At 45.0% G+C, this 288,358-nt stretch overlaps 2 protein-coding genes and 1 long non-coding RNA gene across 10 annotated transcripts; 1 reads left to right on the top strand and 2 right to left on the bottom strand.

The window, feature by feature from the left end:
• Positions 1-69,346: 69,346 nt before the first annotated feature.
• On the bottom strand, positions 69,347-99,399 carry NSMCE4A (NSE4 homolog A, SMC5-SMC6 complex component). Of its 4 annotated transcripts, none has more exons than XM_044298296.1 (11): positions 99,145-99,399; positions 95,390-95,470; positions 92,883-93,013; positions 88,703-88,854; positions 88,522-88,621; positions 85,747-85,837; positions 82,905-82,939; positions 78,598-78,646; positions 75,276-75,367; positions 73,124-73,198; positions 69,347-69,648 (listed from the first exon to the last, which is right to left on the bottom strand). In XM_044298296.1, the coding sequence occupies exons 1-10, from the start codon at positions 99,284-99,286 to the stop codon at positions 73,148-73,150; spliced, it is 924 nt and encodes a 307-aa protein (XP_044154231.1). In that variant the 5' UTR covers positions 99,287-99,399; the 3' UTR covers positions 69,347-69,648; positions 73,124-73,147. The 4 variants fall into 4 exon arrangements, 2 of the variants coding, with proteins under 2 accessions (XP_044154231.1, XP_044154230.1); XM_044298295.1 differs by having other exon boundaries at positions 82,905-82,999; positions 99,145-99,398; XR_006390430.1 differs by lacking the exon at positions 75,276-75,367.
• A 3,692-nt stretch (positions 99,400-103,091) lies between these two features.
• On the top strand, positions 103,092-285,009 carry TACC2 (transforming acidic coiled-coil containing protein 2). Of its 5 annotated transcripts, none has more exons than XM_044296930.1 (24): positions 103,092-103,136; positions 104,647-104,850; positions 123,802-123,955; positions 124,034-124,107; positions 127,823-127,885; positions 167,261-167,418; positions 170,116-170,250; positions 174,851-179,611; positions 235,397-235,560; positions 236,466-237,654; positions 245,844-245,904; positions 249,059-249,275; positions 256,701-256,762; positions 260,014-260,123; positions 260,264-260,420; positions 263,408-263,548; positions 263,855-263,935; positions 268,226-268,372; positions 269,627-269,703; positions 273,466-273,509; positions 281,068-281,228; positions 281,568-281,674; positions 284,119-284,239; positions 284,329-285,009. In XM_044296930.1, the coding sequence occupies exons 4-24, from the start codon at positions 124,069-124,071 to the stop codon at positions 284,392-284,394; spliced, it is 8,061 nt and encodes a 2,686-aa protein (XP_044152865.1). In that variant the 5' UTR covers positions 103,092-103,136; positions 104,647-104,850; positions 123,802-123,955; positions 124,034-124,068; the 3' UTR covers positions 284,395-285,009. The 5 variants fall into 5 exon arrangements, with proteins under 5 accessions (XP_044152865.1, XP_044152866.1, XP_044152867.1 ...); XM_044296931.1 differs by having other exon boundaries at positions 123,802-123,959; XM_044296932.1 differs by having other exon boundaries at positions 103,093-103,136; positions 249,059-249,266.
• On the bottom strand, positions 208,616-229,660 carry LOC122940316. The gene is made up of 4 exons (XR_006390264.1): positions 229,219-229,660; positions 227,377-227,519; positions 216,219-216,359; positions 208,616-209,181 (listed from the first exon to the last, which is right to left on the bottom strand). It is a non-coding gene; the product is annotated as an uncharacterized LOC122940316 (long non-coding RNA).
• Positions 285,010-288,358: the final 3,349 nt, after the last annotated feature.

The raw sequence follows: 288,358 nt of genomic DNA, 5'->3' as shown, positions 1-288,358 counted from the left end.
CCTGATCAGAGTTCTCCATTTTTGATTCAATTTCCTGAATCGGGTCAGAAAGAATGAGCCAATCGACATGCAGGATGAGAGAGAGTTGACCAGCAGCCGCCGATCAACATAGCGCCGACGCCTATGAATCCTCATGATGGCGTCCAATCTTCTTTCTGAAGTCGTGTGCAACTTGGAGTCACACCTTCACAAATTCGTCATTGTGATGTCATCCAGTGACATCACAGCTGTAGGCCCAGTTCTAGAACATTCTATGCAAATGTGGTGACATCACAATGCTGTGCCAGGATGAAGGCCAGATTATTTTAACCACTTAATGACCAGAGCACATAATATGTTAATTAACTAAGATGTACGGATAGTGTTTGTTTAATGGATGCAGATTTTCAGTTTTCGAGAATACATTGATTTTTACTTTTACAGTACATTTTGTGCTTTGCATTTTTAGTTTGATTTGGTTGCTGATTATAATTTTTTTAATCTGTATAGTTCCAAAACTTAGGGGTCAGATCTTTATATTATATGAAACACTCTAATACTTTAAATAAAATTACATCATGCCGATGCTACAGAAACTCTTTTCTGAAAAGTAAGGAAGAGATTCCTTTCCATCGCTGATTGCTTGGAAAAGGCCTCGTCATAAGAAGGTCTGCAGTGTATGAGATGTGTATTTTTGTGTTGTGCCCACACTGGTGATTAGAGAGGGGTTGTCCAAATTGTCAATTTAATTTCAGCCACCCATTGACACCAGAGTAATATGCAAGTGGTACGCAGCCATAATACAGCCCCCAAAGTAGTCTATGGGGCCTTACTGTACCCAAGGGCATAACTAGGTGCAAAATTTGGAAACACCCCAAGCAACTTCCCCAAAACCTCTCCTCCCGCAGCGAGCCCTGCACCGTTCAGCCCAAGGAGTCATGGGTTTACTAATCAATGGCTGATGAAAGCAGCTCCCCAGGCCCCTCCCCCTTATTAATGCCCCTCCCCTCCATGCAGCAGCTTCCTGATAGTCCTCTTCTCTCTGAGGGTTTGGGTCCCTGTAGTTTATAATCTTCTATCCTTACTGTAACCTAATCATCTCTCCACGTACTGACCTTCCACTTACACACAGCAGCAAAATTGAACAGGCCGTGCTGCAGTGTAAAGCATGAGGGAGATACAGAACAGCAGACCAAGTTTATATGTAGACAGAACCTCCTATACACAATGCAGCTAAGCTGCAGTCACTGATCATAAGGCTGTCTAGTCCTGCAGCAGATTTATCACAGTGGCTCAGGCTGGATGATAAATCTGGTGCAGGAATAGACACTTTTCTCTAACTCGCTACCAACTATTGGTTGGCTTACTTTGCAACAGAAGTTTATGCCATAATTGTGGTGCAAAATTAGGCCACACCCCTTCTGACAATGCTCCACCGCCTTTCAAGCAAGTCTGAAAAAATGTGCAAACCCTAGTTGCACCAAAATGGCGCCAGATTTTAGATGCACACATAAGTACATTTCAGTGGATTAGTAAATTTGGGTCATTGCAGGCCATTTATTATTACCCCCTATGCCCGAAACTGGGGTAAAAAATAAGTCACTCGGCCCAGTTTTGTGACTTTCTGAATGCCAATGCCCCTAAATTTAGGCACACACAGTGTTGTTACACTCTGAGGAGTGGCAGAGGCGGGGACCGTTTTCTGGCATATAAATGCCGATTTAAATCTACTCCACCTAGGGGCTGGTGTAGTAGTCAATCTAGACATTCAGACTGTGCTAATTTAGGGCTCATGCACATGATCTTTGGATGCTTTGCGGTCCGCAAAACCCGGGCACGAGGAAAACAGAACGTCCAGCAGCTAATAGAACAGGCCTATCCTTGTACGTAATGTGGACAATAATCGGACATGTTTTATATTTTTGCGGAACAGACATACGGACACAAAATGCACATGGAGCCATTTCCGCCCCATTGTGGCCCCTTTGAAGTGAATGGTTCTGCATACGGGCCGCAAAAAAAAAAAAAACACAGAACAGACACTGAAAAAATACGGTCGTATGCATGAGCCCTTATAATGAGGCCTGAGTCTCATCATAAACAGATGTAGCAGAGATGAGTTTGCCTGCCAGTTTCATGCTGAAGCCTGCTGGGACCAAGATAAAGTTTGAAGATTGATTCTGATGAACGTTTATTCAAGTAAAGCTGCTGTTCAAATACATACAAGGTCTGGACTCAAGTTTTCTTGCAAATTCCTCAGTTATTCCCCCTATTTATTGCTGGGGGTCCAGCCGTATCCAGGTAGGAGCACCGTGACACACAAAGGGACATTTTATGCTGCACTATACCACTTGGCATTGCTATACCTGTGTCGCATTACATAGAGGGCCCTTAGTGTAGGTGGCCGTTGCAGGTTCAGTACTGGAAATGATGGGTTCACTTCACACCTAAAACACATATTACTGACAGCACAGTCACTTCTCACCTTAAGTCATAGTTTCCGCAGAAGTCACTCTCATCATCCTCTACACTGTCACTTGCAAGTTGCTTACAGAGGAAGGAAATCCCAACTCCCGTGGCACAGGGCACTAAACTTTCTCTGCTGGGCGCTAGGCAAGCCAATCAGCAGCAGGCTCTGCAAGCACCGCTAATGCTGATTGGCCAGCCCAGCACCCAGCAGTGAGACAACATAGAGCGCTAGTCGGGACTCCAGCAGGTGCAGCGCTAGCCACTGATGATGTGCTGAGTAAAGGGAGGCCCCGAGGACAGGACAAAGGAAGCAGGGAGTTGGGAAGCGGAGCCTGAGCCCCGGGCAGCGACTCAAGACAGGAGCGAGAAATAAGAGTAATTAGGAGGAGGGGATTTTTGGCCAATATCGGGCCCCCCTCCTCCAGGTGCCCCATAGCAGCAGCGTATTCTGCCTCCATTGGAGGTGCATGGCTGACTGTACCTCAATTTTTTTATTTCATTTTTTTTCAGTAGGATCTATATAAGATGCCATGCATGCAACCATATCCATTTTGCGGTCTGAAAATCGCTGATCTGCAAAAAATATGGATGTGGTCCATGTTACATCCACATTTTTTGCGGACCTGTTGACTTCAATGGGTATGTGGTCCGGAGATAGTTTCTGTCAAAACAAAACTTTCCCCTCTCCACAGAATATCTGGGACCACCACTGATCACGAGAACTGGATCCGGCGCCCCTTACTAATGAAGTGGCAGGTCGAGCGTGCACATAGGGACTGCTGGAGATAGAAGAGTACAATGCTCAGCTATTTCCAGAAGTCCCATAGACACTGAATGAAGCAGAAGGGAACATGGTTGACCTACAATTCCATTTTTTGGGGGACACAGGATTCCCCTTCTCATGATCATGGGGAACCCAGCAGTCCCCACCGATCAGATACTTATTCCCTATCCTGTAGGTAGGGGATAATAAAATAAGCTGAGCTGTAAAACCAAGAAAGGCCATCACTATCTGATCAGCAGGGTCCGACACCCTGCACCCCCATCCAGTTGACTATGAAGATTCATAAAGAGGCTCAGACACACCACTACTTAATATACACTGACTTCTTTATTAACTGCAAGGTATCAAATGTACAGTAATAGATGTTATCATTAGAAGTCAGGGCACTGGTCTTAAATGTGGCCCTGTTGATGATGGGGCTTTGACTCATGAAGAGTCGGGCCTTCAGCACTCAGGAGAGGAAAAACCCCCAGTGGAGGAAACCTCTAGGGAACCATGGCTGAAGGACTGCCCTTCCCCTAGGCGGTGGAGGAAATCGATGTCACATGACAAGGACGGTAGATTTTTCCTTCAATCAATGGTAAATGTCAAGTGCGTTGACTTCTGCAGAGACCAAGCCTGGAATCTGCCTTTTGATGCAGCAGGAAACTCACTTCTTCGGTGAATACATTTGACTGCGGAAAGTCCGGTGAATGACAAGTCCAGTGATTATTGCAGTGTCACATGACAAGGACGGAGGAATCTCCTCTCATGACAAGGACGGTAGATTTTTCCTTCAATCAATGGTAAATGTCAAGTGCGTTGACTTCTGCAGAGACCAAGCCTGGAATCTGCCTTTTGATGCAGCAGGAAACTCACTTCTTCGGTGAATACATTTGACTGCGGAAAGTCCGGTGAATGACAAGTCCAGTGATTATTGCAGTGAGACCAAGCCTGGAATCTGCCTTTGGTGCAGCAGGAAACTCACTTCTTCGGTGAATACATCTGACTGCGGAAAGTCCGGTGAATGACAAGTCCAGTGGTGAATGCAGAGACCGAGCCCGGAATCTGCCTCTTAATGCAGCAGGAAACTCACTTCTTCGGTGAATACATCTGACTGCGGAAAGTCCGGTGAATGACAAGTCCAGTGGTGAACGCAGAGACCGAGCCCGGAATCTGCCTCTTAATGCAGCAGGAAACTCACTTCTTTGGTGAATACATCTGTCTGCGGAAAGTCCGGTGAATGTCAAGTCCAGTGGTTATTGCAGAGACCAAGCCTGGAATCTGCCTTTGGTGCAGCAGGAAACTCACTTATTCGGTGAATACGTCTGACTGCAGAAAGTCCGGTGGGTGAGTGCAGAGACCGAGCCCGGAATCTGCCTCTTGCTGAAGCGCAGGTAATCTGATCCTGACATGGTGGCCACCATGTCGTTGACTTGTGGTAGAGTCATCACCTCCAGCTGTATCCCATATTCATTGCCAGGACACAGCGAGACCCCCGCTCTGGTACAGTGATCTGCAGATGTGAAAAATATAACTAATTATGACTGAACATGGAGCAGCGGAAAGTTACATGTAAGTGACACACAATTTACTCCCGGTCACTGTGGGTCATTGTAATCCCTTTAACTGTATTATACTTGGGTCCGTGTTTCTAACAGCGATACCAACGCTTATCATTTTCATTGACTGTTATAGCTGTTATTCTTGTTCTGGGACCTACTGCTGTATCCAACATAAACAGAATGCACCTTACAATTGTGGGCTGATTTATTTTCATCTTTATAGGGTTTGGAGCTCAGTTTTTCTGATACAAATTGCCAAAACCCCTGCTTTCTTACACACCCTAGTGGTGACTGCAGATAGTTAGAATTTTATTATACTTTTATGCCATGTATCAGGCGATTTGGACGAATTTCGACTAATGGCCACTGAGAGAATCTAAACCCTAAATTATTTTGTGTCATCACTCTGGTGGTGCCTCCAGAACTTAGCATCATGTCTGTTATTATTATGAGCTCCTGTCATAAATCACATTACATTTTATGACTCCTGTAGCAAGGATCTTACCTTATTTATGGCTCTTTTTGGTTCTTAAGACCAATACCTTCCAGCAGGGGTCACTGGTGAAGATCAGGAGATGGTTTATTTTGCGCCTCATTTTGTCTCAGACCTCTGGTGATCCGATCTGCTGCAATTGCCTTCTTAACCCCAGGCTGTTTTTATTTCCAGTGGTGACCAGTGAATACCGCTGTGTCCAAATTAGACAGAAAACACCATAAATATCAAGAAGCTGAAAAATCACAAATCATCAATATACTCAATGAAGATACAAGGTCTTCTCATGGATGCAGTCCCTATCATCTGATAGTCTGACACATGTTCCCGGGACACAACTTCCTGATAATCAGGTCTCTGGGACTGAGTTAAAATAATAAATTAGGACACCCCCACATTAATAGGTATAACTATAGACACAGCAAAGTTATGGGGCCCATAGGCTAAAAGGCCAATGTTTGTGAGGATTATCCAGAACCTTTGGTGGTTGTCTAAGTACTTACTACACATACATATATTATCACATGAGAAGACTTTATTACAATCAGTACAGGAAGATGATCAAACTCAGAAAAGTCACTGGTTACTTACCGATGCCAACAAGTCTGTGGGTTCTAGACCTGTACCATGGATCAGCGGTTGTAATCTGGGGTCAGGTAGAGACTGCAGCTTTGGTGACGTAGAGGATCCAGGTCTGTTTCAGTAATATCAGGCTTCTGGTCAGGGCGATCTCTTGGCCCATCATAGACTCGACATGTCATGAAAGACATGGAGTCGCTAATTGACCTTTTTGGGAAAGCCTGTGATCCTGCCATTCTGCAGGCAGGATATTAGATGGTCTCTCATCACGTTGTGCTGGAAGATTGCCGTGGGTTCACCGTCATCTGCCAGAAACTCAAAGGCAAATGCTATGGCGAACACCCCACAGTCATAGGTGTTTCTTTGCTGATCCACGTTGAGAAATTTTAGATGTTTCAGGGGCTCATGGACCACTACACTGTAGATGTTATTAATCTGCTGGCAAACAGATAGAGGCAAATTGCTGGTCTTGATGCTGTCGGCAACTAGGATGTCGCCATTTTTGAAGCAGGTAGTCAGCCAGTGCACCCTGTCCTCGTCGTAGTGGATTTGTACGGCCTTCTTTAGCACACTGTATCCTGGAAAGAGAATAGCAGCTGCGGGCTGCAGGCCATCAACGTCTCCAAACTGATTCTGCAGGAGATCCTGGGCCTTGTTAATGATGTCATCAACCAGCATGCCTTCCTGGCCGCTGCTCTTCAGGATGGATAAGTGCTCTGGAGACAAGTTGTTCAGTGCTCTCCAGGTATAGGCCATCTCCACTTGTGGTGTTCCCAGCTCCGGGCTTCCTACATCGTTCGTAGATGGAGCGGACATGTTTTCTGCCGCAGCTCTTTTGGCTGGTGGAAGTGTCCCGGACTGACTGTCATTGGAGGTTGGTGCTTTCCTTTTAAGACTGGCTTTGGAAGCTTCACAAGATGCCTTCAAAAGGTCTTCAGCAGACTCAGCCATTTTCTTGTCCTGTTTTTGACGAGTCTTTCTATTATATCGTCGCTTACAGCTCTTTGGTGTTTTTTTAGCAGGTGGTGCTTTGTGGACAAGGAATGGCTCCACAGCATCAGTGTCCCGGGGTCTTTTTTGTGGGGGTTCCCCCCTTTCTGGTATTTCTCCCAGGGACATGCCTTGTGGTATTACGGGCCCCTCATGTGCAACTTTTGGATCAGCAATAAAATTGGTTGGTGTCTTCTCAGCTGTGTCATGGCGGATGACATGGTTTTTACGTCTTAAGACAACTGACCTGAAGAAGCTCCTGGCCTGTGTCATGATAGTTGATTTCTTGGCCAGGAAGCTGGAGTTCCTGATCAGAGTTCTCCATTTTTGATTCAATTTCCTGAATCGGGTCAGAAAGAATGAGCCAATCGACATGCAGGATGAGAGAGAGTTGACCAGCAGCCGCCGATCAACATAGCGCCGACGCCTATGAATCCTCATGATGGCGTCCAATCTTCTTTCTGAAGTCGTGTGCAACTTGGAGTCACACCTTCACAAATTCGTCATTGTGATGTCATCCAGTGACATCACAGCTGTAGGCCCAGTTCTAGAACATTCTATGCAAATGTGGTGACATCACAATGCTGTGCCAGGATGAAGGCCAGATTATTTTAACCACTTAATGACCAGAGCACATAATATGTTAATTAACTAAGATGTACGGATAGTGTTTGTTTAATGGATGCAGATTTTCAGTTTTCGAGAATACATTGATTTTTACTTTTACAGTACATTTTGTGCTTTGCATTTTTAGTTTGATTTGGTTGCTGATTATAATTTTTTTAATCTGTATAGTTCCAAAACTTAGGGGTCAGATCTTTATATTATATGAAACACTCTAATACTTTAAATAAAATTACATCATGCCGATGCTACAGAAACTCTTTTCTGAAAAGTAAGGAAGAGATTCCTTTCCATCGCTGATTGCTTGGAAAAGGCCTCGTCATAAGAAGGTCTGCAGTGTATGAGATGTGTATTTTTGTGTTGTGCCCACACTGGTGATTAGAGAGGGGTTGTCCAAATTGTCAATTTAATTTCAGCCACCCATTGACACCAGAGTAATATGCAAGTGGTACGCAGCCATAATACAGCCCCCAAAGTAGTCTATGGGGCCTTACTGTACCCAAGGGCATAACTAGGTGCAAAATTTGGAAACACCCCAAGCAACTTCCCCAAAACCTCTCCTCCCGCAGCGAGCCCTGCACCGTTCAGCCCAAGGAGTCATGGGTTTACTAATCAATGGCTGATGAAAGCAGCTCCCCAGGCCCCTCCCCCTTATTAATGCCCCTCCCCTCCATGCAGCAGCTTCCTGATAGTCCTCTTCTCTCTGAGGGTTTGGGTCCCTGTAGTTTATAATCTTCTATCCTTACTGTAACCTAATCATCTCTCCACGTACTGACCTTCCACTTACACACAGCAGCAAAATTGAACAGGCCGTGCTGCAGTGTAAAGCATGAGGGAGATACAGAACAGCAGACCAAGTTTATATGTAGACAGAACCTCCTATACACAATGCAGCTAAGCTGCAGTCACTGATCATAAGGCTGTCTAGTCCTGCAGCAGATTTATCACAGTGGCTCAGGCTGGATGATAAATCTGGTGCAGGAATAGACACTTTTCTCTAACTCGCTACCAACTATTGGTTGGCTTACTTTGCAACAGAAGTTTATGCCATAATTGTGGTGCAAAATTAGGCCACACCCCTTCTGACAATGCTCCACCGCCTTTCAAGCAAGTCTGAAAAAATGTGCAAACCCTAGTTGCACCAAAATGGCGCCAGATTTTAGATGCACACATAAGTACATTTCAGTGGATTAGTAAATTTGGGTCATTGCAGGCCATTTATTATTACCCCCTATGCCCGAAACTGGGGTAAAAAATAAGTCACTCGGCCCAGTTTTGTGACTTTCTGAATGCCAATGCCCCTAAATTTAGGCACACACAGTGTTGTTACACTCTGAGGAGTGGCAGAGGCGGGGACCGTTTTCTGGCATATAAATGCCGATTTAAATCTACTCCACCTAGGGGCTGGTGTAGTAGTCAATCTAGACATTCAGACTGTGCTAATTTAGGGCTCATGCACATGATCTTTGGATGCTTTGCGGTCCGCAAAACCCGGGCACGAGGAAAACAGAACGTCCAGCAGCTAATAGAACAGGCCTATCCTTGTACGTAATGTGGACAATAATCGGACATGTTTTATATTTTTGCGGAACAGACATACGGACACAAAATGCACATGGAGCCATTTCCGCCCCATTGTGGCCCCTTTGAAGTGAATGGTTCTGCATACGGGCCGCAAAAAAAAAAAAAACACAGAACAGACACTGAAAAAATACGGTCGTATGCATGAGCCCTTATAATGAGGCCTGAGTCTCATCATAAACAGATGTAGCAGAGATGAGTTTGCCTGCCAGTTTCATGCTGAAGCCTGCTGGGACCAAGATAAAGTTTGAAGATTGATTCTGATGAACGTTTATTCAAGTAAAGCTGCTGTTCAAATACATACAAGGTCTGGACTCAAGTTTTCTTGCAAATTCCTCAGTTATTCCCCCTATTTATTGCTGGGGGTCCAGCCGTATCCAGGTAGGAGCACCGTGACACACAAAGGGACATTTTATGCTGCACTATACCACTTGGCATTGCTATACCTGTGTCGCATTACATAGAGGGCCCTTAGTGTAGGTGGCCGTTGCAGGTTCAGTACTGGAAATGATGGGTTCACTTCACACCTAAAACACATATTACTGACAGCACAGTCACTTCTCACCTTAAGTCATAGTTTCCGCAGAAGTCACTCTCATCATCCTCTACACTGTCACTTGCAAGTTGCTTACAGAGGAAGGAAATCCCAACTCCCGTGGCACAGGGCACTAAACTTTCTCTGCTGGGCGCTAGGCAAGCCAATCAGCAGCAGGCTCTGCAAGCACCGCTAATGCTGATTGGCCAGCCCAGCACCCAGCAGTGAGACAACATAGAGCGCTAGTCGGGACTCCAGCAGGTGCAGCGCTAGCCACTGATGATGTGCTGAGTAAAGGGAGGCCCCGAGGACAGGACAAAGGAAGCAGGGAGTTGGGAAGCGGAGCCTGAGCCCCGGGCAGCGACTCAAGACAGGAGCGAGAAATAAGAGTAATTAGGAGGAGGGGATTTTTGGCCAATATCGGGCCCCCCTCCTCCAGGTGCCCCATAGCAGCAGCGTATTCTGCCTCCATTGGAGGTGCATGGCTGACTGTACCTCAATTTTTTTATTTCATTTTTTTTCAGTAGGATCTATATAAGATGCCATGCATGCAACCATATCCATTTTGCGGTCTGAAAATCGCTGATCTGCAAAAAATATGGATGTGGTCCATGTTACATCCACATTTTTTGCGGACCTGTTGACTTCAATGGGTATGTGGTCCGGAGATAGTTTCTGTCAAAACAAAACTTTCCCCTCTCCACAGAATATCTGGGACCACCACTGATCACGAGAACTGGATCCGGCGCCCCTTACTAATGAAGTGGCAGGTCGAGCGTGCACATAGGGACTGCTGGAGATAGAAGAGTACAATGCTCAGCTATTTCCAGAAGTCCCATAGACACTGAATGAAGCAGAAGGGAACATGGTTGACCTACAATTCCATTTTTTGGGGGACACAGGATTCCCCTTCTCATGATCATGGGGAACCCAGCAGTCCCCACCGATCAGATACTTATTCCCTATCCTGTAGGTAGGGGATAATAAAATAAGCTGAGCTGTAAAACCAAGAAAGGCCATCACTATCTGATCAGCAGGGTCCGACACCCTGCACCCCCATCCAGTTGACTATGAAGATTCATAAAGAGGCTCAGACACACCACTACTTAATATACACTGACTTCTTTATTAACTGCAAGGTATCAAATGTACAGTAATAGATGTTATCATTAGAAGTCAGGGCACTGGTCTTAAATGTGGCCCTGTTGATGATGGGGCTTTGACTCATGAAGAGTCGGGCCTTCAGCACTCAGGAGAGGAAAAACCCCCAGTGGAGGAAACCTCTAGGGAACCATGGCTGAAGGACTGCCCTTCCCCTAGGCGGTGGAGGAAATCGATGTCACATGACAAGGACGGTAGATTTTTCCTTCAATCAATGGTAAATGTCAAGTGCGTTGACTTCTGCAGAGACCAAGCCTGGAATCTGCCTTTTGATGCAGCAGGAAACTCACTTCTTCGGTGAATACATTTGACTGCGGAAAGTCCGGTGAATGACAAGTCCAGTGATTATTGCAGAGACCAAGCCTGGAATCTGCCTTTGGTGCAGCAGGAAACTCACTTCTTCGGTGAATACATCTGACTGCGGAAAGTCCGGTGAATGACAAGTCCAGTGGTGAATGCAGAGACCGAGCCCGGAATCTGCCTCTTAATGCAGCAGGAAACTCACTTCTTCGGTGAATACATCTGACTGCGGAAAGTCCGGTGAATGACAAGTCCAGTGGTGAACGCAGAGACCGAGCCCGGAATCTGCCTCTTAATGCAGCAGGAAACTCACTTCTTTGGTGAATACATCTGTCTGCGGAAAGTCCGGTGAATGTCAAGTCCAGTGGTTATTGCAGAGACCAAGCCTGGAATCTGCCTTTGGTGCAGCAGGAAACTCACTTATTCGGTGAATACGTCTGACTGCAGAAAGTCCGGTGGGTGAGTGCAGAGACCGAGCCCGGAATCTGCCTCTTGCTGAAGCGCAGGTAATCTGATCCTGACATGGTGGCCACCATGTCGTTGACTTGTGGTAGAGTCATCACCTCCAGCTGTATCCCATATTCATTGCCAGGACACAGCGAGACCCCCGCTCTGGTACAGTGATCTGCAGATGTGAAAAATATAACTAATTATGACTGAACATGGAGCAGCGGAAAGTTACATGTAAGTGACACACAATTTACTCCCGGTCACTGTGGGTCATTGTAATCCCTTTAACTGTATTATACTTGGGTCCGTGTTTCTAACAGCGATACCAACGCTTATCATTTTCATTGACTGTTATAGCTGTTATTCTTGTTCTGGGACCTACTGCTGTATCCAACATAAACAGAATGCACCTTACAATTGTGGGCTGATTTATTTTCATCTTTATAGGGTTTGGAGCTCAGTTTTTCTGATACAAATTGCCAAAACCCCTGCTTTCTTACACACCCTAGTGGTGACTGCAGATAGTTAGAATTTTATTATACTTTTATGCCATGTATCAGGCGATTTGGACGAATTTCGACTAATGGCCACTGAGAGAATCTAAACCCTAAATTATTTTGTGTCATCACTCTGGTGGTGCCTCCAGAACTTAGCATCATGTCTGTTATTATTATGAGCTCCTGTCATAAATCACATTACATTTTATGACTCCTGTAGCAAGGATCTTACCTTATTTATGGCTCTTTTTGGTTCTTAAGACCAATCAATACCTTCCAGCAGGGGTCACTGGTGAAGATCAGGAGATGGTTTATTTTGCGCCTCATTTTGTCTCAGACCTCTGGTGATCCGATCTGCTGCAATTGCCTTCTTAACCCCAGGCTGTTTTTATTTCCAGTGGTGACCAGTGAATACCGCTGTGTCCAAATTAGACAGAAAACACCATAAATATCAAGAAGCTGAAAAATCACAAATCATCAATATACTCAATGAAGATACAAGGTCTTCTCATGGATGCAGTCCCTATCATCTGATAGTCTGACACATGTTCCCGGGACACAACTTCCTGATAATCAGGTCTCTGGGACTGAGTTAAAATAATAAATTAGGACACCCCCACATTAATAGGTATAACTATAGACACAGCAAAGTTATGGGGCCCATAGGCTAAAAGGCCAATGTTTGTGAGGATTATCCAGAACCTTTGGTGGTTGTCTAAGTACTTACTACACATACATATATTATCACATGAGAAGACTTTATTACAATCAGTACAGGAAGATGATCAAACTCAGAAAAGTCACTGGTTACTTACCGATGCCAACAAGTCTGTGGGTTCTAGACCTGTACCATGGATCAGCGGTTGTAATCTGGGGTCAGGTAGAGACTGCAGCTTTGGTGACGTAGAGGATCCAGGTCTGTTTCAGTAATATCAGGCTTCTGGTCAGGGCGATCTCTTGGCCCATCATAGACTCGACATGTCATGAAAGACATGGAGTCGCTAATTGACCTTTTTGGGAAAGCCTGTGATCCTGCCATTCTGCAGGCAGGATATTAGATGGTCTCTCATCACGTTGTGCTGGAAGATTGCCGTGGGTTCACCGTCATCTGCCAGAAACTCAAAGGCAAATGCTATGGCGAACACCCCACAGTCATAGGTGTTTCTTTGCTGATCCACGTTGAGAAATTTTAGATGTTTCAGGGGCTCATGGACCACTACACTGTAGATGTTATTAATCTGCTGGCAAACAGATAGAGGCAAATTGCTGGTCTTGATGCTGTCGGCAACTAGGATGTCGCCATTTTTGAAGCAGGTAGTCAGCCAGTGCACCCTGTCCTCGTCGTAGTGGATTTGTACGGCCTTCTTTAGCACACTGTATCCTGGAAAGAGAATAGCAGCTGCGGGCTGCAGGCCATCGACGTCTCCAAACTGATTCTGCAGGAGATCCTGGGCCTTGTTAATGATGTCATCAACCAGCATGCCTTCCTGGCCGCTGCTCTTCAGGATGGATAAGTGCTCTGTAGACAAGTTGTTCAGTGCTCTCCAGGTATAGGCCATCTCCACTTGTGGTGTTCCCAGCTCCGGGCTTCCTACATCGTTCGTAGATGGAGCGGACATGTTTTCTGCCGCAGCTCTTTTGGCTGGTGGAAGTGTCCCGGACTGACTGTCATTGGAGGTTGGTGCTTTCCTTTTAAGACTGGCTTTGGAAGCTTCACAAGATGCCTTCAAAAGGTCTTCAGCAGACTCAGTCATTTTCTTGTCCTGTTTTTGACGAGTCTTTCTATTATATCGTCGCTTACAGCTCTTTGGTGTTTTTTTAGCAGGTGGTGCTTTGTGGTCAAGGAATGGCTCCACAGCATCAGTGTCCCGGGGTCTTTTTTGTGGGGGTTCCCCCCTTTCTGGTATTTCTCCCAGGGACATGCCTTGTGGTATTACGGGCCCCTCATGTGCAACTTTTGGATCAGCAATAAAATTGGTTGGTGTCTTCTCAGCTGTGTCATGGCGGATGACATGGTTTTTACGTCTTAAGACAACTGACCTGAAGAAGCTCCTGGCCTGTGTCATGATAGTTGATTTCTTGGCCAGGAAGCTGGAGTTCCTGATCAGAGTTCTCCATTTTTGATTCAATTTCCTGAATCGGGTCAGAAAGAATGAGCCAATCGACATGCAGGATGAGAGAGAGTTGACCAGCAGCCGCCGATCAACATAGCGCCGACGCCTATGAATCCTCATGATGGCGTCCAATCTTCTTTCTGAAGTCGTGTGCAACTTGGAGTCACACCTTCACAAATTTGTCATTGTGATGTCATCCAGTGACATCACAGCTGTAGGCCCAGTTCTAGAACATTCTATGCAAATGTGGTGACATCACAATGCTGTGCCAGGATGAAGGCCAGATTATTTTAACCACTTAATGACCAGAGCACATAATATGTTAATTAACTAAGATGTACGGATAGTGTTTGTTTAATGGATGCAGATTTTCCGTTTTCGAGAATACATTGATTTTTACTTTTACAGTACATTTTGTGCTTTGCATTTTTAGTTTGATTTGGTTGCTGATTATTATTTTTTTAATCTGTATAGTTCCAAAACTTAGGGGGTCAGATCTTTATATTATATGAAACACTCTAATACTTTAAATAAAATTACATCATGCCGATGCTACAGAAACTCTTTTCTGAAAAGTAAGGAAGAGATTCCTGTCCATCGTTGATTGCTTGGAAAAGGCCTCGTCATAAGAAGGTCTGCAGTGTATGAGATGTGTATTTTTGTGTTGTGCCCACACTGGTGATTAGAGAGGGGTTGTCCAAATTGTCAATTTAATTTCAGCCACCCATTGACACCAGAGTAATATGCAAGTGGTACACAACCATAATACAGCCCCCAAAGTAGTCTATGGGGCCTTACTGTACCCAAGGGCATAACTAGGTGCAAAATTTGGAAACACCCCAAGCAACTTCCCCAAAACCTCTCCTCCCGCAGCGAGTCCTGCACCGTTCAGCCCAAGGAGTCATGGGTTTACTAATCAATGGCTGATGAAAGCAGCTCCCCAGGCCCCTCCCCCTTATTAATGCCCCTCCCCTCCATGCAGCAGCTTCCTGATAGTCCTCTTCTCTCTGAGGGTTTGGGTCCCTGTAGTTTATAATCTTCTATCCTTACTGTAACCTAATCATCTCTCCACGTACTGACCTTCCACTTACACACAGCAGCAAAATTGAACAGGCCATGCTGCAGTGTAAAGCATGAGGGAGATACAGAACAGCAGACCAAGTTTATATGTAGACAGAACCTCCTATACACAATGCAGCTAAGCTGCAGTCACTGATCTTAAGGCTGTCTAGTCCTGCAGCAGATTTATCACAGTGGCTCAGGCTGGATGATAAATCTGGTGCAGGAATAGACACTTTTCTCTAACTCGCTACCAACTATTGGTTGGCTTACTTTGCAACAGAAGTTTATGCCATAATTGTGGTGCAAAATTAGGCCACACCCCTTCTGACAATGCTCCACCGCCTTTCAAGCAAGTCAGAAAAAATGTGCAAACCCTAGTTGCACCAAAATGGCGCCAGATTTTAGATGCACACATAAGTAAATTTCAGTGGATTAGTAAATTTGGGTCATTGCAGGCCATTTATTATTACCCCCTATGCCCGAAACTGGGGTAAAAAATAAGTCACTCGGCCCAGTTTTGTGACTTTCTGAATGCCAATGCCCCTAAATTTAGGCACACACAGTGTTGTTACACTCTGAGGAGTGGCAGAGGCGGGGACCGTTTTCTGGCATATAAATGCCGATTTAAATCTACTCCACCTAGGGGCTGGTGTAGTAGTCAATCTAGACATACAGACTGTGCTAATTTAGGGCTCATGCACATGATCTTTGGATGCTTTGCGGTCCGCAAATTGCAGATCCGCAAAACCCGGGCACGAGGAAAACAGAACGTCCAGCAGCTAATAGAACAGGCCTATCCTTGTACGTAATGTGGACAATAATCGGACATGTTTTATATTTTTGCGGAACAGACATACGGACACAAAATGCACATGGAGCCATTTCCGCCCCATTGTGGCCCCTTTGAAGTGAATGGTTCTGCATACGGGCCGCAAAAAAAAAAAAACACAGAACAGACACTGAAAAAATACGGTCGTATGCATGAGCCCTTATAATGAGGCCTGAGTCTCATCATAAACAGATGTAGCAGAGATGAGTTTGCCTGCCAGTTTCATGCTGAAGCCTGCTGGGACCAAGATAAAGTTTGAAGATTGATTCTGATGAACGTTTATTCAAGTAAAGCTGCTGTTCAAATACATACAAGGTCTGGACTCAAGTTTTCTTGCAAATTCCTCAGTTATTCCCCCTATTTATTGCTGGGGGTCCAGCCGTATCCAGGTAGGAGCACCGTGACACACAAAGGGACATTTTATGCTGCACTATACCACTTGGCATTGCTATACCTGTGTCGCATTACATAGAGGGCCCTTAGTGTAGGTGGCCGTTGCAGGTTCAGTACTGGAAATGATGGGTTCACTTCACACCTAAAACACATATTACTGACAGCACAGTCACTTCTCACCTTAAGTCATAGTTTCCGCAGAAGTCACTCTCATCATCCTCTACACTGTCACTTGCAAGTTGCTTACAGAGGAAGGAAATCCCAACTCCCGTGGCACAGGGCACTAAACTTTCTCTGCTGGGCGCTAGGCAAGCCAATCAGCAGCAGGCTCTGCAAGCACCGCTAATGCTGATTGGCCAGCCCAGTGTCACAACCAGACAGCTGAGAAGCTCTGACAGAGGCCTTTCAGAACCTCCTCCTTGAATTTCTGTGTTGTGGTATTCAGCTCCTCCTCTCGTCAGCCTCTCTCAGCTGTCATGTCTTAATTGCTTCCCTTTAAATGCCTCCTCAGAATGCTTTTCTGAGCGGCTTATATTTCCTCCTGGAGTGTGTGTGCACGCTGATCTGTCCTCCTCTTTGCTTCAAAGCTAAGTGTACTTTTATATGTTTATATCTGTTTGCTGGATCCCAGATGACCCTGACTCCCTCCGTGTCTTGTGTAGGGAGCCGGTGGTCGTGTCCCCTCACTATTGTAGGGTGCTCAGGGCTTTATAGTCAAGGTTCGTGGATATGCAAACCTCCACCATTAGGATCTTTGCATAGGCTGAGCAGCCAGGGAAAGTGCCAGGTCTTCTGCAGGGGTCTCCCTTGGTTCCTTAGTTTTTGGATCCAGCGAGTCGTTTATACATGTTGCTTTGCCTTGTTACCTGTACACATTCCGTGACATTATAAGCCGCCAAAACCGTCTTAAGCATGGATCCGGTTTCACTTTTGGCTGAACGCTTCCAGGGTCTTTCATTGGAGGTAGCTGACCTCCGTAAGACTTTGTCTCAGCTTCAAGTGACCGGTTCAGCTTGCGTTCATGGAGCTTGTTCTGAGCCTAAGATCTCGCTCCCGGATACGTTCTCCGGGGGTAGTGAGAATTTTGTGCGTTTTAGAGAGGCTTGCAAACTCCATTTTCGCCTTCTTCCCCATTCTTCTGGTGATGAGGAACGGAGGGTGGGGATCATTATATCGCTGCTCAGGGGTAACGCTCAGTCCTGGGCCTTTTCGCTGCCGGAGGGGGCACGGCCCCTCCGTTCAGTGGATGAATTCTTTTTAGCCCTGGGTCAGATATATGATGATCCGGATCGTATTGCTCTGGCGGAGTCTAGACTACGTCTCCTATGCCAGGGTAAACAATCCGCAGAAATATACTGCTCAGAATTTCGGAGTTGGGCAGCTGATACTGGTTGGAATGATGCTGCACTCCGAAGTCAATTTTGCCATGGTCTTTCAGAGGGATTGAAAGATGCATTTGCCTTTCATGAAAGGCCTATTTCTTTGGACTCTGCTATGTCTCAGGCCGTTCGTATTGACAGGCGTCTTAGAGAGAGAGGAGAGATCTCTCCTTCCTGTCATACTCGGTCCCAGGACTGTGCAGCGGTCCCATTCTCTGCGCAGGGGTCTCAGTCGCTGTCAGCCCCTTCTGAGCAGGAGCCCATGCAGCTGGGGTTGATTGCTTCTGACAATAGAAGATTCAGCCCGCATGAGAGGGTTTGTTTTTGTTGTGGAGGTATTAATCATTTGGCAAATATTTGTCCCTCTAGGAGATTCAGGCAGTTCTCTGGGTATAATAAAGAAACAAAGAGGAAAAAATCTTTGAAAAATGTTCCGTCTGTTACTATTGGCAGGATTGAGGCGGAAATTGAAGATTTTCCGTTTGCTTGTAGTTCCCGTTTTGTCCTGCCGGCTAGGGTGGCGCTAGAGAGCAAGAACATTTTTTGTGAGATTTTTGTGGATAGTGGAGCAGCGGTTAATCTCATTGATAATCACTTTGCGATAACTCATGGTTTCCAGGTGTGCGCTTTGAGAAAGGATATTCCTGTGTTTTCTATCGATTCCGCTCCACTTTCTCAGAAGTCATTAAAGGGCATAGTTCACAATATCCGTTTAATTGTGAGTGATGCTCATGTTGAGGATGTGTCATGTTTCGTCCTTAGCGGTTTGCCGACTCCTCTAGTGTTGGGGCTACCCTGGCTCACTAAACATAACCCCACCATTGATTGGCAAGCAAGGCAAATAAATGGTTGGAGTGACTTTTGCAGAGAGAATTGCCTCACGACATCTGTTTCTGAGGTTGCTACTAAGACTGTACCATCTTTTCTCTCTGAATTTTCGGATGTCTTCTCTGAGAGTGGAGTTCAGGATTTGCCCCCGCACAGGGAGTACGATTGCCCTATTAATCTCATCCCAGACGCCAAGCTGCCTAAATCTCGTTTATACAATCTTTCCCAACCTGAGAGGATCGCTATGCGTACTTATATCTCTGAGAGTCTGAGAAAGGGACACATACGACCCTCAAAGTCACCTGTTGCCGCTGGTTTTTTCTTTGTTAAGAAAAAAGATGGTTCTTTAAGACCTTGTCTGGATTTCAGGGAGCTGAACAATATCACAATTCGTGACCCTTATCCGCTTCCTCTGATCCCGGACCTGTTTAACCAGGTTGTTGGGGCTAAAGTCTTTTCCAAATTAGATTTAAGAGGGGCATACAACCTGGTCAGGGTCAGAGAAGGGGACGAATGGAAGACGGCCTTCAATACCCCTGAGGGCCATTTTGAGAATTTGGTTATGCCTTTTGGGTTGATGAATGCCCCAGCCGTTTTTCAGCATTTCGTGAACAGCATTTTTTATCATTTGATGGGAAAATTTGTATTGGTGTATTTGGATGACATTTTGATTTTTTCTCCCGATTTCAAAACTCATAAGGAACATTTACGTCAGGTCTTGCTCATCCTGCGGGAGAATAAACTATATGCGAAACTGGAAAAATGTGTGTTTGCGGTTCCAGAAATTCAATTTCTGGGGTTTCTTCTCTCCGCTTCTGGTTTTCGCATGGACCCCGAGAAGGTCCGCGCTGTGCTTGAGTGGGAGCTTCCTGAGAATCAAAAGGCGCTGATGCGTTTTTTGGGCTTTGCCAATTATTACAGGAAGTTCATTTTGAATTATTCTTCTATTGTTAAACCACTCACTGATATGACCAGAAAGGGGGTAGATTTTTCTTCTTGGTCAGTAGAGGCGCGTAAGGCCTTTTCTGATATCAAGGAGAGTTTTGCTTCCGCTCCCATCTTGGTGCAACCTGATGTTTCATTACCCTTCATAGTTGAGGTTGATGCTTCTGAGGTGGGTGTGGGGGCGGTCTTGTCTCAGGGTTCCTCTCCTGCCAATTGGCGACCGTGTGCCTTTTTCTCAAGAAAACTCTCCTCCGCAGAGAGAAATTACGATGTGGGAGATAGGGAATTGTTGGCCATCAAGTTGGCTTTTGAGGAATGGCGCCATTGGCTAGAGGGGGCCAGACACCCTATTACCGTATTTACTGACCATAAAAATCTGGCCTACTTGGAGTCAGCCAAGCGTCTGAACCCGAGACAGGCCAGATGGTCGTTGTTCTTTTCTAGGTTTAATTTTGTTGTCACGTTCCGCCCTGGAGTTAAGAATGTGAAGGCAGATGCCCTGTCACGTTGTTTTCCGGGAGGCGGGAATTTTGAAGACCCGGGTCCCATTTTGGCTGAAGGTGTGGTGGTCTCTGCTCTTTTTCCTGAATTGGAGGCAGAGGTGCAGGCAGCCCAGTCAGAGGCTCCTGATCTTTGTCCTCCTGGGAGGTTGTTTGTGCCTCTCGCTTTAAGACACAAGATTTTTAAAGAACACCACGATACGGTCCTTGCTGGGCACCCGGGGGTAAGAGCCACACTGGATCTCATCGCTCGGAGATTCTGGTGGCCTGCGCTTCGTAAGTCGGTTGAGGGTTTTGTGGCAGCCTGCGAGACTTGCGCTCGTGCCAAGGTCCCTCATTCACGGCCATCAGGTCCTCTCCTTCCCTTACCCATTCCTTCCCGTCCTTGGACACATCTGTCCATGGACTTTATCACGGACCTGCCTCGTTCCTCGGGGAAGACTGTGATTCTGGTGGTGGTGGACCGTTTTAGCAAAATGGTGCATTTCATCCCTTTTCCTGGTTTGCCCAATGCTAAGACGCTGGCGCAGGCATTTGTTGATCACATTGTCAAGTTGCACGGTATTCCTTCAGACATAGTCTCTGATAGGGGCACGCAGTTTGTTTCCAGATTCTGGAAGGCTTTCTGTTCTCGCTTGGGGGTTCGGTTGTCATTCTCTTCTGCTTTCCACCCGCAGTCGAATGGCCAGACAGAGCGCGTCAATCAGAATCTGGAGACATATCTGCGTTGTTTTGTGGCGGAGAATCAAGAGGATTGGTGTTCTTTTTTGTCCCTTGCTGAGTTTGCTTTAAATAACCGTCGTCAGGAGTCCTCTGATAAGTCACCATTTTTTGGTGCATATGGGTTTCATCCACAGTTTGGGACTTTCTCGGGAGAGGGGTCTTCTGGTTTACCTGATGAGGACAGATTCTCCTCGTCTTTGTCATCTATTTGGCAAAAGATTCAAGAGAATCTAAAGAGCATGAGTGAGAGATATAAGCGTGTGGCTGATAAGAGACGTGTGCTTGGTCCGGACCTGAATGTTGGTGATCTGGTGTGGTTGTCTACCAAGAATATCAAATTGAAGGTTCCCTCCTGGAAGTTGGGTCCTAGGTTTATTGGGCCTTACAAAATCCTGTCTGTCATCAATCCTGTTGCATACCGTCTTGATCTTCCTCAGACTTGGAAGATCCATAATGTTTTTCATAAGTCCTTATTGAAACCTTATGTTCAACCCATTGTACCCTCGCCTTTGCCTCCTCCTCCGATTATGGTTGATGGGAATCTTGAATTCCAGGTCTCTAGGATTGTGGATTCTCGTCTTGTCCGCGGTTCTCTTCAGTACCTTGTTCAGTGGGAGGGGTATGGTCCTGAGGAGAGGATGTGGGTCCCAGTGACGGACATTAAGGCCTCTCGTCTCATCAGGGCATTCCATAGGTCCCATCCTGAGAAGGTGGGCTCTGAGTGTCCGGAGTCCACTCGTAGAGGGAGGGGTACTGTCACAACCAGACAGCTGAGAAGCTCTGACAGAGGCCTTTCAGAACCTCCTCCTTGAATTTCTGTGTTGTGGTATTCAGCTCCTCCTCTCGTCAGCCTCTCTCAGCTGTCATGTCTTAATTGCTTCCCTTTAAATGCCTCCTCAGAATGCTTTTCTGAGCGGCTTATATTTCCTCCTGGAGTGTGTGTGCACGCTGATCTGTCCTCCTCTTTGCTTCAAAGCTAAGTGTACTTTTATATGTTTATATCTGTTTGCTGGATCCCAGATGACCCTGACTCCCTCCGTGTCTTGTGTAGGGAGCCGGTGGTCGTGTCCCCTCACTATTGTAGGGTGCTCAGGGCTTTATAGTCAAGGTTCGTGGATATGCAAACCTCCACCATTAGGATCTTTGCATAGGCTGAGCAGCCAGGGAAAGTGCCAGGTCTTCTGCAGGGGTCTCCCTTGGTTCCTTAGTTTTTGGATCCAGCGAGTCGTTTATACATGTTGCTTTGCCTTGTTACCTGTACACATTCCGTGACACCCAGCACCCAGCAGTGAGACAACATAGAGTGCTAGTCGGGACTCCAGCAGGTGCAGCGCTAGCCACTGATGATGTGCTGAGTAAAGGGAGGCCCCGAGGACAGGACAAAGGAAGCAGGGAGTTGGGAAACGGAGCCTGAGCCCCGGGCAGCGACTCAAGACAGGAGCGAGAAATAAGAGTAATTAGGAGGAGGGGATTTTTGTCCAATATCGGGCCCCCCTCCTCCAGGTGCCCCATAGCAGCAGCGTATTCTGCCTCCATTGGAGGTGCATGGCTGACTGTACCTCAATTTTTTTATTTCATTTTTTTTCAGTAGGATCTATATAAGATGCCATGCATGCAACCATATCCATTTTGCGGTCTGAAAATCGCTGATCTGCAAAAAATATGGATGTGGTCCATGTTACATCCACATTTTTTGCGGACCTGTTGACTTCAATGGGTATGTGGTCCGGAGATAGTTTCTGTCAAAACAAAACTTTCCCCTCTCCACAGAATATCTGGGACCACCACTGATCACGAGAACTGGATCCGGCGCCCCTTACTAATGAAGTGGCAGGTCGAGCGTGCACATAGGGACTGCTGGAGATAGAAGAGTACAATGCTCAGCTATTTCCAGAAGTCCCATAGACACTGAATGAAGCAGAAGGGAACATGGTTGACCTACAATTCCATTTTTTGGGGGACACAGGATTCACCTTCTCATGATCATGGGGAACCCAGCAGTCCCCACCGATCAGATACTTATTCCCTATCCTGTAGGTAGGGGATAAAAAAATAAGCTGAGCTGTAAAACCAAGAAAGGCCATCACTATCTGATCAGCAGGGTCCGACACCCTGCACCCCCATCCAGTTGACTATGAAGATTCATAAAGAGGCTCAGACACACCACTACTTAATATACACTGACTTCTTTATTAACTGCAAGGTATCAAATGTACAGTAATAGATGTTATCATTAGAAGTCAGGGCACTGGTCTTAAATGTGGCCCTGTTGATGATGGGGCTTTGACTCATGAAGAGTCGGGCCTTCAGCACTCAGGAGAGGAAAAACCCCCAGTGGAGGAAACCTCTAGGGAACCATGGCTGAAGGACTGCCCTTCCCCTAGGCGGTGGAGGAAATCGATGTCACATGACAAGGACGGTAGATTTTTCCTTCAATCAATGGTAAATGTCAAGTGCGTTGACTTCTGCAGAGACCAAGCCTGGAATCTGCCTTTTTATGCAGCAGGAAACTCACTTCTTCGGTGAATACATTTGACTGCGGAAAGTCCGGTGAATGACAAGTCCAGTGATTATTGCAGAGACCAAGCCTGGAATCTGCCTCTTAATGCAGCAGGAAACTCACTTCTTCGGTGAATACATCTGACTGCGGAAAGTCCGGTGAATGACAAGTCCAGTGGTGAACGCAGAGACCGAGCCCGGAATCTGCCTCTTAATGCAGCAGGAAACTCACTTCTTTGGTGAATACATCTGTCTGCGGAAAGTCCGGTGAATGTCAAGTCCAGTGGTTATTGCAGAGACCAAGCCTGGAATCTGCCTTTGGTGCAGCAGGAAACTCACTTATTCGGTGAATACGTCTGACTGCAGAAAGTCCGGTGGGTGAGTGCAGAGACCGAGCCCGGAATCTGCCTCTTGCTGAAGCGCAGGTAATCTGATCCTGACATGGTGGCCACCATGTCGTTGACTTGTGGTAGAGTCATCACCTCCAGCTGTATCCCATATTCATTGCCAGGACACAGCGAGACCCCCGCTCTGGTACAGTGATCTGCAGATGTGAAAAATATAACTAATTATGACTGAACATGGAGCAGCGGAAAGTTACATGTAAGTGACACACAATTTACTCCCGGTCACTGTGGGTCATTGTAATCCCTTTAACTGTATTATACTTGGGTCCGTGTTTCTAACAGCGATACCAACGCTTATCATTTTCATTGACTGTTATAGCTGTTATTCTTGTTCTGGGACCTACTGCTGTATCCAACATAAACAGAATACACCTTACAATTGTGGGCTGATTTATTTTCATCTTTATAGGGTTTGGAGCTCAGTTTTTCTGATACAAATTGCCAAAACCCCTGCTTTCTTACACACCCTAGTGGTGACTGCAGATAGTTAGAATTTTATTATACTTTTATGCCATTTATCAGGCGATTTGGACGAATTTCGACTAATGGCCACTGAGAGAATCTTAACCCTAAATTATTTTGTGTCATCACTCTGGTGGTGCCTCCAGAACTTAGCATCATGTCTGTTATTATTATGAGCTCCTGTCATAAATCACATTACATTTTATGACTCCTGTAGCAAGGATCTTACCTTATTTATGGCTCTTTTTGGTTCTTAAGACCAATACCTTCCAGCAGGGGTCACTGGTGAAGATCAGGAGATGGTTTATTTTGCGCCTCATTTTGTCTCAGACCTCTGGTGATCCGATCTGCTGCAATTGCCTTCTTAACCCCAGGCTGTTTTTATTTCCAGTGGTGACCAGTGAATACCGCTGTGTCCAAATTAGACAGAAAACACCATAAATATCAAGAAGCTGAAAAATCACAAATCATCAATATACTCAATGAAGATACAAGGTCTTCTCATGGATGCAGTCCCTATCATCTGATAGTCTGACACATGTTCCCGGGACACAACTTCCTGATAATCAGGTCTCTGGGACTGAGTTAAAATAATAAATTAGGACACCCCCACATTAATAGGTATAACTATAGACACAGCAAAGTTATGGGGCCCATAGGCTAAAAGGCCAATGTTTGTGAGGATTATCCAGAACCTTTGGTGGTTGTCTAAGTACTTACTACACATACATATATTATCACATGAGAAGACTTTATTACAATCAGTACAGGAAGATGATCAAACTCAGAAAAGTCACTGGTTACTTACCGATGCCAACAAGTCTGTGGGTTCTAGACCTGTACCATGGATCAGCGGTTGTAATCTGGGGTCAGGTAGAGACTGCAGCTTTGGTGACGTAGAGGATCCAGGTCTGTTTCAGTAATATCAGGCTTCTGGTCAGGGCGATCTCTTGGCCCATCATAGACTCGACATGTCATGAAAGACATGGAGTCGCTAATTGACCTTTTTGGGAAAGCCTGTGATCCTGCCATTCTGCAGGCAGGATATTAGATGGTCTCTCATCACGTTGTGCTGGAAGATTGCCGTGGGTTCACCGTCATCTGCCAGAAACTCAAAGGCAAATGCTATGGCGAACACCCCACAGTCATAGGTGTTTCTTTGCTGATCCACGTTGAGAAATTTTAGATGTTTCAGGGGCTCATGGACCACTACACTGTAGATGTTATTAATCTGCTGGCAAACAGATAGAGGCAAATTGCTGGTCTTGATGCTGTCGGCAACTAGGATGTCGCCATTTTTGAAGCAGGTAGTCAGCCAGTGCACCCTGTCCTCGTCGTAGTGGATTTGTACGGCCTTCTTTAGCACACTGTATCCTGGAAAGAGAATAGCAGCTGCGGGCTGCAGGCCATCGACGTCTCCAAACTGATTCTGCAGGAGATCCTGGGCCTTGTTAATGATGTCATCAACCAGCATGCCTTCCTGGCCGCTGCTCTTCAGGATGGATAAGTGCTCTGGAGACAAGTTGTTCAGTGCTCTCCAGGTATAGGCCATCTCCACTTGTGGTGTTCCCAGCTCTGGGCTTCCTACATCGTTCGTAGATGGAGCGGACATGTTTTCTGCCGCAGCTCTTTTGGCTGGTGGAAGTGTCCCGGACTGACTGTCATTGGAGGTTGGTGCTTTCCTTTTAAGACTGGCTTTGGAAGCTTCACAAGATGCCTTCAAAAGGTCTTCAGCAGACTCAGTCATTTTCTTGTCCTGTTTTTGACGAGTCTTTCTATTATATCGTCGCTTACAGCTCTTTGGTGTTTTTTTAGCAGGTGGTGCTTTGTGGTCAAGGAATGGCTCCACAGCATCAGTGTCCCGGGGTCTTTTTTGTGGGGGTTCCCCCCTTTCTGGTATTTCTCCCAGGGACATGCCTTGTGGTATTACGGGCCCCTCATGTGCAACTTTTGGATCAGCAATAAAATTGGTTGGTGTCTTCTCAGCTGTGTCATGGCGGATGACATGGTTTTTACGTCTTAAGACAACTGACCTGAAGAAGCTCCTGGCCTGTGTCATGATAGTTGATTTCTTGGCCAGGAAGCTGGAGTTCCTGATCAGAGTTCTCCATTTTTGATTCAATTTCCTGAATCGGGTCAGAAAGAATGAGCCAATCGACATGCAGGATGAGAGAGAGTTGACCAGCAGCCGCCGATCAACATAGCGCCGACGCCTATGAATCCTCATGATGGCGTCCAATCTTCTTTCTGAAGTCGTGTGCAACTTGGAGTCACACCTTCACAAATTTGTCATTGTGATGTCATCCAGTGACATCACAGCTGTAGGCCCAGTTCTAGAACATTCTATGCAAATGTGGTGACATCACAATGCTGTGCCAGGATGAAGGCCAGATTATTTTAACCACTTAATGACCAGAGCACATAATATGTTAATTAACTAAGATGTACGGATAGTGTTTGTTTAATGGATGCAGATTTTCCGTTTTCGAGAATACATTGATTTTTACTTTTACAGTACATTTTGTGCTTTGCATTTTTAGTTTGATTTGGTTGCTGATTATTTTTTTTTTTAATCTGTATAGTTCCAAAACTTAGGGGGTCAGATCTTTATATTATATGAAACACTCTAATACTTTAAATAAAATTACATCATGCCGATGCTACAGAAACTCTTTTCTGAAAAGTAAGGAAGAGATTCCTGTCCATCGTTGATTGCTTGGAAAAGGCCTCGTCATAAGAAGGTCTGCAGTGTATGAGATGTGTATTTTTGTGTTGTGCCCACACTGGTGATTAGAGAGGGGTTGTCCAAATTGTCAATTTAATTTCAGCCACCCATTGACACCAGAGTAATATGCAAGTGGTACACAACCATAATACAGCCCCCAAAGTAGTCTATGGGGCCTTACTGTACCCAAGGGCATAACTAGGTGCAAAATTTGGAAACACCCCAAGCAACTTCCCCAAAACCTCTCCTCCCGCAGCGAGTCCTGCACCGTTCAGCCCAAGGAGTCATGGGTTTACTAATCAATGGCTGATGAAAGCAGCTCCCCAGGCCCCTCCCCCTTATTAATGCCCCTCCCCTCCATGCAGCAGCTTCCTGATAGTCCTCTTCTCTCTGAGGGTTTGGGTCCCTGTAGTTTATAATCTTCTATCCTTACTGTAACCTAATCATCTCTCCACGTACTGACCTTCCACTTACACACAGCAGCAAAATTGAACAGGCCATGCTGCAGTGTAAAGCATGAGGGAGATACAGAACAGCAGACCAAGTTTATATGTAGACAGAACCTCCTATACACAATGCAGCTAAGCTGCAGTCACTGATCTTAAGGCTGTCTAGTCCTGCAGCAGATTTATCACAGTGGCTCAGGCTGGATGATAAATCTGGTGCAGGAATAGACACTTTTCTCTAACTCGCTACCAACTATTGGTTGGCTTACTTTGCAACAGAAGTTTATGCCATAATTGTGGTGCAAAATTAGGCCACACCCCTTCTGACAATGCTCCACCGCCTTTCAAGCAAGTCAGAAAAAATGTGCAAACCCTAGTTGCACCAAAATGGCGCCAGATTTTAGATGCACACATAAGTAAATTTCAGTGGATTAGTAAATTTGGGTCATTGCAGGCCATTTATTATTACCCCCTATGCCCGAAACTGGGGTAAAAAATAAGTCACTCGGCCCAGTTTTGTGACTTTCTGAATGCCAATGCCCCTAAATTTAGGCACACACAGTGTTGTTACACTCTGAGGAGTGGCAGAGGCGGGGACCGTTTTCTGGCATATAAATGCCGATTTAAATCTACTCCACCTAGGGGCTGGTGTAGTAGTCAATCTAGACATACAGACTGTGCTAATTTAGGGCTCATGCACATGATCTTTGGATGCTTTGCGGTCCGCAAATTGCAGATCCGCAAAACCCGGGCACGAGGAAAACAGAACGTCCAGCAGCTAATAGAACAGGCCTATCCTTGTACGTAATGTGGACAATAATCGGACATGTTTTATATTTTTGCGGAACAGACATACGGACACAAAATGCACATGGAGCCATTTCCGCCCCATTGTGGCCCCTTTGAAGTGAATGGTTCTGCATACGGGCCGCAAAAAAAAAAAAAACACAGAACAGACACTGAAAAAATACGGTCGTATGCATGAGCCCTTATAATGAGGCCTGAGTCTCATCATAAACAGATGTAGCAGAGATGAGTTTGCCTGCCAGTTTCATGCTGAAGCCTGCTGGGACCAAGATAAAGTTTGAAGATTGATTCTGATGAACGTTTATTCAAGTAAAGCTGCTGTTCAAATACATACAAGGTCTGGACTCAAGTTTTCTTGCAAATTCCTCAGTTATTCCCCCTATTTATTGCTGGGGGTCCAGCCGTATCCAGGTAGGAGCACCGTGACACACAAAGGGACATTTTATGCTGCACTATACCACTTGGCATTGCTATACCTGTGTCGCATTACATAGAGGGCCCTTAGTGTAGGTGGCCGTTGCAGGTTCAGTACTGGAAATGATGGGTTCACTTCACACCTAAAACACATATTACTGACAGCACAGTCACTTCTCACCTTAAGTCATAGTTTCCGCAGAAGTCACTCTCATCATCCTCTACACTGTCACTTGCAAGTTGCTTACAGAGGAAGGAAATCCCAACTCCCGTGGCACAGGGCACTAAACTTTCTCTGCTGGGCGCTAGGCAAGCCAATCAGCAGCAGGCTCTGCAAGCACCGCTAATGCTGATTGGCCAGCCCAGCACCCAGCAGTGAGACAACATAGAGTGCTAGTCGGGACTCCAGCAGGTGCAGCGCTAGCCACTGATGATGTGCTGAGTAAAGGGAGGCCCCGAGGACAGGACAAAGGAAGCAGGGAGTTGGGAAGCGGAGCCTGAGCCCCGGGCAGCGACTCAAGACAGGAGCGAGAAATAAGAGTAATTAGGAGGAGGGGATTTTTGTCCAATATCGGGCCCCCCTCCTCCAGGTGCCCCATAGCAGCAGCGTATTCTGCCTCCATTGGAGGTGCATGGCTGACTGTACCTCAATTTTTTTATTTCATTTTTTTTCAGTAGGATCTATATAAGATGCCATGCATGCAACCATATCCATTTTGCGGTCTGAAAATCGCTGATCTGCAAAAAATATGGATGTGGTCCATGTTACATCCACATTTTTTGCGGACCTGTTGACTTCAATGGGTATGTGGTCCGGAGATAGTTTCTGTCAAAACAAAACTTTCCCCTCTCCACAGAATATCTGGGACCACCACTGATCACGAGAACTGGATCCGGCGCCCCTTACTAATGAAGTGGCAGGTCGAGCGTGCACATAGGGACTGCTGGAGATAGAAGAGTACAATGCTCAGCTATTTCCAGAAGTCCCATAGACACTGAATGAAGCAGAAGGGAACATGGTTGACCTACAATTCCATTTTTTGGGGGACACAGGATTCCCCTTCTCATGATCATGGGGAACCCAGCAGTCCCCACCGATCAGATACTTATTCCCTATCCTGTAGGTAGGGGATAAAAAAATAAGCTGAGCTGTAAAACCAAGAAAGGCCATCACTATCTGATCAGCAGGGTCCGACACCCTGCACCCCCATCCAGTTGACTATGAAGATTCATAAAGAGGCTCAGACACACCACTACTTAATATACACTGACTTCTTTATTAACTGCAAGGTATCAAATGTACAGTAATAGATGTTATCATTAGAAGTCAGGGCACTGGTCTTAAATGTGGCCCTGTTGATGATGGGGCTTTGACTCATGAAGAGTCGGGCCTTCAGCACTCAGGAGAGGAAAAACCCCCAGTGGAGGAAACCTCTAGGGAACCATGGCTGAAGGACTGCCCTTCCGCTAGGCGGTGGAGGAAATCGATGTCACATGACAAGGACGGTAGATTTTTCCTTCAATCAATGGTAAATGTCAAGTGCGTTGACTTCTGCAGAGACCAAGCCTGGAATCTGCCTTTTGATGCAGCAGGAAACTCACTTCTTCGGTGAATACATTTGACTGCGGAAAGTCCGGTGAATGACAAGTCCAGTGATTATTGCAGAGACCAAGCCTGGAATCTGCCTCTTAATGCAGCAGGAAACTCACTTCTTCGGTGAATACATCTGACTGCGGAAAGTCCGGTGAATGACAAGTCCAGTGGTGAACGCAGAGACCGAGCCCGGAATCTGCCTCTTAATGCAGCAGGAAACTCACTTCTTTGGTGAATACATCTGTCTGCGGAAAGTCCGGTGAATGTCAAGTCCAGTGGTTATTGCAGAGACCAAGCCTGGAATCTGCCTTTGGTGCAGCAGGAAACTCACTTATTCGGTGAATACGTCTGACTGCAGAAAGTCCGGTGGGTGAGTGCAGAGACCGAGCCCGGAATCTGCCTCTTGCTGAAGCGCAGGTAATCTGATCCTGACATGGTGGCCACCATGTCGTTGACTTGTGGTAGAGTCATCACCTCCAGCTGTATCCCATATTCATTGCCAGGACACAGCGAGACCCCCGCTCTGGTACAGTGATCTGCAGATGTGAAAAATATAACTAATTATGACTGAACATGGAGCATCGGAAAGTTACATGTAAGTGACACACAATTTACTCCCGGTCACTGTGGGTCATTGTAATCCCTTTAACTGTATTATACTTGGGTCCGTGTTTCTAACAGCGATACCAACGCTTATCATTTTCATTGACTGTTATAGCTGTTATTCTTGTTCTGGGACCTACTGCTGTATCCAACATAAACAGAATACACCTTACAATTGTGGGCTGATTTATTTTCATCTTTATAGGGTTTGGAGCTCAGTTTTTCTGATACAAATTGCCAAAACCCCTGCTTTCTTACACACCCTAGTGGTGACTGCAGATAGTTAGAATTTTATTATACTTTTATGCCATTTATCAGGCGATTTGGACGAATTTCGACTAATGGCCACTGAGAGAATCTTAACCCTAAATTATTTTGTGTCATCACTCTGGTGGTGCCTCCAGAACTTAGCATCATGTCTGTTATTATTATGAGCTCCTGTCATAAATCACATTACATTTTATGACTCCTGTAGCAAGGATCTTACCTTATTTATGGCTCTTTTTGGTTCTTAAGACCAATACCTTCCAGCAGGGGTCACTGGTGAAGATCAGGAGATGGTTTATTTTGCGCCTCATTTTGTCTCAGACCTCTGGTGATCCGATCTGCTGCAATTGCCTTCTTAACCCCAGGCTGTTTTTATTTCCAGTGGTGACCAGTGAATACCGCTGTGTCCAAATTAGACAGAAAACACCATAAATATCAAGAAGCTGAAAAATCACAAATCATCAATATACTCAATGAAGATACAAGGTCTTCTCATGGATGCAGTCCCTATCATCTGATAGTCTGACACATGTTCCCGGGACACAACTTCCTGATAATCAGGTCTCTGGGACTGAGTTAAAATAATAAATTAGGACACCCCCACATTAATAGGTATAACTATAGACACAGCAAAGTTATGGGGCCCATAGGCTAAAAGGCCAATGTTTGTGAGGATTATCCAGAACCTTTGGTGGTTGTCTAAGTACTTACTACACATACATATATTATCACATGAGAAGACTTTATTACAATCAGTACAGGAAGATGATCAAACTCAGAAAAGTCACTGGTTACTTACCGATGCCAACAAGTCTGTGGGTTCTAGACCTGTACCATGGATCAGCGGTTGTAATCTGGGGTCAGGTAGAGACTGCAGCTTTGGTGACGTAGAGGATCCAGGTCTGTTTCAGTAATATCAGGCTTCTGGTCAGGGCGATCTCTTGGCCCATCATAGACTCGACATGTCATGAAAGACATGGAGTCGCTAATTGACCTTTTTGGGAAAGCCTGTGATCCTGCCATTCTGCAGGCAGGATATTAGATGGTCTCTCATCACGTTGTGCTGGAAGATTGCCGTGGGTTCACCGTCATCTGCCAGAAACTCAAAGGCAAATGCTATGGCGAACACCCCACAGTCATAGGTGTTTCTTTGCTGATCCACGTTGAGAAATTTTAGATGTTTCAGGGGCTCATGGACCACTACACTGTAGATGTTATTAATCTGCTGGCAAACAGATAGAGGCAAATTGCTGGTCTTGATGCTGTCGGCAACTAGGATGTCGCCATTTTTGAAGCAGGTAGTCAGCCAGTGCACCCTGTCCTCGTCGTAGTGGATTTGTACGGCCTTCTTTAGCACACTGTATCCTGGAAAGAGAATAGCAGCTGCGGGCTGCAGGCCATCGACGTCTCCAAACTGATTCTGCAGGAGATCCTGGGCCTTGTTAATGATGTCATCAACCAGCATGCCTTCCTGGCCGCTGCTCTTCAGGATGGATAAGTGCTCTGGAGACAAGTTGTTCAGTGCTCTCCAGGTATAGGCCATCTCCACTTGTGGTGTTCCCAGCTCCGGGCTTCCTACATCGTTCGTAGATGGAGCGGACATGTTTTCTGCCGCAGCTCTTTTGGCTGGTGGAAGTGTCCCGGACTGACTGTCATTGGAGGTTGGTGCTTTCCTTTTAAGACTGGCTTTGGAAGCTTCACAAGATGCCTTCAAAAGGTCTTCAGCAGACTCAGCCATTTTCTTGTCCTGTTTTTGACGAGTCTTTCTATTATATCGTCGCTTACAGCTCTTTGGTGTTTTTTTAGCAGGTGGTGCTTTGTGGTCAAGGAATGGCTCCACAGCATCAGTGTCCCGGGGTCTTTTTTGTGGGGGTTCCCCCCTTTCTGGTATTTCTCCCAGGGACATGCCTTGTGGTATTACGGGCCCCTCATGTGCAACTTTTGGATCAGCAATAAAATTGGTTGGTGTCTTCTCAGCTGTGTCATGGCGGATGACATGGTTTTTACGTCTTAAGACAACTGACCTGAAGAAGCTCCTGGCCTGTGTCATGATAGTTGATTTCTTGGCCAGGAAGCTGGAGTTCCTGATCAGAGTTCTCCATTTTTGATTCAATTTCCTGAATCGGGTCAGAAAGAATGAGCCAATCGACATGCAGGATGAGAGAGAGTTGACCAGCAGCCGCCGATCAACATAGCGCCGACGCCTATGAATCCTCATGATGGCGTCCAATCTTCTTTCTGAAGTCGTGTGCAACTTGGAGTCCACACCTTCACAAATTCGTCATTGTGATGTCATCCAGTGACATCACAGCTGTAGGCCCAGTTCTAGAACATTCTATGCAAATGTGGTGACATCACAATGCTGTGCCAGGATGAAGGCCAGATTATTTTAACCACTTAATGACCAGAGCACATAATATGTTAATTAACTAAGATGTACGGATAGTGTTTGTTTAATGGATGCAGATTTTCCGTTTTCGAGAATACATTGATTTTTACTTTTACAGTACATTTTGTGCTTTGCATTTTTAGTTTGATTTGGTTGCTGATTATTTTTTTTTTAATCTGTATAGTTCCAAAACTTAGGGGGTCAGATCTTTATATTATATGAAACACTCTAATACTTTAAATAAAATTACATCATGCCGATGCTACAGAAACTCTTTTCTGAAAAGTAAGGAAGAGATTCCTGTCCATCGTTGATTGCTTGGAAAAGGCCTCGTCATAAGAAGGTCTGCAGTGTATGAGATGTGTATTTTTGTGTTGTTTATTATTACCCCCTATGCCCGAAACTGGGGTAAAAAATAAGTCACTCGGCCCCGTTTTGTGAGTGTCTATGTAACTAGCTGGTGGGAGGAGCTATAAACTAGCAGGTTGTTGTTAGGGGCGGTGATAGGGGAGTGTCTATGAAACTAGCTAATGGGAGGAGCTATAAACTAGCTGGATGTTGTTAGGGTCACTGATAGGGGGAGTGTCTATGTAACTAGCTGGTGGGAGGAGCTATAAACTAGCCAGTTGTTGTTAGGGGCGGTGATAGGGGAGTGTCTATGTAACTAGCTGGTGGGAGGAGCTATAAACGAGCTGGGCGTTGTTAGGGGGAGGGATAGGGGAGTGTGTATAACTAGCGGGGTGGGAGGAGCTATAAACTAGGGCGTTGTTAGGGGCAGGGATAAGGGAGTGTCTATGTAACTAGCGGGGTGGGAGGAGCTATAAACTAGCTGGGCGTTGTTAGGGGCAGGGATAAGGGAGTGTCTATGTAACTAGCTAGTGGGAGGAGCTATAAACTATCTGGGCGTTGTTAGGGGCAGGGATAAGGGAGTGTCTATGTAACTAGCATGGTGGGAGGAGCTATAAACTTAGCTGGGTGTTGTTAGGGGTGGTGATAGGGGACTGTCTATGTAACTAGCTAGTGGGAGGAGCTATAAACTAGCTGTGTGTTGTTAGGGGCATTGATAGGGTGTGTATATGTATCTCACTGGATGGGAGGAGCTATAAATCAGCTGGGCGTTGTTAGGGGCAGTGCTAGAGCTGTGGTAGAGAAAGAACTGCATCATGAGTTTGGTTGGATACAGCAACAGGAACATATAGGAAGGAAACAATCCAGAGGGATTGGCTTACATGGTGAAAGTGGGTCAGGAGAGTCCAAACTAGTAAAGCATGGAGAAGATGTAATATTTAACCTCTCAGAAAAAATCCCTTTAAGGTACTGACAAACAATTTTTGTGTTGTGCATTTTTTAGATATAAAAATGTTTAGTGTGCGGTCCCATCTGATGAGGTGATCTTTAGCGAAATATACTGTATTTTTCGCTTTATAAGACACACCTGATGATAAGACGCACCTCGTTTTCAGAGGAAAATGGTGAAAAAAATAATTTAAACTACAAACCGGATTCCAAAAAAGTTGGGACACTATACAAATCGTGAATAAATTCTGAATGCAATGATGTGGGGATGCCAACTTCTAATATTTTATTCAGAATAGAACATAAATCACGGAACAAAAGTTTAAACTGAGAAAATGTACAATTTTAAGGGAAAAATATGTTGAATCAGAATTTCATGGTGTCCACAAATCCCCAAAAAGTTGGGACAAGGCCATTTTCACCACTGTGTGGCATCTCCCCTTCTTCTTACAACACTCAACAGACGTCTGGGGACCGAGGAGACCAGTTTCTCAAGTTTAGAAATAGGAATGCTCTCCCATTCTTGTCTAATACAGGCCTCTAACTGTTCAATCGTCTTGGGCCTTCTTTGTTGCACCTTCCTCTTTATGATGCGCCAAATGTTCTCTATAGGTGAAAGATCTGGACTGCAGACTGGTCATTTCAGTACCCGGATCCTTCTCCTACGCAGCCATGATGTTGTGATTGATGCAGAATGTGGTCTGGCATTATCTTGTTGAAAAATGCAGGGTCTTCCCTGAAAGAGATGACGTCTGGATGGGAGCATATGTTGTTCTAGAACCTGAATATATTTTTCTGCATTGATGGTGCCTTTCCAGACATGCAAGCTGCCCATGCCACACGCACTCATGCAACCCCATACCATCAGAGATGCAGGCTTCTGAACTGAGCGTTGATAACAACTTGGGTTGTCCTTGTCCTCTTTGGTCCGGATTACATGGCGTCCCAGATTTCCAAAAAGAACTTTGAATCGTGACTCGTCTGACCACAGAACAGTCTTCCATTTTGCCACACCCCATTTTAAATGATCCCTGGCCCAGTGAAAACGCCTGAGCTTGTGGATCTTGCTTAGAAATGGCTTCTTCTTTGCACTGTAGAGTTTCAGCTGGCAACGGCGGATGGCACGGTGGATTGTGTTCACTGACAATGGTTTCTGGAAGTATTCCTGAGCCCATTCTGTGATTTCCTTTACAGTAGCATTCCTGTTTGTGGTGCAGAGTCGTTTAAGGGCCCGGAGATCACGGGCATCCAGTATGGTTTTACGGCCTTGACCCTTACGCACACAGATTGTTCCAGATTCTCTGAATCTTCGGATGATGTTATGCACAGTTGATGATGATAGATGCAAAGTCTTTGCAATTTTTGGCTGGGTAACACCTTTCTGATATTGCTCCACTATCTTTCTGCGCAGCATTGTGGGAATTGGTGATCCTCTACCCATCTTGGCTTCTGAGAGACACTGCCACTCTGAGAAGCTCTTTTTATACCCAATCATGTTGCCAATTGACCTAATTAGTGTTAATTGGTCTTCCAGCTCTTCATTATGCTCAAATTTACTTTTTCCAGCCTCTTATTGCTAATTGTCCCAACTTTTTGGGGATTTGTTGACACCGTGAAATTTTGAATCAACGTATTTTTCCTTTAAAATGATACATTTACTCGGATTAAACGTTTGATCTGTCATCTACGTTCTATTACAAATAAAATATTGACATTTGCCATCTCCACATCATTGCATTCAGTTTTTATTCACAATTTGTATAGTGTCCCAACTTTTTTGGAATCCGGTTTGTAAAAGGTGGGCTAAAATATTTTTATAAAATAACATTTAATGTGTGGACATTACCAATAGCAGCATTAAGAACCATTATTACTCTAATTAAAGGTAACAGATGAGGAAAGGTTTAGAACAATACACCTCTAGTCATCTTGAACCCCCAAAAACTCCTCGCTACTGTCCAAACTCAAGCTCAGTGGTATCACTATCACTGGTGTCTTCATACAGGACGCCATCCTCAGAACCGTCCATGGCATTACTGGATGCCACATTTTTTGAAGGATTTCAGAACTGTTTCATCCTTCACTGACTACCATGAAGACATCACCCACTCACAGACTTGGATGATAGTGGGCCTTTTCATCCGTCCACTGGGTTTAATATCGTGATTCCCAGCAGCCATCCGTTTATTCCACTCCTCTCTCATAAAAACCTTAAATGGCTTGTTTATTTAAACATCCAGAGGCTGCAGCTGGCTGGTAAGCCCCCCAGGAATCACCACTAGATGAGTGTTCATGTCCTTGAACCTCTTTTTTGTGGGTTCACTGATATGTGCCCAGGGCCGGACTGGGGATAAAAACCAGCCCTGGAAAAAGTTGCACACCAGCCCCACAGCGTTGCGTCATTATTTACTTGTTTATAAAAGGGGAAAGCATTCATTTTAAAACACGTGTGTAAACACGAATATGAACTTTGCCCCACAATAGCTCTTTTGTAGAACCCCATTGTTCATATTACTGTTTTACTGGCTAGGGCAGCGCTAAATCCCGCCCATCAGTGACGGTGACGTCACTGGGCTTCCTGGCAGCCCCATGGAGAGCCCCGGTACGTCACCAGATCTTCAAAAAATGCATTAGCCCTGCGCGATTTAGCGCAGGGCAAAGGAGAGCATCGGAGCATGAACTGCTCCGATGCTCAAGTCAGTGGGGCTACCGGGGTGAAAATGGAGGTATGTCCGGGTTCAGCTCTGAACCCGAACAACCCCTTTAATTTATACTCAGATATAGTCCTCCTGTAAGTACCTGGCCTTCCCCCTCTGTCCTCCTCTTCCTCACCCCCTTCCCCTTCTGTCCCCCTTGAATGTATGTCAGCAGCAGCACCAGGAGAAGGACTGGAGCTGCAGGCTGCACAGGGACAAGTGAGTGACTGGCAACCCCTTCCTGCTGTCACAGAGTTGCTGGGTTCTCCTGGAAATGTTGTTGAAGTGCAGCTGCCTGGAGGTGGTGGGCTCCAAGCTTCTCACAGCCACTCTGACCTTCATGCATGGAGTTTCAGCTGCCTGGAAGTGACCTCCAGGCTTCTATGTAGGAAGGCACAGTAGACTGCTGGGAGCTGCCTGTGTGGAGGCTGAGCAGCCTGCTGGATGCAGAGAGCTGTGTGATCACTGTCCCCTCCTGTACAGAGAGCAGCAAGGGACTCTCCAGGAGTGGCATCAGCTGGGCAGATCCGCTTCTAGGATCTGGGCACCATGGACATTCTGTAGCCCTCACATGCTTCTTTATGTATCACAGCAAGGAGATTGGGGCAGTTGACAGCAGGGCTCCGGCTGGAGGTAGCACTTTGTGAAAGGTTGTCACACAGGTTGTCAGGGGCTGGGAGTGGAGAACATCTTGGTGTGTAACCTGGTGTCACTGTGCTGTACAAAGGATCTGCTGGGCATGGTGCCTCCACAGAGGGCAGGGAATCAGATTGACTGAGGAGGGCTTGTACTTTGGAGAAGAATATGTGGCTTCATGTGACAGAGCAGAGGAATCGCACAGAAGAGTGTGTGGATGATGATACGTCGTGTCTCCAGGAGCTCTGCCCCTGACATCTCCAAGTGACAGACACTGCTGGACCCCCCTGGCACCCTGCACACAGAGCCTTCCTGTATGTATGGCTGGTGCCAACTTGTGATCAGATCTGACAGTCTGAAGCCAGGAAGCGCTGCCACCCTGTCCCCAGGTCTGCTCTGTGCATGCACCCGGAGCCCTCTGTGCCCACGCCGGTGATGCAATGTCCTGCAACCATAGTGGAGGTGATATGGGAGGCTCTGGGCTCTGGATAAAAAGCAGCTCTGGAGGTAAAGGCAGGGGCAGGGACCGTTACTACGGCATGAAAGATGTGGAGTCGGGTCGGGGCAACAGGGTGCTGTTAAACTCCAGTAGAGGGGACAGGCTGCTTCTCCTGGGCACCAGTGACACTGGCAGGGGCAGCGGTGTGGGACCGGGAGGAAGCTTGCAGGAGAGCCACCGAGGGAAGCAGGGAGCTTGCATGAGCTTATTGGGGAAGCCGCTATCGTACAACAGCAGCCAGAGCTGCCGGAGGAACGTGAAGTAGCGGAGGCTGCATAACTACCTGTGCAACGTGCTGGAGAGACCCCAGGGCTGGGCATTTGTCTACCACGTCTTTGTGAGTACCGGACACCGTGCTGCTGTGTATAATGCACCGCCACTCGCCACATGTGGGCATGGCCCTGGCATTCAATACATATCAGGGAAATCTATACTGTGCATTTATAATGTGTGCAGGGTGCCTGGGGGGTCCAGCAGGGTCTGTCACTTGGAGATGTCAGGGGCAGATCTCCGGGAGACACAGGGGAGCACCCAGGAATCTTGTCTAGGGGGGGTCCTGGTGAAAAAAATGATGCAGCAAAAAAACAAGACCACGCCCATTATTATAAGCCACTCCCATGTTTACTAGGCCACTGCCACCATATAGCTGAAATTAGAAACTGTTCTTACAGCAGGATTAACAGAACAACATGTTACGTATTTTATGGCTAGACACTGTCAGGAAATTATTACAATCTTGCTGCCTGTATAGAGCAGCATTATAATAATCCTGCTCTCTACAGGCAACAAGATTGTGGGGGAGAGAAACTTATGCATATCAAGGACTAGTGAGTACATGGATGCTAAGGATAATTTAATTTTTGAATCAGATATTTCTTTATTATTGTTTTTCGTCTTTTTAACATCATTATGTCATGTTTGTAGACAAAATAAAAATAAACATTATTCACTGTCAAAGACATACAATAAGTGTAGTACACAATAGACATAGTCAAGTGATACATCCAAGTATACAATCTTATTATGAAAACACTTTTAGAATGGACAATAAAACCTCCCATTAACAAGTAACCTCCCCCCTCCCCTATCCCTACAAGAGCAGGACATAGTCAAAGTAATCTCATCAATAATCCATTTGCAATAAATAGGAAAGCCAACTAAGGATAGCACAAAGCCCTCCTCCCTTGGCAGGTTCCAGCCTCTTTAAAGAGGACCTTTCACCGATCCTGACATTGTGACTAAGAATACAGACATGGAGAGCGGCGCCAGGGGATCTCACTGCACTTACTATTATCCCCGGGCACCGTTCCGTTCTCCTGCTATGCCCTCCGGTATCTCCGGTCACAAAGTTATGGTAGGCGGAGTCTGCCCTTGTTCTTCTGTAGCGCTGGCCAATCGCATTGCAGAGCTCACAGCCTGGGAGAAAATAACCTCCCAGGCAAATGAGTATTTTGACCACATCATCCTCTTTATGCATGTTGTCTTACTCCAAGCTGTATAGGCTCGAAAGCCTACTACCAATTAAGCATATTAGGTGATGTGCATCTCTGTAATGAGAAGGGGTGTGGTCTAATGACATCAACACCCTATATCAGGTGTGCATAATTATTAGGCAACTTCCTTTCCTTTGGCAAAATGGGTCAAAAGAAGGACTTGACAGGCTCAGAAAAGTCAAAAATAGTGAGATATCTTGCAGAGGGATGCAGCACTCTTAAAATTGCAAAGCTTCTGAAGCGTGATCATCGAACAATCATGCGTTTCATTCAAAATAGTCAACAGGGTCGCAAGAAGCGTGTGGAAAAACCAAGGCGCAAAATAACTGCCCATGAACTGAGAAAAGTCAAGCGTGCAGCTGCCAAGATGCCACTTGCCACCAGTTTGGCCATATTTCAGAGCTGCAACATCACTGGAGTGCCCAAAAGCACAAGGTGTGCAATACTCAGAGACATGGCCAAGGTAAGAAAAGCTGAAAGACGACCACCACTGAACAAGACACACAAGCTGAAACGTCAAGACTGGGCCAAGAAATATCTCAAGACTGATTTTTCTAAGGTTTTATGGACTGATGAAATGAGAGTTTGTCTTGATGGGCCAGATGGCTGGATTGGTAAAGGGCAGAGAGCTCCAGTCCGACTCAGATGCCAGCAAGGTGGAGGTGGAGTACTGGTTTGGGCTGGTATCATCAAAGATGAGCTTGTGGGGCCTTTTTGGGTTGAGGATGGAGTCAAGCTCAACTCCCAGTCCTACTGCCAGTTTCTGGAAGACACCTTCTTCAAGCAGTGGTACAGGAAGAAGTCTGCAAGGTAAGAAAAACATGATTTTCATGCAGGACAATGCTCCATCACACGTGTCCAAGTACTCCACAACGTGGCTGGCAAGAAAGGGTATAAAAGAAGAAAATCTAATGACATGGCCTCCTTGTTCACCTGATCTGAACCCCATTGAGAACCTGTGTTCCATCATCAAATGTGAGATTTACAAGGAGGGAAAACAGTACACCTCTCTGAACAGTGTCTGGGAGGCTGTGGTTGCTGCTGCACGCAATGTTGATGGTGAACAGATCAAAACACTGACAGAATCCATGGATGGCAGGCTTTTGAGTGTCCTTGCAAAGAAAGGTGGCTATATTGGTCACTGATTTGTTTTTGTTTTGTTTTTGAATGTCAGAAATGTATATTTGTGAATGTTGAGATGTTATATTGGTTTCACTGGTAAAAATAAATAATTGAAATGGGTATATATTTGTTTTTTGTTAATTTGCCTAATAATTATGCACAGTAATAGTCACCTGCACACACAGATATCCCCCTAAAATAGCTAAAACTAAAAACAAACTAAAAACTACTTCCAAAAATATTCAGCTTTGATATTAATGAGTTTTTTGGGTTAATTGAGAACATGGTTGTTGTTCAATAATAAAACTAATCCTCAAAAATACAACTTGCCTAATAATTCTGCACTCCCTGTATATATGTATATAATACCGGCAGTGGCATACAGAGAGGGTAGGGGAGGGTGAGAATTATTACATGTATATACAGGACACTAATTACGAGATCTCTACCTGTATCTGGTGAATAGTCGTTCCGTGATGTGGTGCTATCCTGTTGTTCCAGGAAGTGCTGTCTAGATCTGATGGGACGCTTCTTGCTCTAACTCTCACCTAGCACGCTGCCCTGGCCGGTAGCTAGCGCACACGTGGAGGAGCCTGCAGGGATGAGTTCAGGAGCGTCTTTGTGTGACGTCACAACTTCGCTCTGGGTGCCTCCAAGGGACAAATTTCCATCCAATGTGTTTCCGGAGTCAGGGGGAGTCACATCATATACTATAGGGGTGCAGAGCAGATACCGGAGTCAGGGGGAGTCACATCATATACTATAGGGGTGCAGAGCAGATACCGGAGTCAGGGGGAGTCACATCATATACTATAGGGGTGCAGAGCAGATACCGGAGTCAGGGGGAGTCACATCACATACTATAGGGGTGCAGAGCAGATACCGGAGTCAGGGGGAGTCACATCATATACTATAGGGGTGCAGAGCAGATACCGGAGTCAGGGGGAGTCACATCATATACTATAGGGGTGCAGAGCAGATACCGGAGTCAGGGGGAGTCACATCATATACTATAGGGGTGCAGAGCAGATACTGCAGTCGTCACATGATATTCTATAGGGATGCAGAGCAGATACTGGGGTCTGGAGGTGTCACAGTCACATCATATACTGTAGGGGTGCAGAGGCTCTGCACCCCTACAGTATATGATGCCTCCAGATGCCATTATCTGCTCTGCACCCCTAAGGACACCTCCAGACCCCAGTATCTGCTCCTGCACCCCTAAAGACACCAGTATCTGCTTCTGCACCCTTACATTATATAATGTGACACCTCCAGTATCTTCTCTGCACCCCTATAGACACCTCCAGACAGTATCTGCTCCTCCTGCACCCTTACATTATATGATGTGACACCTCCAGTATCTTCTCTGCACCCCTATAGACACCTCCAGACAGTATCTGCTCCTCCTGCACCCTTACATTATATAATGTGACACCTCCAGTATCTTCTCTGCACCCCTATAGACACCTCCAGACAGTATCTGCTCCTCCTGCACCCTTACATTATATGATGTGAATCATGTGAACATGTGACACATCCAGTATCTGCCCTGCCTGCAACCCTATAGACACCTCCAGACTCCAGTATCTGCCCTGCAGGAGGTGTCACCGTGTCAGACAGCACTATACTCATCATAAACTAAGGTGCAGAGAGAGGCGAGAGCAGATACTGGAGTGGGGTCTGAAGTCTAGCCATGGCCCACGAATGATCCACCACCTAGCTGAATCGCTCTAAATGAATATGAATTGAATCTTACGGCGGAACGGCGCGAAATCGTGAGGGCGGCCGCAGTGCCTTGCTGCTGCATGCACTGACTGAAAGATGGCACCGGTAACAGCGTTTCCGGCGGTTAGAAGGAGGAGGCGGGGAGGAGCCAGGAGCCAGCAAGCAGCAGGAGAAATCCGGTAGGCGGTGCCAGGCTGAGCTGAGAGCCTGGGGGAGGGGAAATGAGTATAATGCTGCCGGGATGGAAAGCAGGCTAAGCAGCAAAAGTAAAAATAAAAAAAAAATTAAATGGACATATAGGGGGGTCCAGACCCGCTGGACCCCCCCTGTAGGTGCGCCACTGGGGAGACACGACGTATCCTCATCCACACAATCTTCTGTGCCATTCCTCTGTCACATGAAGCCACATATTCTTCTCCAAAGTACAAGCCCTCCTCAGTCAATCTGATTCCCTGCCCTCTGTGGAGGCACCATGCCCAGCAGATCCTTTGTACAGCACAGTGACACCAGGTTACACACCAAGATGTTCTCCACTCCCAGCCCCTGACAACCTGTGTGACAACCTTTCACAAAGTGCTACCTCCAGCCAGAGCCCTGCTGTCAACTGCCCCAATCTCCTTGCTGTGACGCATAAAGAAGCATGTGAGGGCTACAGAGTGCCCATGGTGCCCAGATCCTAGAAGCGGATCTGCCCAGCCGATGTCACTCCTGGAGATTCCTGTAAACTAGAGACTGTATGTAAACTAATAATAAATCCGAAAAAAAGCAATGGAGGCAGCATGTCCGGTAAAAAAACCCTTTAATGGGCACAGCCAAGTGAACTTAACGTGCAAAAAAGTTGTGACGTTTCGGCCGCTTCACAGCCTTTATCAAACACCCTGTGCCATTTAAAAGTACCTGCTTAAATATATTAAAACACACCCACTATGAATGGAGTGGCCAATAACAAAGACAAGAGATAATGATGTCATACAGAGTGCGCCCACAGGTGCTCTTACAAGGTATCTCAATCATATGTGTTAGGTCCCCTATCCAACATACCTGCAGAGCGCACGTGTATCACGGCGTACCCAGGCTTCTGGCGCGCATGTCGGGAGAAAGGGAATAGCGTCACCGGCCGCCTCCCTCCGAGTCAGCTGAACGCAGGCAGCTCCGCCCCTTCATCGCGCGTCATCAAAAAAATCTCCCGGCATGCGCGCCGTTGCCAGGGACGCCTAGGAGTCACTTCCTCCCCGTCGCTTACAAGCGATCGCTCCACCGCATCGCGTCCACAGCGCCAGCTGCCAAACCCCAGATCAGGTGCAACAAACGAAGTGACTCACCTAACATTTGCGCCCTCTCACGCGAAGGGGGACATCCGCACATGGGCAGGCAGCAACACCACGCCTCCAGCCAAGCACCCGGCCTTGGTGACGCCGCGGCTCCGCCCTCCCCATGTCCGTCCCCCCCAGCTCTGTCAAAGACGCAACTGTGGTCTGAACCCGCCCCTTGCTGTGACGCGCGGCGTGGGACGACCGCTTACACGTCAGGGACGAAGAATAAATCCCTCATAGCATACCGTGCTCTGATCTGTGCGGACCAGGGAATAAGTGAAAAAATATGTGCATAGTACAAAGTACAATTAAATAAACACTACACAGAGAACAAGTTGCCATGGTCACCTTACACATTTGTTACCGAGAATTCTATGTTCATTCCGAACGGTTGCAGGGCTCTCAATTCAAAGATCCACTTAAGTTCTTTCTTACGCAGAATGCGATCCTTGTCTCCCCCTCGTCTCAGAGGGCCGACAGAATCAATAATTCTAAAGCGTAGTTGGTTGACCGAGTGTCCACGCTCCACGAAGTGTTTCGCCACCGGCTTGTCTATCTGAGCCCTACGGATATTGCTCTTATGTGAGTTGATGCGCTTCCTTCTGATTAAACACCCGGTCACTCCCCTGTTCTATGTGCTTCCCAAAATACATAAAAGCTTGGTTGATCCCCCAGGTCGGCCCATTGTGTCGGGTAGGGACTCAATCTTCAGCAACATAGCGATATTTCTTGATAGGGTATTGCGGGTTCATGCCACCAGCGCCCCCTCATACATCAGGGACACCAGCCACTTTTTGTTGAGGCTCAGAGAGTTGAGCTTACCTACTGACCCCATCCTTGTCAGTTTCGATGTAGTCTCTCTTTACACCTCCATAGAACACACCTATGGATTGAATGTCGTCGATGTGGCCCTGGCCCGCACCGGGCTCTCCCTGGGCGGCCGTGGGTTTGTCCTCCATCTCTTGGAGGTGGTCCTGAGGCGAAATTATTTTCGCTTTGGGAACACCTATTACCAACAATTGCGTGGAGTGGCCATGGGCTCGAACGTGGCGCCCACGTATGCCAACATTTTCATGGCAGAGGTGGAGGACAGACTCATTTATCAGGCTGACTTGTTTAGGAGAGCCCGGTGCTGGTGGCGCTACATCGACGACATTTTTGTGGTGTGGGGAGGCTCCCAAGGTGAACTACAGCTGTTTTGTGAGTTCCTCAATAATATGGTGCCCGGGTTGGGGTTTACCATGACAATGTCGTCAGTTTCCCTGCAATTTCTAGACGTGATGGTACATATTAAGGAGGGAGGTATTGAAACCGATATTTTCCACAAACCAACAGACAGGAACAATCTGTTAGACTTCAGGAGTAACCACCCCCGACGGATGATAGAGTCGTTACCCTGGAGTCAGATGTTGAGGGTGAGACGGGTGGTATCTGGGGAGGAGCGTTTTGGGAGGAGGGTGGAGGAGATGGGGAGGAAATTCCTTGATAGGGGATACCCACGACGATTAGTGGAGAAGATCTCACTGAAAGTGGGGAAGGTTGACCGAGAGTCCACGCTCCAAGGGAAGGTGAAGGAGAGGGAGGCTAAACGGATTCCGTTTGTCTCCACATACGGATCTAAGAGTGGTGATATAGCGCGGATCATTCGTAAAGAGTGGCATATCCTACAAAAAGGATTACCCAGGGTGGAGGAGTTTGTGGATTTCCCCATGATGGCATACAAGAGAGGGACCAGCCTGCGTGATAAATTGGTGAGGACGGAAGTTGGTGAGCCACGGGGGGATGGGCAGAGGTATCTGGCACCAAGGAAGTTGGGATGTTTTCCCTGCCTTGGTTGTTGCAATTGTGGTAACATGCTCAAGGGAGATACCTTTGCCCATCCCTACAGTGGCAAGCCCTATAAGATAAAAAACTTCTACACATGCAGGTCACGGGACGTGATATACATGATCACGTGCCCGTGTGGCCTTATTTACATAGGGGAAACCACAATGGAAGCCAGGGAGCGCATCAACTCACATAAGAGCAATATCCGTAGGGCTCAGATAGACAAGCCGGTGGCGAAACACTTCGTGGAGCGTGGACACTCGGTCAACCAACTACACTTTAGAATTATTAATTCTGTCGGCCCTCTGAGACGAGGGGGAGACAAGGATCGCATTCTGCGTAAGAAAGAACTTAAGTGGATCTTTGAATTGAGAGCCCTGCAACCGTTCGGAATGAACATAGAATTCTCGGTAACAAATGTGTAAGGTGACCATGGCAACTTGTTCTCTGTGTAGTGTTTATTTAATTGTACTTTGTACTATGCACATATTTTTTCACTTATTCCCTGGTCCGCACAGATCAGAGCACGGTATGCTATGAGGGATTTATTCTTCGTCCCTGACGTGTAAGCGGTCGTCCCACGCCGCGCGTCACAGCAAGGGGCGGGTTCAGACCACAGTTGCGTCTTTGACAGAGCTGGGGGGGACGGACATGGGGAGGGCGGAGCCGCGGCGTCACCAAGGCCGGGTGCTTGGCTGGAGGCGTGGTGTTGCTGCCTGCCCATGTGCGGATGTCCCCCTTCGCGTGAGAGGGCGCAAATGTTAGGTGAGTCACTTCGTTTGTGCCACCTGATCTGGGGTTTGGCAGCTGGCGCTGTGGACGCGATGCGGTGGAGCGATCGCTTGTAAGCGACGGGGAGGAAGTGACTCCTAGGCGTCCCTGGCAACGGCGCGCATGCCGGGAGATTTTTTGATGACGCGCGATGAAGGGGCGGAGCTGCCTGCGTTCAGCTGACTCGGAGGGAGGCGGCCGGTGACGCTATTCCCTTTCTCCCGACATGCGCGCCAGAAGCCTGGGTACGCCGTGATACACGTGCGCTCTGCAGGTATGTTGGATAGGGGACCTAACACATATGATTGAGATACCTTGTAAGAGCACCTGTGGGCGCACTCTGTATGACATCATTATCTCTTGTCTTTGTTATTGGCCACTCCATTCATAGTGGGTGTGTTTTAATATATTTAAGCAGGTACTTTTAAATGGCACAGGGTGTTTGATAAAGGCTGTGAAGCGGCCGAAACGTCACAACTTTTTTGCACGTTAAGTTCACTTGGCTGTGCCCATTAAAGGTTTTTTTTACCGGACATGCTGCCTCCATTGCTTTTTTTCGGATTTACTATGAGGGAGCCCTAAAGAATCTTGGACTCCAGGTGGGCTGTTGCATTTTGGTTGACCGCAAGATCTGGTGAGTGCGATTCCAATACTTTATTTTTTACCACTGTAAACTAATAATATACACCACATAACCCTGACAGCCTGCACAGTCACATGTGGGCACAGCCCTGGCATCCAATACATGTCACAGAGAGCTATACTGTGCATTATAAGCTATACTGCACAGTATAGCTCTCTGTGATATATATTGGATGCCAGGGATGTGCCCACATGTGACTGTGCAGGCTGCCAGGGTTATGTAGTGTATATTAGTGTACATACAGTCTTATAATTTATAACACTGTATGTAAATAATATACACTACATAACCCTGACAGCCTGCACAGTCACATGTGGGCACAACCTGGCCCCTTCTTACCCCCAGTATTTGCGGCTCCTCAAGTCCTCTCAGGGCATCGGTCATGACGGCGGCATACACAGGGGTCGGGCTCTGCTTCCGGTCTGCGGCCTGGGCCCGGCATATTGAATCTGGAGGTGAGGCGGCGGGAGCCTGAGGCCACTTGCAGGAAGAGAGGGGCGGCCACACACAGGACAGCCAGGCCGGGCCAGGAGGATCACAGGCTGCCGCTCACAGCGACACCAGGTGGTCGGAGGGAGCAGTGCCGCTCCCACGGAGGCCGGCCTGCTCAGCTCCACCTACCGTCCACCACATCAGAGCTTTCGGATTCGGCACGCCGGCCAGAGAAAAACTGCAGGCACATCTTAAAGCGGCCCCAGGGCCGGCGGCGTACCGGGAAATTTCCCGGTATCCCGGTAGGCCAGTCCGGCCCTGTATGTGCCCTAAACTGGTCAAGCACAAGTAACACCGTTTTTTTTTTCAGAAGCCCTCCAGGGCTTTTGGACCACACTTTGTCGACCCATAGTCTCATGCCATTTTCGTCCATCCACCATTTGTCGTGTACATGCACAATTGCGCCTCTTGGAATCGCCTCTTTTGGCATGTTCTTCCTCTTGAAAATCAGCATTGGTGGCAGTTTGGTTCTCAGCAGGACAACACAACCGTGTAATGGGTTCTCTCATGTCCTGAAGTCTTCACCGTTACGGTTTTGGCGCCTCTCACATCAACAGTCCTGTTCGATGGAACATCAAAGGTTAACGGGACTTCATCCATATTCCCAATCTGGCCTATTTTATAGCCATTTTTCTTTCTTGCAAATTTGTGAGAAGACACAATCTTGGATTCATATTCTTTTGGCATTTTTTTTGCACAATTCCAGTTTTGGTGCGCATAGCAAGGCCACATCTCCTCATGAATCTGAGGATCCAGTGAACTCATCAATGCCTTTCTCTGCAGCTAGACGCTTGGCTTCATATATGATCATTTTTGTAGATACTGAGAAGCCGTTGTTTCTGTGACGTGTGATCCACTCTTTCATTTCCACATATATCCGTGGTCATTTTGCAGTACACCCACGAAAAGTGTGCTTACTTTTATCTTCTTTTTGCAGCTAATCCTCCTGTTTCCTCCACTCCCATATCATTTTTTCTGTTGGAGGTGGCCCAAAATGTAATAAAGTAATAAAGAACTGTCAGCATAGTGTCCTTAGTCACGGGGACACTGTAGCTGAGAATATCAGTGGATGAAACTGGTATGGGGGATCTGTGAATGACACTGTTATGTGATTATAACCCCCATCATCCTAAAGAATACACTGATTTACTGTACATTGGTGTATTCTTAAGGATGAGGGGAGTTACAGTAAAGTCCCATTAAATATAAACACTGGCCAGGTCCAGGGACTGTACTAATATTGACTTACGGTAACTGATATGACTACCGTATAACCCCCCTCATCCATAGGAATGCACCCATGTATTGCAGTATATAGGTGGATTCCTATGGATGAGGGAGGTTATAGTCATATTTAATATAGACACATGCCAATTACAGAACAGTCCCTGGACAGTGTTTATATTAAATACGACTATAACTCCCCTAATCCATAGGAATCCACCCCTATACTGCAGTACACGGGTGGATTCCTATGGATGAGGGGGGTTATAGTCATATTTGGCACACAGTTTATTTTTCATTAGGGTACCGTATATTGCCCCAGAGCTGTTCTTATGAAGGGACTTAGGCAGCAATCTACCACAAGACAGGGCAGAGCTGTTACGGCGGGAGATATGGAGGGAGCTGAATGGTGGGGGGTAGCTGAGCAGGACGCAATCACCAGCAATCAGCTGAATGGCCAGGCGCAGCGCAGAGGAGAAGCTGATCCTCCTGCTGCTCCGGCTGTGGTAAGGGAACAACGTGCGGGCTGGCAGCAATAGAGTGCATACAGTGAAGCCGCCAGCCCACCCAAAATGATGGTAGGGAGGTTTAATGCATAATGGAAGCATGGGCTGCTGGCATCATTTATTGAAGCCGCCAGCCCGCCCCAGTCAGGTGCTGCTTAGTTCTGTGATGTATGTGCGGGCTGGCGGCTTCACTGAAGGCTAACTTCTGCTGCCCGCGCTAACTCCCACCCGCCCACACTTTAATGGCAAGCTCAGGAGCTGTTAGTGAGAGCTCCTGAGCTGCAGCAGCTTACACATTTGGGTCACCTTCCGTTTATAAGACTGTGAGTCTTATAAAGTGAAAAATACAGTAGGCTCACAGCTGATGTTCAGGCAGTGCAAGCACCAAAGGATGACAACTTCATTGCCACTCGTTTGGACCGGCCTGATTACGTAGGCCAATGCAAACTGGATGAGGGAGGAACAATTGCTGCTGCCGTCGTTCCTCCCTCAGACAGTTCAGTTGACTATGGGCATCACATCCTTGATTACAAATGGAGATGTGCTGCCAATAATCGTGCATCTTACATCCTGATGAATGATGCCCATCTGGTCATTTGTCAGCAGCTCGATTATACCAGCCAGTTATTGGGAACAAGCATTCCTATGAACACTTGTTCCAGATAATTGGCACAAAAATCATGCCACTTTGCATAAATTAATAGTACAAGCGACAATAAGAAACTTTTTAATATGTCTTATCAGGAAGAAATGTCTAGTTCTCATGTTATTACTTGTCAATACAAGTCTATGGAGAGGTGAGGGGCGAGGAGTGAGCAGTAGCAGGAGTGAGACTGAGAAGAGAGGTACAAAGAGCTGAATAGGAAGTTTATATCTCAATACAAGTGCATTTTTCACAACCAATACTGGTCAGTACTTCTGTAATGTCCTATATGATCCTGGGCTTCTTTTGAGCGAATAAAAGAAGGTTCTACACCAGGATTTATATCCACACCTTTTGCTTTACAAAAAGGGATGAGACAGGGATGTCCCCTATGTAAATGAACGAGGGGGCACACTCAAGAGGGAAACACTGACTGGATGTATCAAGTTATTTAATGTATTAAAAATATATTAAAAACAAACCCTTAAAATACACATAAAACATACATCAAATGGTAAAATATATGATATGCAGCAATAGCAAATATAAACAATATCTCCTTTGTGGTCAATATAGCAGCCGACGCACTGCTGTATGTGTAGAGGGACAAACACAATAGTATCAGCAGTGTCCAAATTCCAATTGAGATGAATGTAGCAATTTTATAATAGATAATGTTCCAATTTAGATGGTATGGTATGGACGTCAGAATCGACAACTCTATATATAGATAGTGCTCCAATTAGAAAATGTGGTGTGAATGTCAGGGTCGACAGCTCAAGTGTCCCGTATCTTTCCACAAATGAGGCACTATACCACTTAGGGTAATGATTCCGCGACTTGTATGGGGCGCAGATTTTGTGCCAATGTCCGGTACTCAAATTATGTAGAGATGCGTGTAACAACCTCCAAGTTACTCACAGTTTCTAGCCGCTGTAGTGTTCCAGTCTCCCCCTTCCTTGCTGCGTGACTGCAGCGTTGATCTCCCAGATGGCCGTGGCGTCCCACGTGACCTGGTCTCTTGGGTTCCGGGTTGGCGCTTGTATGACGTCACTACTATGCGGCAATGGCTTTGCGGCGGTAACTTTGATTGTGGAGGTAAATCGTTGAATCGCTGAACTTTGAAAGTATGCTAGTATATAGCTTTTGTTCTTCGCTTGGAATCCACGCACTCTGAATTGCCAGACGCGTTTCAGGGTCTTGCACCCCTTCCTCAGTGGCCCCTCAGGGAAGTAACCAACATAGGGATGTCCCCTATGCCCATTATTATTTAATTTGGCCTTAGAACCTCTGTCAAAAGCAATAGAAAAAAGGATGACAATCTCAGGTATTCACATAGGAAATATAGAAGTGAAACATGCACTCTTTGCAAACGACATTTAGTTTTTTCATGTGAGGGAGATAATTGGATTTTTTGTACTCACCATAAAATCCTTTTCTCGTAGTAGGCATTGGGGGACACCATGGGTATATGTCCAACTACCACTAGGAGGTGACACTAGACATAAAAAAGCGTTGGCTCCTCCCCGTTGGGCAATACCCTCTCCACAGGCACTAGACAGATCAGTTTGTACCAAAAGCAGTAGGAGAGAGAAGAAGGCAAGGAACCAACAACTCCCGTACCGGAAAATATCAAGAGACAATAGGGTGGGATCTGTGTCCCCCAATGCCTACTACGAGAAAAGGATTTTACGGTGAGTACAAAAAATAAAATTTTCTCGTAGTAGGCATTGGGGGACACAGCACCATGGGTATATGTCCAACTACCACTAGGAGGCGACACTAGACATAAAAAAGTGTTGGCTCCTCCCCGTTGGGCTATACCCTCTCCACAGGCACTAGACAGATCAGTTTGTACCAAAAGCAGTAGGAGAGAGAAGAAGGCAAGGAACCAACAACTCCCGTACCGGAAAAGATCAAGAGACCATAGGGTGGGATCTGTGTCCCCCAATGCCTACTAAGAGTAAAGGATTTTACGGTGAGTACAAAAAATCAAATTTTCTCGTGCATGGCATTGGGGGACACAGCACCATGGGACGTCCCAAAGCAGTCCCCGAGGGTGGGAACAGGTGCGGGAGAACCATGTGAGCCAACAGGAGAAAAGCACGAAATAGGCAGGAAGCCTCATAACAAAGGAGAAACCCCAAGGAAGTCACAGTGACAACTGCCAGCACCCCAGGACAAATGCCTGGGAGAACGACCCTGCAAGAAGAAGGCAAAGAGGAACACCCAGCTTAGCTGAAGGCTGGAGAGAAAGTAGGACAGCAATGCGTATTGGAGCTACCTAATATTCTAATTGTCTCAGGCGAAAGCACAAACACCCTGAGGCCAACCCCTGACGGGCCAGGGGAGCAAGGGAACATGGAATCACTGAAGGCCAAACGAGGGAGGGAAGCCATAGAAAGGCTCACTGTGAAGGAAGCAGGACTCCCCTCACCGCAAAGCAGGTGAAGAAGTTAAGCGCCCTATTGAGCGGAAAAAATCCCCAAAGCGCTAAGGGAAACCGCCAACCCTTGGCATGGGAAGGGGTTGTAAGTAAAAACCAGGAAAAGAGAAAATATAAGACCTGCATCCCCAAACCAAGAGACGAGGAACGAGCCTCTGAACACAAAATATCGCTGAGAAGCGCAAGACCGGAGAACTCTGGCCAAATGAAGTGTCAGGGAAAAAAGAGGACCAGATGCAGGCCCAGGAAATCTCAGCAGGGGGACAATGAAGTGAGGGAAGCCATAGCAAGGCTCACATATGAAGGGAGCAGGTCTCCCCCCACCGCGAAGCAGGTGATGAGGTAAAGTATCCTATTGAAAGGTGAAAACCCCAAAGGCGCTAAGGCAAATCGCCAACCCTTGGAAGGGAGGGCAGGAAAAAAGAAAAGATAAGATAAGCCCTGCATCCCAAAACTAGGAGACGAGGAACGAGCCTCTGAAAACAAAATATCGCTGAGAAGCGCAAGACCAGAGAAACTCCGGCCAAATGAAGTATCAGGGAGATGCAGGCCCAGGAAAGCTCAGCAGGGACACACTGGACTGAGGGACATGGGAGGAGAAGGAGAATACTCCCAACAGACTAAGGAGAAAAGGTTCTACAAGCAGGAGTAAGTCCCTCCCGGAGGAGACCATAAGGTGGAAATGCAAACCGTAGCACTAAACCACTCAACACCAGGTACTTGACGTGGGAGGATGGAAAGATAGACATGAATCCCAAGAGGTCCACAAGGCTATTGGAACCCACAAGGGGAACAATCAACCAGGCCCTTCCCAAACAACGATTATCATACAGAATCTTTGTGGTCAACAACAAAAACCAGAATATCCAAAACAAAAATGAAAAGAACCACCATATGGGAAAGAATTGGCCATGGACAACTAGCCATTCTAAGAATATTGGCTAGCAATCTGCATACATTGTCCCTGGGAGGGCAAGTACAGCGGCTTGGGTTGTACCACTAAAACAACAGACACCCATATGCATAAGGAATGGCAAAGTCGCTAGAAAATAAGCGGGAGTGACTACACAAAATGTAGAAACCAGCTGCGACCGACATACAGAAGAGAGAGTACCAGACAGGCGCAGACAACAGCAAGGTCCCAGGGGACTGCCCTCTGTTAGATAGTACAACTAAGCAGAGAATATAAAGGAAAACCCGGACCCCGAAGGAACTACGGAACCCTGTCCAATGCCAGAGCGATCAGGCAGGTGTGTGGCGCTCAGTGGCTCTGTCCCTGACTCATCAGGGAGGACGTCCACCGAGGATAATGTCGCTGACCCCAGAAGGATTCCGTGTGGCGAAGGACATCCACTGATGGCCAAAAACTGCTGCAGCGGCTGGTGCTCACCAAGCTACGTACCCCAACAAGGAGAAGATCCAGTGGAGAACACTGTACTCCACCAGGAATGGTCCGCCCTGTAATAGAAAACAATGCGGGTACTCTTTTATAATATGGAGAATGCGGAGTGCAGCAGACAGTAGTATTTGAAAGGGATGGCAATAGCAACCCTAGCACAAAAGCCCACAACACCTGGCCATGGTGTAGGGAGTGTGGTAGTATGTGGACCACCCACCAGATCAGAACAGATCAGCCATATACTGGGTACACCAGAAGTAGCACTAGACCGACAAGGTGGAGGTGGGGGTTGGGCTGGCCCACCCCTGCCAGATATGGTTACCATGTACATGCTGAACCAGGATGGCTGTTGTGGACAGTGCCTTGAGAAGTACAAGGAGCACGACCGTAACGGAGTGGAAGATGTATGGAAGAACCAAAAAGGGAAGTAACCAACATCCGCAGCACAGATTAGAGCCCGGGGAAGGAAGCACCCAGTAATACAGAAACTGTATGGGCCCCAGATTGCACCATAGGGCCCAGCACGTGGGTACTAAAAATACACGCCTAAAACCGAGGTGAAGTGACTGCATGTTGCACTCTAAGGAGGGTGGAACAAAGCCACAGCATCCGGGAATGCGACAGCATTTGGAGGGAACAGGTCCTCAACCTGTAAGGTAGAAATACGGCTGTGTAGTGTAGAGATACGACCAGAGGTGCAACGGGTACAGCATCTGGAGATGGTAGAGGCACTAGGTTTAAGATCAAAGCGATGTGGCCGCGTGGTGCACTCTAGGACCAGAGAAGTGCAACGGCTGCCACGTTAGCAATCGTACCTATATTCCGCTTGGGAAGGGGAAAATAGGGCCGCACGGTACCACAAAGAACGACAGGTGCGCACCACAATTAAGTAAGTGCAATTGCAACTGACGGTGGCCCACTATTTCACCTAAAAAGAGGGAAACAGGGCCGCATCGTACACCATAGAGCCAGATAGGTGTAACAGCTGCAGCATCGGAGACGGTGCAGGAACTCTACCTAAGAAGGAAGTAAGATGGCTGTTTGGTGCACACTATGATGAGGTGGGTGCAGTGGCCACGGCAATATAAGATGGCCTCGATATCTCGTCCGGTAAGGAAGAATTTGTGCCGCAAGGTACACCATAAGGCCAGACAGGAGCAACGGCAACAGCCTCTGGAGATAGTGAAGGTACTCTACCTATGAAGGGAACAAGGTGGCAGACTGGTACCCACTAGAACCAAACAGAGGAAATTGCTACAAAAAAATTGAGAGTGGCCTCTATATCTCGCTGGAAAGGGAGAAATAGTGCCGCACGGAACACTATAGAGCCCGCCAGGGATATTGGATACAACCTCAGGAGATGGTGTAGGGACAGGTGCAATTGCTACGGCAATTGAAGGCGGCCTGCATATCTCGCCCGGTAGGGGGAAATAGTGTCGCATGGAAACGCCACAGAGCCAGTTAGGAACTTACCTATGAAAGTAACAAGGCGGCTGGAAACAGACAGATGTCATCGCCACGGCAATAAAAGCCGGCCTGTATTCTCTGGTACAGGCACTACAAAAGAACCTTTAGAGGCCGAGAAGGGTTACCAACCCTACAAGAGGCGTTTGCCTGAATTATCAGCTTGCCTAGAACATAGCCCCTGGATAGGGGAACCAGGAAGGTCTGTCGTATACAGCCTACGAGGGCGTACGTATCAGAGACACCGCGTAGTTGTCTCAGTTGCAAAGCGTGGTGACGGCTACCTTACCTGTGCGTCATCCGAAAGTCCACTAGAGGGGCACCAAACCTGGGTAGGGTAGGTACCACCATGCACGTTTGACTTGACCACACAGGGAGATTCTGCATGGTGGAAGATCGCCTGATGCTTTGTTCCGAGGAATCGGTGCAGAGGTGTCCCCAGAGAAGGCTTCGTCACCAGCCTCAGGCCTGTCCTGGGACGACCCGAGGATGCCGAGGAGGGGTGGAAGCTAGTTGAGACCACCAGAGGTTGGTCCGTGCGCTACACCTTGCATGACCCTGTATCCGAGCGTGAACGTGGCCCATCCGCAGGGAGGACCCTGGGGGGGGGGTTGGGGGCGAGACCCCAATTTGTAGGTAGCGCTCCAGCAACTCCGCCAGGGATTGGGCGAGTCAGGCAAGGTTCCCATGGTTTGACACGGAGGGAGCCCATTCAGGGGGGACCTACACACAAAAGGGTGGGAGGGGGGACAAGGCGACCACATGGAAACCTCCATAGACAACGGAGGTTTCCATGTGGGGACAATGTATGCAGATTGCTAGCCAATATTCTTAGAATAGCTAGTTGTCCATGGCCAATTCTTTCCCATATGGTGGTTCTTTTCATTTTTTTCTTGGATATTCTGGTTTTCGTTGTGAAATACGTGGCGATCCGATAGGGAGGCTGGGAGGTGAGGTCCTCATAGAGCAGCAGGGCTGTCCTATCTGTCCCCAGATGCCACGTTCCCAAGAAGTGCTGCAGCAGCATAGAGCAGGTGGCAGGGCTGCAGGAGAATGCAGCAATCGAGAGGGGAGGGGGGGGGGGGAAGGAGCCTGGAGAGCAATTCAGCTAGAGGCTGCCTACCAGACCCCAGGAGCTGTGCAGCGCACCCCAAGCAGGAGATCAGAAGATGGCGACCGGGAGAGAGCAGGAGCCGACAGCCGGAGGAAGAAACGCCCCTCTGAGGGAGAGCAGGGAACCTGGGGCTGGATTGGCAGGCAGGAGAGGCTCCTCCCAGGCTCCCCCCAGCGAGGGGAGGAGACTGAGTAAGCCCAGGAAAATCAGAAAGTGGGCGGGGAGTTGCGGCCTAGTAGGCCCGAAAAGACGGGGCCTAAATTAGTGGAGCGCGGCCGCGATCGCGGAAGTGCCCCAGAGCTGCCGCAACGAACGGGGGCCAGGGGGGGGAGAGAAGTTAAGAAGCGACCCCCAGAGAGGAAAAAACGGAAGGCCAGGGGGCTTCTGGGGCCAGGATACAGCTGAGAGACTGAACCACCACTGTAGGTACCCGAGAATGGAGGGGGGAACGCGTGGGAGACCCTAATCTAACATACTCAACCTCAGACATCTTCAGGTACAGCAATAACCACCCCCTCGGCGGACTCAACACAGGAACCGTGGGACTGCCGGAATTCCACTGCGGAAGCAGATTAGGGGACTGGGTGGCTGCCAGGTACCTGAGTACGCGCCCGCAGGGGGGAAACTAAAGTGGAACACGATGGAGCCACCCCTGCAGCAGGCCGGAACCTGCAGAGAAGAGAAAGAAAAAAATGATTGAAGAAAAAAATAAAAAAGTAGCAGGATGACCTGCACAAAAAGCAAGTCAGGTCTGCCTCCTACGGACACTAGAACAAGACTGATCTGTCTAGTGCCTGTGGAGAGGGTATAGCCTAACAGGGAGGAGCCAACACTTTTTTATGTCTAGTGTCGCCTCCTAGTGGTAGTTGGACATATACCCATGGTGCTGTGTCCCCCAATGCCATGCACGAGAAATTCTTGCTACTTGACCAGTTTAGTGAACTATCAGGCTTTAAAGTAAATAAACACAAATGTGAACTACTGGACTTAACCCCCAACTCTTTAAAAAGGAAGGCTCAAACAAGTTGACGATGCTCCAGTCGCCATGGCTAAAGAGTCCATAAGATACCTAGGCATATTAATTGGGAGAACACCAAACACCATATATCCCCTGAATTACCCCCCTCTAATTAAAAAAGTGCTAAGCGACATATCTAGATGGATGAAACTTCCACTATCATTGCTGGGAAGATGCCATATGCTGAGAATGATGAGTGTACCAAAACTATTCTATTTGATACAAACCATACCATTACTGATAAAGCACAATGACATTAAACAATTAGAGGCAGCATTCTGGTCTTTTATATGGGAAACTAAAAGATCAAAAGAATATCCTTGACCACACTTCAGCTAGATAAAGAAAATGGAGGAACATATTTCCCTGATCTACGAACATACAACTTAGCCAGCCTATTAAGACACTGTTTTGATTGGCTGAGGGGACAAAGTCGATATTCCTGTTATAAATTGGAATGTAGGGGGCGTGGCCTGCTCGCTAATGGCTCCGGACGCTTAGAGCTGAAGCTCCGCTCCTAATACCCTACACCGGCTCCCTGGACGGCATTTGTGACACACAGAGTCCCTCTGCAGCGCTGCTATCATGGGCAAACTACGGAAGCGGCAGGCGCCGAAGAAACTTACAGAATTCTTCTCACTGGCGGCGCCATGCAGCCCGGCACAAGTAAGTGCGCCGACCCTGTCCTCTCCTGCAGCCTCCTCCCCGGCATCATCCTCGAGAGCCTCCCTGGGCCATGCTGAATCCCCTCAGCTTCTTCCTCCTACCGAGCCTCTGACCACCGACTTCATGCGCACCATGCTGGAGTCACTCCGTTCCTCCATAAAGGAGGACATCTCCTGCGCCTTGAAAGAGTTTAGGCGCGAACTCCACAGCTTGGGAGACCGCACTGCGCACATGGAGGCAAAAATGTCGGAGTTTGCCACCTCACATAACTCATTAATAGATGCCCATGAAGCACTTGAGGAAGAGGTGGTAGCCCTGAGAGCAAAGATGCAAGACCTGGAGGATCGCCATAGGCGAAACAATGTGAGAATCAGGGGTGTCCCAGAGGCAGTAGGTCCTGAGGGATTGGGCCCCCTTCTTAAAGGTCTGATCAAAGAAGCACTACCTGACGCTTCAGAAGCAGATCTTATTGTGGACCGTATCCACCGGGTTCCTAAACCCAAAAATCTGGATCCATCCCTTTCCCGTGATGTGATAGCAAGGATTCACTTTTACCACATCAAGGATCAGTTTCTCAGAGCACTGCGGCAAAACCCCGCTCCATCTTCGTCCTTTGCAGGGATCACAATTTACCCTGATTTATCAGCAGCCACCATGGCTAAGAGGAGGGAGTTCTTTCAAGTAACGAAAGTCCTGCGAGACCAGCAAATTCGCTACCGATGGGGTTTTCCAGTAAAATTAATAGTGATGCATAAAGGCGCCCAGTACCTCTGGAACTCTCCTCAAGAAGCGGCGCTCATTCTACATAAATGGGGTCTAATACCGGATTTCCAGCAGAAAAGGAAAGGTGACTCCAACAAACCAGATAAGATCTCCTCTGATTGGGACACTATCTGAATCTTTCCATGTCCTGTCCCTATTGTCACATTAGGGTACTGGGGAAGCGGTACGCATGCGAGATTGTCATCCACATTTTTACTTCTCCCCCCCCTGAGGTCTGCCATAACATCTCCGCAGACCGCTATGTTAACAGTTATGGACACCGAGGTTATTTGCGGGATCCACCCGCTTTGGTTTTAAAATGTTTAAGTTGTGCTTGTACTCTCCTATTCTTTTTTTTTGTTTGTTTTATGGCGTACTATCCCTGGAACAGTTGCAGTCATGGGGCTCTTATATTGGACCCCAGCAGTCAGCCTTTGTTTCACACTGTATACTACAACCGAGTACTATGGGGCTAAAGTTCCTTTCTAATAATGTGAGGGGTCTGAATTCTCCCTTCAGACGCTCTCAATTATGGTCTGATGTACTAAAAGCTCGCTGTGATGTGGTTCTGATACAAGAGTCTCATCTGTTGGAGAAGGATCAGCATAGATGCGCTCACAGGCTCTTTCCTCATATGTTCTTTTCTCCCTCAGTTAAACGGCGTAAGGCTGGTACGTTTATTGGGGTCAGAGCCTCGGTAACATTCACCCTTCACCACTCTGTATCAGATCCACATGGTAGGTTTATTATTCTTATCTGCTCTATTAATGATGTTTTATACACCATTGCCTCAGTGTACGCACCCAATGTCAGACAGAAAGCCTTTCTCAACAGATTCTTTAGAAAGCTCAGCAAGGTGGCGAAAGGTGCAGTAATAATAGGAGGCGATTTTAACATACCGGTAAATGCGGATATTGATTGTCACACAGCCCCGGGGGTCAAGCGGGATGATTTAAGGTCCACCCTAAGTACTTTGCCCTATCATGATATTTGGAGGTATCATCACGGAGATGAGAGAGATTTTACCTATGTCTCCTCAGCTCACTTGTCCCACTCTCGTATTGACTACTTTCTGATATCTAGGGACCTCCTGCATAAGGCAATCAAGTCTGACATTGGGTGCGCCACCTGGTCCGATCACGCCCCCATAACCCTGGAATTGGACACGGGGCTACCCGGCTGCTCTCCTGCTCAGTGGAGACTTAACCCCTACCTACTTAAAAGTGAACAGAGAGTTGAGGAATTTAGATCCAAAATCTGTGATTTCTTTGCACTGAATGTAAGCCCTGAAATCTCCCCCTCGACTCTGTGGCTGGCGCACAAGGCGTATATGAGATGGATCCTATTACAGTCAGCTGCTCGTCTAAAGAAATGTAGGGACCAACAACTGACAGCGGCCTTATCTGCTTTGAATGCGGCAGACCAGCTGTGTAAGAAGGTCTCTACCCCTGCAAACCTAAAAGCCCTCCAAGATGCCCGTTCGGTGGTGAAGTCACTCCTTCTCTACAAGCATGAGAGGACGTTACGAAGACTTCGCACCTCCTTTTACCATATGGGCGACAGGGCGGGGGCACTTTTGGCGCGTAGGTTACACCGCAGAGTGGCTGAGTCCAGGATAGGCAAGTTATGTCATGATAATGTCACCCACACGCATCCTCAGGAGATAGCTAATGCATTTGCTGCGTATTATAAACGACTATATAATTTAGCGGATGATCCTTCTGTCTTCCAGCCTTCCTCTGATATAATAAAGACCTTCCTGGACTCAGTTCACCTACCTGCACTAACCAGAGAGCAGCTAGATGCTCTGAACTTGCCTATAACTAGTGAGGAAATTAATTTTGCCATTCGCAATACCCCCCTGGGTAGGGCCCCTGGTCCGGACGGCTTTATTTCTAATTATTATAGGATATTTAAGCAACAGCTGACACCTTACCTGACCTCACTATTTAATAGTTTTTTCACCTCTAGAGCTATACCCCCAGAAATGTTGGTCGCTACGGTGGTAACCATCCCAAAGCCAGGCAAAACTCCTGATGAACCGGCAAACTTTAGACCTATATCATTATTAAATGCAGACTTAAAGCTTTTTGCTAAAATTCTGGCATCTCGTATTAATACTTATCTCCCGTGTTTAGTAGATCCGGATCAGGTGGGCTTCGTTCCTGGGAGGCAGTGTCGGGATGGAACCAGAAGAATGCTGGACCTGATTCAACTTGCGGGCAGTTCCAGGAGCCCCACATTGTTTCTTTCCCTCGATGCCGAAAAAGCATTTGACAGGGTGCACTGGGGGTTCCTGGAACAAGTCCTAGGTAAATTTGGGTTTCACGGAACTATATATGAGGCGATTCTAGGATTATGCTCTGTGCCTTCTGCAAGAGTCTTGGCTTCTGGTTTAATCTCCGACCCGTTCCCAATAACGAATGGTACTCGCCAGGGGTGCCCCTTGTCCCCGCTTATATTCTCTCTGGTTATAGAGCCCCTAGCATCTCATATACGTACCTGTCCTCAAATTCAAGGAGTCTCAGACGGTAATTCCTCACATGTCATAGGACTCTATGCTGATGATGTAATCCTGACCATAACAAACCTAGAAGACTCGCTAGCTGCTGTGTCGAATGTTCTCCGACTATATTCACAATGCTCCTATTACAAACTAAATGAGAAGAAAACCAATGTTCTGGATTTTCATGTTAATGATGAGACCAGATCTGTCCTTCAACAGCGATACCCCTTCCAGTGGGCCGCCACTTCAATTACTTATCTTGGGGTGGAGCTGGCACGCTCTGTCCCCAAATCCCTCTCCATTAATTTGTCCAATCTGAGGGCTGATCTCAAAAAGGATTATGCGAAGATGTCCCAAGTCCACTTATCGTGGATAGCCCGAATTAATGCTGCTAAGATGCTATCCCTCCCTAAAATACTGTATTGTTTAAGGTGCCTACCAATATTGGTCCCCAAGGCCCAGATTACTCAACTCCAACGAGACCTTATGACGTTTGTTTGGGGTGGTAAAAAGCCCAGAATATCCAAAGATGCATTGCACCCCCCCATTAGAAACGGAGGATTGGGAGTACCTGATCTATACAAATATTATCTTGCAAACCTGGCGGAACAGGCATTTGAAGCGTGGTCCCCTACCTCCCCTCAAAAATGGCATGGGATAGAAGAATCCTTAGTAAAAGCCCGCTCTTTGAGAGCTTTGCTTGCAGCCTGTAGTCTGAAAGCTGTTCAGTTCTCCCCTTTACTCTACACCACTCGGGCTATGATGTATATTTGGAAGCAGCTCATAGATTCCTTTCAATTATTCAGTGTGCCCCTAAATGTTGCCCCTTTGACTGCGCTGGAATATCATGTCCCTGATCTGTCCCTAGACACATGGAGATCTAAGGGTATTGAATGTCTTGGCTGCTTGTACTCTGGGGATGCTCTAGTGGAATTTGCCACCTTGCACACCAAGTATGCCCTACCAAACTTCTGTTTTTATAAATTTTTGCAAATCCGACATTTTCTAAACTCATTGCCTGACAGTCACCTCCCAACTCCTAACTCCTTCCAGCTCTTTATTAGGGAGTCTTGCCCCCTTAGACCTAAATCTCTACATTCTATGCTGCCATACTCCCTGCGGAATTAAAGGTTAAGCAACCCTTCGCCCACAGATGGGAATTGGAACTGGGGAAAATATTCTCTGTACGGCAATGGAACACAGCCTTACACTGGTCCTACAAGTCTACCAGATGTATTAACCATGTTGAGCAGGCTAGGAGGATTCAATTACACTGCTACCTGACGCCCAATAGACTGGCCCACCTGGTTCCGGGTTATTCCCCCCTCTGCTGGAGAGGCTGCGGGATGGTGGGTACTCCCTTGCACATGTGGTGGTCATGTCCCTCAGTTACCCCTTTTTGGTCAAGTGTCGGATCTCTCCTTAGAGAAATTACTGCCACACAAAACTGTCAATCCTAGGCATAGGATTAGACAACTCCCCTCCCAAGATAAGGGGGATTTTAGCACATGTACTCAGCGCCTCCAGGAATGTTATAGCCCGCCAGTGGAAGTTGGCGCAGTCCCCGGAGGTAGCCGCGGTAGTGCAATCTGTTAATGAGCATATGCATTGTGAAATGTTTTTTGCGGAGAATGTACGCTCCAGAATACGCATACATAATCAGTGGGTCATGTGGCTATCTAGCCGTTATGCTACCCCCCTACCGTTTTCTATACTCTGATAGAGTTGTATTGTCACTGTAGTTCTCACTGGATATGCTGCTTCATATATGTGAACTCAGGATGTGCTGCACTTGCTTTCCTATGTACGCCTTTTCTTTTCTTTCCTTTTCTTTTGCACTCTGTTGTTATTACTTGTAATGCTGTGAATGCGCTATTCGCGCCTCTGTAAACTGTGCTGCCCTCACTTGTTATAACTCAATAAAAACCTATTGAACACCAATAAATTGGAATGTAGCCTGTTTGCCCCTTGGAATCTGACTACTCTCCTACACATGAAATACTCTGAGCTAGCTACCTTAGCCAGGTACAGCCTAATGTTTAAGGATACATATGCAACATGAAAGGCGGTACGGAAAAAATATGGCCCATCTTGGCAATGCTCTAAATATTTAGATCCCCTGACGCTAAATCTGCCAGTTACAGGGAACACCATAAAATGGAAAGAACCAAAAACTATAGCTGACTTTTGGAATATAGATGACAAGCCATACTACACATTTCAAGAGTTCAGGAGTAAGACGGGGATTGACAAGTCTTCCTTCTTACTCGATTATAGGATAGTGGGAACATTAAGAGGAAAACTGAGAGATTATACACCTGAAACTCAACAGAACGATACTCATTAATAGGACAACCAGGGGAAAAAATAACGCTATCCACTATTTATAAAGATATCCGCCATTATATATCTAAAACACTAGTGCGAAACATCTTTAACCGCCTCCGGACCGCCTAACGCAGGATCGCAGTCCGGAGGCGGCAGCTCCAGGCAGAGTCACGCAGGGATGCGTCATCTCGCGAGATGCAAGATGACGCGATTAACCGGCCCGCACATGCGCATCGCGGGCCGGCAATAGTTCGAGGGGGGTCACGTCATCAGCTTGCCAGCCAATAATCGTGGCTGGCAAGCTGATGGTTTTAAAAAAAAAACAATCAAACAAACAATTAGTAAATATGATCTGTTATATGGCTTCCCTGCTCCTCTGCTGGTCCTTTTGGTCGGTTGGTCTCAGCAGAGGAATCACAGTGAGTAGCACCAAACACCACACACTTAGCCCCAGATCACCCCCTGCACCCCAATTAACCCTTTGATCACCCCTTGATCGCCCCTGTCAATCACCTAGTGAAAGGAAAAAAGTGATCAGTGTAAACTGTCACTTTTTTTTTCACTGGTATTGACTGTTAGGTTTTAGGATAGTTTAGGCCCCTTGGTTAGGTAGTTTAGCGATCGGTTAGCGCCCAGCCCACCGCACCGCAGTCGCTGATTAGCGTAATCGCTAATCAGCATTTGTACTTTCATAGTATCTGGAAGTGATCAAAACTGATCACAGTCAGATCTATAATAGTATTAGTGTCACCTTAGCTCGTCCTCCACCCAAAAACGCAGTGTTTGCCCGATCAGGCCTGATCGGTCGCCCACACGTGCGTTCGCCCACACCCGCCCCGCCGCAGTGACAGAAAATTTATATATTTTTTTATCACTGCACAATCACTTTACAAGCGCTGCGGCGATAAAAAAATAAGTTTTGATATTTTTTATCAACCGCAGCGGCCTCCGGTACTTCGCTAGCCTCCCATTTGTAAGACAGGCTTGCTTTTTTTCTTGGGTAGTCTCAGGGAATACCCCTAAATTTAGTAGCCCAAATGTCAAACAGGGGGTATTCTTCTGAAGAGGCCTACAGGCTTCTGACCCAGTCGGATGAGGAATGGGAACCCTCATCTGATGAATCTAGCGGGTCAGAATATGAACCTGTAGAAAGCAGTGGCAGTCTGACTCAAATTTCGGACGAGGAGGCTGGGGTCCCCGATAGCACCAGGCGTACCTGGCCCTGTGTCGCTAGACCACAGATTGCGCAGGATCCGCTTCAAGGGCAGCAGAGTGGGGCTGGCGCTGTCGGATTACGTGGTGAGGCATACACCAGCAGCGCAGCCCTCCATGGACCTAGTACCAGCACTGCCGTACAACCTGGTGAAATGGCGAGCACCAGAAGGGCAGTTGAAGCTGGTACGGTGGCACGTGAAATAGTTACCCCGTCGCAGCCACCGCACAGACAGGCCCGTAGACCCCCTAGAATCCCTGAGGTGCTGGCAAATCCTGATTGGCAGTCCCCAACTTCAGCCGCACCATTAGTTCCCCCTTTCACCGCCCAGTCTGGAGTTCGGGTTGAGACCGCTCAGATCGGTTCGGCCCTGGGATTTTTAGAGCTGTTCTTGACTGCGGAGCTCTTGGACATAGTCGTGGCAGAAACAAACCGGTATGCCACACAATTTATAACCGCCAACCCGGGAAGCTATTATGCCCAGCCTTTCCGGTGGAAACCAGTCCAAGTTTCCGAAATTGCTGGGTGAGATAAATATCTTGGCAAAAGACAACTTTTACCATTTTTTTTATACAAAGTTGGCATTTGACCAAGATATTTATCTCACCCAGCATGGGTATATGTAAAATGACACCCCAAAACACATTCCCCAACTTCTCCTGAGTACGGCGATACCACATGTGTGACACTTTTTTGCAGCCTAGGTGGGCAATGGGGCACACATTCCAAAGAGCACCTTTTGGATTTCACAGGCCATTTTTTACAGATTTTGATTTCAAACTACTTCTCACGCATCTGGGCCCCTAAAATGCCAGGGCTGTATAACTACCCCACAAGTGACCCCATTTTGGAAAGAAGACACCCCAAGGTATTTCATGATGGGCATATTGAGTTCATGGAAGTTTTTATATTTTGTCACAAGTTAGTGGAATATGAGAGTTTGTAAGAAATAAAAAAAAATCATAATTTTCCGCTAACTTGCGACAAAAAATAAAAAGTTCTATGAACTCACTATGCCCATCAGCGAATACCTTAGGGTGTCTACTTTCCGAAATGGGGTCATTTGTGGGGTTTTTCTACTGTCTGGGCATTGTAGAACCTCAGGAAACATGACAGGTGCTCAGAAAGTCAGAGCTGCTTCAAAAAGTGGAAAGTCACATTTTTGTACCATAGTTTGTAAACGCTATAACTTTTACCCAAACCATTTTTTTTTCCCAAACATTTTTCTTTTTATCAAAGACATGTAGAACAATAAATTTAACGAAAAGTTTATATATGGATGTGTTTTTTTTTTTGCAAAATTTTACAACTGAAAGTGAAAAATGTCATTTTTTTGCAAAAAAAATCGTTAAATTTAGATTAATAACAAAAAAAGTAAAAATGTCAGCAGCAATAAAATACCACCAAATGAAAGCTCTATTAGTGAGAAGAAAAGGAGGTAAAATTCATTTGGGTGGTAAGTTGCATGACCGAGTAATAAACGGTGAAAGTAGTGTAGTGCAGAAGTGTAAAAAGTGCTCTGGTCATGAAGGGGGTTTTAGCTAGGGGGGTTGAAGTGGTTAAACAACGGAAGAAGGATATCCCGGAGATAGATACGCCAACAGATGTAATAAAAGGCTGGGAGATGGTGCGCATGTCTACTGTAAATGAAGTATGGAGAGAAACGCAATTCCGCATAATGCACAGAGCAATATATGGTTTCTTTACAAGACAAGGTCAGTCCAATAAAATGAAAACTGCCCTAAATGTAAAAAGGAAAATACGAACTTGTATCATTGCCTATGGACATGCCCGAAGTCCCAAATATTTTGGGAAAGCATAAGACGGCTCGTAAAGCATAACCTTAATTTTACAGTATTGAATGACCCACGCTTGGAGGTGTTTCAAACTATGCCTGGACATAAACCACTACCAAGGGTACTACACTTATTAATACTAGCAGCTAAGATATGTTTGCTGGCGAACTGGCTAAACCCAAAATGTCCAACAATGATTGAAGTAGTCAAGCAGGTGAAACTATGCTTGCTATTAGAAATGGTAGAAGTGGAACACAATTTTTCAATAAATGGCAAACCTGTATTGAAGCTTTTCTCTCAAATGACAAAATACAGGCGATTGTGTTACCTTTTTGCGACACCATATGGTATCACAAAGGACTCCTGTAAGAGGCAAGACCAATATAATATAAAGTATTTTGAAGGATAAGGGTATTGTACATGGAAACCATGTATATGTCACACTGTGAATGGTACCCAAGATTGTTTACTATGTATATCCTTTGTAAAACTAATACAAGAGTTAAAAAAAAAAAAAAAATGTTAGAAAGGAGAGTCTCCTCTACTTTCTGTATGCAGTGGATGACAACTCACCCATTCTTGAACAACCACTTTAAGGTCTGAATACATTTTAGGGTTCTGACTAAACGTTAATATTTGGGGTCATGTCTGTTTTTTCCAACTCCAGATAAAGTGTGATGCTAATGTTTTACAAACTTTGTAGAACTGTTCACAAGACAGGATCTTTATAGTTGATATTCAGCTCATACCTTTATCTGAACACAGAACTTTACTAAAACTTTCTGCTGTACAGTAGTATTTCCATTCCTGTGTGACACATTGAAAGACCACCAGGTGGCAGCCTACTGGAGCAGCTGTGATGGAAATGAAGCATTACACAATACACATTGTCCATGCAATGCAAACAACACTCTCTGTAGATGTTTCCTGCTGATATAGAAGCCTCCTGAAAAAGTCCCCCTCTTATTAACGCACAGATACTTCTCCACAAGCTGCTCGACCATTACAACTAGGGATGAGCGAATGTTCGGGTTGTTGTATATGCCGAATTGCCTTAAGGATTCCGTTACCATGGACCATAACGCAATGCATAACGGAATGCCTTTAGAGGCATTCTGTTATTTATTCCTTCATAATTAGAGATGAGTGAATTTCCGCTTATGAAATTCATTTGCGATTAATTTACTGGTAAAAGCAGAATTGCGTTCTGGATTCCGTTACCACGGACCATAACGCAATTCTATGACGGAATGCCTTTAGAGGCATTCCGTTATTCATTCCGTCATAACAGAAGTCTATGGGCTGCAAAACGGCCCATGGGCTCCACTGACTCACACTAAGGGCTCATGCACACAACCGTATGTATTTTGCAGTCCGCAAAACACGGATGACGTCTGTGTGCATTCTGGAGTTTGTGGCACGGAACAGCTGGCCCCTAATAGAACAGTCCTATCCTTGTCCGTAATTCGGACAATTATAGGACATGCTCTACTGTTTTGTGGAACAGACATGCGGAAACGGAATGCACACGGAGTAACGTCCATTTCTTTTTGCGGACCCATTGAAATAAATGGTCCTGCATACGGTCCACAAAAAAAAAAAAAAAAAAGAATTGACCATTCGGGCCTAAGAGTCCATTCAGATGTCCGTATGTGTAGTTCCATGTGCCGTCCGCATTCGTAGATCCGTTCCGTGGCCCCACAAAAAAGATAGAGCATGTCCTATTCTTGTTCGCAACAATTTGCGGTCCGCAAAACACTTGCGGACGTGTGAATGGACCCTTAGTGTGATGATACTCCGCCACCTTTGGTGCTGCAAAACCAGAGGCGTGATGGGAAATGTAGGCTGCTTTAGGGAGGCGAAGAAGGTACGGCAGACAATTCATAATTGGCACATCAACTATAACCGGTATCCAAAAGGCATAGACAAGAGCATCTACATACCGCACTATACAGGCATTGAAGTGCTACTTTAAGGCTAGTCCCACAGCTGCGCTAAAGCTTTCCGGCAGGCTGTTTGTTCCAGCAGAGAAACATCCTGCTATTGTTCACCGTATCAAGCCTAGCCAGATACTGCCGTTAACTACCAAACCCCTTTAACTATAATGGGATCCAACAGGGATTCGTCCAGTTTCCGGAATAAGCGCCAAGTTTCGTCTGGACAAAAAAACTGTGTGTGCACCAGTTTTTGTCCAGCCACAACTCAGCTCTCATGCCGGAAACCAGCTGGATTCCATTATAGTCAATGGGGTTCATTGGTGAACCGAAGTATCAGTCCATGCCAGATATGGTGAACTCTGGCAGAACCGCCTGCCGGATAGCTTACCGCAGGTGTGGAACTAGCCTAAGTAAGAAATGAACAATAACCAAAGGATGGTGTAAAGTAAACTTGTTTATTTGGATTTTCAACCTCAGAATACAAAATGTTCCTAGAATTTACAAAAATTAAAACACTTTTGTAGCAAAAGTAAAATAAATATAGTTGTTTGCAACATTCAGGTAGAAGGACGTTTTCTTAACTATATAAATGCCATACAATATGGTCCATAAAATATTTTACATATATGTACAAACTATATACATAATAAAATGTTTGCCATTTATTACATACATAACAATTTACAGATGCTTTGAATAACAGAAAGGATATTTAGCAATGTAAAGACTTTTTTAAACCTAAAAAAAAAAAAATACAGAAAATAAGTTCAAAAGAACTGGTAACATCACTTAGGGTTAAATATACAGAGCAGGTAAAGGATGCAGACATATTTGCACTTTTTTATTCTTCATTTGCTTTCAAAACAGCCTTCATTAAAATGTTCTACTGTGCTGTCTGTAAAACTTCAACATAGCTGGCTATCCTTCTGACACAGATCACATTGTTCCAGGGGGGCAGAGGATTTTGTAAACAGGAAATCAGAGTGTGGAGAGGGGGGAAAGCATCCAAGCCAGCACTGATACAGTACAGCAGATTACACAGGCAAAAAAAAAGAAAAAATCTTGAGTATTTTCAATTTAAAAAGGTTCTTCAGTAATAATAATATTTTACTAAGTGCAGTATTTTACTCTAAGCTTAGTATTCATACTTACCTGCTCCACACTGCTCCGGTGTCTCCATGTTCCAGTCCCCGCAGTGTTTACATGCTTTATGTCGTCACATGCTCTGCTGCAGCCAATGACTGGCTTCAGCATGGAGGGGACTGCTATGGCCACGTCCATGCAGAACCAGTGTGGAGGACCAAACTGTCGGGGAGCTATCAGTGTACAGACGCCGGATCAGTGCACTTAAGTGTTGTGCACATATAGCATTTGTATCCGGCTACCAGCCTGAAGTAGCTGAAGACAACTGATATACAGGTGAAACTGGAAAAATTTGAATATCATGCAAAAGTCAATTTATTTAAGTAATGCAAATTAAAAGGAATTACATTAATGCAGCTTAAAATAAGAATTTTGTGAAAAGGTTCAATATGTCAAAGTGTCACGCTCTAGTCAGAATTGAAATATCTCGCTTTGCATGTAATGAGTCTCTCATATATTAGGTTCACCTTTTAAGTTGCATTACTGAAATAAATGAACTTTGCACAGTATTCTAATTTTTCGAGTTTCACCTGTGAAGGGGGCCTAATATGGTATTTGAAAATGTGCCCTCTGAAACAAGAAAACCCCATCACACTGACTTTCGGGCAGCAGATGCTTTCAGACAACTTTAAGACTACATTCACATTTTATTTTTATTTTTTCTCTCCTTCTTTAGAAGGAACAAACGTCGCGCAAAGGGAGGGGGGTGGGGTAATTTATATATATATATATATATATATATATATATATATATATAAATGTAATAATTGAATATGAACAATTTCGGATATGGATGCAAAAAAAATTCACCTATTGAAACTTTGTAAATGATCTAAAAAATATAATAAAGATTTATAATAACTAAAAAAAAAAAAAGGCTACATTCACATGACCGTATTTGTTTTGCGGTCCGCAAAACACGGATACCGGCAGTGTGAATGTAGCGTGACCACGTGTCCCGGTTTGCCCGGGATCGTCCCGTAATTTAAGTTTTTGTCCCGTGTCCCGGGAGCCTTCAAACCGGGACAATAGAGAGTCCCGGAATCAACTGCCAGTCTGCACTCTGCAACATTCACTGCCGCAGCGCTCCCCCCGAGTCTCCTCCCCGGGCGGCCGCACCGAACATGAGGTTTCCCTAGGCTGCGCAGGCGCACAACGACGCCGAGACGCAGCAGGGAGAAGGCGCCAGAAAAGATTTGTAGGAGCGCGAGCGCTGCGCGAAGAAGCCGATGCCGGAAGAAGATAAGATTTGTAAAAAAAAAAAAAAAAGGTCTTCATAATAGCTCACCATAATTGGTGAGTAAGTTCAGAACTTCAGAGTAGAGTCAGGAGTAGACTCAGAGTAGGGTCTGAACTCTGATGGGGGCTGGCTAGTGGCTCTATCTCTGCTATATTTCTGTAGCCTGGTGCCTGGAACCTCTGACTGCCCAGTTGAGCTGAAACTACTACACCCAACATGTTCTGGCAGTAATAGTAAATGGATATTGGTGCAATTCTGAGCTACTAGTCTATATAATACATAGACTAGTAGCTCAGAATTGCACCAATATCCATTTACTATTACTGCCAGAACATGTTGGGTGTAGTAGTTTCAGCCTGAAACTACTACACCCAACATGTTCTGGCAGTAATAGTAAATGGATATTGGCGCAATTCTGAGCTACTAGTCTATATAATACACAGACTAGTAGCTCAGAATTGCACCAATATCCATTTACTATTACTGCCAGAACATGTTGGGTGTAGTAGTTTCAGCCCAACTGTGCAGTCAGAGGTTTCAGGCTACAGAAATATAGCAGAGTTAATAGGCTACTTTCATACCTGCGTTAGGTGCAGATCCGTCTGCATTACTATGTAAAAAAAAAGTCTAAGTGTAAGTCGGACGGATCCGTTTGCATTATTCTTTTTTTAAAAAATTCTAAGTCAAAACGGATCCGTCCTGACTTACATTGAAAATCAATGGGGTACAGATCAGTTTTCACTTGCACCATATTGTGTCAGTGAAAACTGACCCGTCCCCATTGACTTAGGCTACTTTCACACTAGCGTTCAGCTGTCCGCTCGTGAGCTCCGTTTGAAGGGGCTCACGAGCGGACCCGAACGCAGCCGTCCAGCCCTGATGCAGTCTGAATGGAGCGGATCCGCTCAGACTGCATCAGTCTGGCGGCGTTCAGCCTCCGCTCCGCTCGCCTCCGCACGGACAGGCGGACAGCTGAACGCTGCTTGCAGCGTTCCGTTGTCCGCCTGGCCGTGCGGAGGCGTGCGGATCCGTCCAGACTTACAATGTAAGTCAATGGGAACGGATCCGCTTGAAGATGACACACTATGGCTCAATCTTCAAGCGGATCCGTCCCCCATTGACTTTACACTGAAAGTCTGAACGGATCCGCGCAGGCTACTTGCGCACTTGCGAATTTTTTTAAAGTTATTAATGCAGACGGATCCGTACTGAACGGAGCCTCCGTCTGCATTAATATGATCGGATCCGTTCAGAACGGATCCGATCAAGCGCAAGTGTGAAAGTAGCCTAACACATTAAAAATATGACCTGTTTTAGGTAGCCAGTGATTGTGTGCAGGGCACAATCACAAATTACTGAACAATGCACAGGCAGTTATGTTTATAGCAATCTCAAGCATAACTTCGATGCAATGAACTTGCCAGCGTAAGTACAAAGTACGCCGCTGTCACTAAGTGACTTAATTTTTTTTAAAAAGTATCAAAAATCATATTTTTTGGGGAGTGGACATGGGTGCGGGGGGGCCGGGGCGGGTGTCCCTGAATGGCAGTTTGGAAATGTGGTCACCCTATGTGAATGTAGTCCGCCCTATGATAGAAATGCCTATTCTTGTCCGCTGTACGCATTCTTGTGTGCTGTACGCATCTTTTGCGGCCCCATTGAAATGAATGGGTCGGATGCGGAGCCAAAAATACGGGTGTGTGAATGCACCCTTAGACATGCTTAGTGACTAGAGCTTAGCTCTTTGCACAGTAACACCATTAACACGTCTGCACACGCTTAACACTAACCCATTCACTATCTCACAATGTGCACGACCAGACTACTTACCATAAAGCTGGACCGTCTTGCTGTTCATGGGGGAGGTATCATAGGTTGTTCAATTTCAAATGTTTCAACTATTTCCTTTTGGGGAAGAAACATATATTTAGTATTTGAGAAAAAGACCATGGGGGACTGTTATCATTTGCGGTGGTTTTTGTCTCCGTTCATAAGAGGACTTTTCACTGGTCCTAACATTACAATATTGTTACCTGACAGTGTAGGGCTTTATTAGGAGAGGTCAGGGCGCTTTTTCTTTTTCACATTGGCTGCTCCGTTCCCCCGCTGTGCCCCCCGTTCGGTACAGGGAGGAGGAGACGACAGCCTTTGAGAAAAAAAAGCTCATCTTCTACCTGGCTGTGACGCTAGTTGGTAACCCTGGGTCTTGGTGGGGCAACTAAGAGATATTACTGTATGGGGGCATCAAGGAAACATTACAATGTATGGGGGCAACAAGGAAACAAAGTACTTGTTTTGAGTGTTTTTTATTCTAAATGGGCATGGGCTTAATATCGTTATTGTGGCAATATTTTTGATATCGCCCAACCCTACTATAGGACACGTTCTATAATTTGTGGAACAGACATGTGGATGACATCCGTGTGCTGTCCATATTTTAGTAGACCCAAAAAAATGAATGCAATTTGCAAAAAATGCGGATCAGATCTAATGCTAAATACAGTTGCGTGCACGAGACCTAAGGCATACAGACACCGCAGAGGAGTTCACTATCTATAAGCAAAAGCAGAGGGCTGCTAACAAGCAGCAGCTGTCAGTCAGGGTAAGGCCATCCCTGACTAAATGGTCTCCCTGTAATACTACATTTACATTTTGCAGGGGAAATGTCCTGCTGGCTGCAGACTCAGCAAAATCGGGTTGCCATGACAGCTCCCTTAAAGGGTTTTTTCTGTCACCAGAATTAACCCTATTAAACTAGCTGACATTAGCTGACCTAACTACCCTATTCCTACTTTTATCTATGCTCCCATTACTCCAGAAATATAACTTATAATATGCTAATTAGCCTCTAGGTGCAGGGGGGGCGTTGCCCCTGCTCCTAAATGCTCCGTTCTCCCACCTCTGGCCACGCCCTGCTACACTAGATTGACAGGGCCAGGCAGCATTGGTCTACTGCCAGCCCTGTGCACTGGGAAAATCTCGCGCTGTTCAGTATTGGGCGCAGGCGCAGTGAGGAAGCCGGCGTGCGCCCTTCACTCACTGCACCTGCGCCTAATACTGAACAGGATGACACAGGCGCGAGATTTACATGGCAGACAGGGCTGGCAGTAGGAGACCAACGCTGCCTGGCCCTGTCAATCTAGTGTAGCAGGGCGTGGCCAGAGGTGGGAGAACGGAGCATTTAGGAGCAGGGGCAACGCCCCCCCTGCACCTAGAGGCTAATTAGCATATTATAAGTTATATTTCTGGAGTAAAGGGGGCATAGATAAAAGTAGGAATAGGCTAGGTAGTTAGGTTCAGCTGATGTCAGCTAGTTTAATAGGGTTAATTCAGGTGACAGAAACCCTTTAAAGCAGTTGTCTGAGGTGAAGCAATCCCTTTAAGAGCTCAGGCACACAACCGTATTTTCTTTCCATGTCCATTCTATATTTTTGCAGCCCATATGTGGAACCATTCCATTTCCATATGTCAGCAAGTCCGTTCCGCAAATATATAGAACATGTCGTATTCTTGTATGTTTTGCGGACAAGGACAGGCATTGTTACAAAGGATGCAACACGGACATCACGCAGATGTCATCCATTTTATTTTTTTGCAGATCTGTGTTTTGCAAACCACAAAATACATCCGGTCGTGTGCATGAGCCCCAAGACTTGGGCTACATGGAGACATGTCATGTTTATATATGGACATGTAACGTACTTAAGCTGCAATGCTTTGATGATATTTTTTTTGTCTCAAGTTGTACAAGACTTTGCCATGATAAACTACTGTGCAAATCATGTGCCCCTGTGATTTGCTTGCCACCTTTCCGCAATTTGGGCATTTCTTTAACTCCAAATCACAGTTATAAAACAGCCATGGCAGCAAGTTGCAGATGTCTGTACAAGCACGCACATTTACAATGTCATCGGCGGGGTAACTGACCCCTCAGAAACCCCCCCAAACATCATTTCAATACAGGTAAAAGGGATGGTCTTACCTTCCAATCCTGGTGGCTTAGACTAATGACACCTTGATATCTAGGCTGATTTTCTTTGTCAACCTGCGACTCACTGTCTTGCGCTATGGGCTCTGGCAAAGAAATATACGGGAGAAAGTTAACCCCTTCCCCCGTATGCATTTGGGGCCTTAGTGACCAAGCATTTATTTTTCATTTTTTCATCATCTCATTCTAAGAGCTATAGGTTTTTTTCACAAATGTATCCGTATGGGGGCTTGTTTTTTGTGGGACAAGTGGTCTTTTTTTTATGGCATTTTGGGTACACAGAGCTGACTAGTAAAGTTTTATTAACTCTTTCTGGGGGCATGGAAAAAAGAAAAAACAGCAATACTACCACAGAGTTTTTACATTGTAAGGCCTCATGCACACAGCTGTATTTTTTGCGGGACGCAAAACACGGATACCGGCCGTTTGCACCCCACATTTTCCCTTCCATGGGTCCTGTAGTCTCTGTCAAATGCCAATTCTTGTCTGCAAAACGGACAAGAACAGGATATGTTCTATTTTTCTTTGCGGGGCCGCGGAACAGACATACTTTGAAGTAGGGCTGCAGTAATCGAGTATTCTATATATATATTATTTTTTTTTAGGATTAATTGAGTAATCTAAAAGGAAAAAAATGAATTAATAGACTGTTTTCCTTTATAAAAACTCATCAGACCCCAATACCCTTTTTTCCTCCCTGTGCGATCAGTTCCCCCCAGTGCCATCAGCTCCACTATCCCCCAGTGCCATCAGCTCCACTATCCCCCAGTGCCATCAGCTCCACTATCCCCCAGTGCCGACAGCGCTCCCCCACCCCAGTGCCATCAGCTGCCCCCCCTAGTGTCACCAGCTGCCACCAAACGCCCCCCAGTGCCATCAGCTGCCCCCTCAGTGCCATCAGCTTGCCCCCCCTCCTAGCCATGTCCCCAGCGACAGTACTTACCTTTCCAGTAGGGGCGCCGCTCCACAGCACATCCATCTTCTCTACGCGCTGCACTGCTGTTCTGACGTCACACAGCGTTGGGTCATAGTGCACTTAAAAGCGTGCACTATGACCCAACGATGTGTCAGGAACAAAGTGCAGAGCGGTGTGGGGCGGCGGGTGACCACGTAGCAGTAAGTAATAGCAAGCGCTTCACTCCCGCTCCGTGATCACATGACACAAATGAATCCTCGATTTCAGCCCTTCTTTGAAGCTTTATTGCTATTCGATCCGCAAATAAATGCAAATTGGAGGCGGACCAAAACTATGGCCGTACCTTTGTATCAAATTTTTATAGGATGACCCTAATGCCCTAATAAAACTTTTTCAAATATAGTTTATCATCTAATTTTGTATTTTTATTGTACTTTTTCCTCCCTAAAGCGCACCATTCACCTCGAGCTTAAAACTCAGTTCTCTGTGCACTGCTGACAGCTCGGCGCTGTAAGGACTGTGAAATTTATGAATGGGCCACATAAGCAGGGAGTACAAGCAAGGAGCACACATTGCACCTCCTGCCCGTGTCCCCCGGAGAATTACTAACTCCTGGCATAGCACATGGGTACTCTGTACCCATCTACTATGCCAGGATTAGCTGAGCGGAGTGGGCTCCTGCTTCTGCCTGCTCCGCAAGCCTTCTGCATGGCAGCTCTTAGCTTAGTGAAGCAGGAGCCCGCTCCGCTCAGCTAATCCTGGCATACTACATGGGTACAGGGTACCTATGTACTATGCCAGGTGTTAGTAATCCTCTGGGAAGCACGGGCAGGAGCAGCAATATGCGCTCCTGCCTGTTCTCACTATGCTGCAGCCCCATTCATAAATTTCACAGTCTGTACTTGTCAGCTCAGAATGAAGAGTGTGAAAATCCTATTCACCCTAATAGAGATCTAGAGGTGAGAGGGGATCAAAATATAGGGTCTAAGTTTAAAAACAATAAAAAAAAAATATTATATATATATATATATATATATATATATATATATAATTATTATTTTTTTTTAAGTTTAAATCACCCCCCTTGATGATGAGGGTTCCTCCCCTGCATAAAGGAAACGGGACGTATCCCTTTTGCAGCCCATAGACTTCTATTATGACGGAAAGCCTCTAAAGGCATTCCGTTATGCATTCCGTCATAGAATTACGTTAAGGTCCGTGGTAACAAATGCTACAAAAATGGTACCAATAATTACAGCTCGTTACACAAAAAATAAGCGCTCATACAGCTCTGTAGACCAAAATATTAAAAAGTTATGGCTGTCAGAATATAGAGACGCAAAGAAAACTTTCATTTTTACAAAGGTTATTTTTTTTTTTAAAGTAGTAAAACAAAAGAAAAAAAACGATTCAAGTTTGGTATCACCACATTTGTATTGAGCCGTAGAATAAGGGTTCATGCACAGGAACTTATTTTCTTTCCGTGTCCGTTTTTTTTTTGCGGACCATATGCGGAACCATTCATTTCAATAGGTCCGCAAAAAAAACTTTAGTTACTCTGTGTGCATTCCGTTTCCGTATGTCTGTATTACCGTTTCGCAAAACGATAGAGCATGCCCTATTCTTGTCTTACTTTAGTAGTGTAGGGGGGGGGGGGGGGGGGGGAGGCGCTGTCCATTTGCTCATATACTTCCAGGAGGATTAGCCAAGGAACGGCACCATGCAGAATTCTAAGAAAAGGTGCAGACACGTCAGGAGAGGTGACAGATCCTCTATCGACGCATAGGTTTGCTTTGCTTACAGGGGTTTTCCACCTTTTAGATATTGAAGAACTATCCTCCAGTATCAGATCAGTGGTGGGCAGCACCTGACTCCTCCAACAATCAGCTGTTTCCAGTAGCGGTCAGTGCCAGAAACATAAGTGAATGGAATGGGAGCTGAGCTGCAGTACGCCACCACCACATGGACAGAGCCTTCTGCCAACAGCTGAACAGTGCGGTGAACCCCCACCCTATTGGGCTGCCATCTGTTGTAATGATCATCTGGTCCGCATCGTCTGGTGGAAATGAGCCCACTTGACTGTGGGAATACAGGATCTCAGACCTAAGACTAGGGCTACACATAGGGCACAACTACACCGCAACATGTGTCGTTTGACACTGATGTCGCGCAACAATTTTTATAATGATAGTCTATGGTGTCGCACTGCGACACATGACATTTTGCAACTGCGACAGTCGCAGAAAAATCCATCTTGAATGAGACACCATAGACTGTCATTATAAAAATTGTCACGCGACACATGTATCTCCGTTCACATAGCTATATAAGGGCTTATTTTTTTGCAGGACAAGATGCATTTTTCTTTTCTTACTTTAGTAGTGTAGAAGACTGCCTTACCTATTACTGGTAGTTTATCTGAATCAAGATTTATTCTTGCAAATCCATCCTTTAAAAAAAAAAAAGCAAAAACAGGAAAATATTTACACCATTTATTACTTATTTAAGGTAAAATGTAATCAGCATTCAGATGTTACAAAATAAAAATCAAGCCACTAGTGACACAAAGATGGGGATTGTTATCACTCTGGAACAGTATTAAAGGGGTTCTCCAGTATACCCCATCAATATCATATTGTAGGGTCCGACAACTGGCACTCCCACCAATCAGCTCTGGCACCAGAACTAAACGGTAAGGCCCCTTGCAGACAAGCGTTCCTCCCGCAGAGAGTCCGCATCACAGCACCCGGCCTAACCTCCCAGCACGGACAGGATTCACATAGCATTATATTGATTTATGATGCTATGTAACCCATACAGTTCTGGAATGTATTGGATAACACTGGCAGCATTATGCCAGTGTTATCCAATACATTCCAGAACTGTAAGGGTTACATAGCATCACAAATCAATAATTTGCTATGTGATCCCCCCCCCCCCCCCCCCCTCTTCCCCGCAGCGCTGGGAGGTCAGGCCGGGAGCTGTGTTGCGGACTCGCTGCGGGGTGTCAGACCACCACCGATTTGATACTGACAGACTATCCTGAGGATAGGGTGTCAATATCAAAATGCTGCAATGGCCCTTTATGTATTGATGACTTAGGCCTCATGCACACGACAGTATTTTTTCACTGTCCGCAAAACGGGGTTCCGTTGGTCCGTGACCGTTTTTTCGTCCGTGGGTCTTCCTTGATTTTTGGAGGATCCACGGACATGAAAAAAAAGTCGTTTTGGTGTCCGCCTGGCCGTGCGGAGCCAAAAGGATCCGTCCTGAATTACAATGCAAGTCAATGGGGACGGATCCGTTTGACGTTGACACAATATGGTGCAATTTCAAACGGATCCGTCCCCATTGACTTTCAATGTAAAGTCAGGAGTCCCTTTTATACCATAGAATCTGAGTTTTATCCAATCCGATGGTATATTTTAACTTGAAGCGTCGCCATCACCATGGGAACGCCTGTATGTTAGAATATACTGTCGGATATGAGTTAGATCGTGAAAACTCATATCCGACAGTATATTCTAACACAGAGGCGTTCCCATGGTGATGGGGACGCTTCTAGTTAGAATATACTACAAACTGTGTACATGACTGCCCCCTGCTGCCTGGCAGCACCCGATCTCTTACAGGGGGCCGTGATCAGCACAATTAACCCCTCAGGTGCCGCACCTGAAGGGGTTAATTGTACTATCATATCCCCCTGTAAGAGATCAGGGCTGTCAGGCAGCAGGGGGCAGACCCCCCCCTCCCCAGTTTGAATATCATTGGTGGCCAGTGCGGCCCCCCCCCCCTCCCTCTATTGTAATAATAGGTTGGTGGCACAGTGTGCGCCCCCCTTCCTCCCTCTATTGTAATAATTTGTTGGTGGCACAGTGTGCGCCCCCCATCGGCCCTCCTCCCTCTATAGCATTAACAACATTGGTGGCCAGTGTGCGGCCTTACCTCTCCCCCCCGATCATTGGTGGCAGCGGAGTTCCGATCAGAGTCCCAGTTTAATCGTTGGGGCTCCGATCGGTAACCATGGCATCCAGGACGCTACTGCAGCCCTGGTTGCCATGGTTACTTAGCAATAGTACAATAGTAGAAGCATCATACTTACCTGCTGGCTGCTGCGATGTCTGTGTCCGGCCGGGAGCTCCTCCTACTGGTAAGTGACAGTTCATTTAGCAATGCGCCGCACAGACCTGTCACTTACCAGAAGGTGGAGCTCCCGGCCGGACACAGACATCGCAGCAGCCAGCAGGTAAGTATGATGCTTCTACTACTGTACTATTGCTAAGTAACCATGGCAACCAGGGCTGCAGTAGCGTCCTGGTTGCCATGGTTACCGATCGGAGCCCCAGCGATTAAACTGGGACTCCGATCGGAACTCTGCTGCCACCAATGATCGGGGGGGGGGGGGGGGGGGGGAGAGGGGAGGCCGCGCACTGGCCACCAATGTTGTTAATGCTATAGAGGGAGGGGGGGGTCGATGGGGGGCGCACACTGTGCCACCAACAAATTATTACAATAGAGGGAGGAAGGGGGGGCGCACACTGTGCCACCAACGAATGATTACAATAGAGGGAGGAAGGGGGGGGGGGGACGGGGGGGCGCACAGTGTGCCACCAACGAATTATTACCCCTTCAGGTGCGGCAGGGGTTAATTGTGCGTATCATAGCCCCCTGTAAGAGATCGGGTGCTGCCAGGCAGCAGGGGGAAGTCTTGTACACAGTTTGTAGTGTATTCTAACTAGAAGCGTCTCCATCACCATGGGAACGCCTCTGTGTTAGAATATACTGTCGGATATGAGTTTTCACGAAGTGAAAACTTAGATCTGAAAAAGCTTTTATGCAGACGGATCTTCGGATCCGTCTGTATGAAAGTAACCTACGGCCACGGATCACGGACACGGATCCCAATCTTGTGTGCATCTGTGTTTTTTCACGGACCCATTGACTTGAATGGGTCCGTGAACCGTTGTCCGTCAAAAAAAATAGGACAGGATACACGGATCACTGATGCGGCTGCAAAACGGTGCATTTTCCGATTTTTCCACGGACCCATTGAAAGTCAATGAGTCCGCGAAAAAAAACGGAAAATGGCACAACGGCCACGGATGCACACAACGGTTGTGTGCATGAGGCCTAATCCTTAGGATAGGTCATCAATATCAGATTTGCAGGAGTTAGATTGGCGGAAACATGCCACGGAACTACACAAATCGATCAGTATGAAAATAAACGAAGGAACCCTTAACACTATAGATTTTTATTAATAAACTTAAAAAGACCTTAAACCGGTCAAACGATACACATATAACCCTAAATGGGATAGGAAAGGGTCCAGGATTGAGTAGACAAGAGGAAAACAATCGTGCCAGGGACAGTACTATCCCTATTATATTCCTGATTGATCCTCAGCCCAGAGGTATCACCTGATGGTGGTGAAGCCCCCCGTCCCTATCCTGGATGACCCTAGTTAGCACTGAAAAAAGTACCCTGTCACCCCGACGCGTTTCCCCCACTTGCTAGGTTCATCAGGGGGTACAAAAGACAGGTGCTTACACACAACAAAAAAGTGGGCTGGTAAATACATAGATACCTGTAGTGGGAATGGTCCACTGATAGGATGATACATTTAGATATCCCAATAAACAGGCGTCCAGCCCCACTAAGGTCCAGGATAACTGCAGAGTTATGTGTATCGTTTGACCGGTTTAAGGTCTTTTTAAGTGTATTAATAAAAATCTATAGTTTTAAGGGTCCCTTAGTTTATTTTAATATTGTTTCGTTCAAGTAATAGGACTCATTCATCGACTGTGTAGTGGCCGAGCCTGGTCACTGCAGTGCTTCTCCCATTCACACGAGAGATCCCCTCCCCGCTTGGCCAAGCGTGCATGTATATAGGGTTGCATTGGAATATCTGTCATGCTGAAGTGCATGGCCAGCTTTTGTCAAGACTATGGTTATGTATTCATGGTGGCTTTTCAATTACTTTTAAAGGGGTTTCTTAGATTTGATATTGATGGCCTTGGCCCTCAGGTGTCAGGACCTCCCGAAAGTCGAACCTCTAACAATCAACTGTGATGTCACATTTAGGGATGAGCGAATCGACTTCAGATGAAACATCCAAAGTCGATTCGCAAAAAACGTAATTATAATACTGTAAGGAGCTTCTGCTCCGTACAGAATTAGAATGAAGTTTTATGCAAATCGACTTTGGATGTTTCATCCGAAGTCGATTCGCTCATCCCTAGTCCCTTTAGGCCTCCCGTCTATAGGCCCCTGTGCTGTGTTTTCATATTAATGACCACACCACTGCAATCAACAGAAATATTAAAATAACAAAAAAACAACAAGGCTGGAAGCTCACTACTTGAGATGCGGGAGGGGTTAAAAATACTGTGTCATCATACTTAATTCTCTCTGTGCAGTGTGCACAAGACACATAAACAGGTCATACGCCCTGGTGACAAATCTGTCAGAAAACGTTGATAAATGGGCCCCACCCATTCTTCCTGACACATCTACGGGAGCTGGAAAACGCAACACAGACTCTTCATAAATAAAGATATTAGTCTCGCTGTGTAGTATTGAGGTGTGCACGTTCCCTGCAGCATATAGGCTATGCAGAACATCTACCAGAACAGAGCTAATTATGCCTCAACTACTGGCAAGATGACCAAATGTTCTTTTGTATAGAAAAGAAAAAGAAAACTCACCCGAATGATAAAAGAGACATGAAAGATGTTCTCAACTGTACGAGCAAAAGAATTTGGATCAATTACGAAATCAAAAAAGGATATAGGATTATCCGCTATTTAAAAAAAAATAAAAAACACATCAATATGGAGACACCAAGAACTGGCATTTGCAAGGTTCAATTTGTGCACAAACACTTCACATCTCCTTGGTCAGGAGATAATTCACACCTTGTTAGCCAGGGTCCACATCTGGCTTTGTCTAACACCTAAATTCATGAGGGGTACTGGTGCTCCTTGTGGAGGTTTAGCTGGTGCAGGGAGACTGGCAGGTATTGGTTTCAGGGAAAAAGTATACAAATTAGCTCTCCTCCAAAAGGAAGAAAACTCTCTAGGGACAGGTTTCTCTCTTCTGGAGGAGAGCTAATCTGCTTGCCTTTTCCCATGGAGTGTGCCTATAGGACTTACTACATCAGCCAGATCAGTAAAGAGGACCAATGTGCTCTTCAGAGCTGTATCAAAGGCTTCACATGAGTTGGACACTGGCTTACTGGACAGTTACATACAGGTAGGGTTGCACCGGGTATCGAACTTTCGATACCCAATCGATACTTTTGCTTCTGGATCGATACAATACCGGGATTTGCTATTTTCTGATACTAGGCTGAGCAGCTTAGTATCTTTTAGAGAACATGGCGCGCGCTGCCCTCGGTGTGCACCATGTTTTCCTCAGGCGGCACAGTGGAGAAAGAGGGAGTCCCTCCCTCCCCACTGTGACGTTGACGTCACTGCCACCAATGACAAGAGAGGGGAGGGGGCTGTGAAGCTTCCACTGCCACCAATGACAATAGCACTGACGAGGAGGAGAGAGGCTGTCGCACCCGGCCTCAATGACATGGCGTGGTGATCCCGCAAATCCCATCAATTAACCCTTCAGGTGTGGTGTCTGGTGCCGGCAGCTGCCGAATCCAACTGGTCAGTAATAGTGCAGGGTCTCTGACCCCCACCGATCTAATACTGCCTGAGAAGTTTTATTCTGCCAGATTCTGCTGTTGCAAGTGCTCAGAAGGCAGGACTTCACTGTGAAGAACATTCTGCTCTCCACATTTAGAGGCTTCATGCCCCCTCCCCCCCTGCGTTGAGTGATAGCTTTATCATTGAAGTAGGAGATCACAAGACCACAGTAAAGCTCTGCCTTCAGTGCACGTGCAAGGGCAGAACCTAGCAAAATAAATGTTCATATTCCACTACTCCTGATAATAAAAGCCTCATAAAAGGTATGTTTATACAGCTCTCCTGACTCCTACCTATTGCTGTCTTCATCAAAAACTTTGACAGATCCATTTCATTTAGAAAAAAATAAAAAATACAGGTCAAAGGCAGGGAAGGTGCTAGCATAATAAAAGGAGTTATACTCACCGCCTCAGCGCGACCGCTCCAATCCTCCCTGCCTTTGCAAATATTATCTCATGTTGTTGGCTGTAATGATGTGCCTATAAACTGCACAAGTCTATTCGGGCCAATCACTGGTTTCATCAGAATATGGCACAAGGTCAGTGATTGGCTACAGCAGAGGTCACCTCTGCAGCCATGTAAACAAAGCCTGGCCAGGAGGACTGGAGAGGCAGTGCTGGTGTGAATGAGGAGTGAACCACTGAATAATTGCTTTGCCTGTGTTTCACCAAAAATGTTTTTTTTTTTTTTTTAGTTTTTTTGTTAACTCAGACAACCCAATTAAAAGGAGTCTGTCTTACAAACGATTCCCTTTAAAAGGGGTTTCTCAATATTTTCATATAGAGAGCCCCTACAGCAGGGCTGGCCAACCTGTGGCTCTCCAGCTGTTGTAAAACTACAATTCCCACCATGCCCTGCTGTCAGCTGTCTGGGCATGCTAGGAGTTGTAGTTTTTCAACAGCTAGAGAGCCGCAGGTTGGCCATCCCTGCCCTACAGACTCCCTACAGATCAGATATGTACGGTGCACCCTAAAATAATGAGATATATTGTTCATTTTTCCGGGTTTACAAATGTTACAATAATATGACGTGATTATTCTAGGACAGTAAAATGTAACCGTCATTTCAAAAACTGTTGGCATGGTATGGTGGCACATCAAAAGTTCGAAATGGTGGGGGTCTGGGTGCCAAGAGCCCCAGTGATCTCCAAAAGGAGAAGCCTGAGCTGCCTTCATCTAGCAAAGAGAGAGAACTCTTGGCTATGAGCTCCTATTTCCTCATTTGACTGATCGTGGGGACCTGGACCTTCAGTGATCAAAACTATGACAACGTTTTATGAAATGACAGGCTGCTTTCACACTGTCAGTGTTTGGTCCATGATTTCAGTCAGCGATTGTAAGCCAAGGCCGGTTGCAAGTCAAAAACACAGAACAGGAGCAAATCTTTCCATTATATCTCATCACTTTGGTGGCTCAACAATCACAGACCTTACAGAGGGCTCATGCACATGACTGTATGTATTTTGCGGTCCGAAAAAAATCCGGATGACATCTGTGTGCATTCCGTATTTTGCGGAACAGAACAGCTGGCCCTTCATAGAACAGTACTATCCTTGTCTGTAATACGGACAATAATAGGACATTTTAAAATTTTGGGCGGAACGGAGATACGGAAACGGAATGCACATGGAGTAACTTGTGTTTTTTTTGCGGACCCATTCAAATGAATGGTTCCGCATACAGCCCGCCCCCCAAAAAAACAGAACGGACACGGAAATAAAATACGTTTGTGTGCATGAGTCCTGACCGTGTGAAAGCAGCCTTACACTTTCTTTGCCCAAACATTATGTTAGATGGATATGTGACGATGAAGCCTAGTTTTAATCATTTCACTTGTAACACAATCTTACGATCCTCTCTGAAGTAAGTTTGCAGAAACCCTAAAATCCTTTCGACTTCCTTCTCTGTAGCCTCTTGGTGAGACTCTTCCATTTTCTTCAGCTACAAGAAAAAAAAAAAAACATTTTATTATGATTAGTGATCGATTTCTCCTATCCTGAGTGAACGGACAAGTTGTTCATATTAGAAAATCAAAAGGTTTGACTATTCGATTGTCAGAAATTGACACATGTTCTAGTGGTAATTATAAGATACTGTATTATTCGCTTTATAAGACGCACCTGATGATAAGACGCACTTAGGATTTTTAGAAGGAAGTTAAGAAAATAAAATATTTTGAACTAGTGCTGGTGGTTGGGATCTGTGGAGGACACTGTTATGGGAGAATCTGACCCCATAACATTAGGCCCTAGTCAAAGCAGCCATCACATATAAAGTGGGTGCAGAAGCCCCTAGCAGTGCTGCTCTGCTAAACTTGCAGTAATCACTTATCTGTAAGCAGTACTCGCCATGCACAGAGCGGGCAGGCCGGCAGCGCACGTCACGCTCCGGCCCCGCCCACTTCATTAATGATGGCTGCTCTTACCGGGGCCCAGCTTAATGAAGTTCATTGACTGCGTCAGGCCCCGCTACTACCCTGATAGCGCCCCTGTTTACATGTCACTGGTACATCGCAGGCCGCTATGCCTATGCAGCACAGCACCACCTGCGATGTGCCGGCCATGTAATACTGCTGTATTCGCTTTATAAGATGAACGGACATTTTCCCCACATTTTTGGGGGGAGGGGGAAAGTGTGTCTTATAAAGCGGAAAATATGGTATATAGTCACAGAACCACCACCAATTATGGGCTCATGCCTGTATTGAGGCCCACAAAAAGCTTGAATAGGTCCGCTATCCGGAATGAGCGATGCAGAACCCCATGGAAGTACTACGGAGCACTTCCGTGAGGTTTCTCTCCACCACAAAAAAATAGAACATGTTCTATTTGTTTGCGGTGCGAACGGATCACATACCCATTCAAGTTGAATGGGGCTTGATCCGTCTACGGCAAACGCACGGATCGTACCCCAATACACAGAACGGCCGGCACACGTTCGTGTGCATGAGCCCTAAACAATAAAGGGAGGTGTACAACTAGTATAGTGAAATCCACTCTCCTTGTTGTCTCACCCTATTCTTATGGGCCCTGCCTAAAAGCAAAATAAACTAACATGCGCAGCAGCTTCCTGACTCCCTTCCCTGCCCTCAACGTTGGCGTAGATCTCATAGTGAAGTGGCCCAGACATCTTCCATTCATCCGTCCTTCTAAATTTATAGAAATACATAGCTATATCTCTCTCTCTAGACAGTGGTTAAGAAACTTGTGGGGGCATTGTGTATTATATGCATCTCTGGGGCTGTACGTGAGATATTTTGTAGGGAGGGGAGGAAGGGGTTGGCAAGAACTAATTGAAATGCATCCAGGTGCTTGATGTCCTCCTGGCCCCACCCAGAAAAGGAAGAAAGTCCTCCAAATAAGAGATCATGCACACAAATTTATATTCTTTCCGTGTCTGTTCAGTTTTATTTTTTTGCGGAACTATTCATTTCAATGGATCCTCAAAAGAAAAAAAAAAGTTACTCCGTGTACATTCCGTTTTTTGTATGTCTGTTCCGCACAAGAATAGAACACTTCCCTTTATCATTTTGGACAAGGATAGGACTGTATTTTTTGCGGATCCGTTTTTTCAGACTGCAAAATACATACGGTCGTGTGCATGAGCCCTAAGTGACTAAAAATAAAAGTTTTTAAATCATAGAATAATAATTTTTAAGGCTACTTTCACACTGCCGTTTTGGTTTCAGTTTATGAGATCCGTTTCAGGGGTCTCACATACGGTCCGAAATGGATCAGTTTTTCCCTAATGCATTCTGAATGGATAAGGATCGGCTCAGAATGCATGAGTTCAGTTTCTATTCCGCTATTCCGCTTTGGAGACAAACAACAAAACGCTGCTTGCAGCGCTTTGGTGTCCGTCTGACGAAACTGAGCCAAACGGATCCGTCCTGACACACAATGTAAGTCAATGGGGACGGATCAGTTTTCTCTGACACAATCTGGCACAATAGAAAACTGATCCGTCCTCCACTGACTTTCAATGCAGTTCTTGACGGATCCGTTTTGGCTATGTTACAGATAATACAAACGGATCTGTTCTGAACGGATGCATGCGGTTGCATTATCAGTGCGGATCCGTCTGTGCAGATCCATGACGGATCCGCACCAAACGGCAGTGTGAAAGTAGCCTTCAGCCCACAGTGCTGTAACTAGTTACCTAGACCCGTGCTCACACTGTGCGGCACCACAGCTGTTGAGGGGCAATCATATGCCGATAACTTAGATGTACAAGCTGTTCCCAAGCTGCAGCAATCTCTGCAACATAACTTACTCTGCTTATGTTCATTTTAGAGTTAAATTGGATGGAGACAATTGAAATATAAATTTAGAAATGTTTTTAACTTTTGTCATGGACTAAAACCACTGGCATCACCATCTCCTGGCTGTGTGAAGCCCGGATCTACACTACCAACCATTGCCGACTTCGCACTCCCTTTTATCCATCCACCAAAAGAATTGAAATATTGGGTTACAGTCAAGTGCTGATGCTAGGGAGGCTCGTCCCCGTGGTGGCCTGCTATTGGCTGGCCAAACCCCCCCAACCCCAGATGTGGGGGGAAATCTGGTCAGGTAAAGGGGTCGTCTTCTCAAAGAATTAAGTCTTTTGGAGAGATTTCACTGTACCTGCGATGGCATCACGCTCTTCTCCTGCACTTTACTAGCCCTCTTTTGACGCTCTATCTTCTGACGAGCAACTGGAGGTTCAGTCTTAAATGAGCCTAACCTATTGGAAAATAACAACAAAATCTCTAACGTCTTAGAGGATAGAACATGTTTCTGAAGAACACTGCCGCCCAAAACTCACATGAAATGGAAGGTAGGTGTTCTTTTGAAGAATTTATTGGCTTCAGTTCCTAGTTTTTGCCAGGCATCCACCCCAAGATACCCCTTGGCACAACCTTCATCTTCACTGTCACTGTCTGGATTTTCCAGCCGATTTATGCCCATGAATGAAAGCTGCAAAAAAAAAGCATAAACACACAATGTCAGACCATGGCCGCTGATTTTCATTTATAGAGCCAGGGTAGCACTGATACGCTGCATCCAAGTTAAAAGACTAGTAAATGGGTAAACGCTCCAGTTATGTAGATGATCAAAGTTTTCCAATAGACCCAGTGAAGGGCTAGACAACTGCTTCTGCCAATGTGCTCATCTATCCCAGTGATGCCCTCAGCTCAAATAGCTGGCCAAGTGCAAACAGGGGAAAGCCATATTAAAGGGTCCTGACGGTTTTTAAAATTATCCCTGGAGCGGACAGGGTCCGTTCCACAGGACTTCCGGTCCAGAAGTGATCACGTCCCAGCCATAGTTCACACGACCACTCAGTCAGACATTGGCCTCAGCAGTCACATGAGCATAAACAGCACCTGGCCACAGAGGCCACATGGACTGGCTGACAATGGACGTGATGTCATCACTTCCGTTCTGACAGGGACTGGAAGCCCAAGGTAAATTTAGCACTTGTGTAAGGCCTCTTTCACACTTGCGTTGTCCGGATCCGGCGTGTACTCCACTTGCCGGAATTACACGCCGGATCCGGAAAAACGCAAGTGAACTGAAAGCATTTGAAGACGGATCCGTCTTCAAAATGCTTTCAGTGTTACTATGGCAGCCAGGACGCTATTAAAGTCCTGGTTGCCATAGTAGGAGCGGGGAAGCGGTATACTTAAAGTCCGCGCGGCTCCCGGGGCGCTCCAGAGTGACGTCAGAGCGCCCCATGCGCATGGATGACGTGCCATGCGATCACGTCATCCATGCGCGTGGGGCGCCCTGACGTCACTCTGGAGCGCCCCGGGAGCCGCACGGACGGTAAGTATGCTGCTCCCCCGCTCCACTTTACCATGGCTGCCAGGATGCCAGGACTTTAGCGTCCCGGCAGCCATGGTAACCACTCTAAAAAAGCTAAACGGCGGATCCGGCAATGCGCCGAAACGACGTTTAGCTTAAGGCCGGATCCAGCCTTGCGGCAAGTCTTCAGGATTTTTGGCTGGAGCAAAAAGCGCAGCATGCTGCGGTATTTTCTCCGGCCAAAAAACGTTCCGTTCCGGAACTGAAGACATCCTGAGCGGATTTCACTCCATTCAGAATGCATGGGGATAATCCTGATCAGGATTCTTCCGGCATAGAGCCCCGACGACGGAACTCTATGCCGGAAGACAAGAACGCAAGTGTGAAAGAGCCCTTAAACATGTTTTTCTTTCTCAGGCTTCAGGCACATGACTGTATTTCGGATAATTTGTGCTTGCATTCTGCATTTTCCTCACTCCTATCAAGAGAAAGGACTATTCTCATCCGCATAACAGTCACACAGATCCACCAAAAATACGGACAGCAAACGGATTAAAAACACGGTCGTGTGCATGAAGCCTAAGGCTGGATTATCACTTTGCTTTCGTCTGTGCCACTTTTTGTCTGGAACCTAATGTATGGATGCCAGAGGCACACAGCACCCAAGCTTACGTTGTATTAATTGCCACCGGTTGGGTTAGGAAGCCACTTACCCATACACATTCGGAGTGCGACAGTGAGAAGTGAGCTCTAATGTCTAAACCCTTGTTTCCCGGAGAAAGAAAAGAACGGTCCAGTATCCTACAGGTCAGGAACTTTTCCCAATAGAGGCGCTAAGCATCATAACTTGTGTGAACCCTGCCTCACAGCAACCACTATAAGGCCTCTTTCACACGGGCGTCATGTTTTTTGCCCGGATAAGAGCCGGGTGCGTTGCGGGAAAATGCGCAATTTTCCCGCGCGAGTGCAAAACATTGTCATGCGTTTTGCACTCGCGTGAGAAAAATCGCGTATGTTTGGTACCCAAACCCGAACTTCTTCACAGAAGTTCGGGCTTGGGATTGATGTTCTGAAGATTGTATTATTTTCCCTTATAACATGGTTATAAGGGAAAATAATAGCATTCTGACTACAGAATACATAGTATAATAGTGCTGGAAGGGTTAAAAAAAAAAAAAAAAAGTTAACTCACCTTATCCTCTTGTTCGCGTAGTTCGTTCCCGGTCTGTTCTTTGCTAGCTGTGGGCTTGGGCTGAATGACCTGTGGTGACGTCAGATCACATGCTCCAATCACATGGTCCATCACCATGGTGATGGAGCATGTGATCTGATGTCATCAAAGGTCCTTTAGCCCAAGCCCACAGCTAGCAAAGAACAGACCGGGAACGAACTACGCGAACAAGAGGATAAGGTGAGTTAACTTTTTTTTTTTTTTTTTAACCCTTCCAGCACTATTATACTATGTATTCTGTAGTCAGAATGCTATTATTTTCCCTTATAACCATGTTATAAGGGAAAATAATAGGGGTGCACCGAAATGAAAATTCTGGTCCGAAACCGAAACCGAAAATTCAGGATACCCCTTGACCGAAACCGAAACCGAAACTGCCTTTTTGCCCAAATACTTTTAAAAGACCCCCCACCCCATAACAGTGCCATCCACAGACCCCCCCACCTCATAACAGTGCCATCCACAGACCCCCACCCACCCCATAACAGTGCCATCCACAGACCCCCACCCACCCCATAACAGTGCCATCCACAGACCCCCACCCACCCCATAACAGTGCCATCCACAGACCCCCCCACCTCATAACAGTGCCATCCACTGATCCACAGACCCCCCCACCTCATAACAGTGCCATCCACAGACCCCCCCACCTCATAACAGTGCCATCCACAGACCCCCACCCACCCCATAACAGTGCCATCCACAGACCCCCACCCACCCCATAACAGTGCCATCCACAGACCCCCACCCCATAACAGTGCCATCCACAGCCCCCATTGTACAATTAATAGATTAATAGAAAATAGCGGGGAGGAACTGGAAGGAGGAGCTGGGGGCCGGTGCGTTCACTGTTCTCCGGCCCCCAGCTCCAGTAGTTATAAAATGTTGTACAATTAATAAGAAATCTATTCATTTGGCCCCCTCTGCAGTATTACATTCAATACAGCCACATCCTACTCACAGGGCTGTCATCTTAATGCTGGCCGGCCGGGCAGAGGAGCGGCAGCGTCACAACTGACGTCATGTGCCCGGTCTACTTTCTGAATGAAGGAGGCGGCGCAGGCATGTGACGTCAGTCGTGATGCTGCCGCTCGTCTGCCCGGCCGGCCAGCACAGCCCTGTGAGTAGGATGTGGCTGTATTGAATGTAATACTGCAGAGGGGGGCCAAATGAATAGAATGCTTATTAATTGTACAACATTTTATAACTACTGGAGCTGGGGGCCGGAGCACAGTGAACGCACCGGCCCCCAGCTCCTCCCCGCTATTTCCGGCCGATATGTAAAAATATCGGCAGAAACAGATTAGGTGCATTCTCGGCCGATATTTTCGGCCGCCGAAATTTCGGTGCACCCCTAGAAAATAATACAGTGAATAGACTGTCACCTAGAACCCATGCGTGAAAATCGCACCGCATCCGCACTTGCTTGCGGATGCTTGCGATTTTCACGCAACCCCATTTACTTCTATGGGGCCTGCGTTGCGTAGATTATCGCACCGCAACGCACAAAGAGGAGCATGCTGCGATTTTCATGCAACGCATAAGTGATGCGTGAAAATCACCGCTCATGTGAACAGCCCCATAGAAATGAATGGGTCAGGATTCAGTGCGGGTGCAATGCGTTCAACTCACGCATCGCACCCGCGCGGAATACTCGCTCCTGTGAAAGGGGCCTAAAGGAATTAGGGCTACTACACACAGCCGTGTCTGTTTATGGAGATCTTGTACGGCACAGCTCGATCGCGTTACTTAGCTGCTTGGCTTCAGCGATCCAGACTTGACAAAGGGGTCCCATGTACCCCGAAACGCGTTGTCTCAGAATAAAGTAAAACTATATTGGACGCCTGGTTGTGTTCTGCGCCTTGTCCACCACAAGCTCGATTACCATGGTCCGGCTTCCTTCTAGTGCTACAATCTAATGTCTATGGGCAGCTGTATCACTTCCATGTAAATACATATAACATACCAGGTCTTCAGCAAATGACGTTGGGTCGAAAACCGTCATGTCTGCTTGGAGCTGATTGGCCTTTTCCTTCCCGAGATTGGTTGCCAAAACGAGTAACTGAGCATCGAGTGCAGCTTCTCTGGGCTTGGAGACTAGGGATGAAAGGTGCATTAATTCACCGAGAAGCAAAAAAATGGCAAACTGCACCAAATTTACCAAAGTCACTTTTGACATAATCTTAGAGCAACTCGCTAAGGCTACTTTCACCCTCGCGTTTGGTGCGGATCCGTCATGGATCTGCACAAACGCTTCAGTTCAGATAATACAAACTGATCCGTTCATGACGGATGCATGCGGTTGTATTATCTTTAACATAGCCAAGACGGATCCGTCTTGAACACCATTGAAAGTTAATGGGAGACAGATCTGTATTCTATTGTGCCAGAGAAAACGGATCCATCCCCATTGACTTACATTGTGTGTCAGGATTGTGTGTTTGCCTCCTCCTCATCAGGCGGACACCAAAACGCTGCAAGCAACCATTTGGTGTCCGCCTCCAAAGCGGAACGGAGGCAAACTGATGCATTCCGAGCGGATCCTTTTCCATTCAGAATGCATTAGGGCAAAACTGATCCGTTTTGGACCGCTTGTGAGAGCCCTGAACGGATCTCACAAACGGAAAGCCAAAACGCGAGTGTGAAAGTAGCCTAAGGCTACTTTCACATCTGCGTTTTACTTTTCTGTTTTGAGATCCGTCAAAGGATCTCAAAACCGCAGGAAAACACATCCGTTTGAATAATACAACCGGTTGCATCTGTTATGAAAGGATCCGGTTGTATTATATTGAAAATGAACATGCCGGATCTGACATCAAGTACTGTTGTAAGTCAATGGTCGCCAGATCCTTTTTTTTTTTTTATTTATAAAAAAAAATAAAAAATTGCGGATTCAGCACCATTGATTTACATGGTTTTTGATGCCAGATCCGGCATGTTCAGTTTCCCATGACGAACACAAAACAGAACGGAATGCATTCTGGCAAACTCGGTTCCGGTTTGTTCAGTTTTGTCCCCATTGAAAATAAATGGGGTCAAAACTGAATCGTTTTCCTACAGTTTTGAGATCCTATGACGGATCTCAAAACCGGAAAGGGAAAAGGGCAGGTGTGAAAGTAGCCTCAGCAAATCAGACACTTTCCTCTTACTTCTGCCACCTGTGGCTAGTGTAGTTTACAGCTATGGCCACATGTGGTGGATGTTCTGCAGAATCCACAGTGTATACAACAGGAGCAAAAATGGACAAGATTTTTTAAAAATGTCATCCACACACTGTGGAAACTTTCTGCAATCCACACATCACTTGACTCACAGTACAGATTTTATATCTTCAGAACGCCAATTTAGGCTGCGGTTTTCCTCCGTAGATTTCATCCTTTACTAAACAGACAATGCACTCCCTGGCAAATCCGCATGTAACTCCTAAGGATTCGTTGTGGGTTTTCAGCATCCAAATCCGTAGTAGACTAAGGGTATTCTGGCCCATTTTGCTGATAAATCTGCTTTAAATATTTACATTTTAATGTAGATTTACTATAAAATGACTGGGCATCAAAGGCAACAACTTCTGCGAGATGTTTGTGGGAAGCTTTAGGATATATTTACATGGGTCAGAAATGCCTTTTATCTGCTGTGAATTTATAAAGACAAATAGTGGCACAAACCTGAGGCTGAACTCGGATTTCAGCTGTGGATGCGTCAGTGAATCTACACTTGCCCCATTGTAATTCAATGGGGCTAATTAGGAATGAGCGAATCTACTTCGGATCAAACATCCGAAGTCGATTCAGATAAAACTTTGTTCTAATACTGTACAGAGCAGGAGCTCTGTACAGTATTAGAATGTATGGGCTCCGATGAGCCAAAGTTTTTTGCTTCGTGAAGTCTCGCAAGACTTCGCATAATAACTTCAGAACTTGATTTATACTGTAAAAAAAATAAAAAATAAACATTTCCCGAACCAGAGTTCTGGAAATGTTTTTTTTTTTTTTTTACAGTATAAATCAATTTATGAAGTTATTATGCTAAGTCTCGCGAGACTTCGCAAAGCAATAACTTCGGCTCATTGCAGCCAATACATTCTAATACTGTACAGAGCTCCTGCTCTGTACAGTATTAGAACAAAGTTTTATGCGAATCGACTTCAGATGTGTCATCCGAAGTAGATTCGCTCATCCCTAGAGCTAATCCGCAGCTTCTCTATATGGAAACCCTGGCAGTGGACACAGCCTTCTGCTTCCAGCTTCATCTACGGTTATGTTTCCAGCGGCTTCAGCAAACAGCGGGTCAGTGGGGGTGCTCCACCAATGTGATATTGATGACCTTTCCTGAGGAGCGGTTCTCAATATCTAAAAGACGGAGTACCCCTTTAAACTCTGCAGCATGCAGAGTTTTCCCACAGATTGCCAGTGGATTCCGTCAGGATGTAGGAGCGGACAGAAACCTGACGGTGGCCTAATGGTAGTCACTTACCTTCTGCAAAGAGCTGATTGGCTGCATGGAGAGTGTCCGTGAGCTTGTTACTTCTGGAGCTCAGCATGTCATCTCGGTTCTCTGCACAAAAAGAAGCATTAAAAGAAAGGTTCAACACGTCCTGAAGAAGGAGAGATTTCATCAGTATAGAAACGTTCAGTAACTCTGGCATCCGATAAGTCTACTTTCACACTGGCATTTTGGCTTTCCGTTTCTGAGATCCGTTCAGGGCTCTCACAAGCGGTCCAAAACAGATCAGTTTTGCCCTAAAGCATTCTGATGGAAAAGGATCCGCTCAGATTGCATCAGTTTGCATCAGTTCAGTCTCCATTCCGCTCTGGATGCGGTCACCAAAACGCTGCCTGCAGCATTTTTGGTGTCCATCTGACGAAACTGAGCCAATATGACACAATAGAAAACGGATCCGTCTCCCATTGACTTTCAATGGTGTTCAAGACGGATCCGTTTTGGCTATGTTAAAGATAATACAAACGGATCCGTCCTAGCACACAAGGCAAGTCAAAAGGGACGGATCCGTTTTCTATGACACAATAGAAAACAGATCCGTCCCCATTGACTATAAAATGGTGTTCAAGAAGGATTCGTCTTGGCTATGTTAAAGATAATACAAAACGGATCCGTTCTGAACGGATGCAGATGGTTGTATTATCTGAACAGATCCGTCTGTGCAGATCCATGGCGGATCCGCACCAAACGCGAGTGTGAAGGTAGCCTAAGACATTTTGATAGTTCATTCTCTGTGTCTTGCACAAAGCTGAAAGATAAACTGTAATCAGATCTGCCAATTTACAAAGCTGACACCAGCCGGGGCAGCCATACTGGTTGTCACTTTTGAGGTAGCTTCTTCAGAAACCCACGATAAACTCATTTTATTAACATCAGTCACCCGTGATGAATGTGAGATCAGTGGCCTAGGAAGAGTCTGCCAAACGGGACATGGAAAAGTATGAACTAAAAGTGGATGTTTTTATCCAGAAGTGCGGAGGAAACTACTACTCATCCCCCCCCCCCCTCCCCCGAGTCTATGATCAACCCTCTCATTCCCTGTATCTGAAGATTGTGGGCCAGCAACCCCCCGGGTCTATGGTCCACCCTCTCATTGGATCGAATGGCCAAGTATCAAAGGGTATCAAACATTGGGAACAATCCCAAAAATGACTACTTCACTAGTATCTTAAAGGGGCTTTGTCACTGTAGAGAAAGTTAAAACAAAGCACTTACTAATGTATTGTGACTGTCCATATTTCCTCCTTTGCTGGCTGGATTCATTTTTCCATCACGTTATACACTGCTTGTATCCATGGGTATGACCACTCAGCAATCCATCAGTGGTGGTCGTAACCATGGAAACAAGCAGTGTATCACATGATGGAAAAATGAATCCAGCCAGCGACGGAAGCAATATGGACATTCACAGTACATTAGTAAGTGCCATTTGCTGAAGTGACACAACCCCTTTAAGGTAACTTTACACGAAGCGATGATTGGTACGACTGAGCGACAAACGAATCGTTTCTTGGTGCAGGGAATGTTCCAACAATGACCCTTTAGACGCGCCGATTATCGTTCACAAAATTGCAAACGATGGAACATGCGATCGAAATTACTAAGCAGGCAGTTGCACTTACACAAAGCGATAACTTGAGCTGCAGAATGCTTTAACACACCCACGGCATAATCGCGCGTGCAGTGAGCGATTCCTGTGTACATGTATGAAATCGTTATGGTCCACCAATGATTTTTGTGCCCACACAAATGATCGAACCAACGAGAAATCTACCGATTGTCGCTCTATCGTTCTTTGCTTTTACACTGCTCGATAATCTTGCAGTTTCGCTCAATTTAACGATAATTTACATGATAATTGACTCCTGGGCAATGTCACCACATATGAATATATGTTCCTATATGGCTAGTTTCACATTAGCGGCAGGATGTCCCGGCGGGTGAACAGCCTGTCGGATCCGTCCTGCCGCTAGCTCATGTGTGGCCCTGGACTGCAGCTCCGTCCCCATTGACTATAATGAGGGGGGGGGGGGGGGGGGAGTTCCGGCGGCGGCATGGCAGCACATGCAGTACTTTTAGTCCGGCTGCCTCTCGTCGTGCGCTGCCATGCCGCCGCCGGAACTCCCCCCCCCCCCCCAGTGATCCAATTACCAGACAACTCATATTCCCTAATAAATTTGCGTTGGCAGTCTATGGAAACGCATCAAGGAAGGTCTTGTTGTCCAGCAAAAACCAGTGTTTATGCCGGAGCCCATTCTAATCAATGTGGATCTGATGGTGTGCCGTCCTATCGGGCTATGCCAGACACGGTAAACTCCGGCGGTCTGTTCCTCTGCTGGATCACATGTGTGAACATAGCCTAACGTTGACTGTCTGGTGACAATGCTGTCAAGGCGTAGATACATTAGCAGGAGGTGAAGAGCCCGTTCTTGTGGTTGATGTGTAGGAAGCAGGAAAAATGAAGAACATTAAGGAGCCACTTTGTTCCAAACTGTGATGGTCAGCCAACGAGGTCGGAGCATCTCCAAAGCAGCAGGCGTGCGGTATGCCTGGGTATGCAGTGGGTATTACCGAGCAGGACAACTAGTGAAAGTGTCATGGGCGCCCAAGTCCCTAAATGCACACAGGGAGTAGGGGCTAGCCTCAATGTAAAGCAATATCAACCCCTGAAGGGGTTACATCCATCTAATTAGCCTGTCCCTCCCATCCTCCAGTTTGCTGGGAAGACACAGCGCATGCGCTGTTGAGTTTTCTGTGCTGGATCTCCCCTGCTTCACTACAGGCAGAAAGGAGGATCAGGGGTGAGACATGGCAATCAGAGGGGATAACCTGGAGCACAGCACTGACAAGGGAGGAGATTTATCAAAATTGGTGTAAAGTAGAACTGGCCTAGTTGCCCATAGCAACCAATCAGAGTCCACCTTTCAGTTTTCAATTCTCCTCTGGAAAATGAAAGGTGGGATCTTGTTGCCATGGGCAACTACGCCAGTCTTGATAAATCTCTCCCAAGAAGTCTTGGCTGCAAAGACGTGGATGCAACATCAGAGGAAGCTGCAGAGGAGAATGGATGGGGCCACCTAGGGGAGAAATGGTGACTACAGTACAAGATGGCTGCACATGAGCGCTGGTTGTTGTATCTCAGAATCCCCCTTTAAAGGGGTTGTCTCACTTCCGAAAACAGCATTTATCATGTAGAGAAAGTTAATACAAGGCTCTTACTAATGTGATAGTCCATGTTGCTTCCTTTGCAGGCTGGAGTCATTTTTCCATCACATTGTACACTGCTTGTTTCTATAGTTACGACCACCGCTGCAGCACAGATACAAGGCGAGTTCACATGGTCCCGGCCACCAGAGAGGTCTGCGCTTTTTCCTATAGTGTGCAAGCACGACCACCACTGATAGATTGCAGGGTGGTTGTAACCATGGAAACAATCGGTGTATAATGTGATGGAAAAATGAATCCAGCCAGCAAAGGAAGCAATATGGACAATCACAATACATTAGTAAGTGCCTTGTATTAACTTATGATAAATGCCACCTACTGAAGTGAGACGCCCCTTTACTCTGAGGGGCACAGCAGCGCAGAAAGCTATTGCCCATAGCAACCAATAAATCTTCAGCTTTCACTTTCAAAACCGTTGCTATGGGCAACAAAGTCACATGACTCCCACACACACTACAGTATTCATCCCCCCCGCATGACGTCATCATGTCCCGCGCACTCACGGTACATGCTCTGCATCAGCTCCCGGTACTGATGTCGGATTTGACGCCGGTTTGCATCGTCTTGCTCAACTTCAAAGTCCTTCGTGATGTCGTTAATGTCGTCATTCTCCTCCTCGTCGTCAGGTGACCTCCTCCGGGACATCTCGGTACCGCGCTCGCCGTTCACACTTTGCCGCTTCTCGGAACAGGACAAGTCGGGGCAGGAATACAGCAGTTCGCGGTTGGGGCGATGACGTAGAGGTCACGTGGGCTGGCGAGCGGTCATGTGACTGTCCTGCGTCTTCCCAGTCAGGGCGCGCAGGAAGGAGCGGGCGTACTGTCTCTCATGAGGGGTTGGGTGGCCCCAGTGTGTGGCCGGGTGTGGGTGGTACTTACCTGTTATGTTTTGTGGGATACTTTCGGCATCATTTAACGAACGCTACCCATATCTGTTTGAGATTTATGTATAACTGTATAGGGTTTACCTGTGTATTATGTGGCTTATTACAAGTGTACTTACTCTTTTTGAGATCTTATTAAATTAAAAAAGTTTATTTTTGGGACTTTGTTAACCCCTTGTGACCTTGTTTTGGGCCTTAGGGATTTATTTTATTTTATTTTTTTGTCACATTCCAAGAGCTATAACTTTTTTTTATTTTTCCCTTTGATGTAGCCTAAGGCTACTTCCACACTAGTGTTTTTCTTTTCCGGCGCTGAGTTCCGTCACAGGGGCTTTATACCGGAAAAGAACTGATCAGTTTTATCCCCATGCATTCTGAATGGAGAGTAATCCGTTCAGGATGTCTTCAGTTCAGTCATTTTGACTGATCAGGCAAAAGAGAGAACCGCAGCATGCTACAGTTTTATCTCCGGCAAAAAAAACTGAAGACTTGCCATAGGAATGTATTATTGCCGGACCCGTCCTTCCGGTCTGTGCATGCGCAGACTGAAAAAAAGGTGAAAAAAATAAATGCTGGATCCGTTTTGCCGGATGACACCGGAAAGACTGATCCGGCATTTCAATGCATTTTTTTTCGACTGATCAGGCATTTTTAAGACTGATAAGGATCCTGATCAGTCTTACTAATGCCATCAGTTGGCATATGTTTTGCCTGATCCGGCAGGCAGTTCCGGCGACGGAACTGCTTGCCGGATCTCTCTGCCGCATGTGTGAAAGTAGCCTTATGAGGGCTTGTTTTTTGTAGTAGTTTTTAACGGCACTATTTTGGGATAAACTGACTGATTACCTTTATTTTACCTCCTGCATGATAATTGTTTAGTGCAGGTTATCACGGACACGGTGGTACCAAATATGTGGAGGAAATTTAATTTTTGTAAAATTTTTTTCATTGAAAAGCTTTTTTTTACCAATGGAAAAATTGTGTTTTTTTTTTACTTAGAATTTTTTTTTTTATCTAATAAATGCTCTAGGCCTTTATTACATCTGGTTACGCCATTGTCAACTTACATCCGGTGACGTGTCCCCTGATGTAGACATTCTCTTTTGTCTTCTCCATTCGGTCCAGACCAACATGATGCTTATTCCAGCTCTGCAGAGTTTGCCACACAGATATATCCGGTTCCATCATTCTTCTCCCCGTTCTAGTGCCCCAAGTGTCATCCTGGTGCCACCACCAATACCGTGCACGCTGTGCTCTCCAATGCTACCAAATGCTATACTGCAAAAACAGTCTCTCTAAAAATACTAGTACCACACAGAAGAAGTAGAAATAAGCTCCTCAAAGACCTTGCGGAAGGTAGTCAAGAAATCCTGAAAGTTGCTGGTCACTGGGTTGCTGCGTTCCTAGAGGGGAGCGGCCCAGGCAAGTGTTTCACTGGACAGGAGAGAAACCAAGAAAGCTACCTGGGACTGGTCAGTAGGAAACTGGTAGACCGGCAGATCAAAGTGCACGGTGCAATGGTTCAGGAAGCGTTGGCAAGACTTTTGGTTCCGTCATAGCATGGGGGAAGTGGAAGGTGCAGACTGAACACACCATAGACTGTGACTGGGCTTTGCTATAGGTCAGCCAGCAGGCTGCAATCTCCTGGATTGACAGCTGACCCACAGGGGTCAAAGACACCAATGCAAAGCACCGACAGGTCAGGGAAAACGGTAGTCAGGCCAAGGTCAGGGTAGGCAGAGTACAAGAAATCCAATAAACAGTCCCAAGGTCAGGGCAGGCAGCAAAAGATCAATATATATGGAGGTCAGACACAGGTCATATAGTGGAGGGTCAGAATTCAGTAAACAGGCAGAAGTCAGAACACGAGCAGACAACCGAATACAGTACTCCTTTGCAGGAACTAGCAAGCTAGGAAGAATATTGCTGAGCCACTGCTGTAACATTACCACCACTGTGTTTTACAGATGGTGGCTGTTGTTTATATGATGCTGTGCCCGTGGGCTGGTGGGGCCCAGTGCCATGGAGGTTTACCCTGATAGCAGGGGTATTGTTAGGCTACTGGGTCTCGCTATCTGCAGGTGTTGCGTTTGTGGCGGCAGCGGTCATCACATGGCACTGTGACAGATTAGAGTAGGGACCCACTAATAAGCAGCCACCTTGATGTGGTGAGTGGGACTATGCAGTTGTAAGCCAAGTACCAGGGTGGGCTACCCAGGATACAGTGACGTCACGAACGAGGAAAGCAACTCCAACACCAACTTTTGACAAAACAGTATTTTACTTAAACGTGGCAATGAGCACAACCACAAATGCTGGGAACATACAATCAATTTACATAGCCGAAGGCTGAGACCCTTGTGCTGCACAGCACGGCATCCTACGATGGATGAAAGGGAAAAGTGCAGTAATTTACCTGCTGGCGGGCACAACTACACTGCCACACCTTACCTGTTATTACCCTAAAAACAAGAATCACTGTATGGGTGTGTGGTACGGGCTAGCCTGCGGTGCAGCACAACAGCTTACAATCTTAAGTTCTACAGTATCCCCCCTCCCATAACTGGTCCTGTAGCACGTGCCTCAGTATTCCTTCTGAGCAAGAAAACGCCAGCCTGTCTTGAGTTCGTGAGAATTTTATCAGCTCCCCAATGTGAAATGTTGCTTTAAATTATGAAGTCCTTGAAATGAACAGTAGTAACACTTTTGGCCTGACACAAACAGAGACCCTAACTAACTAACTTCAGGCCTGGTCTCAGTCTCTAGGTGCCAACACTGTGATGAGGTGCGTGCACGATCTTACCGACCCGGGTCTGCTTTGCATCCACAGAACAAATGTCTCTAACAAGCATGCGGTACCGCAGTGTATGTTGCTTTGTTCGTCTGCTCTCATCAGCGTTCCTGGAAGCAATCCTCGTTCCTCTGGACAGGATCAGGGTCTTGAACACGATCAGCTACACTTAGCTGCAGCTCTGGTCACTGAGGGATGCTCTCACACCTGATGCTATCGGACTCCCTGCTCACACAGTTCCTCAGTGTCTCTCACAGCCTCACTCTAAGGGTCCATTCAGACGTCCGCACTTTGGGTCCAGATCCGTTCCGCAATTATGCGGAACGGGTGCAGACCCATTTATTTTCAATGGGGACGGAAAAGATGCGGACAGCACACATTTTCGGTCCGCGGCCCCGCCAAAAATGAGCATTTCTATTGGGGTGCCGGCCCAGTGTTTTGCGGATCTGCAAAACACTGCGGACGTGTGAATGGACCCTAAGATGGCTGCTGCCTTCCACTCCAGACTTGTAACTCCAACCCCTGAGAGTTCCCAACATCACATGAAATGCAGTCTGTTGCAGTGCTTAGGAAACAGCGGCATCTTGTAGCAGGTTGGGTAGGGTACACATCGGTACAGGGAAAAGGAGACGGCTGTGTTTCTCAATGGGCGTCTCCTTCTCCCTGTGACTTGGACAGCTCACAGCCAAGGAGGAGACGCCCATTGAGAAATGCTGCAGTCTCTTCTTCCTCTCTGTACCATTTGTATGAATTTACATACCAGGCAGGAAACCAATACAAGGGGGCACAGCGGGCGAACGGAGCGGCGCATAGGAAACTTAGTAAGCACTGCAACATGACTTCTCTGTGCCCTTCACAGCCAGCTATTTACATGATAATCTCAGGACCGGTGAAAGGTCCTCTTTAAATACTGGCCACATTTTGATTTTGCATTTTCATTTTTTCCTCCCCACATTCCAATAGCCATAACTTATTTAATTTTCTTTTTATATAGCTACATGAGGGCTTATTTTTCCAGGATAAGTTGCATTCTTTCAGGGTACCATTTAATTTACCATGTCTATTATTGAAACGTGGGAAACAATTCTTTGTGGGGTTAAATAAAAATAAAAAAGCCAAGGTTTTTGGGGTTTTCTCATCACGGCTTTCACTGTGCGCTAAAAACAACATGACATCCTTATTCTGTGCCTCAATACGACAATACCAAGCTTGTATGTTTTTTTCCTTGCTTTCGGGAGGATAATAATGGTCTTGAATTTTCTCCATTTGTACACAGTCTGTCTGACTGGATTTTTGGAGTCCAGACTTAAGAGATTGATTTGTAAAATTTTTCATCCTGATGAGCATTAATAACTCTTCTTCTGAGGTCTTCAGAAATCTTTGTTCGTGCCAATATGCACTTCCAAAAACATGTTGTAAAGATAAGGCTTTGATAGATCCCTGTTCTTTAAATAAAACCGGTCACCCCCTCACACCTGATTGTCATCCTACTGATAGAAAACATCTAATTTCCCCTTGAAATCATCTGCTAATCCTAAGGGCACGGCCACACGGTCAGGTTTCTGGATGCCGTTTTTGAAGTCAAAATCAGGAGTGGATCATAAAAGAAGAGCGATTATAATGGACATATATGACGTCCCCTCTTTTTGAATTCACTGTTGGTTTTGATTCCAAAACTGCCACAGGAAACCTGACCACGTGGCCGTGCCCTAAAGGTTCACATACTTTTGCCACTCACAGACATGTGAGATTGGATCAAAGTCTAATATTTTGACTCATTGGTTTGGTTATCCTTATCTACTTTTAGGACTTGTGTGAAAATCTGATGTATCTTTAGGTCAAATTTATGCAAAAATATCGAAAATTCTGAACAGTTTACAAACTTTCAAGCATCACTGTATACAGAGGGGCACGACTGTTCAGTTGTTTAGATGTGCTTCATGGGTACGTTGTAGATGCGCTGTTATGTCATGGCACTGACTGTATGGGTCCTTCCATGGAGACTCCTGATCAGTGTTTCTTATCCAAGGTCTCACTCTCCAGTTTCCTCACTACCTAGCTACGTGGACCTGGGCCACACAGCAGCAGCCACCCAGGTAGTTAGGCTCTTGCTTATGTCTACACATACTTGATCTATGTTACATTATAGGCTACCTGCATTTTCTATTTCCTATGTGTTACATTACCTGTTCCTTCCTTTGGGCAGGATCTGTCCTTGTACCCCCCCACCCCCTCCAAGTTTAGTTGTGCGCTGTGAGCATTGCAGGCCCAGTATAAAGCTCTGGGATCAGATTCCTCACACTTCACCAGAGTTTCAAATCCCATTTATAGAAGCTCGCTACATGTGACCTGCTCAGGAGAGAGGATCAGCATTCAGTGCCAGCAGGGACAGGAGAGACAGAGAAGTCTCCATAAGAGCTGAAGTAAGTGAGGCAGACGGGCAGAGCACTGACACAGACTTCAGGACAAGGGCAGAGATTATCAGGTGATTTACAGTGCAAAGAAGACTGGTCGGATCCCTGGAAATGTGAGAGGGTAAGAGACAATCACTTACATATAATCTCTCTACTAACTCTTTTTAAGGAGCACTAACCTAAAAAATGCAAAAGTAGACTCCTATTTTTTGCTTGTATCCAGGTTACTCTATAAAAACCAGCACTGTGGAGTCGGTGAGCCAAACTCCTCTGTTTTTCCACATTCTGACTCCAGTATAAATGACTCATGTATAATAATTAGTAAGAGATAGCTTAATATACTGAAATGGTGGTATCAGGCTTTTCATCAGCCATGCTAAAGGGGTAATAACCCCTTCTTCACCCATACAGCCCCAATGCCCCCCTTGTCCTGCACTGTATAGCACAGGGCAAGGGCTTTTTCTTCAGATCCGGTGACATATGGGTTATGCTAGGCGGAGGTTTCTGCCTAGCAGTGAGCCCGGTGACGTCACTAGCACTAATGGGCGGGCTTTAGGGCTCCCCTAGCCTGTAATAAAGCCTAGGGCAGCACTAAAGATCGCCCATTAATGTAGGTGACGTGACTGGGAACACTGCTAGGCAGAAGCCTCCGCCTAGCAGTGTGACAATACAAACAAAATAGCCCTTGCCCAGCGAGATGCAGCACAGGACAAGGGAGAGCATCGGAGCACTTCACGCAGCTCCACTCATAGGGGCTGAATGGGTGAAGAAGGGGTTATGTCCCCTTTAAGTACTTGCCTTTCAGTTCTTAGAAGAATGCAAAGGGTACGATTTCTCCTTGGAGAGTGCCTAGTAAGGAGTCTCACAGGCCATGCAAATGAACTGTTTCCAAAATATAAAAAAAGAGGTTCCTCCAAGGTTCAACCTTTAAACAGGCCTTAAGACATAACTAAGGATTATATTCCAGCCACTCTTATCTGCAGACAGCTGTTTCAGGGTTTTTGCCCCTCATCAGAGCAGAGCTCTCAACCTGCTAAGCCAGTTCTCTCCGCTTGAGGCCTGTTTAAAAAAGCTCAAACAGTGACTTATAGGATAGCAACCTTCCAACCGAAGGCTTCAGAGGTACAGTTTTCTTTTCTTTTTGGAAAGAGCTCATTTTCATAATGATGATTACCCACCGAGTGGTGGACCTCCTCCTCTGGTCTTCAGGGTATAACATACTGCATTTTAAAAGGTTTCTACCACTAGATTTGGTCCTATTTAGCTGACTGACACTAGCGATGTGCTAGTGTCAGCAGTCCATAACAGTGTTCTTACTTATCATCTGTCTGCTGCCGTTCACCTTAAAAACGTACTTTTATAGATATGCTAATGAGCCCCTAGGTGCTATGTGGGCGTCATTAGCACCTAGAGGGCTCTGTCAACTAACCATTTCAGCCGCCCATCGCGTCCCTCCAGCCCGCCCCGCTCCTGTTGAGTGACGTGAAACTTCTCAGTATCTCGTACCAATTCCCGCGCCTGCGCCGTGCGCTTCTGTATTCTCCCGGCGCCGGCTTCCTCACTGCGCCTGCGCCAACTACGTTTCAGTGAGGAAGCCGGCACCAGGAGCGCGGCATTCACTCACTGCGCCTGCGCCGAATACAGAAGCGCATGGCGCAGGCGCGGGAATTGGTACGAGATACTGAGAAGTTTCAAGTCAATCAACAGGAGCGGGGCGGGCTGGAGGGACGCGATGGGTGGCTGAAATGGTTAGTGGACGGAGCCCTCTAGGTGCCAATGACGCCCACATAGCACCAAGAGGCTCATTAGCATATCTATAAAAGTACGTTTTTATGGTGAACGGCAGCAGACAGATGATAAGTAAGAACACTGTTATGGACTGCTGAGACTAGAACATCGCTAGTGTCAGTCAGCTAAATAGGACCAAATCTGGTGGTAGAAACCCTTTAACAAGGCTCATGGACCAGCAGCGTGAAGATACAGCTGGTTTACACAGCCTGATTGTCAGGAAGATTATCGGGGACGAACATTCCTACAAACGCTCATTCCCGATGATCCGCCTATCTAAAGGTGCCGCTTTCTCCCCTCTACCCATTCACTACATGTGCATGCTCAGATGAGCCAAGCATACATATTTATGTGAGGATCAGGAGAGATAGTTATCGGGCAAACAAGTGTTCAGCCAACAGATATCTCATCTGTATGGTCAGCTTAAAGGGGTTATGCCATGATGGAAGCAGAAATTGAACATCAGACATCATCTGTTTCTAACAAAGGTAGAACCAGCCCTGTACCTCACATGGAACCAGAGATCTCCTCATTCATTTATCCAATTGCTCTATTGCATTTATTTCAGGCTGGCAGCTCAGGGGGCGAGTCCTTTCTGCCGTAGTTCATTCCCTGTAATTGTCACAGTTTCTAACAGAATTCATGGTTGGTGATACTTGAAGATTTAAAAGGGTTTTCCAGGATTTTTATACTGAAGACCGAAGAACCTCTGTATAGGTCATCAGTATCTAATCGTGGCGGTCCGATATCTGATCAGCTGTTTAGAGAAGGCAGCAGTGCCTTCTCGCAGCTTACTGAGCACAGCAACATACGCTGTATAGCGGCTGTGCTACGTATTGCACTTAGCCCCGTTCACTTAAGTGGAGCTGAGCTGCTCCTAGGCTACGTTATCGATGAACATGTCGTCACGGGCCTAGGAAAAGGAGAGAGACTGGGCGGTCACATGGAACACTTCTGCCTTCAAAAGACAACTGATCGGTGGGGGTCCCAGGTGTCGGACCCCCACCAATCAGATACTGAAGACCTATCCAGAGAATAGGTCATCAGTATAAAAATCTTGGAAAACCTGTTTAAACTGAGCACGTGCGACCACCTTAGTGAGGTGGAAAAGAATAAACAGCAGTTGGCACTAGATATGTACATTTTATTGAATAGCTCAGTGGCTATACAGATTTTCTTAATTAAATGCGATTGCAAAAGTTTTCAGAGTCAGGTGCCGATTTTAAAATTGTAAAATATTTTTCACAGCACAAACCCTTGAAAGGAGAGGAAAGAATGAAGGCGAAGTGGTCACTGATTTTCTGTTGCTGATTCAACATCTTAGTTATCACTCCTTTTTGATGAATAGGCAACTTAGCTTGATAAAACGTACAGTATATTTATATGATTAAAAATTCTAAGCCTTTCTCGTTTTAAAATTGTTTTTATTAATTTTCCTCATAAAGTAAGAACATAAATGTCGACATTGTTTCAACATTTTGGAAGTATAAACTTAACCTGCGCGTACAGTATACAAGGGCCATTGCAAATACAGATAAAGGACACAATCGTTATTATCTGGAAAATAATATCATACATATTGACTCCGCCAATCTTAATATGAAAGGCAAAAGAAACTTCCAATAGAGATGCCCAAAAAATGCCTGGGAAAAAACAGGCTTCCATCGAGGCAGGCGCAAAATGATATGTCTCGACACAACTCCAACCAGAAGCATGTAAGATGTATGCACACGGCAGATGAGGTCCCGTTGAGAGGGTGGTGACTCACGTTCGCAATACGTTCCCCTTTACATTGAGAACTCATACCCCCGAGAAATTCCGAAAAGTTTTCCACAGGTTCCAAATATTTTCGAACTGCACAGCATCCAAGTGCGCTATTTGTTCGAGGCGGTAGAGCTGATTGCATTTGAGGATCCAGTTTTGAATAGAAGGGGGGTTTGGTTGTTTCCCTGCTACCGCAATCATAAGTCTAGCTGCAGCTAACAGAGTGTTACATAGCGAGCGTTTGTATTTGGGGCATCTAATTTCTCCTAAAACTCCAAAGAGACATACTTTCGGGGAAATGGCTATCTTCAAGCTACATATACTAGATATAGTCTTGCAAATCTCCTGCCAGTAAGAGGTTATCTTGGTACAATCCCACCAGATATGGGCACACGTACCTATTTCTAGGTTGCATCTCCAGCACAAAGGGCTACACTCAGGAAACATGTGATGGAGCCTCTGTGGTGTGTAATACCATCTCGCTAAAACTTTGTAGCTGTTCTCTTGCAACTTGACGCACCTAGACACCTTGAGAAACGCCTTAAGCGCATGTCTTACTTCTATGGGAGATAATTGAATGTCCAGTTCCGATTCCCACTGCTGAATGAACAGAGGAGTCTCTGATCCCGTTTTGGAAAGTAGGATGTCATTGAGCTGAGAGATTTTTCCCTTTGGTTCCTTTGTTTGTAAGGCTAGCTTTTCAAAGGGAGTGTGGGCTGGTGCACTCGGGAAATTAGTTAAATGTTTTTTCATTTGTTGAAGTAAATGGGCTAGATGAAAAGTGGAAAGGTTAGTCAACGACGGGTGTGTGCGAAGGTCCTCGTATGGAGGAATGTCTTCCTCTTTACAGAGGTACAAAACAGGAGTTGTAAGAGATTTCGTCCTAACCGGTAGGGTTTCTAAAAACTGGACAGGAGCTTGAAAAAATGCGTCCCTCACTTGTATTAATGTAGGATAGTTTGGTGATAATGATGCAAGCCAGTTAGATTCTGACCACATACGTAGTATATATATACTTATAGAGCTACATGTCTTCAATGTTTTGCTAGCGAGCGAATAGTCCATAAACAGCAAAGAGCGCAATGGAATGTTGGCCATGTTGTATTCGGTTGAAAGATCTAAGCGGTTCGTATAAAGTTCTCAACCATTCCAAACAGCACATGCAAATCACTGCTTTGTGGTACAGGTACAAATCCAGGAGCCCCATGCCCCCATTATTTGGCCGTTGCTTGACCTGTTTAAAAGGTAATTTAGCTTTCTTCCCGCCCCTTAAAAATTTCAGGAGGATGCTCTGGATTCTTTTGAAGAAAAAAAATTCTAAACCTTTCTAAGTTCCCATGAAAGTAAGTATGCAACAAGTTCTGCATTAAACATATCATTTATACAATTTTAAGAATATTTAATAATTTTATGTTGAAGCTGGAGTTGGTGTCGGTACATTTCTACCAACTCCGGCCCAAAACTGCCACCAACTCCGACTACTCAGCCCTGCTGAAAAACAGACTGTGCAGTTAACATAGGGCAAAACTATTACATGGGAAGCTGTCGGTGCTGGTACTGCAATGTTTATGTCCACACTAATGTTTAGTAAAAGTCATTTCTAACTGATCTAAAATGGTCCACAGATCTGCCAATGTCTCACTGTAACAGCTTCTATGAGAAAAGAGAAGGACCCTTTATCCCCCTAGATTAAAAATGTGTTGTAAATCTATTTGAAGCTATTAATTCATAAGAAGAACTCATTTGCCCCATATACACATTGGTGATCTGCAAAATCCTAGTATTGAGCTCAAATAAGTTTCTCAGATTTAATGGAAATTCGTATTTTATGGAACTGCAGATTTGGGTCATAGGGAAGGACAGTCGTGGGAAAACCAAATCCCAGCTGCAGGTTCTCCCTGGTTCAGAGAGCAGAAGACATGTTCTGAGTGAAAGAGGAGATGGGCAGATATAACATGCTGATGACAATTGGACTTCCCTGATTCAGGGGATTCAGTAATAGGTGTATTTTAGGGAATTGTGACATTTTTCACATAAAGGTTTAGCAAACCCTTTCCATTTCCGAATAGCAGATATAAAAAATTCTGAATGTCTTGCACACTTGGTCAGACTTGCCCACCATAGACCAGAAGATTCACTGGTGGGCTCAGACTCTGATACAATAATGAAGGCCACAGGTCCATCAGAACAGAACTGTACATGGAGTTGACCTGCAGCCAATCACTAAAGAGGCTCAGTCACCCGGATCAAACCTACCCTACCAGGCATATAGCCTGGTAGAGTTGATGATGCTGACAAAAAACATTCCTTTTTTTATGCTGTTCGTGGTCAAGTGATGGAGAAAATTTTACTTTTAAAAATATGCAAATTAAGTATTCGAGCATTCGAGACGGGCTTATGCCGCTTGAGCTCCGCTCCAGGGATGCTCCCGGTGCTCCATAATGGCGCATTTTCCTGAAGTTCACGCCCCCTGGCTTTAGATTGACAGCGCAATCCCATGCCCAGAACGGCACATGTGCACATCTTTGTCTTCATTCCGGACTTGTAAAGATGCGCAGTCACGGCAGGGGTGTGCAGGCATGGGATCTCAGCATTAGACCAAAGGGTCTATCGCTGTCAATCTAAAGGCAGGGGGCATGAACTGGGGCGGTGGTCAAACTGCATAAGCCCACCTCCTGGTGCCCCAATGCTTCATTTGTATATTTTTAAAAGTTTATTTTTCTCCACCACCAGAATACCGACAGCAGAAAGAAAGGTATTGTTTTTGTCAGCATCAAGAACCCTACCAGGCTATATGTAGGGTAGCATTGATCTGGGTGACAGAGCCTCTTTAAAGTCTTTCTTATGGTTTTTAATGTTCTATTTAGATGTGAGCTCATTTGCTGTCCATTCAAAAAGTTGATTCTACAGAGGACGAGCACCTCCTCTGGAGGCTATGGTTATGATGTAGGTCAGTGGTGCCCAACCATTTTTCGCCGCACTAGACTTGGTATAAATTTTGCGGGCCGGAACCAGGTAGCTTTGCCAGAAAGAAATGCAAACGCTGTGAGCATTACTACTGTGAAGAGGGCACATATCTGGCATAACTACTGTGAGGAGGGCACATATCAGGGTATAACTACTGTGAGGAGGGCACATATCAGGGTATAACTACTGTGAGGAGGGTACATATCAGGGCATAACTACTGTGAGGGGGCATGAGTGAGCATTACTACTGTGAAGAGGGCACATATCTGGCATAACTACTGTGAGGGGGCACATATCAGGGCATAACTACTGTGAGGAGGGCACATATCAGGGCATAACTACAGATCCCCCCCCCCCCTTCAGTGTCCTCCACAGATCCCCTCCTTCAGTGTTCTCCACAGATCCCCCCCTTCAGTGTCCTCCACAGATCCCTCCCCTTCACTGTCCTCCACAGATCCCCCCCTTCAGTGTCCTCCACAGATCCCTCCCCTTCAGTGTCCTCCACAGATCCCCCCCTTTAGTGTCCTCCACAGATACCCCACCCAGAGCCGCTTCCTAGCTAATTTATTCACTGCACTTGGCCAGGAAGACGGCGCATGCGCACTTCGATGCCTCTGCCTGTGCGAGATTATGGCGCTTCTCTTCAGTTTCACAGAGGCAAGTGCAGTGAATAAATTAGCTAGGAGGCGGGGCTGGGCGGGGAGTTTGCAGGCACAGGCAGCATCGCTTTGCTGTCTGTGCCGTTCGCAGCGTGCCCTGCGCTGATAAAGTCCGGTCACTGCGCGGGCCGCATGACACGGCTTTGCGGGCCGCATTTGGCCCGCGGGGCCGTAGATTGGGCATCACTGATGTAGGTCATGCAGAAGACAACTGAAGGTAATTTGGAGCCATTCACTTGCTGTTAGGGACATTCATTACAGAGTTCATTCAGAAATAATGCATTACAATTTTTTTAAAGATGAGTGTGCAGCATGATAACAGGATAAGTTAGGACACCATGAACACCATTGAAAGCCAATGGGGGACGGATCCCTTTTCCATTTCAGAGAAAACGGATCTGTCCCCATTGACTTGCATTGCTCTGCATCCCAGGACGGAAAGCAAACCACAGTATGCTGCGGTTTGTTCTCCGGTATGAGAATGCAACTAAATGGAACGGAATACATTTTGGAGAATTCCATTCTGTTCAGTTAGGTTTTGTCCCCATTGTATTTTTCTCCGGTATTGAGACCCTATGACGGAACTCAATACTGGAAAATAGAAACGCTAGTAGGAAAGTAGCCTAAGGCCTCTTGCACACAAAAGTATTTTTATTCCGTTTCCATTCCGTTTTTTGCGTTCCGTATACGGAACCATTCATTTCATCCTATTATTGTCCGCATAACGGACAAGGATAGTACTGTTCTATCAGGGGCCAGCTGTTCTGTTCCGCAAAAAACCGAATGCACGCGGATTCTGCGGATCTCTTTTTTACGGACCGCAAAATACTGAAAAAGCCATACGGTCGTGCGCAAGAGGCCTAAGAGTAGACATGCTAATGTTCTGTTCTGATGGCGGATAGGCTCTTCAGTGTACCCCAGTCTTACACAATAGGGAATTTGAAATCACGGTTACTTTCCACTTCTATTACCGGGATCACTTCTTGTAAAAATAACAATTATGATAAATTGTACAATATGTATAATGAAAGTGTTCATAATGCAAAGCGCCTAATATTTACATGTCAGTGGCTGCAAAGGTGGAGCTTCATTTTCAGACTTGGAGAGTTTTTATAGGTCGTGGCTGCTTTAGTAGAAATGCCGGGTGTAAGCAATACTACAATGACATGCAGGTTCACACAGGCCCGGAAGAAATGTTCTCTAATAGAAAAACATATAGAAACAGTGTTTATCTGTCATCGATCACTCTATCTATCTAATCTATTTCATATCTATGATTGTAAAGCACTGCGGAATATGTATATAAATAAAGATTATTATCTACTATATGCGTCTATCTACTGTGTCTATCTAGGATACTGCTAGAACAAACAGCCAATGAGACATGCCTAATGCTTATTTATACTGTAGCTCTACAACAAGTTTATTAAACCTTCGCCTTTTTGGAAGATTTTCATAAGATTTGATTTTTTTTTTTTTTTTGCCAGAAACCATGCCAATCTTGCCCATGGGCAATCTGCATGGTTTGCCCATAGCCTGTCTGCTGCTGTGCTCATTCAGCTGAATATGGTCCTGCCAGTCTGGGAAAGGAGGGAGTGAGGCTTGTGTTGCTGCCATGTGTGATTTGGGGGGAAATGCTACTGCCAATGGGGTAGGGGTGGAAAGAGGTACATTGCTGCTGTGAGAGAGCAGGGCGGTTAGGGAGACAATGTTGCTGCCAGAGGAGAACAAGTAAGATTGCGGTTAACTATGTTGGTTCATTAGGAGAAGGGGGAGGGGAAAATGCTGCTGTTAGTGGGGAAGGGATGGGAAGGAAGAACAATGCTGTTGTCAGCGGAGAAGGGGTTGGAAGGGAGACAATGCTGCTGTCAGTGGGAGGGGGGCAATACTGCTGCCAGTGGAGGAGGGGTGGGAAGGGGGAAATACTGCTGCCAGTGGAATAGGAGTGTATACGGGTTTGGTGCTTCACAGTGGTATTATGGACTTGTGGGACAGTATTTTGTGCTGTCCTGTGGTATCTGTTTTGCTGCACTTTAGTATTTGTTTCGTGCTGCTTGGTAGATATTTTGGTATTTGTTTTGTGCTGTTTCGGAAATTTTTGTGCTGCATTGTGGTTGGACTTATCTATTAAACATTTATGGCATATCCTGGAAACCCCTTTATTATAAAGCGAGGGATGACTATCCTTTTCCTGTGTATAGCTTTCATCATCCTGCTTGTATGATAACATTTATCTATCTAACTATATTAGCAATATAAACAGATCACCCTACTCATAAATCCTTCATGATTTGTCGCCTATGAATAGATTGCTGCTCGGTGGAGATCAGCTCTAGACTGCTCACACAACAAACATTGGCTTGCAGCACGTTATGTAAGCTCGGTAACAGCTCATATTCCAATCACAATTGCTCCACTGAACAATAGACAACTATGTGGTTGGGTCGAGAAATACACAGACGCTGTAGTGTAATAGACCTTCAGATGCCCTACAGGCTGGGTGCTCCCGGAATAGACACTGCAGAGTAAATAAGCCCTAGAACATGGGGCAATTAACAATGTGCTTTATTGTCAGAATTTATATATTATAGTGTATTAGGAATAATATTTCAGATGAAATTTTTGCATTTCCTCAATATAAAGCGTACAGTATAAAAACAATATATACTAGTGTAGTCAGATTGGCAATGATAAAGCGGTTTGTCAAAAATGCATAGTTGATGGATGATATTGTACTGGTTTTTTTTTTCAAGATCATGATGCAATACAAATAAACATCTTTGCTAAAAAAAAAAAAAATGCATAGTTGTGCAGGGACATCATCTCCGCATGTAGCACGCTTCACTTTTACCACCCACTTTTCCAGTAAAATCACTCCGTTCTTGGTGCTTATTTGGACCAAGAACTTCAGTGTGTGTTGGTTGTCCCATACAACACATGATTTGTTGTGTCTTTTAAATCTGGTAAAAATTTCTATCATTAGCAAGTAAGGTCATTTTAATTATTTTTAAGAAGGGAGCGCAATTCGCCTAATCTGCCTTGGGCACCAAAATACCTTGTCCCGGCCCTGGAGACATCAGTGAGATGCAACCATGCGAGCCATCATCCCAATTAATGACCAGCCAAATGAACAAGCTCAATGTGCAGGTTAATGAGAAACATATGAGTGCACGGCTCTAGTAGAAGCTGTTATACAGGCTCCATCGGATGCCTCATGTGCAGAGCAATCCTACCCTAGGGCACTGTCTCCGTAAATTTGGCATTTGAACAAACATACTGTTTTTGTGTGTCAGATACATATAGAATGTGGCAGAAACTTTTGTAGACTTCCATATGCAATCATGAGCATGCCCCATAAAATACAACAGAAGCCCTATTATGGCTTCTGCAATCGTATAGCCGCTGTGAAAAAGATAGGGCATGTCCTATACTTTGCTGCAACACACAGACCCGTTGAAGCCGATGGGTCCGCACTGTGATACGGTGTGCACACATCCAATATACATGTTTTGTGAATCCGCGGTTTGCGGACTGCAAACCACAGTCGTGTGAATGACCCCCTAAAGGGAAGAAGGAAAGACTTAAGTTAAAGGGGTTGTGCACTGTCATGATACCGATGACCTAACCTCAGAATAGGTCATCAATACCAGATTGGTGAGGGGTCCGACACCCAGCACGCCCCACTGATCAGCCATTTGAAGGAGTCACTCTCTTAAAGATAGGTCATTAACATCGTGAAACTAGAGAACCCCTTATACCCCGCACCAAGATACAATCGAAGTGTACAATTTGGATTTTACAATTTGATGTGGAAAACATCTCTCCCCTTTTTTTATGTCCTCTTTTGTTATACAGTAGGTAAAAGGCAGGTCCTAACGGTTTGTGCCGTACAGTATAAATTAGGGTTCTTCACAAGTTACACACATGTTAATGGTTGATAAATATATAAAATGCAGGAAATATAAGATTTGTGTGCAGTAATCTTTGACGGATGATAGTAGCAATATGGACACACAATATCACACTGCTTAGGATTTTGTGCCTGAAACGCCTTTTGTTTTTCATTTTTGGCAGCTCACCTTGGCGCTGTGTCCGAGTGGTCGGACGAGGATTAACTGTTGTGCTCGGGTTACTCTGTTGCCTAACGGGACAGTGATAAATTTAACTCAAAAGAATCCCATGTTGTCATCAGCAGAACCTTAAAGGGGTTGTCCCGGTTGAGAGCTGAACCTGGATATAACCTTGTCTGTACTCATTGACTATGTATGCGTGGAGCGTCGGAGCATTTCCTTGCTCCGATGCTCCCCCTTGCCTTGCGCTACATCGCGAAGGTCAAGGTCTGTTTACTGCCAGTGACATACCAGGCTTCTCTTCACTATGCTAGGCGGAAACTACCACTAGTACTTGCCTCTAAAGCAGCCTAGGGCAGTGCCACCGACCACCCATTTGTGCCGCTGATGTCACAGGGCTCACTGCTAGGCGGAAGCCTCCACCTAGCATAGTTAGGAGAAGCCCGGCAGTAAACAAGCAGACCTTGCCCTGCGCAATGCAGCGCAAGGCAAGGGGGGGGGGGGGGGGGCATCAGAGAAAGGAAATGTTCTGATGCGCTACTCATGCATAGTAAATGAGTATAGACAAGGTTATATCCGGGTTCACATCTGAACCCGGACAACCCCTTTAAACAATTACATGGAAACCACTGCAGAGCTGGTTATTTCAGGTGCCAAAATATGGGAACTTTCTAAGAAGACATAGTTGCCGGATGTCCTTGATTTTTAGTATAGACCGAAACAACATTTCCAAATAATAATATTTATTAATAAAAAATATATATTACCTACTCTGAGACATGGTTAATACCGCCAGAGCATGCATTCCTGTCCACTGTAGATGCCAAGAGCCTCCTTCTATCGGTCTCTGGTTTGCAAAATTGAACAGCAGGAGAAGATGATCTCCCTTTGAGCGGCACAGGGTCCTCGTTCAGGTCCTCCTGGCACCACTGCCTGGCCTTCCAGGACACATTGGATTTCTACATCTCCCTTTGAGCGGCACAGGGTCCTCGTTCAGCTCCTCCTGGCACCACTGCCTGGCCTTCCAGGACACATTGGATTTCTACTCTCAAATGAGTTGACAAACTCATATTTGCTTCCCCTCTTTTTCTTTGTTGTTTATCTTTCGTTTCCTGGCCTTTTGACTGTTAGGCCCCTAAATATGCAGTGATCCAGTGGAAAGGTTAATTTTATGTTACAAAGTTAAATCTTGGGAATTAATTGCTGAAGGACACATTTCCTTGTGCATTGTGTATTCTTAATACTTATGTGTGGGCAACAAGTGGTTCACTTTGGCAGTTCTAATTAGGTTTCCAGGGTGATGTGCTGGTCCCACTCCTTGGTGATAGGAGGTCTTAGCTGAGTAGAGCTAGAGGCAAGACCTGCATGTGTGAGCTCTTGAGAAGTATGCCCAAAGAGAAGCCTAGTCCAGAGACTCTTCATCTCCGAGACTGGAAGCTGCCAGAGAACAACAGAACGGAAGTACTAGTGAGAGAAAGAGAACAGACATCTCAGATCATTTATAACCACTTCAGAGCTGTGTCTGGATAAAGGCAGTAAGGTGCTGCTCAGTTATGGCAATTAGACTTCACTGCTGTGGAAAGGGTATATCGCTTCAGCTCCGACCACACTTTGAGACGGACTGGCTGTCTGAATCTAAGATCTGCACCCCTCAGCCTGGGAATTGCAGAAAGAGTTAAAGGGGTGTCTCACTTCAGCAAATAGCAGTTATTATGTAGAGAAAGTTAATACAAGGCACTTACTAATGTATTGTCATCATCCATCACATTATACACTGCTCGTTTCTATGGTTACGACCACCCTGTAATCCAGCAGTGGTGGATGTGCTTGCACACTATAGGAAAAAGCACTGGCCTAAGCATGCTCCCAGAGTCCCAGCCCCCAGAGAGGCCGGCGTGTTTTGCTATAGTGTGCATGCATGGCCACTGCAGATAGATTGCAGGGTGGTTGTAACCATGAAAACGAGTAGGACAAAAAAATGAATCTAGACAACAAATAAAGCAATATGGACAATCACAATACATTAGTAAGTGCTGTGTATTACTTTCTCAACATCATAAATGACATTTGCTGAAGTAAGACAACCCCTTTAAGGGCCAATGTACCGCCTATTACCCAATAAACGAGCTAATGTACCGCCGATTACCCGATGAATGAACGAAACACTCATTCATCTGGTAATCTGAAGGTTTGTGCGCACGCAAAAATGATTGTTTCCGGCAGAAGATTGTGCTGTGTAAACACGATCTCCTGCCGGCAAACAACAAGTCCTTATAGGGAAGAGCAATGGCATTAGCGATCACTCCTCCCCATACTCTGGAGGAGACCATTAAATGTAAATACATCGGTCTCCTCCGCTAGCGATCAGCAGATTGTCGGGAAGCAACGCTTCCTTCCTGACAATCTGCTAGATGGTCATCCCGTGTAAAGTGACCTTTAATAATAAATGTGGTCATTTGGGAAGTTTTCAAGGTGTAGTTAGAAAGACGGAGTACTACTACTACCATCATTGTTGCTGCCTATGCAGAGCTATTGGGAAAAGCCTACTCTGTGAAATACCTCAGAGCTGTGCCCATTGCTGCTATATAAACTGTAACTCCCATCATCCATCTAGTATACCAAACTGGCCTGGTTTTTGACTCAACCTTCCGTCCTCTAGCCCCGTCATCTGCCACCCTGCCTTGCGCTCATCTACCTAACATCAAGGGCACCCCAATCAACACCAGGCAGGAGCCCCGGAAAGTCTAGGGTGTGCCTTGAGGAAAGAACGGGTGTTGCCTGCATTCACTGCGGGGCCCTAGGGAAGGCTGGAGTGAGGAGAGCCACTATGAATGACCACCGCCCCCCCCCCCCCTATGGATCACTGCATATGCATTAGCTTATTGTCAACTGAACCCACTGTTGTCAGCGGGAGCGGACAGCAATCTAATGTGTATAGAAAGAGTATACACTGTATACCCTGCGTATGGGGAATGTCACATGTTGAGAAAGAGAAGGATTTGAATTGAAATTGAATTTCGGTGCCCAGTCCTACTGTTCTCCTGGCTTTTTCTCTCTCTCAATTGAAAATACATATACTCGGCCAAAATATGTGTATGGGGAAATCTGGAGAGATAGCTGGCTTGAGCCCCGGATGTTTTGTCCAGTGCCCCAAATGTTATGCTGGCCTGATAGCATTTTTTTTTATTTATTTGGCTATTCCCCACCCTCCCTTGTACTTGTTCTGCTACTTGCGGGCTGCGCGGGCAATGAGTTCAGTCACTTCGGTGCGCAATCCCGTCCTGTGGCGCGTAATCCTGCGAGACCCACCGCTGTAGGTCACGGGTCTCGCGGTATCATGTGCCGCAGGACGGTATTGCGCACCGAAGTGTCTGAACTCATGCCCACACAGCCCGCAAGTAGCGAATCAGCGGAACAAGTACAAGGGGGGTGGGGGAATGATCTGTGGAGTTGCCCAGACAGCTATGGTAACAGTTGTTAATTTATTCATAAATTTCTAAGAGGAATAAGAGAGAAATGAGAATTATTTCATGCAGAATACAAGTCGTTAGGCATGCTGATAGGTCCTTTCTAAGATAAGACATGTACGAACCTTAGTTTTAGGGTCCATTCACACGTCCGTGTGTGTTTTGCGGATCCACGGATTGGTGGATCCGCAAAACACAGACACCGGCAATGTGCATCCTGCATTTTGCGGACCACACATCGCCGGCACTTAATAGAAAATGCCTATTCTTGTCCGCAATTGCGGACAAGAATAGGACATGTTCTATCTTTTTTCGGGAACGGAATTGTGGACCCGGAAGTGCGGATCCGCAATTCCGGATTCATGCAGCATACCGTGCGGCCCCAAAGAAATGAATGGGTCCGCAAAAATGCGGAACAGAATTGCGGACGTGTGTATGGACCCTTAATGGGAATCTTAGCACACGAAGCTTCACTGAACACATTAGACATCTCTTCAGAAGCAAAGTGCACATTGATGTTATTCTAAAATGTTGGCAGCCATTAACTTGAGACACTCCCTAAAATAATCCGTGTGAAATTGTGCTCTTCACACTCACATTGCGCCTCAGCTATTTGTGACTCAGACATTACACAAGTGGCAAGCTGATCCAGTATGCAAGATGGCCTGTGACAGTCCGTGTTACTTATGGGCAATGTTACCATATTACATGAGATGGGACTCGGGAAATATATGCATATACCCTAATAAAGCAATGCGATAGGGCCTTGTTCACATAGGTCGGTTCTTAGCTTATGGGTCTTACATGGAGTACTGTGCAGCAGATTTTTCCACAGAAACAATATTAGGCCTTAGTCACACACCCCTGATTAAAAATCATCTGCGCTGCGACTGCAAGAAGGAGTAGGTCAGTATGTCCTCACTGGACATGAACCTGATGACCATCGCATCGAAGACACTATTCCACTTGTCTTCTGGTATGTATTCCATGCGACACAGACCAGAATAGTGCATGGCCTGAGGTGTGAACAGCACTACTTCCTCCTACGGGTCCGTCTGCAGTCCGTTGTCCACCCAGACAACACATGGACATAAATTATGTTCATGTGAACCAGTTCTTAAAGGGGTTGTGCAAGAATGGAAGGGGAGATTTTGGCAAACCTGACCCATTCTGCCGGACCTGTAAAGGGAAGCTTACTTACCTGCTTCCTGGCGCCGGGTTAAAAATGAGAAAGAATATTTACTCACCTCACTCATCCCAAGCCCCTGCCATTCCTACTGTGTTCTAGTCCATGCTGCTCTCTCCACTTGCTGCTCCTTGGCTTGACATATAAGAAATGGCTTGGACTGCCCACTCGGCCAATCACTGGCTTTGTACGGGTCTCTGCTGTGGCCATGATTGGCTGAGCAGGTAAAGCCAACAATTTCCTGTGTGTCAAGCCGAGGAGCAGGAAGTGGAAGACCACAAGGACCAGAGCCAGAAATTATTCCTTTGAAAAATGCCTTTAAGGAGTATTCTGGTTGTTACAAATTATTCCCTATCTATAGGACTGACCCTCAGGGGTACAGTTGAATCCCCCGGTGGGCCTCTAGTCTCCCACCCCCTGCACAAGTGGCACATAACACAGTAGACTTACTGCACTACATACATACAGTACAGACCAAAAGTTTGGACACACCTTCTCATTCAAAGAGTTTTCTTTTTTTTTCATGACTATGAAAATTGTAGATTCACACTGAAGGCATCAAAACTATGAATTAACACATGTGGAATTATATACATAACAAAAAAGTGTGAAACAACTGAAAATATGTCATATTCTAGGTTCTTCAAAGTAGCCACCTTTTGCTTTGATTGCTGCTTTGCACACTCTTGGCATTCTCTTGATGAGCTTCAAGAGGTAGTCACCTGAAATGGTTTTCACTTCACAGGTGTGCCCTGTCTGGTTTAATAAGTGGGATTTCTTGCCTTATAAATGGGGTTGGGACCATCAGTTGCGTTGTGGAGAAGTCAGGTGGATACACAGCTGATAGTCCTACTGAATAGACTGTTAGAATATGTATCATGGCAAGAAAAAAGCAGCTAAGTAAAGAAAAACGAGTGGCCATCATTGCTTTAAGAAATGAAGGCCAGTCAGTCGGAAAAATTGGGAAAACTTTGAAAGTGTCCCCAAGTGCAGTCACAAAAACCACCAAGCGCTACAAAGAAACTGGCTCACATGCGGACCGCCCCAGGAAAGGAAGACCAAGAGTCACCTCTGCTGTGGAGGATAAGTTCATCCGAGTCACCAGCCTCAGAAATCGGAGGTTAGCAGCAGCTCAGATTAGAGACCAGGTCAATGCCACACAGAGTTCTAGCAGCAGACACATCTCTAGAACAACTGTTAAGAGGAGACTGTGTGAATCAGGCCTTCATGGTAGAATATGTGCTAGGAAACCACTGCTAAGGACAGGCAACAAGCAGAAGAGACTTGTTTGGGCTAAAGAACACAAGGAATGGACATTAGACTAGTGGAAATCTGTGCTTTGGTCTGATGAGTCCAAATTTGATATCTTTGGTTCCAACCACCGTGTCTTTGTGCGACGCAGAAAAGGTGAACGGGTGCACTCTACATGCCTGGAGGTGTGATGGTGTGGGGGTGCTTTGCTGGTGACACTGTTGGGGATTTATTCAAAATTGAAGGCATACTGAACCAGCATGGCTACCACAGCATCTTGCAGCGGCATGCTATTCCATCCGGTTTGCGTTTAGTTGGACCTTCATTTATTTTTCAACAGGACAATGACCCCAAACACACCTCCAGGCTGTGTAAGGGCTATTTGACCATGAAGGAGAGTGATGGGGTGCTGCGCTAGATGACCTGGCCTCCATAGTCACCGGACCTGAACCCAATCGAGATTGTTTGGGGTGAGCTGGACCGCAGAGTGAAGGCAAAAGGGCCAACAAGTGCTAAGCATCTCTGGGAACTCCTTCAAGACTGTTGGAAGACCATTTCAGGTGACTACCTCTTGAAGCTCATCAAGAGAATGCCAAGAGTGTGCAAAGCAGTAATCAAAGCAAAAGGTGGCTACTTTGAAGAACCTAGAATATGACATATTTTCAGTTGTTTCAGACTTTTTTGTCATGTATATAATTCCACATGTGTTAATTCATAGTTTTGATGCCTTCAGTGTGAATCTACAATTGTCATAGTCATGAAAATAAAGGAAACTCTTTGAATGAGAAGGTGTGTCCAAACTTTTGGTCTGTACTGTATATTCAATGTACAGCACCTCAACCAGCCTGTGTTCATATAAAACATTTGATAGATTATTATAGAAACTCCCCAGTGTATTATCATAGACACGATTAGAGCTGAGATGACTTCTAGGTATAGAGTAAAGCTGCCAGTGTCCTCTTCTCCCCAGGACCTACCTTCTCAAAGTTACTGCAGGGATCCCCATATTCCATCATTTGGTAGCATCTTGCTGCTGTGTGAGCTGGTAATATTAGAATGTATCTGTACGGTGGGCCCCCCAAAATAAATTTTACTGGTGGGCCCTAGGCATCCCAGTCCGACACTGCTTAAAGGGCGTCTGTCAGCAGGCTCATTTCCATATTCTCAGCAGTGCTGGCACATATGAACAAGGGACCAACACAGATGCCTTCGGCTGCCAAGCGTACATGTAACAGGTCATCCAGTGTCATAGGTACAAAACTGCTGACAGATGCCGTTTAACACCAGATGTTAGTGGAAAGAAAGATCGGGCATGTCGGGTTTCAAGATGCCTAATCCATTGTCTAAAGAATGCAGATTCCCCCCCCCCCCCCTTTTTTTCAGGGTCGATATTAAAGTTTAGGATATCCTCATACTTCCACCCTTATTCCAGCTTTCTAAACCACATATGTAATTTCTCCTTGTGACATTTATGATGTAGATATCACAACAGATGGGATCTCACTTACTGGCACCTGGCAGGAGGCTATAGGGTTTTACACTGACTCATGCTGGCTAGGAACTGACTCTATAACTATGTCAATAAAACGAATGTGCAGGTTATCGTCCACTGTGGACTATAGATAGTCCATCTAACATAGTCATTAAAAGAGACCAAAACTAAAGGCAGAGGAATCTGAAAGCTGTTGAGCTTTTCATTTGTTACATAAAACTAGAAACCCCCTTAAAGTCCCTTCTCAGTGAAATCTGAACACAGTCCTGGCTCTGCAGCCGTACAGGTGACAGATGATCCGGGATTAATTGAGTCGCCTACTTCCTCGGTTTCTTGCCAGGGGCGGGTGCTGGCTGTGTGTGTTTAGCAGGTTTGGTGTTATGACGGGCGAGTCCCAGATAATAATTGTATTTTACCTATTCGTGCAGGAGGAAGATGAAACGTCATTAACTCTGCGTGTACAGTCAAGAAGTGTATGTCACGGGACACGGCTGCAGACACAACACCCTGGATGGGAACTCGTCAGTAAGCAAGGAATTGAAAATCTTAAAGCAAAAACAGCTGGACTTCAGGAAAACTATTGTAGGTGCGCATGGACATTGCCCTCAATATGTTACCTCTCTGATAATACTAACCTTAGTACTTGTGTTTTCTTCTCAGGTTCTGGCTCATGACATTACACCAAAGAGTCCGCTATGGGTAATGACAACAGCCACAGTAAAGAAGACCCTCAGGTGAGTGCACCTCAACAGTTCTTTTATCTGGAGGCTTTAAAACTTCTGCTAGTGGGAAACTTCGAGTTTCTAGTCTAGAATAAAAAACAGTACTTGCCGATTGTGCATGCCGTTCATTTCAATGTAAGGCAAAGTAGGAAGACTTGATTTACTGCAGCTCTCTCCCTGCTGATGTCCGCTTCAGGAGCAGATAAGTAGAGCGACAGAGAGAGAGAGGCAGTGAAAATAACTTCCAGCTTAGGTCTCATGCACACAACCGTATCCGTTTGCGGTCTGCAAATCGCGGATCTGCCAAATGCGGACGCTGTCCATATTTTTTTTGCAGATGCAGATCCATATGATACTGCCGTCTGCATTTTGCAGCCAATATGTCTGACAATGTGGTCCCCAATCTGCGGATGCAGTCCGTGTGGACATGTTCTATCTTTTTACCGGAACGGACATACGGATGCTGAAAGCTCACGGATCGTCCGTGTACTTTCTGCTTCTGTATGTCTGTTCTGAAAAAAGATAGAACATATCCGCAAAGTGCCGACGGCAGATTTGCAGACCACAGTTTCAGATATGGTTGCGTGCATGGGTCCTAAGGCTACTTTCACACTTGTGACAGGGTGATCCGGCAAGCAGTTCCGTCGCGGGAACTGCCTGCCGGATCCGGCAAAACGTATGCCAACTGATGGCATTTGTAAGACTGATCAGGATTCTGATCAGTCAAAAAAAATGCATTGAAATGCTGGATCCGTCTTTCCGGTGTCATCCGGCAAAATGGATCCGGCATTTTTTTTTTTTACCTTTTTTTCGGTCTGCACATGCGCAGACCGGAAGGACGGATCCGGCATTCCGGTATTTTGAATGCCGTATCGGCACTAATACATTCCTGTGGAAAAAAATGCCGGATCCGGCATTCAGGCAAGTCTTCAGTTTTTTGGGCCGGAGATAAAACCGTAGCATGCTACGCTTTTATCTTTTGTCTGATCAGTCAAAAAGACTGAACTGAAGACGTCCTGATGCATCCTGAACGGAATGCTCTCCATTCAGAATGCATGGGGATAAAACTGATCAGTTCTTTTCCGGTATAGAGCCCCCAGGACGGGACTCTATGCCGGAAAAGAAAAACGCAAGTGTGAAGGTACCCTAACTCAGACAGGGATTTACAAGTAGACTGTATGTACAGGGACTATACTACTAGGAGTGCAAGGGGACAAGTGTGTAATGGAAAGCTTGCAGAAGCAGAGACTGGTGACCGGGCCGCAGCTCCACTGTATTTGTAGCATGACAATAACAATAAGGGATCTGCAGCACAAGTGGCTGAGCTTTGTAGGAAAAGGCTCCACCCAGGTACCGAACATGAGGACCTAAAGTCACCACTATGACATTTTTTTCTATTTTTAAACTAGAGGTACACATTAGGGCTATATTCAAATCACATTTTGCTTTCTGGTTTTTTTTTTAGTTTTTTTTTTTAGGGAGGCCTCTGTATAGAAAAATGTAATTGACTATACTTTTCTATACAGTTGAAAAAAGTTACGACTAAGTTGTTGTTTAAATGCTACACATAATGTGACCATGGCCTAATGTAACGGAAGATGTTGGCTTGTGTGTAGCTGGAAAAAGATGAGCAAGAAAAGGCCTGGTCTGGTGGGAAACCTACACTATGTGGCCAAAGTGTTTGAGTAGCCCTTCTAATTAGTGGGGTCTACTATTTCTGCCTTGCATGTTGATAACACAAACCATTCATCCTCTGTAGACAGTGGAAGGGATCTTACTGAAGAGCCTAGTGGCTTCCAATGTGACATTTTGATGGGACGCTACTGCTAAAACAGAACGTATTTCTTTGCTTGTACTGTTTGAAAGTGCTGGAACCCATCTGAAAAGTAGAAGGTCTGTTCTTTCAACACTCAATGCTAGGGAGTCTTTCATGAGCTTCAAGGGTTGGGTGTTCATGGCCAAGCAACCACATAATGCTTGACATGCCAAGTGGGTAATGCAGACCAGTACTGGGCAGAAGCTCCGTCTTTTCTTTAGTGATGAATCACACATCAGTATCTAGTAGTATGAAGGATGGAGGTGATTCCTGAGGAACATTTCCCAGCTGAATTGTGTGGATTGGAAAATTTGAAGGAGGATGAATGATTTGAGGCTTTTCATCATGGTTTTTACTGAGCCCCTTAGTTCTGTGGAAGGTGGATCGGGTTGCAACAGCTGACAATTACATCTTAGAGAATTGGGGACCTCCAACTGTGTGACAAAATTTTGAAGAATGTCCTTTCCTCAGCACGCTGATGCTCCCAATGGGCCCAGTGGTGTCCAAAGAAATAGAGCTTGCTGAATTTAAGTTGAGAAAACATGGCTGGCTGGTTCTGATATTATCCATATTGAAAACCTTTTGGATGATATTGAACTCATGGGCTTCATGACCGCCCAGTAGCACTGTGTGTGCTGCCATACCATGCCCTCCAATGTTTCTAGGGTAGATTACCTCCTACCATACAGCATCTGATGGAGCATATCCTGATGTTTCTTCTGTCTTCTGTGAAAACATCTTTTTATGCTTCCCAATGAAATTGAAGGCATACAGTGATACTGAGACCGATGGAGGTACTGAACCGTTATGGATGCCGTGTTATGTTAAATCTGTAATATTATTATGTGCACCAGGCCTTAAAGAGGTTATCCAGGATTTTTCTATTCGTGGCCTATCCAGAGGATTGGCAGAACTTAAAAACTCAGCACCTTCGCGGTCCCCAGTGCGCGGGCACTATCCATGCCGCTACGATTCCAGACCCATTCAACTTCAATGGGTCCGCCCAAACCGCAAAAAAATAGAATATGTTCTATTTTTTTGCGGTACGGAGGTACGGAGAGAAACCCTCCATTCCCTCAAATGAATGGGTCCGCATCCGTGATGTGGTGAGCACACGGTCGGTTGGGCAACGGCCGTGTGCATGAGGCCTCAATGAGAGCAACACAGCAGTTACCAGTCCCCTCAATTACACAATTCCAGAGCCAACTTCCAGCGCCAGAGCTACTCTGAAACAACCGATCGTCAGGGTAAGAAAGTGTCTAACCCCTCAGGATAGGCCATCAATAGTAAAATCCTGGACAACCCCTTTAAGCTGGCTTCAGACACAGTGGATTAGCTGCAGTTTAGTTGCAGATTTTCTGTATGGACTAGAATCCACACAACAAATTTGCAATAAAATACATTTCAGTTCATATGAATGAGGTTTAATAAAATTTAATTTGCGTGCTGTGCACTTTTTCAGGGCACGGTGTAGATGGCACATGGCTGAATTTTGTATCACGGCAAATGTTTAATTTATATGTATTGTTTATGTAGAAGATATAGATCTGCAGGCATGACTTATTATTGTGAGTGCACATTTCTTTTAGATGGATGTTACAGGCTTTCATTTACTACCTATAGTATGGGTGGCAGCCTATGTTTTTCTTGCATTAGTTTTCCATATGGCTGTGTGTAATCTAGTCTGCAGCTGGCTATTCAATAGCAGCAAGAATTTAGAAACGGTTCTGTAGTCTAGCTCCCCCACCTGGCCAGCAAATAAATTACACGAGTGACGTAATTTGCAGAGGTAAAGTTGACATTGCAGTTGCAGGAGGGGTTACCACAGACAGTACTGATGCACAGGGATGTTGGCAGGTGGATTATTGAATAACTGGGCTAGTATATAACTTCTACAATATCTGTTTACAGCAAAAACCCACAACCAGTCCAAGTCATGCCAACACACAGCCACCTTCTGAGGAGGTCCAGGAGGTAAGATTGATGCCCTCATTATTAAACAGACCTTAGTTGATGTTTACACTGAAAATTTGTTGCAGAAAGTTTGGTGACTGTCTTGTAAATGGGGCCTAAAGAAATACAGGCCAACCCCATTCAGATGTGGGAAATTTCGGCAAAAAAGCTGACAATTTTTACATTTCCGTACTAATAAAGTTTATCTTATGTTCTCTTATTTGGATAATTTTTGAGTTAGTGCTTAAATTGGTTGTCCAGACCAGACCCCCAATATCACCAGGCCTGCAGAGGGAAGCATACTTACCTGCTCCTAAGGCCCCCCACTTGCCAGCATCCAGTTTGACGAGGGTCATGTGTGCCTCTGCAGCCAATGACTGGCTACAGCTGTGCCCCCCATGCATTAAGTGACCCATTGACATTATGCATGGGGGACTTGTCATTTGTTGCAGCGGCACATGTGACCCCCATCATACCAGATTTTGACGAGCGGGACCAAAGGAGCCGGAACCTGGTGGTGGAGAGCAGGTAGGTATGATTCCCTCCACAGATCAGGTGATGTGGGGGTGTCTGGCCGAAAGGCCCCCCAAAGGTGGAACACCCTTATAAATGAATAATAATGAACCATATAAATGTGGATGAAAAAATTGATCTTTTACACAGCAAATCATTAGAGTCCTTCTTTTCCCATCCATAAAGTTGTAGATATGATGGACATCATCAGTGTAGCTCAGGCCTTACAGATTGTTAGACAGGTATATGACATGGTATATACCTGTATAGGTGCATACCACACAGCCACATCTGACCAGAAGGAATGCGGTCCCGTGTCCGGTCTTGCTGTAATTATATATGGCTAAAACAGCAAAAAAAAATAATACATTTTACACTTTATTGCATCCTGATTTGTATTATATCGTTACTCATTTTGGGTCCCTTAGATTTTATTTTACCAATACTGTTAATGCTGTTTGTTTCCAACACAATTCATGGGTTCTGGAATATCCCTGACCTTTGACTAGTATGAATACCAGGGTCTTCTCTGGATGTCCCCTACCTGACCCATCGCTGCCCATGTTTGGACAGACTCACTGTTGTTTTTGTAATTTGACTCTTTCATCTATGGGAACGACCTTAGCCCTGTGCAGGGGATTCACATACATTGTGGTATTCTCTCACTCCACGCCTGGGACTTTACCAATAAGTGGATGGTATGCTGATGTGCCTGCTCCTTTCATCCTTGATACATTGAGGTACAGTATATCGTATGGCTCTCTAGCATTACATCATTTTACTGTACTGTACATTTTTGGTATTTTTTTAAACTGCAGATATGTTTAGCCCATTGAGTACTGTTTGTGAAATTGGACGTTTTTTTTTTTACTGTAAGGGTTAAATTAGTTAAGCATTGAAAGTCTGCTGTTTGTGTTCTGGGAAAGAATGTGCGCTGTTGCTCTTAGATTGTAGGCATAAAGTTCTGACCTAGGCTCCATGGTTGACCCCCCTGCCTACAGACACCAGTATGTTAACATTTGTTATGATAGGGATTAGAAGTACATGCTGCGAGGAACATGTGCCAGAACTGCAGCTGAGCTGGAGACATGAAGGATGTCTGAGATGCTTGTTGGCTTCAGATTTAGTCTTTAAAAGCTTTTTTTTGCATGGCGAACAGAATCGCTCATTGGTTATAATATCTACTTGGATGGGTTACATTCAGGGTCGGACTGGCCCACCACGGTACCAGAGGACACTCTGGTGGGCCAAGAATCTGATACTATAATGAGCCCTAAAGATCCAGGAGAAAAAATTCATTTGGCTCCCTTTGGAGCCAATCATTTGCCACGAGGATCAATTTCTTTCATTCAAAACTTTTATTGATAATATAATTTCCTTTGGTAGGCCCTGGTAAACCCAGTCAGGCAATGGTTACATTGCTGTTATAGGCACAATATACAGTTGCAAGAAAAAGTATGTGAACCCTTTGGAATGATATGGATTTCTGCACAAATTGGTCATAAAATGTGATCTGATCTTCATCTAAGTCACAACAATAGACAATCACAGTCTGCTTAAACTAATAACACACAAAGAATTAAATGTTACCATGTTTTTATTGAACACACCATGTAAACATTCACAGTGCAGGTGGAAAAAGTATGTGAACCCCTAGACCAGTGATGGCTAACCTTGGCACTCCAGCTGTGGTAAAACTACAACTCCCAAGATGCCCCGCTTGCTTGGCTGCTCTCAGAACTCTATAGAAATAAATGGAACATGCTGGGAGTCGTAGTTTCACCACAGCTGGAGTGCCAAGGTTAGCCATCACTGCCCTAGACTAATGACATCTCCAACAACTAATTAGAGTGAGGTGTCAGCCAACTGGAGTCCAATCAATGAGATGAGATGGGAGGTGTTGGTTACAGCAGCCCTGCCCTATAAAAAACACACACCAGTTCTGGGTTTGCTTTTCACAAGAAGCATTGCCTGATGTGAATGATGCCTCGCACAAAAGAGCTCTCAGAAGACCTACGATTAAGAATTGTTGACTTGCATAAAGCTGGAAAGGGTTATAAAAGTATCTCCAAAAGCCTTGCTGTTCATCAGTCCACGGTAAGACAAATTGTCTATAAGGCCCCTTTCACACGGGCGAGTATTCCGCGCGGATGCGATGCGTGAGTTGAACGCATTGCACCCGCACTGAATACCGACCCATTCATTTCTATGGGGCTGTTCACATGAGCGGTGATTTTCACGCATCACTTGTGCGTTGCGTGAAAAACGCTGAATATAGAGCATGCTACGCAGGCCCCAAACGCAGGCCCCATTGAAGTGAATAGGGTTGCGTGAAAATCGCAAGCATCCGCAAGCAAGTGCGGATGCGGTGCGATTTTCACGCACGGTTGCTAGGAGATGATCGGGATGGAGACCCTATCATTATTATTTTCCCTTATAACATGGTTATAAGAGAAAATAATAGCATTCTGAATACAGAATGCATAGTAAAATAGCGCTGGAGGGGTTAAAAAAAATTATTATTTTTTAACTCACCTTAATCCACTTGATCGTGAAGCCCGGCATCTCCTTCTGTCTTGATCTTAGCTCTGTGCAGCAACAGGACCTGTGGTGACGTCACTCCGGTCATCACATGATCCATCACCATGGTAAAAGATCATGTGATGGATCATGTGATGACCGGAATGACGTCACCACAGGTCCTGTTGCTGCACACAGCTAAGATCAAGACAGAAGGAGATGCCGGCTTCGCGATTAAGTGGATTAAGGTGAGTTAAATTATTTTTTTATTTTTTTTAACCCCTCCAGCACTATTTTACTATGCATTAATACAATCTACAGAACACCGATCCGAAGCCCGAACTTCTATGAAGAAGTTCGGGTTCGGGTACCAAACATGCGCGATTTTTCTCATGCAAGTGCAAAACGCATTACAATGTTTTGCACTCGCGCGGAAAAATCGTGGGTGTTCCCGCAACGCACCCGCACATTTTCCCGCAAAGCCCGTCTGAAAGAGGCCTAAATGGAGAAAGTTCAGCACTGCTGCTACTCTCCCTAGGAGTGGCTGTCCTGTAAAGATGACTGCAAGAGCACAGCGCAGACTGCTCAATGAGGTGAAGAAGAATCCTAGAGTGTCAGCTAAAGATTTACAAAAGTCTCTGGCATATGCTAACATCCCTGTTAGTGAATCTACAATACGTAAAACACTAAACAAGATTGGATTCCATGGGAGCTTGCCAAAGGAGGTTCAACCAGTTATTAAATCCAAGGGTTCACATACTTTTTCCACCTGCACTGTGAATTTTTACATGGTGTGTTCAACAAAAACATGGTAACATTTAATTATTTGTGTGTTTTTAGTTTAAGCAGACTGTGATTGTCTAGTGTTGTGACTAAGGGCTCTTTCACACTTGCGTTGTCCGGATCCGTCGTGTACTCCATTTTCCAGGAATTACACGCCGGATCTGGAAAAACGCAAGTGAACTGAAAGCATTTGAAGACGGATCCGTCTTCAAAATGCGTTCAGTGTTACTATGGCAGCCAGGACGCTATTAAAGTCCTGGTTGCCATAGTAGTAGTGGGGAGCGGGGGAGCGGTATACTTACCGTCCGTGCGGCTCCCGGGGCGCTCCTGAATGACGTCAGAGCGCCCCATGCGCATGGATGACGTGCCATGCGATCACATCATCCATGCGCGTGGGGCGCCCTGACGTCACTCTGGAGCGCCCCGGGAGCCGCACGGGCGGTAAGTATACTGCTCCCCTGCTCCCCACTACACTTTACCATGGCTGCCAGGACTTTAGCGTCCCGGCAGCCATGGTAACCATTCAGAAAAAGCTAAACGTCGGATCCGGCAATGCGCCGAAACAACGTTTAGCTTAAGGCCGGATCCGGATTAATGCCTTTCAATGGGCATTAATTCCAGATCCGGCCTTGCAGCAAGTGTGAAAGAGCCCTTAGAAGAAGATCAGATCACATTTTATGACCAATCTGTGCAGAAATCCATATCATTCCAAAGGGTTCACATACTTTTTCTTGCAACTGTATATGCGGCGGTCTTCTGCTGATTTCACAAATCTGGTTTCTGACAACACCAGCGAGAGGAGAGTTGGTGCTGGACGTACATTTGCTATGGTCACTTTTGTGTTCTATTGAATTGCATGTACAGTATTTTGCGATGAAAAATTAAGTAACGTTTTCCTCATTGGGTATAATTAAAAATGTTGCTTTTTTGGCTTCTGCAGCTGGCATGTATATGCACTTCATAGCAAGCAGCAGAATGCCATTCACTACCAAATTCTCCAGACTGGCTTTCTAATGGCTTGGTTTCCAGTCACTCTCTTTCCTCTCCTGAACAATTGTTTGATTTATGACCAATTTAAAGTTAACAAAAAATTTAAAAAAATTGTGTTTATGTAAAATACCCTTTTACATCACTCCTGCCTCAGTTTTCTGAGGATACTGTGGCCTTAATTTACTAATGTGTATGGGCCTATAATTTGTCTAAAAGGTGGCTCAAATTGGCACAGCTAAGGTTTCCACTCTTGTAGCCCAACTTGCAGAAATAGAGGGTGGGGAAGAAGACAGGGCTTTATTGGAATGGGGCTATAGTCGAATATGTACCACTTTGCGCCATAAATGCACCTTGATTCTGGCGTAAAATTCTGACTCAAAGTACGCCAACCAATAGATGGCAAAGAGTCAGAGAAAAGTGTGTATCCCTGCACCACATGTATCATCCAGTCTGAGCCCCTGTGATAAATTCGCTGTAGGTCTAGACAGCCTGTCTGTGTGTAAGCCATCTATAAGACTAGTAAATGTGCCCCAGTGTTACTTTTTGTCAATATGGGTTCCTAAAATTTGTAGGATATAATAACTGTCTCAAGGGGGGGGGGGGGGGGGGCGTGGCCTGCACGTTGATGGCGGCGGCTGCTTGAGCTCTTGGCTCCGCTATCACCCATCCTCAGCGGCTCACATAATCCACTGGAGGGACTTTCTTTTCATCCCAGGCTGCTTCGATCTACCCCAGGGATGAGTAAGATTAAAAAGAGGCAGGTGCCGAAGAAAATGACTGAGTTCTTTGCCAGAACTCCCCCGCCTAGCTCTGGGGCCTCGGGATCACCCGCCTCAGTGTCTCATTTGCCTGCGTCTCTGGCCTCGCTCACTGAGCCTGTGGGAGATGCGCCATCACCCCTGCCTGCAGTGTCTGGAGCCCTCCCTATCACAGAGAGCTCCCTGCGTATGATGCTGGACTCTCTACGGTCCTCGCTGAGGGCTGATTTCTCCTGCCTGTTAAAGAAGCTGAAGCATGATATCCAAGGCCTGGGGGACCCCGTGTCTCACGTGGAAGGCAAGATGGCGGAATACGCTGCCTCACATAATTCTCTGATCGATGCGCATGAAGTGATAGAAGATGACCTTACGGCCATTAAAACAAAATCCAGGATCTAGAGGACCGCCATAGGCGGAACAATGTGCGAATCAGAGGTATACAAGAATCAATTGGCCCCTCGGAGCTTGAATTCTTCCTACAAAATTTGCTATAAGAAGCTGTTCCTGACCTCTCGGAGCGCGACCTCGAGATTAACCGGATTTACCGCATCCCGAAGCCCAAGGGGCTGGATCCCTCAGTCCCGCGCGATGTTATAGCTCGCATCCACTTTTATCAAGTTCCTGAAAATGTTACATCTAGATCCAACCCCATTGGCTTCTTTCAAAGATATCTCGGTTTTCTTGGATCTATCCGCAGCTACGCTGGCGAAAAGAAAGGAATACGCTCAGAAAATCCAATATAGATGGGGTTTCCCAGTAAAATTGCCAATTTCTGTTAAAGGGCAGCTGACCGCTTGCAATTCTTCTCAAGAAGTAGCGGTCCTTCTCAACAGGTGGCGTCTACTCCCTGAAGGCCCTGTATCTAGGCACATTCAAAAGAACAAACTGGACAAAGTCCCCCCCCCCCGAGTGGGAACCAGCTTGACTTCCCGATACCCCCCCCCCGCTATAATTTCGGATGGGTGGTGCCGAGATATGTAAGAGTTTGTTTCCCCCCTTCTATATAGTCTGCTTTTTCGGAACAGAGGTGGCCTCACTGCCTCTAAGTAGACTTCCTCTAATCTGACTGTTCTTCATATGTGAATGCTAATGGTATTTTCACATATTTCCTATGTTGTATGTTACGGTTTGAATTTTCAAATAGTCCCATCTCCACCTATAACACACAGTGATGCTTACCTAAGGCTTTGTATACTAATGACCTCTGAGGGGTTGCCTCTAGTAGGCATGTACACTTTTCATATGTCTCCTTATGGCTGTAAGTTCTACTCTAATCACTGTCTCAAAGCTTACCTGTGACTGCAGACTAATGTGGCTTGTGGATATAATAGTCTTTGACGATTTAAAGGGGTTGTCCGGGTTCAGAGCTGAACCCGGATATACCCATAATTTCACTCAGGTAGCCCCCCTGACTTGAGCATCGGAGCAGTTCATGCTCCGATGCTCTCCCTTGCCCTGCACAGGATCGCGCAGGGCAAGGGCTCTTTTATTTACTATAACACACTGCTGGGTGGAAACTTCCACCCAGCAGTGTGTTCGGTGACATCACCGGCTTTGATGGGAGGGCTTTAGCGCTGCCCTAGCTGTTTTACAGGGTAGCGCAGCGCTAAAGCCTGCCCATCAGTACCAGTGACGTCACCGAGCTCACTGCTGACGTCAACGGATCTCCACAAAATGCATTTGTCCTGCGGGATTCAGCGCAGGGCAAAGGAGAGCTGCCTGGGTGAAATTCTCATTATGTCAACCCCTTTAAATACATATAGCGCTGGAAATAACTAATAGATATAGATCTTGTGTATTTTTAACAGACTTTTATTCTATTGATAAAATTAAACACATTTAGTTTTTTTATAATGTCAGGGCCCCACAATATTGCAATATTTTTATATCTTTGGGGCACATTTATTAAGACCGGCGCTTTAGATGCTGGTCTTAATAGCCCCTATACCTGGGGATGGATCCACGGAAGTTATGAAGAGGCACCGGCCTCTCCAAAACTTTGGCGGATCCTCCGCTAGTTCTAAAAGTAAGACAGCTTCCTTGGTGTATTACATTTAGACCTTTTTCTACACCTAAAACAGGCGTAAAAAATTTGTAAATAAGACAGGCCTGCCGGCCCGCCCCCTTCCCCGCCCACACCACACCCACTTATTTAGACCCGACGTGAGCAGGGAAAAGTCGCAGTCTGTGTGTTACGTGTCGGGGGCCCAGGGCAGACCTTCGGGACGTCTTGCAAACAGGACACAAGCAAGATTCAGACCAGGGACCAACAGAGTACTTTATTACACATGTAATAAATGAACATGACAGTAGTGACATGCAGGTTATGAAATACTGGTAGCACTACCACAGAACCAAGTGCATCGGCAGACCAGAGGCAAAACCCAGAGGGCGGAGAGCCAGTGAGCCCCGTTCTTCACAGAGCCCCTGGTGGTGGTGGGCATGAACTTGGCCGATGGCTCACTGGTCGCACCTCCAGGAAGGTCCTGGTACACTTGGCCGCTACCTGCAGGAAACCACAGACAACAGGACTGGAACCGAAACAAACTCAGGACATGGATCAGACAACAAGAGAAACAGGAACCAGCACAGAAGCAGATGCCTGGACCCCATGCGGAACGGAAGCATGGTGGTCACAGGCAGCGCTGCACACCTCCCTCTGGAAAACCCAGGGACCCTCTCACAAAGGCAGGATAAACACAGGAACAGAAGCAGTAAGGCACTGCAGGACAGACAAGGAACAGACTAGATCAGAAGAAGTTTAGCACTGCCAGGCTGGACATAGGACAGGATCAGAAGCAGTTTAACACTGCCAGGCTATCAGATGCAGTTTGAGCACTGCTAGGCTAGACATGGAACAGAGTGGATCCAGACAGAGAACAGGTGCAGAAGAACAGGCAAAGCATGGACAAGGATAACAACATCATCACAGGACAGGTACAGAGAACAGACAAAGCAACAACAACAATGCATTACCAGGCGACACCACAAACAAGGGCAGATGGCAAAACCCCCTGGGTCAGCAGCAAGGGGCTAGACCCAGTAAGGCACAAGACAGACTGACACCAAGCCCCACAGCTCACAGATAGATAAAGCTGGATAAACCAGGCCACCCGATAAGACACACCCAGGAACAGACCAGGGGAAGTTAACCCCACCAGAACCAAACAGGGAGGGGAGCCTGCATGAACAGAGAAGTGAACACACACTGCAGTACTAGACGTTGCCCCTGGCAACCAGCAAACACTGAGTCACCCGCAGCCAGTACGCCAGAGCACACCCATGATACAAACAGAAATGTATCCATAGTCAGACCCTGTTCACACACAAGGCCATAGCCAGCACGCATCACAGAACCAGCATACATGGCGATACCCACAGCCAGTACACAAAGTAGCCAGCCTGCACGGCACCAGTAACAGGAACCACAGAGATATGGACAAGGAAAGCCACAAACCACAGCCACAGTTCACACACACCACCGCAGCCAGCACGCAGCCCCAGCATACACAGGTGTCAGCCTGCAACCAGTACGCGAGAGAGCCTGCAACCAGTCTACACGGCAACAGTGACAAGAACTGCACCGAGACTGCACAGAGACACGGGGAGTGCACACACTCACAGGCAAGTTCACACAAGACACCGCAGCCAGCACGCAGCCCCAAGCAACCAGCCTACACAGGAGTCAGCCTGCAGCCAGTACGCGAGAGGACATGCAGCCAGCCTACACGGCCACAACTTTCACAGTAAACCGCACCGTGACACTGTGCCAGAAGTGCGCCTAATATATTTCTGTTTGATAAATGCCACCCTATATTTTTATAATTATTATTTTTTGTCCGGCATGACTTGATCGTAACCCTACTTTACATGTATCATTCATTTTGACATAACTTGTTCTGTATATAATATACTTACTATCAATTAATAAATAATCTATAATAAGTAAGCTTTGAGAGCCATTATTACATACTACAGATTTGATAGATTTTTGGGTTTATCTAAATCAATTCACTGAGCTACCTACATTGTATTGTGCCACTAAGGCTACTTTCACACTGGCGTTTTGGCTTTCCGTTTGTGAGATCCGTTCAGGGCTCTCACAAGCGGTCCTAAACTAATCAGTTTTGCCCCAATGCATTCTGAATAGAAAAGGATCCACTCAGACTGCCTCAGTTTGCCTCCGTTCAGTCTCTATTCCACCCTGGAGGCGGACACCAAAATGCTGCCTGCAGCGTTTTGCTGTCCGCTTGACGAAACTGAGCCAAACGGATCCGTTCTGGCACACAATGTAAGTGAATGGGGATGGATCCGTTTTCTCTGACACAATCTGGCACAATAGAAAACGGATCCATCTCCCATTGACTTTCAATGGAGTTCATGATGGATCCGTCATGGCTATGTTAGAGATAATACAAACGGATCGGTTTATGACGGATGCATGTGGTTGTATTATTGTAACGGATCCGTTTTTGCAGATCCCTCACGGATCCGCCCAAAACGCCAGTGTGAAAGTAGCCTAAGTCAGGCACCAATCCAGATTCCCCAATTTGTTGTCACTGGCACAGTGGTGGCACAGTTGTCTCTTTTGGGAACACAATGAAGGCCTTCATCCTGGGGGGAGCTGTCACTGTTGTCAGCACTGTGGCTTCTACTCTTATAGGGACTTTGGGCTCATGCACACGACCGTATGTATTTTGTGGTCCGCAAAAAATATGGATGACATCCGTGTGCATTCTGTATTTTGCTGAACGGAACAGCTGGCCCTTCATAGAACTTTACTATCCTTGTCCATAATGCGGACAATAATAGGATATGTTCTATTTTTTTGCGAAACGGAAATACGGACATATGGAAGCGGAATGCACATGGAGTAACTGTCGTTCTTTTTGCCGAACCATTGAAGTGGATGGTTCCGTGAACGGTCCGCAAAAAAACGGAATGGACACGGAAAGAAAATACGTTTGTGTGCATGAGCCCTTTGATAAAGCACTAGAACGGAGAAATCTGCTGCAGTGTGCGTGTGTATGTTATGGTTGTGTGGGGGGGGGGAGTTTAAATGTGGTTAACTTGCAGATTATCATTATCTTGTGCAAACTGTTATTTCGTATATGCAAACTTAAAGCAAAGTATTTATTATTATACTATATAGTTATATATAACTTTCATGCAAACAGGATAATGATAGGTTTGTCATGTTGATTGTTTTATAAGATTAAGCTACTTAGTAGGGCGGAAGGTGTCGTATGAATGTCTATGCCAGGGTGGAGAGGAGACATTGCTGCTTGCCTTTGGAGAGCTGTCTGGACTGGATTAGCACTGGCACAGCTACTGGAAAATATTAGCACACAGTAGAAGTTATTTGATCTCCTCAGCAGCAGAATCCAGGATTTTTTTTCTTTTTTGCTCGGGGTTTCTAATTCTGCACAATGACTCTCTGATGTGACAAATTTCAGTAGCTGTGGATGTATTTAGTATTGCCGAGTGATTGTAAATCTTTCATTTTAATTACTGTGTATAGTATTTGATATGAATGAGCACATGCATATATATAAGGCTACTTTCACACTTGCGGCAGAGTGACCCAGCAAGCAGTTCCGTCACCGGAACTGCCTGCTGGATATGGCAATCTGCATGCAAATGGACAGCATTTGTAGACTGATGCGGATCCGTCTTACAAATGCTTTGCAAGAACGGATCCGCCTCTCGGGATGTCAACCGGAGAAACGGATCCTTATATATATTTTTTTTCCCCACATTTTTAGGGGCAGGGAAGGGGGCGCGGTTACCGTGACTTAAAGCAAGGGGGCCGCTGCCTCCGTGACTTCAAGCATGTGTGGAGAAGCGCACCGGGCAGGGGATAAAACAGCGTTTTCAGTACTTTTGCTGAATCTGACTTAAAGAAGAAAGGCATCATCAGAAATACGCTGCTGGCTACACGCGGCTTGGGATGGTTTTGGGAGGTTACAGGTTCCCTTTAAGTGATGACCTATCCTCTGGATTGGTAATTGGTGGCAGGACCCCTGCCGATCAGCAGTTTGAGAAGGCACTTGGCTCTGCAGCCTTCCCCAGCTCTCCATAGGCCAGTGACGACACGTTCATTGGTCACGTAGCCTTTACGCAGCTCAGCCCCATAGAAGTGAATGGGTCTGAGGTACAATATCAAAAAGAGCTGGCATAGAATGGACAGCACTGTTCTTGGTGAGCGGAAAGAAGGCCGCAGCACTACTGCGAGCGCCGGTGGCTTCTCAAATAGCTGATCGGCGGGGGTCCTGGGTGTCAGGCCCTCACTGATCAGATGCTGTTGAGCTATCCAGAGAATAGGTCATCAGTTAAAAAATCTCAGAAATCCTTTTTATAGCTTATTTGCAGGCCAGTAAGAACATACAGTTGCAAGAAAAAGTATGTGAACCCTTTGGAATGATATGGATTTCTGCACAAATTGGTCATAAAATGTGATCTGATCTTCATCTAAGTCACAACAATAGACAATCACAGTCTGCTTAAACTAATAACACACAAAGAATTTTACCATCGCCAAGAGCTAATTGGAGTGAGGTGTCAGCCAACTGGAGTCCAATCAATGAGATGAGATTGGAGGGGTTGGTTATAGCTGCCCTGCCCTATAAAAAACACACATCAGTTCTGGGTTTGCTTTTCACAAGAAGCATTGCCTGATGTGAATGATGCCTCGCACAGATGAGCTCTCAGAAGACCTACGATTAAGAATTGTTGACTTGCATAAAGCTGGAAAGGGTTATAAAAGTATCTCCAAAAGCCTTGCTGTTCATCAGTCCATGGTAAGACAAATTGTTTATAAATGGAGAAAGTTCAGCACTGCTGCTACTCTCCCTAGGAGTGGCCATCCTGTAAAGATGACTGCAAGAGCACAGCGCAGACTGCTCAATGAGGTGAAGAAGAATCCTAGAGTGTCAGCTAAAGACTTACAAAAGTCTCTGGCATATGCTAACATCCCTGTTAGCGAATCTGCGATACGTAAAACACTAAACAAGAATGGATTTCATGGGAGGATACCACAGAGGAAGCCACTGCTGTCCAAAAAAAACATTGCTGCACGTTTACAGTTTGCACAAGAGCACCTGGATGTTCCACAGCAGTACTGGCAAAATATTCTGTGGACATATGAAACCAAAGTTGAATTGTTTGGAAGAAACACACAACACTATGTGTGGAGAAAAAGAGGCACAGCACACCAACATCAAAACCTCATCCCGACTGTGAAGTATGGTGGTGGGGGCATCATGGTTTGGGGCTGCTTTGCGTCAGGGCCTGGACGAATTGCTATCATCAAAGGAAAAATTAATTCCCAGGTTTATCAAGACATTTTGCAGGAGAACTTAAAGCCATCTGTCCACCAGCTGAAGCTCAACAGAAGATGGGTGTTGCAACAGGACAACGACCCAAAGCATAGAAGTAAATCAACAACAGAATGGCTTAAACAGAAGAAAATACACCTTCTGGAGTGGCCCAGTCAGAGTCCTGACCTCAACCCGATTGAGATGCTGTGACATGACCTCAAGAAAGCGATTCACACCAGACCTCCCAAGAATATTGCTGAACTGAAACAGTTCTGTAAAGAGGAATGGTCAAGAATGACTCCTGACTAGAGTTGAGCGAACACCTGGATGTTCGGGTTCGAGAAGTTCGGCCGAACTTCCCGGAAATGTTCGGGTTCGGGATCCGAACCCGACCCGAACTTCGTCCCGAACCCGAACCCCATTGAAGTCAATGGGGACCCAAACTTTTCGGCACTAAAAAGGCTGTAAAACAGCCCAGGAAAGGGCTAGAGGGCTGCAAAAGGCAGCAACATGTAGGTAAATCCCCTGCAAACAAATGTGGATAGGGAAATGAATTAAAATAAAAATAAAATAAATAAAAATTAACCAATATCAATTGGAGAGAGGTCCCATAGCAGAGAATCTGGCTTCACGTCACCCACCACTGGAACAGTCCATTCTCAGATATTTAGGCCGCGGCACCCAGGTAGAGGAGAGAGGTCCCATAACACAGAATCTGGCTTCATGTCAGCAGAGAATCAGTCTTCATATCATAGCAGAGAATCATGCTTCACGTCACCCACCACTGGAACAGTCCATTCTCAGATATTTAGGCCCCGGCACCCAGGCAGAGGAGAGAGGTCCCGTAACAGAGAATCTGGCTTCATGTCAGCAGAGAATCAGTCTTCATATCATAGCAGAGAATCATGCTTCACGTCACCCACCACTGTAACAGTCCATTGTCATAAATTTAGGCCCCGCCACCCAGGCAAAGGAGAGAGGTCCCATAACACAGAATCTGGCTTCATGTCAGCAGAGAATCAGTCTTCATATCATAGCAGAGAATCATGCTTCACGTCACCCACCACTGGAACAGTCCATTCTCAGATATTTAGGCCCCGGCACCCAGGCAGAGGAGGGAGGTCCCGTAACAGAGAATCTGGCTTCATGTCAGCAGAGAATCAGTCTTCATATCATAGCAGAGAATCATGCTTCACGTCGCCCACCACTGTAACAGTCCATTGTCATAAATTTAGGCCCCGGCACCCAGGCAGAGGAGAGAGGTCCCATAACACAGAATCTGGCTTCATGTCAGCAGAGAATCAGTCTTCATATCATAGCAGAGAATCATGCTTCACGTCACCCACCACTGTAACAGTCCATTGTCATAAATTTAGGCCCCGGCACCCAGGCAGAGGAGAGAGGTCCCATAACACAGAATCTGGCTTCATGTCAGCAGAGAATCAGTCTTCATATCATAGCAGAGAATCATGCTTCACGTCACCCACCACTGTAACAGTCCATTGTCATAAATTTAGGCCCCGGCACCCAGGCAGAGGAGAGAGGTCCCATAACACAGAATCTGGCTTGATGTCAGCAGAGAATCAGTCTTCATATCATAGCAGAGAATCATGCTTCACGTCACCCACCACTGGAACAGTCCATTCTCAGATATTTAGGCCCCGGCACCCAGGCAGAGGAGAGAGGTCCCGTAACAGAGAATCTGGCTTCATGTCAGCAGAGAATCAGTCTTCATATCATAGCAGAGAATCATGCTTCACGTCACCCACCACTGTAACAGTCCATTGTCATAAATTTAGGCCCCGGCACCCAGGCAAAGGAGAGAGGTCCCATAACACAGAATCTGGCTTCATGTCAGCAGAGAATCAGTCTTCATATCATAGCAGAGAATCATGCTTCACGTCACCCACCACTGGAACAGTCCATTCTCAGATATTTAGGCCCCGGCACCCAGGCAGAGGAGGGAGGTCCCGTAACAGAGAATCTGGCTTCATGTCAACAGAGAATCAGTCTTCATATCATAGCAGAGAATCATGCTTCACGTCGCCCACCACTGTAACAGTCCATTGTCATAAATTTAGGCCCCGGCACCCAGGCAGAGGAGAGAGGTCCCATAACACAGAATCTGGCTTCATGTCAGCAGAGAATCAGTCTTCATATCATAGCAGAGAATCATGCTTCACGTCACCCACCACTGTAACAGTCCATTGTCATAAATTTAGGCCCCGGCACCCAGGCAGAGGAGAGAGGTCCCATAACACAGAATCTGGCTTCATGTCAGCAGAGAATCAGTCTTCATATCATAGCAGAGAATCATGCTTCACGTCACCCACCACTGTAACAGTCCATTGTCATAAATTTAGGCCCCGGCACCCAGGCAGAGGAGAGAGGTCCCATAACACAGAATCTGGCTTCATGTCAGCAGAGAATCAGTCTTCATATCATAGCAGAGAATCATGCTTCACGTCACCCACCACTGTAACAGTCCATTGTCATAAATTTAGGCCCCGGCACCCAGGCAGAGGAGAGAGGTCCCATAACACAGAATCTGGCTTCATGTCAGCAGAGAATCAGTCTTCATATCATAGCAGAGAATCATGCTTCACGTCACCCACCACTGTAACAGTCCATTGTCATAAATTTAGGCCCCGGCACCCAGGCAGAGGAGAGAGGTCCCATAACACAGAATCTGGCTTGATGTCAGCAGAGAATCAGTCTTCATATCATAGCAGAGAATCATGCTTCACGTCACCCACCACTGGAACAGTCCATTCTCAGATATTTAGGCCCCGGCACCCAGGCAGAGGAGAGAGGTCCCGTAACAGAGAATCTGGCTTCATGTCAGCAGAGAATCAGTCTTCATATCATAGCAGAGAATCATGCTTCACGTCACCCACCACTGTAACAGTCCATTGTCATAAATTTAGGCCCCGGCACCCAGGCAAAGGAGAGAGGTCCCATAACACAGAATCTGGCTTCATGTCAGCAGAGAATCAGTCTTCATATCATAGCAGAGAATCATGCTTCACGTCACCCACCACTGGAACAGTCCATTCTCAGATATTTAGGCCCCGGCACCCAGGCAGAGGAGGGAGGTCCCGTAACAGAGAATCTGGCTTCATGTCAACAGAGAATCAGTCTTCATATCATAGCAGAGAATCATGCTTCACGTCGCCCACCACTGTAACAGTCCATTGTCATAAATTTAGGCCCCGGCACCCAGGCAGAGGAGAGAGGTCCCATAACACAGAATCTGGCTTCATGTCAGCAGAGAATCAGTCCTCATATCATAGCAGAGAATCATGCTTCACATCACCCACCACTGTAACAGTCCATTGTCATAAATTTAGGCCCCGGCACCCAGGCAGAGGAGAGAGGTCCCATAACACAGAATCTGGCTTCATGTCAGCAGAGAATCAGTCTTCATGTCATAGCAGAGAATCATGCTTCACGTCACCCACCACTGTAACAGTCCATTGTCATAAATTTAGGCCCCGGCACCCAGGCAGAGGAGAGAGGTCCCATAACACAGAATCTGGCTTCATGTCAGCAGAGAATCAGTCTTCATATCATAGCAGAGAATCTGCTTCACGTCACCCACCACTGTAACAGTCCATTGTCATAAATTTAGGCCCCGGCACCCAGGCAGAGGAGAGAGGTCCCATAACACAGAATCTGGCTTCATGTCAGCAGAGAATCAGTCTTCATATCATAGCAGAGAATCATGCTTCACGTCACCCACCACTGTAACAGTCCATTGTCATAAATTTAGGCCCCGGCACCCAGGCAGAGGAGAGAGGTCCCATAACACAGAATCTGGCTTCATGTCAGCAGAGAATCAGTCTTCATATCATAGCAGAGAATCATGCTTCACGTCACCCACCACTGGAACAGTCTATTCTCAGATATTTAGGCCCCGGCACCCAGGCAGAGGAGAGAGGTCCCGTAACAGAGAATCTGGCTTCATGTCAGCAGAGAATCAGTCTTCATATCATAGCAGAGAATCATGCTTCACGTCACCCACCACTGGAACAGTCCATTGTCATAAATTTAGGCCCCGGCACCCAGGCAGAGGAGAGAGGTCCCATAACACAGAATCTGGCTTCATGTCAGCAGAGAATCAGTCTTCATATCATAGCAGAGAATCATGCTTCACGTCACCCACCACTGGAACAGTCCATTCTCAGATATTTAGGCCCCGGCACCCAGGCAGAGGAGGGAGGTCCCGTAACAGAGAATCTGGCTTCATGTCAACAGAGAATCAGTCTTCATATCATAGCAGAGAATCATGCTTCACGTCGCCCACCACTGTAACAGTCCATTGTCATAAATTTAGGCCCCGGCACCCAGGCAGAGGAGAGAGGTCCCATAACACAGAATCTGGCTTCATGTCAGCAGAGAATCAGTCCTCATATCATAGCAGAGAATCATGCTTCACATCACCCACCACTGTAACAGTCCATTGTCATAAATTTAGGCCCCGGCACCCAGGCAGAGGAGAGAGGTCCCATAACACAGAATCTGGCTTCATGTCAGCAGAGAATCAGTCTTCATGTCATAGCAGAGAATCATGCTTCACGTCACCCACCACTGTAACAGTCCATTGTCATAAATTTAGGCCCCGGCACCCAGGCAGAGGAGAGAGGTCCCATAACACAGAATCTGGCTTCATGTCAGCAGAGAATCAGTCTTCATATCATAGCAGAGAATCTTGCTTCACGTCACCCACCACTGTAACAGTCCATTGTCATAAATTTAGGCCCCGGCACCCAGGCAGAGGAGAGAGGTCCCATAACACAGAATCTGGCTTCATGTCAGCAGAGAATCAGTCTTCATATCATAGCAGAGAATCATGCTTCACGTCACCCACCACTGTAACAGTCCATTGTCATAAATTTAGGCCCCGGCACCCAGGCAGAGGAGAGAGGTCCCATAACACAGAATCTGGCTTCATGTCAGCAGAGAATCAGTCTTCATATCATAGCAGAGAATCATGCTTCACGTCACCCACCACTGGAACAGTCTATTCTCAGATATTTAGGCCCCGGCACCCAGGCAGAGGAGAGAGGTCCCGTAACAGAGAATCTGGCTTCATGTCAGCAGAGAATCAGTCTTCATATCATAGCAGAGAATCATGCTTCACGTCACCCACCACTGGAACAGTCCATTGTCATAAATTTAGGCCCCGGCACCCAGGCAAAGGAGAGAGGTCCCATAACACAGAATCTGGCTTCATGTCAGCAGAGAATCAGTCTTCATATCATAGCAGAGAATCATGCTTCACGTCACCCACCACTGGAACAGTCCATTCTCAGATATTTAGGCCCCGGCACCCAGGCAGAGGAGGGAGGTCCCGTAACAGAGAATCTGGCTTCATGTCAACAGAGAATCAGTCTTCATATCATAGCAGAGAATCATGCTTCACGTCGCCCACCACTGTAAAAGTCCATTGTCATAAATTTAGGCCCCGGCACCCAGGCAGAGGAGAGAGGTCCCATAACACAGAATCTGGCTTCATGTCAGCAGAGAATCAGTCCTCATATCATAGCAGAGAATCATGCTTCACATCACCCACCACTGTAACAGTCCATTGTCATAAATTTAGGCCCCGGCACCCAGGCAGAGGAGAGAGGTCCCATAACACAGAATCTGGCTTCATGTCAGCAGAGAATCAGTCTTCATATCATAGCAGAGAATCATGCTTCACGTCACCCACCACTGTAACAGTCCATTGTCATAAATTTAGGCCCCGGCACCCAGGCAGAGGAGAGAGGTCCCATAACACAGAATCTGGCTTCATGTCAGCAGAGAATCAGTCTTCATATCATAGCAGAGAATCATGCTTCACGTCACCCACCACTGTAACAGTCCATTGTCATAAATTTAGGCCCCGGCACCCAGGCAGAGGAGAGAGGTCCCATAACACAGAATCTGGCTTCATGTCAGCAGAGAATCAGTCTTCATATCATAGCAGAGAATCATGCTTCACGTCACCCACCACTGTAACAGTCCATTGTCATAAATTTAGGCCCCGGCACCCAGGCAGAGGAGAGAGGTCCCATAACACAGAATCTGGCTTCATGTCAGCAGAGAATCAGTCTTCATGTCATAGCAGAGAATCATGCTTCACGTCACCCACCACTGTAACAGTCCATTGTCATAAATTTAGGCCCCGGCACCCAGGCAGAGGAGAGAGGTCCCATAACACAGAATCTGGCTTCATGTCAGCAGAGAATCAGTCTTCATATCATAGCAGAGAATCTTGCTTCACGTCACCCACCACTGTAACAGTCCATTGTCATAAATTTAGGCCCCGGCACCCAGGCAGAGGAGAGAGGTCCCATAACACAGAATCTGGCTTCATGTCAGCAGAGAATCAGTCTTCATATCATAGCAGAGAATCATGCTTCACGTCACCCACCACTGTAACAGTCCATTGTCATAAATTTAGGCCCCGGCACCCAGGCAGAGGAGAGAGGTCCCATAACACAGAATCTGGCTTCATGTCAGCAGAGAATCAGTCTTCATATCATAGCAGAGAATCATGCTTCACGTCACCCACCACTGTAACAGTCCATTGTCATAAATTTAGGCCCCGGCACCCAGGCAGAGGAGAGAGGTCCCATAACACAGAATCTGGCTTCATGTCAGCAGAGAATCAGTCTTCATATCATAGCAGAGAATCATGCTTCACGTCACCCACCACTGTAACAGTCCATTGTCATAAATTTAGGCCCCGGCACCCAGGCAGAGGAGAGAGGTCCCATAACACAGAATCTGGCTTCATGTCAGCAGAGAATCAGTCTTCATATCATAGCAGAGAATCATGCTTCACGTCACCCACCACTGTAACAGTCCATTGTCATAAATTTAGGCCCCGGCACCCAGGCAGAGGAGAGAGGTCTCATAACACAGAATCTGGCTTCATGTCAGCGGAGAATCAGTCTTCATATCATAGCATAGAATCATGCTTCACGTCACCCACCACTGTAACAGTCCATTGTCAGATATTTAGGCCCAGGCACCCAGGCAGAGGAGAGAGGTCCCGTAACAGAGAATCTGGCTTCATGTCAGCAGAGAATCAGTCTTCATGTCATAGCAGAGAATCAGGCTTTTACGTCACCCAACACTGGAAAAGTCCATTGTCATAAATTTAGGCCCGGCACCCAGACAGAGGAGAGGTTCATTCAACTTTGGGTTGCCCCGCAATATAATGGTAAAATGAAAATAAAAATAGGATTGAATGAGGAAGTGCCCTGGAGTACAATAATATATGGTTAAGGGGAGGTAGTTAATGTCTAATCTACACAAGGGATGGACAGGTCCTGTGGGATCCATGCCTGGTTCATTTTTATGAACGTCAGCTTGTCCACATTGGCTGTAGACAGGCGGCTGCGTTTGTAATGACGCCCCCTGCCGTGCTGAATACACGTTCAGACAAAACGCTGGCCGTCGGGCAGGCCAGCACCTCCAAGGCATAAAAGGCGACCTCTGGCCATGTGGACAATTTAGAGACCCAGAAGTTGAATTGGGCCGAACCATCAGTCAGTACGTGGAGGGGTGTGCACACGTACTGTTCCACCATGTTAGTGAAATGTTGCCTCCTGCTAACACGTTGCGTATCAGGTGGTGGTGCAGTTAGCTGTGGCGTGTTGACAAAACTTTTCCACATCTCTGCCATGCTAACCCTGCCCACAGAGGAGCTGGCCGTGACACAGCTGCCTTGGCGACCTCTTGCTCCTCCTCTGCCTTGCCCTTGGGCTTCCACTTGTTCCCCTGTGACATTTGGGAATGCTCTCAGTAGCGCGTCTACCAACGTGCGCTTGTACTCGCGCATCTTCCTATCAAGCTCCAGTGCAGGAAGTAAGGTGGGCACATTGTCTTTGTACCGTGGATCCAGCTGGGTGGCAACCCAGTAGTCCGCACACGTTAAAATGTGGGCAACTCTGCTGTCGTTGCGCAGGCACTGCAGCATGTAGTCGCTCATGTGTGCCAGGCTGCCCAGAGGTAAGGACAAGCTGTCCTCTGTGGGAGGCGTATCGTCATCGTCCTGCCTTTCCCCCCAGCCACGCACCAGTGATGGGCCCGAGCTGCGTTGGGTGCCACCCCGCTGTGACCATGCTTTATCCTCATCCTCCTCCTCCTCATCCTCGTCCTCCTCGTCCTCCAGTAGTGGGCCCTGGCTGGCCACATTTGTACCTGGCCTCTGCTGTTGCAAAAAACCTCCCTCTGAGTCACTTCGAAGAGACTGGCCTGAAAGTGCTAAAAATGACCCCTCTTCCTCCTCCTCCTCCTGGGCCACCTCCTCTTCCATCATCGCCCTAAGTGTTTTCTCAAGGAGACATAGAAGTGGTATTGTAACGCTGATAACGGGGTCATCGCCACTGGCCATGTTGGTGGAGTACTCGAAACAGCGCAACAGGGCACACAGGTCTCGCATAGTTTAGAAATGCTGGCATTCAGGGCCAGGGATCGAGGGTGGCTAGGTGGGAATTTACGCTTTCTCTCAAATGTTTGTGAGATGGAGAGCTGAACGCTGTCGTGTGACATGGTTGAGATGCTTGGTGACGGAGGTGGTGGTGTTGGTGGTACATCCCCTGTTTGCTGGGCGGCAGGTGCCAACGTTCCTCCAGAGGCGGAGGAAGAGGCCGAGGCGGCAGCAGCAGAAGAGGTAGCAGGGAGGGAGCCTGAGTGACTTCCTTGTTTTTAAGGTGTTTACTCCACTGCAGTTCATGCTTTGCATGCAGGTGCCTGGTCATGCAGGTTGTGCTAAGGTTCAGAACGTTAATGCCTCGCTTCAGGCTCTGATGGCACAGCGTGCAAACCACTCGGGTCTTGTCGTCAGCACATTGTTTGAAGAAGTGCCATGCCAGGGAACTCCTTGAAGCTGCCTTTGGGGTGCTCGGTCCCAGATGGCGGCGGTCAGTAGCAGGTGGAGTCTCTTGGCGGCGGGTGTTCTGCTTTTGCCCACTGCTCCCTCTTTTGCTACGCTGTTGGCTCGGTCTCACCACTGCCTCTTCCTCGGAACTGTGAAAGTCAGTGGCACGACCTTCATTCCATGTGGGGTCTAGGACCTCATCGTCCCCTGCATCGTCTTCCACCCAGTCTTGATCCCTGACCTCCTGTTCAGTCTGCACACTGCAGAAAGACGCAGCAGTTGGCACCTGTGTTTCGTCATCATCAGAGACGTGCTGAGGTGGTATTCCCATGTCCTCATCATCAGGAAACATAAGTGGTTGTGCGTCAGTGCATTCTATGTCTTCCACCGCTGGGGAAGGGCTAGGTGGATGCCCTTGGGAAACCCTGCCAGCGGAGTCTTCAAACAGCATAACAGACTGCTGCATAACTTGAGGCTCAGACAGTTTCTCTGGTATGCATGGGGGTGATGTGACAGACTGATGGGCTTGGTTTTCAGGCGCCATCTGTGCGCTTTCTGCAGAAGACTGGGTGGGAGATAATGTGAACGTGCTGGATCCACTGTCGGCCACCCAATTGACTAATGCCTGTACCTGCTCAGGCCTTACCATCCTTAGAACGGCATTGGGTCCCACCAAATATCGCTGTAAATTATGGCGGCTACTGGGACCTGAGGTAGTTGGTACACTAGGACGTGTGGCTGTGGCAGAACGGCCACGTCCTCTCCCAGCACCAGAGGGTCCACTAACACCACCACGACCATGTCCGCGTCCGCGTCCTTTACTAGATGTTTTCCTCATTGTTATCGTTCACCACAACAAAAATATTATTTGGCCCAATGTATTGAATTCAAATTCAGGCCTTTTTTTACAGACACCTAACACTATCTGGCTATCTATTTAGGTCCCGTATTACACTAATACAGGCACAGCAGTAACCACAGATTTAGCTGAATATAAATTTGAGGCCTGTTATTTAGGCGCTGGGTGACAGGTATACGTTTACAGACAGAATTAGACTTGGATATGCACAGTAGCGTGTGTGTGAAGTTATTGAGAATGACCCTATCAGCACCTTGAATCTAATATTCCCTTTTAGGGATAAATTTAAAGTAGGCCTGATACAGCAGAAACTACTAATTTAGAGAATTGCTAAATTGGGAGTTGTATTTCAACCCAGAACAAAAACTGTGCTTTGACGGACACTAAATAACTTGCCCAGCCACAGCAATAACCACAGATTTAGCTGACTACAAATTTGAGGCCTATTATTTAGGCGCTGGGTGACAGGTATACGTTTACGGACAGAATTAGACTGGGATATGCACAGTAGCGTGTGTGTGAAGTTATTGAGAATGACCCTATCAGCACCTTGAATCTAATATTCCCTTTTAGGGATAAATTTAAAGTAGGCCTGATACAGCAGAAACTACTAATTTAGAGAATTGCTAAATTGGGAGTTGTATTTCAACCCAGAACAAAAACTGTGTTTTGACGGACACTAAATAACTTGCCCAGCCACAGCAATAACCACAGATTTAGCTGACTACAAATTTGAGGCCTATTATTTAGGCGCTGGGTGACAGGTATACGTTTACGGACAGAATTAGACTGGGATATGGCCAAAAAATAACCACACTATTGATGGTTAAATGCACTTGGTGTGACAGCTTGACCAACCACACTATTGAGGGTTAAATGCACTTGGTGACAGGCTCAGCTTGCCCCTGATGTAGTATATGGCCAAATAATAACCACACTATTGATGGTTAAATGCACTTGGTGTGACAGCTTGACCCTGATGTAGGATTTAGCCAAAAAACAACCACACTATTAAGGGTTAAATGCACTTGGTGGCAGCTTGTGCTGGCGCACCACAAGACACAAAATGGCCGCCGATCACCCCAGAAAAAAGTGAATGAAAAACGCTCTGGGCAGCCTAAAAACAGTGAGCAATTGAATATCAGCAGTTCAATGATCCACAGCTGCAGATCGATCAATGAATGAAGTCTTTTGGAGGAGTTAATCACTGCCTAATCTCGCCCTAACGTCGCAGCTGCAACCTCTCCCTACACTGATCAGAGCAGAGTGACGGGCGGCGCTATGTGACTGCAGCTTAAATAGAGGTTGGGTCACATGGTGCTCTGGCCAATCACAGCCATGCCAATAGTAGGCATGGCTGTGACGGCCTCTTGGGGCAAGTAGTATGACGCTTGTTGATTGGCTGCTTTGCAGCCTTTCAAAAAGCGCCAAGAAAGCGACGAACACCGAACCCGGACTTTTACGAAAATGTTCGGGTTCGGGTCCGTGTCACGGACACCCCAAAATTCGGTACGAACCCGAACTATACAGTTCGGGTTCACTCATCCCTACTCCTGACCGTTGTGCACGTCTGATCTGCAACTACAGGAAACGTTTGGTTGAAGTTATTGCTGCCAAAGGAGGTTCAACCAGTTATTAAATCCAAGGGTTCACATACTTTTTCCACCTGCACTGTGAATGTTTACATGGTGTGTTCAATAAAAACATGGTAACATTTAATTCTTTGTGTGTTATTAGATTAAGCAGACTGTGATTGTCTATTGTGACTTAGATGAAGATCACATGTGGGGTTCACATACTTTTTCTTGCAACTGTACACTGCACTGTATACAGTTTTTCATTATGAATCAGTGGTAGATGTACACAACTCTGTGGGAATACACTTGCATAAGTCTAGGGTATACATTTTACTGGAACGTCTCTAACCTATATAGCCTATATTCTCAGTTTATGATGGAGAGTATCCTCTCTGGACAGCTCCATGGTATACTGTACTGTATAAAGATATAAAAAATCTAATCAGACAGTGGTTCTTGTGATACCAGAGTCATTTAGTTCTGATTCACTTATGCAGTCTCTCATGTATGCCCTGACAACCACGTGAATGCACTAATGGCCTCCCTCAATGGGTACAGCTGGTTAATTTCTCTCTTGAGGACCATAAGTAGACCTTTTCCAGTTGAGGTTGCCCACAGAAATGTGGCATCAACTGGCAAAGACAAATGAGCTGTCATATTTCCTGTAGACATCTAATTGATGCTAACCCATTTGCAATGTCTTCCTGAAATGCTCACTGAATCCATGATTTGTGATGATAAGTGTGCGCACCATGCATTTGGGAACTGCAGGGCATAACTGGAGGTCATCTTTCTAATTAACTTCTATATCAATTACAATATATCAACAAAATCATGGAACCATGACAGGAAGCTTTATCCTACCAGTGAACACTGATACAATGCGTCCCGGCGAGGGGGGATTTCACAGACATGAACATGTGAATACACATGGACATGTACTCAGTGACCCATGAAATATAGTGCTGCCATACTGTGCATAAAAGCTCTGCGCTGTGTACAAACAGTCAGGGATCCAAGCGGAGTACAGTGCAGGGGAAATGGTGCGACCATGTTATTACCTGGAAACAATCCTGCGAGTGGAGATTGTTATTATGCTACTAGTACTATACATTAGATATACCAAACTGGTACTAGATACTAATCCACCATAAACATATATAATCATATGCATGGTCAAGACGTACAATAAAACCTCCTACAAAAAAGTTGACAAAGACTCCAAAATATATTTCAAATCCATCACAGAGGAAGAGAGCACTACTCAAATTAGTATCTCCACATAGAAAATACATACATGTCATCACTCTATATTCTGTAAATATATGTGTGTATATATATATATACAGGTGAAACTCGAAAAATTAGACTATCGTGCAAAAGTCTATTTATTTCAGTAATGCAAATTAAAAGGAATTACATTAATGCAGCTTAAAATTCTAATTTTTTGAAAAGGTTCAATATTCTAGGCTCAAAGTGTCACACTCTAGTCAGCTAATTAATCCATACCCCCTGAGCAAAGGGGACCTGAGATTGTGACTTTGGGGTTTTCATAAGCTGTAAGCCATAATCATCCAAATTATAACAAATAAAGGCTTGAAATATCTCGCTTTGTATGTAATGAGTCTCATATGTTAGTTTCACCTTTTAAGTTGCATTACTGAAATAAATGAACTTTGCACAATATTCCAATTTTTCGAGTTTCACCTGTACATATACAGGTCCTTCTAAAAAAATTAGCATATTGTGATAAAGTTCATTATTTTCTGTAATGTACTGATAAATATTAGACTTTCATATATTTTAGATTCATTACACACAACTGAAGTAGTTCAAGCCTTTTATTGTTTTAATATTGATGATTTTGGCATACAGCTCATGAAAACCCAAATTTCCTATCTAAAAAAATTAGCATATTTCATACGACCAATAAAAGAAAAGTGTTTTTAATACAAAAAAAGTCAACCTTCAAATAATCATGTTCAGTTATGCGCTCAATACTTGGTCGGGAATCCTTTTGCAGAAATGACTGCTTCAATGCGGCGAGGCATGGAGGCAATCAGCCTGTGGCACTGCTGAGGTGTTATGGAGGCCCAGGATGCTTCGATAGCGGCCTTAAGCTCATCCAGAGTGTTGGGTCTTGCGTCTCTCAACTTTCTCTTCCCAATATCCCACAGATTCTCTATGGGGTTCAGGTCAGGAGAGTTGGCAGGCCAATTGAGCACAGTAATACCATGGTCAGTAAACCATTTACCAGTGGTTTTGGCACTGTGAGCAGGTGCCAGGTCGTGCCGAAAAATGAAATCTTCGGCATAAAGCTTTTCAGCAGATGGAAGCATGAAGTGCTCCAAAATCTCCTGATAGCTAGCTGCATTGACCCTGCCCTTGATAAAACACAGTGGACCAACACCAGCAGCTGACATGGCACCCCAGACCATCACTGACTGTGGGTACTTGACACTGGACTTCAGGCATTTTGGCATTTCCCTCTCCCCAGTCTTCCTCCAGACTCTGGCACCTTGATTTCCGAATGAAATGCAAAATTTGCTTTCATCCGAAAAAAGTACTTTGGACCACTGAGCAACAGTCCAGTGCTGCTTCTCTGTAGCCCAGGTCAGGCGCTTCTGCCGCTGTTTCTGGTTCAAAAGTGGCTTGACCTGGGGAATGCGGCACCTGTAGCCCATTTCCTGCACACGCCTGTACACGGTGGCTCTGGATGTTTCTATTCCAGACTCAGTCCACTGCTTCCGCAGGTCCCCCAAGGTCTGGAATCGGTCCTTCTCCACAATCTTCCTCAGGGTCCGGTCACCTCTTCTCGTTGTGCAGCGTTTTCTGCCACACTTTTTCCTTCCCACAGACTTCCCACTGAGGTGCCTTGATACAGCACTCTGGGAACAGCCTATTCGTTCAGAAATTTCTTTCTGTGTCTTACCCTCTTGCTTGAGGTTGTCAATGATGGCCTTCTGGACAGCAGTCAGGTCGGCAGTCTTACCCATGATTGCGGTTTTGAGTAATGAACCAGGCTGGGAGTTTTTAAAAGCCTCAGGAATCTTTTGCAGGTGTTTAGAGTTAATTAGTTGATTCAGATGATTAGGTTAATAGCTGATCCACGGGAATCCCAGGTGTCGGACCCCCACCAATCAGATACCGATTACATATCCAGAAGATAGGTTAGCAGTAAAAAACACTTTATAAACCTCTTTAAAGTGAATTTTGTTTTCTTGAACTGCAGGACTGCTTTATGCAATACCCGTAAAACACAGTAGAATGAGAAATAAGGCAGCGTTGACAGAATATGTAAACAAAAAAACATACTGGCCAGCACTACATTGCATTACTTGTGATGCCCACCCCTATAATATATGTCACACACATACACTACATTTACACCACGTATATACACTGTGGCACATATGCATACCTGCTTACATTTGGGCACAAAATCATAAATACCAAATGATGGCTCATTGAAAAGCCTTGACCTTCAGCTCTTGGGCTGTAAATATCAGTCAAGACATGCTAATATCCCCTATTTGTTTTTGTGGGTTTCCTCCAGTTTTCATCTCCATGCTCTGGTCAATCATCTTTAAAACAAATACACCTAATATGTGTGTCCCTGCCCGAGATATTAGGCCTAAGACTGTGATCTGCGCTGGGGAGCAATGGATGGTGACACGGGATACGTCATTTTATTGTCTTCTTTTATCTATCTAACAACATGGTCAATTAAAACAGAAACATTCTGGTGGAATTTTTGGCTTATACTAAAGTCATTTTTCCCTAGCTTATGCTTTGGCCGACTGGAAAATCTTGTGGTATCTTCAATAATTAGAAAAAGACAGCAAATTTCCATGCTCCTATTGTGGGTTTAAGGCATGTCTAACCACAATCACATTAAACAGGATATATCCGTAGGTCTTATTAGAGAGGGGTTTAAAAACCACAAATCCTCCCTGTTCAGACAGTAGCACATGCTAATAAATTTGGAGAGCCGCACAACTTGACCAAGATACCAGGAAACAAGCCCAATATTAGATGTGTCTGTGGTAACAGCATGTATCCAATACATCATAAAATGTTGATGGGTACCCGAGTGACACAAAAGAGAAATGCACAAGCCTTGACTCTAGAGCAAAGTACTGTAAGGTGACTACATCGATGCTACATGCTCACACAGATGCATGACTTTCAGAGCTCTGATGACTATGCTGTTAGGTCCCACATGTTGGTTGCTGCACAGCTGAGCCTTCCTCCTAGATTGTCAAATGCCTCAAGTTGGTACAGTTTACAAATGATTTGAGTATTTTAGGTAAAATGGGGGTCGGGATCAACAACCAGTTATTACTCACTTCATTTACATCATTAGTACCAAGGCAGAATGAGCTTTTGTCTCTGAACACTCTTGTAAACCATTGATGGCCGCACTATAGTTCGCAGGAGGGCTGGAGAGCACCTACTACCATCACGCCTAGTGCAGAGACACACAGAACCAGCACCAGGTGTCATGACTAGGGGCCCCATTAGCTTCCATTGCCATTCCCATCTGATATTCATGAAGCGTACATTGATGAGCCTTCGACATATAGCCAGGTCTTCGTGGAACCGATCCTACTGTCTTTTTTGACTCAGAAGACCTAGTGTTCCAACAGGATAGCGCCAACACTTCCCACACTACATAATGGGCTCCTCAGGGTATCTGGCAGCTCCCTTGGCCAGCTCCATTGCCAGATCTCTCCACCATTAAGAATGTCTGGGACTGGATCTCCCATGCATAGCAGCCAACAACTACCTTGGCTGAACTAAGGGTCTTTATTAAAGGGGTTGTCCAGGCTTTTAATATTGATGACCTATCCTCAAATTGAAATATCTGCTCACACAGCAAGATGCTACCAGATGATGGAATATGGGTGTCCCTGCAGCAGCTTTGAGAAGGTAGGTCCTGGGGACTGGCAGCTTTCCTCTATACCTAGAAGTCATCTCATCTCTGATCGTGTCTATGATAATACACTGGGGAGTTTCTATAATAATCTATCAAGTGTTTTAGATGAACACAGGCTGGTTGAGGTGCTGTACATTAAAGGGTTTCTATCACTTCGCTGCACATATTTAGCTGTCAGACACTAGCGATCCGCTAGTGTCTGCTCTGCCCAACCATCCTAATATAATTGCTTTTGGGGCAGCCGTTTTGCAAAAAAAAGAACTTTTATTAATATGCTAATGAGCCTCTAGGTGCTATGGGGGCGTCATTAGCACCTAGAGGCTCCGTCTACCTTCAGAAACTGCCGCCGCCCAGCGCGTCCCTCCAGCCCGCCCATCTCCTCCTGAATGCGATCCTCCTTGTGAGCGTATGTATTCTGCGCATGCGCAGTGAATGTCTGACCGCTTCCTTGCTCAGACATCTCCACTGCGCCTGCGCGATGACGCCATAGTGCTCCGAGGAACAGGCGCAGTGGAGATGTCTGAGCAGGGAAGCTGTCAGACATTCACTGCGCATGCGCCGAATACAGGCGCTTACAAGGAGGATCGCATTCAGGAGGAGATGGGCGGGCTGGAGGGACGCGCTGGGCGGCGGCAGTTTCTGAAGGTAGACGGAGCCTCTAGGTGCTAATGATGCCCCCATAGCACCTAGAGGCTCATTAGCATATTAATAAAAGTTCTTTTTTTAGCAAAACGGCTGCCCCAAAAGCAATTATATTAGGATGGTTGGGCAGATCAGACACTAGCGGATCGCTAGTGTCTGACAGCTAAATATGTGCAGCGAAGTGATAGAAACCCTTTAAATATATGTATGTAGTGCAGTAAGTCTACTGTGTTATGTGCCACTTGTGCAGGGGGTGGGAGACTAGGGGCCCACCTTGCTCAGGGGCCCACCGGGGGATTCACTTGTACCCCTGTGGGCCAGTCCGAGCCTGCTCATGGAGGTATAAATTGAACAGGTTTACACTGCATTATTTTGTGTTTTTCATGTTTTATCTTATTTTTTGGAAGAATCGTGGGATTCATATTCTATCTATGTAATGATGCCATCAGCTTTTGTGTTATATTTATTTCAACTCAAAGGGTTTGTCCTATCTGGCCGTTTCTACAATGAGATGGGACTAAGCGCTGGCCCTAGGTGGCCAACTTGTGGAAACATCTGAGTGGACTGGAAATACGCATGTTCTGCCACGCTGTTTCTATAGCTCCCATTCACTACAATAGGAGCTATGGGAAGAGCGGAGCTCGGCTGTTTCTGTAAGGCCAGCCACCTAGGACCTGCGTTTAGTCGTGGATACTGCGAGATGGGAAAAACCCTTTAAGTGGTGATTTTCTTTTCTAGGGTTTTAATGCTTGTTGCAGACACTATGGGAATAATTTATTAAGTCCTGCATTTTAGACCCCTCCGCTGGCGGTGGATTTGCTGAAGTTATGTAGCGGCAGCAGAAAAGTTGCAGATTGCAGCGCAAATAACCTTTGTGCCGCAATCTGCGACAGATATATGCCAGAAAAGTGGCATATATGAGTTGGTAAATGACCGCCTATATTTATAACCCATGTGGGGATCCTGGACCTTACTGGGGGTTGGCAACAGAGCTCATTTGTATCAATTTGCAGGTTTTTAGTGTTTTTAAACTTTTTGCCTGTCTTTTGTATTTTCATGTGATTGTGTTCATTGAATAAGGAATATTGCATCATATATGGGGGTGGTGACTCCTATTTTTGCATGCATCCTAGGTTGAAGGAGAACAGAAATTAAGCACGCAATGGCTTTAGTGCTGTGAGAGGAAGGATTAACATAGTGGGATTCAAGCTAAGGTCTTTCAGTTGGGTCTCACAGCTGCTCCACTTCACCCAGAGCGTTAGCAACAGATAGTCAAGTGCTTAGGTTTGTGTCTCTGGAGATGCCAAGACAACCTTCAAGGCTATGTCCAAATTTGCAACCAATTTCCTTTCTTTTTTTCCCCCTCTCCATTGCATCTAAAATGAAACAAAAAACGTTACACTGTGACAGTTTTGACCGTGTAGGCTGGCTGCATGCCCTCTCGCATACTGGCTGCAGGCAGACTCCTGAGTATGCTAGTTGCTTGGGGCTGCGGTGTCTTGTGTGAACTATGCCCGTGTTTGTGTGTACTCCCCGTGTCTGCTTCTCTGTGCAGTTTTTGTCACTGTTGCCGTGTAGGCTGGGTGCAGGCTCCCTTACGTACTGGCTGCAGGCTGACACCTGTGTATGCTGGTTGCTTGGGACTGCGTCCTGGCTGTGGTGTAGTGTGTGAACTGTGGCCTGTATTTGAGGATTCCCGTGTCTGCATCTCTGTGGTGCCTGTCACCGGTGCCGTGCAGGTTGGCTGCATGCGCTTTGTGTACTGGCTGTGGGCGTTCCCATAAATGCTGGTTCTGTTATGCGTGCTGGCTGCAGCCTTTTGTGTGAACAGGGTCTGAATATGGATGCTTTTCTGTTTGTCACTGTGACAGGGGTTGTTTGTGCTCTGGCGTACTGGCTGCGGTGGACTCCATGTATGCTGTTTGCCAGGGGCAATCTCCCGTACTGCAGCCTGTGTGTTCTGTGGTTCTGGTACTCCTGTTTTGATGGGGTTAACCTACCCTAATCTGTTCCTGGGTGTTGCTTGTCAGGTGCCCTCGTTATACAGCTATATCTACCTGTGAGCTGTGGGGCTAATGGTCAGTCTGTCTTGTTCCTTACTGGGTGTAGCACCTTGCTGCTGACCCAGGGGGTTTTGCCATCTGCCCTTGTTTGTGGTGTTGCCTGGTATGCATTGATGTTATGTCCTTGTCTGATCTTCTGTACCTGTCCTGTATGATGTTTATGCTGTTATCCTTGTCCATGCCTTGCCTGTTCTTCTGTACCTGTACTCTGTCTGGATTCAGTTTGTTCCTTGTGTAGTCTGGCAGTGCTAAACTGCTTCTGATCTAGTCCGTCCCTTGTCTGTCCTGCAGTGCCTTACTGTTTCTGTGTTTGTCCTGCCTTCGTGAGAGGGTCCCTGGGTTCTCCGGAGGGAGGATCTCTAGTCTGTGTGCAGCGCTGCCTGTGACTGTCATGCTTCCGTTCTGCATGGCATCTACTTCTATGCTGGTTCCCGTTTGTCTTGTTGTCTGATCCATGTCCTGTATTTGCTTGCGTTCCAGTTCTGTTCTCTGTTTCCCCTGGTGCTTGCACCTGGGTGGTTCTTTGCAGGTAGAGACCAAGTGTTCCGGGACCTTCCTGGAGGTCCGACCAGTGAGCCCTCAGCCCAGTTCATCCCCACCACCAGGGGCTCTGTGAAGAATGGCGCTCACTGGCTCTCCACTTTCTGGGTTTTGCCTCTGGTGTGCCGGTGCACTTGGTTCTGTGGTAGTTCTACCACTATTGCCTAACCTGCATATATTGTACTGTCTTGTTCTTTTATTACATGTGTAATAAAGTTCTCTGTTGGTCCCTGGCCTGTTTCTGCCTGTGTCCTGTTTGTATGACGTCCCGGAGGTTTGTCTTGGGCCTCCGGCGCGTAACACTCTGTGTATTTACACTTCCTGTGTGTCTCTATGGATACAGACTACAAACAAAAACCTTTGTAGTCTGATCCTGCAGTCATTTTCCCTTGTATCTTTTACTTCTGTCTAACCTGCCAGGTGTCTGTTATTATGAAGTAGGTGGCAAATAGAAGGGTACATGCCATTCTATAGTAATTACTAGCCAAGTACAGCGCTTGGCCATTTTTTGCTACTGTCTGGCCCTGTCAATCAAAGCAGCCAGAGTGATCCTGGCCACAGAAAGGGGTGGAGCTTGGATGCAACAAGAGCAACAGTGATGCCCTGGTTGCACCAAAAGCCCGATTTGCATATTAAGATAAAGTTTCAAAACTCGAGAGCAGAGCTTCAAATCAACAAAGAAAAACAGTGTTTTAATCAAGTGACTGACAGCTATGTGTTTATGCAAACAGTTGGATAGGGAGGTCACTGGTGACAAATTAGTGTGGAAAATCTGATGGGTTTACAGTAGCAGCGAACTGGATGATATTTTAACAAATCTCATATAGACAGATTGCAGAGAGTATCCACATCCGAATCCTCAAATAAATTGACAGATATCTGCAGCCAGATCCAAATTCTGCGTTGTCCTGCTTAAAAAGTATATTTACAGATAGCAGAAATGTCTGCCACTGTCCCTTTAAGGTGAATGGGGCCTGCAGAAAAACATGTGCTCCTCACCAAATGTGAGGATTTCTGGGATTCGCGTCCCCACCTTTCCCTTGGCTAAACTTGATGGACTTATGTCTTTTTTCATCCGTATTAACTATGTAACCATGTGTATGAATGGAACTGGTTTTCATTCTCAGCAAATTGTGCAACAAAATCTGCCGAAAGTGGATTCACCCTTAGGCCGAATGCACACAGCCGTGTTTCACGGCCTTGAGCGGTCCGTAGTAACACGGGCTGGATTCCTGCTGAGTGCAGGAGCGCACGGCGTCATTGGTTGCTATGACGCCGTGCGCTTCCTGCTGCCGCCGCAGTACGGTAATACACTGGTATAGATCATAAGAGTGTATTACTGTACTGTGGCAGCAGGAATCCAGCCCGTGTTACCACGGACCGCTCACGGCCGTGAATAACGGCCGTGTGCATTCGGCCTTAGGGTGGGGTATACTTCCATGAGACGTTTTTTTGTTGCAATTGTTACTGTCATTTTGGTAAATGCTGATAAACTGTAGCACTTTTTGCAAAAATGTTGTGGTTTTGTCATGATTACAAATATCCCTTCAGCAATGACTACAAAAAACACTGTGAATGTACCCTAATGACTCTCTAGGGCTGCCCCGACTAGATAACACTGCTGAGGTGATTAAAGGGGTTATCCCATCTTAGACAATGGGGGCATATCGCTAGGATATGCCCCCATTGTCTGATAGGTGCAGTTCCCATCGCTGGGACCCACACCTACAACGAGAACGGAGCCGGGGAGAGTTGTGGCTGGAGGACCTCGGGTTTCCCAGGGTCCATCCACCACCAGGCACAGCTCCCCGTCTCTCCCATTGAAGTGAATGGGAGCGCACCGCGCATGCCCGGCCGCCGCTCCCTTCCTAGTGATATGCCCCCATTGTCTAAGATGGGAAACCCCTTTAAGGGCATAAGGGCTGGTGGTACTGAGATATATAGTATATGAATATATAGATACTTATACACATTTCCCAAAATGCAGCAAACTTACTAGGTTCCTCAAGCATTAAAGGAAACCAGACACCATGAAATGCCCCCACCCCCCCACCCCCATCTGCTGGCATCATGTTATTGAGCAGGAGGAGCTGAACACTGTAGATTGATATACTGTATCATTATAACCTGTAAGTTAATGGTTATTTCTATGCTTAGGAGTCCAATGGGCAGTCCCCCTACAATGATAGGCAGCCTTTGCAGTAGGAGCGCGCACATAGAGACATATGTCAATCACTAAGACCACCTGGAAACCTAAGCACAGAAAGGGCAGAGATTTAGGGCTCATGCACATGAACGTATGTCCGCAAACACGGATCCACAAAAAATATGGATGACGTCCGTGTGCATTTCATATTTTGCGGATTGCAACAGCTAGCCCCTAATATAACAGTCCTATCCTTGTCCATGATGCGGACAATAGTAGGACATGTTCTATTTTTTTGCGGAGCGGAAATACAGACATATGGAAACGGAATGCAGACGGAGTAACTTCCATTTTTCTTGCAGACCGATTAAAATGAATGGTTCCGCATTTGGTCCGCAAAAATAAAAAAAAAACTTAAAGAAAATGCGTTCGTGTGCACGAGCCCTTAAAATGAATGAGTTGAACATTTTCTTGAATTTTCTTCCCACAAAACGATATATTTGCTCAGCTCCTCCTGCTCTATAACATCAAGCCCTCGCTAACAGCTTATGGATATAGGTCTTGCCATGGAAGAAACACTATTTAGTATTGAGGCAAGAGAAGAAGACAGTGGAGTTTTGGTTACAGATTGTTACATAGAAACGTCTTCTGGGATACAAGAGCGTGGGAAGGATAAACAGTCCCACAATGCTGTCTTTCTCCCTAGTATCCCCTCCAGACGGGATGAGCTCTGCCTTGTGGATCTCAGCTTCCAGGAACTCTCCTTCTTGTGCTCCTGCTCGGCCGTTGACCTTATTAGGAGAACCCAGTCTTAGTTTATACAAGGAACTCACAGAAATCCCGGTGTCCCCTCCATTGCTCAGATATAAAAACAACCCTGATTTGGACATAACCGTTTTTTTTTTAAATATGTTTAGTTTATATATTCAAAAACTATTCATCATTCTGGGGATCAGCATTTCCAAAGTTGCCTGTAAGCTGCTTATCTCCATATTGACACACATAAATGCTTGGCCGATACGTAGCCAGAATCAAGCGTTATTCTCACAGGCACAGTATGGGGATGGCCCGCATGTAGGGGTTGCCTTATAGCGTCAGTCTATCTGTGACATAGACAGCCATTCATTAGAAGAACCACTTGTAATACCACATTGTTCCTGCGGTGGTCGCTGCAAGGAAGATGAGCAGCAGTCTGCATCTTCTTGAAAGCAAGCATATGTCTCAGGATGCAATGTAATCCCTTTAAAGAGGTTGTCCAGGTTTGGCAGCCTTTGCAGCTGCCCCTCCACCTCCCGGACCTGCAGAAGCACACTTACCTGCTCCTTGTCACTGGATTCCAGCTCCTTCGGTCCACTGCTGTGGTCTCTAAGTTCTGGTCTCTGGTGGTCAGCTTCCGGAGTGACTGGGAGGCAAGAGTGCTGCTGAAGCAAAGATGGGGCCCCCAAGTGGCATTTCCCTGTATCATGTGCTGTTTGGGGGACACCTGTTGCAATCAGCAACAAGGTTCATGAGACAACCACTTATGTACAGTAAGTTCTTCAAAGAGAATGTACAGGGAAATATATGTGTGTTTTATAATTGGGAGGAAAAGGAAGTCCCCAAAAGTGACCCACCTTGACACAGAGAGAACATTCATACTCCAGTCCATGCAGATGTCCCGGGTCAGGTCTGACCTGTGAATCCATCAGCAGACTGTAGGCTGCTGTTTATGGAAGCCTGTTTTCCATTGATAGTACACAGATTTCAGGCTTTCATAAAATAGCTTGAACTGTGCTCTGAAGTCAGCATGGGAACTGTGAAATTAAAATGTCCCTCGCTGCTCTGCTGTACTACTGGAAATCTCCCACTAAATAGGGTCCAATAATAACAAAATATAAAAAAACAAAGTTAGGCCAGCATCCCAAACAATATGTAATGAAGAACAGGTGCACGCTACCATGGCTGACATTCAAAGGCAAACAAACAGTACAGGTCCTTCTAAAAAAATTAGCATATTGTGATAAAGTTCATTATTTTCTGTAATGTACTGATAAACATTAGACTTTCATATATTTTAGATTCATTACACACCAACTGAAGTAGTTCAAGCCTTTTATTGTTTTAATATTGATGATTTTGGCATACAGCTCATGAAAACCCAAAATTCCTATCTAAAAAAATTAGCATATCATGAAAAGGTTCTCTAAACGAGCTATTAACCTAATCATCTGAATCAACTAATTAACTCTAAACACCTGCAAAAGATTCCTGAGGCTTTTAAAAACTCCCAGCCTGGTTCACTACTCAAAACCACAATCATGGGTAAGACTGCCGACCTGACTGCTGTCCAGAAGGCCATCATTGACACCCTCAAGCAAGAGGGTAAGACACAGAAAGAAATTTCTGAACGAATAGGCTGTTCCCAGAGTGCTGTATCAAGGCACCTCAGTGGGAAGGAAAAAGTGTGGCAGAAAACGCTGCACAACGAGAAGAGGTGACCGGACCCTGAGGAAGATTGTGGAGAAGGACCGATTCCAGACCTTGGGGGACCTGCGGAAGCAGTGGACTGAGTCTGGAGTAGAAACATCCAGAGCCACCGTGTACAGGCGTGTGCAGGAAATGGGCTACAGGTGCCGCATTCCCCAGGTCAAGCCACTTTTGAACCAGAAACAGCGGCAGAAGCGCCTGACCTGGGCTACAGAGAAGCAGCACTGGACTGTTGCATGTCATTCGGAAATCAAGGTGCCAGAGTCTGGAGGAAGACTGGGGAGAAGGAAATGCCAAAATGCCTGAAGTCCAGTGTCAAGTACCCACAGTCAGTGATGGTCTGGGGTGCCATGTCAGCTGCTGGTGTTGGTCCACTGTGTTTTATCAAGGGCAGGGTCAATGCAGCTAGCTATCAGGAGATTTTGGAGCACTTCATGCTTCCATCTGCTGAAAAGCTTTATGGAGATAAAGATTTTAATTTTTCAGCACGACCTGGCACCTGCTCACAGTGCCAAAACCACTAGTAAATGCTTTACTGACCATGGTATTACTGTGCTCAATTGGCCTGCCAACTCTCCTGACCTGAACCCCATAGAGAATCTGTGGGATATTGGGAAGAGAAAGTTGAGAGACGCAAGACCCAACACTCTGGATGAGCTTAAGGCCGCTATCGAAGCATCCTGGGCCTCCATAACACCTCAGCAATGCCACAGGCTGATTGCCTCCATGCCACGCCGCATTGAAGCAGTCATTTCTGCAAAAGGATTCCCCACCAAGTATTGAGTGCATAACTGAACATAATTATTTGAAGGTTGACTTTTTTTGTATTAAAAACACTTTTCTTTTATTGGTCGGATAAAATATGCAAATTTTTTTAGATAGGAAATTTGGGTTTTCATTAGCTGTATGCCAAAATCATCAATATTAAAACAATAAAAGGCTTGAACTACTTCAGTTGGTGTGTAATGAATCTAAAATATATGAAAGTCTAATGTTTATCAGTACACTACAGAAAATAATGAACTTTATCACAATATGCTAATTTTTTTAGAAGGACCTGTATATGTACCTGTCCCATGCACAAAAATACATGCAAACACTTCAAGCATGTGTTTTTCTGAATTGCATTAATGCTATAATTACTATACATGAACATTTGAAGCTCTTTGCGCACATTTCTGATCAAAATTGTCTCTGGGCCATCTGCCAACAGCAAGGTGGCTTCTGCAGATGATGGGACCTACACTAACAGACTTGCCTTTCCTGGGCCTAGGCCTACAAAATTCAGGGCAGTGTAGGATCCGTAAAAATTAATTAGATATACCACCTTTACTGGTTTATGTACGTGGTATGTAATTACACCCAAATATAGCAGAAAAATATTGTAAACTGGGATTCAATAAAACGTAACCTTTACTAGGTCATTTAACATAATGTATCACACTGGGTGAGAGACGACATTGACAACACTAACAACAATAATCTCCTCCACTGTATCAATTCATATATTATTAATGATATTAATACTAAAATGAAATGAAAAAAGGGTGGATCTCACCTCGTCTGGGCGGGGTCCACGACCATGGAGGATGGTCCTGGCGGTGGTATTACCTTTGACCGGTGTGACCGGATGCTGATGTGGTAATTGGCACGGTATTAACTCCTGAAACGCCCTATTATGGCTTTCCTGCCTGTCTAGGGGTCAAGGGGCTGTTCTTATAGCCTGCCTACCACAATGGAGCACCCGCCCCGACAGGGGTGACCCCACACCGAACCTTTCCCTCAGTATGGGTCTCAAGTTCTATCAAGCCCTAACTACAACGCCCTACATGCCATGTTTCTGTCTTTTCCAGACATCATCAGGGGACTTCACATGTATATTCCAGGGCAATGGAGATCAAGGTGATTTTAGCCTCGTATCCTCGGACAAGATGATGGGTAACTCTTGTCCTCACTGTTACAGGGGAAGTGTCCCATGTCAGTCCATGTCTCACCACAAATAACAGTGATTTGGATCCGGCTATAGAAAACACTATTTAAAAGCCTTGGACAGATGGGCATGAACGCACAATCGAAATTAGCATCAGCCACTCCCCCAAATGTACAATACAAAACTGTTAGTGTAGGTTCCCGTCTGCAGAAGCCACCTTGTCGTTGGTAGATGGGCCAGACACAATTTTGATCACAAAAATGTGTGCAAAGAGCTTCTAATTTTGTTTGCAATAACAATATATTAGGAAACTAATAATTCTGTATCTTCTCTATATTCTTATATGTTTACCAATCACATATCAAGTGCCACCCTCTGTGACGATCCTTCCGAGCTCAACATTTTGAGTAAATAACAGGTGCATTGTATAGAAGTGGAATTCACTCTACCCTATTCATCTTGTACTATTACAGGAATTCCTTCCATCTCTCGAGGCCAGTCCCGTGCTTTTTCCTCAGTGGGATCCAAAAAGTTACCAAGGAGGACAACGAGAGGGAGAAGAACAGAAAGAAGAAAAAACATTTCCATCATTATTTTCTGAAAACCCGAATGCCACTGCAACAAATTCAAGGTATGAATGGAAACAGTGGTTTTGTCTTCAAGGGTATGATCAACACAATTAAAGGGGTATTCCCGGATAGGGGATAAATATCAGATCATGAGAACGGGGGCCTCCTGCTGCTCATCTGAAATGACCGGAACGGCTGGTCATACATGTGCGTGGCCAGTCTATTCATTTCTATGGGAGTTCTGAAGATAGCTGAGTATCACCTATCTCCAAAACTTCCATAGAAATCATAGAACAGCCGTGCACAGCAGCAAGGGGCCTGCAGGAGGTACAGGGCCCCTGTACCTCTAGGACCCCCACTGATCTGATAATTATTCCCTATTCTGTGGATAGGGGATAACGTGTACCTAACGGAATACTCATTTAACAGTGATAATGTACATAAAAAGATGAGTAACTTTGAAAATACATAGCATTACTTAACTTGTACTTGTCCTGAGTTACCCTTCAGAGCTCAATTCACAATTCTGCTGGTTGTTGTTGAAAATATTCAACAAAGTTTGTTATAAAACACATCCTGATTACTGTAGCTTAGCAAAATGCAGTAGAACAGTTAGGGGGTCATTTATTATCCAGAAACTATTGCGCCGTAATCTGCAACTTTTTCCCGCGCCTGGTCTAAAAAAGTGGGAGTGGTGTGGGCAGGGAAGGGGACAGACCGGCAGACCCGTCTCATTCATCATTTTCTATGCCTATTTTAGGATTTTAGTAACAGCAAGGAATCTGGCTTACAATTAGACTGGCGCTGGATGCGCCGAAGTTATGTAGAGGCCGATACCTCTTCATAAATTTAATGGATCCACTACCAGTGCAGGGACTTATTAAGACCAGCATCTAATATGCTGGTCTTAATAAATGATCCCCTTAGTTTTTTTCACATTGGGTTGCATCCAAAAATCACCAAAGTAAGGCTACTTTCACACTCACGCTTTCCCTTTCCGCTATTGAGATCCATCATAGGAGGGGGGGGGGGGGGAATGCTTCCGTTTTGTCCTTATTCATTGTCAATGGGGACAAAATTGAACTGAACAAAATGGAGTGTACCAGAATGCATTCCGTTCCGTTTGGTTGCGTCCCCATCGCGGACAGAAGAATGCTGCAAGCAGCGTTTTCTGTCCGCGATGTGGTCAATGGGGATAGATCCGTTTTCTCTGACACAATAGAAAACGGATCCGTCCCCCATTGACTTTCAATGGAGTTCATGACAGATCCATCTTGGCTATGTTAAAGATAATACAACCGGATTCATTCATAACGGATCCATGACGGATCCAGCAAAAACGCTGATGTGAAAGTAGCTAAAGCTCTTCACACACAGTAGTCAAGCAAGGAATGATGGAAGGTTTCAGCTCTGAAGCTTGCAGATGAATGTAGCTGTGGACAATAATACAGCCTGTAACTCCGAAACAGTATGAGTAATGCAATGTATTTACAAATAAAAGCAACATAGATGCATAACACTAGATCTATCACTAGTAACATAACTAGATTAAAGAGGACCTGTCACCTCTCCGGACATGTCTGTTTTAGTAACTACTTGCATTCCCCGTATAATTACAGTTCTGGAGAATCTATTCTTATGAGTCTGTTGTGCTATTCATCTATTACTCCTACTAGAAGTTTGTGAATGAATTGCCATCAGTTTGCAATGAAGGTTGATCTGGGTGTTACCAGGTGGTGGGGGGGGGGGGGGGGGGGGGGTCCCTGTACAGTCTGATATTATTCAATCAGTGCTGCAAGTGTCAGACAGGGACACACCCAACCACCAGTTGGACCTTTATTGCAGATTGCTAGTAATTGTAGCTGAGGAGATAAATCCTCATCACACAAGAAGAGTCTTTGTTGCCTGCCAACGGTTTTGAGAACCATGCTGTAGACCCTACAATTGCAGAGGGTAGTATTGATCATTTTTACAGCAGTATACAATCAATGATAGCTGGAATTGAACGAATCATTGCAATACTTGTCCAGTATAAATGAGTCTTTATGAGAGGAACTTGGACGGTATAACTTTAAAGGGGTTTTCCCATACATTAGGGGCATATCGCTAGGATATGCCCCCATTGTCAGATAGTTGCGGGTCCCACCTTTGGGACCCGCACCTACAACAAGAACGGAGCAGGAAATTAATGGAGGGTTCACTGTGCATGCGCAGCCGCCCTTCATTAATTTCAATTGGGCCGCCGAAAATAGCCAAACACTGGCTCGGCTATTTCCTTCTGCCCCATAGAAATGAATGGGAGCAGAGGCCACGCGTGCGCTCCCGTTCACTTGTATGGGAGCAGCGGGGGAGCAGCGCTTGGTAGTGGCTGGGAAACCTGGGATCCTCCAGCCACAACCTCCCCGGCTCCGTTCTCCTTGTAGGTGCGAGTCCCAGAGGTGGGACATTCACCTCAGACAATGGCGGCATATCCTAGCGATATGCCCCCATTGTTTGTGATGGGAATACCCCTTTAACAGACATCGCATTTCCTTGAAAAATATGGAAAGGTTGGATCGTCATGCGCATTCTTTCCATGTGAGTTGAAATTCTAACAAGTTTAAAGGTGCAAGGGTCATGATTGTCTCCAGTTTGTCGACTTGTTGAGGACGTGGAAAGTTACAGGGGACAATACTAAGTAACTCGGAAAAAAGTGATGCATTGCTCGCACTGTTATTTCACCTATTTCCCTCTGTTTAGCGATCCTTTTATTTTCCCAGGAGTGGAGACGTTACAGCGCAGCGTAGTGCCTGGGAGGAAGGACAGCTGCTTCCTGCTCTTCCGCAGACTGATCTTTATATAGAGGGACTGGAATATAAGGAATCTGGGCAGAGCGCGCAGCCTGGCACCATCAGGTATCATTATTATGGGCATAACTCATGTGTTTTTTTATTTAACAGCTGTGAGCTTGGAGCGAACTATTTAAAGGGAAAAATTCAATTATTCATTACTTGAAAATAGCCTGAGCTTGTCCTATTGCCTGCTGCATGCTGGGTATGCTTGCACTGAATCTTCTCTTGGGAGCTGAACATGCTGCTGCTGCTGCTGCTGCTAGTCAAGAACTGGTTGCTGCTTAATCTAGGACTAAGTATTAAGGGGTTTTCCGACAGTTTTTTACTGATGACCTTCCTCAAGATAGGTCATCAGTATCTGATCGGTGGGGGTCTGACACCTGGGGCCCCTGCCGATAAGCTGTTTGAAGAGGCAGCTTACCAAATACAGTGCTTGGTATCTCAGCTCAATCCCATTCACTTGAATAGGACTCCGCTGCGCCTAGGCCAAGTGACTGATGAACGTGATGTCAGAAGCCTAGGGTAAGCTGTGAGAAGGCTGCGCACTCAACGCCATGCCACTGCCCTCAGGCTCTCAAACAGCTGTTAAGCAAGGGTCCCAGGTGTCAGACCCCTCAGATAATGATGGCCTATGCTGAGGATGGGTCATCAATAAATATAACTTGGACAACCCCTTTAAGGGGCTATGACTGCTTACTGATGAGGATTATTTGGGTATCACTGGCATCAATGCAATATCTTGGAAAACCCCTTTAACAAGAACAACCAAAATGCCTTATCTGGGTATATATATATATATATATATATATATATATACACTGAGCAACAATATAAACGCAACACTTTCCGTTTTACTCCCATTTTGCATGATCTGAACTCAAAGATCTGAAACATTTTCTACATACACAAAAGACCCATTACTCACAAATATTGTTCACAAATCTATCTAAGGGTCCATTCACACGTCCGTAGTGTATTGCGGATTTGCAATACACCCGGCCAGAACCCTCCATAGAACTGCCTATTCTTGTCCGCAATTGCAGACTGCGGCGCCACGGCCCGGAAGTTTGGGGCCGCGCTCCGGAAATGCGGATGCGGAGAGCACATAGTGTGCCCTCCGCATCCATTCCTGCCACATTGAGAATGAATGGGTCCGCACCAGTTCCCGATATTGCGGAATGGATGCGGACCCATTTGTGGACGTGTGAATAGACCCTAAATCTGTGTTAGTGAGCACTTCTCCTTTGCCAAGATAATTCCATCCCACCTCACAGGTGTGGCATATCAAGGTGCTGATTAGACAGCATGAATATTGCACAGGTGTGCCTTAGACTTCCCACAATAAAAGACCACTCTGAAATGTGCACAGTTTTGCCTTACTAGGGAAGGGGGGGGGGGGGGGGGTCAGAAAATCAGCCAGTATCTGGTGTGGCCACCATTTGCCTCACGCAGTGCAACACATCTCCGTCGCATAGAGTTGATCAGGTTGTTGATTGTGGCCTGTGGAATGTTGGTCCACTCCTCTTCAATAGCTGTGCGAAGATGCAGAATATTGGCAGGAACTGGAACACGCTGTCGTATATGCCGATCCAGAGCATCCCAAACATGCTCAATGGGTGACATGTCCGGTGAGTATGCTGGCCATGCAAGAACTGGGATGTTTTTAGCTTCCAGGAATTGTGTACAGATCCTTGCAATATGGGTCCTTGCATTATCATGCTGCAACATGAGGTGATGGTCGTGGATGAATGGCACAACAATGGGCCTCAGGATCTCGTCACGGTATCTCTGTGCATTCAAAATGCCATCAATAAAATGCACCTGTGTTCATTGTCCATAACATACGCCTGCCCATACTATAACCCCACCGCCAACATGGGCCACTCGATCCACAACGTTGATGTCAGCAAACCGCTCATCCACACAACGCCACCCACGCTGTCTGCCATCTGCCCTGAACAGTGAAAACCAGGACTCATCCGTGTACAGAACGCCTCTCCAACGTGCCAGACACCATAGAATGTGAGCATTTTCCCACTCAAGTCGGTTACGACGACGAACTGCAGTCAGGTCCAGACCCCGATGAGGACGACGAGCATGCAGATGAGCTTTCCTGAGACGGTTTCTGACAGTTTGTGCAGAATTTCTTTGGTTATGCAAACCAATTGTTGCTGCAGCTGTCCAGGTGGCTGGTCTCAGACGATCATGGAGGTGAACATGCTGGATGTGGAGGTCCTGGGGTGGTGTGGTTACATGTGGTCTGCTCTGAAACGCCTTTGGAGACGGCTTATGGTAGAGAAATGAACATTCATTGCACTGGCAACAGCTCTGGTAGACATTCCTGCAGTCAGCATGCCAATTGCACGCTCCCTCAAACATTGCAACATCTGTGGCATTGTGCTGTGTGATCAAACTGCACATTTCAGAGTGGCCTTTTATTGTGGGAAATCTAAGCCACACCTGTGCAATATTCATTCTGTCTAATCAGCACCTTGATATGCAACACCTGTGAGGTGGGATGGATTATCTCGGCAAAGGAGAAGTGCTCACTAACACAGATTTAGACAGAATTGTGAACAATATTTAAGAGTAATGGGTCTTTTGTGTATGTAGAAAATGTTTCAGATCTTTGAGTTCAGCTCATGCAAAATGGGAGCAAAACCGAAAGTGTTGTGTTTATATTTTTGCTCAGTGTATATACTGTATATATGTACAAAAGGGAGATTCCCTAATTATGACACCCCAAAATTAGCAATGGATAGTTCTGGTGTAATGTCACCCTGGATGCACCAATTATTGTTGATCATCAGCTTAGCCCTAGTATGTAGCCAGGATATATAAACCTACACAGAAAAATGCCAGACCGCTTATACTAATCAATTCTTTATTACAAAAATCACAATGTTTGCATAATTAAATACAGACATGATTAAAACAAAGTGCAGGAGATAAAAAACGACATCACTGAAGGAGATCTACAGCGGATCCAAGTCCATTATTATTCAACATGATTATCATTCACTAAAGTGCATGTGCAACAAATGATGAATATATTATAAATGGTAAATAGTAGACATTTGGACATTTACCCATGCTGTTTCTCCTCCAGGATGGCGCCAACCCCAACTTGCGTTTCGGCGTACCCCCAGACGAAGGTACGCCGAAACGCGCGTTGGGGTTGGCGCCATCCTGGAGGAGAAACAGCATGGGTAAATGTCCAAATGTCTACTATTTACCATTTATAATATATTCATCATTTGTTGCACATGCACTTTAGTGAATGATAATCATGTTGAATAATAATGGACTTGGATCCGCTGTAGCTCTCCTCCAGTGATGTCGTTTTTTATCGCCTGCACTTTGTTTTAATCATGTCTGTATTTAATTATGCAAACATTGTGATTTTTGTAATAAAGAATTGATTAGTATAAGCGGTCTGGCATTTTTCTGTGTAGGTTTATATATATATATGATAGCTGCCATAGGCTTAACCCATTACTTGGACAAGTAATTTACCCCTGGTTGGGGTAAATATCGGATGTTATATGTAGCCAGGATATACACAGTGGAAGATTACAACTAATTGTAATTCTAAATGCACTGGAATTCTGCCTCAAACTGCCCCAAAATTGGTATGCATGCTTTAGCCCAAATGTATTTTGCGTTTTAGACCCTTTTTGTTCCTCATTGAACAGTTTTGGAAAAAAGGGGGCGCAGCATAGAAAGACACAAAATATTGGTGTCAAGTAAATCAACCAATAGGAAAAATGTCCTAAAATAGCATATAACACTGTGATAAATTTTTTACAGCTTCTGTTTAGTGTAAGGCTAGTTTAATACTAGCGTTAAAATCTTCTGGCAGGCTAGTGTGCAACTAGCCTTAGGCCTAAGACAGTATTAATAAATCTTCCCCCCTGTTTTCCCTAGGAACATATGACATTACTAGGGTACATCATATTAGCAACTGCTAAGTTTCATTGCAACAAATGTTGACTTAACCTTGTTGAGCCCAATGAGCATTCTTCATTCTTAGCATGCTGAGCTTGCTGCTCTTCTAAGTGTAGTGTAGTAGGCTTGTAAGCTTGTGGTGTTCTTGGGAATTTCCTTTGCTGCAGTTACTCTTGCCTTGAGTCCATCTGCTTAGATTAAGTCCAGCACTGTTGGGCTATTTTCCTATTTGGCAGTGTCCTCTGTCTGGGCACACAGAACTCATTCATATCTTCCTGGTAGCTAGATAGCATCGGAGACACATGCCAATACTATGTATTCCTTTGGCTACACATATTAGCGGGTAGATTATGGAATTGTGTTGTCTTGAGCTTTTCAAATGCTATAGTAATCTGTATTGGCCTAATATTGGTGGTCGTTTATGATACCACTCACCTAGTAACCAGTTTTTTTTATTATTCCAATCAGAGGGTGTTAAATCTAATGTTAGGCTGTCCCTGGAACTTTTTTTTTTGAGTTACCTGACTGCTGGTTTTTTATAAATATCTTGATTATTGACTTAAGCATGTGTTGCATGGTTTTGCATCTCTATCTAAGATTCTGCTTGGTGTTTGGTTTTAGAAGTCTGCATGCATCTGCCTCTTTTCCTGCGCTATGCTTGCCCATATTTATTGGAGGGATGAATTATTTGAACCATTTGCCTTGTTAACTGCAGCAACCTCACCAGTGAAGAAGATTCTGGGGATGAAGAATACTCTGCAGCAGAAGATATTGGACTGATTGGGATACTCAGAGAATGGGGACAGCACGTATTGCCAGAAAATATATCTAAGATCCAGGAAGAAGAGAAAAGCATCCTACCAGAGATGCCTCAAGCAGACCCATCTTCTAAAGCAATGTCAGTGATCACTAGTGGATTTAACGTTCAAGCAAGTGAAGATTTATTGGGAATGCAAGATACAGAACCAGAATTTGGTATATCTTCCATAACTAACTTTAAGAGCAATGATGCTGCAATACAAAGTGACTGCAATCTCGGAAATCCAAGTGTTCTTCCTCTGACTTCCACACCACAGCTGATTCCAGCAGCTAAAGAATTATTCTCTAAAAATGCAACACTATCTCAGCCAGCGGGAATGCTCCAAGAACCAGATGACATTTGTAACCAAACAAAGGAAGTTTGCAAGGATAGTAATACTGATCAGGTAGAACAGAAAGGATCATACAACAGTAGAACTTTAACTACAGATCATGGCAATAGCCAGACTTGGGGGCAGAGCCATTTAATCCTGCCTGTTACAACAGATGGGAGCTCAGACAACCATAAAGATAAACTCCCCATACCACATAGTCTTGAAAAAGAGAGCTGTCTCCACATCGGAGAATCCTCTAAAGCTGAGAGCCTTGAACCCAATCTGGTGGTGTCAGAGCTCAATAATCTTGTTACATCATTGTTTAATCAACAGTCCCTGCTTGAGGTGACAGGACCAGAAAGTCTTCATGCACAGATGGGTAAGATTACAGCCTATCACAATTCTCCTGTCGATGTACCTGATAGACTAAAGGCAGAAAAAAAAGAATGCCTTGATACTGAAAGACATGTAAAAGAGACAACTTCAGCAGAAAACATTCAGCCTACAAATGCAAACACTGAAATTAGTGAGGAGTATGGCTTACAAAAAAAGTCCACAAGAGATGATGAAAAATTTACTACTAAAGACATGATAAACCGTAACGTACAAAAAAAGGGTTTAAAAAATAGACCCAAAACAAAAAATGCACCAGTTCACATGACCAAGGGTCTAAATGAAGATGTAAATCATCTTACTGTGGAAACCACAGCAAGTCTTGTAGATACATCTCTGGACCTTGCACAAATGACTGCTTCAAGTGATCTAATTCAAGTAGTTAATCAGACTAGTGCTGAAACAGGAAAAGATATTACATTTCTGGGCTCTGTGAACAATTTACTCTTAGAAGATGTGTCAACTTTTTGCCTAAATACCACAGAACTACATCTGGCAGCACCAAATCCTGATATAAAGGAAGATATAGCAAACGGTTTACCCATATGTAGCAAACACCAGTCACTCACTTCACCTTCCATTGGTGAGGATGGACTAACTTCTATAAGGCACACTGAAGTGACATCCCAGCAAAACATCGACCTTAGTCCACTGGGCCTTACTGGGAATGAGTTCACAACATTGCAACTTGGCATGGACATAGAGAAAGTGACAACAGGAGAGACGGGTGATGTCAATGATTTGCAGAGGAGCACTCAGGAGGATGTTGGAGCTGATGGACAAAGTTCACTCACTCCCAAGCAAAAGGCTTTAAAAACTGATGCTAAAAATAGTTATTTACCTATTTCCGCATGTCCTGTTATTACAGGACACTCCCCAGACACACAGGTTTTGCCAACATTGTCTCCACTGGATCCTATTTTCTTTATCCATAGTCGTGACAATAAGAGGGACTACAAGGATGGATCACATCCAAAGGAAGAAAATTCCCTTATTGAAAATTCTGAGACATTTTCAGTTCAAACCAAGGTGAATACCAGCCAAAACCAAAGTGAAAAAAATATGTGCTTAAATACTATGCATCAAAACCAAATTCCTGATACTAATGCAAAGCTACAATCATCTGACCTGTCTGATGTGGAAAACCTGAACCGCAAGCCAGATTGTACCATAGGGGAGTCATCCAAAGTTCAGCTAAAGCAGAATATATCTGCCTCAACTCCAGAAGAGTTTAAAATAGTAGACCTCAGCCCAAACCTGGAAAGCAGGTCTACAAAGGAGAAGGAGGATCTTTTGATCACATTGAGTCAGCAAGAAATAGCGTTCTTAGAGAACACACCCTACCTTGACAAGGTTCTGTGTCATGGCAAAGTCCTGGAGGAGAAGGCACATGAATCTTTATCATTAACATCAGAGCTTTCAGAATACATATCAGATTCTACAGCCATGGGTGATGTAACAGACAAAACCATCTCTACAACTTGTAAAGACACTGGCACTGAAGATACTTTGGGACTCCAGGAGGACAATATTTTACTTTACAGTCAACCAGATGAAGGCTTAATTCCAGAAGAGAAACAGTCACTGAAATTATTAACAAAAGGTCAGTGTCATGAAGATGAAAATGCTAATGAAGGAATTCCTACTACTCAGGCTCAACTTGAGGTTTCTCCAGATGCTTGTACACAGCTTCACATGATAGATGATAAATCAAGCCAACTTGAAACAGCAGGTGTCAGATACAGCTCTATGGAAATACCAACGGATTGCTCTACAAACATACCGAATATTGAAATAGATGTTGGCAATATGGGTGATGTTGCAGTAGACACTTCTTCTCAAGATCTACATAAGACAGAGAATACAACTAATCTCTCAAGGGTCAGCCTTCAGTGTAAACATTCGCAAATATTCTCAGCACCAGATAAGAATTTTGTATCTGAACATGACAATTTAAGTGTTCCTCTTCACCCCAGTGACAGCAGAGAAGATGGAAGCCCTTTGCCAGCCATTTGTCCAGAAGCTGAAACTCAGGTATGTGATGATCTTACAATCAAGACTAAAAAGAATGATATTAATGAAAGTATTTTTAATAAAGATTTATCTGCAAAAGCCCTTGAAAATACTGATGAGGTTCAAAAAGCTAGCATCAAACCTCTTAATGATACCATTGAGGCAGTTTTTAACAAATGTAATATGGAAACAGCACAAACTTTCACTGATCAAAGGAGTTATCATGAAGACATTGAAAGTACTGAACATGTGGCTACATGCTCTTATACATTAGCAGAGGAACCACAACCTCCTGAACAGTCTTATCTTCCTAGTATAAGGGTAAATGAAAAGGGCTCCATGTCTTACCTTACATGTGGAGCTGAACCAAGAACAAAATCGCAGAGTGTAATAGAGGAAGCAAATGAGAAAAATGTCAAAAATGATATAGAGGAACTCACGCAAGTGACAAAATTACATCATTCAGTTATTGATAACCACAAAGATATATTGCATAGCATTACAACAGATGGACCTGGAGAGATATTCAGTGAGAAAGCTCCATTAGATACCACACAACCTTCTATGTCAATTCACAAGCTCATGGAATGTACCAATGCACACACTGTTAGCACAGAAAAATCAGAGGAAATATCTCATAATCTGCATCATAATATACACAAGGAAGTACACCCTCAGGAGAAACATCCTGAAATGGCTTTTGAAGTAGTGCTTAACTTCTGTCCAGAGGGTGGAGAAGAAATGATCCATAGTTCTCAGGAACACAGTGATGCAGTGAAGGAAAGTAGAGGAACAGAAATGTTACTAGAGCAGAATGAAGCTGATATTATCCATACAGATTCAGTGAACGCAACATCCAAGGCCCAGGTTGGTTGCATGAAGAATTCAGAATCTGCTCCACAGCAGCATGCCCCCTCTGGAGAGGAAACTGAATATCCTTCAACAGAACCAAGTCAAATAAGTTTCGAAATAACAACTGCTGAACCTGAGATAGTCAATCCTTGTGAAGAAACAGGAGTACCTATCCTCAGCACTTCTGGGACTTCTGATGGGCATGAAATCATTCCTGTACCCACACAATTTCTTCCAAAAGGAAAAAGTAAGAACTGTGAACATGCAATGGAACCACAAATGGTCAACAATGAGCTGATTTCTGATCATCTAAACCTTTTACCTGAAGAAGAGGAAAACAAAGTTTCTCAAGCTGCAATGGAGAAGTTTGACTCAACTGCAAGCAAAGTAGATGTTGTCCCTGAAATAACAGACACATTAGTTTCTGATTCACTAACTGTTAAAAAGTCAGATATTCTTCCTGACATGTCAGGTTTCTCAGTTAAGGAGACAGCAATCCTATCTGATGAACCATATTTACTTTCAGAGCAGGCACATAGTGTATCTACCGCTATAAGCCCTCCTTCTGATGACTTGACAACTTTATTGGAGCCTGAAAGTTCTGAGGAGACACATGTTGCACAAGATACAGTTCACATAGAACTGGTCAATGAAAAATGTGGGCTGTGCCCAACGGAAACAGTCATTTTACAGAAAAAAGAACAAACTGACCAAGTGGTATTTCCCACAAACCAAGAAAAGGCATCCACAGTCTCTGGACCACCAGGAATTGACCACACAGAAGACAAGATACATTTTCCTAGTAATACAGCTATTGGAAGTGATCTATCAAATTTTGGAGGTATTTCTACAAGTGTTGCTCAACAAAAGTCACCTTCTTTTCCATGTGAACCAGAACATTCTTCTCCAGTCATTAGAAGCCCAACATTTCCAACATCAGACTCTTATAGCTTCACCCAGAAACTGCGTAGTGTCCTCCATTCTGATCGGCCAGTCACAAAAAAGTCTGTGAAACCTTCACCACCTGTGCCACTGATGCTCCCATCAAGTCCAACGATGCCTCAAGGAGGAATGAACAATGAAAGGTATTAAAGTTATTCTGTTAAATCAGTTTTTTGGAACCTTTAACAAATATATGTATATGTTATAGAAATGGGCTTGTGGATATTCCCACATATTAGACTATGGAAACACTCAGGCTGAAAGTCGTAGTGCGACTTCAATTATTACATATGGGTTAAAAAGTCTATTGCAAAATGCCTAACACAATGGAAATTTTGCAGTAATCACTGATCACTTACATCCTTTCTACTAGGCAATAATTGCTATCACATCAACTATGATTTTACCATGACAGCTTTACAACTTTTGGATGAATGACTTTTCAAACCACTGAAGAACGATTTAGTGGTGGATTGAAACGTCATCGCAGAGGATCTGCTGACCATTTCTAGCCTCTCTAACCTCTCTACAGACTCATGAAATCAACAATACAACTTTTTCGTTGATAGCAATGTGCTGTAATTTGTACAATGCAGTTACATTGAGCCCAGTAGGAGCTGTCATAGGATGCACTGCATCTTATAAAGGGAAAAGTACAGCACCACTGGCAAGGGGGGCCCTCTACGACCGCTGCGACCCCTATAGTTACACCAGTGGCTTGTTTGGTAATTTGATGTTAACCCCTATCTACAGGATTGGGATAACTATTAGATTGGTTCGGGTCCTGCCGCTGGGGCCCCAGAATGGGACGCTGTACTCCACAGGGCCCCCTGAATAAACAGAGCATCAGGCTTGGCATGCACTCTGTCGCTCCATTCATCTCTATGAGATTGTCAGAGCTATTTCCAGTATGTCCCATAGAGATAAATGGAGCGACATGCTAAGCCTGCTGCTCTATTTATTTTGGTGGCCCTGCGATAGGACCCCCACAAATTTAATAGCTGTCCCAAATAGTGTGTATTAGATAAGGAATAGGTTTTAATTACTGGAATATCCGTTTAAGGCCTCATGCACACAACCGTATTTTTTTTCTGCATCCGATTTGCATTTTTTTCATTTTAACGTGGCTGCAAAAAATGCAGACAGCACACTGCATGCTCTCCGCATCCATATGTCTGCATGCCTATCCCACATAAAAAATAGAACACGTCCGTTTTTTTTGCAGACAAGAATAGCCATTTATACAAAGGGGCCCGCGGAAAGTGCAGGGTGCGTACTAACCACATCCGTATTTTCCTGATTCGGGATCTGCATTGTGTACATGAAGCCTAACTACAGGATGGCCCACAAACAATAGCCCACCTCCAGCGATAGTATGACAAGATGAACCAGCAAGTGGATTGTTTAATTGCCCACAACTCACAAAAGATGCTGAAAGTGGTCCCCGTTCACGTCTCTGCATCTTTGGGCACATCGGATTATGCTGGCTGATACTGCTTGCAGCTCTTCAATAGTGATGCCGCAGAAGAAAAAAGTCTGCTTTTTCCAACAAGATGGGGCAACATGCCGCACCTCACAGAACTCACTGGATGGGTTCATGAACTGTTTACGGAGGAGCAAACTGTGAGAAAGGGGCTATGGCCACCACGTTCGTCAGACTTGTCCACATGCGATTTTTATCTGTGGGGAAATTTAATCCAGAAAGTTTCCACGTACAATGATGAACGCAAGGAGAACATCATCACAAACGCCATCCGCAGCATCACAAGCAGTATCAGCCAGCATAATCCGACCTGCCCAAAGATGCATAGACCTGAACGGGGATCATATTCAGCGTCTTTTATGACTTGTGGGTAATTAAGAAAAAGCAATCCACTTGCTCATTCATCTTGTCATACTATCGCTGGAGACGACTACTTTTTCGTGGGCCACTCTGTATATCAAAATATTGTTGTAGGGACTGACCATAGGGACAGGTGCTCTATTCAAATTAAACCACCCTTAAAGGGGATAGGATAGGTCATCAGTATCTGATCGGTGGGGTTCTGACTCCCGTCACCCATACCAATCAGCAATTTGAAGAGAAAGCAGTGCTTGTACGAGCGTACCTTTTCTGCTCTGTTTACCTGCTCGGCGCAGCAATTGCAGTGGTGAACAGTGTAATTACAAGTATGACGTCCCCATTAACTTTTATGGGACAACTCTGTCTGTTCAAGTGTATAGGAAGGAGCCGTCCCATTGAAGTGAATGGGGACGCGATACTTTTAATTACAATGCTCACCACTACAATTGCTGCGGCAAGCAGGTAAACAGAGCAGAGAAGGCAGCGCTCGTATGAACACTGCTTTCTCTTCAAATCGCTGATCGGCGGGGGTGACGGGAGTCGGACCCCCGCAGATATGATATTGATGACCTATCCTGACGATAGGTCATCAAAAGTAAAAAGCGGACAACTCCTTTTAAGGAGAAATCAGAGTGGTTGTTCACCACTGGGGACTGGGGACCCCCGGCATGGCCAAACCCACTTTAGGAGTCATACTTATCTGATCCCCACCACTGGGTTCTGGCTTCATCACTCCCCTTTGGGCACCACAGGTCTCACGTCTCTTCTTTCCTTGTCAACATCCTGTTTGACACAAGTCATATGGTGGCTGCATCCATTTGTCACTGGGTCACGCGACACATAGGTGACTCCCACCGTGGGTCCAGCCACACTGCGGGATCTGCAGGAAAGGTGCCCCCCCAGACACCCATGTATAGGCTTTTGTAATTTGATGTAATTTTTAAAGTTCATACGCGGGTGTCCAAGGAGTGATGGGCTGGACATGAAGGAGCACAGGACTACAGTACAGCATTATGCGGTGCTGGGTCTGATCGCCCGGACCCTCAGTTCAAACGGATATGATTTGTCCTTATGAAATGGCAGTGACCTCATTTTAAAGAGTATTTCCGCCATTTCTCAAACTGCTCCCAATTTCACTAAGACATTTCTTAGGAGCTGAAGGCAAGTAATGTGGCTGCAGTTCCCCCAGGGATTCTCAACCAAGTTTTGCAGGGTCCAGAATGGAAAATCTGCCCAATTATGCTGTGATGCCTCCTTCCCTCTCATAACTATAATTTGATTACCTAATCAGGACTAAAAGAAAGCAGAGTAGAAGCCCTGTGGGGGTTTTACTGGTTCCCATTCGTTTTTGCAGTAACCCTACAAGAATGTATGGCTAAATATACGGCTCACACATTAGGACAACTGAAGAAAATATCTCCTTAGCTGCAAAAGTGGAAAGCACCCAGCACTCGGAAATAAAATCCAATCATTTTACTTCGGACACATAGAAAATTCAAGTTGCCAAAAATGTGCTTAGGGCTCATGCAATGTTGTGTGCACAAACACACAAGCCACTACCCAAACTGTAGTGTGAGTCTGCAATACACACCCATAGGCACTCCCTGTGCAGTACCTCCGCTAGGCACCATGTCATATTTCTTCCTTAAAAACTTTTGCACTTTTTTTTTAACCCTATTTACACAAAGATATCCCCATGCCTTATTATTCATTTAAAAGGGTTTTCCAGCAATGATGATCTTTAAAGGGCATCGGTCAGCAGTTTTGTACCTATGACACCGTCTGACCTGTTACATGTGTGCTTGGCAGCTGAAAACATCCGTGTTGGTCCCATGTACATATGTGTCCGCACTGCTGAGAAAAATTGTTTTAATATATGCAAGTGAGCGTCTAGGAGCAATGGGGGCGTTACCGTTACACCTAGAGAATTTTCTCAGCAATGCGGCACATATGAACATGGGACCAACACAGATGACTTCAGCTGCCAAGTGCACATGTAACAGGTCAGCCAGTGTCATAGGGACAAATCTGCTGACAGATGCCCTTTAAGCAAGGGCCTGCGGCCTGCCCCCTGAAACAGAAGCTTCTTACATACCTCCATCTTCTGGTCCCCATACTGTTTTCTTCTGGCAGTACTTGGACATAGTGACATGCACCGCTCCAGCCAATGGCTAGCTTTGGTGGTAACATGCTGCTTGTGGCCAGTCATTGGCTGGAGCGGTGCATGTGACTATGTCCAAGTACTGGCAGAAGAGAACAGTATGGGGACCAGAAGACAGTGACAGCATAGGCATCGTGGAGCAAGTCAGTATGAATCCTTTGTGTCAGGGGGCAGGCTGCGGGCACCCTGCAGGCAGCGTGTTATAGAGCAGGAGGAGCTGAGCAGACTGATGTATAATATTGTGGGGAAAGATTCAGTAAAACTTGTAATTTACACATGTAAACCTTGTCTCTTTCTATACTTAGGAGTCATGTGAGCGGTCCTATCAGTGATTGACAGCTTTTCTTTTATGTTTAGTTATGGAGAGCTAGCTGTCGGTTACCGAGTAAGGCTACATTCACACCTGCTTTGTTGTTTTCTGGTATTGAGATCCCGGAAAAAAACGTTTTCGTATGGTCCTCATATATTCCGAATGAAAAGAGATCCATTCAGGATGCATAAGGATGTGTTCCATTCCGGCAGCATTCCGTTTTTCAACTGGACACAAAACCGCTGCAAGCTGCGGTCATAAAAGCTGAAAAAAATGGATCCAGCTTTGAAAACAATGTAAGTCAATGGTGACGGATCAGTTTTTTATGGAACCTAAAAAAACGGATCCGTCACCCATTGACTTACAGTGTATTAGTGACGGATCGTTCTTTTCCGTTTTGATTTCACACAACCGCATCCTAACGGAACGGATGCATCCAGATGTGCAAAATTAAAACGGATCAGTTTTAATTCCGGTATCGAGATCCTCTGCTGGATCACAATACCGGAATTAACAACACAAGTGTGAAAGTAGCCTAAGACCGCCCACATGACTCCTATGTAGAGATGGGCGACTTGATTCGTACAAATCGAGTTCTTCACCTGCGATGGGCTGTCCCTGCTGCTGACGAAGCTCCTCCTGGCCGCCTGGTTGGCTGGACATTTCATCTGACCCTGACAATCTCGCACCTGTGCCACTGCTCATAGTAGTGGCGCAAGCGCAGATGTTCTGCTGCTGAAACCGAAGCAGCAACTGTGCATGAGCCTCTACACTTCTGAGTAGCGGCACATGAACAACTGCAGCTTCGAGAGCGGTTGCGGAGCCTCTACTCGGCGCAGTGTTGCAGGTGCTAGATTGTTAGAGCTAGGCGACATGTCCAAACCTGTCCATCAAGCAAAATGCATTTTGGGGGCCCATCGTACGGATAAAATCTAATATTACCTGCTCACACAGCAGCAAGATGCTACCAGATGATGGAATATGGGGGTCCCTGCAGTAACTTTGACAAGGTAGGTCCTGGGGAGAAGAGGACACTGGCAGCTTTTCTCTATACCTAGAAGTCATCTCAGCTCTGATCGTGTCTATAATAATAAACTGGGGAATTTCTATAATAATCTATCAAGTGTTTTATATGAACACCGGCTGGTTGAGGTGCTGTACATTGAATATATGTATGTAGTGCAGTAAGTCCACTGTGTTATGTGCCACTTGTGCAGCGGGTGGGAGACTAGGGGCCACCATGCTCAGGGGCCCACCGGGGGATTCACCTGTACCCCTGTGGGCCAGTCCGAGCCTGGTAATAGCTCTTTACAGTTGACAGTCATAGCTAAAATTAAGCTATCCCTCAGTTTAATTGCAAACTGCTAATCAATAGTCCTGTTGTAATGAGTGGACTGCCTTGTGTCCTATTGATAACCCGAGGCAACTAGACTATGCCGACTGTGGCTTCTAGCAAGCTCTAGTTTCTGGAACAGTCCTTTGCTGACTCTTGCCCCCAGGTTGCCAGGTGGCACCTCCTCCATTGTGCGTCCCGGCATACTTCAGCTTCCTTGGCGACTGTACTTTGTTGACAGGTCCTTACTTTGTACAGTGCGGCTGTACTGTATCAGGTTGCACTCAGGAGGTGGAGAACACATGCCCAGAAGAGGACAAAAGGCGGATTACAAGTACTAGAGCAGGTCTCTCTTATAAAATGTTCTTTATTTTCCAACATTGAAAGGCTGGATGTGAAACGTGTCTTACAATCCTAACGTTTCGAGAAAACTTTACCCCATGTTTATTCTTGAGCAGGTCCTAAGAATAGGACTTATTAGAGGCACCTCTTGAACTTGACAGGTTTTGGCTGAGGGTCTGGGTCCTGTGAGCTACAAATCCCTTCCATTGCCTGTGACACGCAGACTGAGGGCAGAGTGGACTACTCCCCCCTCCCTCCTTGCCTCATCTTTCCTCTGACTGATTGGAAGGTTGCGTATTCCTGCCCTTAGGGGTGGGAATGTTTTAGCAATGCCCGGGCATGCTGCTCCAGTGTGTGTGTGTGTGTGTGTGTCACAGATTCCTCTGGCCCTGTGCAGGACCCCATGTCTTTCTGGGAGCTTTCACAGTGCCCTTCCCTAAGGAGGGGAGAAGGAGTCGGAGCCCCTCCCAGACACTGCATCATTCCATTCCCTGGCCTTTTGTTGTGTCTCAACTTTCACTAAGGAGAAGCAAAGTTTGCAGGCTCCTTTCATTCCACTCCCTGGGACTGACAGACACAGGCATGGTCTATCCGGGGTAATTCCTCAGCTGCTTGTTCCTTGGGATTTAAGACATAACAGGGAAACATCTTGGATCGTTGAAGTCGAAGCAGATTTCTGGGCACGGGATCTTGGTGAGTAGGGATATAGTATAAGAGGCATGGGAGGCTGTGCCAGGTACCTTGGCATTACACACATGAGCTGGCTAAGAGGCTCATAGCATAAGCTATACCCTTCTACTCGTCCTAACCTTACAGACTAAGCTGTGACTTACCTGTTTCCCCGTAACATGCTCTGTATGGCTACCAGCCTGAATTCATTGGGACGTCGCCTAAAATTTTTACTAAAAATCTCTAATTGGAGGCGCAATAAGAGAAGGAAGCGGCAAGTCCTTGACTCCTAGGTGTGACACACAGGAGAAGTTTGGCCTTGGTGGTATAATGGAACATTTTATAATGTAATGAATCACTGCCGGGAGTGTGTTGGAGGCTATTGCTATGCTGATGTCATCCAGGTCATTGAGGATGATAATAAGGGAATAATGAGATGTGACTTTATTTTTGTCACGCAGATTACTGAGAAGCATAGCAAATAGATCAGTCATTTTAGGTTTTGGTTTAAAGTCCATGTTCCACCTGTGCACGAGTGTAGAACAGGCAGTAGGATAGAGTAATAATGTACACTGGAAAAGCCCATGTGTTCAGGTGCGACTGGCGTTGACTCCAGCATCCCAATCCCAGTCCATTCAATTACAGGCAAAGATGAGATACGTGATGCTGTTTGGTAAGTTCCTCGCCGGTCATAAGCATTTTTTTTTTTTTTTTTTCATTGACTAACAAAATAGTGGGCATGTATATAACGTATAGCTATGTGGAATAATTCCTCATGCACACAACCATATTTTGTATCCGTTTCCTATCCACATTTTTTGCGGATTGCGCACGGACTCACTCGTTTCTATTGGTCCTCAAAAGAAGCATCCGTATGCTGTCCGCATCCATGTGTCCTTTCCACAAAAGGAGAGAACCCACTGAAGTCATGGATATCACATGGACGTCATCTGTATGTTGCAGATCCTCATTTTGCAGACCGCAAAATACATACGGTCGTGTGCATGAGGCATAAAGCAGTGATCCTAGCATCAGATTGTGTGAAGTGGCTGATAACAGGGAACAATGGATTGTAATTCACTAAACGGGTAAGGGTACTTTCACACTAGTGTTTTTGTTTTCCGGTATTGAGTTCCGTCACAGGGGCTCAATACCGGAAAAAAAAAACTGATCAGTTTTATCCTAATGCAGGCATGCTCAACCTGCGGCCCTCCAGCTGTTGCAAAACTACAACTCCCAGCATGCCTGAACCAGCCTACAGCATGACATTGTGGGAGTTGTAGTTTTACAACAGCTGGAGGGCTGCAGGTTGAGCATGCCTGTCCTAATGCATTCCGTTCTGCAGTTTTCTCTCCGGCCAAAAATCCTGAACTCTTGCCAGAATACCAGATTCGGCATTCATTTCCATTGAAATGCATTAATACCGGATCCAGCCCCAAGTGTTCCGGCAAAACGGATCCGGTTTTGCGGTCTGCGCATGCGCAGACCTTTAAAAATTAGAAAATAAATACTGGAAAGACAGATCCGGTATTGCAATGCATTTGTGAGACGGATCCGCATCAGGATCCGTCTCACAAATGCATCTGTTTGCGTCCGGATTGCTAGATCCGGAAGGCAGTTCCTGGCAATGGAACTGCCTGCCGGAATCCTCTGCCGCAAGTGTGAAAGCCTAAGAAGAGACAGATTTCATTTCTCTTTGCTGATAAATAATGATACAATTAGTTGGCCGGGTTTGTATGACATAGTGTTATTTTAAGGCATTTTTAATCAAAATGATTATTTCTGTGATTTCCAGAGACACAAACAGCACCCAGTAGCATCCTATTATTGGACATTACCTAACTATCACGGTGCAATACTTAAACATGGTTGAACAGGACAAAATCCTCAATTTAATCTGTCACTTATAATGGGCCCTGTAATAGCTGCCATTACCTGTTACCTACCAACCTATAGAAAGGCAATAAAACGGTCGAGAAGAATAGAAAAAGATTTTCAACAAGTCTTGCAATTTCAGGTCTTCTTTTATTATACAGGACATGCCCTTTAAATCTTCCCTAGCTCTGCTTGTGTGGATTGTTTGGCATGTGATCGTTGCTTCCTGCTTGTCAGATAAGTCAACATGTACCAAGAGAATTTTGCGGTACACAATGTCCTGACACTCTTGACAACCACTGTCCCTGCGCTGCTCGAGAAGCCAACGCCATTGTGAAACGGAACTCGCCGTATAGAACAGGATGCTGAAAGCTCCGAATACTGTCACCCTACAGATTCCCGCTTCTTATATGGGAGCGTTTAACTCTTAACGTGCTCATCTTGTGCCTAGAATGGAATGGACGCTTACAAGTGAACATTCAAGGGACTAAATCATAGACTTGGAAGTAATGCAGATGAATGCAACTGAACTGATGCTACAATGGTAGAACTGCTAGACCTGATACAATGCCATTCGCATATGGCATTACTACCTAAAGGGATCCTAACCATCCCCAGTATGGCAATCAGAATAAGTTCTTGGATTATAGAGCCATCTCCCGTAATCTAGTACAGGTACCTTGATATTATGTCTTCCTAAGATTGTATTGTCTCTTATAAAGTAATTTAATGAAACAACCATTAGAGGAACCTGCTGAAGAAAGTTTCATAGGGCCTTGTTATACGGGTCAATGCCAGGCCAATAACAAATGTGGATTGCTTGTTGAAAAGAGCCCTTTACATAGCATGATGTAAAGTCAAAGGAGGATGTACAATTGTTTTTACCAGGGGCGGACACAGGCAGAAGAGGGCCCCTTGATCTTCAATAGCTCTTCAAAGAGCATCCCTTTAAAGGGGTTGTCTGGTTTCAGAGCTGAACCCGGACATATCCCCTTTTTCACCCAGGCAGCCCCTCTGAGATGAGCATTTCATGCTCCGATGCTATCCCTTGCCCTGTGCTCAATCGCACAAGGAAAGGGCTTTTTCAGTGGATCCGGTGACGCACCAGGTCTTTGCTAGGCAGAGGCTTCCGCCTAACAGTGAGCCTGGTGACGTCAGCAGCACTAATGGGCGGGCTTTAGGGCTGTCCTAGCCTGAAAAACAGGCTAGGGCAGCAATAAAACCCAACCATTAGTGCCGGTGACATCACCGGGATAACTGCTAGGCAGAAGCCTTTGCCTAGCAGTGGGAGAATGTAAACAAACAGCCCTTGCCCTGCACGATACAGCGCAGGGCAAAGGAGAGCATATATGCTTATATCAGGGGGGCTGTCTGGGTGAAAAAGGGGATATGTCCGCGTTCAGCTCTAAACCTGGACAATCCCTTTAACAATCTATTTGTTATTATGAGCCATGGAACTCATTAAAGGGGTTTTCTGGTATTTTGATATTGATGACCTTCCTTAGCATGGGTAAGCAATATCACATTGGTGGAGGTCCGACACCCCGCACCCACACTGATCAGTTGTTACCTGCCGCCCGAACTACCACTGAGAATGGAGTTGGAAGCACAGCTCCTTTTAGAGTGTTGTGGTAATGCGTTATTTATGCACCTTTTCAATGGGAGCTGCAGTAACCTGGCATGGCCACTACACTTCGAACGGAGCTGTGCTTCTTTCTGTTCCATTCTCAGTGGTAGTTCCGGCTGCAGGGAACAGCTGATCAGTGGGGGTGCGGGGTGTCGAACCCTCACCGATGTGATATTGATGACCCATCCTAAGGATAGGTCATCTGTATTGTTAGCCTGGGAACCCTTTAGATTGTTATTCTCATCTCAGCCTTTCATGGCTGAGATGAGAATAACCTTAGTAAGCGCCAGCCGGGGTGGACGGTGCGGTGGAAACAGAGGCGCACCCCTGGCTCGGCTGTTTCTGTAACTCTGTCCACCCCTGGCCAATGCTTACTAAGGTTATTTTGATGTCAGCCATGAAAGGCTGAGATGAGATTAACCCTTTAATCGAGTCTTATACATGCAATCACTGTAAAAGGGCCCATAGTCTCACTGCTCTTACAGTTAAGAATCCTCGTCTATACTGGTGCTGAAACGTCCTTTCCACTACCTGTAATTTATTTTCCTTTATAATAGTTACTTGTGTAGATATGAAGAGATGTAATGGGTGTCCCTGAGGAAGTAATTAAAGGGGCACTGCCAAGTTTGCAAGTTATCCCCTATCCCTAGTGGGGGTCTGACTGCTGAGACCCTCACCAGTCCCGAGAACTGGGGTTCCATTCCCCTGATATGATGGAGCGGTCGGTCAAGCATGTGCCATGCTGCTCCATTCAATTTTCTAGTGGACCGTTGGAAATAGCCGAGCACTGTACGCAGCTATCTCCGGCAGTCCCATACAGAATGAATGGAGCTGCAGGGCGCATGCACAACCCCTTTAATAGCTCTCCAAACAAGGAGTTGCATATTGAGTTTTCAAATATTGACTGTGGATGCTGGTCGAGCAATGGATGCATAGAGTCAATGGCCGTGTACAATGACATTGAGTATTTGCTCTTTTCCATTGACCTTTACTGTTCTTCTTAATCGTGCATAACATTAATGCATTGTGTGGTCCTCGGAGGGAAATTTTGGAAGAACACTGCTGACAGCCATTGATGTTGGCAGGGATGAGTAACCAACAATGACATAAAGAGTATAATTAGCAGCTATTCTGGATACTCCAGAGGGAAGCAATGGTTTGAATTCCCTAATAATGACATCACGGTAGTCCCATTGCGCCTGCTTTATACATGGGGCGGCCAGACACAACAGCTGGTACCTCACTCAACCATGACATCTACACCTAAACGTATCTCAGTCTTCTGACTCATTGTCATCTACAGAGGACATTTAGCATTATGAAAATTAATCTTAGAAAATCATCTGTAAAAACCTAGCAGCATATGTAATCATCACAACAAATCATCTTGGAACAATGTTCCTTATGGACTGATTGCTGTAAACTTTCCACAGGAGGACTGTCTTTCAAGGCATTGAGCTTTAACTTTTTCCGTGACCGTGAGATTGCATTGTCAGCTGGAGGGGAACTACCAGGGTAGCGGCCGCAGCAGTTGCTATGGGGTCTGACAGCTGAGGGCCAGCAATTTCCTCTGTCACTCCTCCCAGACAACAGGGCACTGCTGCTCAATGGTTTTTGACGACTGGAGGTGGACTCCACTATCTACAACTTATGCTAGTTTCACACTAGCGGCAGGCTGTTCCGGCGGGTGAACAGCCTGTCAGATCCGTCCTGCCACTAGTTCACGTGTGCCTCGGGACTTCCGCCCCGTCCCTATTGACTATAATGGGGGCGGGGGGCGGAGTTCCGGCGGAGGCACGGCAGCGCACTGCTAGAGGCAGCTGGACTAAAAGTACTGCATGTCGTACTTTTAGTCCGGCTGCCTCTCGCCGTGCGCTGCCGTGCTGCTGCCGTGACTCCGCCCCGCCCCCATTATAGTCAATGGGGACGGAGCGGCAGTCCGGGGGCACACGTGAACTAGCGGCAGGACAGATCCGACAGGCTGTTCACCCGCCGGAACAGCCTGCTGGAGTCCCCTGCCGCTAATGTGAAAGTACCCTTATAACACTGGTGCTGAGTATCTCACAGAAAGTGATGTAATTAAACCGCCTTATCAGTGACATCACTAGTCAGTTACTGTGCACGTTACCCAGTACAAGTAAACTAATTTAACAAAAGTATCCATATGCCAGATTTTACAATCCCTTGTTGTTAGAGAGAACCTCTGAAAAAGTCTCGCTTACTGGAGCCTCCAGTGATTATCTGCAATCTTCAGAGTAAGGGGGTTATGGTAGTGGGCGTAGACCCACCGTATCAACCAACATATTTGACTTTTCGCCACATCTAAGGGCGTTATAACGGCAGTCCCTTGGCATACACCCGTTAACCCCTATACATGGATCTAGACTTCACTGCAGGGGAGCCACCAGGCTGCTACCTCTTGGAGTAGTCACTATATGACTGACAGCTGACCCATAGGGTGCAGAATACTGTGGGGTCAGTCAAAAACAGTAGTTAGGGAGAGGCCGAGATGAGGGCAGGCAGAGTATATGAAACACAGAAGCAGAATACTTGCTCAGGCACCTTCCCACAGGTGGCAATCCATTGGCTGGTGCAGAACACGGTGTGTGAGCTGGCCCTTTAAATAACAGGGGAGCACACATATGCACCCTACAGGCAGAGGAAGAGGAGAGGCTTTGCTAGCAAGAAGCAGGCCACAGCCTGCATGGAGTGACAGAGCAGCCCCAGTGGTCGGACCCACCAGGAAGAAGGGGAAGATGAGAGGCGGGTCCATGCTGCCAGGACACAGGGCCCAATGCAGGGTCAACAACTTCCGATCAATGACAACACAAGTTGATTGGCACTTGTTTCGAGAGCTTTTATGCAGGCCGATCAAAAATGTATGGAGGACAAATGATTGTTACTACAATCGTTCTTCTTTCATACACTTTACATTATATTGGCAGCACATTCCCTATTTACATGGAGTGATGTGCAACCAACCAGTGGGCATTTTATGTTCTTATAAAAGATCTGATCAACCAACAAACAAGTGTTTGCTCATTTGATTAGTGAGGTACTCAAATAGGCAGATGATCGGCCAAAGGAATGTTCCTCTGAATGTTCATTCCTGATCATAGGTCCTTGCAAAAAGCCCTGAACCATGTTGAATTCCCCTACACAGATACCACCACTGGGGAAGTTAAAAGGGAAGTCCCCGTTAGAAAACTTGTTTTCTTGTATCCTATTTAATACAAGAGGGTCATCTGTTTAGGAGGACCTGCATTGTAGAGACAATCCATTGATGGGCACTGGGTAATACTTAGTTTATCCTGTCCAATTACTGTCAGGATTCCCTACAGAATACAGCTGATTGGTAGGGTCCCCAGAGCAGGATACCCAGTAATCAGCTTATTGTTAAAAGACCCTTCTAAGAAGTAGTGATTGTCCCCTTGGCACATTACATGGTGTCCATTGAAATCAGTGAGTTATCCGTGTAATGCATGGATGGGATCCAGAAAGAAAGAGAAAGAAACTCTGTGGGGCTGCTTGGCGGTTCCCTCTGTTAACTCTCCAGGCTGACCATAGTCATATCAATTTTGAATTAGTAAGGAGAACTACTATTGTTTTGATCAGTTAATATTATCCACTTATGCCATAAACAAAATTACTATTTGTAGGAGTCTTCATATGTCTATAATGCCTCATTGTCGAAATATCGCCACAAACACCTAATGATTATTAAAATGCCATTAACATATGAAAGCAAGAGTTATAAAAACGGGGGTTTTGTTTGGTGCAAATAAGTGCAGGGGTGGAAAATAGTAGATTGTGATCTACCGGTGAACCTTGAGGTGCCCATGATCCTTTTGATACCTGTTGGCCAAACCTTCAGTTGACAGGTGTCATGACTCTTCCATACACATAAATGTTCAGTTTGGCAAAGCAAGTATGTATTTTAAACGAGAGAGAGGAGAAATCTGGTCCCAGAACTGCTGAATGGGAAAACCAAAGTATCAGTATACGTATTTTTCGCTTTATAAGATGCGCTCCCCCAGGCAGCATTTTGGTGTCCGCTTCCAGAGCGGAATGGTGACTGATCGGAGGCAAACTGATGCATTCTGAGCGGATCCTTTTCCATTCAGAATGCATTAGGGCAAAACTGATCCGTTTTGGACCGCTTCTGAGAGCCCTGAACGGATCTCAGAAACAGAAAGCCAAAACACTAGTGTGAAAGTAGCCTTAAATGTCACCGATAAAGGTTATGTTTTAGGGAGGGTCATTCCTCTTTGTGATTTTGCTTATCCGGAATATTCTGGTTCCTGGTGGCAGACCAATAGGTTCTGTTTGTCACTTGAATTGTAGGTGAAATTACACTTTTTTTTTAAGCTTTTTTGTTTGTCAAGGCAACAGCAGTGGAGTCGGTGAAAAGTCACCCATAAAAAAGAACAGATACCAGAACAATGCCGGTGACTTGCTCAAGTATTTACACATCAAGGGCGTTAGGGAGTCACAGCCTGTATTATAGAAAGTTATATATCGTGAAAGCTACTTCTCTTTGTGCTCCACAGCAGCTGTAACGTAAAGGTGGCCATACATATTAGGCTATTTTCACACTATCTGGATGTCGGAACAACCTGCCAGATAGTTGTAAAGGCTTTTAATATTGACCTATCCTCAGGATAGGTCATCAATATCAGATTGGCGGTGGTCCAACACCCGGCACCCCCTCTGATCAGCTGTATGGAGAGACGAAATGAGGAATAACTACTGTGAGCAAATACCTGGCCATAATCTGTGAAGGGGGCACATATCTGTCATAACTACTGTGTGGTGACATAAAGAGGGAATAATTACTATGGGGGGGGGGGGGTATTTAGAGGACCGGGTGGGATTACCGGTAGGTGTTTAACTATGTTTCGGACAAAGTGTTAGAGGCGTGACCTAGTGCAGAAAAAATGGCGCCCACATAGTGTCCCTCTTCCTTGGGAGGTATGCATCAGTTGGCTAAATGAATTCGGCATTGTTAAATTTCACCTGACAATCGATTGCTGAAATCTGCTGTTTTGAACCACTTTAAACTAATGTTTTTTGCCACTTTAGACAGTGTTGTATAGTGCTACCGTAGAGGTGTGGGAGCCCTCTATTGTGCCTCTCATGTCTCCAACTTCATATGTAAGAAAACAGTTTATTTCTGGTGGACTCCGCATGATGACTTTAGCAGGGCTGATCGTGGAAATGGACATAAGGCAGCGGAATTCTCTATTTGCTATTATGTGTCACAAAAACCACAGATGTGTGGTGGTGATGAATAGTTTAGAACAATAGCGTTTTCACAGCAGGTAATCCAACATTATGTATATGTAGGTAAGAAAATTAAGGTAACACTACCTTAAAATATACTGTCGATCAGGTATAAGAAATTACTAACATAACATTTCCCTAATGTCCTATAAAATGTTTTGTTTAGGAAATGGAAAGAACTGAATTCAAAATTGCTTCAGCCTCCTTCAGTAGTAAAATCCTGGAAAAAAAACCTTAAAGGTTTTGTCCAGGATTAGAAAAAAAATGGCTGCTTTCTTAAAAACAAAACAAAAAAACAGCACCACTTCTGTCCACAGATTGTGTACGATATTGTAGCTCTGCCCTATTGATGCCAATAGAGCCGAGGGGAAATACCGGACACAACCCATGGGCAGGTGTGATGCTGGTTTTGGAAAATAACAGCCATTTTCTTTTAAATCCTGAACAACCCCTTAAACTTCAATAGGAGCAATGCTACAGTAACCAGCTCTTTTGACTACACAATGGACGGAGCCAGTGGCGTAACTAGAAAGGACTGAGCCCCACAACAAATTTTTGAATGGGGCCCCCATTCCCCCAGTAACTTCTTCGCCTTTCATGCAACCCCCACTCCTGTGGCTAGTAAAGATCGCTCTCTCATACCAGGCCCGGCAGCTGCTCTGTCCGTTTCCTACACTGTATATACTATCATAGTATAATACTGTCGAGGGGGCCCTGACAATAAAAATCTTTTAGTCCTCCTCCTGGGTGGGCCCCAAAGGAGCTGCTTCCCCTGTAGCTACGCCCCTGCACGGAGCGCACTAGTGTTCCAGCACCAGAGCTGATCAGCGGGTGCTGGGTGTCAGACCGCCACTTATCAGATGTTAATGGCCTATCCAGAACATAGGCCATTGATAGTAAAATCCCCCAAAACCACATTAAAGTTGTCTTACATGGGGCTGATTACAAACGCTCGTTCATGATAACTGCCCAGTGTAAATGTGCCGCCAATCACCCAATGAATGAGCAGACGCTGATGCGGAAACCAAAATCATTATTCATGGGCTGCGGATCGAGCCGTCTAAACAGCGATCAGCTGCCCAGAAACAATGACTCTGAAGGGGAAGGGCAATCACAGTAGTAATCATGGTGGTATGGGCTTTTTACTGCAGAACTCCAGAAGTCTGTAGCAGGCAGAGCATTTATTGGCGCATACGCCTAATACAAATGATATGAAAGTCGGCTGAACTTGCCAATTTCGGCAGCATCGGCTGTTGTGTCCCGATTCTTCACTGTCCAGTGTCAAGGGTTAAAAGGACTGATGTGTCGGATTTCCGTATGCTTGTACCCATAGGATATGAACTGGGGGCAGAGCAGCATATTCCCCAATTAGAAGCCGAGTGTGCCTGTATATAGGAGAGTTGGGGTCAGCCATGAGCATTGGCCGGCCGCTATCTGAAGCGTGTGGTCCGCCTGTGAGTGCCCTCCATGATAAATGACGTTGGCTTCCTTCTATAGTCACTGATTTCTTGTTGAAAAGGTGATCGCAGCACAAAGCACTGTATGTGCCGTATTTAGAAGTATTTTTTTAATCACGTTTTCAATGTTTTTTTGTGGAAGGACTGAAGGCTCTTCCAAACCACTTGGAACGAAATGATGTTATTTCTTGATCCCTCTGACAGCCGTTCCATTAATAACAATGGCAGTGACATGTTACACATGTCTAACACCTCCGTATCCTCTCCATCTTGAAGTCTGGTCACTTGTGTTCCAGATCGTAGCCAAGAATTCCCGGTAATTTCTAGTGGTGATAATCTCGGTTTATTTAAAACAACACTTTAACGAGGACCTGTCACCATTTACTGACATGTCTGTTTTAGTAACTACTTACATCCCCCATGTAATAACCATCCTGGAACATCTATTTATATCAGTCTATGTTGTGCCATTCCTCTATTATTTCTTATAGAAGTTATAGCTGTTCGCAATGAAGGTTACCAGTTGGGTGTTACCAGTTGGGGGGCAGCAGGTACCTGAGCAGTCTGACACTATCCAATCAGTGCTGCCAGTGTCAGACTGAACAGGGACACAGCCCCAACTGGTAACACCCATCTGGACCTTCACTACAAACGTATTTATTATTTATTTTATGCACTTATATAGCGCTACTATATTCCGCAGCACTTTACAGACATTAGCATCCAACTGTCCCCAATGGGGCTCACAATCTAAGGGCTTTGGAGTGTGGGAGGAAACCCACAGGGAGAACATACAAAGTCCATGCAGATGTTGTCCTTGGTCAGATTCAAACCTAGGACCCCAGCGCTGCAAGCCACCAGTGCTAACCACTGAGCCAACGTGCTGCCCACTGCTAGTAATTCAGTCATAACTTCTAGCAGGAATAATAAAGGAATGGCACACAGTCTTAGGAATAGATGCTCTTTAAACCATGTTGATCATGTTTCATACCTTCTATCAGAAGTCTAAACTTTGCAGCATGGTTTCAAACTGTCGGATCTGGTGGTATCTGTACGCTGACCATCCTGATCTTCCTTGTGCATAAATAAAATGTTAAAGCTACAGTAAACACCAATGCTTACACAGACCGAGCATTGCACGTGTGCAAGAGGTGATATTATCATGCATCATGCCAGTGTGTGCTTGGTGACAACTCTCATGATGATGTTTACATGTCAGCATTACGATCTGATGTGTATTTCTGCATCAGGAATCCCAGGCTGGACATGCTTTGGCTGCAGCAGATGATTAGCTTCATTGTCATTCAGTTTGGGTAATTCTAGGCTTTCCATGTAGAATAGATAGCAGGCTACTTACGTTCCCAGCAGATTATTGTCCGCAGTGTGAGCAAAAATCTGTGCAGACGTTTTCCATAGCACGTTGTAACATTTGTATAGGAAAGTACTGGAGGGGCTGCACGTATATCTCACCCAGACCGCCGAGATGGGTGAGGGACAAAGAATCTTTATTCCACCTCACTCCAGTATGCACACGGCCGTTGTTTGGGTCCGCATCCAAGCCGCAGTTTTTGCGGCTCGGGTGCAGACCTGTTTACTTCAATGGGGCCGCAAAAGATGCGGACAGCACTCCGTGTGCTGTCCACATCCGTTGCTCTGTTCCGTAGCCCCGCAAAAAAATATATAACATGTCCTATTCTTGTCCATTTTGCGGACAAGAATAGGAATTTCTACAATGGGCCACCCGTTCCGTTCCGAAAATTGCGGAAGGCACACGGGCGGCTTCCGTTTTTTGCGGATCCACGGTTTGCAGAGGCCATAGGCTACATGCACATGAACGTTGTTTGTTTCCGTGTCCGTTACGTTTTTTTTGTGGATAGGATGCAGACCCATTCATTTCAATGGGTCCACAAAAAACGCAGACAGCACACCGTGCGCTGTCCGCATCAGTATGTCCGTTCTGTTGCCCCGCAAAAAGATAGTGCATGTCCTATTTCTTTCTAGTTTGCTGACAAGGATAGGCATTATTACAACGGATGATCTTTTTTTTGTGGATGTGCATGTAGCCTAACCCTAAGTTCAAACGCGCTGTAAAACGCTCAACACATGAAAACCAATGCTTCCCTATGGGAATGGTTCTCACCTGGGCGTTTTACAGCGCGTACGATCGCGCTGTAAAACGCCCGACGCATAATCAAGTACTTGAGCTTCTTTGGGGCGTTTTGACGCGCGTTTGTGGCCATAGGACACTGCAGTCAATCACACAAACGCGCGTCCAACGCGCGTTTACTATTACAAAAAACGCTCATAAAAACGCGCGATCCACAGATCCGCAAAACACGGACACCGGCAATGTGCGTTCTGCATTTTGCGGACTGCACATCGCCGGCACTATAATAGAAAATGCCTAATCTTGTCCGCAATTACATGTTCTATTTTTTTTTTCGGCAACGGAATTGTGGACCCGGAAGTGCGGATGTGCGCATATCCGGATCCGGACAGCACATAGTGCGGCCCCATAGAAATGAATGGGTCTGCAATTCCGTTCCGCAAAATGTGGAACAGAATTGCGGACGTGTGAATGGACCCTTAGGCATCATGCATACGACCGTTTCATTTTTTTGCGGTCCGCAAACCGCGAATCCGCAAAAAATGGAAGCGGCCCGTGTGCCTTCCGCAATTTGCAGAACGGAACATTGTAGAAATGCCTATTCTTGTCCGCAAAATGGACAAGAATAGGACAGGTTATATTTTTTTTGCGGGGCTATGGAACGGAGCAAAGGATGCGCACATCACACGGAGTGCTGTCCTCATCTTTTGCGGCCCTATTGAACTGAATAGGTCCGCACCTGAGCCTCAAATACTGCGTCTCGGATGCGGACCAAAACAACGGTCGTGTGCATGAGGCCTTAGCCTAAGGTAATCCCAGGTGGAGGATTCATTCCTGGGGAAATAAATATGAGCAGAAATACTCCTTCAGTGTCAGAGAGCGTGGGAAGCTGGATGACCTGCTCGCTGTGTGAGCCTGATCTCCTGTGGAACCTGACACGTGTGGATGGGGCCTGACACGTGTGGCTGTTCACACAATGGAACACTTTCAAAATCGACATGTCCCATTGTTTCCAGTGGGAACGCGCTTTGCTGGTCACACGGATTCTGAGTGGAAATTGCAGCAATGTTAACCAATGTGAATTAGCCCCACTGAATGGGGCTAGTCGTGAGCAGACCCTAGGCAGTTCAGACTACAAATCCATGGCATAAATCCAAGGGTCAACCTCAGTTGTGTGAACATAGCCTTATAGTGACCATTAGTTTATTGTTACAACAACGGTCCTCAGGTTGGACACTGACCCACTAGGATTGGACAGGTCGGACCCTGATCCATTGTTCTCCCAAGAAACGAGCAGTTCCAGTGCTACCTGGTTGCCGCTTATCCTCTGGCTCTACAGCATTAGAACAAAGCTTATTTCGGCCACTGGATAAGCATGTTTGCTGAAGCTTTCAGTAATCACATATGAGTCCTCCAGACAATAGGCTGTTTGTTGTAACATTAAGGTTCGTCCTGATGAATAAACTGTAATTACTGAATTATAATGGAGCTTTCTGACTTTCAAACGTTGTGTAATATTTAATCTCCCCAGCATGGTAACCCCTTAAAGGGACAATTTACCAGAGCGGCATATAGCTGGGTAGTATATGGCTGCAGTACTCTGTTTATTGCATTATATGTTTTACATATATCACATTGTCCTCAGTTATGTGTCAGCCATAATGCCCCATTCAGTACATCAGCCACAATACCCCCTGCAATGTGTCAGCCACAGCGCCCCCTCCCTGTTGCTCGGGATCGGTGATGGCGCCATTTGTGTTTCAGGGGTGGCCGGTGTTTTTCCTTGTTGCTTGCACTGTAGCAGGCACCTAATTGCACATGCCACTGCGCAGGCAACAAGGACAAACACCAGTCCCTCCTGCCACGGCTCTACAACCAATGAACAAGAAAAGTCTACCCTTGTGGGAGTCCGAAGTGTCTCCCTATATTTTTGAGGATCTCCCAAACATTCTGTGATAGTAGACGTGATTGCTGTAAAAGTGATAGCACTGCTGAAGTCTTCTGGAGAAACCATGACCACCTTCCAGAAATCACAAGGGTTCCTTGACTAGGCTTGTGTTGATGTGGAGAAGGTCTTGTGTTGTCTATGGCGGGTCTCAGAACTGGATCTATGTATAGTAGTCATCATGGGGGTCAGACCATTCTATCCCGAGATCCTTCAGTGCCGCCTCCTTATATACTGCAATATAGTGTAAACATATTGCTACAAATAGCACATGCACAGATAGTGTTAAACCGTGTAATCCAGACGTTCGTAATTCCACTGACAAACGCAGAAATCAGTTCATATGACCATAGTTGATGGCAGGGGTGTAGGTAAAGCCTCATGGGCCCTGGTGCAAGAGTTGGGCCCCCCTTCCTTCAGTGCTTTGTGGCCAGGGGCAGGGGTGCATCTATCCTTCGTGAAGCCTGAGGCAAAAATTGAAATGCCCCCCCCCCCATACCAAATTCTTGACCTAACCCCTTCCTCCAGCCAGAGGTGTAGCTTGACCAACATGCACCTTCTATAATACTGGTGTCTTCTTATACAGCACAAGGGTCCTTGGGCCTCCTCAGGCTCCTGGTCCCGGTAGCGACTGCTACCTCTGCACCCCCTATAGCTACATCCCTGGTTGATGGATTATAGGGCTCTGGGGTCCATGTTCTGTGGGTGGATTGTGCTGATTCCAACTCGGATGTGTCATCATCATCATCACACAATAGCAGCACAGAGTCCACACATAAAAGAACCGGAGCGTCCTGTTGTATCTGACTGAACACTGCCGGCTCTGTTCTAAAGGTCACCAAGGATTGAGAGAGTCACACTGGGACCTTCAAAGTATCTCACAAGCAGTAATCAAGAAAACGTTACCTCCTTCCCCGGCCACAGAACAGTTTATAAAGGAAGGATTTTCCAAGTGCATTAACATTTATTAATACTCCAATTTTGCTCAGTGCCGTTCTGCTGGTAGATGTAATACTCATTTCACCAGGAACCAGAAGCTCGTTTCTCTGGTTTCATACTGTCTTTACTGTGTAGAGGTGACAGGTACCTCTTAAAGGGGATGTTCATTTTGTCATCTGCTCACTCTTGGCTCCCCCTAGAGGCCATCATATCTAACATCTCCCTTTTCCACTGTAAATACAGTGTTTGTTTATTACATTGCAACAGTCAATAACTCAGTTAAATTTTTAACATTTTCTTGCATAGTCTAGATGTAAGACCGCTAGTAAGCTGACTTACATCTAGCAGTGGATCCGCCGAAGTTAGGCTACTTTCACACTAGCGTTAGCAGGGTGCGGCAGACTGCTGCTTTTGTCTGGCCGCCTATCACTATGTTTGCCAGGCTACGGCCGCATCTCCAACCGTCCCCATTAAAGTAAATGGGGCCGGAGCAGACATCCGGCAGCACTCGTGGGCTAGCGTTAATACGGATCTGGCAGGCTGTTACCCTGGCGGAACAGTCTGCCAGACCCTGCTAACGCTAGTGTGAAAGTAGTCTTATGTATGAGGCTGGCGCCTCTACAGAACTCCTGCAGATCCACCGCCAGCACAGGGCTTTATTAAGATGGTGTCTAAAACGCGGGTCCTAAGAAATGTGCCCCAATAAGAATATTTTTAAAAAATAATAAAAAAAATATTAAAAAATACTAACAAAAAATGCCCAAGCCAAACAAAAGCATTGCCACGGTCGCCCCGATCACATAAAAACTTTACATATTACAAAACGACCAATACAACCTATACTACTCATTTTAATCATTTATTTTGGTATCAGTTTGCATATTTATAGAATAAGCAGCTATAGTTTGGAAAACAAATGACTTTTTATAACTAATTTGCACAAATTTCCCTAAATGAAGCTAAAAAAAAAAGAAAACAAAATGCTAAAAAAAGACATAAAAAGTCCTATGTGTCACGTAAAAACGTTACAAGCCACGTGTGCTAAATCACAAAAAAGTATTTGGTCATTGAAGGGTTAACCAATGAGCGCTTTCCTTGCTAGTAAGGCTAGGTTCACACAGGCGAGATTTCCGCGAGGGTGCAATGCGTGAGGTGAACGCATTGCACCCGCACTGAATCCGGACCCATTCATTTCTATGGGGCTGTGCACACGAGCGGTGATTTTCACACATCACTTGTGCGTTGTGTGAAAATCGCAGCAAGCTCTATTTTGTGCAATTTTCACGCAACACAGGCCCCGTTGCAAGCAAGTGCAGATGCATGGAGATGATCGGGATGGGGGGTGGGGACCCGATCATTATATTATTTTTCCCTTATAACATGGTTATAAGGGAAAATAATAGCATTCTTAATACAGAATGCATAGTAAAATAGTGATGGAGGGGTTAAAAAATAAATACAAATAATTTATCTCACCTTAATCCACTTGTTCGCGCAGCCGGCATCTCTTCTGTCATTATCTGTGAGGAAAAGGACCTGTGGTGACGTCACTGCGCTCATCACCATGGTGATGGATCATGTGACGGACCATGTGATGAGCGCTGTGACGTCACCACAGGTCCTTTTCCTCACAGATAATGACAGAAGAGATGCCGGCTGTGCGAACAAGTGGATTAAGGTGAGATAAATTATTTGTATTTATGTTTTAACCCCTCCAGCGCTATTTTACTATGCATTCTGTATTCAGAATGCTATTATTTTCCCTTATAACCATGTTGTAAGGGAAAATAATACAATCTACAGTCTACACAACCTTGAACCCAAACCCAAACTTCAGTGAAGAAGTTCGGGTCTGGGTACCACATTCAGTTTTTTATCACGAGCGTGCAAAACGCATTGCACCCGCGTGATAAAAACGGAACAACGGAACGCAATCGCAGTCAAAACTGACTGAAACTGCATACCTACTTGCGCTGTTTTGCCGCAATGCCCCTGGGACGCATCCGGAGGGAGACAAAACGTGACGCCTGTGTGAACCCAGCCTAAGGGAAACTACTTACTAGTTATGGCATGTCTTTAGTTACATCTGTGTAAAGCCTCATTCACACGTCCGTGTCCGTGCTTAAGGCCTCCTGCACACGACCGTATGTGTCCCGTTGCCTTATTGCGGACCCATTCACTTCAATGGGTCCGCAAATCCGGAGATGGGGAAATGTGCGGAACGGAAGCACAAAACGGAACCCTACGAAAGCACTATGAAGTGCTTCCGTGGGGTTTCGTCCCGTACTTCCGCTCCGCAAAAAGATAGAACATGTCCTATCTTTTTGCGGAACGGCCGGATCGCGAACAATGAATCCGCGATCCCCTGCGGCTTCCCCACGGTTGGTGTTCGTGCATTGTGGCCCGCACTTTGCAGGCCGCAGCACGGCCTAAATCTGTGCAGGAGGCCTAAATCTGTGAAAAGGTGGTCAGTGATGCCTCCCAGAAGATGCCAGTGAAGGATCAGTGTGTCCGTTTTTTGCTGTCGGTGTGTCACCCGTGTTTCACAAACACTGTGCAGCTAAAAAATGATTTTCTAAGCATCTCTTCCTAATGATCCAGGAAACATGGATGACATCTATGCTTTCAAGGAGCCATAGATGGGCGTGAACCAAAATAGAGCATGCTTCCGTGCTAAAAACACAGACCCACGTGCCCAGGTAAAAAACTGATGTGTGAATACATCAGCACACATCTGTGGAACACTGATGTGTGAATGAGGCTTTAGAAGGCTGTTCGTAGAGGCCCTGGTAAATTGCGGCCATGTATGTAGTTCATAATGGTAATCATATCTTATTTCAGTAGTCAGATTCCTTCTCGCACTCCTATGTACAGCAGAACGTTTTCAGAATATAGCACTGCTCATACCAATTATTCTGGCTAATGAATGTAATGCCAGATCTACAGTAAAGACTGACACTTACAGAAGAACAGCTGTCTGGGAAAGCTAGCGATGCCAAAATGATATACGTGCCAATCAGGATCTTTATAATCCTACTCTGCCGTGGGTACTGTGTTGATGACTATGAATTCTCAGCGGCAGATCTGCCCCTGTATCTGCCCCTGTATCAGCGCCTGATAGGTCATTTCTTTGTTATGCACATGTGTTCATTGCAGAATACAAAGGACTGTGTGAACAAGAAATCTAATGTAGTATCTTCACTGTGATAGGGATTGATTTCCAAATGTCTTGCCCCCTTTTATTCCCATCCTGCCCGCACTAAATCTAAATGTTATACCCCCTCCATTTAGAAACACAATTATCGCCTGACCATGTGCCACCGCTCTGACCGTGAAGCAGGTTCCCATTACTGGGCAGATGGTTGTGTAATATGAGTATGATATGGGGTCCCATCTGTGCCATCCCACCTTCACGTGTCGCCCCCCTCCTCCTGGCCACCGACCACTGTCATTGCTCCAGGGACACCGGCGGCAGGCTACCGGAGGGTGCCGTCTAACCACATAAAATGGACTTTGACAGCTGGACTGAATTCAGACATCTGGAAGCAACATGCGCAGCTGGAGGAGAAAGGATCCCTGTGTCTCAGGGAGTCAATGATATGAAATATTGCTGCATGATTATTCACAAATTGAACTAACTAAACCCAGACACATGACAACATCTGGGGAAGAATAGGAGCGTTACCTCTCTGCTCCATGTACGTAAGGGATGGTAATTTTAAAGTAATTATTGATATACCAGACAATGGCTTAAAGGGGTTATCCCATGAAAAATGTAAAAAAAAAAAAAAAATGAAAATCAGACATAATGACAGCCTCTTTCTAACAAAGCTAGAACCAGCCGTGTACCTCACATGGATCCGGAGATCTCCCCATTCATTGCTCTGCTAGATTTATTTCAAAGTTTCAGCTTAGGGTGTGTGTCCCTTCTCAGGGGGCATGTCCTTTCTGCTGCCGTTCATGGCAGTTGAAGGATGTTATTGAGCACGTGCTTCTGTCTCAGTGAACGGGACAGAAAATTTTGAAAAAGAGCAAACAGCAGGTGGCGCTATACAAACAGATTTCATTGGATTATTTAGAAGCTACAATACATTTTTAATTACATACAATTACAAAAGTATTAAGATTTATTTATTTTATGCATTTATATAGCGTAATAAACCGCTTTAAATAAAAATTGCCAATGCAATGTAAGTTTTACAATTTATCCTTTACCTAAAGTAAGTGTTCATATGGTACCCATACAGGGCTGTGGGGAATAGTAATAACCATGAACGGACACAGGGTGTTTACAGCAGTCAATAGTCTGATGTCCATGGACAGTCCTACAGATCCGTTATATGGTGCCTCCCCTCTTCCCATACCTTTAATTTTTACAATGCAATAAGGAGTCTCACAGAGGCACCATATGGCAGCACAGAGAATATCTGTGGGTCTGGAATGTGCTGCTTATCCAGCCTACAGATATTGATGACCTGCTTACCTCCCAACCGTCCCCAGGAGCGGAATGAAAACTTAAATTGGCCCTGGAAAAAAATACTAAAAAAAAAGAGGCCCCATGCTTTAGGTGGGTCCAAATTGACAGAAGACTGGGCAACACAAGTAGACAGAAGTAGTCGGGGACAGCAATATCATAGTGCATCACAAAATGCTACCCCAGCAGAACTGAATACCACGGTGCAGCACAAAATACCGCCACCCGACTGCAGTATTCAGTATGATTATCCTGAGGATGACAATATAGTTCAATTCACAAGGTCACCCTCAACGTTTAGTCCCATGTAAATAACATCACCAGGGGCGTACCTAGAGCATTTGGCACCCGGGGCGAACCCTTTGTTTGGGGGGGGTCGGGGTGTACCGTGTAATTAAGGTGGGGAGGGAGGGGGTGTAATTAAGGGGGGGTGTTATTAAGGGGAGAAGAGAGGGTGTAATTAAGGGGGGGGGGGTGCAGGATTTGTTCATTTTATTGATGGGGATTTTGATTTTTTTTCTTTTTGGTGCAGATGGAAAGTGACTTTTTTTAAAGGGGTGCAGCCTGCACCCCCTTAAAAAAAATCACTTTCCATCTGCACCAAAAAGAGAAAAAATCCAAATCCCCATCAATAAAATGAACAAATCCTGCACCCCCCCCCCCCTTAATTACACCCTCTCTTCTCCCCTTAATAACACCCCCCCCCTTAATTACACCCCCTCCCTCCCCACCTTAATTACACGGTACACCCCGACCCCCCCTTAATTACACAATTATTTACTTTACTCGTGTGTGTCTCACATTTATTTTGATGATGCCCGCCGTCCGGCCGTCCGACCGCTGGTATAATAGATGGATGGGATCCTTCTGATCCGTGAAGGCGGCGTCGCGGCGTCAGCGTCGTGACGTCATGTTGCGCGCCGCCCGCCGCCGCAATAATCCTTCTTCCACCGGACCGAAGCCGGCGCCTGGCGCCGAGTCGCGTCGCACGGTCGCAGCAGTGGATGGAGCCGGGGACGGGTGACTCCGGCGTCAGCACCCCCCTTGTGAGTGGCACCTGGGGCGACCCGCCCCCCCCTTGGTACGCCACTGAACATCACTCCCTCCTTCAGACCCCTTTAACATACAGTTCTGTGTAAATAACATCACTGCCTCCCCCAGCCCCCTCTGACATACAGTCCCATGTATATAACATCACTCCCTCCCACTGCTGCCATCAACATACAGTCCTGTGTAAATAACATCACTGCCTCCCCGAGCCCACTCTGACATACAGTCCTATTTAAAGGGAACCTGTCATCTGGATTTGGGGTATAGAGCTGAGGACATGGGCTGCTAGATCGCCCCTAGCACATCTGGAATACCCAGTCCCCATAGCTCTGTGTGCTTTTATTGTGTAAAAAAAAACGATTTAATACATATGCAAATTAACCTGAGATGAGTCCTGTCCCTGACTCATCTCATGTACAGGACTCATCTCAGGTTAATTTGCATATGTATCAAATCTTTTTTTTTTTTTTTTTTTTTACACAATTAAAGCACATAGAGCTATGGGGACTGGGTATTGCGGATGTGCTAGATGCCATCTAGCAACCCATGTCCTCAGCTCTATACACAAAATCCTGGTGACAGGTTCCCTTTAAATAACATCCCTCCCTTCAGCCCTAACATACAGTCCCAGTTAAATAACCACATCTCACAGCATTTCTCTGCCTCTCCCTTCACTTACCTCTCCTCATGTAGCAGATCTCACTACAGCTTCTTCTCCCAGGTCTTCTCCTCTTCACTGCCATCCTCTCCTGCACTGGTCACATGATGGTGACATCATCGTAGGTCCTTCTCAACCACTGCCTGTTTTACTGGTCACATGATCTGTGATGTTATCACAGGTCCTTCAGATCTTCCAGTGCATCAGATTCAATTGTATTGCCTCCCTGAGGACAGCAATACAGTTGTATCTAGCAGGCAGGACATTCGGGGCCTGGGACAAATCCTCAGGGGCCCAGGCCCCGAATGTTTTAGCCTAGCAGTGCCCCTGTTGTTAGGTAGCCATAACAAGGGCTCGGGCGGCCTCCTAGGCATTGGCCCACCTGGAATTTTCCCTGTCGGGTCTATGCCCAATCCGCCCCTGACCGTCCTGGATCTGGCAGGACAGTCACAGATTTCGGTGGCGGTCCAGTAACGGCTGAGGTATGTCCCGCTCTCAGCTGTCTCTGCATCCATAATGATGTAGAGACAGTTGCCTGTAATGCCGTCCTCTCCCCTCTTCACCATTCAGCTGCCGGAGCTCCGCAGCATGGACTATGTGGTCAGACATCCCTCTGTTGGGCTGTGTAGGAGGAGTGGTGTAGGCCCCGGAATCAGCCTGTGCGCTACTCCTACACAGAAAAGCAAGCACGATGTGTGCCTTGCTAGGTCACGGTGTCTCCTACCTGGGTACGGCCGGACTCCTGGCTCACTTGCAATAAATTTGAGTGTAGTGATAGTAGGAGTAATAGAGGAACTTTGCAGAATACATGATGTCCAGACCTTTAGATAAAGTTCAAACATTGCTTTATTTGAAATAACTTGCATCCAAACAGTATACAGCTTTGGTCTCTTGGTCCCAGCAGGTTTGGGCAATGATTGGCAGGAATGAGTACTTCTGCTTTAAATGTGGAGCTTGCAGGCTAAACGTCTGCTTGGTAGCTCTGTAACTGTGGCAGGATTAGCTTCTGCACCTATCTGTAGCTTCTGCTGTGTGGGGACAGACTAGCTGAGGAGGGATAGGCTTCTCCTAGGACTCTTGACTCATCTCACAGATGGATTCTCAGGGGATGCTTTCTTCCTGGAACTCTGGAGTTTGGCTGTAGTTTCTGCTTCTTCATCCAGCAGAGCTGAAGGTGCTCAGACTGGGTATATGGCCACATCTCTTGCGGAGACTTGCCCCTACTTTCTTCCCTAAGGAGAGAGTACCACTCGAAACCCTCCTTTCCCCAACAGGGGGTAAACTATATCTAGTTCTGTTTCTTCCCTCCCCTGCTGCAGAAAGAGGGACTCGCCCACCTCTCTCCAGAAGGGGGGCAGAATAGAACAGGAATGTTCCACTCTGAAGTGCCATAACATTAAAACTATCTCTGCCAATGATGTTGCCACCTGCTGATAACCAGGATAAATACATGAACCATTACATTTAACATATTTTTTTATGTATATTTCTGGAGGACATAATGTAACTTATATCAGATGACATTATAAGAGGTGCTTAGAAGATAGTACGATGACGTCATCGCTCCGACTGCACTGGCCTCTGATAGGCTTCAGGCCTAAGTATTGTTGTGATCTTGACATTGCTTCCTTCTCATTGGCCTACAAGCAAGAAGCAGAGAGGAATCGTGTTCAGATGGGAAAAAAATGCAGAATATTCAATATAACGAATATACAGTATAGCACTATATTCTAACTATTCGCGAATTCTCGAAGTGGCGATATTCGCAATAAAAATTTGCTATTCGAATATTCACGATCAACACTATATCTAATATAAAGCCCGACAACCAGGCATGGGATTCCGCCAGTTCCCTCAGGTTCTCCAGATTCGGGTGCTATGTGTGTGTAGTGTATATATGGTGTATTTATGTGTATATACAGTATGTGTACATGTGTAGTGTATATATGGTGTATTTATGTGTGTAGTGTATATACAGTATGTGTACATGTGTAGTGTATTTATGGTGTATTTATGTGTGTAGTGTATATACAGTATGTGTACATGTGTAGTGTATATATGGTGTATTTATGTGTGTAGTGTATATACAGTATGTGTACATGTGTAGTGTATTTATGGTGTATTTATGTGTGTAGTGTATATACAGTATGTGTACATGTGTAGTGTATATATGGTGTATTTATGTGTGTAGTGTATATACAGTATGTGTACATGTGTAGTGTATATATGGTGTATTTATGTGTGTAGTGTATATACAGTATGTGTACATGTGTAGTGTATTTATGGTGTATTTATGTGTGTAGTGTATATACAGTATGTGTACATGTGTAGTGTATATATGGTGTATTTATGTGTGTAGTGTATATACAGTATGTGTACATGTGTAGTGTATTTATGGTGTATTTATGTGTGTAGTGTATATACAGTATGTGTACATGTGTAGTGTATATATGGTGTATTTATGTGTGTGTAGTGTATATATGGTGTATTTATGTGTATATACAGTATGTGTACATGTGTAGTGTATTTATGGTGTATTTATGTGTGTAGTGTATATACAGTATGTGTACATGTGTAGTGTATATATGGTGTATTTATGTGTGTAGTGTATATACAGTATGTGTACATGTGTAGTGTATATATGGTGTATTTATGTGTATGTGTGTGTAGTGTATATACAGTATGTGTAGTGTATATATGGTGTATTTATGCGTGTAGTGTATATACAGTATGTGTACATGTGTAGTGTATTTATGTGTGTAGTGTATATACAGTATGTGTACATGTGTAGTGTAAATATGGTGTATTTATGTGTGTGTAGTGTATATACAGTATGTGTGTGTAGTGTATATATGGTGTATTTATGTGTGTAGTGTATATATGGTGTATTTATGTGTGTAGTGTATATACAGTATGTGTGTGTAGTGTATATATGGTGTATTTATGTGTGTAGTGTATATACAGTATGTGTACATGTGTAGTGTATATATGGTGTATTTATGTGTATGTGTGTGTAGTGTATATACAGTATGTGTACATGTGTAGTGTATATATGGTGTATTTATGTGTGTAGTGTATATACAGTATGTGTACATGTGTAGTGTATTTATGGTGTATTTATGTGTGTAGTGTATATACAGTATGTGTACATGTGTAGTGTATATATGGTGTATTTATGTGTGTAGTGTATATACAGTATGTGTACATGTGTAGTGTATTTATGGTGTATTTATGTGTGTAGTGTATATACAGTATGTGTACATGTGTAGTGTATATATGGTGTATTTATTTGTGTGTAGTGTATATACAGTATGTGTGTAGTGTATATATGGTGTATTTATGTGTATATACAGTATGTGTACATGTGTAGTGTATTTATGGTGTATTTATGTGTGTAGTGTATATACAGTATGTGTACATGTGTAGTGTATATATGGTGTATTTATGTGTATGTGTGTGTAGTGTATATACAGTATGTGTACATGTGTAGTGTATATATGGTGTATTTATGTGTGTATATACAGTATGTGTACATGTGTAGTGTATATATGGTGTATTTATGTGTGTAGTGTATATACAGTATGTGTACATGTGTAGTGTATATATGGTGTATTTATGTGTATGTGTGTGTAGTGTATATACAGTATGTGTACATGTGTAGTGTATATATGGTGTATTTATGTGTGTGGTGTATATACAGTATGTGTACATGTGTAGTGTATTTATGTGTGTAGTGTATATACAGTATGTGTACATGTGTAGTGTAAATATGGTGTATTCATGTGTGTAGTGTATATACAGTATGTGTGTAGTGTATATATGGTGTATTTATGTGTATATACAGTATGTGTACATGTGTAGTGTATTTATGGTGTATTTATGTGTGTAGTGTATATACAGTATGTGTACATGTGTAGTGTATATATGGTGTATTTATGTGTGTAGTGTATATACAGTATGTGTACATGTGTAGTGTATATATGGTGTATTTATGTGTGTAGTGTATATACAGTATGTGTACATGTGTAGTGTATATATGGTGTATTTATGTGTATGTGTGTGTAGTGTATATACAGTATGTGTACATGTGTAGTGTATATATGGTGTATTTGTGTGTAGTGTATATACAGTATGTGTACATGTGTAGTGTATTTATGTGTGTAGTGTATATACAGTATGTGTACATGTGTAGTGTAAATATGGTGTATTTATGTGTGTGTAGTGTATATACAGTATGTGTGTAGTGTATATATGGTGTATTTATGTGTATGTGTGCAGTGTATATACAGTATGTGTGTGTAGTGTATATATGGTGTATTTATGTGTGTAGTGTATATACAGTATGTGTACATGTGTAGTGTATATATGGTGTATTTATGTGTATGTGTGTGTAGTGTATATACAGTATGTGTACATGTGTAGTGTATATATGGTGTATTTATGTGTGTAGTGTATATACAGTATGTGTACATGTGTAGTGTATTTATGGTGTATTTATGTGTGTAGTGTATATACAGTATGTGTACATGTGTAGTGTATATATGGTGTATTTATGTGTGTAGTGTATATACAGTATGTGTACATGTGTAGTGTATTTATGGTGTATTTATGTGTGTAGTGTATATACAGTATGTGTACATGTGTAGTGTATATATGGTGTATTTATGTGTGTGTAGTGTATATATGGTGTATTTATGTGTATATACAGTATGTGTACATGTGTAGTGTATTTATGGTGTATTTATGTGTGTAGTGTATATACAGTATGTGTACATGTGTAGTGTATATATGGTGTATTTATGTGTGTAGTGTATATACAGTATGTGTACATGTGTAGTGTATATGGTGTATTATGTGTATGTGTGTGTAGTGTATATACAGTATGTGTAGTGTATATATGGTGTATTTATGCGTGTAGTGTATATACAGTATGTGTACATGTGTAGTGTATTATGTGTGTAGTGTATATACAGTATGTGTACATGTGTAGTGTAAATATGGTGTATTTATGTGTGTGTAGTGTATATACAGTATGTGTGTGTAGTGTATATATGGTGTATTTATGTGTGTAGTGTATATATGGTGTATTTATGTGTGTAGTGTATATACAGTATGTGTGTGTAGTGTATATATGGTGTATTTATGTGTGTAGTGTATATACAGTATGTGTACATGTGTAGTGTATATATGGTGTATTTATGTGTATGTGTGTGTAGTGTATATACAGTATGTGTACATGTGTAGTGTATATATGGTGTATTTATGTGTGTAGTGTATATACAGTATGTGTACATGTGTAGTGTATTTATGGTGTATTTATGTGTGTAGTGTATATACAGTATGTGTACATGTGTAGTGTATATATGGTGTATTTATGTGTGTAGTGTATATACAGTATGTGTACATGTGTAGTGTATTTATGGTGTATTTATGTGTGTAGTGTATATACAGTATGTGTACATGTGTAGTGTATATATGGTGTATTTATTTGTGTGTAGTGTATATACAGTATGTGTGTAGTGTATATATGGTGTATTTATGTGTATATACAGTATGTGTACATGTGTAGTGTATTTATGGTGTATTTATGTGTGTAGTGTATATACAGTATGTGTACATGTGTAGTGTATATATGGTGTATTTATGTGTATGTGTGTGTAGTGTATATACAGTATGTGTACATGTGTAGTGTATATATGGTGTATTTATGTGTGTATATACAGTATGTGTACATGTGTAGTGTATATATGGTGTATTTATGTGTGTAGTGTATATACAGTATGTGTACATGTGTAGTGTATATATGGTGTATTTATGTGTATGTGTGTGTAGTGTATATACAGTATGTGTACATGTGTAGTGTATATATGGTGTATTTATGTGTGTGGTGTATATACAGTATGTGTACATGTGTAGTGTATTTATGTGTGTAGTGTATATACAGTATGTGTACATGTGTAGTGTAAATATGGTGTATTCATGTGTGTAGTGTATATACAGTATGTGTGTAGTGTATATATGGTGTATTTATGTGTATATACAGTATGTGTACATGTGTAGTGTATTTATGGTGTATTTATGTGTGTAGTGTATATACAGTATGTGTACATGTGTAGTGTATATATGGTGTATTTATGTGTGTAGTGTATATACAGTATGTGTACATGTGTAGTGTATATATGGTGTATTTATGTGTGTAGTGTATATACAGTATGTGTACATGTGTAGTGTATATATGGTGTATTTATGTGTATGTGTGTGTAGTGTATATACAGTATGTGTACATGTGTAGTGTATATATGGTGTATTTGTGTGTAGTGTATATACAGTATGTGTACATGTGTAGTGTATTTATGTGTGTAGTGTATATACAGTATGTGTACATGTGTAGTGTAAATATGGTGTATTTATGTGTGTGTAGTGTATATACAGTATGTGTGTAGTGTATATATGGTGTATTTATGTGTATGTGTGCAGTGTATATACAGTATGTGTGTGTAGTGTATATATGGTGTATTTATGTGTGTAGTGTATATACAGTATGTGTACATGTGTAGTGTATATATGGTGTATTTATGTGTATGTGTGTGTAGTGTATATACAGTATGTGTACATGTGTAGTGTATATATGGTGTATTTATGTGTGTAGTGTATATACAGTATGTGTACATGTGTAGTGTATTTATGGTGTATTTATGTGTGTAGTGTATATACAGTATGTGTACATGTGTAGTGTATATATGGTGTATTTATGTGTGTAGTGTATATACAGTATGTGTACATGTGTAGTGTATTTATGGTGTATTTATGTGTGTAGTGTATATACAGTATGTGTACATGTGTAGTGTATATATGGTGTATTTATGTGTATGTGTGTGTAGTGTATATACAGTATGTGTACATGTGTAGTGTATATATGGTGTATTTATGTGTGTAGTGTATATACAGTATGTGTACATGTGTAGTGTATATATGGTGTATTTATGTGTGTAGTGTATATACAGTATGTGTACATGTGTAGTGTATATATGGTGTATTTATGTGTATGTGTGTGTAGTGTATATACAGTATGTGTACATGTGTAGTGTATATATGGTGTATTTATGTGTGTGTAGTGTATATACAGTATGTGTACATGTGTAGTGTATATATGGTGTATTTATGTGTGTAGTGTATATACAATATGTGTACATGTGTAGTGTATTTATGTGTGTAGTGTATATACAGTATGTGTACATGTGTAGTGTATATATGGTGTATTTATGTGTGTGTAGTGTATATACAGTATGTGTGTAGTGTATATATGGTGTATTTATGTGTATGTGTGTAGTGTATATACAGTATGTGTGTGTAGTGTATATATGGTGTATTTATGTGTATGTGTGTGTAGTGTATATACAGTATGTGTGTGTAGTGTATATATGGTGTATTTATGTGTATGTGTGTGTAGTGTATATACAGTATGTGTGTAGTGTATATATGGTGTATTTATGTGTGTAGTGTATATACAGTATGTGTGTAGTGTATATATGGTGTATTTATGTGTGTGTGTAGTGTATATACAGTATGTGTGTAGTGTATATATGGTGTATTTATGTGTGTAGTGTATATACAGTATGTGTGTAGTGTATATATGGTGTATTTATGTGTGTGTGTGTAGTGTATATACAGTATGTGTGTAGTGTATATATGGTGTATTTATGTGTATGTGTGTGTAGTGTATATACAGTATGTGTGTAGTGTATATATGGTGTATTTATGTGTGTAGTGTATATACAGTATGTGTGTAGTGTATATATGGTGTATTTATGTGTGTGTGTGTAGTGTATATACAGTATGTGTGTAGTGTATATATGGTGTATTTATGTGTATGTGTGTAGTGTATATACAGTATGTGTGTAGTGTATATATGGTGTATTTATGTGTGTGTGTGTAGTGTATATACAGTATGTGTGTAGTGTATATATGGTGTATTTATGTGTATGTGTGTGTAGTGTATATACAGTATGTGTGTAGTGTATATATGGTGTATTTATGTGTGTAGTGTATATACAGTATGTGTGTAGTGTATATATGGTGTATTTATGTGTGTGTGTGTAGTGTATATACAGTATGTGTGTAGTGTATATATGGTGTATTTATGTGTATGTGTGTAGTGTATATACAGTATGTGTGTAGTGTATATATGGTGTATGTACATGTAAACATGTGTCGTGACTCCGCGTGTTCACCGTTGAGTAGGGAGCCTGTTGTTAAAAATTTGAATCCCACCCCTGCTGACAACTATTTTAAAGGAGTATTCCAGTTGTTAGACATTATCCTCTATCCACAGGATAGGGGATTACTATTAGATCAGAAGAGGTCCTACTACTGGGTCCCCCGCATTTACGAGAACGGTGGCCCTGTACCTCCCTGTAAAGAACGGAGCAGCCGGTTGCAGATGTGTGTGGCTGCTCCATTAATTTCTATGGGAGATCCAGAGATCGCAGGGTACAGCGCTAGGACCCCTACCAATCTCATAGTGATGCCCTACTCTATTGATAGGTGATAACTTCAACCAACCAGAATACCCCTTTAAGGAAGGTTTACAGCCAAAAAGTCAGGACACTTGCCAGTTTCCGAAATGTCCAGGCAACACTGTTTATTTGCAGTGCACACCCGAGTTATGAAAACGTACATTTCTCCTTTAGTCTTGGGGTATGATCAGCAACAGAGGGATGATTGTATTTGACTCCATCTGACCTTTTAAGCAGTATCAGCAGGTTGGTGGTCTCCAATCTACTGACAGATTTCCTGGAATAAACTAGGGTATTCATTTCTGAAATAAAAATACAGTGATGTTTTTATGTTTTGCCAAATTACAGGTAAAATTTAAAGCAGAATATATTCATTTCTGTGAAATCCCTTTTTTCTGTGAATTTCAGCTTCTCCAGCTCATAATAAGATTTCTATTTCTGCCGTATGAAGCCAGAAGTCACTGTGACCTGCTATGTGACCAGTGCTGAGAGACATATGGTCCTGTTGTTAGCGGGGAATTAGAGATACTACTATCTCAGCAGGAGGGAGAAAGTGATATTGAGCTGCTTTTTTTTTTTTTTTTTTTGCAAAGAAAGGGAAGAAGCCTCCATATTGTTCTCTGTTTTGTTTGTGCCGTTACAGTTTCATCGGCCAAGATCAGTTTTCCATGCATTGTAACCGTCTCCTTTATCGACCTGGAGATAGTATGTCATTTTTTATCATGTAAGCTAATAGGTTCTATACTGGGAGAGTCTAACGCTAATAATCTGCAGAGTACTGCGCAGTCAGTAGTGCAAGACCCAAAGACATTAGAAGGTAGATGTCTAGAAAGTCAAGTTTATGCAACTTTTAGATGAGGTTTAATACAAAATGTTCATGAGCTCATGCACACGACTGTATTTATCCTCCGTTTTTAAAATGAATGGCACAATGAACCGCACAATTCAACGGCGTTATTCACTTATCCGTTTTTAGGACCAGGTCCATTTATAACATAGCCTTGAAAGTTATGCCGTATATTACTGGTGAATCCTGTATTCCTGATGTGCACAACGTTAGCACGTACCAAAAGCGGTCCAAGGATGGAGAACCCACGACAGGGTTATTGGTGGCCAAGACTCATTCATGTGCATGGGGAGTAAAGATGAGCCCATTTGGTCTGATCCCACCGAAGAGCTTCTGTAGCAGAAAAGTAAGAGTCTCTTAACGGGTCATTTATGACGCTGAAATACATCTATTTTAGGCGTATTTCTGCGATTTCTCCCCGCTCACACCAGGTCTAAAAAAGTGGACGTGGCGTGGGCAGGGATGGGCCGGTAGGCCCACCTCATTTTCCATTTTCTACTCCTGTTTCAGGCATAGAAGATGGTCTATGTGTAAGACAGCAGCGAAGCAGTCTTACATCTAGAAGCAACGGTGGATATGCTGAAGTTATGTAGAGGCTTTCTAACTTCGGCGGATCCACCGCCAGCACAGGGGTTTATTAAGACCGGTGTCTAAAACGCCGGTCTTAATAAGTGTGCCCCTTAGTTTTCATAAAACTTTTGAAATGTCATAGCAACATATCAAAGGTTTTGATCAGTGGGGGTCTGAGTGCTGAGACCCCCATGATAGCTAGAAAGAAGCGAGAGAAGAGCTCGCATATCGCGCTCTCTTGCCTCATTGCAGGAGACAGAATCGGGCCCATAGACTTTCTATCGAGTCCATCTCGCTTCCTCTCCTGCAGTGAAGAGAGCGGGGTAAGTGAGCGCTTCTCTCTCCTCATTCTAGAGATCCGTCGGGATCTCAGCAACCAGACCCCCTGCCGATAAGAACCTTTCATGTGTCACTATGACATTTCAAAAGTTTTATGAAAACTCACTGACCCTTTAACTTTTTCAGCATTTTCTGCTACAGTAGCTGTGCAGGAGTGGAAGCCAATGGGCCCGATCTCCTGCAGTGAGGAGAGACAGTGTGATATGCAAGCACTTCTCTCTCCTCGATCGGTGGGGTGTCCACACATAAGCCCCCACTGACCAAATCCCTTTGATATGTCTCAAAAGTGTAATGAATAGTCAGTGACCCTTTATTGCCATGACAGATGATGCCAGAATACACCGTGCATGGCAGCAAGCGACGTATAGGCCTGCGTAAGCGCTCAGTGGCTTGATGTGATGGCAGGTGGTCTTCATGTTGCGGTGAACAGTGTAGACCTATTCTGCCTTGTGTCAGGTATAGGCTCTCTGTCAGGTTGAGGGGATATGGAGCTTTTATTGGTACTGAAGGTAAACATGTGATTTCTATCTGAGAGCCCATTCGTGGGTTTCGTATCTCTTATCCAGTTCGAAAGCAAATGCTATAAAGTTTGGACAAGGAAGAGTTAAACAGAAGCCATTACTCCCCTCCTCTCCTTTTTCCTCTCGCCTGCGTTGCTGATGCTGCTATTGCTTTCCCCATCTTTGCTCCTGTATTTCGCGCGTAGACCGACTGCTCATCCTGCTTCCCCTACAGGAGACGTTTTCCATGAAATTCATGTGTCTGCAGGGGATGAGGACTCACAATATTCCTTTTTCCTGAGGAGCGTAACGATCCTGCCGTCTCCCCTCCCCCTATTCTTGCTTGCTTTTTCATTGTGCTGTCTGAGCAGGCAAGCATCATCACCCGGTGTGCTACAGCCATTTGCATTCAGCCAGTGAACGTGCTGAGAGCTCGAGGGATTGACCGCACTAATCACGGCGACTGAGGTGAAGAGGGAAGGAGGACAGCAATGGATTCTGTCCTGTGAAGAGGATGACTATGGCCGTTTGCATTGTGTAAACAAGACGTGCCATTCCTGCTTTTCTTGTGGCATCAACCTTGCGCTGCACGACACTGGACTGTGGATGGCGAAGGACTGACTGACGTCGTTCTCCGCTGTCATCCCCAAGACTGGATACAAGGACTGGCAGCAGGTCTCTGCTTTGCTCCTCACTGCAGGGTCCTGTCTTGCTCTGGGCCAGGCACTGCTGTTTGGGCAGTGCAGGAGGCTGGGAGCCGACCTGCAGCCTGCTGAGGATGGGAGGGACTGAGTCAGCACTGCAGCAGGGACAGGCCACAAGCCTGGCAAGTGAACCCTCTGAAAATATGTGAGTAGCTGTTCATTTCCTTAGTATTGGTATTCCCGAGATCACGATTCATGTGACCCACCTGATCATACATGTGCATTCTGCACTTTGTGACATGCCACCCTGTCCTTTACCTACAAAATATGACATTCATCAGGTATTGTTACGTTAACCCTTCACCCAATAACCATTAATCCATAAATCCTTGTTGCTTTGCTTCTCTATGCTTTGACATCTCTGGTGCTGGTTATCCTCTTGGACTAAGACAAACCTGTGCGCTGCACTTAGTCCCCAGAGACTGTAATGAACTCAGGAGTCGGACCCTATAAAAAAAAAAATGTGTAAATCGTCCAAAAACGTAAAAATAATATGACTGCATTAATGATCAAAATGCTTATCCATGAGAAGTCTGATGGTAGGACACCATACGTGAACACGTCCTAGATACGTGGGGTCAGATATTGTTGAGATAACACCATACACATACAAATTTTATTACTAAGGTAGATAACCTTAGTAATAACCATTTTCTACTCCAAAAATGTAATCTTTCCTTCATCATAGACCTAGCATTGCACGAAGATAGAAATTAACCATATTCAACTCAAGAGACCTGATGTTTCCTTCATCATACACCTAGAACTAGATGAAGATAGACATTAACCATTTTCTACTCAAGAGACCTGATCTTTCCTTCATCATACACCTAGAACTAGATGAAGATAGACATTAACCATTTTCTACTCAAGAGACCTGATCTTTCCTTCATCATAGACCTAGAACTGCACGAAGATAGACATTAAGCATTTCTACTCAAGAGACATGATCTTTCCTTTATCATAGACCTAGAACTACACGAAGATAGACATTAAGCATTTCTACTCAAGAGACCTGATCTTTCCTTCATCATACACCTAGAACAACACGAAGATAGACATTATAACTTAAGTGGTCAGCTCTAAGCACCTGTCTGCTTTCCTGTCTAGAATAAATGATTCACGTCATGTTCCTCGCTGTTTGCCACATTTCACTGTATTACTTCCTCTGGTTGACCTAAACCCTGGCTTCTATAGAATTTCCAAAAAAACAAACCTACAGCTGCTACGCCTGAGACCGACTGGTGCCTGTCACCATCTATTACCCAGTGAATCTTAGCTTAGCTGCTGTTTACGTCCATTGTCAAAATGATTTCTCGTCCATGAAAACACCTATTCTGTTTTAGTGCAAGACTCCATGGAAAATGTCTCTAATAAGCATCAAGCAGCTGCCCCAGGCGGCATTGCGCCATTGAAGCTTTGCTGTGTCCTCATTTATTTTGCCACGTTCATTATGTGCCAGTACAACTCGCTCCCTGCTATTCTACCTCACAATCCTTTCAACCAAAATTAGCCTTTTGAGGGACATCAGGCAGTCTTCCTGTCATGTTCAGGAATGTGTCTCATCGTCGCCTGGTCATGGCAAAGGACGGCAGCATACGTCCCCTTTAGCATGTGGAGTGGGTGAAAATTTTAACATCTATGATTTTTATTTTATTTTTTTAGCATCTGCCAACATATTCACAATTTTAGGCAGTGAGAAGCAGAGGAGAAAGAACAAAAGCCATACAAATATAGGGTGAACACAAAGCGAACGAAACGTGTGCAGACGGTGGAATAAAACATGGCTCCATCACAGGCAGCAGTGTTTACCCCTGTGTGACGTTGCCACATATAGCAGAATTTTTATTATTTCTACATGTATTATTTTACGGTGTGGTCTAAATTTAGGGATCTTCTCATGATCTTCCATTTTCCATATCATATGTGACTGAGAAGATGCATTACCAACCAGTTTTAGCATTTGGGTGTTTGATCCTCAGATATGTCACACGAATCCTTAGGTATTTTTGGTACCAGTTATTTGTGCTTTGGATACAGACATTTGTCATAGAGTATGAACACCTATTTGGGCAATATTTTATGATCATATTTTATTCAATTGGTTTTTATTAAACGTTTTCAGCTGTTTTTGTCCTACAGGGTTAAGTTTCAGTGTATCTGCAGACCCATTTGGTTTTAGGCTAGGTCTACACGACGACATGTGTCGCTCGACAATAAGTCGCGTGACACATAGGGCACAACTACACTGCAACATTTGTAGCATAACAAATGTCGTCATGTAGACCTAGCCTTATACTTGGTTTGATAAGAATTTTGCTATACCCAGTGTTTATGAGCTGTCAGATGTTTAGAGATAAGCCGTGAGAACAGCAGCATAACTACAGTGCCTTGCAAAAGTATTCACCCCCTTTACTTTTTTCGTATATTGGTACATTACAGCCTTAAGTTCAATGTTTTGTTAATCTGAATCTTATGTGATGGATCAGAACACAATAGTCTAACTTGGTGAAATGAAATGAGAAAAATATATAAATAAAAATATTGTTCAGAAATAGAAAACAGAAAATTGTCATGTGCGTATGTATTAACCCCCTTTGTTAGGAAGCCCATAAAAAGCTCTGGTGCAACCAATTACTTTCAGAAGTCACATCATTAGTGAAATGATGTCCACCTGTGTGCAATCTAAGTGTCACATGATCTGTCATTACATATACACACCTTTTTTGAAAGGCCCCAGAGGCTGCAACACCTAAGCAAGAGGCATCACCAACCAAACACTGCCATGAAGACCAAGGAACTCTCCAAACAAGTAAGGGACAATGTTGTTGAGAAGTACAAGTCAGGGTTAGGTTATAAAAAAAATATCCAAATCTTTGATGATCCCCAGGAGCACCATCAAATCTATCATAACCAAATGGAAAGAACATGTCACAACAGCAAACCTGCCAAGAGACGGCCGCCCACCAAAACTCATGGAACGGGCAAGGAGGGCATTAATCAGAGAGGCAGCACAGGGTCCTAAGGTAACCCTGGAGGAGCTGCAGAGTTCTACAGCAGAGACTGGGGTATCTGTACATAGGACGACAATAAGCCGTACGCTCCATAGAGTTGGGTTTTATGGCAGAGTGGCCAGAAGAAAGCCATTACTTTCAGCAAAAAACAAAAAGGCACATTGTGAGTTTGCAAAAAGGTATGTGGGAGACTCCCAAAATGTATGGAGGAAGGTGCTCTGGTTTGATGAGACTAAGGCCTTATGCACATGACCGTTGTTGTGGTCCGTATCCGAGCCGCAGTTTTTGCGGCTCGGATGTGGACCAATTCACTTCAATGGGGCCGCAAAAGATGCGGACAGCACTCCGTGTGCTGTCCGCATCCATTGCTCTGTTCCGTGGCCCCGCAAAAAAATATAGCATGTCCTATTCTTGTCCGTTTTGCAGACCAAAATAGGCATTTCTACAATGGGCCGCCTGTTCCGTTTCACAAATTGCGGAAGGCACACGGGCGGCTTCCGTTTCTTTGCGCATCCGTGGTTTGCGGACCGCAAAAAACGGAACGGTCGTGTGCATGAGGCCTAAAATTGAACTTTATGTCCATTAAAGAAAACGCTATGTCTGGCGCAAACCCAACCCATCATATCACCCAAAGAACACTCACAGTAAAACATGGTGGTGGCAGCATCATGCTGTGGGGATGGGACTGAGAAACTGGTCAGAGTTGAGGGAAAGATGGACGGTGCTAAATACAGAGATAAAGCTGGAGCAGTTTTACAAGGAGGAATGGGCAGAAATCCCAGTGGTAAGATGTGGCAAGCTCATAGAGACTTATCCAAGGCGACTTGGAGCTGTGATTGCCGCAAAAGGTGGCTCTACAAAGTATTCACTTTAGGGGGGTGAATAGTTATGCACATTGACTTTTTCTGTTATTTTGTCCTATTTGTTGTTTGCCTCACAATAAAAAATAAATAAAAAATTCATAGTTGTGGGCATGTTCTGCAAATTAAATGATGCAAATCCTCCAACAATCCATGTTAATTTCAGGTTGTGAGGCACCAAAATACGAAAAAAGTAAAGGGGGTAAATACTTTTTCAAGGCACTGTAAGTGTAAAACGTCTTCAGATAGACTGAAAGGACCTATGACACTGGCTGACCTGTTACATGTGCGCTTGGCCGCTGAAGACATATGTGTTGGTCCCATGTTCAGATGTGCCTGCATTACTGAGAAAAATGAACTTTTAATGAGCCTCTAGGAGCAACGGGGGCGTTGCCGTTACTCCTAGAGATTCTGCCCTCTCTGCCACTCCCATGCCTTCTGCACTTTGATTGACTTTAGGAGAAGTCAGGACCAGGTGTGTTCACGTTTACACTGCCCGGTCCTGTCAAAGTGCAGAGGCTGCAGAAGTTTCAGAAACACCAAAGCCTCCAGGTGTAATGGCAACGCCCCCGTTGCTCTTAGAAGCTCATTTGCATATATTAAAACATCCTTTTTCTCAGCAATGCGGACACATATGAACATGGGACCAACACAGATGCCTTCAGCTGCCAAGCGCACATGTACCAGGTCAGCCAGTGTCATAGGTACAAATTTGCTGACAGAGGCCCTTGAAACTCAGCCCTGTAGGACAAAAACTGCAGAACATTTTTAACACAATTGAAATTTTTTATTAATTTTTTTGCCCCAAAAGATTAAAATGCAATCATAAAATAATTGCCCCTGAGGTATTCATGGCCATTAAGGCTATGTTCACCTTGCATTTTTGGTTACTGTTTAACCACATACTCCGGGCCAATGTAAATGTACTATATTTAACTGAACTGGACGGGATGGACTTCTATAGCCTGCTACGCTGGTCCAGACACTCTTTTTGCAGTATACTAACGTATACCTCCCTCTGTCTGACTAATCGGTCCCCATTGACGTGTTTACCGTTTTCAGGCTGAAAGCAGAATAGCATGTATTTGCAAGAATTTTATAGACTTAAAAGCTATTCCAACCACTTCCCTTAGTATAAGCTGCATATGGTTAACAGAACTCCCATGCCGATCAATCTCTTGGCCTCCATCAGGGTTTGACTGCTCGGCCACAAGGATGATGCGTTGAACTCAACATGTGACTGATCAGGATCCTGATCAGTCTGAAAAATTCCTGATCAGTCAGAAAACATGACATGCGTTTGCATACAGTTCAGGCAATGGAACTGCCTGCCGGAATCAAACAACGCAAGTGTGAAAGTACCCTAACAGTTTGTATTAAAGGTCCAGATGGGGGCTTACCAGTTGGGGGGGTGTCCTTTCACAGTCTGACAGTGGCCAATCACTGCTGCGATAGCCAAGCTGTGCAGGGACACACTCCCAGCTGGTAACACCCATATGTACCTTCACTGCAGACTGCAAGTAATTAATTCTTGACTTTTAAAAGGAATAATAAAGGATTGGCACATCAGAATTATCATTACATAATAGAGGGGCCTGTTCCAGGGTAATTAGTTGTAAGAAACTGCAAAGGGCTCTCCTGGAACATATAAGGACCTGTTGCAGAAGTTTAGGCAGCCCCTGAAAGCAACCTCATTTTTATCTTTGCCCCCCCCCCCCCCCCCCCCCCATTCCTTTACATAGACCACTGTGCACATGTAAACTATAGTCCTGCATATGGCTGTCCTGTACTCTGGGAGTGATCTTGATGAATTGCAGATAGTAAAGCCTATACAGCAGTTTCTTGTACGATACTTTACGGGACGATAACTTTTACTGGACAAGGTTTCAATAACTATTCGTTTTTTGGATCAATGTCTATGATGTGCTGTCGTACATTGTTCGTAGTCTGTCTCTTATTGCACTCTCTGTCTCCCACATCACCCACCTCCCGGCCGTTTTCCTTTCCTTTGATATCCCAGCTGCTGTTCCAGGCATGCCTTTTATCATTTTCATTCAAAGCAAGGGACTGCTTTATCCCTTCAGGGTGTGTAATCCGACTCTGCTTAAAGGGTTAATCCAGTTTTTTGTACTCATTTATTTATATAATAGGAAATCATACAATTTTCTAATATACTTGTTTTTAAAATTCTGCATACATACCTTCCTTATATCTGGCAGTTGACCTCTATATGCAGTAGAATGGTATAGTCCATGTATCAGTCCTATGTAATGTGTCCATGGCCTAACTGAAATATGGTATCAGTCATGTGACACCCTACATATCATGTAATTTCTGCCATTCAATAAGGAACAGTGTTAGATGAAATACATGTGCTGGGCCGGCACACAGAACACATCCATGTGGTAATTAAATAGAACTAGTGTTGGAATAATGATTGTTATTGTGGTTATTACAGTAAATACATGACTTTGTCTATTTACGTGTCAGCCTGTCTCTAGGTGCTTTGTAAAATGGCCACCTGTCTCTAGGTGATGTTGTCATAATAAAGGGAATGTTTCCTGCCGTTTTATTTTTTTATATGTTTTATTTTTCAAAAAAGAAGTAGATATCAACAATCTTCCATTTCAATATCACCCGACAACAAAGTGGAAATACAATAATGAAATCATATCATTTTATACTTAATTTCCCCCCCACCCCCACCCCCAATGTTTCCTGCTGTTTAAATCACTTTCTTTTATATATTTAACATATTTTTAGAGCATTTTTTATGATGTTTTAGATTTTTCATGTATTCCATATATTTAAACAAAAAGGATAAAATCCTGGCCACTATGTCTAATAATTGGTGCCACTTCTTGGTTTATGCAGATCACTTTACTGCAGTTACTAGCTTATCTGTCATTCTAATTCTGCCTGTAATGATATCACCTCTGTGTATAGATAAGACAGGATCCAGCATTCACAGCAGGTGATTGTCAAAGCTTATCTATTCTTCCCTTGTACAATGACCTCTGCACAGGGCACAGAGCATGCTGAGAAAACTCTCCCGTGGAAGTCAATGAGGTCCCGTCCAGACCATTGTGTCTATGGCCCACTGCGTATGTTCTTCTGTTTAATACCCTACTATCCACCAGTCAGTTAACTGAAAGCCAGGTCTCGTGATACTTGTAAGGGTCACATGACGGCTCACATGCCTAGCGCCATGTTTAGTCCTATCCAGCTCTCCTATGGATGCATTTTACAGGATTAAAATGGGGCGTACCATTTTTCTTTCTTTAGGGAGAGGCTACTGAATGGATATAATAAAGGTCTGTGAGCAGAATTTTAAGTAGATATATAGGTACTGTATATTACAAAATTCTTTAACATTCTTTTCTCTAAATAAATATAATAATTAAAACAGGAATACCCTTTAATTTGTATTCTAAATGTACGTTTATTAATGGTAAAATAATGTGTTATCCAAGATTATATCTTGAATATTTTATCTAACAGGTGTCTGTGTTCCTATCTAACAGGTGTGTTTTTCCTGTCTCCTGCTGCTACGTCTGTGTGTATGTCCAAACTTCTTTATATTATATTCATCTTTGGGGTTGTTTCTTTATTGTACTAAACAAAATCCCCCAAATTTGGTTGGAGTCCTGTTTTTTTTGCAGATGCAGAGTTTCAAATCCCCTACAGAGACATTAAAGCATAATGTTCTGTCTGCTTTAGTCCTCACTAGAGAAACATTAGTCACTTTCGGTATACTGCCTTATCATTGAATGCCATGTGTATAACTAACTGTACACAGTTCCTCCTGTGCTCCCTCTAGTGATGACTTCATGCAGACAGAATCCCATTAGCTGCCTCTCGGAGTAGGGAATTTGTAGTATCATAAATACAGTATATGATACAGTACAATAAAATATATGTCCTTTGGTACGTTTCTTCCGAGATAAGGGGCACAAGATGACCTGTTTTAAAAAAAAAACAAATGAAAAAAACTAACACAAAAAGAGTTTTGTTCCAAAGCTAGTCATCTTGCACCACTCATCTCAGGATGTGTCGTACCAGGAGGAAAGCTATGGAAGGACACATCTCCATGGAGCTGGGAGCACTAACAAGGAGCGTTCAGAGATTTATCAGCACAAAGTTTAGAAACTGTTTAGACTGAAAGAAACTAAAACGGTATCCAAGGGTAGACATTCACCTTAACGATGACCATTCCCATCACAGACAATGGGGACATATCGCTAGGATATTTTCGGCGGCCCCATAGAAATGAATGGAGGGCGGCTGCGCATGCGCAGTGCTCTCTCCTTCACTTTCGGGACTCCGTTCTCAATATAGGTGTAGGTCCCACCGCTATAAGACAATGGGGGCATATCCTAGCAATATTTAAAGGAACTGTCCTGTGCTATTTAACATTTAAAAGGGATGTTCCACAACTAAAGGGGTTGTCTGTTGGGCAAAAAAAATAAAAGAAGTATTACTTACCCATTTATTCCCCTGCTGTTACAGTGTGGCTGCTATGTTCCTCCCCATCATTCCCTGATGTGCCTGCATAACCATGTGACCGATGCAGCCATGCACTGGCTTCAGTGGTATATGGTATGAAACCGAGTAAACAGAGACTGACGCTGGAATGGCAAGAGAATACATTTATGATTCTTCTTTTATCGTATTCCCCTGCCCTTGACAATTTTACCCAACTTGGACAACCCCTTTAAATATTACATTTCTTTATTAGATTAAGCAAAATATAGAGGGGGGGGGGGGCGTTTATTGAGAACAACGTTTCATGAGCTGGTCTTAATCTATACCCCATGGGCATCAGGTCTGCCACAATTATTAAGAGGAACAGGTCTCTCAATAATTTTGGCACACCTGTGTAGGTCCGTGTGCCAGAACTTAAATTTACAACAACAGGGGGGCTGGTATAGATTGCAGGTATAATCTGCGCCAGTTTCTCGGAGTAGATTATAATAAATGTGTTGGGCTGGCTATTTCTGCCCACGTGACTTTTTGATGTTAGAATTGGGATAGCGTAATGATAAATGCCTCCCCCTTTTTAATCCAGTCTAGATATTGGGTAGACATTCTGAGAAGGAAGGAAAAATGCACCTGGGGTTGGGCATATAGAGAGAAACCTGTGAATCAAGCCAAATTGAGCAGAGAGAAGCTGGAAGAGAGCCACCCAGCAGAGTCAGCAGGCTCTTCTCCCTTTGCCAAACTCATTCTTAGGTTTCATAATCAATATGGAGCCTGTCAGTATTTGATGCTGACTGTTGTTAGGACAACATGAATCTACTGACAGGTTCCCTTTGAACTTTATTTACATCCAGAGCATTGGTGGACATCAATGTGTGAAAACTCACATGTATGGGCTCCTTGATTGTACATAGGGTATGTCCACCCAATACATATTTGTGATAATACAGAAGCTAACCTGACTGAAACTCATTTCTGATGTCATAGAAGCTGACAGTCCATTTTTACTGACTGGAATTCAATTGTGACGCTTTACCTCACGCAGACTGTGATGTCACAACAGCTTACCTGACTGAAACCCACTTGTGAGGTCACAGCATCTTACTTGACTTTTGATGTCACAACAGCTTACCTGACTGAAACCCACTTGTGATGTCACAACAGCTTACCTGACTATAAACCACTTGTGATGTCACAACAGCTTACCTGACTGTAACCCACTTGTGTTGTGACCTCACAAGTGGGTTTCAGTTATGTAAGCCTCCTTTCACATCACCGTTCCTCCTTTCCGTTCTCCAGCTCTGTTGAGGACCCCATTATAGTCTATGGGATCTTAAGGCTCCGTTACGCTCAGTTAGGTCTCAGTTATCTGCAGAATCCATCCTTTCCGCTCCCGTGCTCCTTAACGGAACCGGAGAACGGAAAAGAGAAACGGTGATGTGAAAGGAGCCTTACATAACTGAAACCCACTTGTGAGGTCACAGCATCTTACCTGACTTTTGATGTCACAATACCTTACCTGACTGAAACCCACTTGTGATGTCACAGTGGCTTACAAACAGAACCCCAACTATGATGTCACAACAGCTTACCTGAGAGAACTCCACTTATTATGTCATAGCAGCTTAACCGACTGAAACCCACTTGTGATGTCACAACAGCTTACATTGACTAAAACCTACATTTGATGTCACCTCAGCTTACTTGACTGAAGCCCACTTGTGATGTCACAGAAGCTTACATGACGGAAGCCCACTTGTGATGTCACATTATCCTATTGAAACCCATCCAATGATGTCTCAACAAACTGCCTGGCAGAAACAAATTTGTGATGTCATAACTGCTTACCTTAACTGCTTAGTAACTCTGTGCACCCTTGGTCCTTTTACTTTCTCTGCCGGACTCTCCCTCTCCTTCTTGGTTTACAGGGGCAGGTACTTTTTCTCCAGAATGAAGCAATGGATTGCACAAGATATAATGCTTGGCTGAACGTGAATTTCCTTGTGACAGACTCCATTTAAGGAGTTTAAAAAAAAAAATCATAAACTGTCAGAAATAACAAAGAAGCTATACTTATCTCCCCTGATCCCCACCACTGCTGTGGTCCCCGCTGCTCTCCACTTCCTGTGCTGGTTTGACGACCCATGAAAAGCCTGCTCAGCCAAACATTAGCTTTAGTGGTGACCCACCTCAGTCTGTGACAGGCTGAACTGACTTTTTCTGGCATTTCCAGTGTTTCATACCAGGACAGGAAGTGGATAGCAGTATCAGAACAGCATTGGTGGAGGATCGATGGAGGTGAGTAAGGCTTCTTTGTTAGGTATAACAGTTTCTAACCATTTTTTAAATAAGATTTTCCCTCAAAACCCATTTAACATGTTGGCAGACAGGGATTTCATGCTGTAAGAAATGGTGAAGCTAGGTGTCACGGAAGGTGTACAAAAAACTAGAAGACACAAAATGAAGATCCGACTGACTGGATCCAAAACTAAGGAACCAAAGGGAAAGCCCTGCAACAGACCTGGCTCTCTCCCTAACTGCTCAGCCTATGCAAAAATCTCAATGGTAGATGATCGCATATCCTCGTTCCTTGACTGTATAACACCTGAACACCCTATAATAGTGAGGGGACACGACCACCGGCTCCCTACACTTGATACGGAGGGAGTCAGGGTCACCTGGGATCCAGCAAACAGGAAAACACAAATGAATGAACAAAACTTATCTGTAGAAGACTCAGTAGTAGCATCCAGCATGCACACACTCCAGGAAGTTGTATAAACCGCAAAGTGATGCAGTATGGGAAGGGATTTAAAGGGATGCAATCAGTGCAACTACATGACAGCTGAGAGAGGCTAACGAGATGAGAAAACGAAAGCAAAACAAAAGGAACCTCAAGCAGGAGGTTCTGAAGAATGTCTGACAGAGCTTCTCAGATGTCTGGTGGTGACACTAGGAGCCTGACATTTTCTTTGATGATTGTCACTTTGCTTACACAATGGTTAATGACGTGGGATGTATTGCTCCTCATCTTGTACTCTATGAATGTAGGTCTTTGGACCATGAAAATGCATTTAGTAATTCTTCAATGCTGATTACAAACATTTATGCAGGCAAAGCCACAAAGTGGACTTAGTCCTTGCATGTCTATGACTATCACTAACCACTATGACTAATATTCTTCTGCCGGGGGTTTACACAAAAAATTTGTGTTACCAGCTGCCTGTTAACTACATATTGTAATAAAGATGGGTCTTATCTAGAGGATGCATATTCTGTAAGCAATGGCAGTGCTGTACAGTGCAGTGTTATCTCTGCTACGATTATAATGAATGAGACAGTCACTGACATTTTGAATTATCTATATATATATACACAGGGGTGTTTGAAAGTTTGTTAACCTTTTCAGAATTTTTTATATTTCTGTAAAAATATGACCTAAAACTACATCAGATTTTCACACAAGTCCGACAAAATGATAAAGATAACCAAATTAAGCAAATGAGTCAATAATATTAGACCTGGTAATTTATTTATCCAATATCACGTCACGTCTAGCAAAAATATGTGAACTTTTAGTATTACCAGATCATTTGAAGAGTAAATTAGAGCCAGGTGTTTTCAATAAATGGGATGAACTTTCAATGGCCTTTCTCACATTAGCTAATGTTAATGTTCATGAGTCCACCATCAGGAGTACACTGAAAAACAATAGAGTGTGTGGCAGGATTGCAAGGAGAAGACGCCGCTCTCCAAAAAGAACATTGCTGCCCGTCTGCAGTTTATTAAAGATCACTTGGACAAGTCAGAAGGCTATTGGACTGATGTTTTGTGGACAGATGAGACCAAAAGGGAACTTTTTGGTTTAAATGAGAAGAGTTATGTTTGGAGAAAGGAAAACTGCATTCCTGCATAAAAACCTCTTACCATCTGTGAAACATGGTAGTGGCAGTATCATGGTTTAGGCATGTTTTGCTGCATTTGGGCCAGGATGGCTTGCCATCATTGATGAAACAATTATTCTACCAGCAAATTCTAAAGGTCAAGAGATTGTGGGTAATGAAGCATGAGAAGGACCCTAAGCCCAGACTTTATTCTACAAAACAATGGTTAAACAAATAATAAAGGTAAAGTTTTGGAATGGCCAACTCAAAGTCCTGACCTTAATCCAATAGAAATGTTGTGGAAGGACCTGAAGCGAGCAGTTCATGGGAGGAAACCCAGCAACGTAACAGTTGAAGCTGTTTTGTACAGAAGAATGGGCTAAAATTCCTCCAAGCTGATGTGCAGTACTAATCAACAATTATTGGAAACATTTTGTTGCAGTTACTGCTGCATAAATGAGTCACAACAGATACAGAAAGCAAAGGTACTTTTCATGTTCACAAACACTTGATATTTTTGACTCATTTGTTTGACTTGGTTCTCTTTTCCTAATTGTGAGATAATCCAATATAGGTTAGATTATGCCGAAATATATTAAATTGCAACGTAAACATGCTTTAGAAATAGAAGTGTTAATAGTTTATTAACAAAATGTAAAGTGAACAAACAAAAGAGAAATCTCAATCCAATCAATATTTGGTGTGACCTCCCTTTGCCTTCAAAACAGCATCATTTCTTCTAGGTATACTTATACACAGTTTATGAAGGAACTCTACAGGGAGGTTGTTCCAAACATCTTGGAGAACTAACCACAGATCTTCTGTGGCTGTAGGCTTGCTCAAATCTTTCTGTCTCTTGATGTAATCCCAGACAGGCTGGATAATGTTGAGATCAGGGCTCTTTGGGTCCCATATAATCACTTCCAGGACTCTTTGTTTTTATTTATGCTGAAGCTAGGTTTTAATGACATTAGTTGTATGTTTGGGGTCGTTGTTCTGCTGCAGAATAAATTTAGAGCCAATCAGTTGCCTCCCTGATGGTACTGCATATTATATACATATCTGCTTGTATTTCTCCCTGGCAAGCATATGGATTTCTGCAAGCCCCATTCAGGTGAAAAGGACAGTCAGGAAACCTTTCTGCAGCAAATCTTCCATGTGTGAAGTCACCCTAATTGTGTTGTCGAGGAGGGCTGACACAACATTCCCCTCCATACCATACATTGCATTATGCTGTGTCACAATACATCCTCATCTACTTCGTAATGTGTCTGGTATTAGTTACCTTCATGTTCCTACACACTTTTAGCCTCTTGCTTGTGTACCTGAGGATGATTCCGGTAACTGTACATTACTGCTATGTCTAGTGATGGCTCACCTCAGCTACCTTCTCTTTTTTTACTGCCGCCATATAGACATTTAATTGGCTTTCTGTGTTGCTATTTCTTGATTGTGGAAGCTTTTTACTAAAGCGTCTTCTTAGCTTCTTACCTGCAGGAGATTAAGCTTCATTAACACATGGACATTCCCTTAAAGGAGAACTAAAGCCAGAATCCAAACACAAAAAAAGAACAACCAACAGAACATACTGTAACATAATCTCCTATGTGTTGTTGTTATATTCTCAGATATCACAATTGCAGACCATGAAAAATAAACTAGTAAAGCAATGTGCTGTTCTCTCAGGCTGCAGTCATGTCTACTATCCCTTCTTCTCCCACTCTCATGCTAGTGCATGTAAGCCAGGAAGTGTTGGAGGTGGGGGCCAGGTTTAGTGTGAATTACTTTTTTATACATGGCGAGTGTTGCCATTTAGTTGGAAGGAATCTTCTAGTGACTAATAGTACAAAATAGATTTGGTTGCAGAATACTAAATCTCCCCAATCCTAAATAGTGCCATAGTGAGGCAATCTTGCCTTTCAGGATCCTGTGAAAGCTTAGTTACCACTATTTGGAGTTTGTAATAAACCACAGAATGCTAAATCTATTTTCCAAGATAAATCCCTTCCCCACTCAAATATATACAAATTTAACCTAGACGATGGTTTGTAGCGACAGTCAGTGAGAGAAAATGCCTGTTCAGATATATTAAACGGCTTTAGGCAGATGTAATACAGAGTCGTAATGTATGTTCTTTAAAATAAAAAAAAAGGACAGAACTACAATTTCAGCATGTCCAGACTGTAATTATTGGGCATCAGTGGACATTATAAGGAGAGGGGTATAGGAGGACAGAACTTCAACTCCATCCATGTCCAGACTGTTATTATGGAGCATCAGTGGGCATTACATAGAGATGGATATGAGGAGAGCACTAAAACTCCAAACATGACCTGACTTATTATGGGGCACTAGTGGCCATTACAAGGAGAGGGATATAAGGGCAGAACTACAACTCCCAGGATTTCTAGGATGGTATTATGGGCTATCAGAGTTCATCTTTAACTTCATGGTAAAGCCACACAAACCTGGTTTGTAGACACATTTTATTTATTCCAAGCTGTGGACCTTGCTGCCTCTATTCATGCAGTGATGTTGTCTCAACTTGTAAAGTGCTGATTTCATCAGCTTTTTATGTGTATTGTAAGCACATAGTAGCTGTAAAATCCACAGTGGAGCCTCCAAATATATCATTGATACTTTAAACTGGTCAGTAAAACCAACAAATGCTAGAAGGAAAGGGGGCAGTGTGCCAGAGAAATGTTGCTGCCATGATGGGACTTGTAGTGTAAACCTGGGATTAGGAGTCCAGTGGGCGGTCCTACTCAATACTTTACGGCTGTTTCTATATGCCATTTCCCACAAAACTACTACACAATATAGAATCTTTTTCCATAAAACTATACAAATCTATTCGGTTCCCCTTGGTTTATAATATTAGACCTGCAAGATCCATTAGGTCCATGTGAACTTGCCCATTGACTATAATGTGCCAGTGTCCAGTCTGGGTGGTGTCCAATTCAGGGTGGTGTCTTCTGCTGTTGGTCTACAATACCTACGATGGATAGAAACATCTGAAACCACTCTGTCTTTAGGATATTACATACCGATGTCGTAAAATCTGAAAACCTTCACATTTGTTTAACCATCTCTCTATACATGTGTTATCTTGTAGTCTCCTTGAGGCTATTATTGAAGTTCTGGAATTCATTTGATGGCATTGTAGCGAATATCAACCATGTGAAGCTTTTAGTTCAAGTAAGGTTGCGAGGTGCGCTTTTGGATTTGCCATCACTTCAGAATCCCAATCTATAGGAACATAGAGAACATACAAAATAGAGTATGGATATAGGCATGATCTGTACTTATCAATTCTAGGTACTCTCTCAAATGTATGCTCATAAACAGAATGCTATATATGACACTCTTGATCTTGAAGTCAAATTGACCTATGTAACCAACAATATATATGTTCATCAAACAATTTCATACAAATGTATTATGAATTCATGAAATATGCATCAATTAAACCCTTATTCTGAGCCTAATTACCACAATCCAATGATTTAATAGTTTGCAGAATCATTCAAAATGGTGTGTTTTGTTGACTGATATACAGGAATTAAGTTTCTCCTTGTAGAGACCACTAAGTTAGCTTAAGGAGTCTTATAGACCAGACAATGCTTCCTGTAGAAAAAAGAACTATAAGACTCCTTATGTCAACTTGGTGGTGTCTACAAGGAGCAATTGAATTACCCCCGAATCACATCAAAGGACTCTCACCCAGCCAAATCAGTAAACTGCACCGCACTGACGTTGGGAAGAAACCCTGAAAATGTCTGCGTATGGGTGTCTTTTCCTTTGGAAGAGATTCTAGTTTTGGCTTATATCCCAAGTTATTGTTCCAAGACCTGTTTTAAGGGGCCAGACAGTGACTCATAGACGTAGCCATGCAAAAGTTGGAACTAGAGTGCAAACATTTGTCCTCTCTGATAAAAGCTTATTTACATTTATTGACTGATGAAATCACTTCATGTTCCTGAGCATTGAGTACTGTGTTTGAGAATTGCCTTCTAATGTTGCCTTCAAAGTTCCTCCTCAATTTTTCAGTATTTTCCTCTTAGTCTAAAGTTCACGAAAAGTGCAATGTATGAAATTCACTTCACATTTTGTATAATATTGTTCTCTTTTACTGTGTACAGGAGCTCTGATTCTGAAGAAGCTTTTGAGACCCCAGAATCAACAACCCCAGTAAAGTCCGTACCTCCCATCCCTATCCCTGTCCTTCCAGAGGTTCAAGAGCAGCAACCACAGCAACGTCAAGAAGAAGAGACTCCTTACCTTCCACCCAAGCCAGAAGAACCAGGTAAATCTAAAACTAAAAAAGAGTCATCTCTTCAAAGTAAAGCGATAAACTATGATGATTGCCAGGTGTTGGCTGAACTTCCCCATACGCAGGAATCGATGGCTCGGCCAAACATACATGTATTCTGAATGTGGAGTAAGCTCCTTGGGTGGTGTCTTATCCTTCTGAGCACAAAATCCAACTGTCCAGTCTTTAAAGAGAACCTGTCATGAACTTTATGCTGACCGTACTGAGGGCAGTATAAAGTAGTGACAGAAATGCTGATTTTAGCGGTGTGTCACACATCAGCTAAAAGTAAGTGGTTGCTGAGAACCAGCGTCATAATCATTGCAGCCCAGGCCTTCAAAAGAGTCAAATCTACCTGAGAAGAGTCAGGGTTATTCATGAATTCCTGCTCTCCTTGTCTTCTACCTAGTTTTTTCCCTTTCTCTCTAGGAGAGAACTGCCAATCATCAGCAGATGGGCAGGGAGAGCAGGAATTCATGAATAACCATGACTCTTCTCAGGTAGATTTGACTCTTTTCAAGGCCTGGGCTGCAATGATTAAGATGCTGGTTCTCGACAACCACTTACTTTTAGCTGATGTGTGACACACCGCTGAAATCAGCATTTCTGTCACAATTTTATGCTGCCCTCAGTGAGGTCAGCATAAAGTTGATGACAGGTTCCCTTTAACACCCCAAACATTTGCCATCAGCGGAGAGTCAGGAGGCCCCCATAAACATTAGATGGTTGGCTGGGCCAATCGAAATTGGGGGTTTGGCATGTATTAATCTAATGAGTATGGCTAGCTCCACGCAACTCTTATTTAATCATAAGGTTATATAAGTGGGTCATACAGTATATAAAATGTTTTCATTAGACTATGACATTAAAATAATGAGTTTTATACTTTTCTTTTTCAGATTTGGCTCCTAATTTGGGAGGCACAGAAGCCAGTGACGTCACTGCACCTGAGAACTTCACGGATTCTCCTTTTCGTCAACCATCTAGATCATTTTCTGTGGTTTTTGATGAAGATAAACCTATAGCAAGTAGTGGAACATACAACTTAGAGTTAGCTGCTGTTGAGAGTCCAGAAGTCAGTCCTTCTTCCTCAAAAGACCCCAACAAAACTCGCCGAAAATCCACAGACTCGGTTCCTCTTAACCGCAATACCCTGTCTAGATCTCTCAGCTTGCAAGCTGCTGACTTTCAACTTGAAGACTTGCCTAACAGTCAAGGAGGATCTGGTAGTGCTTGTAGCACTCTGCGTAGGACAAAGAAGGCACGGCCAGCATCACTGAAAAAGAAGGCTGGAAGTACAAAGAAACAAGAAGCTGTTACCATCAATGACTCTAAAGATACGAGTAAAGAATTATCAGGAGAGTCACAGGAAGTAGAAGTGGATAGAGATTTGCAGGTGGAACTTGCTCCATTCCCTCCTCATGAACCTTCTGAAACAGATGCCGAATTGCCAGTAGGTGTTAAAGAGGAAAGTTCACCTCCCCAAGCCTCAGATTTGTCCCAGACAGATTCCCAGTTTAGTGAACTTACAAGTTCTCCTGCTCAGATCAACCAAACACAAGCAACAGGAAGGTTGTCACCACCAATACCTACTCATCAAAAATTCGAAGTGGCCCCCAGTGGCCCTGAAATATCAGAAAACATTGCAGTGATCGGGCAGTCAGTGAGGCTGGAGTTCGATTACTCTGAAGAGTCGCACGAGGGTCAGCCTCCCTCAAGAAAAGGCAAGAAACCCGCAGGCAAAATGCCATTGCGGAAACCTAAGCCCAAAAAGACTGTTGAAAAGCCTGATGCTCCTCCTGGAGCCCCTAGTCCTATACCAAATGATCCTGAGGATATGCCCATTGGCAAAGGATCTTATACCTACAATATGGATCAGTGGGATGATCCAAATTTTAACCCCTTCTCTTCCAGTGGGAAAACGCATGACTCACCCCTATCTGCGCAAGAAACTCTTCCTGAACTACCCAATCCCACCGTTGAAAGATCAGAGTCCCCTGCTAAAACACCAGCTTCTTTTGAAATAAGTGCTGAGCAGAACGGAGAAAGCATCAAGCCATCCAAGAAGAAGAAGACTCCACTAAAAACGTAAGTGATAAAAGGATTTTCCTGCTAGAAACAAAAGTGGTTGCAAAAGTGGGCCTTCCTGTAGGGTATCTTCTCTGGATCAGAAACTTGGAGTTATATAATATGACCATCTAGACACTTTGCGGGAGAATGATATAGTAGTTGAATCATTGCATTAATTGTGAAGCACTTCCACACAATATTTCAGTCTCCCCTAGAATCCTATACCGGTCATATGGTTACTATGCTCTCTTATGCAGTTGTAGAGTGTGGCAAGGCTGAAGAACTTTTATCACCTTTTATAGTGTTTTTAGGGAATACAAAGCAATTTTGGCATTTGCGCAATCACAGAAGCATAATAGTATGGCACTGGAGGCGTTTACTACCTTCCCACCAAAACATACTATTACCGCTACACATTAAAAAATAAATAATGAAAATGGTGATTTTTGTAACAATTTTTCATGTCAATACCTTTATATAAAGTATAAATATAAATGATATTACCAGCAACTCAGGCAAGATGGTTGCTCCCATGATTATTTACAAAAATAAATTAAAATCTACAATTATAAAATAAGAAACAGACTAGAAAATAGAGTATGTTTCACTATATGGTTATAATTTGTAAAAAAAAAAAAAAAAAAAAGGGTCAGGTGACACGATCCCTTTAAGAGAATGAAGTGAAAAGAAAATTCATGCCTTAAAGGTGAATTTCTGCCCTATCATGTAATGCAATGTTAATGCAGTGATATACTTTTTCATCAAATACCAGTCCATTAGGCTTCCTGTGACCTACATAAAGGCGGATGTCCCGGGGTCTTATGCTTTTATGTTATCACAGAGAACTGGGGCATCTGTTCAGTAAGATCGCACTTTGTCATTTAGAGCTTCCACTTGTTTTCCGGGCCACCAGTCCAGTATTCATACAGTCATTTTTCTAGTGTTTCTGCTATTATGACATAATAAAGAGTGCTGGAGCCGAAAATGTTTGCTACCCATATTCATTTTGTATGAAGGACTACTTGGGCCTAACATTCATGAGTGAGGAAAGAGAAAGAGGAGAACAAGTGTCTCTGATGTTCTCTGCTGGCTATATAGCGCCAACATATCCTACAGCGCTGTACTGTACATTTATATTAGTCATTGTCCCCAATGGGGCTCCTCCACAGTCTAAGGTCAATCTTATCAAGCTCCCAAAAAATCTGCGTTTTATGAAATGTGTATGTTTTTGGACTAGGAAGAAACCCACATAAACACATGCAAACTCAACCCGGTTATATTCAAACCCAGAACCGCAACCGTGCAAACCAAGGATTAACAAAGTTTTTGATTAACATTTTTTTTTTATTATTGTGGTGCATTTTCATTTATAAATTTTATGTCAATATCTGTATATAAAGAAAATCCAGAAACTTTGCACCCTGACCACTGAGCCTCACTATAAGCTGCACTATAGGCAGGATTACAGTGAAAGGTAACACCTATATAGAGATAAAAAAAGATCACACCATTTACATTAGTTGATGGTCCCAGCTCACCTCTTGCCCCTTCCTGCACAGTGACCTCTGCATAGGTCATAGAGCATGCCCACAGTGCTCCTATAGAGGCCGGACTACAGATTTCTATGATGGTCCTTGTAACATTTATATCTAAATGTTGATAACAGAGCAGAGAAGCAGATCTTGAAGGAGCTCCTCATAATCATGTACTAACAGTGAAATAAATAAAAAATCCGATTACAATAAAAGAATAGGGGGGTCATTTACTAACAGAACTTTGCCTTTTTGGGGGGTATTTCTGGAGAAGATTGTGGCACAAATAAACTTTTCACTGCTCACACCAGGTCTAAAAAAAAGGGCCTCTTCATAACTTCATACTTCTACGCTTCTTCATAACTTTAGCGGTTCCACCGCCACTGCACAGGGTTATTATTAGTGATGGACAAACATCTGCCGGGACGGTTCGCAAACGCGATCAAATGTTTGCGAACCGCAAGTTCATTTTAATGGCAGGCGAACCTGAAAAACCTTCAGCTCATAATTGCAGCCAAGAAATAATTACTAGACGTGCACAAATAGTCCCACAACATGGACAGTGACATACCAGATGTATTATTCAAATTTGCGATCTCCATTCATTATTTTTTTCAATGCGAAATATCAGCAATACAATTTTCGTGCATGCGCAAATGCACTATACAGTACCCAAATGCACTATAAAGAAAGTATATTGGTATATAACACCCGCTTCAATCAGGTTTTTTTTGGGAGGGACTGGTATATCACACCAGTAGAAATTATTTGTCCCAATAACGCTTGTCCCTCTATATACCTGCGGTATCGCAGCAGAACCGCACACAACTGCCGCACAATACAAAGGCACTATAATATACTTTCTAACATAGAAAGTATATTATAACATTGTACAAGGAAGGCAATCCATTACTATATACATAAAGATAAAACGTAACCTTTAATAATTTTACTATGAGGGTCCATTCACACGTCCATAAGTGCTTTGCGGATCCGCAAAACACGGACACCGGCAATGTGCATTCCGCAATTTGCGGACCGCACTTTGCCTGCACTATAATAGAAAATTTGTCTGCAATTGCGGAAACCGAAGCATGGATGCGGAAGTGCGGATCCGCAAATGCTGATGCGGACAGCCCATTCGGCCCCATTGAAAATTAATGGGTCTGCACCCGTTCCGCAAAATTGCGGAACTGATGCGGACCCATTTTGCGGACGTGTGAATGGAAAAGATATCCCTCAAAATGAAAATAAATGTAATTATTAAAGTTAAGCAAAAATCATAGATGTGGTAGGCAATAACAAGTGCTCGGCGGCACCAAATCAGGAACCATATGTCCTACCACAATCCAGGGGGTTCCAGTGCACATCCATGAATCCCAGAGGGAAAGCAAAAAACATCCATCCCTGGGCTAGATGATGATGTGGTATTGAAGGACAGGGTGGGCAAAGAACTGTCCCTGATATTGCCCTACAGGGGGGTGCTATTCTGGCCCTGATAGCCTAACCACAGACCACCCGCCCTGATAAGAGCGACCCCGTCCGGAACCTTACCCTATATAAAAATGGCCCTAGTAAGCCCCTAGCCCCTGACTTCCAGGTGATCACTATATAGATCTATGTGTTTCTGACTCATTATAAAAGTATATTATAAGTATATCGCACCCCTCTGTGTATCACACATATCGATAGCACACTTATACTAGTGTTTAAAATGACTTTTGTGGCCCTATTAGCTAGCGTTTGGTGTCCCTAACAGCCTATCCCTGCTCCACAAAGCAACCTCTCCCTACACTAGCAAAACACTGAATGTAAAATGACGGCCAGATCGGGTTTATTTATAAAGTAGGGGGTATGTCCATGTGCTGAAACGTCTCAATTGGCTGTCCTGTACCACCTGATGGATGTGTCATAGGTCAAAGTTCTTCACAATGTAAAAGAATATGGCGGGTGCGAATATCTCCATATGTTCGCATGTTTGGCGAATCGCGAACATGCAAAGTTCGCTGCGAAACGACCGCCGGGCGAACCGCAAGGCCATCTCTAGTTATTATGACCGGCGTATAAAAAGCGGGTCTTAATAAATGACCCCCCTATGTATTGGTAGCTTTAGTATCTACAGACTAGAAAACCCCTTTTTTTCAGTTTTAATAATTAAATAATTAATTAGTTTAGATAAAAGAAAAAAAATTATATACATGTATTATAAATTTTGCTTTGAGACCTTTATTATATTGGCACAATGGCCTCTCTCTCTAAAGAAAAAAATAAATAAAATGGTGCTGCCCATTTTAGTCTGGTAAAATGCATTAGAAGGAGATCTGAATAGGACTATAGATGGTGTCAGTCATGTGACCCTCAAGCCCCTCATATGACCTTCAGAATTCACTTAAAGAGGACCTTTCACCGGTCCTGACATTGTGAACTAAGTATCATGACATATAAAGCGGCACCCAGGGATCTCACTGCACTTACTATTATCCCTGGGCGCCGCTCCGTTCTCCTGCTATGCCCTCCGGTATGTTCGGGGACTTGGTTATAGTAGGCGGAGTCTGCCCTTGTTCTGCTGGGCGTCTCCTCCTCCTAGGCTGTAGCGCTGGCCAATCGCAGCGCAGAGCTCACAGCCTGAGAGAAAAAAACCTCCCAGGCTGTGAGCTCTGCGCTGCGATTGGCCAGCGCTACAGCCTAGGAGAAGGAGACGCCCAGCAGAACAAGGGCAGACTCCGCCTACTATAACCAAGTCCCCTAAGTCTCCGCCTACTATAACCAAGTCCCCTAAGTCTCCTCCTACTATAACCAAGTCCCCGAACATACCGGAGGACATAACGTGAGAACGGAGCGGCGCCCAGGAATAATAGTAAGTGCAGGGAGATCCCCGGGCGCCGCTGTATATGTCATGATACTTAGTTCACAATGTCAGGATCGGTGAAAGGTTCTCTTTAACTGCCTAGATACTTAACAGGTGAATAGTAGTTAATAGAGAGACAGCGCATAAGTATACAGCATATACAGTATTACTGCCTGCAGCAGCACCTCATCATGTCTGTCAGCGTAGAAGCTCATCTAACATTGTTCTCCTTGTCTCCTCTGTATGTTTTGTTTTTGTTATTTTTTTTAGTTATTTTTCATAACATCACCTAGAGACAGGCAGCCATGTAGACACACATACAGTGAAGTACTGGTTGTAATAGCCACAATGGTTTCCACTGCTAGTTCTATGAGGTTATCCCATGGGAGTGTCCTGTGTATTCATCCAGCACATATATATATATCATGTAACACTGTTGCTTACTGCATGTCAATGGGGTGTCACATGTCTGATGCCATGTTTCAGTTAGACCTTGGATATATTACACAGGACTGACTGATTCATGGGCTATACCATTCTGCTGTGCAGATAGGGGTCAACAACTTGATATAAGAAAGGTATGCAAGCAAAATGTAATATTTTATGTATATTTGAAAATTAAAGGGGTTGTCCGGGTTCAGAGCTGAACCCGGATATATCCCCATCTTCACCCCTCCAGCCCCCATGACATTAACATCAGGGCATTTCATGCTCCGATGCGCTCCTTTGCCCTGTGACGTCACCTCCACTAATGGGCGGGCTTTAGCACTGCCGTAGCCTGTAAAACGGTGTAATAATATAAACAAAAAACCCTTGCCCTGCGCAATACATGAAATGCACCGATGCTCATATCAGGGGGGGCTTAAGGATGAAAATAGAGATATGTCTGGGTTCGGCTCTGAACCCGGACAACCCCTTTAAATGAAAAACAGAATTCCCCTTTAAGGCTTGGGCTACATTGGTAGTCTTTTCTATCTGCTCATGAACAATATAATCTAGAACCATGATAGGTCATTCTATTAATCCAGCCGTATCAAAAGCTGTAGATTTTGGATCATTAGAAGAGGCCATAGTCTTGGGTCATTCCATTTAAGAGTTGACCTCCTGAAGAAAGTATATAACGCCACAGATCAGTACATGTTTAGCTGTCATATTGCATTGAATTAGGTCTCATTGTTTGGGTTTGGGGTGGCTTGACGTTAAGAAGCTCCTTCCTGGTCTATGTTAGTGTTTTTGTCTACTGACTCTTGTGGCGCCGTGGAGGGCATATTCAGTACACAGCCTCCTGTCTGTCTCTTTGTCTCTGTGTCCATAGGATGGTTGAAGATGTCGTGTCTGTCTGTTCTCTCTTGTAAGTAACTCCCGTCATTTCTATTTCTTACTTGTCAATGTCTCCATTGCTCAGCATGAGAATTTCATTCCCTATCCTTGGTTTGTCTTGTTCCTATTGTCTCTCCTGCTAATCCTGTCAATTTGCTTCTCACCCACCACAAGGCCCATGATGTACGTAATGTCATGCTTGTAAATATGTGCCGTGTGTAGTCTATGTGTAAAGCAGTGTTGTTAAGGGGGACGAAGGGAGAGATGTTCTTCACACTTGGCAGGACATCTTGGGAAAATGATTTCATTATTTCAGTGCATAAGAACATGCTTGGGCACATTCCAAGTGAACTTTTAGACTTTTTTATTAGGCTACTTTCACACTCGCGTTTTGGGCGGATCCATCATGGATCTGTAAAAACGGATCCATTACAATAATACAACCGCATACATCCGTTTAGAACAGATCTGTTTGTATTATCTGTAACATAGCCAAGACAGATCCGTCATGAACTCCATTGAAAGTCAATAGGAGACGGATCCGTTTTCTATTGTGCCAGATTGTGGCAGTGAAAACTGATCTGTCCCCATTGACTTACATTGTGTGTCAGGACGGATCCATTTGGCTCAGTTTCGTCAGACGGACACCAAAATGCTGCAGGCAGAGTTCCATTCCAGAGCGGAATGGAGACTGATCGGAGGCAAACTGATGCATTCTGAGCTGATTCTTTTCCATTCAGAATGCATTAGGGCAAAAACGGATCCGTTTTGGACCGCTTGTAAGAGCCCTGAACGGATCTCACAAACGGAAAGCCAAAACGCGAGTGTGAAAGTAGATTCATTTAAAACTAATCATGACCATGAAGTTTGATTTGGAGGTGGCACTATGGTGGCATGTGTCACCTCCCAGTATTAAATTATAAAAAAAAAAACTTTTTATCAGTTTCTTAGTAATAACTGATTCTGAGAACACTAGGTAACAACCAATATGGCCACCATTTCAGTTCTGGCAGCAATTGTCACCGTTTTTTAATTTAAAGGGCCTCTGTCAGCAGATTTGTACCTATGACACTGGCTGACCTGTTGCAGCTGAAGGCATCTGTGTTGGTCCCATGTTCATGTGTGTCTGCATTGGTGAGAAACATGAAGTTTTAATATATGCAAATGAACCTCTTGGAGTAACGTGAATGCCCCCGTTGCCCCTAAAGACTCATTTGCATATATTAAAACTTCATTTTTCTCTACTCTGCTCTCTCTGCAACTTCCATGCCCTCTGTACTTTGACTTTAGGAGAAGTCAGTGCCAGGTGTGATCATGTCTGCCTGGTCCTGTCAAAGTGCAGAGGGCATGGCAGTTGCAAAGAGAGCAGAGCCTCTAGGTGTAACGCCCCTGTTGCTCCTAGAAGCTCATTTGCATGTATTTAAACTTCATTTTATTATATATATGAAACACCAGCCTTTTTTAGAAGATCTTTTCTGTCAGCTACACATTTCCTCATGTATCACATGCATTCGTTCAAATGATTGGCTATACATGTAATATTTGGTTGACACCAGGCAATTTTCGAGCAGATCATCACTGACAAGTTTTCATAGAAATGCTTGTTAGCGATGAACCGCCCTGTGTAATACTGCCGCCAATTGCCTGATGAACCGCTCGTTCATCGGGCAATCACAATCTTTCAGCAGGTCAAAAAAATCGTTTGCCGGCAGCAGATAGTCCTGTCTAATTACGCTCTGCTGCCAGCAAATAATGATTTGTATGGGAACAACAATGGCATTAGTGATCACTCCTCCCCATACTGTGGAGAAGATTGCTGCATGTAGTAGCAGCGGTCTCCTCCGCTAGTGAGCAGCAGATTGTCGGGAAGAAATGCTACCTTCCGAACAATTATTTGCTTCATCTGTTAATGTAATACAGCCTTAGGTTAGCAAGGCCCACCTTTGTGCCACAAATAAGGGACTCCAAGCAGGTGGATGTCCATGTGCCCTAAGAGAATGGGGCATGTGTCACTGCATGAAGATTTGCTATAAAGTCTTCTGCAAAAATGCTAAGGGAACTCTAATTATGACTAGTTTTCCTCCCAAAAATAATTAGGGAATGCTAAAAAAATGTGCCAAAAACAACATGATTGTCTTACAGTAGGCTCCTGCTCATGGTTGTATTTGAAGTAGGCTCCTGCTCATGGTTGTATTTGAAGTAGGCTCCTGCTCATGGTTGTATTTGGTACTTGTGACACATGGATAACAAATATGACTCTCACAGAATTCTAAGGGACCATACTGTACCTTCACTTTTTTGGAGTAATTTTCCCCTTAAGACATTGCTTCTAAAGAAAAGGCACCAGACCATGGGTGCCATAAAGCACCGTGCAGACAGCCTTGATGTATGCATGAACACTTATATCTGCTAGAAATGTATTCAATAGATCAAATTTTTCCTTTTATGTTTTAATTGCACTTCCTACTTCTGCGTTTTGAGTTGACCTTTCTTTTCTTCTACTTTAGTGACACTTTTAGGGTGAAGAAGTCACCAAAGAGATCTCCAGTCACTGAAAATGGCTCTGAGGTATGTTTGTCTGACACCATACAGGGAGTGCAGAATTATTAGGCAAGTTGTATTTTTGAGGATTAATTTTATAATTGAACAACAACCATGTTCTCAATGAACCCAAAAAACTCATTAATATCAAAGCTGAATATTTTTGGAAGTAGTTTTTAGTTTTAGCTATTTTAGGGGGATATCTGTGTGTGCAGGTGACTATTACTGTGCATAATTATTAGGCAACTTAACAAAAAAACAAATATATACCCATTTCAATTATTTATTTTTACCAGTGAAACCAATATAACATCTCAACATTCACAAATATACATTTCTGACATTCAAAAACAAAACAAAAACAAATCAGTGACCAATATAGCCACCTTTCTTTGCAAGGACACTCAAAAGCCTGCCATCCATGGATTCTGTCAGTGTTTTGATTTGTTCACCATCAACATTGCGTGCAGCAGCAACCACAGCCTCCCAGACACTGTTCAGAGAGGTGTACTGTTTTCCCTCCTTGTAAATCTCACATTTGATGATGGACCACAGGTTCTCAATGGGGTTCAGATCAGGTGAACAAGGAGGCCATGTCATTAGATTTTCTTCTTTTATACCCTTTCTTGCCAGCCACTCTGTGGAGTACTTGGACGCGTGTGATGGAGCATTGTCCTGCATGAAAATCATGTTTTTCTTGAAGGATGCAGATTTCTTCCTGTACCACTGCTTGAAGAAGGTGTCTTCCAGAAACTGGCAGTAGGACTGGGAGTTGAGCTTGACTCCATCCTCAACCCGAAAAGGCCCCACAAGCTCATCTTTGATGATACCAGCCCAAACCAGTACTCCACCTCCACCTTGCTGGCGTCTGAGTCAGACTGGAGCTCTCTGCCCTTTACCAATCCAGCCACGGGCCCATCCATCTAGCCCATCAAGACTCACTCTCATTTCATCAGTCCATAAAACCTTAGAAAAATCAGTCTTGAGATATTTCTTGGCCCAGTCTTGACGTTTCAGCTTGTGTGTCTTGTTCAGTGGTGGTCGTCTTTCAGCCTTTCTTACCTTGGCCATGTCTCTGAGTATTGCACACCTTGTGCTTTTGGGCACTCCAGTGATGTTGCAGCTCTGAAATATGGCCAAACTGGTGGCAAGTGGCATCTTGGCAGCTGCACGCTTGACTTTTCTCAGTTCATGGGCAGTTATTTTGCGCCTTGGTTTTTCCACACGCTTCTTGCGACCCTGTTGACTATTTTGAACGAAACGCTTAATTGTTTGATGATCACGCTTCAGAAGCTTTGCAATTTTAAGAGTGCTGCATCCCTCTGCAAGATATCTCGCTATTTTTGACTTTTCTGAGCCTGTCAAGTCCTTCTTTTGACCCATTTTGCCAAAGGAAAGGAAGTTGCCTAATAATTATGCACACCTGATATAGGGTGTTGATGTCATTAGACCACACCCCTTCTCATTACAGAGATGCACATCACCTAATATGCTTAATTGGTAGTAGGCTTTCGAGCCTATACAGCTTGGAGTAAGACAACATGCATAAAAGGATGATGTGGTCAAAATACTCATTTGCCTAATAATTCTGCACTCCCTGTATATAATATAATATTGCTAGGCGGTACCATTCACTTTACAATAAAAATTTTGTAGCTCAATCAGCCCTAGCATTTATTATCTTGTACCCATGGAGCATGTGAAGGGGTGGGATATATTATGAAGCAAGTAAACAGTTCTTTAAGTTGGTTTGCAGGGCAGGACAAATGGTCGAATATAAGGATCCGAACGACTTTGACGGGCCAAACTGTGATGGCAAAAATGACTCCACCCCGATCTTGTGGGGTGTTTCTGGTATGCAGTAGTACCTACAGTACCAAAAGTGGTCCAAGAAACTACAACTAATGAACCACAGACAAGGTCACGGGCGTCCAGTTCTCAATGATGTCTGGTCCCGACCCACAGTAGACTTGCTATAACAGAATTTGATTTTAAAAAAAGTTAATGTTGACTATTATAGAAAGATGTCAGAGCACACAGAGCATTGCTGCTTGTGCAGTATGGGGCTGTGTAGCCACAGATTGGTCATTCTGCTCATGAAGACTCCTTTCTATCCTCAATAGCACATACAATGGGCACATGAGAATCAGAAACATACCAAATATTTTTCAGGAACAGTTTAAGGGACATGACAAACAGTTCAAGGTGATGACTTGACCTCCAATTTCCCCAGCATCTTTTGAATGTGCTAGAAAAACAAGCTTGCTCCATCGAGGCATACCACTCATCTCACAGGACTTACAGGGGTTGTCTCATCTCAGACATTGATGGCTTATCACTAGGATATGCCATAAATGTCAGATAGGCATGTGTCCCTATCTCCAGAACGGGTCCCCTAAGTTAAGGAGAGTGTTCCTTGTAAGAGAGCGGTCATCCTCAATTCATTGCTATGGGAGTTTTGAAAAGAGCTGAGCATGAATGAAGCAGTGGTCATGCTTATACGGTATGCTCTCCAATAATTTCTATGAGACTTCCGAAAATAGCCAAGCGCGTTCACTCAGCTATTTTCGGTACTCCGATAGAAATTAATGGAGAGCACGCTGAGCATGCGTGGCATGCTATACTTCGCTTCAGGAACCGCATTCTCTAGATATCAGCGGATCCCAGGGGTGGGACCCACACCTATCTGACATTGATAGCATATTTTAGCAATATGCCATTAATGCCTGAGATGGCCATAGCCCTTTAAGGATCTGCTGGTGATGTCTTGGTGCCAGATAGGTGGGAGGTCTTGTAGAGTCCAGACAAGTCACTGCAGTTTTGACAACAGTAGGGGGACTATACAATATTACAATTCTAATTTTATGGCTGATCAGTATATAGTTACATGTATATTGATATATATGGATATCTATATATAGTGTATACAGTATTATTAGGAAATCCCTAGTTCCATTACATTATGATCTTGAAGGTGACTTCAATGGCAAAAAACTTACAAGAAACCTGGCACAAATGTTATCGTTCCAGCACAGTACGTTGGTGTATATGTGTGACACTATGTCTACCATTTAATAAGTACTGCATAGAAAGGCATTAGATATTACATGAATTGTGAGTTTTTGTGAAGTTTTAGCATATGTTAATATTTTCATATGATATAATGACTTTTTTTTAACAGGAGCTCACAATACTTTGCAAGTCAGACACCCCTCCCGTAATAGCTTCAGAAGAACATGCTACTGATGAGGAAAAGCTGGCCTCTTCGGTCAGTAGCCAGAAATGGTCTTGCATGGCAGTGGACCTAGAACAAGAGAAACCGGACTACCCCCAGCCATCCGACCTGACCAGCTTTGTCAGTGAGAGCCAGTTCCACAGTTCTCCAAGTGGTATGTACGGTATGTCTCAGCAGATTTCTCTGTGCACTATTAATGTTACCCCTTTCAATTATTTGTTATACCCCATACAACACTAAAAGCCTGGCCTCTAATGGCCTATTTATTGACTTTCTTACCCTAGAACATGTCATTCAGTAATATGGAATATTGATCAGCTGCAGGCAATGGCCCTCATATCCGGTGCACTGATTGCAGAACTGTCCCTTTGTATTTGGTGAACTTTGTTTTCTGCCGTTATACCATCCTTTATTTTTCTATGGTATACCAAGTAAGCAGGAGTAAGAGTACTGAACCAGACACAATGCCCTGTAGAGCTGCCCCAGCTAATTAAAAGACTATCCTTTTACCCTGATCGGCTGCGGCCCTGTTGAGAAATGCAATCTTTTAAAATAATGCAAATGAGGCCTAAAGTGCACTGAGGGTGCTAGACCCTCCTCCTTGTACTTGATTGCTAGGACCAGGCATCAGAAGCATCTATTGCATGGCCCGGTCACCCCACGCCTGCGCTGTACAGTACACCTGTGGCTCATGCCCAGTAGATCTTATTGTCCTGGCACCATCACATAGAAGATAACTGCGCATGTGCCAAGGGTACACTGTATGGCACATCTTCAGGATTACAGGACCAGGCAGAGATGATTATTCACACGTCCACAAATGGGTCCTCATACGTTCCACAATATCGGGAACGGGTGCGGACCCATTCATTCTCTATGGGGCCGGAAGAGATGCGGAGGGCACACTATGTGCTCTCCGCATTTCCGGAACACGGCCCTGAACTTCCGTGCCGCGGCTCCGCAAAAATATAGAACATGTTCTATTCTTGTCCGCAATTGCAGACAAGAATAGGCAGTTCTATGGGGGGTGCCGGCCGGGTGTATTATGGACCATAATTCTCAGAGTTAGTATATAGTAAAAGGCGGTACTCACAATGTAAAAAATTTACTCCTTTACTGTCTCCAACAGCACCATATACATGAGGCAGGGGCGGAACAACTTCCATTCAGTCAAACAAAGCAGCGACGGCCGTTTTGCGCACTTGCGTTTCCTCAGGCCACTGACATCATCACGCTACTTGCGTGCTCCATTTAAATGTTGCTCAACAGGGTTGTCATAGTGACAACTAACGCTAACCCGTCTCAACATATATTATAAAAGCTCATCAAAGCAAACAAATTAAAAACAAAAAAACACAATATATAGGCAGATCATCTTATTCATAAATAGACACTAAGATCATTCTTATCGTTAAGGCCTAACGGACCCATTGCTCTGGAGCGAATAATCCTCCTTGTCAGAAAATCCACCCGCAAGAAGAGGCAGGTCCCGTGGAGACAATAACCTTATCCATGGGGCCTGAATTGAAAAAGAGTAATGTTGTGAATCTCACCAACTATGGATATAGTCTAGCAGAACAATTAGATCCAGTTGGATTTGAAATTGACTTATTCAAATCAATACGTAAAATGCATTTACACAAAATGTTTAGTAATGTACCCCAGGTAACAAGTGAGAATAGACAGGGAGAAATACCAGTAAGTGTTGGTCCTTTGGGCTTCAATATTTCCACCATATTCGATGAGACGGAGAAGTCTTGCTTAGAGCTATTGACAAATATGGAGTTTGGTGACAAGGCCAGCAATGGAGATGTGAGTGAGAGGTTCGATGGAGGGGTCAGGTCCACATTTTGTCCCCCCCTGTCTGCTGGAGGTAGCGTTGACAGTTTTCACCACCAGGTACTGAAGGAGGTTAGACCATTAACATATCCCACAGCCCGTGATAATATAAGTAGAAAAGAAAGAGAGGCTTTGAGATGGATTCGCTCTCATGAGGACGTGGTGGTGAAACCAGCCAACAAGGGGGGCAATGTGGTACTGATGACCAGATAATATTATGTTTAAAGAGTCTCTAAGACATGAAAATGCGTATGAGACATTATCTGTAGACCCCATTATGGATATACAGGGTCAACTCAGGAATCTCTTACATAAATACGTTATGAAAGATTTTCTTTCTAGTCGCATGGAAGAAAAACTTATACCCCATTAAACCATCTTTGTATATTCTACCTAAAATTCATAAGTCGCTGAGCCAACCCTCTGGCCGCCCCATTGTGGCATTGATTGGTTCGGTTACTGAATCATGGTCAAAGCATGTGGATTGGTTATTGAGACCAGTATTAAGCAATGCTCCAGCCTGTTTACGTGACACAAATGACATCCTCCTGGCACTGAGAGACTTATACTGGCAGGAGGGTTTTAGTCTGGTATCTTTGTATGTGGAAAACCTATATACCCAGATACCACATGGTGCGGGCATAGCAGCTGTAATTGACATCCTAGGCAATACAAGCAAAAGTGGTCTCTTTTGCCAATTCATTAGAGAAGCCTTGGGTTTCGTTTTAACTAACAATTTGTCCAGGTTTGGGGATCAATGGTATAGGCAGAAACATGGTACTGCCATGGGGACACCAGTGTCCTGTACATATTTGGCTAGGTTTGAGGACAGATTTGTGTTTTCTGTCAATAATCCGTATTTATGTTACATCAAACTATTTCTGCAATATGTGGATGACGTTTTCATAATTTGGTCAGGTACCGAGTCCCAATGCTCAGAATTTGTGACATATTTGAATGAGATAAATGATATGAACATGAAATTCACTTGTAATTATGGAGGTCACACTCTGGAGTTTTTGGATGTGGCTGTTTTGGGGAAAGACAACGAGTTGGTTACGGAGGGCTATCGTAAGCCCGTGGCGACAAACTCCTTGCTGCACCACAACAGCTTTCACCCACACAGTGTGAAAAGATAATTCCCTTATGGACAATTTATCAGTCTCAAAAGGATAAGTAACACTGAAGAAGGATACAGGATACAAGCCCTGGAATTAAAAGAACGCCTTTTGATTAGAGGATACCCAAATGAAGCCCTAGGGTTCTCCCAATGGGATTTACTGAAGGGTAATAAAAGAAGAAAAATTAGGAGGGATATCCAAAAGAGGTTTACATTCTCCTGTAAATACAGCCCAATGGCGGAGAACATACGGAGGGCAATTTATAACAATTGGGATATCCTGAGAAATGATAGTAGCCTGGCGGAATATACGAAAAACAAACCACCAGTGACGTTTAGGAGGAGCCATACCATAAAGGATAGGTTGGTGAGAAGTCGTTATATAGAAAAAAGAAGTAGCAATTGGCTACAGGATAGGATGTGGAAATTGTGCCTTCTGTAAATAAAATGCTCAGAATAAGATCTTGAATTTCGGGGGATCTGTCATAAGGTTACCAGTTTAATGACATATAGAATGTAGCTATGTGGTATCCTTATTAACATGCCAATGTGGACGTTTTTATATACGGTAGGTAAAACAGTCAGATGCATGTACGAGAAATTCAGGGAACATGTGAATTCGATTAGATCAGGAAAAGGATGTCCCAGGTTGATAGACCATACAAGGGAAGCAGTGGTGGAGCTAGAAATGACTGGGCCCCACAGCAAATTTTTAAATGGGGCCCCCCTCCCCCAGTAATTTTTTCGCAACCCCTTCCTTTTTATGCTGCCCCCATTCCTGTGGCTAGTAAAGATCGCTCTCTCAGACCAGTCCCGGCAGCTGTTCCATCCGTCTATACTGTCACTGTATATAATTGCATTGTGTAATACTGTTGAGGGGGCCCTGACAAAATCTTTTAATCCTCCTCCTCCTGTATGGGCCCCTTCTGGGTCAGGGCCCCAAAGCAGCCGCTTCCCCTATAGCTACGCCCCTGGAAGGAAGCACATGGAGAAAAGCCAAGCTTTTGAAGTTTCTCAGGGATTGAGCATGTCCCGAACTCCCCACAAGGGGGAGATAGACATCGACTACTGCTACAAAAAGGAAGCAAGGAGGATTATTCACTACAGAGCAATGGGCCCGTTAGGCCTTAATGATAAGAATGATCTTAGTGTTTTTTTAAGATGATCTGCCTATATATTGTGTTTTTTTGTTTTTAATTTGTTTGCTTTGATCAGCTTTTATAATATATGTTGGGACGGGTTAGCGTTAGTTGTCACTATGACAACACTGTTGAACAACATTTAAATGGAGCACACAAGTAGCGTGATGATGTCGGTGGCTGAGGAAGCGCGAGTGCGTGAAATGACCGTCGCTGCTTTGACTGCATGGAAGTTTTTCCGCCCCTGCCTCATGTACAGTATATGGTGCTGTTGGAGACAATAAAGGAGTACATTTTCTACATTGCTGAGTGCCGCCTGTTGCTATATACTAACTCTGAGAATTATTGAATACTGTTTGGCTTGAGCACCATGATAATGCTTGCACGGAGTTACAGGGACGCCTATGTATTTTTGCCTGGGATGTAGGCAGTGCCGCCCAATTCCCTCTCACATGATTGAAGAGATTAAGTATATATAGCAGTAACATCAGCAGTGATCAGGTTACCAAATGAAATTACAGTGATAATACACAAGCATTAAAACTAGTGGTATCAAGACATCATTGAGCAAAGGCTATAAGGGTTCAGCCAATCATACTTAAAGGGAACCTGTCACCTCCCAAAACCATCCCAAGCCGCCAGCAGTACCTGCGTGTAGCCAGCAGCGTGTTTCTGATGATGCCTTTCTTCCTGAAGGCAGATGCAGCAAAAGTACTGAAAACCTTGTTTTACCCCCTGCCCGGCGCGCTTCTCCACACATGCTTGAAGTCACGGAGGCAGCCGCCTCCTTGCTATAAGTCACGGTTACCGCGCTCCTTCCCTGCCCCTTCACTGTGACTGACAGCCGGCTGTTCGGCAAAGTCAGCCTAACTCTCATGCATAAGCGCTGTCAGTCACAGGGAAGGGGCAGGGAAGGAGCGCGGTTACCGTGACTTATAGCAAGGAGGCCGCTGCCCCCGTGACTTCAAGCATGTGTGGAGAAGCGCGCCGGGCAGGGGATAAAACAAGGTTTTCAGTACTTTTGCTGCATCTGCCTTCAGGAAGAAAGGCATCATCAGAAACACGCTGCTGGCTACACGCGGGTACTGCTGGCGGCTTGGGATGGTTTTGGGAGGTGACAGGTTCCCTTTAATGAACAAGTGCAGATAAATGGATAATAACTAAACTCAAGTCATCATTGAACAATGCTGTAAAGTTACAACTTAACCAATAGCTTACCGACAGTAAACCTTTTTTCCAAAGTAAAAGTAGGAGACAGGGGAAAGGGAAGGCTAGGAACACAGGGAGGGGTAGGTGGGGGGCGGGGGGTTGGCTTATCAATATCTCGTTATAGCCATTTTGGTTATGGTAAGGCTCAGTTCTGTGATCCAATGAATAAAAGATAGGGAGTGAGAGGGCAATACCACCACTGATAGCGATGTGTGTATCACATGAAAAATGTATCCTATAGGAACTCTAGGCCTCAAAGTGCCTGTATTTACACAATACCCAACGGGATTAAAAATAACAATACCACTATCCACGTCCTAATTTTAGATGGCACAATCCCTTCTCTCACTACAGTCGCCACATCCATCTCTATCACCGCTACTATATAACAAGTTCATTCGCTCCTTCAAACAGCTACTATTATCTAAAGACCTATGTAGACCTGCAACACAGTTTAAATCCCTTCTTGCCCAATTAAAAACACCTAGAAAGGTAGTCTTGACTCTCTGCAAGCTGCTCCTGTCTCCACCTATAGATACCGAGCACTCTTTAATGTGAGCCTGGGAGTGCGACCTTAAGGCTCCATTCACACGTCCGCAAAATGGGTCCGCATCCGCTCTGCAATTTAGCGGAATGGGTGCGAACCCATTCATTTCCAATGGGGACGGAAAAGATGCGGACAGCATTTCCGGATCAGCACTTCCGTTTCCTCAAAAAAAATAGAACATGTCCTATTCTTGTCCGCAAATTGTGGAACGCACATTGCCGGTGTCCGTGTTTTGCGGCTCCGCAAAACACTTATGGACGTGTGAATGGACCCTAAGAGAAAGTTCTCAAAAGAAGATTTACAAAAACTATTTCTGGCACCCAAACAGACCTCTAAATGTGTGAGAATGCAAGAGAGCGGTTATAAAATATTGACCAGATGGCATCTCACGCCAGTGCTATTAGACAAAAATAATCCTAACTGCAACCCTAACTGCTGGAGATGTGACCAGCACTTGGGCACGTATTTCCACTAATGGTGGACCTGCCCTCTCATCACCTCATACTGGAGGTCTGTTTTAGCACAGATTAATTTAGTCACTGGTTTAACCCCTACTACCTGAGATCTGCCTATTACACCTTTTCCCAAACAAAATCAATAAGGGGAAACTAAGATTAACTAGACACCTCCTAGCCGCTGCTAGAATTAGGATCCCTACACTGTGGAAGGCGGACTCGCCACCTACACTTTCGCAGTGGTCGGGAAAGGTGGACTCTTTATATCGTTTAGAAGAACTGGCAAGATGGGAGTCCAGATCGCATATTCTCTTTCAGAATACTTGGTCTCCTTGGGCTATGATTCTAATACCTGGTCAGTTAGGTAGAGGAGGAGGGAGGGTCTAGGTCTGCAGAGCGGAGGAGCTAAAGTGCACGTTAGGACCCACCATCAGTGCACTTAGGCCTCATTTGCATACTTAAAAAAAATTAAATTTCACAATAATGCCGCAGTGGATCAGGATGAGGAGGGTTACGTTTTACTCAGCTGAGTCAGCCCTACCAGGCCTTGTGCCTGGGGTGAATACTGTTCCTCCTGCAGACAGATGACACATCTCACAGACCGTGCGGCATATGACTGGATAGCCCCTAAATACTCTTATGTCAGCAATCATGTTGCTAAAATATACACTATACACAATATTATTGTTATTAATTATTATTATAGAATTATTATTATTATTATAGAGGATACAGATCACAGTCATTTCTTTGGAAATGTTAAAGTGGATCCCCAGGCTTCCTGCTTACCGAGGAGCTTTTGGCTCAGTATATGAAGAGCACTTACAGAATAAACCTCTTGTAATTTATTAGCATTCTGGTATTGCTGTAATGAAAATCTGCTCTCCATGCACTAATGTCCAGGGGAGATTGCTACATAGCAGTGTATGTGAAAAAGCAGAGCTGCAGTGTAAAGAATGGGGCAGATCAGCAGGCTTAGCCTCTGAAGAGTCAAAATGTAATTTTGAAAAATTTCTTAGACTTCTGTACTGATCATGACTGGGCCTTAGATATTTATTGTAGGTAAGGACTACCTAAGTCCATGCAGGCATAGAGGAACATGAAGAGTTATATCAGTGGAGGTCCAAGTGTTGAGAACCCCACTGAACACTCAGTAAACATGCTTCAAATGGATATAGAATATTTCATATTGTGGTGAAATATTTCAGTGAGAGGGTAGCACATTCTATAGATTACAATTGATGAATGATGATGAGATATTATTTTATATATTTTTCAGATATAGATTACGGAAGCTCATTCAGCATAGAATACATGGAGAAGACAGGAAAATGTTCTCCGGTAAGTCCAATTCAGAGGGTACATTACATATTTCAACCTCTGTCCAGTTGAGGAGATCATTTACTCTAAGGCCTGGTTCCCACTTGAGCGTATTTGATACACTCGTTTTACGCGCAATTTTGTCGGACGTTTTCGGGGCGTATTACAGCGTGTTTTTGGAAATAGGAAAACAGCCATGTCTACACTGTGACCAATGAAAGAGACTTCCTGCGGAGCACCACCCTTTCCTGTGTGTTTATGTACAGAGGAGACGTCTATTTTGCCGCGTTCCCGTTGAAGTCTATGGGCGCGAACGCGCGACAATAGGCCCCAAAGAAGCTCCTGTACTTCTTTGGGCGTAGGGCGTTTTACAGCACGTTCGTACGCGCTGTAAAACGAGCAGGTGAGAACCATGCCCATAGGGAAACATGGTTTTTTTTCGCCTGTTGAGCGTTTTACAGCGCGTAGGAACGCGCTGTAAAACGCTCAGGTGTGAACCAGGCGTAAATGTAATTAAACGGAACTTTTGGAAGTTTAAAGGTGTTATCCTATGATTAATGTAAAAAAAGAAAATATAGGACATTCTCTTTCTAACAATCATAAAAGCAGCCCCGTACCTCACGTGGATCCAGAGATATCCCTATTCATTGCTGCAACTGCTCTGCTAGACTTCTTCCAAGCTGGCAGCGTAGGGGGCTTGCACTTTTTGAGGGGATGTGTCCTTTCTACTGCAGCTGGAGGCAGTTGAAGAATGTAACTGAGCGTGTGCTTCCATCTCAGTGAGAAGGACAAAGAAATAAGAAAAAGAGCAAACAGGAGGTGGCGCCATACAGATCGATGTAATCAAATAACTCAGTGGCTATACTAAATGTTTAATTACATACAGTCAAAAAAGTATTCAGATCTAGGTGCTGGTTTGAAAAATGTAGAATATTTTTCATGGCACTTTAAAGGGTTTCTGTCACCTGAAAAATGTGTATTAAGCTGGCTGACATTAGCAATGTGCCAATGTCATCTGAACATAACTATATTAGTGCCATCTCACTGCCTGCCGCCGTTATTGATAAAAAACAAACTTTTATGATATGCTAATTAGCCTCTAGGAGCAGGGGGGGGGGACGTTGCCCACCTCTGGCCACCCCCTGCTACACTAGATTGACAGGGGCAGGCATCGTTGATCTCCTACCTCCGGCCCTGTCTGCAGTGTAAATCTCGTGCCTTTCAGTATTCGGCGCAGGCGCAGTGAGTGAAGCACTCACTGTGCCTGCGCCTACTACTAAACAGCGAGAGATTTACACTGCGCAAAGTCAGAAATTGATTTCTAATGAAAAAAAAACATTTCCGTAACTCTGGTTCGGTTCCAAGGTACCACTCAAAAAAGTTATACACACCCCAGAATTGTAAAACAAAACATGCAATGCAACAGCTCTCTGCAAACCAAATAAAGTACAAAATTGCATTATAATTGCAAGTGCTATACTTATAAATTAGAGATGCTTGGCAAATCATTTTGTACAAAATTATTTGAGCCTGTCTGCCGCACGTCAAGGTGATCTCTGTAAGACGGGTTACTAACACTAAATTCTACCTGTTATGTGCCATGACGGCCACTATACAATTCAGGGAGTCTAGGTCCCACATGCATGCTGGGCCTGCTTTAATTTCTGTCATCTTTGGTGCCAAAATGGCCTCCATTATATCCAAAGAATGCAGGTACCAACATGCATCCCCACCACTCCTGGTGCCAAATGTGTCTCCTGACCAGCTCGTCTGACCCATAGGCTGATTTTAATTAGTATGAGTATATAGCTTGGCCTGCTCTCCCTCATTCACTAGAAGCCATTTGGCACCTGGAGAGGTATAGGGTGGACTCTCATTGCATTCTTTGGTGGCCATTTGGCACCAGGAGAGGTATGGAGTGGGCTCGGCATGCATGTTGGTACCTGCATTCCTTGGATATAATGGAACTACACTACACTCCCTGAATTGTATGGTAGCCGTCATGGCACATAACAGGTAGAATTTAGTCTTAGGAACCCGTCTTACAGAGATCGCATTGACATGCGGCAGGCGGGTTCAAATAATTTTGTACAAAATGATTTGCCAAGCATCTCTAATTTATTAGTGTAGCACTAGCAATTATTATGCATTTTTGTACTTTATTCGGTTTGCAGAGAGCATTGCATGTTTTGTTTTACAGTGTTGTTCTCAGCCGTAGCAACGTGCCCCTGCGCATTGGGATGTGCTGACTGACCCCCCAGAATTGTTTCAATGAAAAGTACATATAACTACAACAAAGTTATAGGGGTCAGAATTTGGTGAAGAAAAGAAAAAAATATGTTTAGCAAAGTTTTTCTTAAGTATTAAAAATTGGCTATGTAAAAAAAAAAAAAAAAAAAAAAAAAAATCGCCCCAGAAAGGCAGGAAGTGAAAAATGAAAAACCCTTCGGGGCTGTAAGCATTAAACGTGTGCTGCGCTCTCTTACAAGTGCTGGCCCGTCATTCCTGCCGCCTCCGGGGAACGAGAAGCACATCCTAGCGCCAGGGTAAGACGCCAAGCACTGCAAATATGGAGTCATTAGACACTTACAACTACACCAAGCGCCGGGCCGCCAATGATATTGCTCCAGAGATGCAGGGCCAGGTAGAATCGCTCCAACACTAGTCCAGTCATAGGTGGGAGAGGGGCGGCTTCCCTACTTCCTCCACAGCTCTGGTCTGGAGGTGGAGGGGAGATGCAAGCAGCCAGTAGGAATCCAGCCATCCCCAGCCTAGTATGCAGCCTTCCCTGCCTGGGATATACATTGGTGTCATCTAACACCTGTGCTAAGCCACGCCCCAAGTTACACCTCCGAGCCACACCCCCAAATAATCATCCAATAATCGAAATCGAGGTTACATGTTCAATTAATCGAGATTTTCATTTTTTCGCATAATTGCCCAGCCCTAATCTATTCCCATGAACACTCCCAGAGCATTGTATAAGAACCAAGTTGTCCTTGAGCAGATAATGCAAAAACAGGAAGTAACGAACCCGCTCGTCTACACCGTAAATCTGTCACCTGGCTTTATAAATAATGTCCCTTACGCAGAAATCTTTTGAAGTTCTTCTGTACAGTCCGCCTTACTGTGTATTGACTGGTGTATAATTAAAACCTAGCAGTCCACCCCGGTGAGTAGTTTTGAAGAAGGATGACGTACTGGGTGTGGACCGTAGTCTGCATTTACGAAGCTTGGCTTAGTCTCACCTTGCTGTTGTAATATCTCCCTAGATCCGTGACATGCCTCAGACTCAGTCCATGTACCTCATGTTTGAGGCATCGGTGGATAGCCAAGGAAAAACACCAGCCAAGTTTTCAGACTCCTGCACTCTAGATACAGAGTAAGTATTGCAAGAATGCTGAGCAGCTTCTGGAGTACTGATGACCACATGTTCTGCTATGGAGGATGGGTTTAGCTAAGAGCGGAATTAGTACAACCGTTGTACGTTTTCTTTAGAAATTGTCTGTGGTTTCTTGTTAGGTCCAACTTTGAGGAAATGGATCCTAAACTGTGCTCAGTGCAGTTGCCCATCTCAAGATCTCCCCCTATTATGCAAGACAACATACGCCAACCTGTGGAGAGGTCACGGCAAAGAGAAGATGAGCCAGAAGTGCTTGGGAGTGGCAAGATGGAGCTGGTAAGAGTTCCAAGGAACTTAGAAGTAGATATTAAACAGGTGGGACCATTGGGACCTACACCCATCATGATCCCCCGTCCACAAAACATGTGGATCGGAAGCGGATCTGAGGCCTAACTTCAATGAGGCTGAGCTGTGCCTAGGCTATGTGACCAATGAATGTGTTGTCACTGGCCTAGGGAAAGCTGAGAGAAGGCTGCGGTGTTACTGTGAGCGCCGTTGCCTTCTCAAACAGATGATCGGTGGGGGTCCCGGGTGTTGGACTCCCAGAGACCAAATACTGGCGTGCTTATGGTTCCATAATACAGACTTGTAGGGACCATGTGATGTTGTTTAGAGTCCATGGGTCATCTTACTGTAATTTTGAAACTCCTGGGCCATAAAGCATCTCTGTAACAGGGGCCTTCTATCTGGCATGTGCCAATTATAATGCCAATGTCTCCTATTAGAGATAGGGGCCTTTGAGCCCTCTCAGGCACTATGACCTGAATCTAGCTGTTACCTTTGCACCCCCTATAGCATATGCTTTTATAAACTGGCACATAGGAGGTCAGAAGTTTCTGTCAAGCCCCTTTTCACAGATTATGCCGCTTATCTTAGGCGTACCCTTTCAGTATGTGTTTGAATGCCGGCTGAGTCTGATGACGTAGCATCTCAATGCCACACACAGTTAAAGTTCATTCTGGGCCGCTTTCTGGGAGACTTCTGTGGGACCCCAACTCTTCCAGTAGTCCAGGAGATCTCCCCTTCTTCCCGGGAGAGTAACATAGTTACATACGGTTGAAAAAAGACATAAGTCCATCAAGTTTAATTAAGGGATGGGTGGGGAGGGGAATTTTAGGAAAGAGGAGTGAGGCCCAGACTTCTACACATTTTCATAAGTATTAATGTTATTTACTTTTAAGAATTCATCTAAGCCCTTTTTAAAACTACTCACTGTTCCACATCTTGAGGTAGACTATTCCACATTTCTTACAGTAAGGCCTCATGCACACGACCGTTGTGTGCATCCGTGGCCGTTGTGCCGTTTTCAGTTTTTTTCGCGGACCCATTGACTTTCAATGAGTCAGTGGAAAAATCGGAAAATGCACCGTTTTGCAGCCGAGACCGTGATCCGTGTTTCCTGTCCGTCAAAAAAATATGACCTGTCCTATTTTTTTGACGGACAACGGTTCACAGACCCATTCAAGTCAATGGGTCCGTGAAAGAACACGGATGCACACAAGATTGGCATCCGTGTCCGTGATCCGTGGCCGTAGGTTACTTTCATACAGACGGATCCGAAGATCCGTCTGCATAAAAGCTTTTTCAGAGGTGAGTTTTCACTTTGTGAAAACTCAGATCTGACAGTATATTCTAAGATAGAGGCGTTCCCATGGTGATGGGGACGCTTCAAGTTAAAATATACCATCGGATTGGAGAAAACTCCGATCCGATGGTATAAAAGGGACTCCTGACTTTACATTGAACGTCAATGGGGACTGATCCGTTTGAAATTGCACCATATTGTCAAACGGATCCGTCCCCATTGACTTGCATTGTAATTCAGGACGGATCCGTTTGGCTCCGCACGGCCAGGCGGACACCAAAACTACTTTTTTTTCATGTTCGTGGATCCTCCAAAAGTCAAGGAAGACCCACGGATGAAAAAACGGTCACGGATCACGGACCTACGGACCCCGTTTTTGCGGACCGTGAAAAAATACTGTCGTGTGCATGAGGCCTAAAAAAGACTTGCCATCTCTGGAGACTGAACTTTTTCTTCTCCAGACTTGTCTTTTGTGGGGATTTTACATGGAACAGCTTTTCACCGTATTTTTTGTAAGGCCCATTTATACATGTGTATAGGTTAATTATGTCACCCCTTAAACGTCTCTTCTCAAGACTAAATAAATGTAATTATTTTAATGTTTCCTCCATGCCCCGTATCAGTTTAGTCGCTCCCCTTTGTGCTTTTTCCAGCTCCAGGGCATCCTTTCTATGGACTGGTGCCCAGAACTAAACTGCATGTTCCAGATGAGCCCGCACCAATATCCTGCTAGCCTTAGAAGCAGCTGATTGACATTGTATGCTGTTTTTTAAAGGGGTATTCTGGTTGTTTAAGGTTATCCTCTATTCACAGGATAGGGGATAACTATTAGATCAGTGAGGGTCCTACCACTAGAACCCTCACCAATCATGAGAACAGGGGCTCCGTACCCCATGCAGCCCCCATGAAATGAACGAAGCGACCATGCGGGCATTTGTGCGACTGCACCATTCATTTTCATGGGAATTCTGGAGATATTGGAGCGCTGTACTTGGCTATCTCCAGAACTGCCATTAAAATGAATGGAGAGGCCACGAGCATGTGCGACCGGCCTCTCGGTTCATTTCAGAGGGGCTACGTTCTCGTGATCAGTGGGGGTCCCAGAGGTAGGAGCCCCACTGATCTAATAGTTATCCCCTATCCTGTGGATAAATCTAAAGTTAGGCATCTGGGTAGTAATAATCTCCGTGCATCATATGTCCTAGGGGATATAACACTGGGAGAGTCACTTATAGAGAACGATTTTGGTGTACTTGTAGATCATAGATTAAAAAGGTATTGCGGTTGTTTGACGCTACCCGCAGGATAGGGGATAACTATAAGATCAGTGGGGCTCCTACCTGTGGGACCCCACTGATCTAATAGTTATCCCCTATCCTGTGGATAATGTCAAACAACTCTCCTTGTGTTATACCCCTAGGACATATAATGCACAGAGATTATTACTACCCAGATGCATCATTTTACATTTATCCACATTGAACCTAATTTGCCAAGTTGATGCCCAAACACTGAGTGTCCAAGTCAGCTTGTAGTTTATGGACATCTTCCATAGCCTGCACAGTACTACAGAGCTTGCTGTCATCTGCTATTAAAAAAAAAAGTATTTTGACAAGTATTTTATAGTTACCCCTGTGCTGTAAAAAAACTTTGACAAATTTGTATTACTTGATGGCAGGGCTCCCCTGAGGACGACTATGTGGCATCTGAGGCCTTACTATCACGGATTTCCCACCACACTGCACTCTGTGGCCAACTGAGCTACCTGGAACCAGATTTAGCAGAGAAGAACCCACAAGCCTTTGCACAGAAACTACAGGTTTGTTTGCTAATTTCTTTGGTACACTTTCCAGCTGTGTCTGCCCTATATTTCCCATGGAGCTCTGTGCTGTAGTGACGAAGAGAGCACCATGGGATATGTAGTACAGACGTAGAACATTGCTTTAGTAACGTTCGTACAGTTTTGCATAATCCCTTGTCTTCCTCCTCTGGTGCCCCATTCTGTCTAACCTCTGATCCCTCGTGTGCCTCTGTCTGTTCCCCTCTGCTGTTCACCTTTGTTTTACTCCACTGTGTCATGATTATTAAGTGCATTTCTCTTTGGCTTGTCCTTTTCCTGGAGTAGGAGGAATTAGAGTTTGCAGCCATGCGAATTGAGGCTTTGACGTTAGCCAGGCACATTTCCCAGTCCTCCCAGTGTACCGAGGTATCAGTGGTGCGTGTGCAGTGACTCTGCATCCATCTGCTATTGTGTGTCCATTGATCTCCTACACTTCTCTCTCCACCCAAAGACACCTCACTATTAACCGCGAGACCGAGTGAAATGAATCACAGCTTATCTACTCCCCCTCCCTGTACAGTGACCTCGGCACAGGTCACAGAACATGCCTAGAAAACTCTCCTATACAAGTTAGGGAGGTCCACTCCTGTCCATTGTGTCTATGGCCGATGGGGCCGCTGTAGAGCATATCTATAAATGCTGTTATCAACAGCTCACGCAAGATGGCCACCCACAAAATCATGTTGAGGGTATAGAATTTTAAAAACAAATCTACAATCAGAAAATAAAATCAGATTCTAAAAAATATGTGGCACCATCTGGTTTTAAGGCTGCATTCACATGGCCATATGCATCCTGCACTTTCCACAGACCTTATTAAAGAAATGCCTATTCTTGTCTGCAAAATGGTGTCCATATGGGCATCCTAGAGGGGGTGTCTGACCTATGACCTCCTTGTATGAGCCACAGCAGAAAGCTACATGGCGGCGGGGCCCCTGCACTGACGGACTTAGCTCATCAGGTGAAAGGTTTCTGTTTCTGATGGATTCTTATCAAGGAGGATTGTCTAGACCAGGGATCAGCAACCTCCGGCACTCAAGGTGTTCTGAGACTACAGCTCCCAGAATCCTCCTTTCACTTATAGGGGAGTTACAAGAATAGCTAAGAAAGTATGCATACTGGGAGTTGTAGTTTCACAACAGCTGGGAGCCGGAGGTTGCCTACCCCTGGTCTAGACTGAAGCCTTACTGGCCTCAGTGATCACTACAGCATGGACAGCACAAGACCACGTGAGCAATAGACTGGACCTGCAGCGCTGGAACGGCAGGACCTGTAGCAGGTGAGTGAAGCTTTATTTTTTCTTTTACTGTATATGCCACTGTACACCCTTGAAAACTCCTAGGCAGCCCCTTTAAATCATGGATAGTAACTATTAGACCCATGTTCTGTTCCTTATACTGTACCCTACTTACAACCAAACCATAGGTGGTAGAACCAACATAAACTGTTGCTGTGCTCCACTGCCTGAGCTGTGTTACGTCTGTTCTCTGCATGAGTTCTGCCGTCTGGTGCATGTGAATTTATGGAATACTAACAAAGTATACCTATGATTTGGATGTCCCCCTAGAGATAAAGCAGTGAAACTTTCCATTGTCCTCACCACTCTAACTGGAAGTATGGTATCCACTGGTATTAAATCAGTGGTCTCCTCTGGACAACCCCTCTCCATATACCTACTAGGACATGGCTCTCAGTCTGGATGACCTGTCTAGTCTACCTCTTACATAGACAACCATTTACTTGAAATGCTGTCATGTAGAGGTGCATCTTGAAGTTCCGGAGCACCGCTGCAAAATTAGCAGCAAAGTCTCCCACTTGTCATTTATAATACTGATATCTCCTGGCCCCCATAGGCAGCGGGTCCCTAAAGCTATGTCCCTGCCGTCATCTAAGGCTTCTTTCACACTGGCATTAGGATTGTCCGGCAGGCTGTTCTGGCAGGGGAAGAGCCTGCCGGATCCGTACCTGCACACGTGTGCTGCCGGAAGTCCACCCTGGCCCCATTCACTCTAATGGGGACGGGCCGGAGATGTGGCCAAAGCACGGCAAACATGCCGAGAGGCAGCTGGACAAAAACAGAAGAGAACCTCCCAATGGCAAATTTGTCAATTGGCTAGGGGTCAAAGGGGTATTCCCATCACATACAATGGGGGTATATAGTTAGGATATGCCCCCACCGTCTGATAGATGCGGGTCCCACATCTGGGACCCGCACCTACAATGAGAACGAAGCGGGGAGAGGTGTGGCTGGAGGACCTCTGATTTCCCAGGGTCCGTCCACAACCAAGCGCTGCTCCTCGCTGCTCACATATTTATTTCTGTGGGGCAGACGGAAATAGCTGAGCCAGCGCTCGGCTATTTTCAGCAGCCCCATAGAAATGAATGGAGGGCGGCTGCGCTTGCACAGTGTGCCCTCCGTTCATTTCCCCGCTCCGTTCTCATTGTAGCTCCGGGTCCCAACGGTGGGACTCGCACCTATCAGACAATGGGGGCATGTCCTTGTGATATGCCCTCATTGTCTGAGATGGCAAAACCCCTTTAAGAAGATTATTGAAGGGGTTTTTCAGGACTTCGATATTGATAAGCTATCCTCAGTATACGTCACAGTGCTTACCACATGGTGAGCGCGATGAGGTCAGCGAAGGTCCTTTTGCAGGTCCTTCAAAAATCCCGGCTGCACGATCAAGTGGATGAGGTGAGTAATGTTTTTATTATTTTTTAACCCTCAATTGACATTGCATTCTGTATTAAAGAATGCTATTATTTTCCATTATAACCATGTTATAATGGAAAATAATAAAGTAAATGGGGTCCCGGGTCGCTTATCCCTCGTCTCTTTAGCAACCATGCGTGAAAATCGCACCGCATCCGCACTTGCTTGCGGATGCGATTTTTCCCGCAGCTTCATTCATTTCTATGGGGCCTGTGTTGCGTGAAAAACGCAGAATATAGAGCATGCTGCGATTTTCACGCAACGCACAAGTGATGCGTGAAAAACAACGCTCATGTACACAGCCCCATTGAAATGAATGGGTCAGGATTCAGTGCGGGTGCAATGCGTTCACCTCACGGGTTGCACCCACGCGGAAAACTCGCTCGTGTGAAAGGGGCCTTAAAGCTTGAAAGCTTCCTTGTTCGAAAGGTCACCAAAGGTGACATTGGAGCCCTAAATAAAACCTGCACCAATTTTACATCACTCAAACTTGTGTGCTGTCTCTCTGTTTCAGTGTCTCCTGTACTGGCTGATGGTTGCATCGTGGAGACCCTGTGGCCTCATCACCAGAATAAAGCCCATGAAAAGCCCTGTTTAGTAAAGGCAACCACACTTACTTACATTCCCTAGCCCCCAATACATACAGTAGAGTCAATGCAGTGATAAAGTTGAGGACATTTCAGCTAAATGTGCTGCCTTTAGTGATCAGGCATTCCAGGGTTTTACTACTTTTACTGTAAAGAACCCTTTACATAGGGAAGAAATAGAGTGCTTTATATTGACTGCCCCAGCTGAATAATCCCAGTGTTTCCAGCTTTTTGTTTTATAGAGGGTCATTCACCATTCTTGACATGTCTATATTAGTAAGGCTACGTTCGGTAGTAACGCTGTTAGGCGTATTTCTGGCGCAGATTGCAGCACAAAGGTCCTATGCGCTGCAGTCTGCGACTTCTCCCCGCTCATGCCAGGTCCAATAAAGGGGGCATGCCGTGGCGGGGACGGGGACGGGCCGGTAGGCCTGTCTCATTCATCATTTTCTACGCCTCATTTAGGCATAGATGTTGTCTTCCATTTAGAACTGGCGGAGTTATGGAGAGGCCGACACCTCTAGGGTTATTAAGACCGGCGTCTAAAACGCTGGTCTTAATAAATCTGCCCCTATGTGTTTGTCCTTTGCTGTACTCACTAAGGCCGCAATGCACGAACACCCACCGTGGGGCAGCCACAGCGGATCGCGGACCCATTCACTTTATGAATGGGTCCGCAATCCGGCCGTTCCGCAAAAAGATAGGACATGTTGTATCTTTTTGCGGAACGGAAGTACGGGACGAAACCCCACGGAAGCACTCCGTAGTGCTTCCGTAGGGTTCCGTTCCGCCTCTCCGGATTTGCGGACCCATTGAATCCATGATGCGGAATGCACACGGAACGGTGCCCGTGTATTACGGATCCGCAAATGCGGTCTGCAATACGGCTACGGAGCGCACACGTTCGTGTGAAAGAGGCCTAATGCACGGGGCCTGACATTTACATGGAATAAGACCGGATCCATCTGACAACTTAAAACAGCAGACTCCAACCTGTGGCTCTTCAGCTCTTGTGAAACCACAACTCCCAGCAAGACTGATGCTAGGAGTTGTCATCTTGTGTTTGCTTTGCTGTGGTACTGATAGAGAGGGAGGCAACCCTTAGGCAGACCGCTGTATGACTGATTGTCCTGCCAGGAACCGTACCTGGCTGTTCATTAACCAGTCGTGGGGGCAGTGTGACCTTTGGGTAGTGCTGTTGTCTACCTGGGGAGTACAGGTTTGTCCTTTACTGTAGATTCGTCCTGCAGCATTTCTTCTGCTTTCTAGCCAGAGTTTGTCATCTTGTTGCATGTGCTGCTGGTAATGATATAACATTGCAAATGGATTGTAACTAGCTGTTCTTCCCGTCTACAGTCTGACGTCCTGGATTCGGCTGATATTGGCCTTTCCCATAAATCACTGTACCCCCGTTCAGTGGCTATGGAGACAGCTGTAGGTGGCCTGTTACATACCTACAAGCAACCTGACCTTGACACAGCGCTGCAGCTTGCAAGAGAAGAGGTAAATGGCATCATACTTTCTTATCAGATCTCTTTCATTGCCTTTCTCCTGATTAGTTGTAGATGTAACTGCTGCCTTCAACCACTGGGTGTCGCAACTGCAGCACTTATCTCTGATAGACTGACAAGCCTTCAAAGGGGACCTACCATCCTACCATGCTTGTAGAGACAAATAGATTTCATTCTAGTCCTGATTTTTTACTACACACGTGTGTGTGTGTGTGTATATATATATATATAGGATGGGCCAACATATATATATATATTATTTGTGTGTTATAATAGAAAAATAAGTCTGTAAGTCATTAAAAGGGTTTTCTGAGATTTTGATACCAATGACCTATTCTCATTCATTTCTACGGGGCTGGGCGCGATACCAAGCACAGCCGCTATACAATGTATGGCATTGTGCTTGGTAAGCTGCGAGAAGGTGGCAGAGGGGCTCACAGGCCTACCGATCAGAAACTTATGACCTATCCAAAATCTCAGAAAACTCTTTTAATACAAGCACAATAAATCCCCTACAGATGTAAAGTCCTGCTATTAGACATAATCCAGTGCTGCAGTTGCGACACCTAGTGGTTGATGGCAGCAGTTACAAGCTACAGTTGCTACTGAAAAGTTACCTGTCCAGAGCAGGAAATCAGGACCATCAAAAAAAATAAAAAAATGTTTAACATAATAAGTCTTGATTTCCTGTTCTGTACAGGTAACTTTTCAATAGCTATGATAGCTTGTTATCATCACAGAATTACAATTACAAGTAACACCTCTTTATAGATAACACAGGATCCACCATTCACAAAAGGTGATATCACAGCTAATCGGCTCCCTCCTGACCTCTGCACAGGTCACAGAGCATCCCTAGAAAGCTCTCCCATAGAGTCTTAAGAGACACGTGCCTGGTGCATTTGTGGCGCATCTCCAGTTTCCTGGCATAGATTATAATAAATGTGGCAGGCTGGCTATGCCAGGCCCTGCACCACCCACTCCTCACTGCACCCCCGCACCGAAAACTCCCAAAAAGTCAGAAGATTTTGCACAAGCACTGCATGCACAAAACTTTGTGACTTTTTGACTTCAGTTTCTGTCCTTTTATATGTATACTAGGGGCTGATTTTTATCATTCCACATGTGGAATTGGAATCTTCCTTCATGCTTGCTGGGCTCATTCCATAAATGAATTTGGTTCTACATTTCTATATGTACTGCCAGGTTCTCACTCTGCTATTAAAGTGTTCTTCTTGTCCATTAGATTGCTGCAAAAGAACAAGAGACCATGGAGTGGAAGACGAAATATGAAGAGAGCCGCTGTGAAGTGGTGGAGATGAGGTAAAAGGGTTTGGAGATACAAGCTGATTCCTTTTTATAGACCATGAATTTACACTGGAAATTATTTTGAGGGCTGATAGGTTCCAAAATCAGCTTAAAATAGGATTCTCTTCTGCCCGACCTTTGGGATCCTGTTGTATTAGAGGCCCATTATTGTGTCAGAGCTGACTACCTGAAGAATCACTGGTGGGTCAGTCCAAAACCCTAATGTACAACCTTTTTTGGTCTGAGGACACATTGGTGGCTTGTAGTGTTGGTCGAGCACCAAAGTGCTTGTGTGCTCTAGTAGAACACTTCCCGATGCTCAGGTGCTCTACAAAGCACCCAAGCACAATGGAAGTACAATTGGAGAACCCAAGCATTAAACCAGGCACCCCCTGTTCTGAAGAGGGGAGAGTGTCCGGACTGTGGTTCGGCTTAGGAGTTCCTGCTCTGACTCCATATATAGCTATGTCCATATGTGGAGTCAGGACTTGGGGACACCTAGTGTATTTAAATCTAATTTAGCCTCTATTTCTGAAAAGTTTTTGGCAGGATTCAAACTCACAACCTTCTACATTACAGCCAAGAATCGTAACTACTACACTATAGAGCTGCATGGGCAGTTACTTAAAAAAAATATATGAGACTTTTGCTGTAAAGGAATACTTACTAGTAGTATTATTACTACTTACTACTACTAGTAAGTATTCCTATACAGTAGAAGTCCATTTTTTTTTTTAGGTAAAACATCAGTAGTAGTTTCCCACATATTATGCATTCATATATATCAGAAGTATGATTTTATTTATATATATATACAGTATATTTATTATTTTTTATTACTAAAAGAAGTTTCTGGCGGGATTCTAACTCGCAACCTTCTACATTACAGCCCAGCATATTAACCACTACACTATAGAGCTGCATGTCCAGTCTACTAGTAAGTATTCCTATACAGCAGAAGTCTCATATATTTTTTTTTAAGTAACTGGCCATGCAGCTCTATAGTGTAGTGGTTAACATTCTTGGCTGTAATGTAGAAGGTTGTGAGTTTGAATCCTGTCAGAAACTTTTCAGAAATAGAGGCTAAATTAGATTTAAATACACTGACTTGAGCATCGCTCTCGAGCACACGTGATATTCGGCCGAGCATAGCGATGCTCAAGCCGAACTAGTGTTCGGCCGAGCATGCTCGCCCTACTCTAGTGGCTTGTACAGCACCATTTTCCAAAATAATAGTACTGGTATAAACTGTATAAGGCTACATTTACATCTCCATTTCGGTAGTCTGTTCCTCTGTTGGATCATGTTGAACACCACGAGGATGGTGTTCCTTGTGCCAGCTTGCTGCCGGACTACTAGCACTGCATGCAGAGATATTTGTCTGGCAGAAAGGCAGCATTTATTCAGGAGACTCTCTGGAATCCTGTTGAATCCAATTGTAGTCAATGGAGATCCAGTGGTGTCCGGTTATGTCAGATACGCTAATTCTGGCAGTCTGTACCGGAAGTCTGCCTGAACAAACTACCAGCATACCTAAATGGAGATGTGAACATAGCCTTATCAGTTTCGGAGCTGTGAGCAACACTTGGGTTACATGGTGCCAAAGGATGTATTCTCATCACAGAATACCATTACATCTTATTCAGGGGAGTAGCCATAGGGGGTGCAGAGGTAGCAGTCGCTACTGGGCCACATAAGAAGACACCAGTATTAGTGCACGCTGGGAGGGCTCTGTTATAGATTTTGCACTGGGGCCCAGAATCTTTAAGTTACACCTCTGGCTGGAAGGAAGGGGTTAGGTCAATAATTTAGCATGGGAGGGGGGAGAGCCTTTTAATTTTTGCCTCAGGCAGCACAAAAATGATGTGCTTCCCAGCCCCTGGCCACAAAGCACTAAGGGAAGGGGGCCCAAGCTGAACTCTTGCACCAGGGCGTATGTGACATTAGCATGCGGTCCCTGAGCATGTTTCTGAATTTCTGCTGTTAACCATACAATGTTCAGGTAGACATCTTGTAGCATGCGGTCTAGGATCTAGCTTTTAGTACTAATGGGTCTGTGAGCCTGAGATGACTTGAGCAGAGCAGCCGATCTGCTGGCTGAATTCTGTAATCCTGCTTTTTATACCTTAGACGGCCTTGCAAATCCTAAGCCCTAAACCCGTCTCCATATGGTAGTGAGATCAGTACAACCGGCTATTCACCGGCACTGCTGACGGGTCTTTGGTGACAGAACAGAGGATAGTCTGCCTTTGTCTATAGTAATGCATTTCTTTTATACAATATATAAAGATATTACTTTCTATATCTGATGGAATTGGTTAGTACTAAAAGGTGTTTTTTCTCGGACTTAGATATTGAGGACCTGCCCTCAGAATAGGTCATCAGTATTAGATCGGTGTGGATCCGACACCCAGTGCCACCAGGATCAGCTGTTCAGGGCTGGAGTGGGAAGCAGGAGGCTCCATCTGCTATGTAGTGGCCTTGCTGGAGAACCGCAGCTCAGCTTCCATTCAATCCTTCCATCCACCGTAGTTTCCTGTGTCGGCGGCTGCCCCACTGATCTGATATTAAGACAGGTCATCAGCATTTAAGTTCCGAAAAAGCACATGTAGCCCCAGACTAAGGCTGAGTTCACACGGGCGAGATTTCCGCGCGGGTGCAATGCAGTAGGTGAACGCATTGCACCTGCACTGAATCCTGACCCATTCATTTCAATGGGGCTGTGCACATGAGCGTTTTTTTTCATGCATCACTTCTGCAATGCTTTAAAATCGCAGCATGTTCTATATTCTGCGTTTTTCACGCAGCCCTGGCTCCATAGAAGTGAATGGGGCTGCGTTAATAACGCATTGCATCTGCAAGCAAGTGCGGGTGCGATGCGTTTTTCACTGATGGTTGCTAGGAGATGTTGTTTGTAAACCTTCAGTTTTTTATCACGCGCGTGAAAAACGCATCAAAACGCATTGCACCCGCGCGGAAAAAACTGAACAACTAAACGCAATTGCAGCCAAAACTGACTGAACTTGCTTGCAAAATAGTGTGAGTTTAACTGAACGCATCCGGACCTAATCTGTCACGCTAGTGTGAACTCAGCCTAAGACCTCTTGCACCGCATGCCCTCCGAGATATACGGTCCGTGCGTGGCATTGATCGTGCGCACGCGAGCACACAGCATCATAGATTACAATGATGCTGTGGACGTCGTGCCGCCCGCGGGGCTATTGTCCCGCACTTATATGATCGGGCGGCCCGACGTGCACAGCATCATTGTAATGTATGATGCTGTGTACTCCCATGCGCACGATCAATGCCGCTCATGGACCGTCTATCTCGGAGGGCATACGGTCGTGTGCAAGAGGCCTAAAACTGTGTTGGCTTGTGTACTGAAAGTATGCTACTGAATTTCTATATGTTGCAAAGAATAGAAATAATGAAACACTTTGGGGGATATTTACTCACAGCTTGTGACTTTTTTTAAAGCCACTTTTCTGGCGCAAGGGAGATAATAAATCTCCCCCTTTGTGTATTAATCAAAGTTTTATCTAAGGTACATTCCCATGCAGCAAATTTATTGCAGAACATTCTGCGGCTGTTACATTCCTCTGAATGGAGCTTGCCTAAATCCATACGCTTGCCGCCAGTGCAACCCCAGATGAATGGAATGGATTTTCAGAACTGAAATTTCCGCAACAAAATCTGAAGCGCGTGACTACACCCCTATAGATTTGTACTACTAGCTGCTTTTTTGACTGTTAATTTTTTGCTTACTTTTTATAGGAAAATTGTTGCTGAATATGAGCAGACAATTGCGCAGATGATCGGTATGTACCCTACATGTAAATATGTTCCCACCAGTGAAGTAAGCAGATTTTGGCATACCACAGACATAGAAACATCTTGGTGCACTTATAGCTGAAAATGCACCTAAGAGCTCATGTGCCGGCCATGCCCGTGCTGTGGACAGCAAATAGCGGTCCGCAATGCATGGGCACCGACCGCGTGCCTGCCGTCTGTGGACACATTCACTTGAATAGGCTTTGCGATCCGCATCCGACGGTCCGCAACCCAAAAAAGTACTGCATGCACTACTTTTTTGCGGTGCAGAGGCATGGACAGAAAACCCACAGAAGCGCCCCGTAGTGCTTCCTTGGGCTTCAACTCCGTGCCTCCGTTCTGCACCTCCCCAAATCTTCCGGATTGCGGACCCATTCAAGTGAATAGGTCCGCATCTGTGATAAGGTGCGCACACAGCTCTTGTCCGTATATTGCGGACCCGCTGTTTGTAGGCCGCAATACGGGCAAGGCCGGCACACGGTCGTGTGCATGACCCCTAAATTATTTAAGATTAACCTTTTTTGTTAGGAGGGTCTCCTGTATGTAACATAATGATCAGAGGGCGTCCTACTGCTGAGCCCCCCTCTCCTAAATGATCTGTGAGGGAAATAGCAGCAAGTGTGACATTTCTTTGCAGCGCCACCACCAAGGAAAAAAGTGTCCATTCACATTAATGGCTGTTCATGTATCTAATACACATGCCGGGTCCTCCAAAGTAAGAAAGACTCTAAGAGCTGTTTCACACGAGCAAGTCCATGGCGGAATCAATCTCCGTGTGTGTGTGATCCTCCGTTCTGGACTTGCAGGAGCGCACGGCATTATAGTGATTTATAATGCTATGTGTCTCTGCATGGCCTTATTGTTACAGAATCATAGTGACATAAAGCTGTCACTATGATTCTGTATCAGTTATGTCAGGCAGAGGCACATAGCATTATAAATCACTATAATGCCGTGTGCTCCTGCAGGTCCAGAATGGAGGATCACACTCACACACAGAGCGTGATTCACGCCATGGACTCGTTCATGTCAAACAGCCCTGACTGTTCTTGATTCTGACTAAGGGCTCATTCAGACGCCGTATGCTGTCTGCAAAAATACTGAATGATATCTGTTTTTTTGCGGATCTGCAAAAAAACGGATCCACAAACTATCGGATAGCATTCAGTATTTTTGCGGACGCATAGACTTCAATGGGGCCATGTCCTGATTTTCATGGACAAGTATAGGACATGTTTCATTTGTTTTGCGGAACCGTGGAATAGAAAAGAGCCCCATAGAAGTGAATGGGTCAGCATCTAATCCTCAAAAAAACTGATCCGCATTTTTGCGGATAGCATACAGCCGTCTGAATGAGCCCTAATAAAGATCCTCCAATTACTAACAAATGTCCTTAAGGAGCAGGGGTGCACCTAGCCTTTCTGCTGCCTGAGGCGAAAATTGATAAAGCGTAGTACTCCTCTCCCCCCTTCCCCATAGTACCCACCATAATGTGTCCCAGTATAAAATGCCCCTATACAGAGCCCCCCATATAAAATACCCCTTCTTTGTGGCCTCAGTAGATGCCCCCCAATCATGTGCCAGTAACAAGTGCCCCAAATCATGTGCCATTAACAAGTGCTCCCCAAATCATGTGCCAGTAACAAGAGCCCCCCAATCATGTGCCTGTAACAAGTGCCCCCAATCATGTGCCATTAAGTGCCCCCCAATCATGTGCCAGTAACAAGAGCCCCCCAATCATGTGCCAGTAACAAGTGCCCCCATAGAGCTCCTCTCCTGTATTGTACTATATAAAATAAACACATGTACTTACCTCCATCAGGCTGGCAGTGATGCGATGCAGGCCTCTTCCGGTCTTTGTCCCCGTGCTGATAGGCCTGGGCCCTGCAGCCTATCAGAGGAACAGGGAAGAAAGACGCCTCTCCCTTCCCTGCCTGCCGCAGCACTTCCATCTGTATCGCTGTCCTGAGGACGTCGATACAGATGACTATGGAGATGAGCGCTTCCACAATGGAAGCTCTCATCATCCTGTGCCCTGCTGCCGCCCCCCACTTGTCATCCGGGCCTCCTGTTAAGTTAAATCATCAGATTTGTACCCATGGCTGACCTGTTGCATGTGCACTTGGCAACTGAAGGCATCTGTGTTGGTCCCATGTTCATATGTGCCCGCATTGCTGAGAAAAATTATGTTTTAATATATGCAAATTAGCCTCTAGGAGCAACAGGGGCGTTGCCATTACAGCTAGAGGCTCAGCTCTCTCTGCAACTGCCACGCCCCCTGCACTTTGATTCTCAGAACCAGAAAACATCATCACACCTGGCCCTGTCAATCAAAGTGTAGGGGGCGTGGCAGTTGTAGAGAGAGCAGAGCCTCTTGGTGTAATGCACAGCCCAATGGGAATAAGCTCACCCAATATACAAATTGTAAAAAGCGGTCAGCACTCCAGAAGTATAACAAAAATTAAAGAATAAAGTCTTTAATTTTTGTTATACTTCTGGAGTGCTGCCCGCTTTTTACAATATATATACGGTATATATATTCATTTTTCTCAACAATGCAGGAACATCGGACCAACACAGATGCCTTCAGCTGCCAAGCGCACATGTAACGGGTCAGCCAGTGTCATAGGTACAAAACTGCTGACAGATGCCCTTTAACAACAATTATCTGATGAGCGATTTTCTAAGCTAGACAACTACTCTTTAAAATTATATATATATATATATATATATACAAAACTCCTATAAACGGTATGCGGTGTAATCTCTCGGAGGCATGTACGTCCATGTTAACGGGATTTTAGTCCAATTCTAGTGGTATGGAACATGTGCAGGATGTTGACCCACAGGGACTCCATGAACCACAGTAAACAGGACCCTCAACTATTATGTATGTTTTTTTTTTTTTTTGGGTGTTCATCTGTGTGGCAAAGAACTGCTTGTGACATCAGGGCCAACATTCAACTACACCCTCTGCAATCCCTAGAGTTATGTCCTTTATTGCGGTTTGCCATTTGCTATATTCAGTATTATTTTATTCTGACCCCCACCCTTGGAATTTTACTTTACCCACAGCTCTGGCTTTAAAGTGATCTTATTTGCTTTGCGTTATTTTATTTTTACATCCTGCTTTCTGCTCCTTTTTTTGCTTGCAAACATAAGGCAGTCCAGGTAAGAGATGAATGTGCCCTGTATGTCCTGTATTTGTGAATCAGTAATAAATGTGTCAAGCAGGTTTACAGGTGCCATGATAATGATGTGCCAAAGAACATAGCTGGTTGTGATGGACACGTCAGGTTGCCGAAGCACCGATAAAAAGTAGTTGCTTATGTTCATAGAATTAAAGGATTAAAGGGGTAGTATGCCAATCTTATAGTGTCAGATCCGATACCTGATACCCCCCCCCCTTCCCAATCAGCTGTTTGGGCACCCGCTATGCTGGAAACTAAACTGTGTACAGAGCAGATGCAGACAGCTCTGTACACCGCGTAGTGGCCACGCCGGGTACTGCAGCTCAGCTCATTCAAGTGAATGGGAGCTGAGCTGCAGTATGGCAGTGCCAGAAACTGCACAGTATATGAAGCTGTCTGCTTCTGTTCCGTACACTGCATATCTTCCAGGAGGGAGGAGGATATCGGACGGGTCGGAGTATTCAGTCCTTGACCTCATTCACTGCAGACACAAGATTTCATGATATGGTCAGAAAATGTTGGATCTCTGCATGACAGAACTTCATATAAATGAGATATTGGGGTTAGTAATGGAAAGGCTAATGAGGTCAAAAACCAAATATTCAGTTTTCCCAGGTGATGCTATAACGCTAATGGAAGAGAGGCAATGAGATGCAAATGTATGCAAACTAGTATTGTAAGATTCTGCGATGGCATCTCTGCAGTCCATTTATTTTGTCAAACTATACCTTGAAGAGGACCTGTTACCTCTCCTGACATGTCTGGTTTAGTAACTACTTGAATTCCGCATGTAATTACATTTCTGAAGCATCTATTCTTATGACGTTATGATATTCCATTCTTTTTTTATTCCTGCTATAAGTTATGAATTAATTTGCAGCAGTTTACAATGAAGGCCCAGCTGGGTGTCACCAGTTGGAGGGTTGTCCCTACACAGTCTGACACTAGCAGCACTGATTGGACAATGTCTGACTGTGTCAGACAGAACACAACTGGTAATACCCATCTGGACCTTCACTGCAAACTGCTAGTAATTCATTCATACCTTCTAGCAGGAATGGCACAACATAGTGTCGTAAGACTAGATGCCCTAGAATTTATTTAATGAGAATGCAGGGTTGGACTGGCCATAGACGGTACAAGGAAACTTCCTGTGGGCTGATGTCCTCCTCACCATTGCCAGCCAGGTACATAACAACCTGCCGCTCCTTGTGTAAATTAGCTCTGGGAATGTTGAGTACCAATGTATCCAGTGGTCACAGGTGTTGTTAGATGGCTTCTTGCCCCACCACAATAGGGCTATTTCTAGGGAAGTATTTTGTGCTTCACTGTGGTATTTGGTTCTGCTGGGGTAGTATTGTGTGCTGCACTGTGGTATTTGGTTCTGCTGGGGTAGTATTGTGTGCTGCACTGTGGTATTTGGTTCTGCTGGGGTGGTATTATGTGCTGCACTGTGGTATCGCTGACCCCACCCATTTGAGTTGTCCCCGCCTACTTGTGTTGCCTAGCCTTCTGTCAATTTGGACACTCCTACGATATGGCGCCACTTTTAGTTTTTTCCAGGGCCACTTTAAAGAGGACCTTTCACCAGAATTAAACTTCTAAAGTAACTATACAGGCATGTAGAGCGGCACCCAGGGACCCCCCTGCACTTACTGTTATACCTGGGCGCCGCTGCATTCTCCCGGTATAGCCTCCGGTATCTTTACAGTTAGGCTCCACCCAGGGGAACCTGCCGGCGCCTCCTTCTCCCATGCTGCAGCGCTGGCCAATCACAGCGCTCAGCTCTTTCTTAGGCTATGAGCTGAGCGCTGTGATTGGCCAGCGCTACAGCATGGGAGAAGGATCCGCCGGCAGGTTCCCCTGGGTGGAGCCTAACCAGGGCCGGCCTTTGGGGAGTGCGGGCTGTGCGGCCGCACAGGGCGCCATAGCAACAGGGGCGCTGGGCGGCCGACAGCTCGCAATGTAATATGCGGCAGGCGAGGCTGCACTTGTGTTCTCCCTCGGGGCGCCCCCTCCATCTTCCCCTCCCCTGTCTGACCTGATTCGTTCCTCCTTCCCTGTGTCTGACCTGCCTGCTGCCCCCGCAGCTGCCAATAAGAAGAGAGATGGGAGGAGGAGGGAAGGGGCTGAGGCCACTGCGCCACCAATGAAGATAACTGACCTGTAATACAAATACAGGAGGCGGGTGCCGGAATCAAATAGCCGGCACCCGACCTCTATGACAGGAAGCTGCGATCAGCTGCAGTTGAGTTAACCCTTCAGGTGCGGTACCTGAGGGGTTAACTGCCGCTGATCGCAGCTCCCTGTCACAGAGGTCGGGTGCCGGCTATTTGATTCCGGCACCCGCCTCCTGTATTTGTATAAGAAATGTTGGTGGCACAGTGCGCCCCCCCCCCCCCCCCCCCCCCTCAACACCCCAGTATAAGAAACATTGGTGGCACAGTGGGAAGTGCCAATGAGGGTTAAAAAATAATAAAAAAAATTAACTCACCTCCTCCAGTTGATCGCGTAGCTGCCGGTCTCCTGTTTCTTCAGGACCTGTGGTGATGTCACTGAGCTCATCACATGGCCCATTACCATGGTGATGGATCATGTGATGCATCATGTGATGAGCACAGTGATGTCACCACAGGTCCTTTGACAGGTTCTGAAGAAAGAACAGGAGACGATCAATTGGAGGAGGTGAGTTAATAATTTTTTTATTTTTTAACCCTCATTGGCACTGCCCACTGCGCCACCAATGTTTATTATATGGGGGGGGGGGGTGCACTGCGCCACCAATGTTTATTATATGGGGGGGAGGGTGCACTGTGCCACCAATGTTTATTATACTGGGGTGTTGGGGGGCACACTGAACCACCAATGTTTATTATATTGGGGGGCGCACTGCGCTCATGTTTGTTATATTGGGGGGGCGCACTGCGCTCATGTTTGTTATATTGGGGGGCGCACTGCGCTCATGTTTGTTATATTGGGGGGGCGCACTGCGCCAATGTTTATTATATTGGGGGGGCGCACTGCGCCACCAATGTTTATTATACTGGGGTGTTGGGGGGGCGCACTGCGCCACCAATGTTTATTATACTGGGGTGTTGGGGTGGCGCACTGCGCCACCAATGTTTATCATACTGGGGTGTTGGGAGGGGTGCACTGCGCCACCAATGTTTATTATATTGGGGGGGGGGGCGCACACTGCGCACAACGACGGGTTAGGGAAATTTCACAGCAGAGTGCGCATGCGCTGGGAGCCTCGCCGGCGGTTAGGGTAGGGAAAAATTATGGGCCAGTGCACAGGTGCGGTGATCGGATGGATGTTCTCAGCTGGACACCGGCCGACACTGCGCATGCGCTGGGAGCCTCACCAGCGGTTAGGGTAGGGAAAAAGCACTGGCCCGTACGTAATTTTTCCCTTCCCTAACCGCTGGTGAGGCTCCCGGTGCATGCGCAGTGTCGGTCGGTGTCCAGCTGAGAACATCCATCCGATCACTGCGCCTGCGCACTGGCCCATAGTTTTTCCCTACCCTAACCGCCGGCGAGGCTCCTGGCGCATGCGCACTCTGCTGTGAAATTTCCCTAACCTGTCGTTGTGCGCCTGCGTGGCGCTGCACACCTCCTCACGTCATGTCCGGAAGTGACGAGGGTAGGGAGATCTCACGAAGTAGGGAAGTATAACATTACACCGGCCTTTGGGGTGTGCGGGCTGGTAACTACTTGGTTGGATAGTCAGCCAGCCTATGCCATGATGCCAGCAACAAGCAGTGTTTTTTTTTTTTTTTGGGGGGGGGGGGGGGGCGCCACAAGGTTAGCTCGCACAGGGCGCCTGAACACCTAAGGCCAGCCCTGAGCCTAACTGTAAAGATACCGGAGGCTATACCGGGAGAATGCAGTGGCGCCCAGGTATAACAGTAAGTGCAGGGGGGTCCCTGGGCGCCACTCTACATGCCTGTATAGTTACTTTAGAAGTTTAATTCTGGTGAAAGGTCCTCTTTAAGTTCCCAGTCCACCCCTGGGGGAATGCAAGTAGTTGCACCCAGTCCACCCCTGGGGGAATGCAAGCAGGCATGTCAGGAGAGGCTACAGGGCCTCCTAAAATATCCTCTGGATTACTCCAGACAGACACTCACAGTACTTCATTCCTCCCAGTGTAGTATAGATAGACAGTATATACCTGGGTGGTATTACCCTAGAAAACTCTTCCAGGTGAAATGCCTGCACAGGTCTGGAATATCCAATGATATAGCTCACGTCATTAGTGGTAGCAGTATGGTTAGTGCACTTTGTGTAGACTTTTTCTGTGAAGGTGAATTTACTACAAGACACTGATAATCACACTCTCTTTTTTTGGGGACAGAGGACGATCAGAGAGAGAAGTCCGTTTCCCATCACACAGTCCAGCAGCTGATCTTAGAGAAGGAACAAGCACTTTCCGACCTCAATTCAGTTGAGAAATCCCTGGCTGATCTCTTCCGTAGATATGAGAAAATGAAGGATGTGTTGGAAGGCTTCAGAAAGGTGAGTGACCTGTAGGGTATTGACCACATGTGGTGGATACACTGTGGATTTTTTGCAGCAGAATTATGTGCAGAAAATAAGTAGTGCACACAGTAGCAGCAAAGTGGATGAGATTTTAAAAAATCTTATCCACATGCTGCAAACATTTTCTACAGCAGAATCTGCACATAACTTGACCCGTGGAACTGATTATAAATCCACAGCACGCCAACTTATAATTCAACCCCAGATTTCTGAAATCTGCTGCAAAAACCAAGGATTTGTCCTTAAAAAGCTGCCCAGCAGCAGAGATCTGTGCTCCTGGATTTGGCATTGTATAAATAACCTGTCCTTCTACAGAATGAGGAAGTCCTTAAGAAATGCGCTCAAGAATATCTTGCACGAGTCAAGAAGGAGGAACAGCGGTACCATGCTCTGAAGATACATGCAGAGGAGAAGCTAGACAGGTAATGGATGGTGCAATTGTGTAACCCTTATACCAAATTGAACATTGAAAATTATTTAAACGATGGTTAAAGGGCATTCACGTTAACTTTTTTTTTTTTTTTTTAACCATGTCAAAGTTTCCATTTGAAATGATTCTTTACAGAGTCGTTAAAGTGACTAGATCATCAGTATCTGAAGTCACAGAAAACACAGTATGCAGTAATCTCCAATGCTCCCTCTAGTGGTGGCTGGAGGCAGCTGGCATTTTATTATCTTGTAATCTAAGTTTATGAATGAGATTTGGAGGTCTCTATCAGAATAGCAGAGTTTCAACTCCATAAATGATATGACATTAGCTGCATTTACACAGACAGATGCCCAGGCAATTATCGGGAGCGAACTGAACATTCCCAATAACTGATCATAAAGGGGAGTGAGCTTTTTGTATGCTGCTGGATCTTTTTGTAACAGTTAGGTGCTGTTCACACAGTGGGTTTTACCATGGAATTGTGGTGCTGACAGCCACGCTGAAATTTTGCCAAAATCCCGCCAGCAGCCACGTGGTTTCTGCCTCCCTTTCTTTTCATTGGAAGGCAGCGCTGAGAATCATGGAGTGCTGGCTTAAGCTGTAACCTCACTGAGAACGGACATGTCCCTTCTCTGCACGGCTGCTGCTCTGCAATCTTCAGAACTGCATCCCACCGAAATGAATGGGAAGCAGATACCACTAGGCCGCCTGTGATATTTCACAGTGGACAGTTACATGTCGCGTGATTCTACTCTAAATCTGACTAAAGAGAAGAACAGCAAAAATAAGGGACTTTTTTCCTGCTAGATTTTGCCATTTACTGTATATTTACCCATTCTTTTGTTTCTTAAGGCTCCTTTCAGACGAGCGAGTTCCAAGCATCGGACTCTCAGCTCCCATCCTGACCTCCCAGCACTGAGAGGGTCGCATAGCATTATATTGATTTATGAAGCTATGTAACTTTTAGAGTTCTGGAATGTACTGGATAACACTGACATAATGCTGTAGTGTTATACAATACATTCCAGAACTGTAAGGGTTACATAGCTTCATAAATCAATATAATGCTGTGTGACCCCAGCAGTACTGGGAGGTCAGGACGGGAGCTGCTGCATACTCACTCTGCAAGTCCGATGCGTGGAACTTGCTTGTCTGAAAGAGACTTAAAGCAACCCTCTGGGCAAGGCAGTTTTGTATGCCGGTCTAAATCTCTGCCCCACTGGTGTCAGATGCACTACAATTATTAAGAGGTGCCCATGTGCCAGAAATGAAACCTATGACATCTTGGATTTGCTATAGACGCCAGATATAATTTCTACCAGTTTTCTGATGTAAATTACAATAAATGTGCTGGCTGACCCTGCACCGTCCACTCACTGCCGCTACCTTTTTTTGGAAAAGTGGAAGGAGGGGTGAAAACCCACCATCAAAAAGGTTGTTTTTGCCCAGGACCCTGCTTTGACAATGACAAACATTTGTAATGCTCTTTTCTCACCAAGCTCAACCCCAACACTAAACACACACTAGGGTCAATTTCATAGTAAGACATTTTGCCTATTTTTGGGAGTGTGGGAGGAAACCCACAGAGACCATGCAAACTCCATGTAGTTGTTGTCCCTCATACAATTTGAACACAGGACTCCAGCGTTGCAAGACACCAGTGCTAACCACTGAGCCACCATACTGCTTCGTGATTTTTTTCATGCCAGACAACTGGCATAAGGGTATGATAGATGTGGGTCACTGCGGTAGAGACTGCATGGCACAGAAATTGGTTAGAGCTGACCAATGCGCTTGTGAGATGATTACACGGCACTTACTAATAGAGTCTTTGCTTTGTTTACAAAGTCTTTTGTGTTGTCCACCAAGAGGTCCTGTCTATAAAATGGCTGCTGATGAGGGTCATGTGACCAGGCAGATCACCTCCTTGTGATGTCTTCTCCATTCAAACACACTGCACCTGCACTAAACTCCCAACAGAACAAGTGTAGATGAAAAGTGTAGTTTACTTGAATGGAGGACACATTACAAGGAGGTGATCTGTCTGATCACACAACCATCCATCAGCAGCCATTTTATGGACAAGACCTATGTGTGGACAGCAGAAAATACTTTGTAAACAAGGAGGCCTACCTTAAAAAAAGGAAAATGGTGCAGAATTTCTAAAAGACTATATTAGTAAGTTCCATATAATCATCTTGCAAACAGATTGGTCAACAGTGCCCAGAAAGTGGCCAACCCAAAACATTGTGTCATGAATAATTTGGGCTGATGTGACAATTGCTTGTCATCTGCCCCATCCTCCACCTAGAGGTGTTGAGGCTTCCATGCCCGCATCCTAAGGAACACTGGAGAAGTTAGGAGGAGACCAGAATAGTATAGGTAATGTCTTTTTGTTATAGATTATTTTTCCTAATTTTTGGTGCCATTTTGCAGGGCTAATTCAGATATTGCCCAAGTACGCAGCAAGTCCCAGCAGGAACATGCAGCTTACCAAGCCAGCCTGAGGAAGGAACAACTCAGAGTAGATGCCTTGGAGAGAACTTTAGAACAAAAGGTTTGTGCAGCATCAAGCAGCTTCTACTCCCTCCTTCCTTTCTTTGTCCCTTCGGCTTCTTTCTTACACGCTCTCTATTCCTTTTCCAGAATAAAGAGATAGAAGAACTCACCAAGATCTGCGATGAACTGATTTCTAAGATGGGAAAGAGTTAACCTGCTGCTTTTCCTGTGGGATGTTTAGTTTCCTTGCAGAGTGCAAGTGGGATGATGTGGAAAAGTGAGGTCCAGTCTTTAAATTTGTACCTGAATGTGGAGAGGAGGCACGGAGGAGGCGCAGGAAGCATATGACGCAAGTATCCCTCCTACATGTTCTTCCTGTATCAGGGAGGCAGAAAACTGGCCCTGAATCTTCACGAACATCATCGAGTCTTATATGGCTTTCTTCCAATGCAAAAACAGAGCTGTGTGCATAGACTATGGTCCTGCCGGGCAAGACTACATCATGTTTCAGACGTTTCATACAAAATTTCTGCGGGCACCCTCCTTTCTGGACTTTATTTAAAATGGTTGTAAGAAAATAGCAAGTACACAGTCATGAAGCCACAATCGTATGGTCAGTGTGCTGTAAATAAATCTGCAATCTGTACACTGGAGAAGCAATATCATCCTTACTACATTGCTATAATGTCTTTGTTCTGTTTTTTTGCTTTATATCACATGAGGATGACTTGTCTATTTAACAGTTGTACTAATGGTGACAGCTTCGGTATTTGCCAGAGGTGCATACATTGCGTGCCGCTGGCAATAAAATGGTTTACTCTAACTCTATGTGGTACAGGTTGTCATGTGTTATTACTATCGAGAGTGGTCATTATGATCATCGTGTATCAAGATTTTGCATTATTTCCGATCCCCAAGGCTCACAATCTAATTTCCTTCCCTATCTCATACACAAGTCGACATCCCCCCTCTACCCACACACACACCGCATTTTGCTGTACTTGCTATACAGCAGCACATACCTCTCACATCCAGTGCCTCCCAGGTGATGTCTCCTCCGATGTAGATCTTCTCTGTCATCTTCTCCATTCGGTTCGGACAACTTCTTTCAGCCGCCTTGTCTCTGCAGAGTGTGACACACAGACATCTTAGCTTCATCACTTTTCTGTCATCATCCCCCAACCTGGAGTCCCCACAGTGTTATCCTGCTGCTCACTGTACCCCCTAATACCCCCAAAACTATCCTGAAGAAAAAGGAGCCCCCACATAGTAATAGTGCTCCTCATAGTCCCACCAATAGTAATTCCCTTCTAGAATGCCCTCATAAAGCCAACAGTAGTAATCAGAATGCTTATAATGTCCCCTGGATTTATAATACCACTACAGTGCCCCCAGTATTTATAATGCCCCCCCCCCTATTATAATGCTCACCTTGAAGTGCCCCCAGTATTTATATCCACCTACTGTTATAATGCTCACCCTGAAGTGCCCCCAGTATTTATAATGCCCTCTGCAGTGCCCCCTGTAGTTATATTCCTCCCTCCACCATACAGTCTCATGTAAAAACCATCACACCATCTCTCTAGCTCCCTCAAATATACAGTCCCATGTAAATAACATCCCTCTCTATCTACAGCCCCTCCAAAATACAGTCCCTTGTAAATAACATTACCTCCTCACCAGCCACCTTCAACATACAGCCACAAGTAAATAATATAACCCCCTCCCCAGCCACCTCCAACATGCAATCCCGTAAACATCACCCCCTCAACACTCAATCCCATGTAAATACCATTATTCCCCCACACCAGTCATGTAAATAATATCACTCCCTCCATAAGACCCCTGTAACATTTAGTCGCAAGTAAATAACATCATTGCCTCCCCCAGCCCCCTCCGTCATTCAGTCCCATGTAAATAACATCACTCCCTCTCACAGCCGCCATCAACATACAGTTCCATCTAAATAACATAACTCTCCCCCAGCCCCCTCCAACATACAGTCTCATGTAAATAATATCACTCCCTCCCCCAGCCCCCTCCAACATACAGTTTTTTGTAAATAACATCACTCCCTTCTACAGCCACAATCAACAAACAGTCCCATGTAAATAACATGACTCCCTCCCCAGCCACCTCCAACATACAGTCCCATGTAAATAACATCATCACCTTCAGCCCTAGCATACAGTCTGTCACGGAAGGTGTACAGAAAACTAGAAGACACAAAATGAAGATCCGACTGACTGGATCCAAAACTAAGGAACCAAAAGGTAAGCCCTGTAACAGCCCTAGCTCTCTCCCTTACTGCTCAGCCTATGCAAAAATCTCTATGGTAGATGATTGCATGCCCTCGTTCCTCGACTGTATGACACCTGAGCACCCTATAATAGTGAGGGGACACGACCACCGGCTCCCTACACTTAATACGGAGGGAGTCAGGGTCACCTAGGATCCAGCAAACAGGAAAACACAAATGAATGAACAAACTTATCTGTACAAGAATCAGTAGTAGCATCCAGCATGCACACACTCCAGGAAGTTGTATAAACCGCAAAGTGATGCAGTATGGGAGGGTATTTAAAGGGATGCAATCAGTGCAACTAGATGACAGCTGAGAGAGGGAAACAAGATGAGAAAACGAAAGCAAAACAAAAGAACCTCAAGCAGGAGGTTCTGAAGAAAATCTGTCAGAGCTTCTCAGATGTCTGGTGGTGACAGTACCCCTCCTTCTATGTGTGGACTCCGGACACTCAGAGCCCACCTTCTCAGGATGGGACCTATGGAAAGCCCTGATGAGACGAGTGGCCTTAATGTCCGTCACTGGGACCCACATCCTCTCTTCAGGACCATAACCCTCCCAATGAACGAGGTACTGGAGAGAACCGCGGACAAAACGAGAATCCACAATCCTAGAGACCTGAAATTCAAGATTACCATCAACCACAATCGGAGGAGGAGGCAAAGAGGAGGGTACAATGGGTTGGACATAAGGTTTAAATAGGGACTTATGAAAAACATTATGGATCTTCAAAGTCTGAGGAAAATCAAGACGGTAGGCAACAGGATTGATGACAGACAAGATTTTGTAAGGCCCAATAAACTTAGGACCCAACTTCCAGGAGGGAACCTTCAATTTGATATTCTTAGTAGACAACCACACCAGATCACCAACATTCAGGTCCGGACCAGGCACACGTCTCTTATCCGCCACACGCTTATATCTCTCACTCATGATCTTTAAATTATCCTGAATCTTTTGCCAAATAGATGACAAAGACGAGGAGAATCTCTCCTCATCAGATAAACCAGAAGACGCCTCTCCAGAGAATGTCCCAAACTGCGGATGAAACCCATATGCACCAAAAAATGGTGACTTATCAGAGGACTCCTGACGACGGTTATTTAAAGCAAACTCAGCAAGGGACAAAAAAGAACACCAATCCTCCTGATTCTCCGCCACAAAACAGCGCAGATATGTCTCCAGATTCTGATTGACTCGCTCCGTCTGGCCATTCGACTGCGGGTGGAAAGCAGAAGAGAATGAAAACCGAACCCCCAAGCGAGAACAGAAAGCCTTCCAGAATCTGGAAACAAACTGCGTGCCCCTATCAGAGACTATGTCTGAAGGAATACCATGCAATTTGACAATATGATCAATAAATGCCTGCGCCAGCGTCTTAACATTGGGCAACCCAGGAAAAGGAATGAAATGCGCCATTTTGCTAAAACGGTCCACCACCACCAGAATCACAGTCTTCCCCGAGGAACGAGGCAGGTCCGTAATGAAGTCCATGGACAGATGTGTCCAAGGACGGGAAGGAATGGGTAACGGAAGAAGAGGACCTGATGGCCGTGAATGAGGGACTTTGGCACGAGCGCAGGTCTCGCAGGCTGCCACAAAACCCTCAACCGACTTACGAAGCGCCGGCCACCAGAATCTCCGAGCGATGAGATCCACTGTGGCTCTACCCCCCGGGTGCCCAGCAAGGACAGTATCGTGGTGCTCCTTAAAAACCTTGTGTCTTAAAGCGAGAGGCACAAACAACCTCCCAGGAGGACAAAGATCAGGAGCCTCTGCCTGGGCTGCCTGAACCTCTGCCTCCAATTCAGGATAAAGAGCAGAGACCACCACCCCTTCAGCCAAAATGGGACCCAGGTCTTCAAAATTCCCACC

The sequence above is a fragment of the Bufo gargarizans genome, chromosome 6 (assembly GCF_014858855.1).
Source record: "Bufo gargarizans isolate SCDJY-AF-19 chromosome 6, ASM1485885v1, whole genome shotgun sequence".
Taxonomy (NCBI): Eukaryota; Metazoa; Chordata; class Amphibia; order Anura; family Bufonidae; genus Bufo; species Bufo gargarizans.
This window is presented reverse-complemented; position numbering and strand designations above follow the sequence as displayed.

Bases quoted from the DNA above. Each gene is read 5' to 3' on its own strand.
- NSMCE4A (XM_044298295.1), bottom strand. From the start codon at position 99,286: ATGTCCCGGAGGAGGTCACCTGACGACGAGGAGGAGAATGACGACATT. The intron at 95,471-99,144 runs GTGAGTGCGCGG...CTTTTTGTGCAG, and splicing joins GCTGATGCAGAGCATGTACC to AGAACCGAGATGACATGCTG. The intron at 85,838-88,521 runs GTACAGTGAAAT...TTTTTCTTGTAG, and splicing joins AGAGCGTGATGCCATCGCAG to CTGAAGAAAATGGAAGAGTC.
- TACC2 (XM_044296930.1), top strand. From the start codon at position 124,069: ATGGGTAATGACAACAGCCACAGTAAAGAAGACCCTCAG. The intron at 245,905-249,058 runs GTATGTTTGTCT...TTTTTTTAACAG, and splicing joins TCACTGAAAATGGCTCTGAG to GAGCTCACAATACTTTGCAA. The intron at 284,240-284,328 runs GTTTGTGCAGCA...TTCCTTTTCCAG, and splicing joins AGAGAACTTTAGAACAAAAG to AATAAAGAGATAGAAGAACT.